Source organism: Manis javanica, chromosome X (genome assembly GCF_040802235.1).
Source record: "Manis javanica isolate MJ-LG chromosome X, MJ_LKY, whole genome shotgun sequence".
Taxonomy (NCBI): Eukaryota; Metazoa; Chordata; class Mammalia; order Pholidota; family Manidae; genus Manis; species Manis javanica.
The window spans coordinates 46361013-46611731 of NC_133174.1; the positions used below are offsets into that span (position 1 = coordinate 46361013).

Consider the following 250719-nt stretch of genomic DNA (forward strand, 5'->3'; position numbering starts at 1 on the left):
TATTTCACCTAGCTTAATGTCCTCAAAGTTCATTCACTTTATAGCATAGATCAGAGTTTCTTTCCATTTTAAGGTTGAATAATATTCCACTGTGTGACTATACCACCTTCTGTTTATCCATTCATCCATTTATGGACACTTGGGTTCCTTCCACATTTTGGTTATTGTGGGAAATACTGCAGTAAAGATGGGTACAAATATCTCCTTGAGACCGTGATTTCAATTGTTTTGAATATATACTAGAAATGGAATTGTTGAATCATATGGTATCTCTATTTTTCAGTTTTGGAGGATCCACAACACCATATTGTTTCCATAGAGGCTGCACTATTTTACATTCCCACCACAGTGTACAGGATTCCAAATCCTTCAAATCCTTACAAAACTTGTTATTTTCTGGGTTTTTTTCCCTTCAAAATAGCAATTGTTCTAGTGGCTATGAAGTGGTAGCTCATTGTGGTTTTGAAGTGCATTTCTCTAGTTACTAGAGATGTGCATCTTTTCATGTGATTGTTGGGCATTTGTATTTCTTCTTTGGAGAAATGTTTATTCTAGTCCATCTAAAATCAGGTTGTTTTTGTTGTTGAGTTGTAGGAGTTCTTTTTATATTCTGAATATAATGTGTCATGGGAATGGGTCCCCCAGAATTCATGTTGAAGTTCTATCTCTCATGTCTTAGAATATGACTGTTTTCAGAGATACGGTCTTTAAAGAGGTAATTAATTTAAGTGAGGCCATTAGGGTTGTTCCTAATCCAATCTGACTGGTGTCCTTATAAGACAAGTTAATTTGAACATGCAAAGACACAGTGGTGCATGGGCACAGAACAACCACGTGAAGAGACCCGAAGAGGGTGACCATCTGCAATACAATTAGAGAGACTTTAGAATACCACAATCCTGTTGGCACCCCGATCTTGGACTTAGATCCTCCAGAACTGTGAGAAAATAAGTTAGTGTTATTTAAGCCACCCAGCTATGGGATGAACTGTATTCCCCTCAAAGTTAATATGTTTAGGTCCTAACCCCCAGTGTGACTGCATTTGGAGATAGGACTCAGAGATAAATAAGTTTAAATGAGGTCATAAGATTGGGTCTTAATCTGATAGGATTGGTGGCCTTTAAAGAAAAGGAATAGAGAGAGATCTCCCTTTCTTCATGTGCAAACACTGAGGAAAGGCCATGTGAAAACACAGTGAAAAGTCTGCAAGCCAGGAGGAGAGTTCTCACTAGAATCCAACCATGCTGGCACCGTGATCTCAGTTTTCCAGCCTCCAGAATTTTAGCCTCTAAAATCAATTTCTGATGTTAAAACCATGCAATCAATACAATTTTGTTATGCAGTCTGCGAAAACCAAGACATAACCAGTCTCCAGTGTTTTGGTATGGTAGTCTTGGCAAAATAATATGTAACCCTTTACAAGATACAGCATTTGAAAATATATTATCCCATCCTGTTGGTTGTCTTTTAACTCCATTAATTGTGTCCTTTGATATATAGAAGGTTTTAATTTTGATGTAATTCAATGTCAGACAGTTTTTCCCCATGTTTTCTTCAAAGAGTTAAGTCTTTGATATGTTTATGTTTCTGTCTTTTGTCCCTTTTGAGTTAATTTTTGTGTAGTGGTGTAAGATAAGGGTTCAACATCATTCATTTGTGTATGACTATCTCGTTTTCCTATCACCAATTCTTAAAAAACTATCCTTTCTTCATTATGTAGTGTTGGTACCCTTGTCAAAAATTATTTGACCATATATGCAAGTGTTTATTTCTGGTCTATTCCATGCATTGGTCTATATTTCTGTCTTTATGCACTACCACACTATTTTGATTAGTGTAGCTTTGTAATACATTTGGAAGTCAGGAAATGTGAGACCTCCAACTCTGTTCTTTTTACTATATTTTTAATAGCTACGGGATGTGTTATCATATCCATTTCATTCCTGATATTTGTGACATAGCTATTTCCTTTGTGTCTATATCAATCTTGCTAGAGTTCTTTGAATTTTATGGATTTAAAAAACCAGATTTTTAAAATTGAAATATTATTGATGTACAATCTTCAATATTGGTTTCATGTATACAACACAGTGGTTCAGCAGTTACCCATATTATTAAATCCTCACCCCCACTGTGTAGTTACTACCAGATTTTTGTTACACTAGTTTCTCTATTGTTTTTATTGTTGCAATTATATTGATTTCCTGTCTTCTGTTTATTATTTCCTTCCTTCTACTTGCTTTCAGTTTATTCTGTTTTCTGTTTTCTTGAAGTAGGAACTTGGATTTTTGATTTGGTATCTTTTTCTCTTTTCTGATATAGGCAACACAAAGCTATAACTCTCATTCTCAGCATTGTTTCAGTTGGGTCCAGAAATTTTGATAAGTTATGCTTTTAATTAAGTTCTATGTTTTTAACAATTTTTTCTTTGATACTTCCTCTTCGAACCACAAGTTATTTGGAACTGTGCTGTTGATTTCCAAATATTTGGAGACTTTCCTGTTTATCTGCTATTAATTTATAGTTTGGTTCTACTATACTCAGAACACATATTTTCTGTGATTTTTTAAACACAATCTTAACAATTTTAAGTCATATATTTACTTTGTGAAAGGAATCTCCTGAAATTTTTCACCTTGCAAAATCGAAAATCCATACCCATTAAACAACTCCCCATTACCTCTTCCCACCAGGCCCTGGTAACCTCCATTCTACTTTCTCTTTATATAGATTTTACTACTTTAGATACCTCATGTAAGTGGAATCATATAGTATTTGTCTTTTTGTGTCTGGATTATTTCACTTAGCATAATGTCCTCAAGATTCATCTATGCTGTAACATGTGACAAGATTTCTGTACTTTTTAAGGCTTTCATGTGATTTGGATTCTTTATATTTGTTAATATTTGTTTTATGAGTCAAGATAGGATCTATATTGGTGAATTTTCCATTCACACCTGAAACAAGAGTGTATTTTGCTATTGTTGAGTATTCCTTTTAATGCTGATTAGATCCTGTTGGTTGATGGTGGTGTTGAGATTTTCTATATCTTTACTAATTTTCTGCCTAGTGGTTCTATCAATTGTTGAGAGGGGAATGTTGAAGTCACCAACTGAAACTGCAGATTTATCTACTTCCATTTTTAGCTTTATGTGTTTTTACCTCATGTATTTTGAAGCTCTGTTGTTTGGTGCACCCCCATTTAAGATTGCTACATCTTGGCAGATTAACTCTTTAACAGTATGTAACCTCTATTTTTTTATCCTCAATAACTTTCTTTGCTCAGAAGACTATCTGATGTTAATATAGCCACTCCTGCTTTCTTTTAATTATTTTTTCAGATTATATCATTTTCCAATATTTTGCACCCTACATATCACATTATGTTTGAAGTGAAATTCATATATATATGGACAGCATACAGTTGGGCTGTGTTATTTATCATGTCTTTGAATCTGTCTTTTAATTGGTGCATTTAGACCATTTCCATTTAAATGACTTTTAGTGCAGGAATGTACAATAAAATGCACAAATCTTGGTGTACAGCTTGATGAATTTTGACATGTGTATACCTTCATGTAACCATCACCCAGATGAAGATATTTTGCATTCTTACTAAATTTTCCTCCTTCACCTGTTTCATGCATCCTTCCCCTATCCCTCCTGGCAACAGTCTGTTCTCTATGTCTATGAGTCTATTTCTGTTTTCTTTGTTCATTTGTTTTGTTTTGTTAGATTCCACATGTAAGTGAAATCATATGGTATTTGTCTTTTTATGACTTATTTCATTTAGCATAATACCCTCTAGGTCCACACATGTCACAAAAGGCAATATTTCATTCTCATTATGGCTGAGGAATATTCCATTGTATATATGTACCATATGTCTAAAAATCTTATCTATATTTTTGATGAGGTACATAAAAAACACACAAATCTTAGCATACAGCTCAATGAATTTTGACACATGTGTAACCATCATCCAGATCCAGATATCAAACATTATCACTAATTTTTTCTCCCTTCACCTATTTTACTTATGCCCCTTCTCTCCACTATAACAACCACCAGTCTGTTCTGCGTCTGAGACATTTATTTGTTCATTTCTTTTGTTTTTTAGAGTACACATATAAGTCAAATTATATGGTATTTGTCTTTGACTGACATATTTCACTTAGCATGATACCCTCTAGGTCCATTCATGTTTTTGCAAATGGCAAGAGTTCATTCTCTATAGTGACAGAGTAATATTACCTTTTATATATATTACAAGGTTATATATATAACCCTTTATATTTTTAATCCATTCATCTCTTCATGGACACTTAGGTTGCTTCCATAGCCTGGCTCTTATAAATAATGCTGCAATAAATATATGCATAGCATATATATTTTTTGTATTGGTGATTTTGTTTTTTCAGGTAAATTCCCAGAAGTGGAGATTTGAGGTTGCATGGTATGTCTATTTTTAGTTTTATAAGAACCCTCTATACTGGTTTCCACAATGGCTTCACCAACTTATATTCCCACCAAAAGCATATTAGGGTTGCCTTTTCTTCACATCCTTAACACTTATTTCTTATCTCATTAACATTAACCATTCTGACTGAACTGAAGTGATATCTTATTTTGGTTTTGATTTGCATTTCCCTGATGATTCATGATGTTGAACATCTTTCCATGTGTGTATTGCCCATCTGTGTGTCTTCACTGGAAAAATCTTTATTGAGGTCCTCTGTCCATTTTTTAATCCAATTCTTTTTTTTGTTTTGAGTTGTATGAGTTCTTTGTGTATTTTATACACTAGCCCCTTATTAGATATATAATTTGCAAATATAATCACCTATATGCTAGTTTACCTTTTTGTTTATTTGAAGTACTGTTGATATACAATCTTACATTGGTTTCAAATATACAACACAGTGATTCAACAGTTACCCATATTATTAAATCATCACACCTTCTAGTGCAGTTACTATCTTTCAATGTAGGAAGATGTTACAGAATCATTGACCATATTCTCCATGCTGTACTACTGCCCCTTTATCCCAGTCACCTACTCCGACGACCCACCCCTTGGTAACCATTAGTCACTTGTCAGTGTCTATGAGTCTACTGTTGTTTTATTCCTTCTGTTTTGCTTTGGTTTTATATTCCACAAATAAGTGAAATCATTTGGTACTTGTCTTTCTCTACCTGGCTTATCTGACTGAACATAACACCTCTAGATCCATCCATATAGTTGCAAATGGCAGGATTTCATTTTTCTGGATGAATAATATTCCATTGTGTATATGTATCACTTCTTTATCAATATATCTATTGATGGACACTTGGGTTGCTTCCATATCTTGGCTATTGCAAATAGTGTGGCGATAAACATAGGAGTACATATATCTTTTCGAATCAGGGATCTTGTTTTCTTCAGGTAAATTCCTAAGAGTGGGATTACTGGATCAAACAGTATTTCTACTTTTAGTTTTTGAGTAATCTCCATATTGCTTTCCACATGGTTATACTAATTTAAGTTCCCACCAGCAGTATAGTCCCCTTTCTCCACATCTTCACCAGCACTTGTTGTTCCTAGTCTTTTCGATATTGACCATCCTCACTGCTGTGAGGTGATATCTCATTGTGGTTTTAATTTGCATTTCCCTGATTATTAGCATTGTGGAGCATCTTTTCATGCGTCTGTTGGCCATCTTAATTTCTTCTTTGGAGAAGTGTCTGTTCATATCCTCCGCCCATTTTTTAATTGGCTTATTTGCTTTTTGGGTGTTGAGGCATGTGAGTTCTTTATATATTTTGGATGTTAACCCCTATATGTTGTTTACAAATATATTCTCCCATACTGTAGGGTGCCTTTTGGTTCTGCTGATGGTATCCTTTGCTGTATGGAAGCTTTTTAGTTTCATGTAGTCCCATGTATTCATATTTGCTTTTGTTTCCCTTGCCAAAGGAGATGTGTTCAGGAAAAAGATGCTTATGTTTATATTCAGGAGGTTTTTGCCTATGTTATCTTCTAAGAGTTTTATGGTTTCATGACTTACATTTAGGTCTTTGATCCATTTCGAGTTTACTTTTGTGTATGAGGTTAGACAATAATCCAGTTTCATTCACTTGCATGTGTCTGTTCAGTTTTGCAATACCAGTTTCTGAAGAAGCTGTCATTTCCCCCATTGTATGTCCATGGCTCCTTTATTGTATATTAATTGACAACATATGCTAGGGTTAATATGTGGAATCTCTATTCTGTTCCACTGGCCTGTGGGTCTGCTCTTGTGCCAGTACCAAATTGTCTTGATTACTGTGGCTGTGTAGTAGAGTTTGAAGTTGGGAAGCAAGATACCCTCTGCTTTATTCTTCCTTCTCAGGATTGCTTTGGCTATTCGGGGTCTTTTGTGGTTCCATATGAATTTTCAAACTATTTACTCTAGTTCATTGAAGAATGCTGTTGGTATTTTGATAGCAATTGCATTGAATCTGTATATTGCTTTAAGTAAGATGGCCATTTTGACTATAATAATTCTTTCAATCCATGAGCACGGGTTGTATTTCCATTTATTGGTATTTTCTTTAATTTCTCTCATGTAGTCTTGTAGTTTTCAGGGTATAGGTCTTTCACCTCCTTGGTTAAGTTTATTCCTAGGTATTTTATTCTTTTTGATGCAATTGTGAATGGAATTGTTTTCCTGATTTCTCTTTCTGCTAGTTCATCATTAGTGTATAGGAATGCAACAGATTTCTGTGTATTGATTATGTATTCTGCAACTTTGCTGACTTCAAATATTAGATCTAATAGTTTTAGAGTGGATTCTTTACAGTTTTTAATGTACAATATAATATCATCTGCAAACAGTGACAGTTTAACTTCTTCTTTAGCAATCTGGATGCCTTTTATTTCGTTTTTCTGTCTGATTGCCACGGATAGGACTTCCAGTATTATGTTGAATAAAAGTTGGGAGAGTGGGCATCCCTGTTTTGTTCCTGATCTTAAAGGAAAAAGCATTCAGCTTTTCACTGTTAAGTATGATGTTGGCTGTGGGTTTGTCATATATGGCCTTTATTATGTTGAGGTATTTGCCATTTATACCCATTTTGTTGAGAGTTTTTATCATGAATGGATGTTGAATTTTGTCAAATGCTTTTTCAGCATCTATAGAGATGAACATGTGCTTTTTGTCCTTCCATTTGTTGATGAGGTGGATGATGATGATGGATTTTCTATTATTGTACCATGCTTGCATCCCTGGAATAAATCCTACTGGATCATGATGGATGATGTTTTGGATGTATTTTTGAATTCAGTTTGGTAATATTTTGGTGAGTATTTTTGCATTTATGTTCATGAGGGATATTGGTCTGTAATTTTCTTAAATTTTTTTTTTGTGGTGTCTTTGCCTAGTTTTGGTAGAGTGAGTTTGGAAGTATTCCTTCCTCTCCTACTTTTTGGAAAACTTAAAGGAGGATGGGTATTATGTCTTCACTAAATGTTTGATAAAATTCAGCAGTGAAGCCAACAGGTCCAGTAGCTTTTTACTTAGTAGATTTTTCATTTCCAATTCAATTTTGTTGCCAGTAATTTGTCTGTTCAGATTTTCTGTTTCTTCCTGGGTCAGCCTCGGAAGGTTGTATTTTTATAGAAAGTTGTCCATTTCTTGTAGGTTACCCAGTTTGTTAGCATACAAATTTTCACTAGTATTCTCTAGTAATTCTTTATATTTCTGTGCTGTCCATAGTGATTTTTCCTTTCTCATTTCTGATTTTGCTTATGTGTGTAGACTCTCTGTTTTTCTTGATAAGTCTGGTGAGGGGTTTAACTATTTTGTTTTTTTTCTCAAAGAACCAGTTCCTGCTTTCATAGATTCTTTTTATTGTTAGTCTTCTCTATTTATTTCTGCTCTTTTCCTTATTATGTACCTCCTTCTAATGATTTTGGGTCTCATTTCTTCTTCTTTTTCTAGTGTCATTAATTGTGAGTTTACACTGTTCAGATGGGATTGTTCTTTCCTGTGGTAGGCCTGTATTGCAACATACTTTCCTCTTAGCACGGCTTCACAGTGTCCCACAGATTTTTGCGGTATTGAATTATTGTTCTCATTTGTCTCCATATATTGCTTGATCTGTGTTTGTATTTTGTCATTGATCCATTGGTTATTTAGTAGCATGTTGTTAAGCCTCCATGTGTTCATGGGCTTTGTTGTTTTCTTTGCATAATTTATTTATAGTTTCATACCTTTGTATTCTGAGAAGCTGGTTGGCACAATTTCAGTCTTTTTCAATTTACTAAGACTCTTTTGTGGCTAAGTATATTATCTATTCTTGAAAATATTCCATGTGCACTTGAGAAGAATGTGCATCCTGCTCCTTTTGAGGGGAGTGTTCTGTAGATATCTGTTAGGTCCATCTGTTCTAATGTATTCTTCAGTGCCTCTGTCTCCTTAGTTATTTTCTATCTGGTTGAACTGTCCTTTGGAGTGAGTGGAGTGCTGAAGTCTTCTGAAATGAATGCACTGCATTATATTTCCCCCTTTAATTCTGTTAGTATTTGTTTCACATATCTAGGTGCTACGGTATTGGGTGCATAGATATTTGTAATGGTTAAATCCTCTTGTTGGACTGACCCCGTTATCATTATATAATGTTCTTCTTTGTCTCTTGTGACTTTCTCTGTTTTGAAATATATTTTGTCTGATACAAGTACTGCAACACCTGCTTTTTTCTCCCTATTGTTTGCATGAAATATCTTTTTCCATCCCTTGACTTTTAGTCTGTGCATGTCTTTGGGTTTGAGGTGAGTCTCTTGCAAGCAGCATGTAGATGGGTCTTGTTTTTTTATCCATTCAGTGACTCTGTGTGTTTTGATTGGTGCATTTAGGCCTTTTATATCTAGGGTGACTATCAATAGGTATGTACTTATTGCCATTGCAGTCTTTAGATTCGTGGTTACCAAAGGTTCAAAGGTAACTTGCTTACTATCTAACAGTCTAACTTACCTCACAATCTAAATATTCTTTTATACTTTCCCCTCTTTTTTTTCCTCCTCCACTCTTTATATCTTAGGTATCATATTATGTACTCTTTGTCTATCCCTTTTTATTACCTCTGGTGACAGTTGTTTAACCTTAGGAACACTTCCATCTATAGAAGTCCCTCCAAAATACACTGTAGAGATGGTTTGTGGGAGCTAAATTCTCTCAGCTTTTGCTTATCTGGAAATTGTTTAATCCCTCCTTCAAATTTAAATGATAATCTTGCCAGATAAAATATTCTTGGTTCAAGGCCCTTCTGCTTCATTGCATTAAATATATCATGCCACTCCCTTCTGGCCTGTAAGGTTTCTGCTGAGAAGTGTGATGATAGCCTGATGGGTTTGTGATCTCATTTCTCTGTCTGGCTGCTTTTAATAGTCTGTCTTTATCATTGATCTTTGCCATTTTAAGTATTATATGCCTTGGTGTTGCCTTCCTTGGGTCCCTTGTGTTGGGAGATCTGTGCACCTCCATGGCATGAGAGACTGTCTCCTTCCCCAGATTGGGGACGTTTTCAGCAATTACTTCCTCAAAGACACTTTCTATCCTTCTCTCTCTTCTTCTGGTACCTCTATAATGGGAATATTGTTCCGTTTGGATTGGTCACATAGTTCTCTGAATATTCTTTCATTCCTAGAGATCCTTTTCTCTCTCTGTACCTCAGCTTCTTTATATTTCTCTTCTCTAATTTGTATTCCATTTACCATCTCCTCCAGTATATCTAATCTTCTTTTAAATCCCTCCAATGTAAGTTTCATTTCTGATACTGTATTCCATGACTGAATCTCCATTCAGAATTCTTCACCAAGTTTTTTTATATTTTTATGTACTTCCATGAGTATGCTTATGATTTTTATTTTGAAATCTCTTTCAGGAAGACTGATGAGTTGTTTCACTTGAACCTTTTTCTGGTGTTTGTGGGATTTTGTTTTGAACCAGGTTCATTTGACATTTTATATTTGTATGTGGCACCCTCTAGTGTCCAGAAGCTCTACTCTCTGGAGCTGCTCTGCCCCAGAGCGATGTCAGGGGTCATGGGGGAGTGGCGCTGGTGCCTGGGGGGAGGAAAGACCTGTTTACTGCTTTGCGGCTGCTATGCCTACCTCCACTGCCAGAACCACCGCACATGGGTGTAAGGCTCTTTGTTTTGTGTTTGTAGCTGTCATAGGCAGGGCTTCCCTCTGGCTGGCCTGATGCCAGTTTGTGAGTTGGTGCAGGGTGGTTGGGAGGAAGGCACATCAGGCTGTGTGTCATGATGGGGGCCTCAGAGCTGCATAGCCAGCCATGGTGATGGAGTGCTGAAGCTCCTGAAAGTTTCCAACCTGCTGGGCAGAGTGCACCCAGATAATGTGTCTGCCTGTCCTTTCTCCTGAGCAGTAAGCTCTGTGCAATCCTTGCCCATTAGCAGCCGTCTCGCTGTTAGGAAGTCTCCCAGACTGCCCACCTTTCTTTTGTCCCAGAGCAGCCTGATGTGGATCCCTGTTTTCCACAAGCGGCTGGAATCTTAGTCTCTCCAGGCATTCTGCCTGTCAGCTTTCCAACCCCACTAATCTCCAGAGCACCATGCAACATAGGTTCGTGCTCCCAGAGCAGATCTCCAGGGCCGGGTGTTCAGCAGTCCTAGGCCTACACTCCCTCCCCACACCATTTCTCTTCCTTCCGCCAGTGAGCTGGTATGGGGGAAGGGCTTGGGTTCCACTGGATCTTGGCTTTGGTATGTTACCCTGTTCTGTGACATCTGTTCTCCTCTCCAGGCATATTCATTCTGGTGCAGCCTTCTTTCCTGTTGCTCTTTCAGGATTAGTTGCATTAATTATATTTTCATATTATATGTGGTTTGGGGAGAAGGTCTCCGTCTTACCCCCCACGCCATTTTTTTGGTATCATTAATCTACAGTTACATGAGCAACATTATGGTTACTAGACTCCACCCATCATCAAGTCCCCACCACATACCTCATTACAGTCACTGTCCATCAGTGTAGTAAGATGCTGTAGAATCATTACTTGTCTTCTCTGTGTTGCATAGCCCTCCCTGTGCACCCCTCTACATTATGTCTGCTAATTATAATGCCCATTTTCCAACCTTGTCCCTCCCTTCACACCCATCCTCCCCTGTCCCTTTCCCTTTGGTAACTGTTAAGTCCATTCTTGGGTTCTGTGAGTCTGCTGCTGTTTTGTTCCTTAAGTTTTTTTCTTTGTTCTTATACTCCACATATGAGTGAAATCATTTGACACTTGTCTTTTACAGCCTGGCTTATTTCACTGAGCATAATACCCTCTAGGTCCATCCATGTTGTTGCAAATGGTACAATTTGTTTTCTTCTTATGGCTGAATAATATTCCATTGTGTATATGTACCACATTTTCTTTATCCATTCATCTACTGATGGACACTTAGGTTGTCCGTTTCTTGGCTATTGTAAATAGTGCTGTGATAAACATAGGGGTGCATATGTCTTTTTCAAACTGGGCTGCTGTATTCTTAGAGTAAATTCCTAGGAGTAGAATTCCTGGGTCAAATGGTATTTCTTTTTTGAGCTTTTTGAGGAACCTCCATACTGCTTTCCACAATGGTTGAACTAATTTACATTCCCACCAGACGTGTAGGAAGGTCCCCCTTTCTCCACATCCACACCAACATTTGTTGTTTTTCTTTTGGATGGTGGCCATCCTTACTGGTGTTGGGTGCTATCTCATTGTGGTTTTAATTTGCATTACTCTGATGACTAGCGATGTGGAGCATCTTTTCATGTGCCTGTTGCCCATGTGAATTTCTTCTTTGGAGAAGTGTCTGCTCAGATCCTCTGCCCATTTTTTAATTGGATTATTTGATTTTTGCTTGTTGAGGTACGTGAGCTCTTTATGTATTTTGGATGTCAAACCTAAATCGGATGTCATTTATGAATATATTCTCCCATACTGTAGGATGCCTTTTTGTTCTATTGATGATGTCCTTTGCTGTACAGAAGCTTTCAGCTTGATATAGTCCCACTTGTTCATCTTTGCTTTTTTTCCCCTTGTCTAGGGAGATATATTCATGAAGAAGTTGCTCATGTTTATGTCCAAGAGATTTTTGCCTATGTTCTTTTCTAAGAGTTTTATGGTTTCATGACTTACATTCAGGTCTTTGATCCATTTAGAATTTACTTTTGTGTATGGGGTTAGACAGTGATCGAGTTTCATTCTCTTACATGTAGGTGTCCAGTTTTGCCAACACCAGGTGTTGAAGAGGCTGTCATTTCCCCATTGTATGTCCATGGCTCCTTTATCATATAGTAGTTGACCGTATATGTTTGGGTTAATATCTGGACTCTCTATTCTGTTCCACTGGCCTGTGGGTCTGTTCTTGCACCAGTACCAAATTGTCTCGATTACTGTGGCTTTGTAGAACTTGAAGTTGGGAAGCGAGATCCCTCCCTGCTTTAGTCTTCCTTCTCAGGATTGCTTTGGCTCTTCGGGGTCTTTTGCAGTTCCATATGAATTTTACAACTATTTGTTCCAGTTCATTGAAGAATGCCGTTGGTATTTTGAGAGGGATTACATTGAATCTGTAGATTGCTTTAGGTGGGATGGCCATTTTGACAATATTAATTCTTCCTAGCCAAGAGCATGGGATGAGTTTCCATTGTTAGTGTCCTCTATAATTTCTCTTAAGAGTGTCTTGTAGTTTTCAGGGTATAGGTCTTTCACCTCCTTGGTTAGGTTTATTCCCAGGTATTTTATTCTTTTTGATGCAATTGTGAATGGAATTGTTTTCCTGATTTCTCTTTCTGCTACTTCATCGTTGGTGTATAGGAAAGCAACAGATTCCTGTGTATTTATTTTGTATCCTGCGACTTTGCTGAATTCAGATATCAGTTCTCATAATTATAGAGTGGAATCTTTAAGGTTTTTTATGTACAATATCATGTCATCTGCAAATAGAGACAGTTTGACTTCTTCTTTACCAATCTGGATGCCTTGTATTTCTTTGTTTTGTCTGATTTCCATGACTAGGACCTCACACCACCATTTTTAATCCAACAGTTTGTAATTTATTGTTGAAACATTTTTATGATGGCTCCTTTACAATACATGTCAAATGATTCTATAATTGTGTCATCTTTGTGTTAACATCTGTTGTTTTTACTCATTCAATTTGAGGTTTTCCTAGTTCTTAGTACAATGAGTGATATTTTAATTAATACCTGGACATTTTGGGTATGTCATGAGACTCTGGATCTTAGTTAAATCTTCTGTTTGAGCTATCCTCTTCTGAGAAGGCTCTGGCAGGGGAAGGTATGGTGCTATCTCATTACTGCCAGTTGGGGGTGGAAATCCAGGTTCTCCATTTGGCTTTCTCTGTCAGGACCTTGGTGGTGGGTGAAAGGAGGCTGGAGCCTCTGATCACAGGCTGGAATGAGTCTAGGCTTTTCATTCAGTCTTTGTTGGTGAGGATGGGGGTGGAACCATAGTTTTTCTGTGGTTGGCTGGAATAAAACAGTCACTGTCTAGAAGTTTTCTGTGTTGGTAGGTTATTCCTTTATTGGTCCTTTAACTAGAGAAATCAGACTTTTCTTAGGGCTTTTTTTTTCTGCATCTGTTAGTATTTGTTCCTGCAGTATCCAGTCTAGAATGTATGAGGCAAAAAGAAAACTAAGGAACTTACCACTGTGTTGTTTGTCAGTTCCCAGTGCCATTAGCTGATCTGTCTTCTCTCTACCCTTTAAAGTCTTGTGGTTCTTTTATATATAATATCCAGGTGTTTTAGTTGTACTTAGTGGACAAAACAGGGAAAAAGTATGTCTTATCTATCTTTTCTGAAGTGGAAGTCGCTGACTTATATTTTTAAAAAGATCGCTCTTGATGCTGTGTTAAGATTAAACTGTAGGGAAGCCTTGAAAGAAACAGTGAGATGGGTTAGGAGGCTTAGTTTTCCAGGTTAGAAATTATGTTTCTAGCCAAGAGGGTAGCAGTGGAGATGATGAATAGTAGTCAGAATCTGGAAATATTTTTATGGAAAGCCAACAGTATTTGCCTACAGCTTGTATACAGGATGTGAGAGAAAGAGATGAATGATTACCCAGGGTTTTTGGCCTGAGCAATTGGAAGGATGAAGTTACCATCTACTGATATGAAGGAGGCCAAGGGGAGAGACAAGTTTGGGGAGGGAAGATCAGGAGTTACATTTTGGATATATTTCCAAGTGAAAATGTTGAGTAGACAGTTGTATACTACTTTCCCCCCATCTATTCCTTCTGCAACTCTTGATTACCCATTTGTCAGACTTTATCCTGTCATCCACATATCCCGGCCTCTTATCTTTTTCCTCTCTAACTTTATATGCTATTTGCCAAGTAATCTCCTAAGATTTCCATTCTTACAGTTAAGTTAGCTCTGAAACAGTGTCTAATCTCTGTTTAACTCATTCATTGAATTAATTTCAATTACTGCATTTTCATTCTAGAATTCTGCTTTGGTACTTTTCACAAATCTGCCTGTTCTTTTTTTCAATAGTGTTTTGTTGTTTTTATTTCTTCTTTAATGTCTTTATTAAGGACATGCCTTTAAGATACTTATTTTACTAACTCTACTAGATTCTGAAATTAATAGAGGTTTAATTCTGTTGTGTTTGCTGACTCTTGCTTACTGTGGATTATCTTGTTCATGTCCAACTGGGTTATATCTATGAAAATCCTATTCAGCCTGACTTGCAGTCATGTTTACACTGAGATGATTGGTGTTCGCTTTTGCCAGATGCCCAGAGAGACAAATTTTCCTGTTCATTTAACAAATTCTAGGTTCTGGGAGCATATAGTTGTATAGGCTTCAACTACAAACCCTATGTGAAGCAGTTACATGGTTAAGAATTTATAAAGAAGAAAAAATTTGTCCCACATTCAAAGCCCAGGCCAAAATAGACAAGCTGTCTCATTGTGTTCCTATGTGAGTAGGAAAGCCATATTCTGTCCCTTTCCCTGAGGGTATAGCTAGCTAGCTGTTTAAGGGCCTCCTCATCTCAAGTGGGCCCATGAGTTCATTCATCTCTTCTGTATTAAAACTTAATTTCCTAGGTGCTACACGTTATAGTTCATGAACTGGGTAATGATTACACTGATGTGTTCATTTTGTGACAATTCTGCAATCTATACATTTAGAGTTTGTGCCCTCTGTATATTTTACTTCAACTAAAATTACATAAAAATCTATAATATTTTTAAATCCTCAACAATATATCAATTCTCTCCAGACTGATCTATAGATTTAATGCAATTCCTTTCAAAGTATCAGCAAGGTATGCATAGGCACAGAAAAGTCAATTCTAAAATTTGTATGAAAAGACATGCCCTAGAATAGCTAGACAATCTTCAAAAGAATAGAATGGGAGGAATCACTCCATTTGATATTAAGGATTATTATATAGCTATAGTAATCAAAACAGTGTGGTATTGGTGGAAGGATAGAAACATAAGATCAATGGAACAGAATAGAGATTCTAGAAACAGACCCTTACAAGTACAGCTACCTAATTTTTGACAAAGGGGCAAAGGTAATTCAATAAAGGACAGTTTTTCTTTTCTTTTTTTTACTGAAGTACATACAATAAAATGCACAAATCTTAGTGTAGAGCTTGATGAATTTTGACATGTGTATACACTCAGGTAACTATCACCCTGATCAAGATATCAAATATTATCACTAATTTTTGTTCCCTTCATCACTTTCACCCATCCCTCCACCCCCTCCCCTAAGGCAACCACCAGTCTGTTCCCTGTGTCTAATGAATCTACTTTTTTTTTTTTTAGATTTCACATATAAGTGAAATCATATGGTATTTGTCTTTCTCTGCCTGGCTTAGTTCACTTAGCATGATACCCTTAAGTTCATCCATGTTGTCACAAATGGCAATATTTCATTCTTTCCTATAGCTGAGTAATATTCAATTGCCTCTGTGTACCACATCTTTATCCATTTATCTATCAGTAGACACTTAGGTTACTTCCGTATTTTTATTGTAAATAATGCTGCAATAAATATAGGAGTGCATTTATCTTTTCAAATTAGTGATTTTGTTTTCTTTGGGTAAATTTCCAGAAGTGGAATTACTGGGTCTAGTGGAATTATGGTATTTCTAATTTAAGTTTTTTGAGAAACCTCCATATTGCTTCCCATAGTGGCTCCACCAATTTACATTACCACCAACAGTGTAGGGGGATTCCCTTTTTTATACATCCTTGTCAACTCTTGCAAATATATTCTCCCATTCAGTAGGTAGTCTTTTTGTTTTGCTTGTAATTTCCTTTGCTGTGCTGAAGCTTTTTGGTTTGATGTAGTCCTACTTGTTTATTTTTGCTTTTCTCTGGCCTGGGTAGACATCCAGAAAAAAATGACTCATGCTGATGTTCAAGAGTTTGCAGCCTATGTCTTTTTTCTAGGAGCCTTGTGGTTTCAGTTCTTATATTTAGGTGTTTAACCCACTTCAGGTTTGTGTATGGGTAAGATAGTGATTCAGTTTCATTCTTTTGTATGAAGCTGTCCAGTTTTCTTAACACCAACTATTGAAGAGACTGTCATTTCCCCATTGTACATTCTTGCCTTTTATGTCATATATTAATGGACCATAAAAGAATGGGTTTATTTCTGGGCTGAAAGGACAGTTTTCTCAACAGGTGATGTTGGTACAATTGGACATTTCATATGCAAAAAACCCCTCAGCCTAAGCCTTTATAGTATACAAAAAGGGACCACAGATCTAAATATAAGATATAAAACTACAAAACTTCTTGAAAATAAGGAGAAAAATGTCATGACCTAGGGTTGTCAAAGAATTCTTAAACATGATAATCCATAAAAAAATAAATTGATAAATTGGAATTTATCAAAATTAAAAACTTGCTCTGTGAAAAATACTGATAAGAATAAAAAGACAAGCTGCAGAATGGGAGGAAATATTTGCAAATTACATATCCAACAATTAATTTGTACCCTAAATATGTAAAAAGCTTTCAAAAGCTCAATTGTAAGAAAATAAACAATCCAATTAAAAACATCAAAAGACTTGAACAGGCACTTCACCAAAGAGCATGTATAGATGGCAAATAAGCACAAGTAGAAGCATTGTGCTGTGTGCAGCCACCTTATAAAAATGAACAAGTATCCTGAAGACAAAGCTAACACATGCAAAAGAGGGCAGAACTGAGATAATCAGAAGCAAAAATCTGATTAAACTGTGCCTAAAATCCACATCCTTCTGGGTTTTTCAATTACATGAGTCAATGTCCCATACTTGACTTGCATTTTCTGTTATTTGTAACTTAAAACATCTTAAGGTCTACCATACTTATTATCAAAGAGCCTTCTTTAAGACTTAACTTCTCTCATCTCCAGGAAATTTTTCATGGCTGCTAAATGTTCTCCCTTTTTCCTTTGAGCTTCTCCAGTCCCAGGAGTCTGAGTTACTTACCTTTTCTCTCCCTTATCCCTTTTTGCTCTCTCTCTCCCTTCCTACCTTCACCCCTGCGTGTGTGTACACATTCCCCCCAAACTCTTGTGGCACTTTTGTGTTGTTTGACCTCATTTTTAATTCTTTCCTGTTATAGCACTGACCCTTGGTGCAATGTAACATTCGTTACACTGAATCGTAAGTGTTTCTGCCTTCTTGCAAGGTTTCTATCTTACTGAGGGCCCAGCAGTCCCTTGACTCCTCTACTTTAGTTTCATAAAGATAAGGCTCAGTAGGGGAGAGGAGGGAGGCTGAAAGGCATTCATCCAAGCTCTTTTACAATGCTTGTGTATCCCCCATGGTTACCTGCCTTTATGACTTTGCTGGAGAGGGAGCCATCCAGGCTCTCTCCACTTGGACTATTTTCACATTCTAAACCCTACCCTTTCAAACTCAAGGTCCACTCAAGGGGGAAAAGGTGTGATCTAGGAGGGGGCCCATGGAAACTTTCTGGGTTGATTGTGATGTTTTGTATATTAATAGGGGGTGGATTACATATGTATATATGCATTCATCAAAAGATGAAGTTATACTCAAGATATGTGCATTTCACTGTATGGATATTTTAGCTAAAAAAAGAATTACATATTGAACTCCAGTTAATTGCATGCATGCATAAGTGTTAATGGAGATGTGCATAGATGTCTAATTTTGAAATCCATAAAAAATAAGATGGTTGGTGTACAGAGGGAGGAACAGATATGTGTAACAAAGCAAGTGTAGTAAAATGCTAATTGTAGACTCTGGATGGTGGATATGTGGGTGTTTACAGTACAATTACTTTGACTTTCTGAATGTTTGAAAATGTTCATAGTAAAATGTCAGGGTGTGGGTTAACATTACTGATACAACCACTGCCTTGGTTTAGACCTCATTGCATCTTAACTGGGATACTGCAACCACCTTTACACTGGCCTCCACACTAATCTGCTTCTGTTTTTCCCCACCCCAAGGATCGCCAGAGAAAACATTCTGAAATATAAATCGGACATCTATGATCGGGTCCCTGCCAACCTTTTCAGCTTCATCTGTCAACACTTGCTATCTTAATCCAGCCTGTTCACCAGCACAACTCAAGGGCTTGTTGTTCCAACCACACACCAGGTTGCTTTGACTTTCTTTTGCTCATACTGTTCCTTTTGCTTGGAAACTCTATTGTAACTCATCATTCTGCCTTCCCTTTCCTAGTTAATGGCCTTCAATATTCAACTCAGGTGTTGCTTCTTCCTAGAGGTCTTTCCTGTTCTGCTGACTGGGTTGTTTCCCTTTCCTTGTGCTCCCATAACATCCCATACTCATTTGAAATATAGTGTTTATCCCAGTATGCTGTACTTCGGATACTGAATCACATGCTCCTTGAGAATCAAACCCTCCAATGGCATGCACAAGGCCTGACACAAAAGATGCTTTGATAATCCACTGTAGAACTGAACCAGTGATACTGAACTAGCATGGATGATATTTTGGCACCTTCCAGCAATTTTGTGTCAGATTCAGTTTTCTCTCTTCTATAGGAGTGTAATGCTCACCACACCTATTGACTCAGCCATCTCTCTATGCCCTTCAAACATTTTCCTCATGAGGTCAACTTGATTATCCTGCCCCAGGTTGAAATACTCTTTCCAATTCCTTTAAAAGCTTACTTTATCTGTAGTGATTGTAAGATTATAAGCCTTGGTGGGCAAATTTTAACTGGGAAAAATTAAACTGGATTCACTGATCACCTGAGTGCCAGAAATTAAGTTCTTTAAAGACAGTAGCTACTATAATTCCTCCCCAAAACCCTGTGAGTTAGGGATTATACCTCCATTTTATAATGATAAAATTAAGGAAATACAAAGTAGCCAGCTCAAGATCACACAGGTGACAGAGGTAGAATGGAATCATTGGTGTTCTCAATTCCCAGACATCCTCTTTGCAACACAGTCCATTGTCTCCATGATGGGCCATGTTCTGGAAAAAGCCTTAAAGCCCAGAAGGCATAACAAGCAGTGGGAAGCCACAGAAATTCTCAGGCAGGAGGGGATGTTGGGGATAATAGGATTTTTGGAAGATACCCTTGAGACATTGTGTATTTTAGAATGGAACATGGGGGAGGCTTGTTGGGCTCCTGACAAGGAAAATATAAAATGGTATTTAATCTCTCTTAGCATATTCATTGGCGAGTCCTGGCATTAGGTTGTGGCTCTATGGGGAAAGAGAGAGCCTGGAAAGGTGAGCTATTTTGAGAGTTAAGAAACTAAAAAGGTGATAGAGTTCAATTTCTGTTTGTTGGGTTGAATGAGTGGCTGACTCCAGGTTTCTGCTGTTTCTGCCTCCTGGAAATGGCCTGGGATTTCTACCCTTCATGAGATGTCTAAGTCCAGAAAAAGGTCAGAATTGACTAGGAAGTTGAAGATTTTCTTGGGGAAGTGGCATTCAATGGGGCATTAGAAGATGAGATAGTGCCTTTCCCACCCCTCCTTCAGTAACTCCCTCACTGGTCTCCTTGGCTTTATCTTTCTCCCTCCTAATCCATTCCTATGACTGACAATAGGATCTTTTTTAAAAGCAAGTTGGCTCACACCATTTTCTGCTTAAAACCCTTTAATGGTTTTCTGTCATTCATGGAATAATTGTGTCTTTCAATAAATATAAAAATTTCATATACTCCATTATTTGAGGTTTTACAATAAATATTAAGCCTAAAGACTATCAATTTTGATCATATGCCTTCTCAAACTACACATTCCCTTCTGACAATTCTGCCTATGTTCCCCCAGGTGAAATTCACAGCTATATTATACTAAATTGATAGTTCTCTGTATGCACAGGGTTCCCCTGCCAGCCCCCAGCTTGTTTTTATTCATGCTATTGCCTTGGCTTGGAATACTCTTTACCACTGTTCTCTGCCTGACTGGCTGATTACTTTTCATCCTTCAGCTCAGGCATCACCTCTGACAGGAAGCCTTACCTGAACTCCCTGCTTTCCTGGGACAGACTCCCTGAGCAGCATCTCATGCTCATCTCTATCACCACACTGTACCATATAGTGTTTTTCTCTTCCACTCAGCTTACTGGAAGCAGAGTGCCATTTCAGTCAAATTAGGGTGAACAGGGTCCTGATGGAAAGGGAGGGTCCTGTATATTCAAGGTAGGGAAAACAACATGAACAAGCAGAATTGGGGATCTGTACTCAGAACAGTTTAGGACTAGAGGGTTTGGTCTGGGAGTCAACAGCATCTAGAAAGTTTGGGGTTGACCATGCTTCATAGTTGCCAAAATTCCATCTGGCAAATGTAGAAACTGAAACCCAGATGAGCAACCTCCCCCAAATTACTCAGTTATGGAGAGGGCAGGCTCTTAGTGAGAAGTCCTATGCCTTCTTCCACCCTATATTAGAAAGAGGGAAGACTGAAGTTGGGTGACCTTGTTCTTCCAATTTTGACACATAATCCTCTGCTGCTGCTGCTACTTCCTGCCTGGATGAGAAGTAAGGTGACCAAGACTCTAGCTTATCCTCTAACTTGAGGCTGGCAACAGTGCTTTGGCCCCTCACTGTGGAGGGTGGCCGTTGGTGACAAAGAGAACCCAGCACACCATTCCTGCAAGGTCTCTGAAATCCCTCCTCTTTCCTGTTGCCTTTCTACCAGGCGACACAGTTCCCCATGCCCCAGACAAGAATCTTCTCTATCCAAATCCTGCCTAACACCAAGATTAAGATTTGCAGGGCTGGATGAGGTCATTTCACCAGGTAGGCGCCAAATCCAGACAGCCTCACCCCAGACCCACAGAAACTGAATCTCCAGTATGAAGATTTCTTGATTGGGTTCAAACTCCTTTCACAGTGACCCAATAGTAAGCAGCCTGCCCTGAGTCACACAGGGTGGTGGTGAATTTGGAATTGAGGATCCTGAAATCCCTGCATAGGCTCTTCTCAGGACACAATTCTCAATGCCACATTTTACACAAGTGCTCAATAAACATGTCGGGTCATTTTCTAACACTGTGAGGGAAAAAAACATGAGTTTTGGAGTCAGACATCCTGCTGTGGAAGACCATTAGTAAGCTTCAGTCACCTTCACTGCAAAATAGGACTAATAACTATATCCCAAGGTTGCCAGTGAGGATTAAATGAGATATCCTAAGTGAAACCCCTAGCCCAAGGCCTGCTGCAGAAAAGGCACTTAATAAATGGCAGCAGTTATCAGTGAGAAGTGGTAGAACCGAGTGATAAGAACAGAGAGTCTGGAAACAGATGGGCCCACCACTTCTGATGTGTGATGCTGGAAGGTTCCTTTGCCTATTTCCTCATCAGTAGGATGAGGATGTTGCTGAGGATGAAATGAATCAATATACATAGAACACTAAACAGTTTCTGGCACAAGGAAATGAGCATGATGTAGCTCTAATAATTTATTCTATCCCTTGCCCTGGCCCTAAGTACAGTAATCAAGTTCAGTCTGAAAAAGCATGTCAGAGAGAGAGAGAGAAGAAACCCCCCCAAAAAACTTCACATTAATTCATTAAGAGGATATAGGTGTAGCCACTAAAAACAGCCTATAGAAACTATGGAAAAGCCATCCTAACAAATTTATCAGGCCCCTTTGAATTGTTGTTTCCTTTCTTTTCTGGTTACTGTATTTCTGATAATCTGTTTCTGGTGTATGAACTGTGTCTCTTTTGAGGGCAAGGATCCTGTCCCCTTCCCAACTCAGGCACAAAGTTGGGTACCAGGGAAGTGCTGAGTTAATGGGAGGGAGAGACAGAGAATATGAAGGGAAGGCGGCACTCCTAGACCCCACCACCCCACCACAACCACCACCACCACCAAAAAAAAAGAATGCCAAGCAAAGCAATTGCCAAGATAAATCACTTTTATCTCTATAGGAAACGGGGGATCTAAAAAAAATATAAATTACATTAGTAACACAACATAAGAAAAAAACAGGAAAAAAAAACAGAGAAGTCTGTATGATGCTATTCTAACCTGTTTATAAAAAGGTCCTGCATCAGAAATTCACAATACTACCCACTTCTAAAAATATATTTAGACATGTACAGAAGAGGTGGGCTTGTTTTTAAATTGTTCGCCTTTTTTTGTAAAAATATATTAAAGGTGAATAGAAATCCTCTCTCCCTGCCCCCTATCCAACCCCCAGCTCCGTGCTGGGGGATTGGAGACCAAAGGAAACTCTTTCACCATGTTCCAAACCGTGGTTGGTTACTACCACTCCCAACCCCTCCCTAACTCACTTCACTTAGAACCTGAAACATTAAAAAACACACACACACACACACACAAAAAAAAACACACTAGCCTCTTTGGAAAAGCATAACTCTGAGGGTAAACCTGCTTTTCATTCAAAACACAAAACAACAAACAGGAGGCTCTGAGAGCCCAATTAAACTAAATGGAAACCCAGTCAACTGGAGGTTGGGCTTCAGCTCCACAGAAACTCCTAACAAAGCAAGAGAGGGGAAAGAGGCCTGGAACCAGGGGGATTTGCTAGCAATTAGCTGCCTTTGAAAGATCAAGGGGTGGGGGTGTGTTAAAGGGACGAAGGGCTAGAATCCTGGTCTTGGTTACAGCAGTCAGGGCCTAGTCAGGCAGTTGTCTATACAGGGACACAGGCTGCCCCCTTCCCCTCCCCTCACTACCCTCTGCTGCCTTGAAATCCCCAAGAAAATCAAAAACTGGGCAGTAACAGAGGGGAGGAGAGTAGGGACCTCATGTGCTAGGGGGGAGGTAGCCAGGCTTTTTGCCTTTGGTGTGACTAGATGAAGGACTGCATGGCCCCTAGGGTCCCCAAGATAGAAAAAGCAAATAGGGCCAAGGGACCCCCTGATTCCAAGGAAGAAGAGATGTGGGGCTGCAAGGAAAGACATACTGGAGATAAAGACAACAAGGGAAGCCTCACATACTCCCTGTGGCCTGCATGGTAGCTGTTAAGTTCCCAGAAGCACTGGGCAAACTGGGGTGAGGTTGGAGTCAGGGGTAAAAGGCAAGGATACACTCCACTTGGGCAGTCCAAAATGAAGAGAGGCAGGCATTTGCCATCCAGTCCATGTTGCCAGGGTGGTAAGAGAGGCCAAGGAGGAGGGAGCTGGGGGTGGGAGATTGGGTGAAAGGTGGGCACTGTCTGGACAACAGACATGTCCACAAAGGGAAGAGGGGAAGGGGAGAATCAGATAATCTGCACCTTTACAGATGGGTGGGGTATCTCCTCTCCTAGGCTTGGGCTCCCAGTGGCCCATGTGTACTCTGAGCATTGACATGACGTCTGGGAGCACAAAGGCCCAGGAGTAAAGATGTGAGTTCTGAGTTCTTCTCCATACCAAAATCTCACATGGAAAAAGAAGCATGGAGGCTCCTGATAGAGAACCCAGGGATGAGCTGTCCAGTCACATCCCCTCCAGACTGTGTTCTATAGTACAGATGAAGGGAATAGGATGTAGGGCCAGGGTTATCTGCTTCAGTGGCAGGTGCCTTCAGACCTTTAAGGAGATGGTTTTTCAGCTGCTGGGTCCCAGCCATAGCCATGTGGATAATGTTTTGCAGGTCCTCAAAAGTTCAGGCAAATCCCTGGAGCTCACCCTGGGACAGGGGCCCTTCATCTGTAGTCTCCCAAAAGTAGTTACTTCCAATGGACTACAAAGTCATGGTCAGAGACTTGGGCATTGGTCCTCTGCCCACCTTGAGAAGTGACAGGAATCTCTCTTCTTCCCAAAGATGAGTGAAGTTAGCCCATGGACTTCCTAGGACGCCTCTGGAAATGGCCCATAGTGGGGCAGTAAGACTCTGGGCTCTCATTCTTATTTCTGTGAAGCATTTGGCAAGAAGAGATGGAGGCCAGATCCTTTTCTCAGGAACAAGTCTGGAGTGGGGCATGTCCACTGGGCAGGGGGGAGGAAGGGGAAGGAAGAATGGGCAGAGGTGGGCAGGCTTCTGGACTCAGGGCTGGAGTTGCAGAAGGTTCAGTACTGGGCCTCCTGCTTCATGATCAGGGAAATACTAAGGGGCTCAGGCTTTCCTTATCCTGCCTTCCAGCTCTAGATGGGGATGAGAATATAGGGCAAACAAGGCCAGGGAAAGGGAAATGGGTTGGAAAAGCAGAAAAGAGGGTTCCAGTCAGCTGGAAACCTCTCCCATTCACCTCTCACTCAGAGGTATGGAGAAGGAAGGCAGGATGCTCTAGTGGAAGTAGGGGAGGAAGTTGGAGGAGTCAGTGAAGGGACTGTGGGGGAGTCCATGCTTTGGTCAGTTCCAAGAAAGCAGGACAATGCGCCTCAGCACCTTGTCTGGGGCAGATAGGATCCAGGAGTGCCCCAAGAGTTGACAATGGAGAAGGCAATGGGGGTGAAGGGGTGAGAGGCAGGTTACAGGGGTCTCACAGAAGTAATTTGCCATTTCTGTGGATTTTCAGGATACGGCCGAGTCTCTGCTTGGCTGTGGCCAGGCCCTTCTTCGGGCGCTTTCCTGTGAGGGAAGGGAGAGGTAAGCAAAGGCTATGGCAAAGGCTCCAGCAGCAACTCTAGCACTGTATGTCTGTCCTTGGGCCATGACCCCCTGCCTGTTCATGTTCCTTCCCACAGCCTCCCTGTCATTATGCCTGGCTCCAGACCCATCATGGGCAAGAAGCCCTCCTTAACTACTTCCATCCAGCACCACATACCTCGGCTCTTCGTCATATGAACCTCCTGCAGCAGCTAGACTCCCTGGCTAGTCTGTCCTGTTCCTTTTCCCCACTGATTTCTTTGGTCCCAATGATTTTTATTCCTAAATTCTGCAGAGAGGTGATTATGCCTCTCCATCCTCTTATCCAGCCCACCAGGACTGGATAAGGGCCTAGTTAATAATTATAGCTCAGCAACCCTGAAGTTGTAAGCCCTAGGGCTAGTTTCATTAGAAACCCCCATTCTCATCACCCAATGCCATACTAAATTTACTATCCATGCGTACTCTATGGACTGGGCTTTGAGGGCCAAAGTGAGGAAAGGGAGGATGAGTCTTCCTCATATCTCTTCCTCTTCCTCCACTGAATCACTTCCCATGTCTCATGTGACCTCCTCCATATTCATCAACTTACCCCTTCCTTTCCATTCCCTCTGCCAGAACCTCAGCCTCAACCTTTGTATGCACCTCCTCCCTAGACTTCCTTACCTTTAGCCTACCCTCCATTCTGGCCACCAGAAGGGTCTTTTTAAACCCACATCTGAGCTTATCTCTGCTTAACACCAGTCAGTGTCTCTTCATAGCCTATGAGATCAAGTCCAAGCATCTTTGGTTGGCTCTCAGGATCCCTCCAAGGTGTTCTCACCTACCAGAGTGCTTAGGCTTTGAAGTCAGTGGCCTTAAAACCCTTCTTAGTTCTACAGCCACGTGGCAGTCATACCTTGTCCTGCTTGGTTGCTCTGGGAGCCAACTGAAGGGCGCCGCTGGGTCAAGAAGACACCAGGGGCCATAGGTGTGGTGCTGCGGTTTGCCTGGGCCATGCCAAAGGCATTGGGACGAGCAGTATACTCGTGGTCAGCAAGACTTCCTGAGAGAGCCTCTTGTTTAGTCTCAGGAGGAGGCAGGAGTGAGGAGGAGGTGAGAAGCTGGGGTGTAGTGGCCAGAGTTGGGGCTGGTGCTGCCATGTTGAGGTTGGACTCCTGAGGGCGAGGCTGTTCTACCTCCTTTGACAAAGGCTTCTTCTTGATATATTTCTTCTTTTGGGCTTTCTGTAGCTCCTGAAACAAACCAAGTGGGAAGGAAGACTTTAAGAGTGGAGAAAAGAGAAGAGAATTTCCCAGAAAGGGAACTAGACACTGGTCAGTGTGGTTCTGCAACCTGCCCCCACCCATCTAGTCTGGATTATGTATACACAACACACAGGCCTGCCAATATCTGAGGTCATCTCTTTGGTACTATCCATCCTTAAGTCATTATTGCCACTACTCAGTGCAGTGGAAACAGAAGGGTAAATGAGTTCAGAGACTTGGGTTTTGGTCTCAGAGACCCGGGCCACTTATGAAGTTGCCATGGACATTTCTAATAATAGCTAAATTTATGCCAGCAACTGAGGTACTTTATATACTTTATCTCATTTAATCCTCAGAGCAGCCCACAGAAGGAAAACCTCTCAGTTCACAGATGAGCTGAGGAGCAGGAATATTAAATAACTTGAGCCCAAAGCCTCAAGCTGAGAGCTGTTGGATCCAGGATTCAGCCAGGTCTATCTGAACACCCATCCTGCACACTTCTCAAAATGGGACATATGAGAGTGAAAAAGTAGTAGCTTTAGAATGAAATAAACTTGGGTTCAAGTCTAGGCCTGTGTTTCCTAAGCTGGAAGACCTTGTTCAAGTTACTAACCTTTATGAATCTCAATTCCTTCATATGTAAAATGGACAATATATCTGTTCTTCAGGGTTCTAAGAGTAAATAAAATTCTGACATAACATGTAGCACATAGTAGGACTCAATAAGTGGTAAACTATTGTTCTATCTTCATCACTTATGATGGTTTCTTTTCCTCTTGCTGGTCTTTTTCTTTTAACAGAGGACCTGACAATCCTCTGTGTCACTGGGTCTTAAAAACCTCAATTTTGGAAGGGAGGGATAAATAAGGAATTGTAGCACTTCTCCCAGTATCTTGGTTTCAGCCATCCATTGCTCTGTAGATCTAATACCCACTGTGTAGTGGATACCTGTGTAGTGGGCATCTGGTGCCCTGAGAACTTGGAAAAGTGCTGCTGAGAGCATGTGAATGACTTCGGAAATGCTATATGGCCACACAGATCAACTCAGTGATTATATTTGTTTGCTTTCTCTTGGCCTACTCCTGCCTTCAGAAGATGTGACAGGCCTATGGCTACTATAGAAATTTCTGAAGGACAATAATAATAATATTAGTAATACATGCCAAGCACTGTTCTATAATTTAATTCATTTAATGCTCATAAGAAGTATGAGAGGAAAGAATTATAATCCCATTTTTAGGAGAAGGCACTGTGGCTGAGAGGTTAAGTCATTTTCCTTTTTCCCAAGGTTACAGGACCAGTAAGTGGTCAAGCTGGGATTCAGACCCAAGCCATCTGGCTTCACAATCTCTCTTCTCAACCACACTGCTATTCCACCCATACCAGGAACTGCACTTGGGCCCCCATTGCTCTCATCCAAATCCAGAAAGTATCTCTTCACACCTAGATTACATAGTCTAAATTTCTCTACCTTTTCTGCCAATCTTCTTCTCATACAATTAATTCATCCAGATTTCCCCATGGAAGATAAGACTGTCTTATGATGGGGCCACTTTCACTTTGCCAATTCCCTTGCTCAAAAAGCCATTAACAGGTCCCTACCCAAGTTCAAACTTCCTGCTGATATTCATAATCTTCCATGGTCTGGCCACTTTATACCTAGCCAACCCATAATGATAATGATGAAAGGCTAACATGCCTATAGTACTTACTCTGGTGGCAAGTGCCATTCTCAAAGAGCTTCTACATATATTTACCTCATGTGATCCTCAAAAATGATGAGGAAACTAAGGCACGGAGAAATTAAGTAACTTGTTCAAGTGGTAGAGTGAGGCTTCTAAACTCAAGCAGGATTCTAAACTCCAGAATCCATTTTGTAGCTTCTCTTTATCTTAACCCATTCTTCGACATGAAGCCTTCAATCCAGAAAGATCTGCTCATCCATTTATCCATTCACTCATTCTTTCACTCACCCAATACTGACTAAACACATACTTAGCATAGTGGAGATACCAAGTTCAACTAGATACAGCTCCACCCTTGAGGCATTTAGCATTTAATAAGTACCATGAGAGAATGCTATGGAAGCACAGAAAGCCACTGAAATAAATTAGTGGTAGGTGGTATGAAGGGGTGTTAGGTAAGGTATCTGAGAAGGCATGATTCCCAATGGGTACAGGGAACAGCTTGTGCAAAGGCACAGAGACATGAGACAATCTCATATACTGAGTGAACTCTGAGTACCATGGTACAATAGTATGGCTGCCGTGCAATACACAATAAAGGGCATGTGCATGAGAGGCTGGCAGAAGGTAAGGAAGGAAAGGTGGCCAAATCAAGAGGGCCTTGTGTGTTGTACCAAGGAGTTCCTTTTTCCTGGAATGCCTCTCTGTCTCCTTTAAAAGCTTAGCCTGCAAAACCCCTCCCCAATTTCAAAACCTCTCTGTTGAAATTATCCCCGATCAGCTCAAACAGAAGTGAGATACTTAGGAGGCATTAAAAGTAGTTTTCACAACTTTGACGTATCTGTTTATTTAGAGCAGTAGAACCCCTTTTTTTCCAAATTACATCTTATATGACTCCAAGATATACATATCAGAGAGAAGTTCTCGTCAAAGAAAGGTCGGCCTGTGTGGTATCTGCTGGCTCTCAATAATAGCCTCCAAGACATCTCTAAGCAACTCTAGAGCTCCACAGAACATATTAAAAATAGCATTCTATGCAATTTTGTTTAAATAGGATATGATTACTAAATTACATGAACACTTAACAAGTTCATTTTATTTAAACTGTAAGTAACATGAAATTGGAAGTAAGAGAATATGAGTTTGAATCTTGTCTCCTCCATTTACTGGCTGTATTATCCTGGACTAGTCATTTAAAGAGCCTCATTTTCTTCACCTGTAAAATGATGAAAATATCACCTATTCAATAGGGCTATTCAGCAGACTACATGAGACATTATACACAGAGGCACCTAACATAAAGCAGATGCTTAATAAAATGCTCTAAGCCATAGGATGTGGCAGGAGGAGCTAAGGGATGTTGATAAGGAGAGAACCAGAAGATTCACCTCCAGTTGCTCCCAGGGTTGCTGAGCATGTTATACACACTAAAGAACTTTGCAAACTATAACATGCTAAGAGGTCAACTTTATTTTAGTGAAGTGACTCTTTAGGACAAAAATTAGTGGGTGAAGTTTCCTTGGGAAGCAGTAAGTAGTAATCAAGACAATAGTACTTGGTAGAGAGGACAAGAAAAGCCTCTCCCCAGAAATCAAATTCCAATACTGGAGGGTGGTTGAGAACTGGAGGTACTCAACTGAGTCACTTCCTTGGGGCTAAATCTGAAGGAAGACAAATGCTTTCACAAATGCTCTCAGTCCTGGTCCTTCCCATCTGAGAGGATTTTATATAACCAGAAGACAAGTGGTATCAGCAAGGGCTTTTCTCTGGTCCTTATTTTCCTTTCATCCTAAATCATGTCAACTATGGGAGACTTGTGGAAGTAGCTTGACATTGAGCTGGATGTGAAGGACACAGGAGGGGGCTAGAATACTACCATGGATAAAGACCAAAGGTTACCCACTCCTCAGTGAGACAACAAGGGGATCCTATTAGTCTGAAGGTCTGAGGTTTGAGGCTCAAAGTCAAACTGGGATCAGTAGCAGGGTCACTGCCTGGATATCAGCACCGACCTGCTGGGCCAGCTTTGCAGCTGCTGCAGCCAATCCTGTCTCAATGGAAGCTACCCGGGTCCCCTCACGCACAGGACGGTCCTGCTTTGGTAGAGTTGGGGTCACACGGGCTGCAGAGGAAACAGGATAAGGACATTTATCTGTATGTCAACCATATACCTTACCTCTGAGCTCTCCAAAGGTGGTCTCACGGTCTTCATGCTTCTAGCTTTTTACAAAGCCAGATTTTGCTTCCTGTCAGGTGTGAAGCTAGTTCATATATGCCCAAAGTATGCAAAGCACACACTAATTAAAGAATAAACATTTACCTCCCTGAGCTGGCATTTAAGGTTGTCCATGTTCTGCTCCTGGCCTACCTCCCTCCCTGACCTTATTTCTGCACCCATATTTTCACTTCTCCAGACAGAATGGTTTCCTTATTATACCTCCAGAATATGCACAGCTCATCCTCTCTCCCTGTGCCTTCATTCTCACCATCCACACTGCCTTAAAGGACCTTCTTTCCTTTTGTCTGCCTTTCCAAAACATGCCCATGCTCCAAAGATAAGTTGAAATCAACCTTCTACACAAAACCTCTAGGACCTCTCTAGCTTACATTAGCCTCTCCTCTCCCTGAACTTTTCATATGTACAAGTCACTTAAAACATAGCAAATACCAATTGTCTCATTCCCTAATGTTACAGTGTTATTTTGTCTACTAACACAAAGCTATGAGCTCCTGAAGAAGATCACCATCTTTTCTGACTCTTTCAATAATGCAGTAACAATCTTGAATCAAAGAATAGTTACCCATCCTATACTTTACATAGGAAGTGTATTTCAGGATAACCAGACAGCCCCTGATGATAAGGGAAAAGCTCAATTTTACAGAAGAATGCCATCTAGTATCTGTAAAAGGAATGACAGAATTAGAAAATCAAAGGTTTGTAGGCCCTAATGAAACAACTGATTCTAGGGAATTGGATAATCACACAGTACCCAAGTATCGCCTTACAGATTACTTGCTAATCTCAAGAAGAAAAAATTAACTTTACAATGGTGAGATGAGGAATTCACCCCCTTAACTAATTATTAACCTTATTTTCACTAATCGTGAGACAGCCAACTTCATGCACCTCCTGATGCAATGCAATGGGAAATTCACAGCATCACCTGGGAAATAATTTTGCCAAAGATATAAAATCAAGTAAGCAGTTCATATTACTTCTGGTTTCCAGGAAACACAGAGATAAAAGAACAAGTTAAATGATACCATGAGAAAACAATCAGACACTCAGCAAAATAATTGGTCTGGTTTCATTAAAAAGACAATGTTACAAGGAAGCAAACAAATAAATCTAGAAGGTAGGATATGCTACAGGACAATTATACTGGCTTTTACAACAAATCAGTAGCATAAAACAAAAAGAGGGGACTATTCTAGATTAAGAGAGACTCAAAAGGCATGGCCGCTAACTGCAATATGGATCCTGTTTAGAACCTGACTTAAAACAAATCCACTGTAAAAATACTTTTGCTTATACAATTGGGGAAATTTGATCATATACTTACTATTAGGTAACATCAAGGAATTATCAAATTACTGATTTTGTTATGTGGTAACAGAATTGTGATTGCATGAGAAAATGTCCATTTTTTTTAGAGATCATAGTGAAGTAGGTGGGGTGGGGAGAATAACACAATAACTGGGATTTGCTTTAAACCATTGATAATTTTGAAAAAAAGAAGAAAGTGATAGATGAATCAAATAACTGTTGATTTTCAGTGGTGGTCATATGGGAATTCATTGTACTATTGATTCTAAGTAAAGAAAAAAGTCAATGTCACAGAAAAAAAGGAGATAGTAGAGGGACTGACCTAGATTTAAAGATTCCTTGGCTGTCTGCTATTGTTACTATCATAAAGGAGACTCTGTATAAACAGTAAGCAGATTCTAGAATAAGCAGTTCAGGAGGCTTAAGTCCTTTCTTTAAACATTAGACGTTTTATTTGTTTAAAAAAAGATCTGAAGCAAATCCAGCAAAAATGTTAAAGCACAATTTCTGGTCATGGATTCTTGGGTTTATTTTATATATTGTTCTCTATAGTTTTGTACATGTAGTGGTTTTAAAACCAGACCCCTAATTCTTTGATACTTTCCTATTGATAAGTAGGGTCTATGTTCCCTCCAGGTGAATCTGAGCAGGCTTACTTGTAGAACACAGAATGTGGTGAAAATGACACTGCATGAATTCTGAGGCTAGATCAGAAAAGACAATTTCAGTTTCTGCATTGTTTGCTGGAATACTCACTTAAGAGCCCTGAGCAGCCACTTAAGAAGTCTGATCACCCTGCGACAACCAGGCAGTGATGAAGTTTGCTCGATGGAAGAGGCCAATGTCAGCACTCTGTTTGATACTTCATGAGTCCCTCCAGCCCAGGCACCAGAAATGTGAGCTAATGAGACTTCACATGATTCAAATTCTTGGTCATCAAGTGACCCACCCCCATCCCAAGTCTTCAAATTTCCCAGCTGAGGCCCCAGACATGGAATGGAGAGAAGCTGTCCCCACAGTGACTTTTCCAAATTTCCTAACCTGTATTAATACATGAATGTGCTGTGGTTTTAAGCTGGAAAAAAACCTCTAAAGACATTTTGGGGGAACAGTTGAGAAAATTTTAATATGGTCTGGGTATTAGATCTTAGGGAATTATTAACTGTTAATACAACAAAGGAAGTGTGGTTACAGAGGAGGGTGTCCTGACTTCTAAGAGATACTGACATATTACGGGGTAAAACACCATGTTACAATGCCTGCACACTGTAGCAAAAACTTTAGATATAGATAAATGGATATAGCAAATCTAGCAAAATATTACAACTGCAGGACCTCAGTATGGAGAATATGGGTGTTTATGTACTATCCTTCTGTATTTATGTATGTTTGAAAATAATCAAAATAGAAAATGTTAAATAATGAATGAGACTAAGAGACTATAATAACCAAATGAAACGTGCAGTCCTTGAATAGGTCCTGGTTTGAATAAACAAATTATAAAAGATGTATCTGGTATAATTGGGAGAAATTTGAATAAGGATTGGTATTAAATGATATTAGAAAGTAAATGTTACTTTAGTTAGGTGTCATATAATGGTACTATTGAGACAGGGACCATGGATATAGTCAGAGTAGGGTGAGGGCCTCTGGAGGGGGCAGGGTGGGATATTTGCAGTCAGAGCAATGTAACTACATGCAAGGAAACCCCCCTGCTAAAACTCTGTGTTAAACATTGAGCTCTAGAATCATTCTTCAGTGAAATCAGTTAATGTTCCCCAGATAAAGAATAGCACATGTTTTATTATGCTAACCATTTATAATCACGTGTAAGGTTCACTTTAGCATACTAAAAGGCCCAGGCCTATGTGCTGTCTTTCCTCCTTCAGATTTGATGAAGTAATTTTGCAAACTGGACAACTAATTTAGCAAGTAAGCCCAGGCATAAACAACACAGTAAAAGGCAAGAAAGATTCCACCTTAAAGATAAGATTGCATTTTAATACCCAAGAAGTTAAGACGTTAGAAATTCTTAACTTACTCTTTAGCAATCAATACCTCAGCCCACCTTGGGAGCTGAGCAGGTGGCCGTGTTTCATATGCTCCCAGACCAAGATGCTGGTATCAGAGAAATCATCAGAGGAAGTTGCTTGTGTTAAGTTAATTCTAAATATTCAGGGACCACTTAACAAGTTCACACCCCTAAGTCTTTTCTCATGTTCTCGAAAAATCCTCAACTGCCTATAAAACCCCCTAGACAACGCACCACTACAGGCTCTCTTGTCCCTTCCTGGTGTGAGCCGGGAGCTCTGTCCTTTCACTTTATCTCTAAATAAAAGCCTGTACCTTGCTCTCCTACCTTGACTGTTTGTGAAGCTCATTCTTCGGCTCTGCAAACAAGAACCCCGGCATCACTATGGTTATAGAAGAAAATGTCATTTTCATAGAGATACATACTAAACTATGTAGTATGTCATGATAGATGATATCAGCAAAAATGGCAGAGTTAAGGACCTCTAAAAATTCACTCCTGAATTAAAACAACAAAAACACTGGACAATGGTAACAAAAAATTGTCATAATGAACTTTTTTGGAACTCTGGAAATTAACCAAAGGCTTAAGCAACCTGGTTAACATTTATTAAAGAAAAAGAGCTGAATCTCAGTAAGAACAGTGAGCTTTCTGTAATTTTTACTTGCTGTAGACCCATCCAATTCTCCCTAACTCAGTAGTAGCCTTGAAAAATAAAAGTCCACATCCCCAGTAATGTAGAGAGCAGAAAGGAGCTGGAGCTTCCTTTTAAGGCCTAGTGCTTAAAGCTTTGCCCTGGGGTCATTAAAAATATTTAAAGGCAAGTGGTTAATGTCACAGCTGCTTAAGGTGATGTTAACAGTTGTGGCAAACAATAGACTAACCCCAAAGCTTCAAAGGGAAAACTGAAGAGATATCCATTGGGGATTAGAAAAGCTCCTACATTTCTGGGAATCTAGAAGGCCATATGCATGCAGAGGGGCTGTGTGCATGATCAGGAAAGACTTGAGAAAGCCCTGAACACTCACCTCTGACTGACTGTGAGGTTCTGCAGAAAGTGAAGCCTTAGACAGAGTTGTAAATTACCTGCCTGAATATTGAAGGCATTTCATAATACACATATATAGCGCCCACCAAGCACTGGGAGATTTACTTGTTCCAGGCATTTAAGAAAATCCCTGTCTTATCATTACCTGACCACTAAGCTAACTGAATAGACTCCAGAGACCACAGACAAAAAGAATACATACTTTAGTGATTTTCTGAACTTACTCTGTAAACAAACAAATAACAAGTAGCAATAAAACAAAACCTGTGGAGTGGGGAGTATCTGATTTCCAGAGTTGACACATTATTTTAAATGTTTTCAACAAAAATTCACAAGATATGCAAAGAAACAAGGAAGTGTAGCCATACAGATGAAAAAAGTAAGCAACAAAAACTGTCCCTGACTTCGAAAACAAAGTTGAACCTACTAGACAAGGACTTTATACCAGCTGTTTTAAAAACATGTTCAAAGAGCTAAATGTTTAAAGAACTAAAGCAAAGTATGAGAATGAAGTATCACCAAATAGAGAATGCCAATAGATAGAAATTACTAAAAGGAACCAAACAGATGTTTTACAGTTGAAATGTAAAATAACAGAAATGAAAATTTCACTAGAAGGTTCCAACAGCAGATTTGAGCAGGCAGAAACAAGAATTACTTACATTGAAGATAGATCAATTGAGATTATCTAGTCTGATGAGCAGGAAAAAAAATGAGGGAAATGATCAGAGCCAAAGGAACCTGTAGGATGCCATCAAATTTACCAGCATATGCATATGGGAGTCCCAAAAGAAGAGCATGAGAGGGGGAAAAAGATTATTTGAATAAATAATGGCTATAACGTTTCCAAATTTGGTGAAAAACATTAATCTACATATCCAAGAAATTTAAAAAGCTCCAAGTTGGAGAAACTCAAAGAGACTATACATCATAACCAAAACCAAAGACAAAGGGAGGATCTTGAAATCAGTCTGAGAGAGCAACTGAAAACATAATACATGGGATTCTCAAGATTGACAGCTTATGTATCATCAGAAACCATGGACAATAAAAGACAGTGGGATGACAAATTCAAAGTGTTAGGAAGAAGAATAGGTATGAGCAGGGTGGAAAGAGAGTAAGGCCAGTAAAGCCCACTAAAATAGACTCAAAGAGTTAACCAGATAAAACTAGAGAGCCAGAGTTAATCAATTAATCAGTTGAAGCTCCAAAGGCCAGGAGCAACTTGGCTTGGAATGTCCAGATAAAGAAAAGTATCCCAGCACAGCCCATGTCTTCACTGTGCCAGTTATATCATGCCATTGTTAAGATTTACTTTAGACTGCTAAAAGGCCCAGCTTATTCTTTAACTTAATCTATATGCTGTTTTTCCTCTTCCAGCCCCTAATCAAGTAATTTTTGCAACCTGGGCAGGAGACAAGCATCATGATAAATTTTCCAAACAAGCCCAGATATAAACAGCATAGTAAAAACAGGAAGGATTCCATCTTAAAGCTAAGATTGCATTTTAAAAGACAGAAAGTTAAGAAGTGAGATTCTTAACATACTCTTTAGCAAACAGACAATAACTCAGCCCACCTTGAGGGCAGGGCAGGCGGTCTTGATTGATATGTTCCCAGAGAGAAGCTGCTATCCTGGGGAGGAACCAGATCAGTAAATTTCTTGTGTTAAGTTAATTTTGCAGAATTACCTGAGGGACTGATAATAGAAGAGAAAAGATGTAATGTTGCAAACTGAAGGTAAACATCTTGAGACCACTTAACAAGTCTACAACCCCAAGCCTTTTGTCACATTCCTGAAAAAAATCCTTAAAAGGGAGAACCCCCAATCTTTCAGCGTGCCTCTTCTCTGAGAATGCCCGCACTTTTCTCCAACCATTGAGAGCACCTCCTCTCTGAGGTTTTGCCCACACTTTCTCTTTAAATAAAACCTAAACCTTCACAGCGCCTCTTCTCTGGGGTTGCCCACACTCCCCTTTCTCTGTGTGTGCACCTTTTTGCCTTAAATAAACTTCTCACTGGTCAACTTACAATGTTTTGTCTCTGCACTTTTCTAGTAGTAAGTGTCTTTGCTATTTTGGTATATCATTCTGATCCTCTGCATTTAACCTCAAATCTTCACTCTCTCTGTTCTATTTCAGATAAGTAGGGAGGGACTTCTGAGAGCTCAGGTCTGAGCTTTCAAATTACCATCACCTGGGTGATCTGGACGGACCGTAGCTATACGGTCATGCTCTTTAGTAGCCTGCTTGAAAGTCTCCTCCCTTTGACTCCAGGAAGTTCGCAGAACATAATTTCACTCCATCCAGTGCTCTGCAGCTCCCCCATATCCTGGGGTGGTAGGGACTCAGTTCCCAATCTGTGTAGATCCAAGCAGACACTGGAGACCAGGTGACACTGGTTTAAGGAGTTAGCAGGGGATGTGCCCTATGCTGAGTAGCAGTTCAATGACCTTCCTATATCACACTGTTCTGTCATTCCCTGACACTCTCTCACTTTAATGATTTCCTTCCTCACCTTGTACTCTGACTTCCCTGTGTCTCCAAACTAAATTCCTCCCAACAACTTTAAATAAACTTTTCAATCTTTCAGGGTGCCTCCTCCTCTCTGAGGATGCCCGCACTTTCTCTTTTAAGTGCATTAACTTTAAATAAAACTTTTTACTCTGCTTCAATACTGTGTCTCTGCCCTTTAATTCTTTGTTGCAGTGGGGACAACAACTGAGGAAAATAAACAACTGCCCCCTAACAAAAGTGTTGAAAGAAAAACAATGTCAACCAAGAATTCTAAATCTAGCAAAACTATTTTTCAATAAAAGAGAAATCAAGATACTTCCAGATAAACAAAAACAGAGAATTCAATGCTAACAGACCTGCTCTATAACAAATGCTAAGGGAAACTCTTCAGATTAAAACAGAATGACACTATACAGCACATCAAATTCACATGAATAAAAAGCACTAGTAAAGGTAACCATATATAGATAAATATAAAAGAAATTATAAACATATCTTTTATTTCAGTTTTTCTCCTAATTAAAAAGATAGCTGGAGAAAAGAATAATAATAACTCTGTTCATTGGCAAACAATGTAAAAGATGTATTTGTGATAGCAATAGCACAAAGGAAGAAGGGAATGGGACTATATAGGAGTGAAGTTTTTATATACTACTGAAATTAAGTTGATACTCTAAATTAGAATGGTATAAATTACAGTGCTAATGTTAATCCCCAGATTTATAATCTTAGTGGCAATCACTAAGAAAATAATTCAGATATATGTAGAAAAGAATGGAATTGAAATGGGATACTAGAAAATAGCTATTAAACAGAAAAGGCAGTAATAGAAAAACTGAAGATCAAAAAAGAAAATAGAGAAAACATAAATGGACAATGTAAACTCTACTTTGTCAGTTATTGAATTAAGTATAAATGGATTAAATTCCACAATTAAAAGAGATTGGCAGAATGGATAATAAACCATAATCCTACTATATGCTGTATACAAGACATATACTTTAGATTCAAGAAACAAACAGCCCGAAAATAAAAGGATGGAAAAAGACATACTGTGAAGACAGAACCCAAATGAGAAATGGAATGTCTATACTAGTACCAGACAAAATAGATTTTAAGACAAAAATTAATTAGAGATAAAGAAGGACATTTAATATGATAAAAGGGTGAATCCATCAAAATGATACAATTATAAACATATATGCACCTAACAACAGAGCCCCAAAATACATGAAGGAAAAGCTGAATTGAAAGGAGAAAAAGATAATTCAATAATAATAATTGGAGACTTCAACACCCACTTTCTATAATGGATAGGAAAATTGGAAAATCAGGAAGGAAATACAGATGTCATGAAGTCTGAAATTTCCCTTAAAATGCCTTGGGAAAAAAAAGGATGAAAGCAAATACCAGAAAATGTTCAGTATTAAATCTCGGTGATAAATATATGGGTGTTCATAGTATTAACCTCTCTGATTTTGCATATATTTAACATTTTCTTAACAAGATTTTTAAACATAAAAAGGAGTAATATTTACTGAGATTATTCTTGTGCTTTTAAACACATTAGATTACTATAGCACTAGAGTGTATTTAAATATAAGACTAACTTCTTTTCATTTACTTTTTCTTATTCCCAACTAATTATAACTTTTTATTCTTTTAAATTAATTTTAGAACTAAGTTCTCCATAAAATTCCTTTAGGATTTTGATTTGGGATAGTGTTAAACATAAACATTAATTAAATGACCCTTTACAACACTCAGTTTTTGTAACCAGGCTCATGGCACATCTCTATTTATGCAGGCCTATTTTTATGTTCTTGAGTAAAGTTTTGAAGTTTTCGTCATGTAGGTTCCACACATACCTAATTAAGATTATTCTTGGGTATTTTATATAATTGTTGTCATTGCCAATAGGAGGTTTTTCCCTCAGTATATTATGGTTACAATTGATATATGACCATTCTTGATTTTTGGATATCTGGTTTATATCCAATGATTACTCAATTTATTGAATTTTCTTATTAGTTTTAACAATTTTTCAGTTGATTCTCATGCATTTTCTAATTATACAATCATATTTCTTTCACTAGTCAAATGTTTATTAAACATCTCTATGTGCCAGGCACTATGGAAGATGCTACAGATATAATGATGGACAAAAATGAACAGGATTCCTCATATAAGTTTAATTTGGTCTCTTTATTCCAAATAGTTACAGTTCTTATTACTGCTTCACTCCTAATTATGGTGTCTAGAACTTCTGGAATACTAAATAATAACAGTGATGATGTGCATAATTGTCTTATTCCTGATTTTAATGGGAATATCTTTAGTAGAATGCCTCAATCTTTTTTGGGTTAAGAATCTACTTTGAAAGTGTGATAAAAATTACTAGCATTCTCTCTAGAGAAATATACATGCATACATTTACATAAAAATACAAGGGTGCTAATTATCTGCTAATAGAAAAACAATGAGTAAGATCAACTTTTGATACAGAAATACTCAGATGTTTTGTGTAGAATAAGGAAAAAGTACAATAAACAAATTATACACACACTCACACACACAAATAAAGGATGACTATTACCTTACTATATAAAAAGGGTAATTTGAAAAGCCATGGATAACTACACAAAGGTCAGAAATAAAATTTACAAAAGAAGAAATGCTAATGGCTAATACTAATATACAGGGAATGTTTAATCAAATAAATGCAAATCAAATCAATGAAATACTACTGTTTTCTTGTGTGTGAATCACCAAAGATGAAAAAATATCATGGTGGAGACTGCTTATTTGCAACCCTGTGTCCTTCTACCTTGCTTGCTTACTAAAAAAAACATGACTTTGTGGGACAACAATGTACCTAGCTAAAAACTGTATGTCCTGGCCTCTCTGGAAGGTAATCTTGGCCATGTGACCCAATTTCAACCAAAGAGATATAAAAAAAAGTGAAACCGAAAACTCCTTGGGAAGACGTGTTCAGTAGACCTGTTCATTTTCCCTTTTGCTCTTCTTCTTCCTGATTGCAACTCAGATCCCTCTGCTGGAGGTAAAGCAGCCATATTGTGACCCTGAGAGGAAAAGCACTCACTAATAAGGATACTTGAAAGGTTCCTGTTACTCATGGGCAAAAACTATTCCTAACTGATATGCTCAATGCCTATGAGGATTTATAAACAAGTCCTCGCATGTGGCTCATGGGAGTGTTAACTAGTATAACTCTTCTGGAAAGCCATTTGGCAATATATAGCAAGAGCTTTTAAAATGTTCATATTAATAAATTGTATTAGAAGGGTGTAGGGAAATAGGCATTCTCGTGCATTGCTTGGGGAGTGCAAACAATCTATAAAGATGTAATTGTTAAGTAAGAAAAGTAAAGCACCAAAGAGTCTAAAAAAGTATGCTTCCAATTGAGTCAAAAAACATAGGGAAAGTACATACATGTATTTACTTGTATATGCATAAACAACCTCTGAAAGGATAAACATAAAACTGATAATAGTGGCTAACTCCAAGTGGGGAATTAGAAGACTGTGGAACAGAACGCGAGGGAGATATTTCACTGTATACACTCATGTACTTTGGCTCTTCAGGAGTTTCATGGGGATCCACCCTAAGTAAATAATCAGAGATAGAAACACGTACATATATACACGTTCATTCCAAATGTTATAACTCATTGTGAAAACTTAGCAATACACTAAATGACCCACATTAAAGAAGTTAGATAAATTAGGTATATCCATGAAATAGGATATTTGTAGCCATTAAAATATTATTTATGGGGGATTCTCAAGATGGCAGTGAGTGTGAGTACAGTGGCAGAAATCTCCTCCCAAAACCATACATATTTTGAAAATACAACAAATACAAATATTCCTAAAAGAGTGATCAGAAATACAGTACAACAGCCAGGCTACATCTATATCTGCAAGAACTCAACATCTCATGAAAAGAGTAAGATACAAAGCTGTGAGTCAGTGGGACCTGAGCATTCCCCCAACCGCAGCTCACTGGCAGGAGGAAAAGAATCAGTGTGTGGAGGGAGTGGATGCACAGGAATGCTAAATAACCAGCCCTAGTAATCTGCACCGGGAGCACAGACACACATTGGATGGTGTACGGGATATTAGAGGAATGAAAAAAAAAGTAAAATCTGAGACTAAGACAACGAACACTTTCCCAAAGCCGGATACCCTGGGACAAAAGAAAAGCAGGTGCTTTAAAAGTCTTAAAGGAACAAGAGTTTAAGAAGTGGACAAAATCATCCTGGCATACTCAGCCCAGCAGGCTGGGAACTTTAAGGAACTTCAGGTGCCCTAACCCCCTGGATAGCAATGAAGCTCTGAAGCCCCTCAAGATGCTAAACAGCCTGCTGTTCATGTCCCCCCACCAGCACTGCAAGCAAACCGGACAATCCGCCATTGCTGCAGAACAGCCAGGGAGCAGCCCACAGCAACCACACAGAGGCTTCGCCCTGCATGTGGTTAACTGGCACAGACCCAGAGGCTGCCCCCTATGCACAGGTGACCAGCACAGACAGCAGAGACAGGCACAGAGTCCAGGAAGGACAAATAGGCTCTGCTCTTGTGGTGAACATGCACTATGGGCATGCAACCACTGCAACTTCCCTATGACAACCCGAGGGATGCTCTACTCATGGCAGCTCACGGGATTAACTCAGAGGCTGAAAAGTGTGCGTGGTTGACCAGCACTGACAGCGGAGACCGGTGCAGAGTCCGGGAAGCACGAGGGGTCTCCGTTCTCATGGCAGAACACACGTTACTCACTTGCAAACCCTGCTAGTGCCCTAGGCCATCCAGAGGGCTGCCCCCTCTACAGCACCTCAGGGGATAAACCCAGAGGCTGCTTCCTTTGTGTGATTGACCAGCATAGGCAGTGAAGAAAGGCAAGGTGACCAGCAAGCAGGAAGGGACTTTGTACTGCCAGTTGACACATGCACCACTTGCCAGTGACCACTCCCATCACAATGAAAATTCAGAAGAACCTTGTTCAGTCCAAAATCCCTCAAATACCAGAGAGGGCCTGGTGAGACCAAAATCACCAATCTTCCTGAAAAAGAATTCAAAATAAAAGTCATAAGCATGCTGATGGAGCTACAGAGAAATATGCAAGAGCTAAGAGATGAATTATGGTCAGAGATAACAGAAATGAAACAAGCAATGCAAAGATGTAAAAGCAAACTGGATGAGGTGCAAGAGACTGTTAATGGAATAGAAATCAGACAACAGAAATACAGAGAAGCTGAGGCAGAGAGAGATAAAGGGATCTCTAGGAATGAAAGAATATTAAGAGAACTCTGTGACCAATCCAAACAGAACAATATTCGCACTATAGGGGTACCAGAAGAAGAGACAGAAATAGGGATGGACAGTGTCTTTGAAGAAATAATCATTGAAAACTTCCCCAAGCTGGGGAAAGAAATACTCTCCCAGACCATGAAAGCCCATAGATATCTCAATAAAAGGGAAACAAGAAGGACAACATCAAGACATATAATAATTAAAATGGCAAAGATCAAAGACAAGCACAGACTATTAAAAGCAGCCAGAGACAGAAAAAAGATCATCTACTAAGGAAAACCCATAAGGCTATGATCAGACTTCTCAGCAGAAACCTTAAAGGCCAGAAGGGAAAGGCATGATATATTCGATGCAATAAATCAGAAGGCTCTCGAACCAAGAATACTGTATCCAGGAAGATTTTCATTTAAATTTGAAGGAGGGATAAAACAATTCCCAGATAAGCAAAAGTGGAGGGAAGTTACCTCCTACAAACCAACTCTACAGTGTATCTTAAACGGACTGCTCTAAATGGAAGTGCTCCTAAAGCTAAACAGATGTCACCAGAGAAAATAAAACCACAGCAAAGAAAGTAGACCAACCAAATACTAACTAAATGCAAAATAAAATCAGCTATCCAAAAAAATCAGTCAAGGGAAACTAAAAAGAGTACAGAATAAAACACCTAATGTATAAAGAATGGAGGAGGAAGAAAAATAAGGGAGATAAAGAATCATCAGACTGTGTTTACAACAGTATAAAAAGTGAGTTAAGTTAGATGGTTAGATAATAAAGAAGCTACCCTTGAAACTTTGGTACCCATGAATCTAAAGCTTACAATGGCAATAAGTACACATCTATCGATAATCACATTAAATGTAAATGGATTGAATGTACCAATGAAAAGACACAGATTAACAGAATGGATCAAAAAGCAAGACCCATCTATATGCTGCCTAGAAGAGACTCACTTCAAACCCAAACATATGGACAGACAAAAAGAGAAGGGATGTAAAAAAGACATTTCATGCAAACAATAGGGACAAAAAAGCAGGTGCTGCAGTACTTGTATCAGACAAAATAGACTTCAAAAAAAGAAAGTCACAAGAGACAAAAAAGGACATTACATAATGATAAAGGGTTCACTCTAACAAGAGGATATAACCATTATAAATATCTATGCAACCAACACAGGGGCACCTACATATGTGAAAGAAATACTAACAGAATTAGAGGAGGAAGCAGAATGCAATGTATTCATTTTAGGGGACATTAAAACACTAGTCATATCAATAGATCAATCAGACATAAAATAAGTAAGCACACAGAGGCACTAAACAACACATTAGAACAGATGGACCTAACAGATATCTACAGAACTCTACTCCCAAAAGCATCAGGATGCACATTCTTCAAGTGCACATGGAACATTTTTCATAATAGACCACATACTAGGCCACAAAAAGAGCCTCAGTAAATTAAAAAAGATTGAAATTGTATCATCCAATTTCTAAGATTACAAAGGTATAAAATTAGAAATAAATTATACAAAGAATAAAAAAGGCACACAAAAACATGTAGGCTTAATAACATGCTCCTCAATAATCAATGGATCAATGACTAAAACAGAGATCAAGAAATATATAGAGACAAAGGAAAACAACAGCACAATGCCCCAAGTTATGTGGGACTCAGCTTAGGCAGTTCTAAGAGGGAAGTGTATAGCAATCCAAGCCTATTTAAAGAAGGAAGAACAATCCCAAATGAATAGTCTGAAGTCACAGTTATTGAAATTGGAAAAAGAACAACAGAAGAGGCCCAAAGTCAGCAGAAGAAGGGACATAATAAAGATCATAGAAGAAATAAACAAAATTGTGAAGAATGAAAAAATAGAAAAAAATAAATGAAACCAAGAGATGGTTCTGTGAGAAAATAAACAAGAGATAAACCCCTAGCCAGATTTATTAAGAGAAAAAGAGAATCTAAAGAATCAGAAATGAGAAAGGAAATATCACAACAAACACCACAGAAGTACAAAGAATTATTAGAGAATACAATGAAAAAAGATATGCTAACAATCTAGATAACCTAGAAGAAATGGACATCTTTCTAGCAAAAATACAACCTTCCAAGACTGACTAAGAAAGAGAAAATAAACAGGTAAATTACCAGCAACAAAATTCAATCAGTAAAGAAAACTACCCAAGAACAAAACTCCCGTACCAGATGGATTCACTACTGAATTTCACCAGACATTTAGAGAAGACATAATACCCACTCTCCTTAAAAGTCTTCTAAAAAATAGAAGAGGAGGGAATACTTCCAAACTCATTCTATGAAGCCAGCATCACTCTAATACCAAAACCAGGCAAAGACAACACAAAAATAGAAAACTACAGACCAATATCCCTGATGAACATAGATGCAAAAATGGTCAACAAAATATTAGCAAACCAAACTCAAAAACACAGCAAGAGGATCACACACCATGACCAAGTGGGATTCAACTCAGGGATGCAAGGATGGTACAACATTAAAAAATCCATCAACATCATCCACCACATCAACAAAAAGAGGACAAAAACCACATGATCATCTCCACAGATGCTGAAAAAGCATTCAACAAAATTCAACATCCATTCATGATAAAAACTCTTCAACAAAATGGGGATAGAAGGCAAGTACCTCAACATAATAAAGGCCATATATGATAAACCCACAGCCAACATCATACTTAACAGTGATAAATTGAAAGCTTTTCACCTAAGATTGGGAACAGGACAAGGAAGACCACTCTCCCTGCTTTTATTCAACACAGTACTGGAGGTCCTAGCCACGACAATCAGAAAAGATAAAGAAATAAAAGGCATCCAGATTGGTAGGGAAGAAGTCAAACTGTCACTCTTTGCAGATGACATGATATTGTACATAAAAAACCCTAAAGACTCCACTCAAAAACTACTAGAACTAATGTCAGAATTCAGCAAAGTTACAGGATACAAAATTAACACACAGAAATCTATAGCTTTCCTATACACTAACAATGAACTAATAGAAAGAGAAATCAGGAAAACAATTCCATTCACAATAGCATCAAAAAAAAAAAATACCTAGGAATAAACCTAACCAAGGAAGTGAAAGACCTATACCCTGAAAACTACAAGACACTCTTAAGAGAAATTAAAGAGGTCAATAACAAATGGAAACTCATCCCATGCTCCTGGCTAGGAAGAATTCATATAATCAAAATGGCCATCCTGCCCAAAGCAATATACAGATTCGATGCAATCCCTATCAAATTGCTAACAGCATTCTTCAATGAACTGGAACAAATAGTTCAAAAATTCATATGGAACCGTCAAAGACCCCAAATAGCCAATGCAATCCTGAGAAGAATAAAGCAGGGGGGATTTCGCTTACCAACTTTAAGCTCTACTAAAAAGTCACAGTAATCAAGACACTTTGGTAATGGCACAAGAACAGGCCCACAGATCAATGGAGTAGAATAGAGAGCCCAGATATAAACCCAAGCATATATTGTGAATTAATATACGGCAAAGGAGACATGGCTATACAATGGGGAAATGACAGCCTCTTCAACAGCTGGTGTTGACAAATTGGACAGCTACATGTAAGAGAATGAAACTGGATTACTGCCTAATTCCATACAGAAAAGTAAATTCCTAATGGCTCAAAGACCTGAACGTAAGTCATGGAACCATAAAACTCTTAGAAGAATACATAGGCAAAACTCTCTTGGACATAAATACGAGCAACTTCTTCATGAACATATCTCCCCGGGGAAGGGAAACAAAAGCAGAAATGAACAAGTGGGACAATATCAAACTAACAAGTACAGCAAAGTACACCATCAGTGGAACAAAAAGCATTCTACAGTATGGGAGAATATATTCATAAATGACATATCCGATATGGGGTTGACATCCAAAATATATAAAGACCACACACACCTCAACAAACAGAAAACAAATAATCCAGTAAAAAACGGTTAGAGGATCTGAAGAGAAACTTCCAAAGAAGAAATGCAGACGGCAACAGACACATGAAAAGATGCTCCACATCGCTCATCATCAGAGAAATGCAAATTAAAACCACAATGAGATACCACCTCACACCAGTTAGGATGGCCACCATCCAAAAGACAAACAACAACAAATGTTGGCGAGGATGTGGAGAAAGGGGAACCCTCCTACACTGCTGGTGGGAATGTAAATTAGTTCAACCATTGTGGAAAGCAGTATGGAGGTTCCTCAAAATGCTCAAAATAGATTTACCATTTGACCCAGGAATTCTACTCCTAGGAATTTACCCTAAGAATGCAGGAGCCCAGTTTGAAAAAGACATATGCACCCCTATGTTTATCACAGCACTATTTACAATAGCCAAGAAATGGAAGCAACCTAAGTGTCATCAGTAGATGAATGGATAAGGAAGGTGTGGTACATATACACAATGGAATATTATTCAGCCATAAGAAGAAAACAAATTGTACCATTTGCAACAACATGGATGGAGCTAGAGGGTATTATGCTCAGTGAAATAAGCCAGGTGGAGAAAGACAAGTATCAAATGATTTCACTCATCTGTGGAGTATAAGAACAAAACAAAAACTGAAGGAACAAAACAGCAGCAGACTCACAGAACACAAGAATGGACTAACAGTTACCAAAGGGAAAGGGACTGGGCAGGATGTGTGGGAAGGGAGGGATAAGGGGAAAAAAGGGGCATTATGATTAGCACACATAATGTGGGGGGTGGCACAGGGAATGCAGAATAGCACAGAGAAGACAAATAGTGATTCTATAGCATCTTACTACTCTGATGGGCAGTGATTGTAATGGGGTATGTGGTGGGGACTTGATAATGGCGGCAATCTAGTAACCATAATGTTGCTCATGTAATTGTACATTAATGATACCAAAATAAAACAAAAGTACATATATATATTAGTTATGAACGATGGTACAGGGACATGCTTATAACACTGTTTAATTCAAAAGGTCAGATATACTTATTGGTTTCCAATTTTTATAGTCAAGCTTTAGTCAATGTAGAGTGTAAATCACAAGACGATGTAAATGTTAACAAGCTGGACAATGTAAATGAAAAAGTATGGCTCAGAAAGTTGGAGGAAGGAAGAACAGACAGCAATACTAATGCCCATATCTTACAAAGTGGGTATTCAAGGGAGACTGACAGAAGCTAATGGAAGGATAAACAGAAGTTACTAAATCAGTAAATGGTGGTATAAGCCATATTATCTTGAGTTTTAGAGTTAACTACCAGAGAAATGAAAACTATGAGGTTGCCTCTTAGGCATGGGTTCGGAGGTGGGGAAAGTAGATGCAGTAGACCATTGCATTTCATCCTAAACTCCTTGGTACTATAGGATTTGCTACCAGATATAGACATTATTTAGATTAAAAGGCAAAAAAAAAATTAAAATAGGATCTATCATTGCATACACAGTGTGATTTTGACCATAAAAAGAAAAATGCATAGGAAAAAAAGACTAGATGGAAACATGTCAAAACATTAAGAGTGATTGCTTTTGGGTAGCAGAATCATGGGTGGCTTCTTCTTTATACTTTCCTCTATTTTCTGTATCTTCCAAATTTTCTATTAGGTTATCAGTCAGAAACTACAGGAAAAAGAAAAATTTTTAGATAGGCCTGAAGAATTTAAAAACAATCTTTTCCTGATTGACTCACTAAAAGAACACTTTCAAAGAGAGCCCTGCCACCCTATTCCTCCAATTCCAAGCAAATACCAGAGAGGCCAAATAAGGCAGGCCTTCTATTTCCTGGGGAACCACAGGTACTCAGATCCTAATATCCTCTGTGGCAGACTGCTGCAGTAATGGCGCTCAATTTGCTCACATCTCCTTGTATGAACAGAAGGATTTTGCAGCTCTCCCCTCAAGAAATGGAATCTATTTTTCTACCCCAGCAATCAAGGCTTGGCCACATAACTTGCTGTGGCCAATGGAACAATAAAACATGATACAAGCAAAGGCTTCAAAAGTGCTTGCACACTGCAGCTTGTCCTTTCTATTGGATACCCTTCTGCTACCTTGTGAAAAAGCTTGGGCTGGCATTCTTGTGGTCCAAGAGAGATCACATGTTAAGAGGCCCAGTCCCCCCAGATTAAATCCCAGACACCTGAGGGAGATCCTTTTTGACCACCCAGCCTCAGCCAAGCTAGTCCAGACAAGAACAGCTCAGTCAGCCTCCGGAATCATGAAAAATGATCAAATGTTGTTATAAGCCACTGTTTTTATATAGTCTGGTAAGCAGCAAAAGCTAACTGACACAACCTCCAATGTGAAAACCACCCAGCCAATGAGATAAATAAAATGATTTTATATCCTCTGAATTCCATGTTTAACTCATGATCATTCTTTCTTCCTTAGAGATAGCCTCTCAGCCAGTACAGGTGACAGTCTAAGGAATCTTGAGCCTTGTAGACTTCAACAGTTACGATCATTTTCCTACTCTGATAATAATATTACCAAAGAGCTGAGATGATGGGAGCAGAATGTTCTCAGAAGCCTTTAGGTTACTTGCTGAAATCTGTTCAGTATCTTCCTCTTGTGAACTCAAGCCATAGAACGTTAGAAGCAACGTGCACCATTACCTCTGGCTTTGCTGAACTAAGTGTATGAACTCTGTGTCTTACTGATTATTTTCACTCTAGTACCTAACATGGTGCCTAGAACACAACAGGCACTAAACAAATGTTTGATGAATAAAGAAATAGTGACTAAATCATGTCTTCCTCTATTAAATATCCCAAGCACCCCCAGTCTGTTTTTCCACTTCATCACTTCCACAGAGTTTAGGAAAGAATACTGGACAACCTTTAGGACTCCATGGAGCATCATCTGAATTCTTCTTTTTCTTGGGTCGAGATTTCAAAGCAGGGTCATCATCATCAGATTCCAGGGAAGGGTAAACTGCAGTGGGATGGAAAAGCAGGATAAACTGAGATATCATCCAGAAAGGTAAAGACAGAATTATACCTAACTCCCCTTCTCCTACTCCCCTACAAGCGACCATTTACTCAACTGCCTTCTCAACTGCAGGAGTCCCTGAATGCACCACGTAATTTTCATGTCTTTCTACCTTTCCACCACTGCTGTAAATGTCCTTCTCCCAGTGTCACCTAATTCTTATTCACTCACCCAACACCCTTTTAATAAGTAACTTCATGAGTTACTTTACTGACCCTGCAAAATTCATCTCTAGATTTACTTCCTCAGGAAACCCTCTCTTGTTCTCATCTGATTCAGATGTCTCCTCTACTCTCCATTAAGTATCCTGTAGATACTACTACTAGAGTTGTTATATATCACTTCAGAGCTGATTAACCAATCTTTCAACTCCCAATTTACCATGAGGGTAGGAATATGAATTATTTGACTTCAAACTAGGGAGACTAACACAATGCAGACGAGGTGCTCAGTAAGTATATGCTGAAGTAATGGAAAAAGAAATGGTACACATATGATTCACACAAAGGGAATAAAAAGACCACCTAGGCTGAAATGGGAACGAGATTACTGGAATGAATGATATGAATGACAAAACACAGATATACAAGTATCTCATCCTATACAAATACACACAAACATCCAGTTTTATGCCACTCCTTTCATAATTCACATGCAACACTTATGGGATTTAATGGGAAGATGGTCTGCAAAGGTCCTACTGACAAGGTCAAACTCTCCTGCTGCTGCTAAATTTAAAAGAGAAGCAAAGTGACATTGAGAACTTTTTCCTAATAAGCCAACTCCAATTCCTCCTAATGACCATCTTCAAATTTCTCTAGAATTCTACTTCATCAGAGAAATCCAGTCTCCCACTTCCTTCCAGAAAGGGCTTATTTGTAGGAAAATTAATACATTTTTCAGGTGTTCATCCTTGAATAATGAAGCTAAACCCGTCTCCTTGCTAACTGAAGAACATTTTTTCTAAAAAGGGGTCACTGTCCCAAGGAAGAAATGACTACTGATAACAGTTGTTTCAGAAAGGTCCCATGCCTACTAGCCCTTATGGTTGTCAAAGTGTTATTCTGTGGGCTCTGAAAGGTTTTTCTATTTCAAGGAAAGAAGTGTGGTACAGTAGAAAAGCCCTGAGTCTTGGGAACAGACAATTACTTTTAAAGCCTAGACTCATCCACCTGCTTTGTGGCATAGGAGAATCTCTGTGAAATCTCACTACTTTCACCCATAAAATTGAAATAATAGATACCACGTGCCTTGCAAAAGTTGTGAAGACAGTGAGAAACTATGCATTATGGAATATGCAAAAGGAATTTAAAAGGAATTTCATTCTAAGGTTCATATCTTATTCAAGAGAGTATAAGATGTAGATAATAATAAGCTACAAATTTAAAGAACATACAAGTTAAAATATGCATATTAAAAATATGAGGATAGGATCACGGGAAGATGGCAACATGAGTAGTTCAGTGGAAATCTACTCCTCAAAACATATATATTTATGAAAACACAATAAATACAACTACTCCAAAAAAAGAGAAACCTGTGGATGTAGTACAACAGGCAGGATACACCTACATCTGTGAGAACTCAACATCCATGAAGGGGGTAAGGTACAAACCACAGACAGGCGGGACCCAAATGCTCCTTGACCCCAGAACCCGGTGGGAAGAAAGGAGTCAGAACGGGGAGGGAGTGAAAGCCCAGGACTGCTAAACAAACAGCTCTAGAAATCCGCACCCGGAGCACAGACACAAGGTGCACAGGGTGCTGGATATTAGAGAAATGGAAAAGCAAAACCTGCGGGCAGGTCCCTGCAACCAGCGCCTGAGACAAAAGAAAAGAAAGAAAGGGGCGGAGCCAGGATGTCGGCGTGAGTAGAGCAGTGGAAATCTCCTCCCAAAACCACATATATCTATGAAAATATAACAAACACAACTCTTCCTAAAATAGAGACCAGAGGACACAGTACAACATCCAGACCACATCCACACCTGCGAGAACCCAGTGCCTCGTGAAGGGGGAGAGGAAGGCCACAAACGAGCAAGAAGGAAAGCTCTCCCAGCTGTCACTAGTAACATCTCTGCAAATTATCTCTATCACCATGAAGAGGCAAAAATACACGCAGAAAAAGATTACAGAGACAACACCTGAGAAGGAGACAAACCTAACCAGTCTTCCTGAAAAAGAATTCAAAATAAAAATCATGAACATGCTGACACAGATGCAGAGAAAAATGCGAGAGCAATGGGATGAGATGGAGAGAAAAATGCAAGAGCAGTGGGATGAAGTCCGCAGGGAGATCACAGATGTCAGGAAGGAGATCACAGAAGTGAAACAATCCCTTGAAGGATTTATAAGCAGAATGGATAAGATGCAAGAGGCCATTGAGGGAATAGAAACCAGAGAACATGAAGGTATAGAAGCTGACATAGAGAGAGATAAAAGGATCTCCAGGAACGAAACAAAACTAAGAGAACTATGTGACTGACCCAAAAGAAATAATATTCATATTATAGGGGTACCAGAAGAAGAAGAAAGAGGAAAAGGGATAGAAAGTCTCTTTGAAGAAATAATTGCTGAAAACTTCCCCAAACTGGGGGAGGAAATAAATGAACACACCACGGAATTACACAGAACCCCCAACAGAAAGGATCCAAGAAGAACAACACCAAGACACATAATAATTAAAATGGCAAGGATCAAGGACAAGGAAAGAGCTTTAAAGGCAGCTAGAGAGAAAAAGGTCACCTATAAAGGAAAACCCATCAGGCTAACATCAGACTTCTCGACAGAAACCCTACAGGCCAGAAGAGAATGGCATGATATATTTAATGCAATGAAACAGAAGAGCCTTGAACCAAGGGTACTGTATACAGCACGACTATCATTTAAATATGATGGCGGGATTAAACAATTCCCAGACAAGCAAAAGCTGAGGGAATTTGCTTCCCACAAACCACCTCTACAGGGCATCCTACAGGGACTGCTCTAGATGGGAGCACCCCTAAAAAGAGCACAGAACAAAACACACAACATATGAAGAATGGAGGAGGAGGAATAAGAAGGGAGAGAAGAAAAGACTCTCCAGACAGTGTATATAACAGCTCAATAAGCGAGCTAAGTTAGGAAGTAAGATACTAAAGAAGCAAACCTTGAAACTTTGGTAACCACGAATCTAAAGCCTACAATGGCAATAAGTACATATCTCTCAATAGTCACCCTAAATGTAAATGGACTTAATGCACCAATCAAAAGACACAGAGTAACAGAATGGATAAAAAAAGTAAGACCCATCTATATGCTGCTTACAAGAAACTCACCTTAAACCCAAAGACAAGCACAAATTAAAAGTCAAGGGATGGAAAAACATATTTCAGTCAAACAACAGTGAGAAGAAAGAAGGGGTTGCAGTATTAATATCAGACAAAATAGACTTCAAAACAAAGAAAGTAACAAGAGATAAAGAAGGACACTACATAATGATAAATGGCTCAGTCCAACAAAAGGATATAACCATTCTAAATACATATACACCCAATACAGGAGCACCAGCATATGTGAAACAAATACTAACAGAAATAAAGAGGGAAATAGACTGCAATGTATTCATTCTAGGAGACTTCAACACACCACTCACCCCAAAGGATAGATCCACCGGGCAGAAAATAAGTAAGGACACAGACGCACTGAACAACACACTAGAACACATGGACCTAATAGACATCTATAGAACTCTACATCCAAAAGCAACAGGATATACATTCTTCTCAAGTGCACATGGAACATTCTCCAGAATAGACCACATACTAGCTCACAAAAAGTGCCGCAGTAAATTCCAAAATATTGAAATTCTACCAACCAATTTTTCAGACCACAAAGGTATAAAAGTAGAAATAAATTCTACAAAGAAAACAAAAAGGCTCACAAACATGTGGAGGCATAACAACATGCTACTAAATAATCAATGGATCAATGAACAAATCAAAATAGAGATCAAGGAATATATAGAAACAAATGACAACAACAACATAAAGCCCCAACTTCTGTGGGACGCAGCGAAAGCAGTCTTCAGAGGAAAGTATATATCAATTCAGGCACACTTGAAGAAGGAAGAACAATCCCAAATAAATAGTCTAACATCACAGTTATTGAAACTGGAAAAAGAACAACAAATGAGGCCTAAAGTCAGCAGAAGGAGGGAAATAATAAAGATCAGAGAAGAAATAAACAAAATTGAGAAGAATAAAACAATAGCAAAAATCAACGAAACCAAGAGCTGGTTCTTTGAGAAAATAAACAAAATAGATAAGCCTCTAGCCCAACTTATTAAGAGAAAAAGAGAGTCAACACAAATCAACATAATCAGAAATGAGAATGGAAAAATCACGACAGACTCCACAGAAATACAAAGAATTATTAAAGACTACTATGAAAACCTATATGCCAACAAGCTGGAAAACCTAGAAGAAATGGACAACTTCCTAGAAAAATACAACCTCCCAAGATTGACCAAGGAAGAAACACAAAAGTTAAACAAACCAATTACGAGCAAAGAAATTGAAACAGTAATCAAAAAACTACCCAAGAACAAAACCCCGGGGCTGGACGGATTTACCTCAGAATTTTATCAGACACAATACCCATTCTCCTTAAAGTGTTCCAAAAAATAAAAAAAGGAGGGAATACTCCCAAACTCATTCTATGAAGCCAACATCACCCTAAAACCAAAACCAGACAAAGACCCCACCAAAAAAGAAAATTACAGACCAGTATCCCTGATGAATATAGATGCAAAAATACTCAACAAAATATTAGCAAACAGAAATCAACACTATATCAAAAGGATCATACACCATGACCAAGTGGGATTCATCCCAGGGATGCAAGGATGGTACTACATTCGAAAATCCATCAACATCATCTACAACCTCAACAAAAAGAAAGACAAAAACCACATGATCATCTCCATAGATGCTGAAAAAGCATTTGACAAAATTCAACATCCATTCATGATAAAAACTCTCAGCAAAATGGGAATAGAGGGCAAGTACCTCAACATAATAAAGGCCATATATGATAAACCCACAGCCAGCATTATACTGAACAGCGAGAAGCTGAAAGCATTTCCTCTAAGATCGGGAACAAGACAGGGATGCCCACTCTCAACACTGTTATTTAACATAGTACTGGAGGCCCTAGCCATGGCAATCAGACAAAACAAAGAAATACAAGGAATCCAGATTGGTAAAGAAGAAGTCAAACTGTCACTATTTGCAGACTATATGATAATGTACATAAAAAACCCTAAAGACTCCACTCCAAAACTACTAGAACTGATATCAGAATACAGCAAAGTCACAGGATACAAAATGAACACACAGAAATAGGTAGCTTTCCTATACACTAACAATGAACCAATAGAAAGAGAAATCAGGAAAACAATTCCATTCACAATTGCATCAAAAAGAATAAAATACCTAGGAATAAACATAACCAAAGAAGTGAAAGACCTATACCCTGAAAACTACAAGTCACTCTTAAGAGAAAGTAAAGGGGACACTAACAAATGGAAACTCATCCCATGCTCATGGCTAGGAAGAATTAATATCGTCAAAATGGCCATCCTGCCCAAAGCAATATACAGATTTGATGCAATCCCTCTCAAATTACCAGCAACATTCTTCAATGAATTGGAACAAATAATTCAAAAATTCATATGGAAACACCAAAGACCCCGAATAGCCAAAGCAATCCTGACAAAAAAGAAAAAAGTAGGGGAGATCTCACTCCCCAACTTCAAGCTCTACTACAAAGCCATAGTAATCAAAACAATTTGGTACTGGCACAAGAACAGAGCCACAGACCAGTGGAACAGATTAGAGACTCCAGACATTAACCCAAACATATATGGTCAATTAATATTTGATAAAGGAGCCATGGACATACAATGGCAAAATGACAGTCTCTTCAACAGATGGTGCTGGCAAAACTGGACAGCTACATGTAGGAGAATGAAACTGGACCATTGTCTAACCCCATATACAAAGGTAAACTCAAAATGGATCAAAGACCTGAATGTAAGTCATGAAACCATTAAACTCTTGAAAAAAAAAATAGGCAAAAACCTTTTAAACATAAACATGAGTGACCTCTTCTTGAACATATATCCCCGGGCAAGGAAAACAACAGCAAAAATGAGCAACTGGGACTACATTAAGCTGAAAAGCTTCTGTACAGCAAAAGACACCATCAATAGAACAAAAAGTAATCCTACAGTATGGGAGAATATATTTGAAAATGACAAATCCGATAAAGGCTTGACGTCCAGAATATATAAAGAGCTCACATGCCTCAACAAACAAAAAACAAATAACCCAATTAAAAAATGGGCAGAGGAACTGAACAGACAGTTCTCTAAAAAAGAAATACAGATGGCCAACAGACACATGAAAAGATGCTCCACATTGCTAATTATCAGAGAAATGCATATTAAAACTACAATGAGGTATCACCTCACACCAGTAAGGATGGCTGCCATCCAAAAGACAAACAACAACAAATGTTGGCAAGGCTGTGGAGAAAGGGGAACCCTCCTATACTGCTGGTGGGAATATAAATTAGTTCAACCATTGTGGAAGGCAGTATGGAGGATCATCAAAATGCTCAAAACAGACCTACCATTTGACCCAGGAATTCCACTCCTAGGAATTTACCCTAAGAACACTGCAATCAAGTTTGAGAAAGACAGATGCACCCCTATATATAGCGCAGCACTATTTACAATAGCCAAAAATTGGAAGCAACGTAAATGTCCATCGGTAGATGAATGGATAAAGAAGATGTGGTACATATACACAATGGAATACTACTCAGTCATAAGAAGAGGGCAAATCCTACCATTTGCAGCAACATGGATGGAGCTGGAGAGTATTATGCTCAGTGAAATAAGCCAAATGGAGAAAGAGAAATACCAAATGATTTTACTCATCTGAGGAGTATAACAACAAAGGAAAAACTGAAGGAACAAAAGAGCAGTGGAATTACAGAATCCAAAGATAGACTATCAGGTACCAAAGGGAAAGGAACTGGGGAGGATAGGTGGGCAGGGAGGGATAAGGAGGTGGAAGAAGAAAGGGGGTATTAAGATTAGCATCCATAGGGTGTGAGGGAGAAAGGGGAGGGAGGGCTGTAAAACACAGAGAGGACAAGTAGTGATTCTACAACATTTTGCTATGCTGATGGACAGTGACTGTAATGTGGTTTTTAGGGGGGACTTGCTGTAGGGGAGAGCATAGTAAACATAGTATTCTTCATGTAAGTGTAGATTAAAGATTAAAAAAAAGGAAAACAAAGAAATAAAGGAAAGGAGTATTACTCCTTGATAGGATAAAACTATTGGTAAATCAAAGATCAATGCATACTTTAAATATCCTTAATTTTGATCACTTAAAGGGTGTCAGATGATCAGCTATGGAGGTACTCTTTTCTAATATTCCTTTCCTTAATAAAAATTGCAAAAAAAAAAAAAAGGAGTTCCTGTGTGCTGACCTCCAATGAGTTCTACACAGTGGTATAGAGGGCATGTCAAAGTGTGGGCAAAGGGTTTGTTTCTATGCAGAAGATCAAGGACTAGCTTGGCTACCCAGAAAATGAACTAAGATACGATATGAGGAGGAGCTTCCAGCATCAGCAATCTCTAGAGGACTCGCACCGGGGGATGATCATCAAAAAGCCTCCACAGGGATCCGGATGATGCTGCGGTTGTGGCTGCGTCCATCCCACCGTTTCCTGAACTTGCCACTGGAATGAGGAGAGAGACGTCTGGGCTGGCATGTGGATACAGTGAGACAACGAATTTGAGTGGATCTGTACTGTTGGAACTCAACCAGGAGTTGGGAGGGGTGCAAGTTGTAGTGCTCCAAAATCTTACGACTACAGACTATCTACAGTTAAAAGAACATATGAGGGCGGAGCCAGGATGGCAGCGTGAGTAGAGTAGTGGAAATCTCCCCCCAAAAACACATAGATCTGTGAAAATATCACAACGAAAACTCTTCCTAAAAGCGAGACCAGAGGACATAGGACAACATCCAGACCACATCCACACCTGCAAGAACCCAGCGCCTTGCAAAGGGGGTAAGATACAAGCCCCGTCCCGGCAGGACCTGAGCGCCCCTCCCCCTGGCTCCCGGCGGGTGAAAAGACACCGGAGTTTTTTTTTTTGGCGAGTGCTTTTCAGAAGTCTTAAAGGGACAGGGACCCTGGTGCTAGGGAGGCAGGGCAGCAGGACCGGTGGGCGGGTGCCTGGGACTGGCGCCTGAGGACAAAGAATATCGCGCGTTTTTCTCTGCGGGACCGGTGGGCGGGTGCCTGAGACCGGCGACTGAGGACGGAGGAAATCGCGTGTTTTTCCCCCTTTTTTTTTTCTCTTTTTGGCGAGTGCTTTTTGGAAGCCTCAAAGGGACAGGGACCCCAATACCAGCGAAACAGGGCAGCAAGACTGGTGAGCAGGTGCCTGAGACCTGCGCCTGGGAACAAAGAAAATCGTGCGTTTTTCCCAATACAAGCGAGGAACGGCAGCGGACCAGTGGGCGGGGGACTGAGGCCGGCGCCTGAGGACAAGGAAAATGGTGCGTTTTTCCATTTCTTTGCTTTTTTTTTATTGGCGACTGCTTTTTGGAAGCCTTGGAGGGACGGGGACCCCAATACCAGGGAGGCAGCGTAGCAAGAATGGTGGGCGGGTGCCTGGGACCTGTGCTGAGGACAAAGAAAATCGCGCGTTTCTCCCGTTCTTTTCTATTTGGCAAGTGCTTCTTGGAGGCCTTAGGGAGACAGGGACCCCAGTGCTAGGGAGGCAGGGGGGCAGGGCCGGTGAGCAGGTGACTCGGACCCGCGCCTGGGGATGGAGAGGGTCATGCGTTTTACCCTTTTTTTTTGGCGAGTGTTTTTTGGAGGCCTTGGAGGGACGGAGACCCCACTGCTAGGGAGGCAGGGCGGCAGGACCAGTGGGCGGGTGTACGGGACTGGCGCCTGAGGACAAACAATATTGCGCGCGAGTTTTTCCCTTTTTTTTTTTTTTTTTGGCGGGTGCTTTCTGGAAGCCTTGAAGGGACAGGGACCCCGGTGCTAGGGAGGCAGGGCAGCAGGACCAGTGAGCGGGTGCCTGGGACTGGCGCCTGAGGACAAAAAAAATCGCGTGTTTTTTCCCTTTTTTTTTTTTCTCTTTCCTCTTTCATTGTTGCTCTTGATGTTTTGGTTTGGAGAGTGCTTTTTGGAAGTCTTAAAGGGGCAGGACAGAACACTTCGACCAGAGGCAGGGAATCTGGGGATCTCTGGGCAGTCTAACCCACTGGGAAACAGGGAGTACAAAGGCCCCTTACGGATATAAATAGCCTCCCGGACGCTCCCCTTCCAACGGGGCTCCACCATTTTGAAGGAGCAGCCCCAGCCAGGCAACGCCAACAGCAACAGCAGAGATAAACTCCATAGCAAACGGGCAGGTAGCAGAAGCCCTGTCTGCGCCCAGCATAAGCAAGTAGAGGTCGCTATACTCCCAGGAGAGGAAGACCACAAACCAACAAGAAGGGAAGCTCTTCTGGAAGCCACTTGTACCAGCTCTGCAAACTATCTCTATCACCATGAAGAGGCAAAACTACACGCAGAAAAAGATTACAGAGTCAACACCTGAGAAGGAGACAGACCTAACCAGTCTTCCTGAAAAAGAATTCAAAATAAAAATCATGAACATGCTGACACAGATGCAGAGAAAAATGCGAGAGCAATGGGATGAGATGGAGAGAAAAATGCAAGAGCAATGGGATGAAGTCCGGAGGGAGATCACAGATATCAGGAAGGAGATCACAGAAGTGAAACAATCCCTGGAAGGATTTATAAGCAGAATGGATAAGATGCAAGAGGCCATTGAAAGAATAGAAACCAGAGAACAGGAAGGTATAGAAGCTGACATAGAGAGAGATAAAAGGATCTCCAGGAACGAAACAAAACTAAGAGAACTATGCGACTGATCCAAAAGAAATAATATTCGTATTATAGGGGTACCAGAAGAAGAAGAAAGAGGAAAAGGGATAGAAAGTCTCTTTGAAGAAATAATTGCTGAAAACTTCCCCAAACTGGGGGAGGAAATAAATGAACACACCACGGAATTACACAGAACCCCCAACAGAAAGGATCCAAGAAGAACAACACCAAGACACATAATAATTAAAATGGCAAGGATCAAGGACAAGGAAAGAGCTTTAAAGGCAGCTAGAGAGAAAAAGGTCACCTATAAAGGAAAACCCATCAGGCTAACATCAGACTTCTCGACAGAAACCCTACAGGCCAGAAGAGAATGGCATGATATATTTAATGCAATGAAACAGAAGAGCCTTGAACGAAGGATACTGTATCCAGCATGACTATCATTTAAATATGAAGGCGGGATTAAATAATTCCCAGACAAGCAAAAGCTGAGGGAATTTGCTTCCCACAAACCACCTCTACAGGGCATCCTACAGGGACTGCTCTAGATGGGACCACTCCTAAAAAGAGCACAGAACAAAACACCCAACATATGAAGAATGGAGGAGGAGGAATAAGAAGGGAGACAAGAAAAGAATCTACAGACAGTGTATATAACAGCTCAATAAGCGAGCTAAGTTAGGCAGTAAGATACTAAAGAAGCAAACCTTGAACCTTTGGTAACCACGAATCTAAAGCCTGCAATGGCAGTAAGTACATATCTCTCAATAGTCACCCTAAATGTAAATGGACTTAATGCATCAATCAAAAGACACAGAGTAACAGAATGGATAAAAAAGCAAGACCCATCTATATGCTGCTTACAAGAAACTCACCTTAAACCCAAAGACAAGCACAGACTAAAAGTCAAGGGATGGAAAAACATATTTCAGGCAAACAACAGTAAGAAGAAAGCAGGGGTTGCAGTACAAATATCAGACAAAATAGACTTCGAAACAAAGAAAGTAACAAGAGATAAAGAAGGACACTACATAATGATGAAGGGCTCAGTCCAACAAGAGGATATAACCATTATAAATATATATGCACCCAATACAGGAGCACCAGCATATGTGAAACAAATACTAACAGAACTAAAGAGGGAAATAGATTGCAATGCATTCATTATAGGAGACTTCAACACACCACTCACCCCAAAGGATAGATCCACCGGGCAGAAAATAAGAAAGGACACAGAGGCACTGAACAACACACTAGAACAGATGGACCTAACAGACATCTATAGAAGTCTACATCCAAAAGCAACAGGATATACATTCTTCTCAAGTGCACATGGAACATTCTCCAGAATAGACCACATACTAGCTCACAAAAAGTGCCGCAGTAAATTCCAAAACATTGAAATTCTACCAACCAATTTTTCAGACCACAAAGGTATAAAAGTAGAAATAAATTCTACAATGAAAACAAAAAGGATCACAAACACGTGCAGGCTTAACAACATACTACTAAATACTCAATGGATCAATGAACAAATCAAAATAGAGATCAAGGAAACTATAGAAACAAATGACAACAACAACACAAAGCCCCAACTTCTGTGGGACACAGCGAAAGCAGTCTTCAGAGGAAAGTATATAGCGATTCAGGCACACTTGAAGAAGAAAGAACAATCCCAAATAAATAGTCTAATATCACAGTTATTGAAACTGGAAAAAAAACAACAAATGAGGCGTTAAGTCAGTAGAAGGAGGGACATAATAAAGATCAGAGAAAAAATAAACAAAATTGTGAAGAATAAAACAAGAACAAAAAACAATGCAAATTAAAACTACAATGAGGTATCACCTCACACCAGTAAGGATGGCTGCCATCCAAAAGACAAACAACAACAAATGTTGGCGAGGCTGTGGAGAAAGGGGAACCCTCCTATACTGCTGGTGGGAATGTAAATTAGTTCAACCATTGTGGAAAGCAGTATGGAGGATCATCAAAATGCTCAAAACAGACCTACCATTTGACCCAGGAATTCCACTCCTAGGAATTTACCCTAAGAACGCAGCAATCAAGTTTGAGAAAGACAGATGCACCCCTATGTTTATCGCAGCACTATTTACAATAGCCAAGAATTGGAAGCAACCTAAATTTCCATCAGTAGATGAATAGATAAAGAAGATGTGGTACATATGCACAATGGAATACTACTCAGCCATAGGAAGTGGAAAAATCCAACCATTTGCAGCAACATGGATGGAGTTAGAGAGTATTATGCTCAGGGAAATAAGCCAAGTGGAGAAAGAGAAATACCAAATGATTTCACTCATCTGAGGAGTATAGGAACAAAGGAAAAACTGAAAGAACAAAACAGCAGCGGAATTACAGAACCCAAAAATGGACTAACAAGTACCAAAGGGAAAGGGACTAGGGAGGATGGGTGGGTAGGGAGGGATAAGGGGGGGAAGAAGGGGGGTCTTAAGATTAGCATGCATGGGGGGGAGGGAGAAAGGGTAGGGTGGGCTGCACAACACAGAGAGGACAAGTAGTGACTCTACAACATTTTGCTAAGCTGATGGACAGTAACCGTAATGTGGTTTTTAGGGGGGACCTGATATAGGGGAGAGCATAGTAAACATAGTATTCTTCATGTAAGTGTAGATTAAAAACTAAAAAAAAAGAAAGAAAGAAAGAATGAAAGAAAAGGTGGAGTACTCCTTGATAGGATAAAACTATTGTAAATCAAAGATCAACGTATGCTTTAAATATCCTTAATGTTGATCACTTAAAGGGTGTCAGATGATCAGCTATGGAGGTACTCTTTTCTGATAATATTCCTTTCTCTTAAAAAAAAAAAAAAGCAGTTACTGTGTGCTGTCCTCCAATGAGTTCTGCACAGTGGTATAGAGGGCATGTCAAAGTGTGGGCAAAGGGTCTGTTTGTTTCTATGCAGAAGATCAAGGCCTAGCTTGGATACCCAGAAAATGAACTAAGATACGATATGAGGAGGAGCTTCCAGCTTCAGCACTCTGGAGGACTTGTTCCGGGGGATGATCATCAAAAAGCCTCCATAGGGATCAGGACGATTCTGCGGTTGTGGCTGCATCCAGCCTACCGTCTCCTGGACTTGCCATAGGAATGAGGAGGGAGATGTCTAGGCTGGCATGTGCATACAGTGAGACAACGAATTTGACCGGATCTGTACTGTTGGAACTCAACCAGGACTTGGGAGGGGTGCAAGTTGTAGCACTCCAAAATCTCATGACTATAGACTATCTACGGTTAAAAGAACATATGGGATGTGAACAGATCCCAGAAATGGGCTGCTTTTAATTTATCTGATTGTTCATGTATAGTTGGACAATATCCATCATATCATAGATAAATTTTCACAAATGCCTAGGGTGCCTAAATGGTTTTCTTGGCTTCACTGGAGATGGATGGTAATTATAGATTTGCTTTGTTTATGTCACCGTATTCCTAGTATGTTAATACGTGTGTGCAAATTAGTTAGTAGTTTAAAACCTATACATACTTAAGGTACTCTACAAGAAGATATGTCAAAGAAATAATCAATCCTCCCATGTTTCCTTCCATATGCTACATCTATCGCTTTTCTTCTTCCTTCCTAGTTACAACCCTTAAATAGAATTAGTGCCTCATATCTAATTTACCGAGTATCATAATTCCTCCAGGTGGTAAAGATACCTTGAGACAAGTGCTGGGCATAGAAGCCACAGGGCATAAATCTGCAAAGAAGTAAAAAGCTAAACTTTTCAAACAATATGGCTTCTCTCTCACTTACCAACTTTACACTTCCCTGTATGGCCCCGGAAGATGACTGGTTAGCCAGAGACGGGTAAGATTCCTCATGGTAGGAACAACCTAAGACAGGCACAGTCGCAGGGGGGCCATCAGGTGAGAATTTGGGGATCAATAGAGGTGAGGCTCAGAACCTCACCCCCCCTACTTTGAGAGAAATCTTCTGCATCCATGGATGTCTTGCTGCCCTTGTCTAGCCTGGATTAATACTTAGTCCATAGGCACACACCTGATCATCTTATCATCTACATTTGCCCTCTTACAGCACTAAACTATGTTTTCTACCTTTATCTTGCATTTACCTACCACTTCAGCATTTTCTTAAAAATAAAAATAATAACCATAGTAGAGGGAGAAATGTGGGATCAACATATAAATCAAGTACAAAAATCAAACAAATATTCATATTTGACCTGATTGTTTATAGGTCATAATGCGTGATCAAAACCGAAAGTTTCTGTGATGAATGCCCTTGTACTGTTCACCATGTAAGAATTTATTCACTATGTAAGAATTCGTTCACCATGTAAGAACTTGTTTGTTATGCTTCAGAAGATTGGAGACTGACGAGAATTAGGCTTGAGATGGATTAATGATTGTACATTGAGCATTGACCCCCCTATACTGAATTTTATTGTTGTTAACAACCATTTGATCAATAAATATGAGAGATGCCCTCTCAAAAAAAAAAAAAACTGCCCAAGAAAAAAACCCCTGGGCCAGATAAATTTACCTCTGAGTTTTTTCAGACAAACAGAGAAGACATAATACCCATACTCCTTAAAGTTTTCCAAAAAATAGAAGAAGAGGGAATACTCCCAAACTCCTTCCATAAAGCCAACATCACCCTAATACCAAAACCAGGCAAAGACCCCACCGAAAATGAAAACTACAGACCAATATCCCTGATGAACGTAGATGCAAAAATACTCAACAAAACATTAGCAAACTGAATTCAAAAATACATCAAGAGGATCACACACCATGACCAAGTGGGATTCATACCAGGGATGCAAGGATGGTACAACATCCGAAACTCCATCAACATCATCCACCACATCAACAAAAAGAAGGACAAAAACCACATGATCATCTCCACAGATGCTGAAAAAGCATTCGACAAAATTCAGCATCCATTCATGATAAAAACTCTCAGCAACATGGGTATGGAAGGCAAGTACCTCAAAAGAATAAAAGCCATATATGATAAGCCCACAGTTAACATCATACTGAACAGCAAGACGCTGAAAGCTATTCCTCTGAGATCGGGAAGAAGATAGGGATGCCCACTCTCTCCACTGTTATATAACATAGTACTGGAGGTCCTAGCCACGGCAATTACACAAAACAAAGAAATACAAGAACCCATATTGGTAAAGAACAAGTCACACTGTCACTATTTGCAGATGACATGATATTGTACATAAAGAAACCCTAAAGACTCCACTGCAAAACTACTAGAACTAATATTGGCATTCAGCAAAGTTGCACGATACAAAATTAACACACAGAAATCTGTGGCTTTCTTATACACTAACAATAAACTAATAGAGAAATCAGGAAAACAATTCCATTCAAAATAGCATGAAAAAAATAAAATACCTAGGAATAAACCTAACCAAGGAAGTGAAATACCTATACCCTGAAAAATACAAGACACCCTTAAGAGAAATTAAAGAGGATGCTAACAAATGGAAACTCATCCCATGCTCCTGGCTAGGAAGAATTAATATCATTAAAATGGTCATCCAGCCCAAAGCAATATACAGATTCGATGCAATCCCTATCAAATTACCAACAGCATTCTTCAATGAACTGTAACAAATAGTTCAAAAATTCATATGGAACCATCAAAGACCCCGAATAGCCAAAGCAATCCTGAGAAAGAAGAATAAAGTGGGGGGATCTTGCTCCCCAACTTCAAGCTCTACTACAAAGCCACAGTAATCAAGTTAATTTGGTACTGGCACAAGTACAGAGCCACAGACAAGTGGAACAGAATAGAGACTCCAGACATTTACCCAAACATATATGGCCAATTAATATACGATAAAGGAGCCATGGACATACAATCGGGAAATGAGAGTCTCTTCAACAGATGGTGCTGGCAAAACTGGTCAGCTACATGGAAGAGAATGAAACTGGATCACTGTCTAACCCCACAGAGAAAAGGAAACTCTAAATGCATCAAAGACCTGAATGTAAGTCATGAAACCATAAAACTCTTAGATAAAAACATAGGCAAAAATCTCATGGACATAAACATGACTGACTTCTTCATGAATATATCTCCCCAGGCAAGGGAAACAAAAGCAAAAATGAACAAGTGGGACTATATCAAGCTCAAAAGCTTCTGTACAGCAAAGGACACCATCAATAGAACAAAAAGATATCCTACAGTATGGGAGAATATATTCATAAATGACAGATCCGATATGGGGTTGACATCCAAAATACATAAAGAGCTCACACACCTCAACAATCAAAAAGCAAATAATCCAATTAACAGATGGGCAGAAGAGATGAATAGACAGTTGTCTAAACAAGAAATTCCGATGGCCCACAGACACATGAAAAGATGCTCCACATCGCTTCTCATCAGAGAAATGCAAATCAAAACCACAATGAGATATCACATCACACCAGTAAGGATCGCTATCATTGAAAAGACCAACAACAACAAATGTTGGCGAGGCTGTGGAGAAAGGGGAACCCTCCTACACTGCTGGTGGGAACGTAAACTACTTCAACCATTGTGGAAAGCAGTATGGAGGATCCTCAGAATGCTCAAAATAGAAATACCATTTGACCCAGGAATTCCACTTCTAGGAATTTACCCTATGAATTTAGCACTCCAGTTTGAAAAAGACAGATGCACCCCTATGTTTATCGCTGCACTGTTTACAATAGCCAAGATATGGAAGCAACCTAAATGTCCATCAGTAGATGAATGGATAAAGAAGATGTGGTACATATACACAATGGAACATTATGCAGCCATAAGAAAAAAAGATCGTACCATTCGCAACAACATGGATAGAGGTAGAGGGTATTATGCTCACTGAAATAAGCCAGGCAGAGAAAGCCAAGTACCAAATGATTTCACTCATATGTGGAGTATAAGACCAAAGGAAAACTGAAGGAACAAAACAGCATCAGAATCACAGAACCCAAGAATGGACTAATAGTTACCAAAGGGAAAGGGACTGAGTACGATGGGTGGGAAGGGAGGGATAAGGGCAGGGAAAAAGTAAGAGGGCATTACGATTAGCATGTATAGTGCGTGGGGGTCACGGGGAGTGGTGTGCAACACAGAGAAGACAAGTAGTGATTTTACAGCATCTTACTACGCAGATGGACAGTGACTGTAAAGCGATGTGGGGGGGGGGACTTGGTAAAGGTGGTAAAGGGGGAAACCTAGTAAACATAATGTTCTCTCTGTAATTGTAGATTAATGATAGTAAAATAAAAAAATTAAAAAATGTAAATTCGAAATGGATCAAAGTCCTGAATGTTAGTCATGAAATCATAAAACTCTTAGAAAAAAACATAGGCAAAAATCTCATGGACATAAACATGAGTGACTTCTTCATGAACATATCTCCCCTGGCAAGGGAAACAAAAGCAAAAATGAACAAGTGGGACTGTATCAATCTCAAAAGCTTCCGTACAGCAAAGGACTCCATCAATAGAACAAAAAAATATCCTACATGGGAGAATATATTCATAAATGACAGATCCGATATGGGGTTGACATTCAAAATATATAAAGAGCTCACACACCTCAACAATCAAAAAGCAAATAATCCAATTAACAGATGGGCAGAAGAGATGAATAGACAGTTGTCTAAACAAGAAATTCCGATGGCCCACAGACACATGAAAAGATGCTCCACATCGCTTGTCATCAGAGAAATGCAAATCAAAACCACAATGAGATATCACCTCACACCAGTAAGGATCGCTATCATCAAAAAGACCAACAACAACAAATGTTGGCAAGGCTGTGGAGAAAGGGGAACCCTCCTACACTGCTGGTGGGAATGTAAATTAGTTCGGCCATTGTGGAAAGCAGTATGGAGGTTCCTCAGAATGCTCAAAATAGAAATCCCATTTGACCCTGGAATTCCACTTCTAGGAATTTACCCTAAGAATGCAGCACTCCAGTTTGAGAAAGACAGATGCACCCCTATGTTTATCGCTGCACTATTTACAACAGCCAAGATATGGAAGCAACCTAAATGTCCATCAGTAGGTGAATGGGTAAAGAAGATGTAGTACATGTACACAATGGAATATTACTCAGCCATGAGAAAAAAACAGATTGTACCATTCACAACAACATGGATGGAGCTAGAGGGTATTATGCCCAGTGAAATAAGACAGGCGGAGAAAGACAAGTACCAAATGATTTCACTCATATGTGGAGTTTAAGAACAAAGGAAAACTGAAGGAACAAAACAGCAGCAGAATCACAGAACCCAAGAATGGACTAACACTTTCCAAAGGAAAAGGGACTGGGGAGGATAGGTGGGAAGGGAGGGATAAGGATGGGGAAAAAGAAAGAGGGCATTACGATTAGCATGTATAGTGTTGGGGGAGGGCACGGGGAGAGCTGTGTAACACAGAGAAGACAAGTAGTGATTTTACAGCATCTTACTACGCTGATGGACAGTGACTGTGAAGGGGTATGTGGGGAGGACTTGATGAACAGGGGAGTCTAGTAAACATAATGTTCTTTATGTAACTGTAGATTAATGATACCAATATATATATGTATCTGTAAAAGTACAGAAAGAGTGCTGCTCCCAGAAATGGTTGTGTTGGGATCTACAATGATCTGTCCCTACACTGAAGTAACCATTAAGCTAGCAAAAGTAAGAGTCAACTTTTATGAGATCCGGGAATTAAATAATAAATTCATAACTAGGGGAATGCTTCACAAAGAAATGGATTGCTTAATTTTGGCATTTCAGGAAATCTGTGTCAGGAAATCTAAGCTGACTGGTGAGGTAATGGAATGGATACTTCAGTAACCACACACAACAAGGAATATAAAGCCTTTGCAAAAAGTGCTTTTGAAAATCACTAAATAAATAGATTATTATAGCTCACAACAAACTCTGGGAAATAAAGTAGGACTTCCAGAGTTACCACATTATAATATTAAGAATGTCCAGATTTCATTATGAGGCATAATGAGGCATACAAAGAAACAGGAAAGAATGTCTCATTTACAGGAATAAAACAGAAACTGATAAAAACTGTCTGAGGACGCCTAGAACTTGGACTTACTTTACAAAGACTTTAAATCAACTGCCTTAAATATGACCAAAGAGAACCGTGTCTCAACTAAAAAAAGAATATTAATAAGGAGATAGAAAATAAAAAGGGAACCAACAAGAACTCTAAAGCTGAAAAATACAATGGCCTTTGGTTTTGAGCAGGTAGAAGAAAAGATCAGCAAATCTGAAGAAAGCTTAATTGAAATTACCCAGTCTGATGAGCCTGAAGAAAGAAAAATGGACAGAGGCAAAGGGACTTATGGGACACTATCAGGCTTACCAACATATTCATATTGGAGTCTCAGAAGAAGAAGAGAGAGATTAAGATATATATATATATACACACACAAAAAAAATCACTATGGCTAAAAACTTTTCAAATGTTATGAAATACTTCAAGATGTGTATCTAAGAAGCTCAAAGAATTTCAAGTAGGATAAACTCAGAGATTCACTAAGACTTATTATACTCAAATTGTCAACAAAGATGAGAGAATCTTGAAAGCAGCAAGACTGGAGCAACTTGTCATTACAAAGGATCCACAATAAGATTAACAATCAATTTCTCATCAGAAGCAATGGAAGCCAGAAAGCAATGAGATTGTATATTGAAGTGCTGAAAGGAAAAACTGTGAATGAAGAAGAAGATTTTTGGCAAAACTACCCTTCAAAACTGACGGTACATTAAGACATTCTCAAATAAACAAAAGCTAGGAGAATTGATCATTAGAAAACCTGCCCTTTAAGAAATGCTAAATAGAGTTTTTCAGACTGAAATGAAAGGACATCAGAAAGTAACTCAAAGCTATATGAAGAAACAAACACCAGTAAAAGTAACTATAGAGGTAAATATGAAAACAAATATTGTTGTATTTGTTTTCCGACTCCTCTTCTTGTGTCCTATATGATTTAAAATTCCAATGCATAAAACAATAGCTATAAATCTATGAAAATAACACAATGTATGAAGATGTAGTTTGTAACACAAATAATACACACAGGGTGGAGAGCTGTATAGGAGTAGAGTCATTGTATGCTATGGAAGCTAAATGGTATTGATTCAAACTAGATTGTTACAAAGTTAGGATGTTAGTTGTAATCCCCATGGTAAACACTCTGGAAATAAATAAGAAACATAAAAAAGGAAATAAGGAATGAATAAAACTGGTACACTACAAAAAAAAATCAAACACAAAAGAAAGCAGCAACAGAGGAATCGTGGAACAAAAAGGACAGAAAACAGAAAACAAACAGCAAAACAGAAGAAACAAGTCCTTCCTTGTTCGTAATCACTTTTAAAAGGAAATGAATTAAATTCACCACTTAAAAGGCAAAGACTGGTAGAATGGATTAAGAACATGAATGAACTGTAGAAAAGAAACTTACTTCAGATCCAAAGAAACAACTATGTTGACAGTGACAGCATGAAAAATGATATTCCATGCAAACAGGAACCAAAAACAGAGCAGGAATAGCTATACTAATATGTGACAAAACAGATTTCAAGTAAACAAATGTTGCAGGAGGCAAACAAGGCACTATATATTAGTAAAAGCCTCAATCAAGAACATATAATATTTAGAAATATATACAAACCCAACAACTCATGAACAGCTCCTGAATGGGGAATGGTGACCAGAAATCCCAAGACATGACTAGAAGCTTAGAATTTTCAACCCCAGCCCCTACATCTGCCACAGGGAGGAGAGGAGCTGGAAATAGACTTTATAATTGATCATGTCTACAATGAGGAAGCTGCAAAAAAAATAGAAAAGTTACAGGGTTAAGGGAGCTTCTGGATTTGTGAACACATTGAGGTGCTAAGACTGTGGTGTACTCAGAGAGAGCATGGAAGCTCCATATACCCTTCCACACACCCTATACTATACATCTCTTCCATTTAGATATTCATTGGTATCCTTTTATAATAAACTGGTAAAAGGATTAAAGATGGCAGCATGAGAGGTGAGACAGAAACCTCCTCCCAAAACCACATACAATATGAAAATACAGCATATACATCAAATCCTGAATGAAAAACAGGTAGAAAGGCTGCGGCAAACTGCCTACAGCAGTGGAAACAAGCAGATCTCAAGAACAAAGGTAAAGTACCAAAGCCGAGATCGGGAGGGACCCAAGGCCTTCCCCCACTCCAGCTCACCAGAGGGAGGAAGAGAAACAGAGCAGGGAGGAGGTGGAGGCCTAGGACTGCTGAATATCCCGTCCCTAGAGATCTGCTCTTGGAGCATGTACCTACATTACATGGAGATTTGGAGATTAGTGTGGTTGGAAAGCTAAGAAAGAGTACATACACGGAAAGACTGAGATTCCAGACTAAGTTTGAAGGAGGAATTAAACAAATTCCAGTAAAAAGGAATCCACATCCAGTAGCTCTGGCACAAAAGAGAGGCGGGGAGTCTGAGAGAATTCCTACTAGTGAGAGGGCAGCTAAAGGGGCAAGGATTGCACAGAGATGGCTGCTCAGGACAAACGACAGGTAGACAAAACTGTCTGGGTGCATTCTGCCCAGCAGGTTGGGAAATTTCAGGAGCTTCAGGCGCTTGATCCCACTAACTGGCTATGCAGCTCCAAGGTTCCAAAGCTGAGAGAATTTACCTCCCTCAAACCATCTCTACAGTGTATTTTAGAGGGACTACTATAGATGGAAGTTCTCCTAAGTCTAAATAGCTGTCACCAGAGGAAATAAAACCAGAATAAAGAAAGTAGACCAATTAATTACTGAGCAGATGAAAATTCAAATCAATTACCCCCAATGCCAGTCAAGGGATACATAGTCTGCTGTGCCTTCCTTCCGGCTGGCACCAGCTTGCAAACTGGCTACCCCAGCCATTGCACCAGGCCAGCAAGAGTGCCGCCCCACCTGCAGCAGCTACAAGTGCAAAGCACTTCTCTGAGTGCTCAGCCCACTGGCACTGGCAGTGGAGACAGGTACGGCAACCGGGAAGCAGGAAAGACCTCTTTCCTCCAGACAGGCACCAGCGCCACACACCTGTGAAACACTCCATCGCTCCATAGGCTGAGAACCTCCAGAGAGTAGACCTTATGGGCAATAGAAAGCACCACTTACAAATATGAAACCTCAAAGGAACATGGTTCAAAACAAAATCCCACAAACACCAGAAACAGGCCCAAGTAAAAATGAACTCATTAATCTTCCTGAAAGACATTTCAAAATAAAAATCATAAATATGCTCGCGGAGATACAGAAAAACATTCAAGAACGCAGGGAGTAATTCAACAATGAGATACAATGTTGAAGAATGCAGTATCTGTAATAAAGCACACAATGGAGTGATTTAAAAGCAGATTAAATGAAGTAGAGGAGACAGTAAATGAAATAGAAATTAGAGGACAGGAATACAAAGAAGAAGAGGCACAGAGAGAAAAAAGGATCTCAAGGAATGAAATAATATTAAGAGAACTGTGTGACCAATCCAAATGGAACAATATTTGCATGATAGGGGAACCAGAAGAATAAGAGAGAGAAAAGGGGATAGAAAGTGTCTTTGAAGAAATAATTGATTAAAACTTCCCCAATATCAGGAAGAAAAAGTTTCTCATACCATGGAAGCCCACAGATCTCGCAACACAAGGGACCTAAGGAGGACAACACCAAGACATATAATAATTAAAATGACAAAGATCAAGGATAAGGACAGATGATTAAAAGTAGCCAGAGACAGAAAAAAGATCACATACAAAGGAAAACCCACAAGACTATCATCAGACTTCTCAACAGAAACATTACGGCAAGAAGGGAGTGACATGATATATTTAATGCAATGAAGCAGAAGGGCCTTGAACCAAGATTACTCTATCCAGAAAGATTATGATTTAAGTTTGAAGGAGGAATTAAACAATTTCCAGAGAAGCAAAAGCTGAGAGAATTTACCTCCCTCAAACCATCTCTACAGTGTATTTTAGAGGGACTACTATAAATGGAAGTTCTCCTAAGTCTAAAGAGCTGTCACCAGAGGAAATAAAACCAGAATAAAGAAAACAGACCAATTAATTACTGAGCAGATGAAAATTCAAATCAACTACCCCCAATGTCAGTCAAGGGACATTGTCAAGGGACAGTCAAGGGACAATGTCAGTCAAGAGTACAGAATGTGATACCTAATATATAAGGAAGGGAAGAGGAAGAAAAAAGAGGGAAAAAAAGAATCTTTAGATTGTGTTTGTAATAGCATACTAAGTGAGATAATTAGACAGTGAGATAGTAAAGAAGTTACCCTTGAACCTTTGGTAACCATGAATCTAAAGTGTGTGATGGCAATAAATACATACCTATTGATAATCAACCTAAATGTAAATGGCCTAATGAACCAATCAAAAGACACAGAGTCACTGAATGGATGAAAAAACAAGACCTGTCCATATGCTACCAGACTCACTTCAAACCAAAAGACAAACACAGACTAAAAATGAAGAGATGGAAAAAGGTATTTCATGCAACTAATAGGGAGCAAAAAGCAGCTGTTGCAGAATTTGTATCAGACAAAATAGGCTTCAAAACAAAGAAAGTAACAAGAGACAAAGAAGGACATTACATAATGGTAAAGGGTTCACTCCAACAAGAGGATATAACCATTATAAATATCTATGCACCCAACACAGGAGCACCTATAGATGTGAAACAAACACTAGCAGAATTAAAGGGGGAAACAGAATGCAATACATTCATTTAAGGAGACTTCAACACACCACTCACTCCAAAGGACAGATCCACCAGACAGAAAATAAGTAAGGGGACAGACACACTGAACAACACATTAAAACAGATGGACCTAACAGACATCTACAGGACACTCCACCAAAAAGCAGCATGATACACATTCTTCTCAAAGTACAAATGGAACACTTTAAAGAATAAATCATATAGTAGGCCACAAAAAGAGCCTCAGTAAATTCAAAAACATTGAAATTGTACCAAGCAGCTTCTCAGACCACAAAGGCATGAAACTAGGAATAAATTACACAAAGAAAACAAAGAAGCACACAAACACATGGAGGCTTAACAACATACTCCTAAATAATCAGTGGATCAATGACCAAATAAAAAGAGAGATCAAGCAATACATGGAGACAAATTACAATAACTCAACACCACAAAATCTGTGGGATGCAGTGAAAGCCGTGCTGAGAGGGATGTATATTGCAATACAGGCCTACCTCAGGAAAGAACAATCCCATATGAACAGTCCTAACTCACAATTAATGAAACAAGAAAAAGAAGAACAAATTATGCCCAAAGTCAGTAGAAGGAGGGACATAATAAAGATTAGAGCAGAAATAAATAAAACTGAAAAGAATAAAACAACAGAAAGAATCAGTGAAAGCAGGAGCTGGTTCTTCAAGAAAATAAATAAAATAGATAAACCCCTAGAAAGATTTATAAAGAAAAAAATAGAATAAAAAATAAACAAAATCAGAAATGAGAAAGGAAAAATCACTACAGACACCATAGGAATACAAAGAATTATTAGAGAGTACTATGAAAAATTATATGCTAACAAACTGGATAACCTACAAGAAATGGACAACTTTCTAGAAAAATACAACCTTCCAAGGGTGAACCAGGATGAAACAGAAAATCTGAACAGACCAATTACCAGCAATGAAATTAAATTGGTAATGAAAAAACGCCTAAGAACAAAACTCCTGGACCAGATGGCTTCACCACTGAATTTTATCAAACATTTTGTGAAGACCTAATACCCATCCACCTTAAGTTTTCCAAAATGTAGAAGAGGAGGGAATACTTCCAAAATCATTCTATGAGGCCAGCATCACTGTAATACTAAACCAGACTAAGAAACCACAAAAAAAATTACAGACCAATATCCCTGATGAACATAGATGCAAAAATACTCAACAAAATATTAGCAAATCAAATTCAAATATACATCCAAAAGATCATCTATCATTATCAAATGGGATTTATTCCAGGGATGGAAGGATGGTACACTATTGGAAAATCCATCCACCATACACTGTATTGACAAAAGAAGGAAAGAACCACATGATAATCTCCATAGATGCTGAAAAATCATTCAACAAAACTCAACATCCATTCATGATAAAAAGTCTCAACAAGATGGGTATAAAGGGCAAGTACCTCAACATACTAAAGGCCATACATGACAAACGCACAGTCAACATCCTATTTAACAGCAAGAAGCTAAAAGCTTTTACGTTAAGACTGGGAACAAGACAAGGATGTCCAGTCCCCACACTTTTATTCAACATAGTACTGGAGGTCCTAGCCATGGCAAACAGACAACACAATGAAATAAAAGGCATTCAAATTGGTAAGGAAGATATTAAACTGTCACTGTTTACAGATGACCTGATATTGTATGTAAAACACCCTAAAGAATCCAACCCCAAACTACTAGAACTAATAACTGAATTCGGCAAATTTTCAGAATGCAAATTTAATACACAGAAATCTGCTACATTCATATACACTAATGATGAACAAGCAGAAAGAGAAATCAAGAAAACGATTCCATTCATAATTTTGCATAAAAAAGAATAAAATACCTAGGAATAAACCTAACCAAGGAAGTGAAAGACTTATACTCTGAAAACTACAAGACAGTCAGGAGAGAAATTAAAGAAGATACCAATAAATGGAAATACATTCATGCTCATGGAGAGGAACAATTAATATTGCCAAAACGGTCAATCTGCCTAAAGCAATTTATAGATTCAATGCAACCAATATCAAAATACCAACAGCATTCTTCAACGAACTAGAGCCAATCATTCTAAAATTCATATGGAACCACAGAAGACCCCAAATAGCCAAAGCAATCCTGAGAAGGAAGAATAAAGGGAAGGATTATGCTCCCTGACTTCAAGCTCTACTAGAAAGCCACAGTAATCAAGACAATTTGGTACTGGCACAAGAACAGACCCATAGATCAATGGAACAGAATAGAGAGCCAGATATAAACCAAAGCATATATTGTCAATTAATATACGACAAAGGAGCCATGGATATACAATGGGGAAATGTCAGCCTCTTCAACTAGTGCTGGCAAAACTGGACAGCTACATGTAAGAAAATGAATCTGGATTATTATCTAACTCCATACACAAAAGTAAACTCAAAATGGATGAAACACCTGAATGTAAGTCATGAAACCATAAAACTCTTAGAAAAAAACATGGGCAAAAATCTCTTCAATATTAACATGAGCAACTTTTTCCTGAGCACATCTCCTTGGGCAAGGGAAACAAAAGCAAAAATGCACAAATGGGACTACATCAAGCTAAAAAGCTTCTGTACAACAAAGGACATCACCAGCAGAATAAAAAAGCATCCTACAGTATGGGAGAATATATTTGTAAACGACATATCTGATGAGGGATTAAGATCCAAAATATATAAAGAACTCACACGCCTCAACACCCAAAAAACAAATAACTCAATTAAAAAATGGACAGAGTATTTGAACAGACAATTCCAAAGAAGAAATTCAGATGGTCAACAGGCACATGAAAAGATGCTCCTCATCACTAATTATCAGAGAAATGCAAATTAAAACCACAATGAGATATCACCTCACACCAGTAAGGATGGCCAGCATTGAAAACACTAAGATCAACAAATGCTGGCAGGGATGCAGAGAAAGGGGAACCCTCCGACACTGCTGGTGGGAATGTAAATTAGTTGAACCATTGTGGAAAGTAGTATGGAGGTACATCAAAATGCTCAAAACAGACTTACCATTTGACCCAGGAATTCCACTCCTAGGAATTTACCCTAAGAATGCAGCAATCAAGTTTGAGAAAGACAGATGCACCCCTATGTTTATCGCAGCACTATTTACAATAGCCAAAAATTGGAAGCAACCTAAATGTCCATCAATAGATGAATGGATAAAGAAGATGTGGTACATATACACAATGGAATACTACTCAGACATAAGAAAAGGGCAAATCCTACCATTAGCAGCAACATGGATGGAGCTGGAGGGTATTATGCTCAGCGAAATAAGCCAAGGGGAGAAAGAGAAATACCAAATGATTTCACTCATCTGTGGAGTATAAGAACAAAGGAAAAACTGAAGGAACAAAACAGCAGCAGAATCACAGAACTCAAGAATGGACTAACAGGTACCAAAGGGAAAGGGACTGGGGAGGATGGGTGGGTAGGGAGGGATAAGGTGGGGGGAGAAGAAGGGGGGTATTTAGATTAGCATGCATGGGGGGGTGGGAAAAAGGGGAGGGCTGTACAACACAGAGAAGACAAGTAGTGACTCTACAACATTTTGCTATGCTGGTGGACAGTGACTGTAAAGGGGTTTATAGGGGGGATCTAGTATAGGGGAGAGCCTAGTAAACATAATATTCATCATGTAAGTGTAGATTAATGATAACAAAAAAAAAAGCAGTTCCTGTATGATGACCTCCAATGAGTTCTACACAATGGTATAAAGAGCATATAAAAGTGTAGGCAAAGGGTTTGTTTGTGCTTATACAGAGGATCAAAGCCTAATTTGGCTACCCTGAAAATGAACTAAGATATGATATGAAAAAGAACTTCCAACATCAACACTCTCTGGAAGACTCATGCCAGAAGATGATCATCAAGAAACCCCAACAAAGATCCACGAGCTGCTACAGGTGTAGATGCACTCATCCCACCAGTTCCTGGACTTGCCATGGAAATGAAGAAGGAGATATCTAAGCTGGCCTGTGCATACAGTAAAACAACAAATTTGACTGGATCTACACTGTTGGAACTCAACCAAGAATTAGGAGAAGTGCAAATTGTAGCGCTCCAAAATCTTACAACTACAGACTATTTACTGTTAAAAGAACATATGGGATGTGAACAGTCCCCAGGAATGGGTTGTTTTAATTTGTCTGATTTCTCTCAGACTGTTCAAGTTCAGTTGGACAATATTCACCATATCATAGATAAGTTTTCACAAGTGCCTAAGGTGCCTAACTGGTTTTCTTGGTTTCACTGGAGATGGCTGGTAATTATAGGTATGCTTTGGTTATGTAACTGTATTCCTATTATGTTAATGTGTGTGCGTAATTTAATTAGTAGTTTAAAACCTATACATGCTGAAGTTACTCTACAAGAAGATATGTCAAAGAAATAATCAATCTTCCCATGTTTTCTTCCGCCTGCTACTTCTATAGCTTTTCTTCTTCCTTCCTAATTACAACCCATAAATAGAATTCATGCCTCATATCGAATTTACCGTGTATCACAATTCTTCCAAGTGGTAAAGATACCTCAAGACAAATGCTGGGCATAGAAGACACAGGGCACAAATATACAAAGAAGTAAAAAACTAACGTTTCAAACAATAAGGCTACTCTCTCACTTACCAACTTTACATTTCCCTGTATGGCCCCGGAAGATGACTGGTTAGCCAGAGACGGGTAAGATTCCTCAAGGGAGGAACAACCTAAGACAGGCACAGTCGCAGGGGGGCCATCAGGTGAGAAATTGGGGATCAACAGAGGTGAGGCTTAGAACCTCACCCCCCCCCCCACTGTTCTGAGAGAAATCTGCTGCATCCGTGGTTCTTTTATTGCCCTTGTCTAGCTTGGATTAACACATAGTCTACAAGCACACACCTGATCATCTACATTTGCTCTCTTACAACACTAAACTTTGTTTTCTACCTTTATCTTGCATCTACCTACCTCTTCAGCATTTTATTAAAAATAATAATAATAAAGAGAGAAATGTGGTATCCACATATAAATCAAGTATAAAAATCAAACGAATATTCATATTTGAACTGACTGTTTATAGTTCATAATGCATGATCAAAACTGAAAGTTTCTGTGATGACTGCCCTTGTACAAAACCCCGGGGCCAGACGGATTTACCTCGGAATTTTATCAGACACACAGAGAAGACATAATACCCATTCTCCTTAAAGTGTTCCAAAAAATAGAAGAAGAGGGAATACTCCCAAACTCATTCTATGAAGCCAACATCACCCTAATACCAAAACCAGGCAAAGACCCCACCAAAAAAGAAAATTACAGACCAATATCCCTGATGAATGTAGATGCAAAATACTCAATAAAATATTAGCAAACAGAATTCAACAGTATATCAAAAGACTATGGAGGGACATAACGTACACAGCTTAAGATTCAATGTATCTAAGACACTTATTCTTTTGCAGTCATTGTGGAAAACAGTCTGGTGGCTCCTCAAAGACTTAAACACAGAATTACCACATGACCCAGCAATTCTACTTTTAGGTACATGCCCAGGAGAAATGAAACAAATGTCCACACAGAAACAAGCACCCAAATGTCTGTAGCATCATTATTGATGACAGCCAAAAGGTGGAATTCATTCAAATTCCCAAGCACATGAATGGAGAAACAAATTGTGGTATATCCATACAATGGAATACTATTCTGTCATAAAAAGGATCAAAACACTAACATGCTACAACTTGGGTGAACCTTGAAAACATTATGTTAAAAGAAAGAAGCGAGACATTAAAGGTCACGAATTATATGACTACTTTTATATGAAATATCCATAATAGGCAAATGCATACAGACAGAAAGCAGGTTAGTGGTTACCAGTGGATGAAGGGAAGGCAGTATGGGAACAATTAATGGATATGGGGTATTTTTCTGGGGTGATGAAAATGTCTTGGAAACGACAGGTGGTGTTTGCACAACACTGTGAACACAATAAAAGTCACTGAATTGTACAGTTTAAAATGGTTAATTATGTTATGTGAATTTCAGCTCAACAAAATATAAAGATATCATTTCTCCCCAGACTGATCTATAGATTTAACACAACTCCAATCAAAATCCCAGCAGAAATTTTTGTGGATTCAGACAAACTGTTTCAAAAATTACATGGAAAGGCAAAATTGAAGAAATCATAGTACTTGTTTTTAAGACTTACTATAAAGCTACAATAATCAAGACAGGGAGGTACTGGTAAAGGGAGAGATATATAAATCAATGGAAAAGAATAAACAATTCAGAAACTGACTCACACAAATATAGCCATTTGATTTTTGACTAAGATGCAAAAGCAAATCAATGGAAAGATAGTCTTTTCAAGAAATGATGTTAGAACAATCAGACATCAATATGGGGAAAAAAAGGGGGGTGATCTCAACCTGAACATCACAGCTTACACAAAAATTTCATCAAAATGGATTATGTACAAAAATGTAAAACCTAAAACCATAAAATTTTGGATGAAAAAAGAGGAGAAAATCATTGTGTCCTGAGTTTACACGGAGAGCTGTTAAATGAGACACCAAGGATGGATGAGAGAGCAGATGAAGAAGTTTTTGAAGACACTTCTCTCTGTGTTTCCAAAGAAAAAAGATGGAAGACTAGGCTGTGGATCTGATTTAATTTGCTGAATCTGGTATCCATCTTAAGAAAATGCCCTACATTTGGAAAGAAGAAGCCTGAGACCAGGGATTAAGGCTACAAAGGATCCTATGATGCTGGGTGCAAATGCAGTGGGTTCTTACTGGGCAAGGACTATTAGGACTGTCATTATCTGGGTCAGTGTCTTGGCGTCAGAGCTATAAAGATTTTGAGGGAAGTGCCCCTAATTCTCTTTTTCTCCTAAGTCCTATTATTTTTGTGTACAAATTTTCAGGACATGAAGTTTTTCAGGAATGCGTACATCCCATTATAGCAGAAAGGCATCTTATGAAAGATGTCAGTCTCTATAAATTAATCTACAAATGTAATAAGATCCTAATAAGATTTTTTCATGAAATTTGTCAAGCTGATTCTAAAATCCACCTAGAATAGAAAAATCTCAGCAATGGCCCAGAAATTCTGGAAAAATAAGAACAAGTAGGTTGGTAGCTTGTTGTTTAATTACTTTCCTAATGTTGCTAGGCAAAGCAAGGAGGGGGAAGCAGAGGCTGAGTGAGCTGTTTATTCTGAGGGGACTAGTTCAACTAGGTCTGGATGTCTTGGCTGTAGATTGATGTGACTGCTGAAGGTAGGGTGGGAGACCAGTGGAACCTGGCATGCCCCTAAAACTAGTCACACAGCTCAGCCCAGAAATGAGGCTTGTTGAGCATCTGTGCTCTCCTCAGGTCCAAAGCCAAGTTCTGCAGAGAGGATTTGCCTTACTAGACACAAGCCTTACAGAACTAACCTATTATAGAATAAAACTTGTGCTACTGCCCCAGGAATGGGCAAAATTGATTTCATGGAACAGAATAATATTAATAATATCTAACACACAGTACCTACCATGTGCTGGGCAATGTTTTAAGTACTTTATGCATGCATATTAATTAATTTCATCCTCACAACAATCTATGAGGTAGGTACTATTATCACAAAGAGGCACAGAGAGATTCACTAGCTTCCCAAGGTCACATAACTATTAAGGGACAGAACTGGGAATAGAGTAGAAAAACCAATCCGCATATATATGGGAATTTAGTTTATAACAAAAGTAGAACATCAAATCAGGAGGATGATGAACTACTCAATAAATGGTGTTAGGGCAAGTGACTATCCATATGGAAAAAAATAAAGTTAGATTCTTACCTCCCCTAATCCACAAAACTCAATTCCAGAAAAAGAGCTAAAGTTTTTACTTGTATACATGCTTTAAGTAAAAATATAAGAAAGTTTTCTTATAATAGACAAAAAATACAAAAACACTGACAAAGATGACTATGGAAAAATTGACATCTTCTATATGCCAAAAGACACCATAAATAAAATTAAAATACAAGCACCAGACTAAAAGAAAATATTTTTCAACATCTCCAGAATATACAAAAACACTCCAACCAATCTAGAATATATAATGAACTCCTATAAAACATTAAGAAAAACAAGCATCCTAATAGAAAAATGGGTTAAAGACTAAATAATTCCCAGAAAACCAATAAAAAAGAGCAAACAAACAAAGAAAGACACCATTTTCTGCCATAGGATTGGAAAAAATTGAAAAGGCTCATAACATCCACTACTGGCAAGGCTATGGGGAAACAGGCATTTCTCATACACTACTCATAACACCGGCCCTTTTGGAGAGGAATTTGGCACTGTTAACATTGATTTTGTACATACACTGCAACCCAGCAGGGCTAGCTACCCTAGAGAAATGTTAATTGGTACATGGGCACAAAGGGTTATTTATAAGAGTTTTCATTGCAGCATTTTTAGTAACACTAAAACATCAGAAACAACCTAAATGTTAATCAGTAGGGAATGGCCAAACATATGATCTATGTGAGAGACTACTCTGCAGCAGGTAGATCTTAGTATATTGAGGAAGTAGACCTCTACATAGTGATGTTCAAAGATATCCAAGTAAGTGGTAGAACCACACACACTATAAACAAAACTGTACCTGTATTTATGTCTGCATATAGGTGTAAACACAAGAAAATGAAAGGTATACATCAAACTGATAACAAAGTCTACCTTTGGGTAACCTTCCGCAGAGGAGAAATGTCAAAGGGAATTTTTGCTTCTTCTATCTTGGTCTAATTTTGGTCTATTAGCATTATTTTTTTTAAAATAATATTAAAAACCCATATTAAAGTCAGATACACTATACAAAAAAGTGCTCTACATATTGTAGTACTCAATAAACCTTAAGTTAAAAAAAGGTGTCATCTCTTAAATGTAGAAAGCCCACTGAAACATCATCATATACCTTTGTAAGGGATAAACTGAACAACACAGAACACAAATGACACAGGTAATGAAAGTAAAAGAGGCAAGAGGGAAAAAAAGAGTTAACCAGCACTAAAGGTTGGACCATGCTAAAAATGGATGATAGGTAATTATAATGGCTACCATTTTTGAGGGCCTTCCATGAGCAAGACACAGTGCCAGATGCTCAACACAAGCACCATCTCTAATTCTTTCATCAAACTGTGAGATATCCCCATTTTACAGATTAAGAAAATATGGCTCAGAGAAACCAAGCATCAGGTGTAAGGACTGGCCTTTGCTCATTACCGGCTGTCCAGGATAGGGACCGGGATTGAGACTGGAGCTGGGTAGAGCCCTGCTGGCCTGGACCCAATTACTCAGCTGCACTTACTATACTCTGCATCCTTGAAGCACGCTCCCAAGCTGTCCTGTTCATCCAGACTGGCGTTCTCTTCCTCCTCTTCACTCTCTGTTCTCCAGTATGCTGGCCGCTTGATGGGCCGCTTCCCTGGGGTGCGCTGGGAAGAAGCAGGACTGCTAGACACTGTGCCCAGCCCACTGCTGGAGCTCCCACTGCTTCGGTCCTGTGCTCCGGTCCACCAGGCCTGCAGGCTAGAGGTAGCCGGTGAGGACAATGAGGACTGCAGGTTGGCCATGCACAGCATGCCCTGGATGGCCTCCTGAGTGCTGGGAGAGGCAGGGGCCTCGCTGCAAGGAACAGATGAGAAATGTAGGGGAATTTCTCAAGTTGTCAGTGGAAATCAGTCATCAGAGGAGTCAGGGAGGAGGGACAAGAGTTGCAGAGGTCAGGGAGGGAGGAAGGAAGAGAGAACCATCCCAGGTGAAAAATTGGAAATCAAACTAAAGGATTATGATAGTATTATCTTTCCATGAAAGGCCAATCCTTCTTGCTTCAAGTCTCTCCACAGACAGCAGGAAAGATGGCAACAAGAGGGAAGCACCTACCTCCCTGTTCATCCATGCTGCATTCTTTCCTTTTTTTTTTTAACAAGGCCCGGCAAAGGCCCAGTTCTTCCATGCCTCTTCCAACTCCCAAAGAACCCAAAACTGATTCCCCTTGAAGGCTATACATCTTCTTTCTGTCAGATCTTAAGTTCCTCAGGAAAGATTTCATGTCTACTTTATTCTTGTAGCCCAAATGGCCTGGCTAATTCTTTGCCCCCTGACAAATGGCTTTATAAATATCTGCTGACATTTGGGTGGGGGTGGGGGTGGGGGTACTGTCTGATTATCTTGGAAAGGGGAGATGAAAGCTAGTACTTACGTGAGAGCTGCATAGTCAGGTCCCCCCACCTGCCTGCTGGCCTTGAGCAGATCAAGAATTCCACCAGCTCCACTCCCATTCCCAAGCTTGCCTTCAACCTCTTCTATCATGTCCTCATCTGTTGTATAGTCCTCCTGTTAGGAAAGAGGATATCACCTCAACTGCCCAGGGTTGGTATGGTAAGGCCCCAGTACAGGGTTGACAGGCTCACTCCTGATACTAATATCTTCTGACCACCAAGTACAGACCACGTTCTAAACAGAATATTCATTCTTTCATCTTAATCTCTACAGCATGTTTGTGAGGTATTAAAACTCCCATTTTACAGATAAGGAAACCAAGGCTCAATGAAGTTAAATAATTTCTGCAATGTCACAGTCACATTCCAAATCAGATACCCTTTCTGCTATATCACACTGCCTTTTATTCTACTCTATATTAAAGGACTTTTTAAATATTTCAACTAAATTATAATCTTCAATTTACATGCTCAGCAGCATTTAGCACACAATTTTTCCCTTAATATATATTTTAGTAACTGAATGCACAGGGTATTTTTTTTCCCCCAACTGGAATGACAATCCCTCTTCTTTCTCTGTAACCTGAATGTGCAGAAGACTGGATACAGGACAGGCTCCTACCTCAATGTCAAACTCAACTTCTCCTGGTTCACGAACTCGGTTGGGGTCAGAGCAAGGCTTCGCACGGGGCAACTTTCGAGGAAATTCTAGAAAACAACGGAATGCACTTATCATGGAGCTAAGATTAGCATGTGAGCCAAACACCCAAGGGAAAGAAAATAAAACTACTATTTTCCTGAAAGTAATGACCACAGACGACTCATTTAGGGAGATTAGGAATTAGCTTATAAACGAATCTCTGGAGCAAAGGATACATAGAGGCCTAAAGAGCTGGTGAATCAATGTCAACAAGCTTAAGCCTAAGGTCTTGAGTCTACCAAGAGAACCAAAACAAATGCAAAATGGGAAGGGTAGGAAAGGGAAAGAAAACAGATACACACTTGGTCTTATCATCAGGGTTGCCTTCTCCTTCCCCAATCTCTCATCAATCTGCAGCTCATCATCTGAATCCAAGTCAAATCTATCCTCCAGCACCTGGTCTGCCACCTGCCTAGCTTTGTCTGCCTTTTTTGCAATCTTGGCTCGCCGAGACTTGGGTAAGTTTTTTACCCTCTTGGTACTGGAGAGAAAGAGAATGAGAACATAAAAACAGTCACACTCAATATTGATAAGATGGCACTTTTCCCAAAACTGATCTAAAGTTTCAATGCAAGGCTTATCAAAATCCAGCTAGCTTTTTTGTAGAACTTAATATGCTGATAATAAAATATATTTGGGCATACATAGGACTTCGGCATGCATGGCCAAAATGATTCTGAAAAAGATGAAGTTGGAGGACTTACACTATGCTGTTTCAAATTTTACTGCTATAAAGCTACAGTAACCAAGATAGTGTGATATTAGCATGAGGGACGATATATACATCAATGGAAGAGAGCTGTGCTTCTAGAACTAAATCCTTAAATTTCTGGCCGATTGATATCCGACAAAGCTACAGAGGCAATTCAGTGTGGATTGGATGGTCTTTTCAACAAATGGTGCTGAAATAACTTGGTAGCACATGCAAAGAAATAAATGTGGACTCTTATCTCATATTATACAAAAAATTAACCCAAAATGCATCACATCATAGATCTAAATGTAAAAGCTATAAAACATCTAGAGGAAAATATCTTCTTTATCTGGGATTAGATAAAATTCAAAATGTTTGTGCTTCGAAAGACACCATTAAGAAAATAAAAAGACAAGCCATAGACTGGGAGGAAATATCTTAAAAATCATTTATCTGGGAAAGGATCTGTATCCAAGATATTTAAATAACTCTTAGAACTCAATAAGAAGACAAGACAATTAAAAAATGAGCAAAAGTTTTGAATAAACATTTCTCTAAAGATAATATACAAATGGACAATAATCTGAGAAGATGCTCAACATCATTAGTCATTAGGGAAATGCAAACCAAACAACAACAAGATACCACTTTACATCCATCAGAATGGATGTAATAAAAAAGACACAATAACAAGTATTAGCCAGTATATGGAGACTCGTAATTGCTGGTGGGAATGTAATATGGCACAGACACTTTGGAATAAACTTTGGCCATTTCTTAAAAAGTTAAACATGACCTACAATTTTACTAAGTGAGAAATGAAAACACGTCCACACAAAAACTTGTACTCAAATGCTCACAGCACCACTATTCATAATAGCCAAAGTGGAATCAATCTAAACGACCATCAACTAGTGAATCAATAAACAAAATGTGGTATATCTGCATAATGGGATACTACTCAGCAATAAAAAGGAAGCAATTAATGATATATACTGCATCATGGATGAATCTCAAAAATATTATGCTAAGTGAAAGAAGTGAGACACAAAAGACTACATACTGTGTGCCATATATGTGAATCTATATAGAAAGTAGGTTAGTAGTTTGCTTGGGCCTGGGGAAGAGAGCGAGGACTGACTCTAAGTGGGCATGAGGGATCTTTCTGGGGTGACAGAAATGAGATAAAAGTGGATTGTGGCAATGGTTGCACATCCTTTTTTATTGAGTCATTTAATTGTGCATGTAAAACAGATAAATTGTATGATATATAAATTATACCTCAAAAGAGCTGTTAAAAATACAGAATGGAAGTGGAAAGAATTTAAAAAATGGCTTAAATAATCCTGTTATAGATGGTAAACAACATTAAGCAGTCTAAACTGCTGAAATGACCTTATAGTTAAAAAAGAAACAAGTTTTTGGTAAATCAGTATACTTGATACATTCAGCAGAGTCATTTGGTGAACTGGTTTACACTGAACTGGCTGTCACTAAACTGACCTGTTTTCTTCTTCATAGGGTTGGGGGGGAATAAATGAACTAATGCAGCGACTGACACGTGGCAAGTGCCCAATGGTAGCTAATCATATAATTAAGTTCTACAGGCCTCAGTTTCCACATTAGTAAAATAGGGATAACAACACCTCCAGGGTTGTTGTGAGGACTAAATAAAACAATATACATCAACAGTTATGATAGTCTGACATAGAGCAGGAACTCAATGAATGGTAGCTATATATCCTGATCTTTTTATTAACATCTAATTATGAAAAATGCCAAACATATACAAATACATAAAAGTGTAACAAACTCCCATGTACTTTTCATCCAGCTAAGTTTCAGCAATTATCAAAACATAGCCAATCTTGTTTCATCTACACCTCAGTCCCCACAAAACACTGGATTATTTTGAAAGCTCAGACACAGTATCATATTGTCTGTAAATATTTCTATAACTTGATTCTCTAGGTTCACTTAACAGCAGCTTCTGGAAGCTGCAGGAGGTAATAGACACAGCACAAGAAAGACTGGTGGAGAAGGAGAAAATAGCCCCATTGTGTCTTCAATAGCCACTTCAGACTGCACACTTAGAACTCTCAATTTGCTCTTCCCTAGGAGTCTGATCATGGGTTCTGGACAAAGGCAATGCTCAACAGTCTCTTTAATCTTACTCTTTAGTAACTAGGTTCTCAAGTCCGAAGGATAGCTCTGCTACTTTCAGAATCTGCCCTACTCCTTTTCCTGAATCACACTACTTTTTCCCTTCCCAGCCAGGTGCTCACTCACCTTTGGGATCTGAATACCACCTTTTTCTAGAAAAAGGCTGTTAGAGCAACTTTGTCGCTTCTGTTCTTATACTGTTCATATTCTGTACTTGGCTCTTAACTGCTGCTGTCTGTTGTTCTGAGTATCTTCCTGTCTTCCTCTGCCTCCCGAGGTGCTTCAGGGTTCCTTATAACCTACTTAGCTTCTGAACATAACCACACCATCATTACTACCACCATCACCATCTTTCATCTTCAACTTGATCATTTTATTTTTAAGAGCCACCAATTTTTAAGCACTTACTATGTATCAGGCCTCCGATAAGCACTTTACATACATGATCTCATTTAGTCCTTCAAAGACCCTAATGTAAGTTTCATCTATAGAACACATATAATGAGGACACTGAGATACAGATAGGTTAATTAACCTGTCAAGGTCACACAACAAATACATGTCAGAGGTGGATTCAAACCCAGGATTGTCTGATTCTCAAGCCCATGCTTTTTTGTTGCAAACAGCTTTTCATTCTTTTAGAAAATGTTCTGTTAAAAATTATTTTAAGAAAAGCAATACAAGCCCCTTTTACAATTCAAATGCTAATGAAGTGAAAACTTCCTCCCCTGCCTTCCTTATCCTACTTTCCAGAGATAAATAATGTTATAAGTTTGGTGTGACAAGTATAAAATACAATACAAATATGTTTATCTGTGTGAACATGCATGAGTATCTCTGGAAGGAAATTGTTGACACTGGTTGTTCATGGACAGGAGAACTGGAGAGCAGGGAGGAATGAGAGCAAAACTTTTTTACTGTGTATTCTTTCACACTTTTTGAATTTTAAATTGTATAAATTAAAATTTGAACCTTTGGAAAATAGCTATATTAAAAATAAAGGAAGAGAGGATTAAAGATGGCGGCATGAGAGGTGAGACAGAGGCTTCCTCCTAAAATCGCATATACTACGAAAATATAATACAACTAATCCTGGAAGAGCAACAGGAAAGAGGACTGCGCTAGGCAGCATACACTTGGAGAAAAGAGCAGACCTCACGGAACAGGGGAACGTACCAAGGAAGGTATGGGAGGAAGAGAAATGGAGCAGGAGGAAGAGAAACGGAGCAGGGAGGAAGTGGAGGCCTTGGACTGCTGAATACCTAACTCCGGAGATCTGCTCTGGGAGCACAAACCTACATTTCATGGTGCTTTCATGATACTCTCGTGATTAGGGGTTTGGAAAGCTAAGACAGGCAGAAGTCCTGGAGAGACTGAGATTCCAGCCACTTGTAGAAAGCACGGATCCATATCTGACTGCTCTGGGACAAAAGAAAGGCAGGCAGTTGAGAGACTTACTAACAAGGAAGCCCTTAGGAAGAAGGCTGCTAAAGGGGGAAGGATTGCACAGAGCTAACTGCTCAGGAGAAAGGACAGGTAGACAAAATTGTCCGGGTGCACTCTGCCCAGCAGGTTGGGAGCTTTCACAATTTCCAGGTGCTCAAGCTCCCTGGCTGGCTACACAGCTCCAAGGACCCCCTCCATGATAGGCAGCCTACTGCACCTTTCTCCATGTCAGCCCCACCTGGCTCACAAACCAGCAAACCCTACCCTGGTGTTAGGCCAGCCAGAGGGAAGATCTGTCTACAGCAACTACAAATGCAAAGCATAGAGGCTTATACCTGTGTGCTTGGCACACTAGTTCAGGCAGTGGAGACAGGCATAGCAGCCAGGAAGTAGGAAACAGCTCTTTCCTCCCCCCAGGCACCAATACCACTCCCCTGCAACCCCTGACATTGCTTCAGGGGCTGAGCAGTTCGAGAGAGTAGAGTTTCTGGACACTAGAGGGCATCATATATAAATATGAAACACCAAAGGAACCTGGTTCAGAGTGAAATTAATATAACTCTGGAGAGACCTGACATGGACCTCATGACTCTTCCTGAAAGGGAGTTGAAAATAAAAATTACTAACATGCTCATGGAAGTACGGAAACATATTCAACAACTCCAGAATGAGTTCCGGTTGAAGATCCAATGATTGAAGAGCACAATGGAGGATACAAAAGAGGAATACAAAGAAGCTGAGGCACAGAGAGAAAAAAGGATCTCTAACAAAGAATATTGAGAGAACTGTGTGACCAGTCCAAACACAAAAATATTTGCATTATAGGGGAACCAGAAGAAGAAGAGAGAGAAAAGGGGATAGAAAGTGACTTTGAGGAAGTAATTGCTGAAAATGTCCCCAATCTGGGGAAGGAGATAGTCTCTCAGGCCATGGAGATCCACAGATCTCCCAACACAAGGGAACCAAGGAAGACAACACCAAGACACATAGTTATTAAAATGGAAGAGATCAAGGATAAGGACAGACTGTTAAAAGCAGCCAGAGACAGAAATAAGATCACATACAAAGGAAAACCCATCAGGTTGATATCAGACTTCTCAGCAGAAACCTTACAGGCCAGAAGGGAGTGACATGATGAACTTAATGCAATGAAGCAGAAGGGCCTAGAACCAATATTACATTATCTGCCAAGATTATCATTTAAATTTGAAGGAGGGATTAAACAATTTCCAGAGAAGCAAAAGCTAAGAGAATTTAGCTCCAACGAACCATCTCTATATTTTATTTTAGAGGAACTGCTATAGATGGAAGTGTTCCTAAGGATTAATAGCTGTCACCAGATGGAATAAAACCACAGCAAAGAAAGTAGAGCAGCTAATTACTAAGCAAATGTAAAATTAAATAAACTATCCCCAAAGGCAATCAAGGGATAGACAAAGAGCACAGAATATGATACCTAATAAATAAAGAATGGAGGAGGAAGAAAAAGGAGAATAAAAAGAAAAGAACCTACAGACTGTGTTTGTAATAACATATTAAGTGAGTTAAGTTAGACTCTTACATAGTAAGGAAGTTAACCTAGAACCTTTGGTAACCATGAATCTAAAGTCTGCAATAGCAGTAAGTACATACCAATCCATAAACACCCTAAACGTAAATGGACAGAATATAACAATCAAAAGACATAGAGTCACTGAATTGATAAAAAAACAAGACCCAACTATATGCTGCCTACAAGAGACTCACTTTAAACACAAAGACATACACAGACTAAAAGGGAAGGGATGGAAAAACATATTTCATGCAACTAACAGAGAGAAAAAAGCAAGACTTGCAGTACTTGTATCAGACAAACCAGACATCAAAACAAATAAAGTCACACGAGACAAAGAAGGACATCACATAATGATAAAGGGGTGAATCCAACAAGAAAATAAAACCATTATAAATATCTGTGCTCACAACACAGGAGCACCTACATATGTGAAACAAATACTAACGAAATTAAAAGGCAACATAGAATGCAATGCATTCATTCTAGGAGACTTCAACACTCCACTCACTCCAAAGGACAGATCAACCAGACAGAAAATAAGTAAGGACACAGAGGCACTAAACAACACAGTAGAACAGATGGACCTAACAGATATGTACAGAACTCTACCCCATAAAGCAGCAGAATACACATTCTACACAAGTGCACATGAAACATTTTCAAGAATAGATCACATACAAAGCCAGAAAAAGAGCCTCGGTAATTTAAAAAAGATGGAAATTCTACCAACCAGTTTCTCAGACCACAAGGTATGAAACAAGAAATAAACTACGCAAAGAAAATGAAAATTCCCACAAACACATGGAGGCTTAACAACATGCTCCTAAATGACCAATGGATCAATGACCAAATAAAAACAGACATAAAGCAATATATGGAGACAAATGACAACAATAACGCAACACCACAAAATCTGTGGGATGCAGTCATGGACATGCTAAGAGGAAACTATATTGCAATAGAGGCCTACCTCAAGAAAGAAGAACAATCACATATAAGCAGTACTCACAATTAATGAAATGAGAAAAAGAACAAATGAGGCAGAAAGTCAGCAGAAGGAGGAACATAATAAAGATTAGAGAAGAAATGAATAAAATTGAGAAGACTAAAACAACAGAAAGAATCAATGAAAGCAAGAGCAGGTTCTTCAAGAAAATAAACAAAACAGATAAACCCCTAGCCAGACATATCAAGAAAAAAAGAGACTCTACACACATAAACAGAATTAGAAATAAGAAAGGAAAAATCACTACGGACACTACAGAAATACAAAGAATTATTAGAGGATACTATGAAAAATTATATGCTAACAAACTGCATAAACCAGAAGAAATGGACAACTTTCTAGAAAAATACAACCTTCCAAGGCTGACCCAGAAAGAAACAGAAAATCTAAGCAGACCAATTACCAGTGACAAAATCGAACTGGAAGTCAAAAAACTACCTAAAAAAAAAATTCCTGGACCAGATGTCTTCACCACTGAATTTTATCAAATATTTAGTGAATACCAAATACCCATAGTCCTTAAAGTTTTCCAAAGAGTAGAAGAAGACGGAACACTTACAAACTCATTCTATAAGGCAAGCATCACTCTAATACCAAAACCAGACAAAGACATAACAAAAAAAGAAAATTACAGACCAATATCCCTGATGAACAAAGATGCAAAAATATTCAACAAATCATTACCAAATTGAATGCAAAAATACATCAAAAAGATCATCCATCATGATAAAGTAGGATTTATTCCAGGGATGCAAGGATGGTACAACATTCGAAAACCCATCAACATCATCCACTGCATCAACAAAAAGGACAGAAACCACATGATCATCTCCATAGGCGCTGAAAAGCCATTCAACAAAAATTCAACATCCATTCATGATAAAAACTCTCAACAAAATGGGTATACAGGGCAAGTACCTCAGCATAATAAAGGCCATTTATGAAAAACCCACACCCAAGATCAGACATAACAGCAAGAAGCTGAAAACTTTTCCTTTAAGATCGGGAATAAGGCAAGGACGCCTATTTTCCTAACTTGTATTCAACATAGTACTGGAGGTCCTAGCCATGGGAATCAGACAACACAAAGAAGTAAAAGGCATCCAGATTGGCAAGGAAGAAGCTGAACAGTCCCAGTTTGAGGATGACATGTTATTATACATAAAAACCATAAAGAATCCAATCCAAAACTACTAAATCTAATATTGGAATTCAGCAAAGTTGCAGGATACAAAATTAACACACAGAAATTTGTGGCTTTCCTATACACTAACAATTAACTAACAGAAAGAGAAATCAGGAAAATAATTCCATTCACAATTGCATCAAAAAGAATGAAATACTTAGGAATAAACCTAACCAAGGAAGTGAAACTCCTATACCCTGAAAACTACAAGGTACTCATGAGAGAAATTAAAGAGGACACTAACAAACGGAAACTCATCCCATGCTCTTGGCTAGGAAGAATTAATATTGTCAAAATAGCCATCCCAACTAAAGTATTTACAGATTCAATGCTACACCTATCAAAATACCAACAGCATTCATCACTGAACTGGAACAAATGGTTTCAAAATTCTTATGGAACCATAAAAGACCCCGAATAGCCAAAGCAATACTGAGAAGGAAGAATAAAGCAGGGGGGATGTCGCATCCCAACTTCAAGCTCTACTACAAAGCCACAGTAAGTAGAAAATTTGGTACTAACACAAGAACAGACCCACAGACCAGTGGAACAGAACAGAGAGTCCAGATATTAACCCAAACATGTACAGTCCATTAATATATGATAAAGGAGCCATGGACAGACAACAGGGAAATGACAGCATCTTCACCAGCTGGTGTTGGCAAAACTGGACAGCTACATGTAAGAGAATAAAACTGGATCACTGTCTAACCCTATACACAAAAGTAAATTCAAAATGGATCGAAGACCTGAATGTAAGTCATGAAACCATAAAACTCTTAGAAAAAAACATGGGTAAATATCTCTTGGACATAAAAATGAGAAACTTCTTCATGAACATATCTCCCCGCAGAAGGGAAACTGAAGCAAAAATCAACAAGTGGAAGAGGGGAGCCAAGATAGCAGCATGAGTAGAGCAGCAGAGATCTCCTCCCAAAATCACATGTATTTTTGAAAATACATCAAATACAACTCCTCCTATAAGAGAGACCAGAAGACACAGGACAACAACCAGACTACATCCACACCAGCGAGAACCCAGCACCTCGCAAAGGGGGTAAGACACAAGCTGTGGCCTGGTGGGACCAAGGGCCCCTCATCCCAGCTCCCGGGGGGAGGAGAGGAGTCAGAGTGGGGAGAGAGAGGGAGCCCAGTACTGCTAAACACCCAGCCCTAGTCATCTGCCCCAGAGCGCAGACACAGTGCGTGCGTGGGATGCTGGAAACTAGGGAAACAGGACAGTAAGACCTGTGAGCAGGTCCCTGCAGCCAGTGCCCCAGGGAAAAATAAAAGCGAGTGCTTTCTGAAAGTCTTAAAGGGACAGGGATCCCACAGCCGGATGGAAGCATCCTGGGACACTTAGCCCAGCTGCTGGGAATCCCTGGGAACTACGGGCGCTCTAACCCCCTGGGCAGCAGCACACCTCGGAGGACCCTCACAGAGATAAACAGCCTTCCCGGCCGTTTCCCCTCTGATGTGACTCCGTCATATCAGAGCAGCAGACCGAGGCAGGCCATGCCCACAGCAACTGCAGAGCTAAATTCCATAGCGGCCGGGCAAGAATCAGAAGCCCCGTCAGCACGCAGCTGCCCAGCACAAGATGCTAGAAGTCACTGTTCTCCCAGGAGAGGAAGGGCACAAACCAACAAGAAGGGACGTTCTCCCAGCCATCACTTGCGCCAGCTCCGCAAACTATCTCTATTGCCATGAAAAGGCAGAAGAATTTGATACAGACCAAAATCACAAACCTTGAGAAGGTGATAGACCTAACCAGTCTTCCTGAAAACGAATTCAAAATAAAAATCATAAACATGCTGACGGAGCTGCAGAGAAATATACAAGAGCTAAGGGATGACGTCCGGGGGAGAGATTACAGAAATGAAACAATCTCTGTAAGGATATATAAGCAGAATGGATAAGATGCAAGAAGCCATTGATGGAATAGAAACCAGAGAACAAGAATGCATAAAAGCTGATGCAGAGAGAGGTAAAAGGATCTCCAGGAATGAAACAATATTAAGAGAACTGTGTGACCAATCCAAAAGGAACAATATCCGCATTGTAGGGGTACCAGAAAAAAAAGAGAGAGAAAAAGGGATAGAAAGTGTGTTTGAAGAAATAATTGCTGAGAACTTCCCCAAACTGGGGGAGGAAATAGTTGCTCAGACTACAGAGGCACACAGAACTCCGAAGAGACGGGATCCAAAGAGTTCAACACAAAGACACATAATAATTAAAATGGCAAAGATCAAGGACAGGGACAGAGTATTAAAGGCGGCCAGAGAGAGTGTAAAGGTTACCTACAAAGGTAAACCCATCAGGCTATCATCAGACTTCTCAACAAAAACCTTACAGGCCAGAAGAGAATGGCATGATATATTTAATGCAATGAAACAGAGGGCCTTGAACCAAGGATACTGAATCCATCACGATTATCATTTAAATATGAAGGAGGGATTAAACAATTCCCAGACAAGCAAAAGTTGAGGGAATTTGCCTCCCACAAACCACCTCTACAGGGTATGTTAGAAGGACTGCTCTAGATGGGAGAACTCCTAAGGCTAAACAGATGTCACCAGAGAAAATAAAATCACAGCAAAGAAAGCAGACCAACCAAATATTAACTAAAGGCAAAAAATAAAATCAACTACCCACAAAAGCAGCCAAGGAAAACACAAAAGAGCACAAAATAAAACAACCAACACACAAAGAAAGGAAGAAGAGGAATAAGAAGGGAGAGAAATGAAGAATCATCAGACTGTGTTTATAATAGCTCAATAAGTGAGGTAAGTTAGAAAGGAAGATATTAAAGAAACTAACCTTGAACCTTTAGTAAACACGAATCTAAAGCCTGCAATGGCAATAAGTACAGATCTTTCAATAATCACCCTAAATATAAATGGACTAACTGCACCAATCAAAAGACACAAAGAAATAGAATGGATGAAAAAGCAAAACCCATCCATATTTTGCCTCCAAGAGACTTACCTCAAACCCAAAGACATGCACAGATTAAAAGTCAAGGGATGGAGAAACATATTTCATGCAAACAACAGAGAGAGAAAAGCAGGTGTTGTAATACTAGCCTGAGACAAAATAGACTTGAAAACAAAGAAAGTAACAAGAGATAAAGAAGGACATTACATAATGATTAAGGGGGTCAGTCTAACAACAGGATATAACCATTATAAATGTATATGCCCCGAACACAGGAGCACCGGCACATGTGAAACAAATACTAAGAGAACTAAAGGAGGAAATAGAATGCAATGCATTAATTTTATGACACTTCAACACACCACTCACTCCAAAAGACAGATCCATGAGACAGAAAATAAGTAAGGACACAGAGGCACTGAACAACACACTAGAACAGATGGACCTAATAGACATCTATAGAACTCTACATCCGAAGGCAACATGATACACATTCCTCTCAAGTGCACAAGGAACATTCTGAAGAATACACCACATACTCGGTGACAAAAAGAGCCTCAGTAAATTCAAAAAGACTGAAATTCTACCAACCAACTTTTCTGACCAGAAAGGTATAAAACTAGAAATGAATTACACAAAGAAAGCAAAAAGGCTCACAAACACATGGGAGCTTAACAACATGCTCCTAAATAATCAATAGGTCAATGACCAAATTAAAATAGAGATCAAGCAACATATGGAAACAAATGACAACAACAACACAAAGCTCCACTTCTGTGGGATGCAGTGAAAGCAGTCTTAAGAGGAAAGTATACAGCAATCCAGGCATACTGAAACAAGAAAGAACAATCCAAAATGAATAGCCTAACATCACAATTATAGAAATTGGAAAAAGAAGAACAAATGAAGCCTAAAGTCAGCAGAAGGAGGGACATAATAAAGATCAGAGAAGAAGTAAACAAAACTGAGAAGAATAAAACAACAGAAAAAAATCAATGAAACCAAGAGCTGGTTCTTTGAGAAAATAAACAAAATAGATGAGCCTCTAGTCAGACTTATTAATAGAAAAAGAGAATGAACAGACATCAACAGAATCAGAAACAAGAAAGGAAAAATCACAAAAGACCCAACAGAAATACAAAGAATTATTAGACAATACCATGAAAACCTATATGCTAACAAGATAGAATACCTAGGAGAAATGGACAACTTCCTAGAAAAATACAACCTTCCAAGACTGACCAAGGAAGAAACACAAAAGTTAAACCAATTATGAGCAAAGAAATTGAAATGGTAATAAAAAACTACCCGAGAACAAAACCCCCGGGCCAGATGGATTTACCTCAGAATTTTATCAGACATACAGAGAAGACATAATACCTATTCTCCTTAAAATTTTCCAAAAAATAGAAGAGTAGGGAATATTCTCAAACTCATTCTATGAACCCAACATCACCCTAATACCAAAACCAGGCAAAGACCCCACCAAAAAGGAAAATTACAGACCAATAGCACTGATGAACGTAGATGCAAAAATATTCAACAAAATATTAGCACACAGAACTCAAAAATACATCAAGAGGATCATACACCATGACCAAGTGGGATTCATCCCAGGGATGCAAGGATGGTACAACATTCGAAAATCCATCAACATCATCCACCGCATCAACAAAAAGGACAAAAATAACATGACCATATCCACAGATGCTGAAAAAACAGTCAACAAAATTCAACATCCATTCATGATAAAAACTCTCAACAAAATGGGCATAGAGGGCAAGTATCTCAACATAATAAAGGCCATATATGATAAACCCACAGTTAACATTATACTGAACAGTGAGAGGCTGAAAGCCTTTCCTCTGAGATCGGGAACAAGACAGGGATGCCACTCTCCACTGTTATTCAACATAGTACTGGAGGTCCTAGCCACGGCAATTAGACAAAACAAAGAAATACAAGGATTCCAGACTGGTAAAGAAGAAGTTAAACTGCCACTATTTGAAGATGACATGATATTGTACATTAAAAATCCTAAAGATTCCCCTCCAAAACTACTAGAACTAATATGGGAATTCAGCAAAGTTGTAGGGTACAAAATTAACACACAGAAATATGTGGCTTTCCTGTACACTAGCAATGAACTAATAGAAAGAGAAATCAGGAAAACAATTCCATTCACAATTGCATGGAAAAGAATAAAATACCTAGGAAGAAACCTAACTAAGGAAGTGAAAGACCTATACCCTGAAAACTATAAGACACTCTGAAGAGAAATTAAAGAGGACACTAACAAATGGAAACTCATCCCATGCTCTTGGCTAGGAAGAATTAATATTGTCAAAATGGTCATCCTGCCCAAAGCAATCTATAGATTTAATGCAATCCCTATCAAATTACCAACAGCATTCTTCAATGAACTGGAAAAAATAGTTCAAATATTCATATGGAACCACCAAAGACCCCAAATAGCTAAAGCGTTCCTGAGAAGGAAGAATAAAGTGGGGAGGATCTCACTCCCCAACTTCAAGCTCTACTACAAAGCCACAGTAATCAAGACAATTTGGTACTGGCACAAGAACAGACCCACAGACCAGTGGAACAGAATAGAGACTCCAAACATTAACCCAAACATATACAGTCAATTAATATTTGATAAAGGAGCCATGGACATACAATGGGGAAATGACAGTCTCTTCAATAGATGGTGATGGCAAAACTGGACATCTACATGTAAGAGAATGAAGCTGGATCACTGTGCAACCCCATATAAAAAAGTATATTCGAAATGGATCAAAGACCTGAATGTAAGTCATGAAACCATAAAACTCTTAGAAAAAAACATAGGCAATAATCTCTTAGACATAAATATGAGCGACTTCTTCATGAACATATCTCCCCAGGGAAGGGAAACAAAAGCAAAAATAAATAAGTGGGACTATATCAAGCTGAAAAGCTTCTGTACAGCAAAGGACACCATCAACAGAACAAAAAGGCATCCTACAGTATGGGAAAATATATTCATAAATGACAGATCCGACAATGGGTTGACATCCAAAATATATAAAGAGCTCACATACCTTAACAAACAAAAAGCAAATAATCCAATTAAAAAATGGGCAGAGGAATGGGTATGTGGGGGGGACTTGTTGAAGGGGATAGCCTAGTAAACATAATGTCCTTCATGTAATTGTAGATTAATGATACCAAAATAAAACTAATAAAAAAAATGGGCAGAGGAGCTGAATAGACAGTTCTCCAAAGAAGAAATTCAGATGGCCAACAGACACATGAAAAGATGCTCCACATCTCTAGTTATCAGAAAAATGCAATTTAAAACCACAATGAGGTATTACCTCACACCAGTAAGGATTGCCACCATCCAAAAGACAAACAACAACGTTGGCGAGGTTGTGGAGAAAGGGGAACCCTCCTACACTGCTGGTGGGAATGTAAATTAGTTCAACCTTTGTGGAAAGCATTATGGAGGTTTCTCAAAATGCTCAAAATAGAAATACCATTTGACCCAGGAATTCCAGTCCCAAGAATTTACCCTATTAATGCAGCAGCCCAGTTTGAAAAAGATAGATGCACCCCTATGTTTATCGCAGCACTATTTACAATAGCCAAGAAATGGAAGCAACCAAGTGTCCATCAGTAGATGAATGGATAAAGAAGATGTGGTATATATACACAATGGAATATTATTCAGCCATAAGAAGAAAACAAATCCTTCCATTTGCAACAACATGGATGGTGCTAGAGGGTATTATGCTCAGTGAAATAAGCCAGGTGGAGAAAGATAAGTATCAAATGATTATACTCATCTGTGGGGTATAAGAACAAAGCTAAACTGAAGGAGCAAAACAGCAGCAGACTCACAGAACCTAAGAATGGACTAACAGTTACAGAAGGGAAAGGGACTGGGGAGGATGGGTGGGAAGGGAGGGTTAAGGGGGCATGAAAAGAAAGGGGGCATTATGATTAGCATGTATAATGTGGGGGTGGTGCACGGGGAAGGCAGTACAACACAGAAGACAAGTAGTGATTCTACAACATCTTCCTACGCTGATGGACAGTGACTTTAATGGGTTATGTTGGGGCCTCTTGGTGATTGGGGGGGTCTAGTAAACATAATGCTCCTCATGTAATTGTAGATTAATGATACCAAAAAAGAAGCATGCATACACATACATTTGCACACCTGTTTTTAAAATATTAAAATATCACCACCCACTCAAAATCACGTTTTAAATGGGAAGTGATAAAAGTGGTTTTAATATTTATCTGAAAGAGAAAATGTACAAAAATAACATAGAAATTTTTTAAAATTAAGAACAAAGAGTGGGGACTTGTCCCACTTGATACTAGAATAAACTATACAGGTCTTATTATTTAAAAAATTAAAATAGGACTATTCCTATGTATAACATTGTAACCTGATTTTTTTCATTTGGGATTGTATGTTGGACATCTTTCCATGAAACAGATAGTAAACTCATTCTTTTTAACAGCTACATGGTATTCTACAGGTGTACCACACTTTATTTATTCAACCCTTAAAGAAGAACATTTCCAATTACTATTACAATGGTGCAGTGAGCACTGGCCATATCTCTTTACACACCTGTGCAAATATTTCTGCATATTTATACACTTGGTGTATACATTCCTATATACCAAGTAACAAAAGGTTTATAAATCTAAAGCTTTAACCAGCATGATATACTATTTATCCCTGCCAGCAGTTCTGACCCACTGACTTGCTGAAATTTCTAGAACTTACACAAGATTTTTCTCAGAATTGCCAATTAGATTCCAAACCTCTCCCTCCATACCACCCCCACAACACTACCAGGATTCTCTGATACCTGATAATATCTGGTTATTTCCCCCAAGTACAGTCCCTCCCCAAACCATGTCCCAGCCCCAGGTCCCAAATCAGTACAATTTTGGTGGCACGATGCCACAGATAGTCCCAGTATCACTGTGCTTCTTCTCCTGACCTTACCTGCCATTAGACATCAACAGTGCCAGCGGGCCCTCATTCCCATCAAGATCCACGTCTGGCGACTCATCATCAGTGTCATTCAAGCAGGTACCAGTGACATTGAACTGCAGGAAGGAGGAGGCTCAGTTGTCACCTGTCTGGGACTCCCATGTAAATCAGGATAGCCAGTTCCCTCTGGTTTCACTGGTTGAGTTCACTGTCAAAACCACCGGAACCAAGGCCTTCTACTATACTGTCCCCCACCCCCATCCCAAATATTCACAGAACAGAAGGTTGAGAGTGTATGGCTGGCTCAGGGGAAACGTAGCAATCTTGTAGACCATGTTCCAAAAAAGGAGGGAGCATTTTCACATGCCCATGGAAGGCACCACATCTTGAAGCAAGGTGGAGCTCTGGAGAGGAACTTTTCTCAAGGACTGTTCAAGATTCCAACCTGAGATTCATATACCATGTCATTCCCATCCCAGCATTTCAAGATTCAGTTCAAGTGTCATGTTTTCTGAAAATAGCTCCTGACCATCACCCCTACCCAGACAGAATAATCTCCCCTCTGTGTCTCAAGGTCCCACACACACCCTTGATTGTGGCACCCACAACACTTCACTGCACTTATTTGTTTTTATGCCTATTTTTCTCACTAGCCTGTCAGCCTCTTGAGGGTTATATCAACAGCACCTATCACAGTGCCCAGCACAGACAAGGCCTCAATAAATGTCTGTTAAATGAGTGGGACTGGTAGCCAAACACCAGGGGCCCTAAGGGAGGTGGGAGGACAGACTATCCTTCTGATATCCTGCTCCTCCAAGGGACCCAAAAGTGTTGGGCTGAACCCATGGCCCAGCACCCACCTTTGCTTTCTGGGAAGAGCCTGTCTTCAGTGCCTGATGATTATACGTGTCCATGAGATTATAGCTCAACTGGCAAGCAGGCCCCAAGGCTGAACTCTCCTTGCCCTTTCGCTCTGCCTTCTTGAAGAGATCCTTGGGCTTCATGCCTTTCTTCTTTGAACCATTTTTGGAAGGCAGTGACAGCCTGGACATGGACACTGAAGTGGAATGGGCTGGCCTGGTTAAGGGAATGGAGCCGGCTGGGAAGATCCTCTGCAGCCCAAAGATACTGCTCGTCTTCCCAACGTTCTGTTGGAAGATATCCTACAAGAGTGTTAGTACATGAGGGGATTAGAGCTTACTCAAGGGTTTTCTCTGTGCTAAGAGGTCTGTTCACGGCATGGGCAGACTGCCAGGGAAGTTGCTTACAGATGCTCCACATATGCACACCCTAGTTTTTTGTACAATGAGTTATCAAGAATTTACTAGGTGGCATTTCTTTACCTAGCCATTGATGAGTACAGAGAAGACGAGCAGAGAAAAAGCCCGGCACTACTGTCAAAACCGGAGAGAAAAGACTCCAAGAGCAGATGATATGAGATAGAAGAACTGAGCTAAACTGTGTGGTTCCAACTCTAAGGACTGTAGGATCTGAGAGAAGATAGGATATGGTCCTAATTCTGCTACCTACTCTGTGACCTCAAATAAGTAATCTAACCACTCTGGGGCTGTTTGCTCTGCTGTAAAATTAAAGAATGAGATTAGAAAGATAATTTTCCAAGATCATCTGTGGCTCCTTTGAGTTTCCTGAGAGGATCCCAGGGGACAGGAGGGAGGTGGAGGGCAAACAAGAGGAACAAGCAGAGCTCTAAGCCTCCCACCTTCATTTTAGTCACAGCAACTATGCTTTGATTGGTTATATATATTGGCTTCCATGTAAGATCTCATTTGAAAAAAAGAATTCCACTGCTTTAAGACATTTGAAAGCCAATGGGGCCAGATATGATCCGTCTCTAAGTACTCTTTCAACCATTCCAAAGTTCTGGTTTAGGTGGGAAGAGCTGGAAAGTAAGCCTTTTAACTAAACCCTGAAGGATTCTGACAGATAGGAGCAGAGGAAAATAGGGTAGGAGGTAGACAGACAATGTAAGCTACCATGTAGGCAGGGAAACATACTGCCAACAGTGAGGCTAGAAGCCCAACTTCCCCATAGCTCACTCTTTGACCACCCTTCAGCATGAATTTAGTGCCTATACCCTGGGCACTAAAATTAACTTTATAGCTTCTGAGCCTAAGCAAAATCTAAACATCCTCAAGTCCAATTCTTCTCTGGTGTCTCTGCTACTTCACCAGCCCACACTGAATTCTCTCTTTGCTGCAAAGTCTGTTAATAACAATGGCTCACATTTATTGAGTACTTACTCTGCCAGGCACTGTGCGAGGGGCTCTACATACATTAGCTCTTAATCCCCACAAAACTCTGAGATGGTGGTGTGTCCCCACTTTATGGATAAGGATACTGAGGCTCTGAAGGCTTGTAAGTGACAGAGCAAGAACCAGAATCCAAGTTTCTCTGAGTCTCTTACCACTACACCTTACTGCCTCGTGGTATATGCCACCTGTTGAAACATGGCTTTGTAATCATCTTCAACACGGAAGAACTGTCATTTTGTAGAATGTAGAGACTGAGTCAAAATATTACTAACAACAAAAAACAACTACTACTATGACCTCCACCACCCACCACCACCATGACCCACCATCAGAATTTATTGAGCACCTATTGTGTGCCAAACACTGTAATTGCTCAACCTGAATTAACTTAATCTTTTAACAACCCCTGAGTAGGTATGATTATCCCCACCTTAGAGAAGAAAACTGAGGCTCAGAACAAGTAGACTATGTCTAAAGTCCTCTACTAGACTGTGAGTTCTTTGTGGGCAGGCATTGTATCATTTATGCATTCTAAGCACCTAGCCCAATGCACACTTGAGGTACATAATAATTATCTGAATGAGTGAATAAATGAATGAATGAATGAATAAGGTCTTTGGTGGAGTCTTCCCAACCCTTCCCCTGAGCTCTCATGACAACTGCAGAAGCCTGACCTTCCACTTGAGTCCTTCCCAAATGCCTCCCCTGCTCCCTTGCTTCTTACTTCCACCAGGCGGATCTCCCTAGCCAGATCTTTAATGAGCTGTACAGTCTGCACTGTCTCTGGGATCTCATCCTCATGGTCTGGCAGAGCCTGTTAAAAAAAAGGCATGAGAAATAGGCCCATGTATAAACAGACAACTGATTTTCAACAAAGGTACCAAGGCAATTCAATGGAAAAAGGTCGACTCTAGCAAATAGTACTGGACTAACTGGATATCCACATGCAAAAAAAAAAAAAAAAAAAAAAAAGAACTTCAATCAATACTTGTACTATATACATAGACACACACAAGCTCAAAATAGATCTAAATGTAAAATCTAAAACTATAAACCCTTTAGAAGAAAACAGAGGAGAAAATCTTTGTGACCCTGGGTTAGGCAAAGATTTCTCAGGACACAAAAAGTATGAACCATAAGAGAAAAAACTGATATATTGGACTTTATTCAAAACAAAAACTTCTCTTGGAAAAAGTTAAGACAAACCACAGACTGTGAGAAAATATTTGCAAAACATATATCTGATAAAGGACAGTGTAGAGAGGAGTGAAGAACTGTTACGGGCTTGGGCCACACCCCTCAAAAAGTCAGGGACTTTAGGGAGATCCCTGGGGACAACCTGGCCTCTCCACGTGTAAGGACAGAACGCAGTGCAGAGCACGTACGGGCTCACAGCTAGCTTACAACAGTAACCTAGGAAGAGACCTGTTGGCTGTCTCTGTCTTAATTTTGTGTAATCCTTCTGAGTCCTCAAGATATACATCTTTGAGCAGACAGATCTCTGAAGCTTTTCCTTTGCGATTTCTTCCACCAGTTTTCACTTTACTTCTGCATCCAGAGGACTGATAATAAAAATTGCTCATCATTTCCTTCTTGTTTCCCATGGTTTGGTTCTTTTTTTTCCTTTAATTCTTTTCAGTCCACTTGAAATTTATTTTGGTGGCTGGGCAGGGATGGGGCCAAGAACTCATGTGAATCAGCTGGATAACCTTAATATTAATAGTACCCTTCTCTCAGCCCAGGGGCTCTGGAAAGGTGAGGGAACAAGTGCCTCCCACAGAAGTCATCTGCATTTCACAAAAGACTTTTTCCATGAGCATGGACTACTCAGATCTATATCCTACTCTTCTACAGCTCCCCCTTGGTCATCCTGTTTGTAGATATCCCTTGGTCCCTGGGGCCCTAATGGGCCAGTGCATGAGTGCTTAGGGCCCACTCACTTCCCTTGCTCTTGGTGTTCCTGAAACAGAATCACTTTGAAGTTTACTTCATGAATGGGGGTGGGGTGGGGGTGGGATCAGAGGTAAAACCTGAGGTAGCCACACCTGAGGTGTGGAGAAAGAAAAGCAGGCAAGGCCCAGGTGGCGGTGAGTCCAGGGAGCAAAAGAAGGCCCAATACATGAAGTCCAAGGATATCTGAGGGGAAGGCTGGCAACAGAAAATGGGGAGATTGTGCCAGTTGAGTCTGCAGGAGCTGAAAGGTCTCCTTAGGCCACTGTATGCAGGGGAAGGAGTCTACAGCATATCAAAAGTATAAGAGAGAATGAAGCCGGGCCTACCGGCTCGCCCGACGGCCATGGCACCACTGCTGGAGTATGAGTGGTAGCTAGTGCTGGAGCTGCTCGGCACAGACCCTCTGGCCGTGTGCGCCCATGGGCTCGGCGCGGACCACTTCCTCCGGCAGCACTGCCACCCGGCATGCCTGGTGCTGGTGCTCAACACGCAGCCGGCTGAGGAGGAATATTTTATCAATCAGCTGAAGATAGAAGGAACACCTCCCACGCCGTGTAACAAATAAAATCCCAAGTAACAGTCGCTATGAGGGTTACACACAAGGCGGTGTGATATTTGCAACCAGTTGAATACTTGTGGTTGATTTCTTGACTGATAGAATTCCTTCAGATTTAATTACTGGCATCTTGGTGTACAGAGCTCACAATCATCAAGTCCTGTCAGGAAGCATTCATCTTGCGCCTGTTCTGCCAGAAAAACAAACGTGCCTTCATTAAAGCTTTCACAGACAATGCTGTCGCCTTTGACACTGGTTTTTGTCACGTGGAAAGAATGATGAGAAATCTCTTCATAAGGAAGTTGTATCTGTGGCCAAGCTAAACAGCATTACGTGACAGACATCTGTGAGCGCATCTGCTGTTCCATGTAGCAGTAAACTCATTTTTAGAACAGCACAAACCTAAAGTCCTAGAAATTCATGTCTGGACATCTTAAATGCATGTTTGAAGGAACTGAAGTGCTATAACTCGTCACTTGAAGTTGAATATTTATCTTTAGAAAACACTATTGGAAAATCCTTTGACAAGACAATCCGCCATTATCTGGATCCTTTGTGGCACCAGCTTGGAGCCAAGACTAAATCCTTGGTTCAGGATTTGAAGATACTACGACCTTTGCTGTAGTATCTTTCTCAGTATGATTGTATCTCATTTCTTAAACTTCTGGAATCTCTGAGAGCAGCAGAAAAGAATTCAGGTTGGTCAGAATTCAGGTTGACTGTTTCTGGACTCTTGCACCTCGATGTTTCTAAATGATAGAGCAAGGGTTTATCATGTCCCAGATGCCAAAATGAGCAGGAAAGGAAAAATGTCTGAAAAAAATGGAATTTAAAGAAGGGCAGGGTATGTCGTAGGCTTAAGTCTTTAAATGTGTCTTTTATTTCAGTGATTGGTTGGAAGTACTTAACAAGTTAATGTGTGATTTTAAGTCTCCTTCAGCCATCAGAAAATGTATGCCTGTATGATAAATGTATGTTGTATGTAATTCTGTTAAAAGTATTAACATGACAAGTCTTAGAATCTGTTGCTGGGGATTCTGGATAACAAAGGCCAAGTATCAATCAAGAACATTCTTACTTCTACTTAAGAACTAGACTGATTTTTTTTTAACTTTAGAGTAATAATTGCCACTTCTGTCACTTAAAGTCTTAATGGAATATTTTAACATCCCTCTGGGCTTTTAAAAGATATAAATATACTAGAATGAGACAAATATGGATTTTATTCCAACACTCATCTAGTAGATATAATGAATATTTTAAAGTATGGGAGAGGGCAAATGCTTATTTTCTGCTTAGTTCAAAGGTCTAGTTCAAAAGTTAAGTATTTTAGGGATGTGTTTGAGTACTTTACTAACAGAAATAAAAGTTTGTTGTCTACTTCTATTGCATGTTCAGGGTTGTGAAAATCATGATGATTATAGAAATAATCAATGCTATTATTCTGTTCTGGTTCCTTTATCTGTATAGCAGCTTATACATAGTGTCACAGTTGACAGTTAACACAAAATAATCGAGTATTAGTAACCATGCATATAACTTTCTATTGAGACATTATAAAGCTTATATTAATGTTTGTTTGAAGCATCTTTCCTTTAGACCATAACTAGACAATTTTCAGGAAAATAGACTGTCTAGCATTATGAAGGCCCCACAAAGGAAAGGGATAAGAGAATGATGCTTGAGTCATCTCTTGGATAGAGGAAACTTGACCCTGCCCTCCCAACTCCCTGCCTGCCTGTGCCTCGCCTGAAAGTTGCCTGTGTCCTTGGATCCCCACCCTCTGGATATAAAATAGTTTGCCTCTAAACTTTTATAGTTAATTCTTGTATTAAATTCCTTTGATCATCCAAAAAAAGTATAAGAGAATATGTTATTTCTTCTTCTAATTTTTGCATTTCTTAAAATTGGTTTTGGAAAAAAAATACATTTTAAGTGAGCAATCCATTCACACAGATCAAAAATCAAACACTACAAAAAGATATATACTGGAAAATTCCATTATCTGTATATCCCTGTCATCTGCCCCATTAGCCCACCCCTGCAGGTAACCACTTTAATTGGTGTCTTCTGCATCCCTCCAGATTGTGTCTTCAAGCAAATACAAGTACATACAAATATAATTCTTATTTTCCCCCTTTTTACACCTAAGGTAGCACATTATACACATGGTTCTACACTTTTACTTGAAAAATTCTGGATATCTTTCGAAACCAGTACAACAAAGAGCTTTCTTAATCTCTTTTATAACTGTTTAGCATTCAATTGGATAGATGAATATTGGTATATTTCTAAAAGGCCATTTTGGCAGTATACATCAAGAGCCTTATGTTTTTTCAATTCACTAATTGCTTTTCTAGGAATCTATCCTGAGGAAACAATCAGATGAGGGACAAAGACTCATGCAAACAGAGAGTCACTGCATGATTCTCCAGAACTACCCATCAAATAAATAGAAAGGAAGCAACAATAAACAAGTGGTTATGTAAAGATGGCACATCTCTGAAAAAAAATATCATGTAACTAGTAAATGTTTATGGAGAACTACGGTGATGCAGGAAAACTGTATGTACATGGTGATAGCAATTATATTTTTAAAATGCATATAAAAAAGACAAGAAGAAAAGTTAATGTTAATTCTCAAATGTTAATGCTAATTTCCTCTGAATGTTAAAATTCTAGGGGATGTTTTTCTTTCTTTATACTCCTCTGTACTTTTCTAATGCTCTAGAGTAAGCATGTATTACTTTTTATGATCAGAAAGAAAGACTTAAAAGTATAATCCAAGGAGTCCCAGCCCAAGTCCTCTACTCTAACCTCATGAGCCCACAAGCCTCCCTGGTCTCCTCCATGTCCCCAAAGTATCTCCCTAAAGCCAGTCCCTATGGAGGGCAGAATTCTAGAGGAGGTCAAGAAGTAAGTTTTTTATTTACTTCTTTCCTTGTCCAGGCTCTAAACGCCAAGTTCAGGGCTTTGCCACCATGGACCAGGTAGGAGGCAGGGTGTCTCCTGTTCTCTCGCAAACCTAAAAGGGGAAAGAGGAAGACAGAGTGTCAACAAAGCCATGCAGAGAAATGAAGGACTTGTTAATTTTTCAGGAAATCAGAGAAAATCCTCAAGGTTCTTAACATAACTCCAGATCTGAGTTTTTGTAGCAGTGGTCATTTAACAAGTACCTACTATATGCCAGGCATTTGACCTCATTCTTACACCCACCCTGTAAGCCAGGTATCATCATCTCCATTTTTGTTCAGGAAAACTGAGGCTCAGAGAGGAAAAGAGACTTAACCAAAGGCACACACCTACTAAGTGCCAAAGCCAAGGCTGAAACCACGTCCATATAAATCTGAGGGCTGTGCTGCTTTCCACCACACTACTTTGCCTCTTGAATTTCAAAGTGTGAACACTCAGGAGGACCATGACTGCCACCTACATAGATCAGAAGGACCATTAATACCCTTGTTCTGAATTACTCCAGGAAGTTATGACCAAAAAAACAGATTTAGGCCCAATAAATAATTTTCTACTGAACTGAGCTGTTCAGACAGGTAATAAGTGTCAAAAAGAGTCTGGATGACTAAACACTTAAGTGACAGCCTGCCTAGGTGGTAGAATAAAGGCTTGAGGTATTGGGTAGAAGACTGTACTCAATGGCCTCTGGAGTTCCTTGTAACTCTGAAATACTTATTTCACCTGGCCAACTCACCTTGCAAAATCTCAGGTCTGAGCAAGGGAGCTGTTCTACTTCAGAGTTGACTGGAAAGAGGACACTCAGCAAGTTAGCTTCCACCTGGGCTGATACCCAGGAACCAGCACAATGATGTGAGGATGGTCAGGACTGGGCCTTGTCCCTATGGGAGGCACTTCCTGGTAACTCTGGGACTATCCAGATTGAGTTTCTAACTTTAATTGGCAGGAAATACAGATAATTTCACTATGATCCAATTTTCACAGCCATCTTTGCTAAATAAAAAAGTTAAAATCCATGCTCTAACCTATATTATGCTTAGTAAAAAAGTCAATCTTAAAAGATCATATACTGTATGATTGCATTTTATAGCACTCTTGAAATGACAAAATTATGGAGATGGAAAACAAATCAGTAGTTTCCAGATGTTATGGATAGTGCAGGAGTAAACAGTAGATGAACCTATAAAGGGGTAGCACTACAGAGATCTTTGTGGTGATGGAGTAGTACTAGATCTTGATTGAGGTGATGGTTACATGCATGCAGGCACACACACTCAGGGGAGCAGGGCAAAAGAAACAGTTGGCTCCATACCTCGAAAGATATCCAGGATGTGCTTTCCCACATACCAACAGATGGTCTCAAAGTTGGGGAACTTGAAGAGGTCTGCTGTGCTCAGCCGCTTCTCAATCTCATAGGCTCTAGAGGAAGTAGGCACAACAACAATGACTACAAGGATCCTATTTACTGAGCGCCTACTATGTATCAGGTATTGTTCTGGATGTTTTGTATCTAGTATCTCCAGTTCCCACAACTACCCAGTAGGACTCTACTTTATGGGTTAGGACTTGGACTCAAAGGTTATGTGACCTTCCCAAACTCCCGTAACTACTAAGTGAGGAAGAGGTATTCATCCTCACACTGAAAATCATGAGGAACCAGTATCCATTCCTTTATGATCATCTCTCCTCCTTCTATGGCACACACCTCACTACAGGGGAGAACCCAAGGACTCCAGCAGATGGAAATGGCCTATGCAGGATCACCTAAACTTCAGGACTCACTTGAGCTGCATTTCGATGTTAAGGCTGTGTAAAAAGTTCCCTCCAAAGGCAAGGCAGTCCACGGGGGTGAGCACAGCATGGATCCATCCTGCAGTGTAACAATGCAAAATCATGGCTGGAAGAGGGCCTTTCTTCCTCTGGACATCTCCCCTGCCCACTCAGCTAAAATGCAACTTCTTAGGGCAGCCTGCCTGGCAATGACTCAGAACATTCTAGGTTCCTCCATTCTCCCAATACCCAGCCTGGCCAAGTCTGCCATCATTATAACCCTGAAATGGACCAACCTATGGGGTTAATGAACTCCTTCTACTTCCCTGCTCTTCACTTCAGGATCTCCCTGTTGCATCACCCCTTCTCTCTCCTATCTCCAAGAAGCACCTCCTTAGCATGATTACCCTTTTAAACTCTGCCCTAGGTAAAACAAAGAGCTTTGTGTTGGACAGACCTGAGTTCAAATTCTAGCTAAATATTCACATCACAGGTTGGTTGCGAAGCAAGTACCTAGTTGGAATGCAATTATTCTCCTTGCATTCAAAGCTACACCACCTTCTGGGACCTCCAGATTTTTCTTCTGAAATCTCTCTCATATGCATATATACTCCATGCATCCTAGCAATGCCTTGTCTCAGACCCCTCATTAATTCTCACCTAGGCTATGCAAACTGACACCTCTACCACAGTGGTTCTAAAGTTATGGTCCAGGGAAGCCTGAGACTCCCTGAGACTCACTCAGAGCATATGCAAGGTCAAAACAATGCTCATGACAACACTAAGATATTACTTGCTTTTTTCACTCTCACTTTCTCACACATGCAGAGTGTACTTTTCCAGAGAGTACAGGACATATCACAATATGCAAAAGCAGAATTGTGGATCCAGTTTTTTCTATTAACTCAGACATTAAAAAGATTTGCAAAATGTAAATATCACTCTTCTCACTAAGATTTCTTGGCTTGAAACGTTATTTCTCATGAAAATTGTTACTTATACTAATATGTAATGGGTTTATTATTGTTATTTCTCAATAAATTAATCATAAATATTTTTAAATTTTTCCAGTTTTTATTTATAACATGGTAAAAACTGATAAATGTAAGCCACATAAACAAAAGCTCTTTTGGGTCCTCAATAATATTTAAGAGTATAAAGAGGTCCTGAGTCCAAAGTGTTTGCAAATCACTGCTCTGTACCAATCTCAACCTCTAAAGTCTATCCTCCACGTTCCAACCCAAAGTGATATATCTAAAATAGAAATCTGCCTATGTAATCCACTGCTGGAAACTCTTCAATGAAATGTACATCCATGCAAGAATGGATAAACTGCCATATACTCACATACAACACTGGAAAATAAGTAAAATGAACAACAGCTACATGTATCAATAGAGATCTCACAATGCAAATATTCAGAGAAAAACGTAAGTTGAGAATACATGTAATATGATTCCATTTATATAACATTCAAGAACATGTAAAACAGTACTATATATTGCTTAGTAAGTCATTATCTATATAATAAAGGGATAAAAATGCATGAGGATGATAATCACCAGTTCAGCACAAGAGGTAGCTCTGAGAGGGAAGAATGGGAATGTAATTTAGAACTATACAGAAGGTTTCAAATACATCTGTAATGTTTTCTATTTTTAGTTGACTTATGAACACATTACTATTATATACTAATTTCATTATTTTTGTATCTTTTGCTACATCTGGAATAGTTCATTAGAAATTAAACAAATAAACAAAAAAAAACCTTTAATGGTCTCCAGTCCTCCAGTCACCTCTGGTTTAAGTTCAGCCTGTCTACATTTTCAGCTTCATCTGCTCCCTGCCCTTGATCTTTAGGCTCCAGTATCCATAAACTGCTTCACATGGCCTTGCTATACTTCCTGCCTTTTCCTGTATCTGAGAGGTCTTTCTTGCCTTTCTTTCCTTGGTCAGTCACTGCTCACATACCCTCAGGTGTTGCTCTTCTAAGAAGACTTTTCACAAACCTCTGGCCAGACTAAATGCACTTCTATGTACTCCCAAAACTTCTAGTGAATACCTCTATTGTGACTTTTAGAACATTACATTGAAATAGCCAAATGCTGAAGCAGATGGTACACATGCAATGGTTGTGGAACTAAGTAGATGGCACCCAGTTTGGGAGAAATTCTGCCAAGATGCAAATTAACCCAACACAAATTTCTGATAGGCAAATCCAATTCCCCAAACAGTTACTAAATACCCAGTGTAGAAAAGGCATTATGGAACACCATCAACTGAACAAAAAGGCATCCTACAGTATGGGAGAATATATTCGTAAATGACTCATCTGATAAGGGGCAAACATCTAAAATATATAAAGAATGTCTATGCCTTAACACCCAAGAAACAAATAACCTGATTAAAAAATGGGTAGAAGACGGAGCAGACATTTCTACAAAGAAGAAATACAGATGGCCAGCAGGCACAAGAAGCAGTGTTCCACACTGCTAAGCATCAGGGAAATGCAAATTAAAACCACAGTGACATATCACTACACATGTTAGAATGGCCACGATCCAAAAGAAAAGAAATAAAAAATTCTAGAGAGGTTGTACAAAAAGAGGAACCCTCCTACACTGCTGGTGGGAATGTAAATTGGTACAAATGCTGTGGAAAGCAGTATGGAGTTTCCTCAAAAAACTAAAAATAGAAATATCATTTGACCCACTAATTCCACTCCTAGGAACTTATCTGAAGAAAACAAAATCCCTGTTTCAAAAAGATATATGCACCCTTATGTTTATTGCCGCACTATTTGTAATAGCCAAGATATATAAGCAACCCTAAGTGTCCATCAATAGATGAATGTACAAAGAGCTGGTACATACACACAATGGAATAGTATTCTGCCATAAAAAGAAAAGAAATCCTGCCATTTGCAAAGACATGGATGAATCTTTATGCTCAGTGAAATAAGCCAGGTGGAGACAAAGTATGATTTCACTTATTTGTGGAATATAAAAACAAAGCAAAACAGAAGGAACAAAAGAGCAGTAGACTCGTAGACACTGAGAAACTAGTGGTTACGAAGGGAGAGGGGACGGGATGGGCTGGGAAGATAGGGAGGGAGATAAAGGGACACAATAACTCACAATCACAATCACAACATAAGTTGGTAACAGGGTTGGTAGTATAGCATGGAGTATGTAGTCAATGATTTGGTAACACCTTGCTATATTGATAGATAGTAACTGCATTAGAGGGGGTGAGGATTTAATAATATAGGTAACTGTTGAACCACTGTGTTGTATATATCAACAATACTTCAAAAAGAAGACATTATCCAAAACCTGGCCAAGAATTCAAAGATGGGTGAATAAATGCTTGGGAATATAATACAATAAACAAGAAAAGCATATAGGCATGGGACGGGGGGAAAGTGGTGGTCACTTGCCTAATGTATTAAACATTCTATAAAACTAATATAATCTAATGAATATGACAGTGATATAAGAACAGACAAATACATCTGGGTAACAAAAGAGAAAATCCAGAATTACACAATATAATGTTAGATAAAGAAGTTAGAATTACATAAATTTAAAGGAGTCATCATAAACACACTTTAACGGTGGCAAATGGATTAAAAAAACACCCATCTATATGCTGCCTACAAGAGACTCATCTCAAACCCAAGGACATACACACACTAAAAGTAAAGGGATGGAAAAAGATAGTTCACACAAATATTTGGGAGAAAGCAGGAGGAGGAGTACTTATATCAGACAAAACAGATTTCAAAACAAAGAAAGTAACAAGAGACAAAGAAGGACAGCATCCAAGCTGTCCCCTCTCCAGCTCACCACAGGAAGGAAGAAAAATGGAGTGGGGACAGGGTGGAGGCCTAGGACTACTGAAAACACAGCCCTGGAGATATGCTCTGGGAGCATGAACCTACATTACATTGTGCTCTGCAGATTAGTGGGGTTGGAAAATTAAGAAAGGCGGAACACTTGGAGAGGCTGAGATTCCAGAAACTTGTGGAAAACAGGTGTACACAACTGGCTGCTCTGGGACAAAAGAAAGGCAGGCAGTATGAGAGAGTTCCTAACAGGCTGCTAAAGGGGAAAGGATTGCACAGAGCTTGCTGCTCAGGAGAAAGAGGACAGGTGGACTAAATGGTCCAGGCACACTCTACCCAGCAGGATGGGAACTTTCAGGAGCTTCAGGTGTTCCATCTGCCTGGCTGGCTAGGCAGCTGAGAGGCCTGCCCCCCAGCAATATACAGCCTGGTGTGCCTTCCTCCCGGGCAGCACCAGCTCCCAAAATGGCCTGCCCCTGCCACTGCACCAGGCCAGTCAGAGGGCGGCCCCGCATATGGCCCCGCATAAGTGTGTGCTCAGCCCACTGGCCCTGGCAGTGGAGACCGGCACTGCAGCCGAGAATCAGAAAAGACCTCATTCCTCCCAAGAGACACTGGTACTGCTTGCCTGCGACCCCTGCCATTGATCCAGGGACTGAGCAGCTCCAGAGAGTACACCTTCTTGGCAATAAAAGGCGCCATCTACAAATATGAAATGTCAAAGGCAACTGGTTAAAACCAAAATCACACAAACACCAGAAAGAAGAACAAGTGAAAACGAACTCATCAATCTTCCCGAAACAGATTTAAAAATAAAAATCATAAATATACTCACAGAGATACAAAGAAATATTCAAGAACTCATGGAGGAATTCAACGAGATACAAACATTGAAAAATCCAGTATCTGAAAAGAAACAATATGGAGGGGTTGAAAAGCAGATTAGCTACAGTACAGGAGATGGTAAATGAAATAGAAAATACAAAAGAGAAATACAAACAAGCTGAGGCACAGAGATAAAAAAGGATCTGTAGTAATGAAAGAACACTGAGAGAACTGTGTGACCCATCAAAAAAGAACAATATTCGCATTATAGGGGCACCAGAAGAAGAAGAGAGAGAAAAAGGGATAGAAAGTGTTTTTGAGGAGGTAATTGCTGAAAACCTTCCCAATATGGGGAAGGAGATAGTCTCTCAGGCCATGGAGGTGCACAGATCTCCCAACACAAGGGACCAAAGGAAAACAACACCAAGACATATAATAATTAAAATGGCAAAGACCAAGAATAATGAAAGAGTATTAAAAGCAGCCAGAGAGATAAAAAAGATCACATACAAAGGAAAACCCATCAGGCTATAATCAGACTTCTCAATAGAAACCTTATAGACCAAAAGGGATTGGCATGCATAAGAAACAAATCCTACAATTTGCAACAACATGGATGGAGCTGGCGGACATATGCTCAGTGAAATAAGCCAGGCGGAGAAAGGCAAGTGCCAAAGGATTTCCCTCATTTGTGGAGTATATAAATGAAGCAAAACTGAAGGAACAAAATAAGAGCAGACTCAGAGACTCCAAGAGGTAACTAGTGGATACAAAAGGGTAGGGATATGGGAGGGTGGGTGGGGAGGCAGGGAGGAGGGGATTGAGGGGTATTATGTTTAGTACAGATGGTGTGGAGGATCACGGGGTAAACAGTGTAGCACAGAGAAGACAAATAGTGAATCTGTGGCATCTTACTACACTGATGGACAGTGACTGCATTGAGGTATGGGTGGGGACTTGATAATATGGAAAAATGTAGTAACCACATTGTTTTTTCATGTGAAACTTTCATAAGAGTGTATATCAATAATACATTAATAAAAAAATAAAAAGGAGTGGCATGATATATTTAATGCAATGATGCAGAAGGGCCTTGAAGCAAGAATACCATACCCAGCAAGATGAATATTTAAATTTGAAGGAGGGACTAAACAATGTCCAGATAATCAAAAGCTGAGAGAGTTTACTTCCCACAACCATCTGTACACTGTATTCTGGAGGGACTGCCTTAGAAGGAAGTATTTCTAAGGTTAAATAGCTGTCACCAGAGGAAGTAAAACCACAGTAAAGAAAGCAGACAAATTAATTACTAAGCAGATGCAAAATCAAATAAACTATCCCCAAAGTCAGTCAAGAGATAGATAGAGTACTGAATATGATACCTAAAAAATAAAGTATGAAAGAGGAAGAAAAATGCAAAAAAAAACAACTGTAGCTTGTGTCTGTAATAGCATACTAACCAAGTTATGTTAAATAATGGCACACTAAGTGAGTTATGTTAGATAATCTATACATTGTGTTTATAATAGCACACTAAGACTGTTAGATAGTAAAGAAATTTCTCTTGAAACTTTACTATGACATATATAAAGCCTGCAATGGTAATAAGTACATACCTATCAATAATCACCCTAAATGGAAATGGTCTGAATGCACCAATCAAAAGACATAGAGTCACGGAATGGATAAAAAAACAAGACCCAGGATCACGGGAAGATGGTGGCATGACTAGTTCAGAGGAAATACCCTCCCCAAAACATATATATTTATGAAAATACAATAAATACAACTATTCCTAAAAGAGACACCAGTGGATGCAGTACAACAGCCAGGATACATCTACATCTGCGAGAACTCAGCATCACACAAAGGGGGTAAGACACAAGCCGTGGACAGGTGGGACCCAAACGCTCCCCCACCCCAAAACCGAGCGGGAAGAAAGGAATCAGAACGGGGATGAAGGGAAAGCCCAGGACTGCTAAACAACTAGCTCTAGAAATCCGCACCCGGAACGCAGACACAAGGTGCATGGGGTGCTGGGTATTAGAGAAACGGAAAAGCAAACCTGTGGGCAAGTCCCTGCAACTGACAACCCTGAGACAAAAGAAAAGCGAGTGCTTTCTGCAAGTCTAAAAGACAGAGGGACCCCATAGATGGACAAAGTTGTCCTGGCAGCTGGAAATACCGGGGAAACTTAGGTGCCCTAAACAGAGGCAGTGCAGCTCTGAAGCCCCTCACAGGACTAGGCAGCCTGCCAGTCGTTCCTCCAACTGGCACGGACCCCAACACATGGGCCCAGTAGCAGGAGAGTGGGAGCAGGCGCTGGGGGGCGGAAGAGCTAGAAGGAACCGAGAGAAGATCTGTGCGCCACAGGGCTAGCCCGCAGCTGCATGATCGAACATCCCGGGCACGGCTCGCGCACAACGGCAGAAGAAAAGCCAGAGCCCTGTAGAAGCCTGCAAAGAAAAGCTCCGTGCGCACCAGCAGCGAAGCCAGGAGAGCAGGCGCGCTCCCAGGAGCCAACCAGAACCCCAGTACAATGCACAGCCACCCGGGCCAGACCCAAAGGCTGCTGCTGCCACACAGCTGCCTGGCAGGGTCACCGCTAGCATGGAGGAGAGCACCTAGCATGACTGCCACTCACCGCAGGGCTCCGCGCTGCTCCAATGGACACCCTGTCCAGAGCAGCTTAGGAGATTAACCCACTGGCTGCTCCAGGTGTGCAGTTAGCCGTCACAGGCAGCAGAGAAGGGCAAGGCATCCAGCAAGCAGGAAAAGACTTTCTTCTCCAGCTGACACACCCACAACCTGCCTACAGCCACTGCAATCACCATGAAAAGGCAAAAAAATATGGTCCAGAACAAGACAGCTACACCTGAGAAAGGATATGCAGAGGCAGACATAACCAGACTCAATGAAAAAGAACTCAAAATAAAAATAAACATGCTGACAGAGCTGCAGAGAAATATGCAAGAGCTAAGGGGAGAAGCCTGGAGTGAGATTACAGATGTCTGGAGTGAGATCACAGATGTCCGGAGGGAGATTACAGAAGTGAAACAAACTCTGGAAGGATTTATAAGCAGAATGGATAAGATGCAAGAGGTCATTGATGGAATAGAAACAAAAGAACTGTAACGCATAGAAGCTGATGCAGAGAGAGATAAAAGGATCTCCAGGAATGAAACAATATTAAGAGAACTGTGTGACCGATCCAAAAGAAACAATATCTGCATTATAGGGGAACCAGAGGAAGAAGAGAGAAAAAAAGGGATAGAAAGTGTCTTTGAAGAAATAATTGCTGAGAACTTCCCCAAACTGGGGGCGGGAAATAGTTGCTCAGACTACGGAGGCACACAGAACTCCGAAGAGACGGGATCCAAAGAGTTCAACACAAAGACACATAATAATTAAAATGGGAAAGATCAAGGAGAGGGACAGAGTATTAAAGGCAGCCAGAGAGAGTGTAAAGGTCACCTACAAAGGAAAACACATCAGGCTATCATCAGACTTCTCAACAGAAACCTTACAGGCCAGAAGAGAATGGCATGATATATTTAATGCAATGAAACAGGAGGGCCTTGAACCAAGGATACTGCATCCAGCGTGATTGTCATTTAAATATGAAGGAGGGAGGGATTAAACAATTCCCACACAAGCAAAAGTTAAGGGAATTTGCCTCCCATAAACCACCTCTACAGGGTATCTTAGAGGGACTTCTCTAGATGTGAGCACTCCTAAAAAGAGCACAGAACAAAACACCCAACATATGAAGAATGGAGGAGGAGGAAAAAGAAGGGAAAGAAATAATCATCACACTGTGTTTGTAACAGCTCAATAAGTGAGTGAGGTCAGACAGTAAGGTAGCAAACAAGATCACCTTGAACCTTTGGTAACCACAAACCACAAACGCAATGGAAATAAGTACATATCTTTCAATAATCACCCTAAATGTAAATGGACTGAATGCACCAATCAAAGACACAGAGTAATAGAATAGATAAAAAAGCAAGACCCTTCTATATGCTGCTTACAAGAGACTCACCTCAAACCCAAAGACATGCACAGATTAAAAGTCAAGGGTTGGAGAAAGATATTTCATGCAAACAAAACAGAAAAAAGCAGGTGTTGCAATACTAGTATCACAAAAAGTAGAGCTCAAAAGAAAGAAAGTAACAACAGGTAAAGAAGGACATTAAATAATGATAAAGGGCTCAGTCCAGCAAGAGGATATAACCATTATAAACATATATGTACCCAATACAGGAGCACCAATATATGTGAAACAAATACTAACAGAATGAGAGGAGGAAATAGAATGCAATGCATTCATTTTGGGAGACTTTAACACACCACTCACCCCAAAGGTCATATCCACCAGACAGAAAATAAGGACACAGAGACACTGAACAACACGCTAGAACAGACGGACCTAATAGACATCTATAGAACTCTACATCCAAAAGCAACAGGATACACATTCTTCTCAAGTGCACATGGAACATTCTCCAGAATAGACCACATACTAGGCCACAAAAAGAACCTCACTGAATTCCAAAAGACTGAAATCCTACCAACCAACTTTTCAGACAACAAAGGTATAAAACTACAAATAAATTGTACAAAGAAAGCAAAAAGGCTCACAAACACATGGAGGATTAACAACACGCTCCTAAATAATCAATGGATCAATGACAAAATTAAAATGGAGATCCAGCAATATATGGAAACAAATCACAAGAATAACACAAAGCCCCAACTTCTGTGGGATGCAGCAAAAGCAGTCTTAAAACAGGAAATTACATAGCAATCCAGGCATATTTAAAGAAGGAAGAACAATCCCAAATAAACAGTCAAATGTCACAATTATCGAAATTGGAAAAAGAAGAACAAATGAGGTCAGCAGATGGAGGGACATAATAAAGATCAGAGAAGAAACAAACAAAATTGAGATGAATAAAACAGTAGAAAAAATCAATGAAATCAAGATACGGTTCTTCAAGAAAATAAACAAAATAGATAAGCCTCTACCCATACTTATTAACAGTAAAAGAGAGTCAACACACATCAACAGAATTACAAATGAGAAAGGAAAAATCACGATGGACCCCACAGAAATACAAAGAATTATTAGAGAATACTATGAAAACCTATATGCTAACAAGCTGGAAAACCTAGGAGAAATGGACAACTTCCTAGAAAAATACAACCTTCCAAGACTGACCCAGAAAGAAACAGGAAATCTAAACAGACGAATTACCAGCAACGAAATTGAATCGGTAATCAAAAACTAGAAAAGAACAAAACCCCCGGACCAGACGGATTTATCTCGGAATTTTATCAAACATACAGAGAAGACATAACACCCATTCTCCTTAAAGTTTTCCAAAAAATAGAACAGGAGGGAACACTCCCAAACTCATTCTATGAAGCCAACATCACCTTAATACCAAAACCAGGCAAAGACACCACCAAAAAAGAACACTACAGACCAATATCCCTAATGAATGTAGATACAAAAATACTCAACAAAATATTAGCAAACTGAATTCAAAAATACATCAAGAGGATCATACACCATGACCAAGTGGGATTCATCCCAGGGATGCAAGGGTGGTACAACATTCGAAAAAACATCAACATCATCCATCACATCAACAAAAAGGACAAAACCCACATAATCATCTCCACAGAAGCTGAAAAAGAATTCGACGAAACTCAACATCCATTCATGATAAAAAGTCTCAACAAAATGGGCATAGAGGGCAAGTACCTCAACATAATGAAGGACATATATGATAAACCCACAGTTAACATCATACTGAACAGCAAGAGGCTGAAATATTTTCCTCTGAGATCGGGAACAATACAGGGATGCCCACTCTCCCCACTGCTTTTCAACGTGATACTGGAGGTCCTGGCCACAGAAATTAGACAAAACAAAGAAATACAAGGAATCCAGATTGGTAAAATAGAAGTCAAAGAGTCACTATTTGCAGATGACATGATATTGTAAATAAAAATCCCTAAAGACTCCACTGCAAAACTACTAGAATATCGGAATTCAGCAAAGTTGCAGGATACAAAATTAATACACAGAAATCTGTACCTTTACTATACACTAAGAATGAACTAATAGAAAGGGAAATCAGGAAAACAATTCCATTCACAATAGCATGAAAAGAATAAATTACCTAGGAATAAACCTAACCAAGGAAGTGAAAGACCTATACCCTGAAAACTATAAGACAATCTTAAGAGAAATTAAAGAGGTCACTAACAAATGGGAACTCATCCCATGCTCCTGGCTAGGAAGAATTAATATCATCAAAATGGCCATCCTGCCCAAAGCAAAATACAGATTCGATGCAATCCCTATCAAATTACCAACAGCATTCTTCAATGAACTGGAACAAATAGTTCAAAAATTCATATGGAACCGTCAAAGACCCCGAATAGCCAACACAATCCTGAGAAGGAAGAATAAAGTGAAGGGATCTCGCTCCCCAACTTCAAGCTCTACTACAAAGCCACAGTAATCAAGTCATTTTGGTACTGGCACAAGAACAGAGCCACAGACAAGTGGAACAGAATAGAGACTCCAGACATTAAGCCAAACATATATGGTCAATTAATATTTGATAAAGGAGCTATGGACATACAATGGGGAAATGACAGTCTCTTCAACAGATGGTGCTGACAAAACTGGACAGCCACATGTAAGCGAATGAAACTGGATCACTGTCTAACCCCATACACAAAAGTAAACTCCAAATGTATCAAAGACCTGAATGTAAGTCATGAAACCATAAAAGTCTTAGAAAAAAATGTAGGCAAAAATCTCATGGACATAAACATGAGTGACTTCTTCATGAACATATCTCCCCGGGCAAGGAAAACAAAGGCAAAAATGAACAAGTGGGACTATATCAAGCTACAAAGCTTCTGTACAGCAAAGGACACCATCAACAGAACAAAAAGGCATCCTACAGTATGGGAAAATATATTCATAAATGACAGATCCGACAATGGGTTGACATCCAAAATATATAAAGAGATAACACGCCTCAACAAACAAAAAGCAAATAATCCAATTAAAAAATGGGCAGAGGAGCTGAATAGACAGTTCTCTAAAGAAGAAATCCAGATGGCAAACAGGCACATGAAAAGATGCTCCACATCGCTAATCATCAGAGAAATGCAAATTAAAACCACAATGAGATATCACATCACACCAGTAAGGATCGCCATCATCGAAAAGACAAATAAAAAATGTTGGCGAGGTTGTGTAGAAAGGGGAACCTTCCTACACTGCTGCTGGGAATGTAAACTAGTTCAACCATTGTGGAAAGCGGTATGGAGGTTCCTTAGAATGCTCAAAATAGAAATACCATTTGACCCAGGAATTCCACTTCTAGGAATTTACCTTAAGAATGCAGCACTCCAGTTTTAGAAAGACAGATGCACCCCTGTTTATCGCTGCACTGTTTAAAATAGCCAAGATATGGAAGCAACCTAAATGTCCATCAGTAGATGAATGGATAAAGATGTGGTACATATACACAATGGAATATTACGCAGCCATAAGAAAAAAACGGATCCTACCATTCGTAACAACACGCATGGAGGTAGAGGGTATTATGCTCAGTGAAATAAGCCATGTGGGGAAGGACAAGTACATGATTTCACTCATATGTGGAGTATAAGAACAAAGGAAAACTGAAGGAACAAAATAGCATCAGAATCACAGAACCCAAGAATGGACTAATAGTTACCAAAAGGAAAGGGACTGGGGACGTTGGGTGGGAAGGGAAGGATAAGGGCAGGGAAAAGGAAAGAGGGCATTACAATTAGCATGTATAGTGCGTAGGGGACACGGGAGGGCTGTGCAACACAGAGAAGACAAGTAGCGATTTTACAGCATCTTTCTACGCAGATGGACAGTGACTGTGAAAGGGTATGTGGGGGGGACTTCATGAAGGGGGGAACCTAGTAAACATAATGTTCTTCATGTAATTGTAGATTAATGATACCAAAATAAAAAATAAGTAAACAAACAAATAAATAAATAAATAAAAACAAGACCCATTTGTACGCTGACTAGAAGAGACTCACGACAAACCAAAAGACATGGGTAAAGATATTTTATACAACTGATAGAGAAAAAGGAAGATGTTACAGAACTTCTATCAGACAAAGTAGACTTGAAAAAAAAGAAAGTCACAAGAGACAAGGACATTACATAACGATTAAGGAGTCGTTCCAACAAGAGGACATAACGTTTATAAATATCTGTGCACCCAACATAGGAGCACCTACATATGTGAAACAAATACTAACAAAATTAAAGGAGGAAATAGAATGCAATGCATTCATTTTAGGAGACTTCAGCATTCTACTTACTCCAAAGGACAGATCAACCAGATAGAAAATAAGTAAGGAGACACAGGCATTCAAAAACACATTAGAACAGATGGTCCTAAGAGAGATCTACAGAGCACTCCACCCAAAAGTGGCAGGTTACACATTCTTCTCAGGTGCACACGGAACATTATCAAGAAAAGATCACATATTAGGCCACAAAAACAGCCTCAGCAAATTCAAAAAGCATGAAATTGTAACAACCAACTTCTCAGAACACAAACATATGAAACTAGAAATAAATTGTACAAAGAACACAAAAAGGCTCACAAAAACATGGAGGCTTAACATGCTTCTAAATAATCGATGGATCAATGACAAAATTAAAACATAGATCAAGCTATGTACGGAGACAAATGGAAACAAAAGCATAATGCCCCAACTTCGGTGGGATGCAGTGAAGGCAGTTCTAAAAGGAAACCACAGCACTCCAGGCCTTTTTAAAGAGGGAAGAACAATCCCAAATAAATAGTCTAAATTCACAATTACTGAAACTGGAAAAAGAAAAGCAAATGATGACCAATGTCAGTAGCAGGAGGGACATAATAAAGATCACATAAGAAATAAATAAAATTGAGAAGAATAAAACAATAGAAAAAAATTAATGAAACCAAGTGCTGTTTATTTGAGAAAATAACCAAAATAGATAAACACCTAGCGAGACTTAAAAGGAAAAAAAACAACATCAACAACAAAAAGGGCGAAAAACACATGATTGTCTCCATAGATGCTAAAAAAGCATTCGACAAAATTCAACATCCATTCATAATAAAAACTTTCAACAAATGGGTATAGAGGGCAAGTACCTCAACATAATAATGGCCATATATGAAAAACCCACAGCCAACATCATACTGAACACTGAGAAGCTGAGAGCTTTTCCTCTAAGACCAGGAACAAGACAGGGATGCCCACTCTCCACATTGTTATTCAACATAGTACTGGAGTTCCTACACACGACAACTAGGCAAAACAATGAAATACAAGGAATCCAGAGCAGTAGAGAAGTTAAACTGTCACTAGTTACAGAAGACATGATATTGTACATAAAAATCCCTAAAGATTCCACTCCAAAACTACTAGAACTAATATCTGAATTCAGCAAAGTTGCAGAATACAAAATTGATACACAGAAATCTGTTGCTTTACTATACACCAACAATGAACTAGCAGAAAGAGAAATTGGGAAAACAATGCCATTCACAATTGTATCAAAAAGAATAAAATACCTAGGAATAAACCTAACCAAGGAAGTGAAAGTCCTATACCCTGAAAACTACAAGGCACTCATGAGAGAAATTAAAGAGGACACTAACAAATGGAAACTCATTCCATGCTCTTGGCTAGGAAGAATGAATATTGTCAAAATGACCTTCCTGCCTAAAGCAATCTACAGATTCAATGCAATCCCTATCAAAATACCAACAGGATTCGTCAACGAACTGGAAAAATTGTTCTAAAATTCATATGGTACCACCAAAGACCCCGAACTGCCAAAGCAATCCTGAGAAGGAAGAATAAAGCAGGGGGATCTCGCTTTCCAACTTCAAGCTCTACTACGAAGCCACAGTAGTCAAGAAAATTTGGTACTGGCACAAGAACAGAGCCACAGACCAGTGGAACAGGATAGACAGTCCAGATATTAAACCAAACATATATGGTCAATTAATATATGATAAAGGAGCCATGGTCATACAATAGAGAAATGACAGCATCTTCAACAGCTGGTGTTGGCAAAACTGGGCAGCTACATGTAAGAGAATGAAACTGGATCACTGTCTAACCCCATACACAAAAGTAAATTCGAAATGGATCAAAGACCTGAATGTAAGACATGAAAGCATAAAACTCTTAGAAGAAAACATAGGCAAAAATCTCTTGGACATAAACTTGAGTGACCTCTTCATGAACTTATCACCCCGGGCAAGGAAAACAAAAGCCAAAATGAATGAGTGGGACTATATCAAGCTGAAAAGCTTCTGTACAGCAAAGGACACCATCAATAGAACAAAAAAGCATCTTACAGTATGGGAGAATATATTCAGAAATTGCAGATCCGATAAAGGGTTCACATCCAAAATATATAAAGAGCTCACACACCTCAACAAACAAAAAGCAAATGATCCAATTAAAAACTGGGCAGAGGAGCTGAACAGACAGTTCTCCAAAGAAGAAATTCAGATGGCCAACAGACACATTGAAAGATGCTCCACATCGCTAATCATCAGAGAAATGCAACTTAAAACCACAATGAGATATCACCTCACACCAGTAAGGACTGCTACCATCCAAAAGACAAATAACAACAAATGTTGGTGAGATTGTGGAGAAAGGGGAACCCTCCTACACTGTTGGTGGGAATGTAAACTAGTTCAACCATTGTGGAAAGCAGTATGGAGATTCCTGAAAAAGCTCAAAATGGAAATGCCATTTCACCCAGGAATTCTACTTCTAGGAATTTACCCTAAGAATGCAGCACTCCAGTTTGAGAAAGACAGATGCACCCCTATGTTTATCGCAGCACTATTTACAATAGCCAAGAAGTGGAAGCAACCTAAGTGTCCATCAGTAGATCAATGGATAACTAAGATGTGGTACAAAGACACAATGGAATATTATTCAGCCATAAGTAGAAAATAAATCCAACATGGATGGAGCAAGAGGGTATTATACTGAGTGCCATAAGCCAGGCCGAGAAAGACAAGTACCAAATGATTTCACTCATAAGGGGAGTATATGAACAAAGAAAAACTGAAGGAACAAAACAGCAGCAGAATCACAGAACCCAAGTATGGACTAACAGTAACCAAAGGGAAAGGGACTGGGGAGGATGGGTGGGAAGGGAGGGAATGTGGGGGGGAAGGGGTCATCATGATTAGCATGTAGAATGTGGGGGGGCACAAACAGGGCTGTGCAACACAGAGAAGACATGTAGTGATTCTACAGCATCTTCCTACGCTGATGGACAGTGACTGTAATGCGGTTTGTGGGGGGCCTTAGTGATAGGAGGAGGCTAGTAAACATAATGTTCCTCATGTAATTGTAGATTAATGATACCAAAGTAAAAAATAAAATAAAATAAAATAAAAAAGACATATGCACCACTCTGTTTATCATAACACTGTTTATAATAGTCAAGATATGGAAGCAACCTAAGTGTCCATCAATGGATGAATGGATAAAGAAGAATTGGCACATATACACAATGGAATAGTATTCAGCCATAAACAGAAAAGAAATCCTGCCATTTGCAACAACATGGATGGATCTAGAGGGTATTATGCTCAGTGAAATAAGCCATGTGCAGAAAGACAAAAGCAAATGATTTCTCCCATTTGTGCAGTATAAAAACAAAGTAAAACAGAAGAACAAAAAGCAGTAGTCTCATTGAAACCAAGAAGAGACTATTGGTTACCAAAGGGGAGGAGATGTGGACAGAGGGTTTGAGGAGGTTGGGGCAGGGAAGCAGAATGGGATTAATGGGCATAGTAGTTTGCAATCACAAAACAGGTAGGTCATGGGGATGGTAGTACAGCACAGAGGGTACAATTAATGACTTGGTAACATCTTGGTATATTGATAGACAGTGACTGCAATGGATGGGCTGAGGACTTGATAATACAGGTGAATGTTGATTCACTATAGTGTGTATTTGAAACCAGCATAAGAGTGTATATCAATGATATTTTAATTAAAAAAGGAGGGAAAACAAAAATTACCCAAAGCAAGGACAGAAGAAAAGACATCTCTACATATTCTAAAGTTATTAACAAGTTACAATGGGATATTATATACAATTTTAAGTCAATAAATTATACAATTTAAAGAGAAAAAGTTCATTTAAAGATACAAATATTAAAACAAACAAGAGGAAGAAATGCTTTAATGAACAATTACAAACATGCTTGAAACGAAAAAAGAAATAGAGAAGATATAAATAAGAAAATAGAAATTTTATTACTGAAAAATACTGTACCAAAAATAATGAAACAGATGGACTCAATAGAAGAATGGAGACAATGGAGAAAAGAATCAGATAACTTGAAGACAGAACAATAGAAAGTATCTAATATGAACGAGAAGAAACAGACTAAGAGAAAAACTCACAGGGAGGGACCAGTGGAAGTACAGAAAATTGTGTAACATTCGTATAATCAGAGACCCAAAAGAAGACAAGTTAAAGTGTGGGACTGAAAAAGTTTTCAAAGAAATAATAGTTAATATTTACACTAATATGACAGAAGACATAAACTTACACAATCAAGAAACTCAGCGAAAAGATACAGTATAAACCCAAAATACCCATGCCTAGACATATTACAGACAAATAACTGAAAACTAAAGAAAAAAGAAAACACTGAAAAGACATATAGGGGAAAAACAATTTGAATGGAAGCCAAAATATCATCAGAAACCATGGAGGCCAAAAGGAAGCAGTACAACATCCTTCAAGTGCTGAAAGGAAATAACTATCAACTCAGAATTCTATACCCAGCAAAAAAATATTCTTCAGGGGAAAAAAGGGAAATCACTACAGTATCAGATGGAGGAAAATAAAGAGAATCTGTTGTCAGCAGTCCTGCTGTGAAATGTTAAACAGAGAGGAAATGATTTTAAAAAGGAATCTTCAAACACTAGGAAGGAAGACAGAACAACAAAAGAATAAAAATATGGGTAAATACAACAGACTTTCTTTCTGTTAGGTATTATAAATTATGTTTGACAGTTGAAACAAAACTTAAAAGACTATGTGATGTGGCTTTCAATGAATGCAGAGGGAATATTTAAGACAAATATATTATAAATGGGAAGAGTAAAGGGATATGAAAAGGTAAGGTTTCAACCCTTCCCTCAAACTGGTAAAATGTCAATTAAAATGCCAATACCAGTAGGCAGTGATAAGATATATATAGCTTATCTAGTTTACATATATAAAACTAGCGCATCTACTAAAACACCTACACAGAACCTGGAGCTAAAAATTCACATATAAATTCAAAGGACCAGGATAGGCATAATAATTTTAAAAAAGAAAAACAGGGGGCGGAGCCAAGATGGCGGCGTGGATAGAGCAGTGGAAATCTCCTCCCAAAAACACATACAGCTATGAAAATATAACAAAGAAAAATCTTCCTAAAATAGAGACCACAGGACACAGGACAACATCCAGACCACATCCACACCTGCAAGAACCCAGCACCTTGCGAAGGGGGTAAGATACAAGCCCCGGCCCGACGGGACCCGAGCGCCCCTCCCCCCGGCTCCAGGCGGGTGGAAAGAAAACGGAGCGGTTTTTTTTTTTTTTGGCGAGTGCTTTCTGGAAGCCTTAAAGGGACAGGGACCCCGTTGCTAGGGAGGCAGGGTGGCGGGACCGGTGACCGGGTGCTTGGGACCGGCACTTGAGAACGGAGGAAATCACGCGTTTTTCCCCTTTTTTTTCTCTTTTTTGCGAGTGCTTTTTGGAAGCCTTAAAGGGACAGGGACCCCGGTGGTAGGGAGGCAGGGCGGCGGGACTGGTGAGTGGGTGCCTGGGACTGGCACCTGAGGACAAAGAATATCCTGCATTTTTCCCTGCGGGACCGGTGGGCGGGTGCCTGAGATTGGCACTTAAGGACAGAGGAAATCGTGCGTTTTTCCCCTTTTTTTTTCTCTTTTTGGCGAGTGCTTTTTGTAAGCCTTAAAAGGACAGGGACCCTGGTGCTAGGGAGGAAGGGCGGTGGGACTGGTGAGTGGGTGCCTAGGACCGGTGCCTGAGGACAAAGAATATCGCGTGTTTTTCCCTGCGGGACAAGTGGGCGGGTGCTTTTTGGAAGCCTTGAAGGGACAGGGACCCTGGTGCTAGGGAGGCAGGGCAGCAGGAACAGTGAGCAGCTGCCTGGGACTGGCGCCTGAGGGCAAAAAAAAAAATCACGTGTTTTTTCCTTTTTTTTTTTTTTTTTTTCTGTTCCCTCTCTCATTGTTGCTGTTGTTGTTTTGGATTGGAGTGTGCTTTTTGGAAGTCTTAAAGAGGGAGGACAGGTCACTTAGACCAGAGGCAGGGAATCTGGGGATCTCTGGGCACTCTAACCCCCTGGGCAGCAGGGAGCACAGAGGCCCCTTACGGAGATAAATAGCCTCTGAGCCGCTCCCCCTCCAACAGGGCTTCACCATTTTGGAGGAGCAGCCCCAGCCAGGCCACACCCACAGCGACAGCGGAGATAAACCCCATAGCAACCGGGCAGGAAGCAGAAGCCCTGTCTGCACACAGCTTCCCAGCACAAGCCACTCTAGAGGTCGCTATTCTCCCACGTGAGGAAGGCCATAAACCAACAAGAAGGGAAGCTCTTCCAGCGGTCACTTGTACCAGCTCTGCACACTATCTCTATCACCATGAAAAGACAAAACTACAGGCAGACAAAGATCACAGAGACAACACCTGAGAAGGAGACAGACCTAACCAGTCCTCCTGAAAAAGAATTCAAAATAAAAATCATGAACATGCTGACAGAGATGCAGAGAAAAATGCAAGAGCAATGGGATGAGATGCAGAGAAAAATGCAAGAGCAGTGGGATGAAGTCCGGAGGGAGATCACAGATGTCAGGAAGGAGATCACAGAAGTGAAACAATCCCTGGAAGGATTTATAAGCAGAATGGATAAGATGCAAGAGACCATTGAAGGAATAGAAGCCAGAGAACAGAAACGTATAGAAGCTGACATAGAGAGAGATAAAAGGATCTCCAGGAATGAAACAACACTAAGAGAACTATGTGACCAAGCCAAAAGGAATAATATTCGTATTATAGGGATACCAGAAGAAGAAGAAAGAGGAAAAGGGATAGAAAGTCTCTTTGAAGAAATAATTGCTGAAAACTTCCCCAAACTGGGGGAGGAAATAATTGAACAGACCATGGAATTACACAGAACCCCCAACAGAAAGGATCCAAGGAGAACAACACCAAGACACATAGTAATTAAAATGGCAAGGATCAAGGACAAGGAAAGAGTTTTAAAGGCAGCTAGAGAGAAAAAGGTCACCTATAAAGGAAAACCAATCAGGCTACATCAGACTTCTCGACAGAAACCCTACAGGCCAGAAGAGAATGGCATGATATACTTAATGCAATGAAACAGAAGGGCCTTGAACCAAGGATACTGTATCCAGCACGACTATCATTTAAATATGATGGCAGGATTAAACAATTCCCAGACAAGCAAAAGCTGAGGGAATTTGCTTCCCACAAACCACCTCTACAGGGCATCCTACAGGGACTGCTCTAAATGGGAGCACCCCTAAAAAGAGCACAGAACAAAACACACAACATATGAAGAATGGAGGAGGAGAAATAAGAAGGGAGAGAAGAAAAGAATCTACAGACAGTGTATATAACAGCTCAATAAGAGAGCTAAGTTAGGCAGTAAGATACTAAAGAAGCTAACCAAGTACATATCTCTCAATAGTCACCCTAAATGTAAATGGACTTAATGCACCAACCAAAAGACACAGAGTAATAGAATGGATAAAAAAGCAAGACCCATCTATATGCTGCTTACAAGAAACTCACCTTAAACCCAAAGACAAGCATAGACTAAAAGTTAAGGGATGGAAAAACATATTTCAGGCAAACAACAGTGAGAAGAAAGCAGGGGTTGCAGTACTAATATCAGACAAAATAGACTTCAAAACAAAGAAAGTAACAAGAGATAAAGAAGGACACTACATAATGATAAAGGGCTCAGTCCAACAAGAGGATATAACTATTCTAAATATATATCCACCCAATACAGGAGCACCAGCATATGTGAAGCAAATACTAACAGAACTAAAGAGGGAAATAGACTGCAATGTATTCATTTTAGGAGACTTCAACACACCACTCACCCCAAAGGATAGATCCACCGGGCAGAAAATAAGTAAGGACACAGACGCACTGAACAACACACTAGAACACATGGACCTAATAGACATCTATAGAACTCTACATCCAAAAGCAACAGGATATACATTCTTCTCAAGTGCACATGGAACATTCTCCAGAATAGACCACATACTAGCTCACAAAAAGAGCCTCAGTAAATTCCAAAATATTGAAATTCTACCAACCAATTTTTAAGACCACAAAGGTATGAAAGTAGAAATAAATTCTACAAAGAAAACAAAAAGGATCACAAACACATGGAGGCTTAACAACATGCTACTAAATAATCAATGGATCAATGAACAAATCAAAATAGAGATCAAGGAATATATAGAAACAAATGACAACAACAACACTAAGCCCCAACTTCTGTGGGACGCAGCGAAAGCAGACTTAAGAGGAAAGTATATAGCAATCCAGGCACACTTGAAGAAGGAAGAACAATCCCAAATGAATAGTCTAACATCACAATTATCAAAACTGGAAAAAGAAGAACAAATGAGGCCTAAAGTCAGCAGAAGGAGGGACATAATAAAGATCAGAGAAGAAATAAACAAAATTGAGAAGAATAAAACAATAGCAAAAATCAACGAAACCAAGAGCTGGTTCTTTGAGAAAATTAACAAAATAGATAAGCCTATAGCCCAACTTATTAAGAGAAAAAGAGAATCAACACAAATCAACATAATCAGAAATGAGAATGGAAAAATCACGACAGACTCCACAGAAATACAAAGAATTATTAAAGACTACTATGAAAACCTATATGCCAACAAGCTGGAAAACCTAGAAGAAATGGACAACTTCCTAGAAAAATACAACCTCCCAAGACTGACCAAGGAAGAAACACAAAAGTTAAACAAACCAATTACGAGCAAAGAAATTGAAACAGTAATCAAAAAACTACCCAAGAACAAAACCCCGGGGCCGGACGGATTTACCACGGAATTTTATTAGACACACAGAGAAGACATAATACCCATTCTCCTTAAAGTGTTCCAAAAAATAGAAGAAGAGGGAATACTCCCGAACTCATTCTATGAAGCCAACATCACCCTAATACCAAAACCAGGCAAAGACCCCATCAAAAAAGAAAATTACAGACCAATATCCCTGATGAATGTAGATGCAAAAATACTTAATACAATATTAGCAAACAGAAATCAACACTATATCAAAAGGATCATACACCATAACCAAGTGGGATTCATCCCACGGATGCAAGGATGGTACAACATTCGAAAATCCATCAACATCATCCACCACATCAACAAAAAGAAAGACAAAAACCACATGATCATTTCCATAGATGCTGAAAAAGCATTTGACAAAATTCAACATCCATTCATGATAAAAACTCTCAGCAAAATGGGAATAGAGGGCAAGTACCTCAACATAATAAAGGCCATATATGATAAACCCACAGCCAGCATTATACTGAACAGCGAGAAGCTGAAAGCATTTCCTCTGAGATCGGGAATCAGACAGGGATGCCCACTCTCCCCACTGTTATTTAACATAGTACTGGAGGTCCTAGCCACGGCAATCAGACAAAACAAAGAAATACAAAGAATTCAGATTGGTAAAGAAGAAGTTAAACTGTCACTATTTGCAGATGATATGATACTGTACATAAAAAACCCTAAAGACTCCACTCTAAAACTACTAGAACTGATATCGGAATACAGCAAAGTTGCAGGATACAAAATTAACACACAGAAATCTGTAGCTTTCCTATATACTAACAATGAATCAATAGAAAGAGAAATCAGGAAAACAATTCCATTCACCATTGCATCAAAAAGAATAAAATACCTAGGAATAAACCTAACCAAAGAAGTGAAAGACTTATACTCTGAAAACTACAAGTCACTCTTAAGAGAAATGAAAGGGGACACTAATAAATGGAAACTCATCCCGTGCTCATGGCTAGGAAGAATTAATATCGTCAAAATGGCCATCCTGCCCAAAGCAATATACAGATTTGATGCAATCCCTCTCAAATTACCAGCAACATTCTTCAATGAATTGGAACAAATAATTCAAAAATTCATATGGAAACACCAAAGACCCCGAATAGCCAAAGCAATCCTGACAAAAAAGAAAAAAGTAGGGGGGATCTCACTCCCCAACTTCAAGCTCTACTACAAAGCCATAGTAATCAAGACAATTTGGTACTGGCACAAGAACAGAGCCACAGACCAATGGAACAGATTAGAGACTCCAGACATTAACCCAAACATATATGGTCAATTAATATTTGATAAAGGAGCCATGGACATACAATGGCAAAATGACAGTCTCTTCAACAGATGGTGCTGGCAAAACTGGACAGCTACATGTAGGAGAATGAAACTGGACCATTGTCTAACCCCATATACAAAGGTAAACTCAAAATGGATCAAAGACCTGAATGTAAGTCATGAAACCATTAAACTCTTGAGAAAAAACATAGGCAAAAACCTCTTAGACATAAACATTAGTGACCTCTTCTTGAACATATCTCCCCGAGCAAGGAAAACAACAGGAAAAATGAGCAAGTGGGACTACATTAAGCTGAAAAGCTTCTGTAGAGATAAAGACACCATCAATAGAACAAAAAGGAACCCTACAGTATGGGAGAATATATTTGAAAATGACAGATCCGATAAAGGCTTGACGTCCAGAATATATAAAGAGCTCACACGCCTCAACAAACAAAAAACAAATAACCGAATTAAAAAATGGGCAGAGGAACTGAACAGGCAGTTCTCTAAAAAAGAAATACAGATGGCCAAGAGACACATGAAAAGATTCTCCACATTGCTAATTATCAGAGAAATGCAAATTAAAACTACAATGAGGTATCACCTCACACCAGTAAGGATAGCTGCCATCCAAAAGACAAACAACAACAAATGTTAGCGAGCCTGTGGAGAAAGGGGAACCCTCCTACACTGCTGGTGGGTATGTAAATTAGTTCAACCATTGTGGAAAGCAGTATGGAGGTTCATCAAAATGCTCAAAACAGACCTACCATTTGACCCAGGAACTCCACTCCTAGGAATTTACCCTAAGAACGCAGCAATCAAGTTTGAGAAAGACAGATGCACCCCTATGTTTATCGCAGCACTATTTACAATAGCCAAGAATTGGAAGCAACCTAAATGTCCATCGGTAGATGAATGGATAAAGAAAATGTGGTACATATACACAATGGAATACTACTCAGCCATAAGCAGTGGAAAAATCCAACCATTTGCAGCAACATGGATGGAGCTGGAGAGTATTATGCTCAGTGAAATAAGCCAAGCGGAGAAAGAGAAATACCAAATGATTTCACTCATCTGAGGAGTATAGGAACAAAGGAAAAACTGAAGGAACAAAAGAGTAGCGGAATTACAGAACCCAAAAATGGACTAACAGGTACCAAAGGGAAAGGAACTGGGGAGGATGGGTGGTCAGGGAGGGATAGGGGGTGGGGGAGAAGAAGGGGGTATTAAGATTAGGATGCATGGGGTGGAGGGAGAAAGGGGAGGGTGGGCTGCACAACACAGAGAGGACAAGTAGTGACTCTACAACATTTTGCTAAGCTGATGGACAGTAACCGTAATGTGGTTGTTAGGGGGGACCTGATATAGGGGAGAGCATAGTAAACATAGTATTCTTCATGTAAGTATAGATTAAAAACTAAAAAAAAAAAGAAAAGAAAGAAAGAAAGAAAGAAAAGGGGGATTGGGATTACTCCTTGATAGGATAAAACTATTGGTAAATCAAAGATCAACGCATGCTTTAAATATCCTTAATGTTGATCACTTAAAGGGTGTCAGATGATCAGCTATGGAGGTACTCTTTTCTGATAATATTCCTTTCTCTTAATAAAAAAAAAAAAAAAAAAAAAGCAGTTACTGTGTGCTGACCTCCAATGAGTTCTGCACAGTGGTATAGAGGGCATGTCAAAGTGTGGGCAAAGGGTCTGTTTGTTTCTATGCAGAAGATTAAGGCCTAGCTTGGATACCCAGAAAATGAACTAAGATACAATATGAGGAGGAGCTTCTGGCATCAGCACTCTGGAGGACTTGTGTCGGGGGATGATCATCAAAAAGCCTCCACAGAGATCCGGACGATGCTGCGGTTGTGGCTGCATCCACCCCACCATCTCCTGGACTTGCCATAGGAATGAGGAGGGAGATGTCTAGGCTGGCATGTGCATACAGTGAGACAACGAATTTGACCGGATCTGTACTGTTGGAACTCAACCAGGAGTTGGGAGGGGTGCAAGGTGTAGCACTCCAAAATCTTATGACTATAGACTATCTACGGTTAAAAGAACATATGGGATGTGAACAGATCCCAGAAATGGGCTGCTTTAATTTGTCTGATTTCTCTCAGACTGTTCAAGTACAGTTGGACAATATCCATCATATCATAGACAAATTTTCACAAATGCCTAGGGTGCCTAAATGGTTTTCTTGGCTTCACTGGAGATGGATGGTAATTATAGATTTGCTTTGTTTATGTCACCGTATTCCTAGTATGTTAATATGTGTGTGCAAATTAGTTAGTAGTTTAAAACCTATACATACTTTAGGTACTCTACAAGAAGATATGTCAAAGAAATAATCAATCCTCCCATGTTTCCTTCCATATGCTACATCTGTAGCTTTTCTTCTTCCTTCCTAATTACAACCCTTAAATAGAATTCGTGCCTCATATCGAATTTACTGAGTATTATAATTCCTCCAGGTGGTAAAGATACCTCGAGACAAGTGCTGGGCATAGAAACCACAGGGCATAAATCTACAAAGTAGTAAAAAGCTAACCTTTTCAAACAATATGGCTTCTCTCTCACTTACCAACTTTACATTTCCCTGTATGGCCCCGGAAGATGACTGGTTAGCCAGAGACGGGTAAGATTCCTCAAGGGAGGAACAACCTAAGACAGGCACAGTCGCAGGGGGGCCATCAGGTGAGAATTTGGGGATCAACAGAGGTGAGGCTTAGTACCTCACCCCCACTGTTTTGAGAGAAATCTTCTGCATCCGTGGATGTTTTGCTGCCCTTGTCTATCCTGGATTAATACTTAGTCCATAGGCACACACCTGATCACCTGATCATCTACATTTGCCCTCTTACAGCACTAAACTATGTTTTCTACCTTTATCTTGCATCTACCTACCACTTCAGCATTTTATTAAAAATAAAAAAAATAATAATAATAAAGGGAGAAATGTGGGATCAACATATAAATCAAGTACAAAAATCAAACGAATATTCATATTTGACCTGATTGTTTATAGGTCATAATGCGTGATCAAAACCGAAAGTTTCGGTGATGAATACCCTTGTACTGTTCACCATGTAAGAATTTATTCACTATGTAAGAATTCGTTCACCATGTAAGAACTTGTTCGTTATGCTTCAGAAGATTGGAGACTGACGAGAATTAGACTTGAGATGGATTAGTGATTGTACATTGAGCATTGACCCCCCTATACTGAATTTTATTGTTGTTAACAACCATTTGATCTATAAATATGAGAGATGCCCTCTCAAAAAAAAAAATGTAGGAATATATATTATAGAGCTCTATCAGCAATTAATCAATAAAAAGACTATGTTGTTATGGAAAAAAAAAAAGAAAAACAGAATTGGAGGTCCGACATACCCCAGTTTTAAGACTTACTACAAATATACAGTAATTGAGACAGTGTAGTACTGTCATAAGGATAGAGATACAGAGCAACCGAAAAGATCTCAAAGTGCAGAAATAAACCGATACATCTATGGCCAATTGATTTTTGACAAAGGTGTCAAGACAATTCAATGGGGAATGACTAGTCCTTTCAAATGTTTCTGGAAAAACTAGACATCTACATACAAAAGAATGAAATTGTACCCTCAACTCACCATATACAAAAATTAACTTGAAATAGATGAAAGACCTAAGTGTAAGAGCTAAAACTATAAAATGCTTAGAAGAAAACATAGGTGCAAATCTTCATAACCTTTAATTAGGCAATGACCTCTTAGATATGACAATGAAAACACAAGTAAACAAACAAATAAAACTGGACTTTTGCACTTTACAGTATACGATAAAGAAAGTGAAAAGACAACCCCCAGAATTTGTCAAATCATATATCTGATAAAGATCTAATATCCAAAATACATAAAGAATTCTTACAACTCAATAATAAAGAGACAAATTATCTAACAAAAAATGGGCAAATGTTTTGGATAGACATTTCTCCAAAAGAGATAAACAACTATCCAGCAAGCACATGGAAAAGATGCTCAACATCAACAGTCATTAGGGAAACACAAATTAAAATCTCAATGAGATACCACTTCATACGCACAGGATGGCTATAATCATAAAGACAGACAAGAACCAGTGTTGGGGAGGATGTAGAAAAATTGAGACCCTAATGAATTGCTAGTGATACAGTAAAATGTTGCTTTATAAGAGTTTGGCAATTACTCAAAAAGTTAAACACAGAATATAACTCAGCAATTCTTCTCCTAGGTGTATGTGCAAGAGAACTGAAATATATGTTAACATAGTAACTTGTGCAGTATTGTTCATAATAGCCAAAAAGTAAAAAGAACCTACATGTCTATAAAATAATGAATGGATAAACAAAATGTGGTATATTCACACAATGGAATATTATTCAGCCATGAACTATTGATAAATGCTGTAACATGGATAAACCTTGAAAATATGCTGAATGAAAGAAGTCAGACACAAAAGACCACATATTGAATGATTCCATTTATATGAAAGATTCAGAATAGGCAAATCCATATACAATAAAAAGTACAAAAGTGACACGTTGGGGGAGGGAAGGATGGAGAGTGACTACTAATGGGTATAGGGTTTCTATTTGAAGTGACAAAAATTTTCTGGTATTAGAAGGTCCTTCAAAAGGTCCTTCTGCTCTGTGCACAACCGTGTGAATATTTTTTTTAACTGAGCTCCTTTTAACATGGTAAGTTTCTTGGTATATGAATCATACCTCAATTTTTTTAAATTTAACTAAATGAAAATGAAAATACAACATATCAAAATATGAGACACGGCTAAGTCAGTGCTGAGAAGGAAATTTACAACACTAAACACTTATATTATAAAAGAGAGAAAGTCTGAAATCAGTAACCCAAGCTCCTTTCCTGAGACTGGAAAAAAAGAGAGCAAAATAAACCCAAATCAAGCAGAAGGAAGGAAAAACAAAGGTAAAAGCAGAAATCAATGAAACTCAAAACAAAGACAGCAGAGAAAAATGATGGAACAAAAAGTGGTTCTTTCAAAAGTTCAATAATGTTAACAAAACTCCATCAAGACTAACACAGAATAAAAAGGAAGACACAACTAAAATCAGAAACGAAACAGATATCACTAGAGATATGGAAGACATCAAAAGGAGAATAAGAAAGAACTATGAACAACTATACACACATAAATTTAACAAATAAAATGAACCAATTCCTTAAAAAGCACAAACTATCACAATTCACCCACTATGAAATAATTTGAATAGCCTAATTGAGTTTAAGGAAATGGAATGTTAATTAAAAACTTCACAAAAAAGAAATCTCCAGGTCCATATGACTGCACTAGAGAATTCCACTTAAAAACTAATTATGAAGTCAAAGAATTAAGAAATCAAAGAAAATCTAAATAAATGGAGAGACATACTGTGTTTATGGAAGACTAAACATAGTAAAGATGTCAACTTTCCCCAAATTGAGATGACTGGAAGGACTTTTTCAAAGTATATCTTCTCAGATCCCACCCAGACCTATGAATACATAATTCTAGGAGTGAAGCCTGGGCATGAATTGCTTAGGGAAAAAAGCCCAACCCCCATCCCAGGTCATTCTGATTTACAGCCTTCAAAGCTAGTCTCCCAGTCACTATTCCTAGAATCATGGCACTCAGAGAACTGTACTCTGTATTACAGAGTTAACATCAGCTCAGTGCAAAGGAGTCCTTCAACCTCCTCCTGAATCTTCCCACCTGTAGCCTCCCCCACTCCCAAAGATGACCACGCTGCCTGCCAACTGACCACCATGAAAATTTCTTTGAGAACCAGTTCTGAGCCTTCATGTGATATTAGAGTGACATCTCACATAATCAGATCGACACATTAAGGGAAGGGGTTGATTCTGGTGCCACACACCCTCTTCTTCTGCCCACCCTCCTTAAACCCTCCCAGAGGGGCCCAGGGAAGACCTGTAGGAATGAAAAGTGTCTGTCCTTGCTTCACAGAACACTTGTAGCACTTGTCCACCTGGTCCCCAAAGAACATTTCATTCTGGTTAGAGGAGCTGCTCCAGCACTCAAAGAGAGTCAGGTTGGCATTTGTTGGGCGAATCAAGTAGAAGATCTTCTCACCCTGAAACAGAGGTTTAAATACCAAAAATAACAAGCATTTCCAGAAAAGACCTCCAGGGGGTCTCCAAAAGGATATTCTCTTTCCCATGCTCCAAGACCACATAATATGCCAGAATTCTTTCCCAAATCCACCCTACAATTTTTTTTTACGTGGATCTGGAAAACTTCAAAAGGTTCTTCTGCACTGTGCACTTTTCAGCTTTAAAAAGATTGACAAAAACAATTTGGAAAGGGCATTTCAAACAAAACTGTTCAAGTTAGAACAAATGTACACCAAAGTCTCCTATTTTAGATGTAATACCAAATGAAAAATGGCCTCCATAGACTCATAGATCAATACAACCAGCCATAGGAGAACGTAAGTCCACATTACTGATGAAAAGAAAATTGAATTTGTCTTTAAGTGCCATTTACAGAGAATATTCCTTCTCACACCTGCAATCAAAGCTAATAAAAGTTTAAAAGTTAATCAATTGTCCAAGGACTTCCAGAAGATTATATTTTAGGTGATTATCTGTTGGAAGAAAATTTTATTTCCTGATTATATTTACCTGGATAATCACCATATAGATAATCTGGCAGAAAAGAAGCAAAAACCCACCAGCACAAAAATATCTCCAACCCACAGTTTTATTAGTTTAACCAAACTTCATGATAATAAATTTCAAAGCAACACTACCAGAAATTCTATTGTATAACTGAAGAAATTTGAACCAGATCTATAGACTAGATATAATATTGTATCAATATCAATTTCCTGATTTTGATAACCATACTGGTGTTATATAAGGGAACACCCTTGCTTTTAAGAAATACACACTGAATTATTACAAGAAAAAGGGACAACATGTCTCCAATTACTCTTAAATGTTACAGAAAAAAAATATATAAACCATTTTATTGTGTTTGCATCACAGAGAGAATATAATAAAATGGTAACATTTGGAGAACATGAATGAAGGATACACAGGAATTTTTCCTATTATTTTTGCAATTTTTCTAGAAAAATTATTTAAAAGTAAAATTAAATTTAACATTTGCATGATAACACTTTCATTTACACACTCTAATTTATTCCTGATAAACCAATGAAAACAACTAGATTAAGGTTTTGTGGTCATCTGGACAAAAGCCATATCCAATTTTTTAGCTCTTCCCTTGGCGATTCTGTTAAGAACACTAAATAGTATGAAAAGTGGTAGAAAACAATCAAAATTACTTAAGAAATTTGTTTTCCAGGCCTCAAAAACCTTTTATAATCACTGATGATCAATATGTTAATTCTAAAATTGTAACAACTAACAAAAGGAAAACTACTGGAAGGCTGACACTAAAAAACTCACATGGATTTGAACCACTGTGTTGTACATTTGAAACCAACATAAGATTGTATATCAACAATACTTTAATTAAAAAAAACTCACATATCTTCTACCTTTCTGGTGGTGACAGTTATGTGACTATATACAAGTGTCAAAACTCATCAAGCTATACACCTAAAATAGATTAATTTTATTTTATATAAATTATACCTCAACTAGTGGTTACCAAAGGGGAGGGGTGTGGGAGGGTAGGTGGGGAGGGAGGGATAAGGGGATTGAGGGGTATTATGTTTAGTACACATGGTGTGGGGAATCACGGGGAAGACAGTGTAGCGCAGAGAAGGCACATAGTGGATCTGTGGCATCTTACTACACTGATGGACAATGACTGCATTGGGGTATGGGTGGGGACTTGATAATATGGGTAAATGTAGTAACCACATTGTTTTTTCATGTGAAACCTTCATCAGAGTGTATATCAATCATACCTTAATAAAAAATTAAATAATAATAATAATAAATTTGTGTTGTTTTAAGGTAAAAAAATTATACCCCAATAAGGTTGGAGAGAAGGGGAAATTTATCCTGTTATCAGGAATTTCTGTAGTAAATATGGGCATTTCCATATTTATGGTAGGTGTATAGACTGGCTCAATTAAGAAGGTAAGAGTAAAAAAAAAAAAAGGTAGGCATCTGCGGTTATTTAAAAAAAAAAGTTGAGCATCAAAACTGTAGAGACAGTTTATGTGGCATATCTAGTAAGTGCCTAACCCTGACAGAACAGTTACATGGAAATCTCACCCAAATAGAATCTGGAAGGCAGGTAGGCCTCAGCAGTCTGTTTTGTGCTGCCAACCTAAAACAAACAGGGAGGCTCAAGGCTGGGCTGCCTCCAGAAGCCATATCCATTCCTACCTTGAGCACATGGTACCAGACTGAGGTGCCGCCAAAGTCAATGTGAAAGTCAGTATAGCTATCCCGCACACTCATAAGGCAGTACTTCTGCACATTGGGCCTCTCAAAAATACACTCCTCCGGCCACAAGTTCTCCACCCATGAAAGCTTCCGAACAATCTTGGGTGTCTCCACAAGGTTAGAAAGCCTAGCAGGGAAGGGGTGGAGAGCAGATGTCAGCTGATTGGGAATTGAAGGTTGAAGCCTAAATAAAATGCCCCCATCCCCATGAGAGTCAGATAAGACAAACAAATTCTCTCCACAAAATCCCCAAGGGAACCCTGGATACATTTCCGTAAGTCTGGTCAGCATCCTCACTCCCCTCAGCACTAGAAGTCTCAAGTCCCAGCCCCACAGCCTTCCCCAGTCAAGGGTGATCATTTCCTCCACTAAGTGCTTATACTCCTCTGACCCAGGCCCACTTACTTAGTACTTGGTTTATTAGTTATTGTACTATCCCTACCTCATAGTGTCTTCTTTATGAGGAACCATTAGAAAAACCTCTCAAAGCTCAGTTCCAGGTAAAGAAGTGTTTCTCCTAAACATATGGCTGTTTTTAGCCTATGTAAAACCACAAGTCTTATAATATTACACTCACTTCTTTGTTCTGACCTTCAGGAAATTCAGTGAAAACTCTATAGTTCTCCTCCAGCAACTATCCAGACATTCATATATGTGTTTTGTGTGCAGATTACCCACAAGATGCATCCTATTTCACCACCTTAATTTTCCCTTTGTTCAAATTTTTTTTTACTCTCTGCATCTCTATGGGCTACTTCAGTCTTTCGAAATAAAGTGAGGTATGTATAAACAAACATAGTTTTCTTAAACACCCTTGGGTTGTTTGACTTTGCATGTTAAAACCAAAAGTAAGAGTTTTAAGATTATACTATAGTTACGTAAGATGTTGCCTTTCAAGAAAACTGGCTGAAAGATACACAAGACCTCCCTGTACATACTTTTTTTGCGACTTCCTGTGAATCTATAATTACGTCAAAACTAAAAGTTAAAAAAGTAAATAATCAGACAGTAAGCCTAAGTGCAAAGAGATATGTTATGATTTTTTGGGATCTCCCACAGTTCTGAGTACAGTGAAGATTATATGTTATCTATTGAGTGAGTGAGGCCAGACAGAATCATTTAAAAAGTTCTAAGCATTTTTTCTTTTTTTTTTTTAACTCTAAGAAACCTTATCATTAGAGAAACTACTTGGGGGTAATGTTAGTAAATCTGTTTCCAGGGACAGAGGACCTATCCTGTGAGTTAAACAGGGACCATGTCACAATCTAAATATCAGAAAAAGGTCTAAGAAAGCTGTCCTAGGTCTTGAAAGAGACAAAAATTAACTAGATTAGATACTGTATAAGCTATCCAATGACAGAAACTGTAGAGGAGAAATATGATTCAGTTGTTATAATGTGAGTAGTTACCCTAAAAATTGTAAACCAAAACCAACTCCCCATCCCAAAGGAAGAAACTACCAGGAGGAAGGGAAAGGAACACCAAGACATACTCAGCATATCACAAGTGCCAGGCACTTTTTGTCAGGCTTCTTACTCCTCCTACCTGGTATCGGAGAATTCCAAACTAATGACATTGAGGACTTTCTCCCTCTTCCCACTGTAATAATATTTCACAAAATCACCGAGCTTCATCTTGCAGTCAGCCTGACGAGTCACATCAATCACATCAATCTCTTTGTCAGAACCTGGAGTAAAGAAATGGGCTCTGCAACAAGTGGTCTCAGAGACCAGAGAAAATTCTCTCTTCTCTCCTCACCAGTCCCTAGAATGGCCTTACACTCAACACTTCTTTCCTCAACACTGTATGTGCATGTTTGGGAAATGGGGTAGGAATCCCTCAGACTGTCCTTAGATTTACATGCAGGGTCCAGGCCTGCTAGGGAGACAGAACTGCCTGACCCACAACCTCACTCACAGTACAATCCACCCTGTTTCTTTTCTTCATCTCTTCCTATCCTCTAAAACTCATGCCCAGAAGACAACAGACCTGAGTGAGGGCAAAAGACAAAGGCTTTTTCTTCTCAACAGAGGACAGAGAGACCACTACTATCCCCGGAATCCTCCAGGTAAAAAATGAAGTTCAGCCTGGGGTTTTTTAGTCTATTAGTAGGAAAAGGAAGAGAACAGCAGAAGTTGGGTTCTAACTTTGCCAAAGATCAACTCTGGGCAAGGAACTTCACCTCAGACTCTCAAAATGCCTAGAAAGGAAATGCAAAAGGTAGATTGGAGGGGAAGGGTGACGGGTCTTGATGGGAGTGAACAATGTCACAGTTAAGAGGGTCTGTGGTACTTACCAACATAGTGTTCCACATCCCTCACAGTGAATGATGCTGAGGGCAGAGTCATCCCCAAGCCATCCTTCTTCAAGACGAGGATGGGCACACTGAAGCTATTCTCTTCCAAGAATTCCACGGTCAACTGACTTCCAGTGGGCTTCAGAATCACTTCATCTGAGCTGTGCGCACATGAGAGAAAGCATGAGCTCCAAAGGTCCTGCCACTGAAGACTTCACTGGATGTTGCCACTCACCCAAGGGATGGAGCCTTCCTGAGGGGACCTAAAGTGGACTAGAAACCAGTGGCATAAACCTCATGTGCCTAGGAAGAAATGATCTCTCCAGAAGCCAGTTCACTGGCAGAGGTGGGGAGCTGAACCCAGGATATCCTATCAATAGGCTCCTCTTCTCTGGATGAGAGAGAAAGAAATTAGTCAATACCCTACCCAGGAAGAAAAGTTTAGCTGATTTACTCTAACCCAGAGCAGCATCACCCTATCTAAAACATTGAAAAATAAAGAGAAAAGACTGATTAAAAACACAATTTTTACAATCATTTTCTTGACACAGTTAGTTAACTTGAAAACAGGAGTTTTTTCTAAAAGAAAATCATGCTGGAGAAAAGATGGACTATTTGACAAGGTGTGTTAGGACAAAGCACTTGGAAAAATATTAAACAATGTACATTTCATTGTCTACAATGGAAAAAATAAAGCCATATAGTAGTAGGAAAAAAATGGGAGAAACAAGGCCCAGTAGTCATTAAAAATAGTAATAAGTAAGTTTAACTACATAAAATGTAAAATTTTATGCAAGGAAAACAATTATAAATCAGTAAGAAACAGGCAGTAACCCAATACAACATTAAGCACTTGGTTAAGAAAGATATAAAGATGACTTATAAACACATAAACATATACATACGTGCTTCATAATTAAAGAAATTCAAGTGTAAGTAACATTTCATTTCTTTATCTTATCAGAAAGGCAGTAAGTACGATAATAAACAGTGTTAGCCAGGATATAGTGAAAAAGGCACCCTCATACATTGCCTACTGGGAGCGTGAAATGGTATAGCCACTGTGGAAATAATTTAGCAATATTTATAAATATTTTTAAAGTACATACTCTTTAACCTAGCAATTTCACTTTTATGTAGTAAATTTACACATATTCTCCCCCCACATATCCAGAAACTTAAGTACAAAGACACTCACTACAGCACCTTTTTCTAATAGAAAAATACTTGGATCTATTTATCGAAGAATGTCAAGGTATTTAATTTATTGAGTGTACAGATGTACTTATCTCTTTGCTAAGTTCCCTTCAAGTTGTTTTCTTATCCATTCATTTTTACTGATATAGTCTTTTATTAGTTTCAAGTATACAACACAGTGGTTCAACAATTACCCATATTATTAAATCCTCACCCCCACTAATACAGCAACTGTCAGTCACATAGGAAGACGTTACACAATCATTGGTTATATTCTCCATGCAGTACTACCATCGTCGTGACTAACCTACAATATGATTGAGAATTTTTGTGCCCCTTTTTCCTCCTCACCATCCCCCCAAACCCAATACCCACTCCACATGGTAACCATGAGCCCCTTCTCAGTGTCTATGAGTCTACTGACATTTTGTTCATTCTATTTAGCTTTGTACTTATATTTCACAAATAAGTGAAATCCTATAGTATTCGTATTTCTCCACCTAGCTTATTTCACTGAGGATACTACCCTCTAGATCCATCAATGTTGTTGCAAATGGCAGGATTTCTTTTTGTTTTATGGCTGAATACTATTCCATTGTATATACGTACATCTTCATTATCCCTTCATCTATTGACGGGACACTTAGGTTGGTTCCATAAATTGACTATTGTAAATAATGCAGCAATAAACATAGGGGTGCATACAACTTTTCAGATCAGGGATTTTGTTTTCTTCAGGTAAATTCCTAGAAATGGAATTACTGGGTCAAATAGTGTATTTTTAGTTTTTTGGGAAACCTCCATACTGCATTCCACAGTGGCTGCACCAATTTACATTTCCACCAACAGTGTACGAGGGTTCCCATTTCCCCACATCCTCACCAAAACTTGTTTTTTCTTGTCTTCTGGATAGGGGCAGTTCTAATTTGTGTGCGGTGATATCTCTTTGTGATATCCCTGATGATTAGGGACGTGGAGCATCTTTTCATGTGCCTGTTGGCCAACTATATCTCTTCTTTGGAGAAATGTCTATTCAGGTCCTCCACCCATTTCTTAATGGGGTTATTTTTTTTAGGGTATTGAGGCATATGAGCTCTTTATATACCTGGGATGTTAACCCCTTTATAAATGAGTCATTTATGAATATGTTCTCCCATATTGTAGGGTGCCTTTTGGTTCTGCAGATGGTGTTCTTTTGTTCTACAGAAGGTTTTAGTTTGATGTACTCCGACTTTTTCATTTTTTATTTTGTTTCCCTTGCCCAAGGAAATGTGTCCAGGAAAAAGTTGCTCATACTTACACGTTTAAAAAAAGAGATTTTTGCCTGTGTTTTCTTCTAAGAGTTTTATGGTTTCATGACTTACATTCAGCTCTTTGATCCATTTCAAGTTTATGTATGTGTATGAAGATAGGCAGTAACGCAGTTTCATTCTCTGGCATATAGCCGTCCCGTTTTTCCAACACCAGTTGTTAATTAAAGAAGCTGTCTTTTCCCCAGGATATATTCATGGCTCCTTTATCGTATATTAGTTAACCATATATGTGTGGATTTATATCTGGGCTCTCTATTCTATTCCACTGATCCATGGGTCTGTTCTTGTGTCAGTACCAAATTGTTTTGATTACTGTGGCTTTGTAGTAGACCTTCAAGCCAAGGAATATAATCCCCCCAGCTTTGTTCTTCTTTCTTAGGATTGCTTTGGCTATTTGGGGTACTTTGTGGTTCCATGTGAATTTTAGAACTATTTCTTCTAGTTCAGTGAAAAATGCTGTTGAAACTTTGATAACGATTGCATTAACTGTAAATTGCTTTGGGCAGGATGGCCATTTTGACAATATTAATTCTTCCTATACAAGAGCATGGGATAGATTTCCACTTATTTGTGTTTTCTTTAATTTCTTATGAGTGTCTTGTAGTTTTCACAGTATAGTTCTTTCACTTCCTTGGTTAGGTTTATTCCTTGGTATTTTATTATTTTTGAGGCAATTGTAAATGGAATTGTTTTCCTGATTTTTCTTTCTGCTATATATAAGACACAACCGATTTCTGTGTATTAATTTCGTATCCTGCAACTTTGCTGAATCCATTTATTAGTTCTAATAGTGTTTTGGTGGGGTCTTTGGAGTTTTCTATGTATAATATCAAGTCATCTACAAACAGTGACAGTTTAACTTCTTCCTTACCAATGTGGATGTCTTTTATCTTTTTGTTTTGTCTGATTGCTGTGGCTAGGACCTCCCATACTATGTTGAATAAATGTGGTTAAAGTGGGCATCCTTGCCTTGTTTTGGATCTTAGAGAAAGAGTTTTCAGCTTTTCACCATTAAGTATGTTACTTGTGGGCCTGTCATATATGGCCTTTATTACATTGAGGTATGTGCCCTCTATGCCCATTTAGTTGAGTGTTTTTATCATGAATGGACATTGAATACTGTCAAATGCTTTCCCAGCATCAAGATGATCTTGTGGTTTTCATTATTCTTTTTGTTAATGTGGTATATTTTGATTGATTTACAAATATTATATCATCCTTGCATCCCATTTGGTCATGATGGATGATAAATCCCACTTGGTCATGATGGATGATCCTTCTGAGATATTTCTGAATTCTGTTTGGTAATACTCTGCTGAGTATTTTTACATCTATGTTCATCAGGAATATTGGTCTGTAATTTTCTTTCTCTGTAGAGTCTTTCCCTGGTTTTGGTGTTAGAGTGATGCTGGCATCATAGAATCAGTTTGGAAGCATTCCCTCTTCTACTTTTTGGAATACTTTAAGGATGGTATTAGCTATTCTTTAAATGTTGGATAGAATTCAGCTATGAAGCCATCTAGTCCTGTACTTCTGTTTACTGGTATTTTTGATTATCAATTCAATTTGAATATGGTTGATTGGTCTGTTCAGAATTTCTGTTTTTTCCTGAGTCAGTCTTGGAAGGTTTTATTTTTCTTGGAATTTGTCCATTTCTTTTAGGTTGTCCAATTAATTGGCATATAATTTTTCATAGTATCCTCAAATAATTATTTGTATTGCTGTGGTATCTGTTGTGAGTATTCCTTCATTTTTATTTTGTTTATATGTGTACACTTTTCTTGGTAAGTCTGGATAGGGGGTTATCTATTTTGCTTATTTTCTCAAAGAACCAGCTCTTAGATTCATTAACTTTCCCCACTGTTTCATTCTTCTCTATATTACTTATTTATGCTCTGATCTTTATTATGTCCCTCCTTCCACTACCTTTGAGTTTCTTTAGTTCTTTTAACTATGAGTTTACACTGTTTATTTGGAATTGTTCTTGTTTCCTGAGGTACAGCTATGTACCTCCCTCTTAAAACAGCCTTTGCAGCATCCCACAGATACTGGACTATTGCATTTTTTATTTTCATTTCTCTCCATGTTATTGCTTGATTTGTTTTAACTTGTTCATTGATCAACTGATTATTTAGAAGCATGTTGTTTAGCTTCCACATGTTTGTAGGCTTTTTTGTTTTCTTTGTGTAATTTATTACTAGTTTCATACCATTGTGATCTGAGAAGTTGCTTGGTACAATTTCAATATTTTTTAATTTGTTGAGGCTTTTTTGTGGCCTAGTATGTGACGTATACTGGAGAACATTCCATGTATACTTGAGTAAAATGTGTATCCTGCTACTTTTGGGTGCACTGTTCTGTAGATGTCGTCTGTTAAGTTAATCTGATCGAATGTATGGTTCAGTGTCTCTGTTTCCTTATTTGTTTTCTGTCTGGTTGATCTGTCTTCTCATGTGAGTGGTGTGTTAACATCTACTACAATGAATGTGTTGTAATCTATTTCCCCCTTTAGTTAGCATTTGTATTACACATTTAGGGGCACCTATGTTGGGTGCATAGATACTTGATAATGGTTATAGTCTCTTATTGGACTGACACCTTTATCATTATGTATTGTCCTTCTTTGTCTCTTGTTACTTTCTTTGTTCCGAAATCTATTTTGTCTGATATAAGCACTGCTACTCCGGCTTTGTTCTACCTGTTGTTTGCATGAAATATCTTCTTCCATCCCTTCACTTTTACTTGTGTATGTCTTTAGATTGGAAATGAGTCTACAATAGGAAGTATATACATAGGACTTCTTTCTTTAAGATCAATTTAAATGTTCATCAATAGAGGATTGATTAAAAAGTATGTATCTATACAATGGAACACTAAACATCCATGAGAAAAGTAAAGAACATATATATGTGCTGTTATGGTCTGATTTCCAAGATAAATAATTTAGACTTTAAAAAAAAAGCAAGATGCATAAAATTATAGAGTGTATCTATTTGGTTTTTTTTTTTAAGGAAGGGAAGACACACATATATGTCTATATAAGCAAAAACTATTCCTTAAAAAATGCAAAAGAAGTTGTTTGGCTTTGAGGAAGGGACCTGAAGGATCGGGGATAGAAAGGAGACTTAAAGCCTTTAAATTAACAAATAAAACAAAAATATTACGTTGAAGAAACACAATTCTAAAGAAAACTTTAATTCCATGATAGCTGAGCATGGTCAAATGAATTAAAAACTAAGCAAAAGACTGCTTTATTCATTAATTTTTCTATATTTTCTCATTATTTTTGCCCAACTCAAGCAATTTATTTACTTTTATTTACATTAAAAATTTTTATTTTTATTTTGATATCATTAATGTACAATTACTTGAACAAAATTATGGTTACTAGACTTCCCCTATTATCAAGTCCCCCCCCACATACCCCCTTACAGTCACTGTCCATCAGTGTAGTAAGATGCTATAGAATCATTACTTATCTTCTCTGTATATACTGCCTTCCCTGTGTTCCCCTTCTAGATTATGCCTACTAATCGTAATGCCCCATTTTCCCCCTTATCCCTCCCTTCCCACCGACCCTCCTCAGTCTCTTTTCCCTTGGTAACTGTTAGTCCATTCTTGGGTTCTGTAAGTCTGCTGCTGTTTTGTTCTTTCAGTTTTTGCTTTGTTCTTATACTCCACAGATAAGTGAAATCATTTGATACTTGTCTTTCTCCGCCTGGCTTATTTCACTGAGCATAATACCCTCTAGCTCCATCCATGTTGTTGCAAATGGTAGGATTTGTTTTATTCTTATGGCTGAAAAATATTCCATTGTGTATAGATACCACACCTTCTTTATCCATTCATCTACTGATGGACACTTAGGTTGCTTCCATTTCTTGGCTATTGTAAATAGTGCTGCAATAAACATAACGGTGAATAGGTCTTTTTCAAAATGGGCTACTGCATTCTTAGGGTAAATTCCTAGAAGTGGAATTTCTGGGTCAAATGATATTTCCAAGCAATTTATTTTTAATAAGCCCACTTTAATTTTTTAAAAATGAAACCTATCTTTTTCTTATTTGTAAAAGAACTACATGACCATTCAAAAATTTTAATTTTAAAGACAGTTCCATAAACAGAATCAGAAATGAGAAAGGGAAATTCACTACGGACACCACAGGAATACAAAGAAATATTAGAGAATACTATGAAAAATTATATGCTAACAAACTGGATAACGTAGAAGAAATGGACAACTTTCCAGAAAATACAACCTTCCAAGAATGACCCAGGAAGAAACAGAAAATCTGAACAGACAAACTACCAGAAATGAAATTAAACTGTTAATCAAAAAAGCACCAAAGAACAATATCCCTGGACGAGATGGCCTCACCACTGAATTTTATCAAAAATTTATATAAGACCTAATACACATCCTCCTTAAGTTTTCCAAAAAGTAGACAAGGAGGGAATACTCCCAAACTCATTGTATGAAGCCAGCATCACTCTAATACCAAAAATAGGCAAAGACACCCCAAAAAAGAAATTTACAGACCAATATCCCGGAAGAACATAGATGCAAAAATACTCAATGAAATATTAGCAAACCGAATTCAAAAATACATCAAAAAGATCATCCATCATGATCAAGTAGGATTTATTTCAGGGATGCAAGGATGGTACAATATTCAAAAATCCATCAACATCATCCACCACATCAACAAAAAGGACAAAAACCACATGATCATCTCCATACATGCTGAAAAGGCATTCGACAAAATTCAACATCCATTTACAATAAAAACTCTCAACAAAATGGGTAGAGAGGGTAACAACCTCAACATAATAAACACCATATATGACAAACTCAGAGCCAACATCATACTTCAAAGCAAAAAGCTGAAAGCTTTTCCTCTAAGATTAGGAAGAAGACAACGATGCCCACGCTCCCCACTTTTATTAAACATAGCTCTGGAGGTCCTAGCCATGGGAATCACACAACACAAAGAATAAAAGGCACCCAGATTAATAAGGAAGAAGTTAAACTATCACTGTTTGCAGATGACGTGATATTGTACCCTAAGGAATCAACCAAAAAAACTACAAGTACTAAAAATTCAGCAAAGTTGCAGGATACAAAATTAATACACAGAAATCTGTTGCAGTCCTATATATTAATGATGCACTAGCAGAAAGAGAAATCAGGAAAACAACTCCATTCAAAATTGCATTAATACCTAGGAATAAATCTAACCAAGGAGGTGAAAGACCTATACCCTGAAAACTACATGACACTCACGAGAAAAACTGAAGATACCAATAAATGGAAGTACATCCCATGCTCATGGACAGGAAAAATTAATATTGTCAAAATGGCCATCCTGCCTAAAGTAATCTACAGATTCAGTGCAATTCCTATCAAAACACCAACAGCATTCTTCCACGAACTAGAGAAAATCATTCTAAAACTCATATGGAAGCACAAAAGACCCCGAATTACCTAAGCAATCCTGAGAAGGAAGAATAAAGCAGGGGTAATTTCGCTTCCCAACTTCAAGCTCTACTACAAAGCCACAGTAATCAAAAGAATTTGGTACTGGCATAAGAACAGATGCATAGACCAATGGAACAGACTAGAGAGCCCTGATATAAACCCAACCATATATGGTCAAGTAATATATGATAAAGAAGACATGGATATACAATGGAGAAATGACAGCCTCTTCAACAACTGGTGTTGGCAAAAACTGGACAGCTACATGTAAGAGAATGAAACTGGATTACTGTCTTACTCCATTCACAAATGTAAACTTGAAATGGATCAAAAAGCTGAATGTAAGTCATGAAACCACAAAACTCTTAGAAGACAACACAGGCAAAAATCTCCTTTTTTACAGTATAAGTATGAGCAATTTTTTCCTCAACACATATCTTTGGGCAAGGGAAACAAAAGCAAAAATGAACAAACAAGACCATATCAAACTAAATAGCTTCTGTACAGCAAAGGACACCATCAGTAGAACAAAAAGGCATCCTATAATATGGGAGAATAGATTCATAAACAACTTATCCCAAAAGGGTTTAACATCCAAAATATATAAAGAACTTACACGCCTCAATACCCAAAAAGCAAACAACCATATTAAAAGATGGGGAGGACCTAAACAGACACTTCTCCAAAGAAGAAATTCAGATGGCCAACAGCATGAAAAGATACTCCACATCGGTAATTATCAGAGAAATGCAAATTAAAACCACAAGGAGTTATCACTTCACACGAGTTAGGATGGCTAACATCCAAAAGACCAGGAATAACAAATGCTGGCTAGGATGCGGAGAAAGGGCAACCCTCCTACACTATTGATGGGAATATAAATGAATTCAACCTTTGTGGAAAGCAGTATGGATGGTCTTCAAAATGCTAAAAAGAGAAATACCATTTTACCCAGGAATTCCACTCCTAGGAATTTACCCAAAGAAAACCCAATCTCATATTCAAAAATATATATGTAGCAGAGGGTACAGTTAATGACTTGGTAACATCTTGGTATGTTGATAGACAGTGACTGCAAACCCCTATGCTTACTGCAGTGTTATTTACAATAGCGAAGATATGGAAGCAACCTAAGTGTCCATCAGTACATGAATGGATAAAGAAGATGCAGTACATATACACAATGGAATACTACTCAGTCATAAGAAAGTAACAAATCCTACCATTTGCAACAACATGGATGGAGCTGGAGGGTATTATGCTCAGTAAAATAAGCCAGGCCGAGAAAGACAAGTACCAAATGATATCACTCATTTGTGGAGTATAATGAAGTAAAACTGAGGGAGCAAAACTGCAGCAGACTCACAGACTCCAGGAAGGGAGTAACGGTTACCAATGGGAAGTGGGTAGAGGGGAAGGTAGGGAGGGAGAGAGAAGGGAATTAAGGGGCATTGTGATTAGCACACATAATGTAGGGCGGTCATGGGACAGACAGTATAGAGCAGAGAAAACAAGTAGTGACTCTATAGCATCTTACTACGCTGACGTACAGTGACTGCAATGGGATGGGTGAGGGTGACATGGTAATATGGGTGAATGTAATAACCACATGTTGCTCATGTGAAATCTTCTTAAGATTATATATCAATGATACCTTAACAAACAAAATTTAAAAACTGTTTCCTCTTCTCTACAATGAGAGAATTAATCTTTTTTATCTTTAAGACTCCTTCTAGTTGTAGCATTACTTAGATACATAACATCCTCCCCTGACAGGAGAAAACTGCCTACCTATCTACCAAAAGTTTCTACAAATGGATCTAAACATACTATGCACATCAAATGAAATTCTAGCAATGTTTCCCACAAACTGTCTACACCAGAAGATCCCTCATCAGAGGGGACTCACAGAGCCCTGAAGACAGCCCCAAATGGGGTAGGCACCTAATGGGATAGCCAGTGGGAAAGGTGGAAAGACATGGGTCCCACCTCCCAGAATCCTGGTGATCACCTGATCTCAGGGTAAGGGTCCTCACCTGTCAAAGGTCCTGCTCCGAAGCTCTCGAATGAATGTTGGGCTTCCAGTCTTCACTGGTTTCCCTTTGTGTGTATCATGCCCTTTTGAAGATACACGGCGTTTTTTCACTAAGCCAGAAAAAGATGAGAGCATCAGTCAGATGGACATGAGCTATAGTTCCAAGAGCAAAGACCTTGGCATATCCTGCTTCTCTTCCAATCTAACAACCCCATGGAGCATTTGGAGTCAGTGAGGTCTTCAAAGACTCAGGAGAGTCCCTGGTGAGGACAGGTGCTTTCTCTGGGGAATCCCTAGGAAGAGAGAGGGATGAAACGCTACACTTTTGCCCTCTCACTGGGGCAGCTTCTGGCCTGCAAGCCTACACAGGCTTCTGCTATTTCCCAAGGGAGATGAATCTGAAGCAGGTAAAGGCAATCTCCCTTCCACCCTTCTTTTGCTTTCTCTCTCCTCTGGACTACATTATCTTGGAAACTGCAAGGTCTACTTACTAATGGAGGGCCCATGTAACACCTCACAGTTGGGACAGTGGTACAGGTCAATGTCAGCAGCTTTCTCCTCTTCAACACCAACACAACTAAAAAAGAGAAAACCAGCCAAAGTTTATTGAAATTTAATTTTTCATGAGATCCAGAACTGTGCTGTCCAGGTCACATACTTAACATTTAAATTTACATTTAAATAAATTCAAATTAAGTACAATTTTAAATGTAGTTCTTTCATCACACTAGCTACATTTCAAGTGCTCAGTAGCCACACGTGGCTAGAGGAGACTATATTGGGGAGATTACCAAACATTTTCATTAATGCAAAAAGTTCTATTGGAGCACACTGCTCTAAAACAATCATGAAACAGCTAAAAATGTATAGACAGTAAAGCTTCATTAAGACTCAGAATGGTCAATGCTATAAGAGATTCCAAAGCAATACTGCCAAACAGAAATGTAACGTGAGCGCAAAATTTAATTTAAGATGTTCAAACAACCACATTAAAAATGTAAAAAGAGAGAGAGGTGCTCAAGATGGCAGCATGAGTAAGGCGGCAGAAATCTGCTCCCAAAACCATATATATTTTTGAAAATACAGCAAATACAACTATTCCGAAAAGAGAGACCTGAAGATACACTACAACAGCCAGGCTACATCTACATCTGCGAGAACTCAGCATCTCATGAAAGGGTAAGATACAAGTCGCAGCCCAGCGGGACCCGAGCACTCCCCCCACCCAAACTCACTGGTGGAAGGAAAATAATCAGACTGGGGATGGAGTGGAAGCACAAGACTGCTAAATAACCAGCCCTAGTAATCTGCACCAGGAGCACAGACACAAATGTCATGGTGTACTGAATATTAGAGAAATGGAAAAGTAAAATCCAAGACAGAGACTGTGAGTGGGTCCTCAAAGCTGGATCCCCTGGGACAATAGAAAAGCAGGCACTTTAAAGTCTTAAAGGGAGGAGCCAAGATGGCAGCATGAGAAGAGCAGAGGAAATCTCCTCCCAAAACCATATATATTTTTTAAAATATAACAAATACAACTACTCCTAAAAGAGAGACCAAAAGATACAGTACAAGAGCTAGACAACATCTATACCTGTGAGAACCCAGTGCCTCACAAAGGGGGTAAGATACAAGCTGCAGCCCAGTGGGACCCACAGGTGCCCCTCACCCCAGCACCCAGGCAGAAAGAGAGGAGTGGGAGCAGGGAGGGAGAGGGAGCCCAGGAATGCTAAGTACCCAGCCCTAGCCATCCTCACAGGGAGCGTACACACACAGTGCATGGTGTGCTGGATACTAGGGAAACGGGAAAGGAAAACCTGCGAGCGGGTCCCCACAGCCAGTGCCCCTGGGACAAAGAAAAGCGAGTTCTTTTTGAAATAATTAAAGGGACAGGGGCCTCACAACTGGACGGAAGAATCCCAGCACACTCAGCCCAGGAGCTGGGAATCCCAGAAACTCCGGGATCCCTAACCCCCTGAGTGACAGGGCAGCTCGGAGGACCCTCACAGAGATAAACAGCCTCCTGCCCATTCCCCCTCTGTCACAGCCCCGCCATAGCTGATCAGCAACATGAAAGCAGCCACGCCCACAGCAACAAGGCAGAGCTTCCTCCACAGTGGACGGGCAAGAATCAGAGGAACGGTCTGCATGCAGCTGCCCAGAAAAAGCCGCTAGGGGTAGCCATTCGTCCAGGAAAGGAAAGCCACAAACTAGAAAGAAGGGACATTCTCCCAGCAGACACACATGCCAACACTCTACAACTACCTCTATCATCATGAAAAGGCAGAAGAATTTGATCCAGATCAGAATCACACAGATATCTTCCCCTGAGAGGGAACCTGGGAATGTAGACCTAACCAATCTTCCTGAAAAAGAATTCAAAATAAAGGTCATAACCAAGCTGATGGAGCTGCAGAGAAAAATGCAAGAGCTAACCGACAAAGTAGGGATGGAGACTACAGACATAAAAGAATCCCTGGAAGGACTTAAAAGCAGAATGAATGAGACACAAGAGGCCATTAATGGAATAGAAACCAGAGAAAAGGAACATATAGAAGCTGATGCAGAGAGAGATAAAAGGATCTCCAGAAATGAAACAATATTAAGAGAACTGTGTGACCAATCCAAAAGGAACAATACCTGCATTACAGGGGTACCAGAAGAAGAAGAGATAGAAAAAGGGACAGAGAGTATATTTGAAGAAATAACTGCTGAAAACTTCCCAAAACTGGGGGAGCAAATAGTTGCTCAGACCACAAAAGCACACAGAACTCCCATAAAATGGGACCAAAGGAGGACAACATCAAGACACGTAATTAAAATGGCAAAGATCAAGGACAAGTACAGAATTTTAAAGGCAGCTAGACAGAGAAAAAAGGTCACCTACAAAGGAAAACCCATCAAGCTATCATCAGACTTTTCAACAGAAACCTTACAGGTCAGAAGAGAATGGCACGATATATTCAATACAATGAAACACAAGGGCCTTGAACCAAGAATACTGTATCCAGCACAATTATCATTTAAATATGAAGGAGGGATTAAACAATACCCAGACAAGTAAAAGTTGAGGGAATTTGCCTCCCACAAACCACCTCTACAGGGTGTTTTAGAGGGTCTGCTCTAAAGCAGAGACCTCCTAAGGCTGAATAGATATCACCAGAGAAAATAAAATCACAGGATAGAAAGCAGACCAACTAAATACTAACAAGAGGCAAAAAATAAAATCAACTATGCACAAAAGGAATCAAAGGAAACACAAAAGAGCACAGCATAAAACACACAACATATAAACAATGGAGGAGGAGGAATAAAAAGGGAGAGAAATAAAGAAACATCAGACAGTGTTTATAAGAGCTCAATAAGCGAGTTAAGTTAGACAGTAAGATAGTAAAGAAGCTAACCTTGAACCTTTGGTAACCACGAATCTAAAGCATGCAATGGCAATAAATACATATCTTTAAATAATCACCCTAAATGTAAATGGACTGAATGCACCAATGAAAAGACACAGAATAAAAGACTGTATAAAAAAGCAAGACCCAACTATATGCTGCTTACAAGAGACTCACCTCAAACCCAAAGACAAGCACAGACTAAAAGTCAAGGGATGGAAAAACATATTTCAAGCAAACAACAGGGAGAAAAAAAGCAGGTGTTGCAGTACTACTATCAGACAAAATACACTTCAAAACAAAGAAAGTAACAAGACATAAAGAAGGACATTACATAATGATAAAGGGGTCAGTCCAACAAGAGGATATAACCATTATAAACATATATGCACCCAATACAGGAGCACCAGCATATGTGAAACAAATACTAACAGAATTAAAGGAGAAAATAGAATGCAATGCATTCATTTTAGGAGACATCAACACACCACTCACTCCAAAGGATAGATCCAGCAGACAGAAAATAAGTAAGGACACAGAGGCACTGAACAACACACTAGAACAGGTGGACCTAATAGACATCTACAGAACTCTACATCCAAAGCAGCAGGATACACATTCTTCTCAAGTGCACATGGAACATTCTGCAGAAAAGACCACAAACTGGGCCACAAAAACAGCCTCAGTAAATTCAAAAAGATTAAAATTCAACCAAGCAACTTTTCAGACCACAAACGTATAAAACTAGAAATAAATTGTCGAAAGAAAACAAAAAGGCTCATATAATGATAAAGGGATCCATCCAACAAAAGGATATAACCATTATAAATATAAATGCACCCAGTATAGGAGCACCACCATATGTGAAACAAATACTAACAGAATTAAAGGAGGAAATAGAATGCAATGCATTCATTTCAGGAGACGTCAACACACTACTTAACACAAGCTCCTAAATGGAGGCTTAATATGGAGGCTTAACAACATACTCCTAAATAATCAATGGATCAAAGACCAAATTAAAATAGAGATCAAGCACTAAAAGGAAAAAAATGACAACAACAACACAAAGCCCCAACTTCAGCGGGACACAGCGAAAACAGTCCTAACAGGGAAGTATATAGCAATCCAGGCATATATAAAGAAGGAAGAACAATCCCAAATGAATAGTCTAAAGTCAAAATTATCGAAATTGGAAAAAGAAGAACAAAGGAGGCCTAAACTCTGCAGAAGGAGGGACATAATAAAGATTAGAGAAGAAATAAATAAAATTGAGAATAAAACAACAGAAAAAAATCAATGAAACCAAAATGGTTCTTTGAGAAAATGAAAAAAAAATAGATAATCCTCTAGCCAGATGTATTAAAAGAGAAAGAGAATCAACACACATCAACAGAATCAGAAACAAGAAAGGAAAAATCATGACAGACACCACAGAAATACAAACAATTATTAGAGAATACTATGAAAACCTATATACTAACAAGCAGGAAAAACTAGAAGAAAAGGACAATTTCCTAGAAAAATACAACCTTCCAAGACTGACTCAGAAAGAAACAGAAAGTCTAAACAGACCAATTACCAGCAACGAAATTGAATCAGTAATCAAAAAACTACCCAAGAACAAAACCCCGGGACCAGATGGATTTACCTCGGAATTTTATCAGACATAAAGAGAAGACATAATACCCATTCTCCTTAAAGTTTTCCAAAAAACAGAAGAGGAGGGAATACTTCCAAACTCATTCTATGAAGCCAGCATCACCCTAATACCAAAATCAGACAAAGACCCCACCAAAAAAGAAAATTACAGACCAATATTCCTGATGAACATAGATGCAAAAATACTCAACAAAATATTAGCAAACCGAATTCAAAAATACATCTAAAGGATCATACACCATGATCAAGTGGGATTCATCTCAGGGATGCAAGGATGGTACAACATTCAAAAATCCATCCACATCATCCATCACATAAACAAAAAGGAGAAAAACCACATGATCATGTCCACAGATGCTGAAAAAGCATTCGACAAAATTCAACATCCATTCATGATAAAAACTCTAAAAAAATGGGTATACACAGCAAGTACCTCAACGCAATAAAGGCCATATATGAAAAACCCACAGCCAACATCATACTGAACACCGAGAAGCTGACAGCTTTTCCTCTGACATCACGAACAAGACAGGGATGCCCACTCTCCCCACTGTTATTCAACATAGTACTGGAGGTCCTAGCCACAGAAATAAGACAAAACAAAGAAATACAAGGAATCCAGATGGGTGAAGGAGAAGTTAAACTGTCACTATTTGAAGATGACATGATATTATATATAACTGACACTAAAGATTCCACTCCAAAACTACTAGAACTAATATCAGAACTCGGCAAAGATGCAGGATACAAAATTAATACACAGAAATCTGTTGCTTTCCTTTACATTAACAATGAACTAATGGAAAGAGAAATCAGGAAAACAATTCCATTCACAATGGCATCAAAAAGAATAAAATACCAAGGAATAAACCTAACCAAGGAAGTGAAAGACTTAAACCCTGAAAACTACAGGACACTCTTAAGAGAAATTAAAGAAGATACAAAAAATGGAAACTCATCCCATGCTCTTGGCTAGGATGAATTAATATAGTCAAAATGGCCATCCTCGCCAAAGCAATCTACAGATTAAATGTAATCCCTATCAAAATACCAACAGCATTCTTCAAAGAACTGGAACAAATAGTTCAAAAATTCATATGGAACCACAAAAGACGCTGAATAGCCAAAGCAATTCTGAGAAGAATAAAACAGGGGGTATCTCGCTTCCCAACTTCAAGCTGTAATACAAAGACACAGAAATCAAGATAATTTGGGACTGGCACAAGAACAGACCCACAGACCAGTGGAACAGAATAGAGAGTCCAGATATTAAGCCAAACATATATGGTCAAGTAATATACGATACAGGAGCCATGGACATACAATGGGGAAATGACAGCCTCTTCAACAGCTGGTGTTGGCAAAACTGGACAGCTACATGCAAGAGAATTAAACTGGATCATTGTCTAACCTCAGACACAAAAGTAAACTCCAAATGGATCAAAGACCTGAATGTAAGACATGAAACCATAAAACACTTAGAAAAAACCATAGGCAAAAATCTCCTGGACATAAACATGAGTGACTTCTTCATGAACATATCTCCCCGGGCAAGGGAAACAAAAGCAAAAATGAACAAGTGGGACAACATCAAACTGAAAAGCTTCTGTACAGCAAAGGACACAACCACTAGAACAAAATGGCATCCTACAGTATGGGAGAATATATTCATAAATGACAGGTCCAATAAAGGGTTGACATCCAAAATATATAAAGAGCTCGCTCACACACCTCAACAAACAAAAAGCAAATAATCCGGTTAGAAAATGGGCAGAGGAACTGAACAGACAGTTCTTCAAAGAAGAAATTCAGATGGCCAACAGACACATGAAAAGATGCTCCACATCGCTAGTCTTCAGAGAAATGCAAATTAAAACCACAATGAGATATCACCTCACACCAGTAAGGATCGCCACCATCCAAAAGACAAACAACAACAAATATTGGCGAGGATGTGGAGAAAGGGGAACCCTCCTACCCTGCTGGTGGGAATGTAAATTAGTTCAACCATTGTAGAAATCAGTACGGAGATTCCTCAAAAAACTCAAAATAGAAATACCATTTCACCCAGGAATTCCACTTCTAGGAATTTACCCTAAGAATGCAGGAGCCCAGTTTCAAAAAGACAGATGCACCCCTGTGTTTATTGCAGCACTATTTACAAAAGCCAAGAAATGGAAGCAACCTAAGTGTCCATCAGTAGATTAATGGATAAAGAAGATGTGGTATATATATACAATGGAATATTATTCAGCCATAAGAGGAAAATAAATCCTGCCATTTGCAACAACATGGATGGAGCTAGAGGGTACTATGCTCAGTGAAATAAGCCAGGCAGAAAAAGACAAGTACCAAATGATTTCACTCATATGTGGAGTATAAGAACAAAGGAAAAACTGAAGGAACAAAACAGCAGCAGAATCACAGAACCCAAGAATGGACTAACAGTTACCAAAGGGAAAGAAGGGACTGGGGAGGATGGGTGGGAAGGGAGGGAGGTGGGGAGAAGAAATGAGGCCTCACGATTAGCATGTATAAGGTGGGCAGTGACACAGGGAGGGCTGTACAACACAGAGAATACAAGTAGTGATTCTACAGCATCTTACTATGCTGATGGACAGTGACTATAATGGGTTACGTTGGGGGGACTTGGTGATGGGGAGAGTCTAGTAAACATAATGTTCCTCATGTAACTGTAGATTAATGATACCAAAATAAACAAAAACAGTGCTTACAGTTTGTATAACTTTTCTGTTTGTAACATTTTTCTGGTAATTTATTTTCTATTTTGCAAAAGGACTGGTCCATTATTGATCAGAAATTTAAACAAAGAAACTCCCTGGTCTTTTGCTACAGAAAGTCTAAGAAGCACTGTGCTAGAGCCCTGTCTGGTAGAAGCTGTACATTTTCCCAGATCCTTATCACTGAAGGATAGGCTGGGGTAGATGTCCCCCTCACTCTTCAGTAAGACTTTGAGATCATCTCTACAACTGTGTAAGATTTCCTCCTTCTCTGAGTTTCATATCATCCAGTCATTCCACTTTCCTCTCCTCTTCATCTACCCATCTCCCCAAAGCACCCCTTCATTCACTGCAATTCTGCTCACAGATTCCTCTCTACCCAAAGTCGTGCCAGCATTCCATTCCACATGACATCAGGATCAATGTGGATGACCAACATCTTGGCCTCTTAGCTCTTTGACCTTGCCAACTTAAGAGACTGCTACCTCCTCTCCACATCAGCTACCAACTCTCATGGCCATCACTCAGACCTTGTCAACCCTTGCCATTGATCCACTTTTGGAATATGAAATTCATACATCACATTCTCTGAACACACATACATACATCCAGCTCTCATTTATTATATCTATTCTTTGCCCTCAAAATTCCTTGATTCTACTTTTCACCTATTCTTGATTTCACCCTTCTCCCATATCTAGCTTAGATTCCAGCATTCCTCGCTTCAACCATTCTCTTAAAGATATTCTCAACTCGCTTGCCCATTGCCTTTCCATCACCTCCGCATGCAAATCCAAACCATAATTTAATCCAACTACATCACACTGGACTATTGAACATGGCTGGAGAAAATTACCCACTGGATTGATGCCACAATAAATTCACACTGTCCAAAATATATGAGTCACAGAATAGCCAACACAATACTGAATAAAAACAAAGTTGGAGGACAAAGTTGCCACCCAACTTCAAGACTTACTATAAAGTAATCAAGAGTGTGATATCATACATATCAGTGACACAGAACAGAGAGCCCAAAAACAGATCCACATAAATACAGTCCACTGATCTTTGACAAAGGAATAAAAATAATACAATGGAGCAGAGACAGCCTTTTCAACGAGTGGTACTGGGGTAACTGGACACACAGATACAAACAAATTAATCTAGACACAAATATTATACCCTTCACAAAAATGAGCTCAAAATGGATTACAGACCTAAGTGTAAAATGCAAGGCTATAACACTCTTAATCTTGGGTTTGGCAATGACTTTTTAAATGCAACACCAAAAGCACAATCCATGGAAGAAAGAATTGATAAACTGGACTTCATTGAAATTAAAAATCTGTTCTGTGAAAGACACTGCCAAGAGAAGGAAAAGACAAGCTGAAGACTGGGAGTAAATATTTGCAAAAGACATATCTGATAAAGGACTATTATCCAAAATGTACGAAGAGCTCTTTAAAACTCAACAGTAAAAAAACAGACAATGCAACTGAAAAACAGGCAAAAGATCGGACACCTCATGAAAGAAGATACACAGATGGCAAATAAGCACATGAAAAGGTGCACCACATCATATCTCTTTAGGAAATACAAATTAAAACGAGGTATCACTATATACCTACCAGAAAATCCAGAACACTGACAATATCAAATGCTGGTAAGGAAGTGGAGCCACAGGAGCTCCCATTCTTTGCAGGTGGAAATGCAAAAAAGGTACAGCCACTTTGAAGACAGTTTGACGGTCTCTTATAAAACTAAACTTTTACCATACGATCCAGCAATCAAGCTTCCTGGCATTTACTTAAAAGAAATGAAAACTAGGTCCACACAAAAACCTACACACGGATGTTTATGGCAGCTTTATTTGTAACTGCCAAAATTTGGAAGCAATTAAGGTGTCCTTCAGTAGGACATAATAACAATGGACAAATAAACTGTAGTACATATAGACAATGGAATATTATTCAGTGCTAAAAAGAAATGGGGTATCAAGCCATGAAAAGACACAGAGGAAACTTAAATGCATATTACTAAGTGAAAGAAGCCAATTTGAAAAGGCTGTATGTGATTCCAACTATATGAAATTCTAGAAAAGGCAGAATTATGGGGACAGCAAAAAGATCAGTGGTTGCCAGGGGTTAGGGGAGAAGAGAGAGATGAACAGGCAGAGCACAGAGGATTTTTAGGGCAGTGATACTATTCTGTCTGATACTAAAATGCTATAATGGTGGCTACATGTCATCATACATTTGTCCAGACCCACAGAGTACAACACCAAGAGTAAATCTTGATGTAAACTATGGACTTTGGGTGATGATGTATCAATGTAGGTTTGTCAATGGTAACAAATGCACCACTCTGGTGGGGGTTGATAATAGAGGAGGCTATACATGTGGGAGAAAGAGGCATATGGGAAATTTCTGTACCTTCCATTCAATCTGTGAACCTAAAATTGCTCTAAAAATAAAGTCTATTAAAAATATATCAGATAACACTGCCTGATAATCCTCCTATATTTTCCTACTTAGTTCTCTCTTCCATTACCCAGTGGCTATTCAAATCTCTAACCCACTACCTCCCTCTTCACTCTTCGTAAATGAGCATACCCCTTAGACAAAATGATGCAATCAGATGGGAACTACCTCAACTTGTGACATCAAATGAATGGCCTTCTGCACACCCATCCTTCCCTCCTGTTACAATAAAAGAACTATCATTCCTTCTTTCTAAAATCACATCATTGTTTTTAACCGTCTTAATCAATTATCCCTTCTTTTTGCAATATCTTCAACCTCTCCCTTTGCCTTTTCCTTTACAATAGCATTTAAACAAGCTTACCAATCTTTACAAATAAAAAAAGGTAAGACCTACCCTCCTTCCTGTTTGCCCGTCTGCCACTTTAAAGACAAATATCTTCTGTTTAAACCTATACAGCTTCATAATGACTTTTATTTGAATAAGTATCTGTTATACATGGTAGAAAACTTAAAAGGTACAGAAGTATAAACAGTGAAAAGTCTCCCTATTTTACCTACCTGGTAGTATTCAGAGAAGTTCTATCAGAACCAAACCTATAAATTTTCTTTAGGTTTTCTATGTACACTTTCTCATGTATTGCTGTGGTCTGATTTTAGTCCCCACCTTCTTTAAAACAGATCTCATCAATGTCCTGACCTTATTGATACATGCAGTAAGTACTTCTCTCCTTTATCTCACTTGACCTCTTTGCAGCATTACCACAGTGCTGACCCTATGCTCTCTCTGCTTGACAAGCTCTCTACTGTTGCTTTCCATAACACTCCATTTGCCTGGTGTCCATTCCTTTAGCTAACATTTAGTGAGCATCTGCCAGGCCTGACTGGGTGCTAGGGAGACAAAGACACAGAATGAAACATACAAAAATCCTTCCCTTGTGAAGCTGACATTCTAGTGGGGGAAAGAGACAAGAAACAATATACATCAGTGTAATCAGTGAAATACATTTTATGTTAGTGAGAAGAGCTAAGTAGAAAAAATAAAGCAGGTAGGGGAATACAAAGGTATATGTGTATGTAACTACACACACACACACACACACACACACACATGTTAGGGGGTTAGGGGAATAGCAATAATATTGAAACTTTAGTTAGGGAAGCCAGGGAAGAACTCACTGACAAAATGACTTGAATAAAGCCCTGATGGGAGTAAGGGAGCAAGCCATATGGATATGGGGGAAAAGCACCCCAATTATAGAGAATAGCAAGTACAAAAGCCCTGTGGCAGGAGTATGCCTAGATTATTAAAGTAACAGAGAGGAGAACAGTATTCTAGAATAGAGAGAGCAACGGGGATGATAATAGGTCAGAAAGGTAATTGGCTCATGTAGTAGGGTCTTATAGGCCATCATAAAGGACGCTAGCCTTTCCTGAATGAAGAGCTGAGTGAAATCCACAGGAGGACTACAAGTAGGGATGTGATGTGATCTTATGTCTCAAAGGCAGCTTATTCTGTTTCCCAGTGCACTCTTTTTCTCTTGCCCATTCCTTTAATGTTTATGTTTCTCAGGTCCTCTTGTCTGGGCACTCTTCTCTCCTCACTTTCCCTTGGTGATCTCCTTCACTCCCAGGGCTCCATGTGCCCTCTATGCACTCATAACTGCAAGCCAAATCTCTCTGCTGAGTTTCCGCCCCTCCCTTGAGATGCCTCCTGGGTATTTCCACTGGATAGACCATTACATACTTCAAATTTAACATGTCCACATTCAATTGCTCCCCCTGCCGGCTCCCTAAACCTGCTTCCCCTCATAGCAATTGGCACCATAACCTCACCAGGGGTTTATGCCAGAAACCTGGCAGACACTGATGACTTGCCTCTCACCTTCTCCCTCCACTACACCTTGAGTAGGCATTCAAATGTCAAGAACTTAGACTTTAGGGCCATCTTGGCTATGCCTGCCACTTACTAGCTATGGGTTCTTGGGCAAGTTATTAATCCATTTGTCTCTCAGTTTCCTTATCCCTAAGGTAGGAATAAAAACTGTACATCCATCACAAAGTTATCAAAATTAAATTAATTAATTTATATAAAGTGTTTTAGAATAGTGACTGGCATATTTGAAGTCCTTTGTATGGTGTTATTACCATGCAAGTCATCACCATGTCCTATCAGTCCTATCTCCTGATTAGCTATCAAATATGCCCTTCTGTCATCCTCAGTGCCCTAATCTAGGCCACCTTGCTTTCCTAACTAGGCTCTGGTCTCTACCGTGTCCTGAGCCAACTGGCCCTCCACAGTACAGCCAAAGTGATTGTTTTAAAAACACAAATTTGATCCTATCAGCCCTTGCTCAAAACCTCTCAAAGACTTCCTATTTTTCTTAAGGTAAAGTACAAATTTACCAAGGCCTGAAAGGCCTTGCCTCTCTGGTCTCACTTCTTGCCCCTCACACACAGGGTTGGCAATATACTTTGTGAGGCCTGGTGCAAATGTCAACCAGAGGCCCCTTGTTCACATAACAGGAGGGAAAAGAAGTTTTTTCCTTTCTTCCATGGTCTCTCTCTTAACGTGTCTTGGGGCTTATAGCTATTTACTCTAATACTCACTTGGGCCTCACAGGCACCCAGGGGCCACACCCTGTAACTCAGGACACAGGGTGCATACACCTGATCCTGACTGTCCTGCACCCACACACAATGCCTCAGGCAGCCAGCCGAGAACCTGTGTGGGGAGGTAGTGAGTCAGTGGGAGGTAGGACCACTAAAGCCTCAGGACACTCTCCATTGCCCCACTGACTTGGCATACAAAACAGAAATTCAAAGATAAAATTAAGAATGTCAAAACCACCACAGGGCATTAAATCTCAAGCATGGGGCCTCCTTCCAGATATGAGGTTGTGTGACTATAGTGGTCACGTGCCCATGAAGCTAGCCCTGCTATAAAGAGCCAGCTGGACTGTGAGTGCAATGTTCTTTCCAGTCTCGTGGTCTCATCACACATGGCTCCCTGGGCCTACTACATTCTTGGTTCTTCCTCTTCCCTGCTGCTTAGGCACCCCCCACCCATGACACACCATCCCTATTTCAGCACTCACAACACAGACTTGCAACTGCCCATTTACTTGCTATCTGCCCCCACTACATTCAGCATATCTGCCTCTACTACATTTAGTAGACAGCATCTATCTTGTTCACCATTATGTCTCACCTAATCCATCTCCCAGTCTTACTTTATTATTCGACCCAATTCAACAAACATTCATTTAGCTAGGTGACTCCTCACATCAGGAAGGCAGAAAGATGAAAATCAGGCTTCTGGCTGCCATCTCAGTAACTATCACCTGTGACCATGGGTCCTAAATGCTACTTTGCTGATTTAGTGAAAAGGACACTTGCATTAGGTCTCAAGATTAAGATGAATTATACAGAGCCTGGCACATGGTAGGCCCTCAATATTTGCTAAGTAAGTCCATCAATTCAATAAATATTGATTGAGAACAGTCACTGCCCTCATGGAGCAGACAGTCTCAAGAGGGAGACAGGTGGTGCCCAAAGTTTCGTAAGTGCCATCAAGTAAATAAAGCAGGGTAAGTGGATAGTGAGTGAATGGGTGAATGTGAAGCCAACAGAAAAGGAACTGAGAAAACTGAGCTATGAATTATACATATATTATCACATGTAACCTCCGCAACAAATCAGGGCATTCTGTACAGTATTCAGAGACACCATAACACAGAAATTCAAAGTACAAACTTGGGAGCCAAACTGCCTGGATTTGACTCTCTCCCTTCTGCCACTTACTAGCTATGTGAACTTAGGCAAGTTACTTAACCTTGCGGTGCCTCAGTTTCTGCATCTATAAAATGAGAGTATTAATAGTCCCCCCACCTCATAGAGTTGTTATGAGGATTAGATGAGCTCAAATAGGTAAAGAACTCCGAGTACCTGGCATATGATAAGTATTAGCTATCATAATCATTAATATTATTCTAATTTAAAAGTAAGAAATCTGAGTGGTTAAGTAAATTGCTGGCCACTACAAAACTACTACTACTAAGTGGCAGAGCAGGATAAAAATCCAGACCTGGGTGATACCACTACAATATGTAACTAGAATATCATGTGGGGTTGTTAGTAGAGTCAGGTACTAAGAGAACACAAAAGTGAACACTCAGTTCTTCCAGGGATATGGGACTAAATGGAGGCCTGAGAGAGAGAGAAACTTGAGAGGTGACAAGGTAGCTCAGGATCCTGTCTGGCTTTTTATCTGCTCAACCTCTGCTCTCTGAGGGTGTGCAAAGAGCAGATCCTGTCACTACCTGTGTCCTTGGAAGACAATATCTTCATTCATAAATAAACAGGAAAGAGAGTATATTTTACCTTTCTTCATTATTCAAAAAATATCAGAAAAAAAAACAAGTCAATTTTTGGTCTTCCGCAGCAACCTTGACCAGGCTGAGCACACTCTATAAAAAATAGGAATGGACCATCCTTAGAAGCCGAAGCACCCACCATTCCCATCAGTGGCCCCCCTACCTCTAGGCACACAGGACTTAGAGAAATACAAAGGACACTGAGCAAGTTTCAGTGCACTAGGGAAGTTTCATTTTGATCTACCCAGTCCCTGGCAAATAAAGTTGCCAAATAACAAGCATCTAAATTCTACCTGCACTAACAGAATCACTGCATATACACTGACATGCACACAATCAAAGTGTAATCTCTATCTCCAAAAAAACCAACAAAACAGCAAATCCTCTTGGACCCCTTCAGCCACTGCGCCATTACTGTTCCCCTGCATACCAAAAGCCCTCAAAATGGAGTCATCCTTGAGTCCTTTCTTTCACAACCCCAATCCAATCTGTCAGCAAATGCTAAATCAGTATATATTCAAAATCAACCACATGTCATCACCACTGACTCTGGTCCAAGCCACCACTGCCTAATTAGACCAGTGTTTCTCAAATTCAGGGAACATAAAAAACACCTCGTGGACTTGTTAAGACACAGATTTCTGGGCCTCATTCCCAGAGATCCTGATCCAGTAGGTCTGGGGTGGGGCCCATAAATGTGCATTTCTAACAAGCTCCTAGGTAATACTAATGCTTTTTGGTCCAGGGTCACACTTTGAGGAATAATGATTCACAGCAACCCCCCAAAACTCTCCTCACTTCCACCCTTGCTCCTCACAACAGCCAAGGCCTAAACTGGATCACCACTCTCCTTTGCTCAAAACCCTCTGGTGGTTCCCATCCCACGTAGAGTGAAAACCAAGTTCTTACAATGGCCCACAGGGCTCTATACCTGTTGTTCTCAAACTTTAGCATGCATCAGAATCACCTGGAAGGCTTGCTAAGCCATAGATTTTGGGGCACCACCTCAAGAGTTTCTGATTTGGTAGGTTTGGAGTGGGAGACAAGATCTTGCCTAGCCAGTTCCCAGGTAATGCTGATACTGCTAGTCCAGAGACTACACTTGGAGAATCACTGCCCTACATGATCTGCATCCCCAGTTCCTATCATCAGCTTCTACTACTCTCCCCTCACTCATTTGTCCAATAATATTGCCTCTCTCCTGTGAATGGAATGGTAACATGCCAGGTGTGCTCCCGACTCAGGTCCTTCATTTCCTCTACCTGGAACACTCTACCCCTACTTACCAGCATGGTTCCCTCCCTCACTCTCCTTCAGGCCTCTGCTCATGTGTTACCCATTTCTAAGTACTGTATATAAAATAACCATGACTCAAGCCCTGGAAGTGGCACTCCCTCTCCTGTTCACCCTTCTTTATCTCTATACCACTTATTACCACTTGACACACTATATATTTACCTGTTTACTGTCTCATGTTCACTGCTGTATCCCATCTTTCCAGTGTCTACAGCAACGCTTGCCACACAGCACACAAGTACTGAATAAGTGAGTGCATAAATGAGTAAATAAACGAATGAATCCTATTTCCTCATCTGAGATAATCTAGAAGTCACAGCCTATGTCTTCTTCATCTCCATTTCCCACAGTTCTTAGCTCACTCTTTGGTTAACAGTAAATATTAATATTTATTGCATGAATGTTCTAGGTGATAGCCAGAATTGAGTATCTACTATGTGCAAGACAGACTGTGCTAAATGCTTTATAGACATTCTCTCATTATTCCTCACAACCATATGAAATATGGATTCCCTCTCTTAAAGCTAAGACAGCAAAGGCTTACAGAGGTGAAATGACCTGCCCAAAGCAACAGAGCTGGTAAATGGAAGAGCTAGGATTCCAAGCCAGGTTCCCCTGACTCCCAAGCCATGCTTTTACTGCTTTATCCCCATTTCCAAAGGAAATTTTCACTTAGCTCCCATAACTCAGTCCTGGACATCATGCCTATCAGACCTTCCATTGTATCCTGAATTTTCATGACACTCCTCTTGGAAACACTAACCTTCTACCCTTTAGTACATGTTTGCTATCCCAAACTCCTTCCAGTGGTGGTTACCGCAGTGGTGAAGGAATAGTTCTGCATTTTGATTGTGGTGGTTATACAAATCTACAAATGTGAAAAATTATATAGAACTAAATAGATAGACACACTTAGAAATGAGTGCATGCAAAACTGGTGAAATTGGAATAAGACTGGTGGATTATACTAATGCCAGTTTCCCGTTTTGATATTGTACTATAGTAGTTACTTAAGATGTCACCATGGGGGAAACTGGATAAGGGTACACAGGCCCTCCTCATACATTTTTTTGCAACAGTTTGTGAAACTGTAATTATTTAGAAATAAGAATTTACTAAAAAATTATGCCACTTCAAGAGACATCCTATGAGCTCTGACAAGCAGGTCCTCCTTTTGCTCCTTCTAACTCCACATCCTGTAAGACCTTCTCCAGGGCAGGGATTCTGGAGCTCATACATTATATCTAGTAAATCCTGAATATGAATGTTGGGGCTTCTCTTCTCTTTGTCACACACTACTAAAACTGTGGATTACCCTTGTCCTGCTTCAAAAAAAGTGGTATTCACTTTAACCTGACTTCACTTCAAACAGAAAGGGGTATGTGTGAGTTTATAAGCCTAATTTTCTCTGTTTCCCACGTCTGGAAAATAGCTTGACCTGAACAGGGCTTTATACTATCTATAGCATCATATCTTATAGCAAGGGCCCAAGAGACCTAGCTATGACTCATGGTCGAGCAACTAACTGGTTGTGTAGTTTTGGTTAAGTTATTTAACCTCATGGGAGAAAATAATAGCTCCAATAAGCTATTATAGAGATTAATTGGTTACTCCTGGTTCTGGAGCAACATGGAGGAGACATACTTTTCCCTATTCCTCCTACTAAGTACAGCTAAAAATCTGGGCTATCACAAGCCAAAAAAAATGTGAAATAACTCTGGAAGATGGAGAACAGACAGCCTGACTGGGGAATAGTAGAACCTGAGATAGTGGGTTTCTACAGAGACCAAGTGGGGATCCCAGACTTCCACTCCCTCCTGGCAGTAATTAAGTGGTACATCCTTTCCCCCACCACTGAAGTGCAGTGCCTGAAGAGGCATGCCAAAAGAGAAAATAAAATAATATCCAGAATCTCATAACATATTACCTGAAATATCTAGGATATAATGAAAATAACCACTCATTATATCAAGAACAAGGAAATCAGAGCTTGAATGAGCAAAGAAAATCAATTATCTCAACACTGAGATGACACAAATGTTGAAATTATCTGACAAGGACTTTAAAGGATAATAAAATGCTTCAATGAACAATTATAAACATGTCTAAAATGAATAAATAGAAAGTGTCAGCAAAAAAAGAGTCTCCACAAAGAAAAAAAGATATAAAAGAACAAATATGGCACGTCTAGAATTGAACACTATAATAACTTAAATGAAAACTCATTAGATGGGCTGAAAAGCAGAATGGAGACAAGAGGAAAAAATACAGTGAACTTGAAGGCAGAACAGTACAAATGACCCAGTCTGAACAACAGAAAGAAAACAGGGTTAAACTATGAACAACTATATGCCAATGAACTGGACAACCTAGAAAAAAATGGATAAATTCTTAAAAACATACAACCTACCAAAATTGAGTCAGGAAGAAATAGAAAATCTGAACAGACCAATTATGAGCAAAGAGATTGAATCAGTAATTTAAAACCTCCCAATGCAGAAAATTCCAGGCTTCTCTAGTAAATTTTACCAAATATTTAATGAAGAATTAACACCCACTCTTCCCAAACTCTTCAAAAAAAATCAGAGTAGGGAACACTCCCAAACTCTTTTTATGAGGCCACCCTGATACCAAAGTCAGATAAGGACACAACAAAATACTACAAGAAAAGAAAACTAGAGGCCAATAACCCTGATAAATATAGATGAAAAAATTCTCAATAAAATACTAGCAAACCAAATTCAGCAGCACATTAAAAGGAAGATTTACCACAGTCAAGTGGGATTTATCCATGGAATGTAAGGATAGTCCAACACAAGCAAATCAATAACGGTGATAACTCACATTAATAGAATGAAAGAAAATAATCATATGATCATTTCAAAAGATGCAGAAAGAAAATAATCATATGATCATTTCAAAAGATGCAGAAAAACATCTAGCAAAATGCAAAACCCATTCATGATAAAAACTCAAAACCTGGGGTACAGAAGAAATGTACCTCAACATAATCATGGCCACATATGGTAAGCCCACATCTAACATCATACTCAATGGTAAAAGGTTGAAAGCTTTTCCTCTAAGATCAGGAACAAGATAAGGACTTCCACTCTCACCACTCCTATTCAACATAGTACTGGAAGTCCTAGGCAGAGCAATCAGGCAAGAAAGAGAAACAAAAGGCATCAGAGTTGGAAAGGAAGAAGTAAAACCCTTTTTGCAGAGGACATAATTTTATATAAAGAAAGTCCTAAAGACACTACCAAAACCTTTTAAATCTAATCAATGAATACAGTAAAGTTGCAAGATACAAAATTAACATATAAAAATCAAAAGCATTTCCAAACATATATGCTCAATCAATATACAATAAAGAAGCCATGGACATACAATGAGGAAACGACAGCCTCTTCAACAGCTGGTGTTGGCAAAACTCGACAGCTACATGTAAGAGAATGAAACTGGATCATTGTCTAACCCATACACAAAAGTAAATTCAAAATGGATCAAAGAACTGAATGTAAATCATGAAACCATAAAACTCTTAGAAAAAAACATAGGCAAAAATCTCCTGGACATAAACATGAGTGACTTCTTCATGAACATATCACCCCGGGAAAGGAAAACAAAAGCAAAACTGAACTAGTGGGACTATATCAAGCTGAAAAGCTTTTGTACAGCAAAGGACACCATCAACAGAACAAAAAGGCATCCTACAGTATGGGAGAATATATTCATAAATGACAGATCCAATAAAGGGTTGACATCCAAAATATATAAAGAGCTCACATACCCCAACAAACAAAAAGCAAATAATACAATTAAAAAATGGGCAGAAGAGCTGAACAGACAGTTCTCCAAAGAAGAAATTCAGATGGCTAACAGACACATGAAAAGATGCTTCACATCACTAGTCATCAGAGAAATGCAAATTAAAACCACAATGAGATATCACCTCACACCAGTAAGGATAGCCACCATCCAAAAGGCAAACAACAACAAATGTTGGTGAGTTTGTGGAGAAAGGAGAACCCTCCTACACTGCTGGTGGGAATGTAAATTAGTTCAACCATTATGGAAAGCAGTATGGAGATTCCTCAAAAAGCTCAAAATAGAAATACCATTTGACCCAGGAATTCCACTCCTAAGAATTTACCCTAAGAATGCAACAGCCCAGTTTGAAAAAGACAGATGCACCCCTATGTTTATCACAGCACTATTTACAATAGCCAAGAAATGGAAGCAACCTAAGTGTCCAACAGTAGATGAATGGATAAAGATGTGGCACATATACACAATGGAATATTATTCAGCCATAAGAAGAAAATAAATCCTGCCATTTGCAACAACATGGATGGAGCTAGAGGGTACTATGCTCAGTGAAATAAGCCAGGCAGAAAAAGACAAGTACCAAATGATTTCACTCATATGTGGAGTATAAGAACAAAGAAAAAACTGAAGGAACAAAACAGCAGCAGAATCACAGAACCCAAGAATGGACTAACAGTTACCAAAGGGAAAAGGACTAGGGAGGATCAGTGGGAAGGGAGGGATAAGGGTGGGGAAGAAGAAAGGGGGCATTACGATTAGCATGTATCATCTGGGGGGGGGAGGCACGAGGAGGGCTGTGCAACACAGAGAAGACAAGTAGTGATTCTACAGCATCTTACTATGCTGATGGACAGTGACTGCAGTGGGGTTTGTGGGGGGGACTTGGTGAAGGGGGGAGTCTAGTAAACATAATGTTCCCCATGTAATTGTAGATTAAGGATACCAAAAAAAAATCAATAGCATTTCGATAACACTAACAAAAAATCACCTGAAAAAGAAATAAAACAATTCCAAATACAATAGCATCAAAAACTTAACATACTTAGAAATAAAAATAACCAAGAAGGTGAAAGATTTCTACACTGACTACAAGGTATCTGTGAAAGAAACTGAAGAAGCCACAAATAAATGGAAGGATATCTAGTGTTCATGAATTGAAAGAATTAATATTATTAAAATGTCCATGCAAGGGACCCTTGTACACTCTTGATGGGATTGTAAATTAGTACAGCCACTATGGAAAAAAGTATGGAGGCTCCTCAAAAAATTAAAAATAAAACTGCCATATGATCCAGCAATTCCACTTCTGGGTATATATCCAAAGGAAACAAAATCACTATGTTGAAGATTTATCTGCCATGACATTATTGCAGCATTAATTACAATAACCAGTGGAAATGGAAACAACCTAAATATCCATCAAAAGATGAATGGATGAGGAAATATATATACAGAGAAAGATAGAAAGATATATGAATATATTATATATAATACGGAAAGAGAGGAAGGGAGGGGAGGGAGAGAAAACGAGAAAAGGGGGGAGAGGGAGAGAGGGACACACACACACACACACACACAACGGAATACTATTCATGGCCATAAAAAAGGAAATCCTGCTGTTTGTGCCAACATGGATGGACCTGGTGGGCGTTATGCTAAGTGATGTCAGAGAGAAAGACAAATACTGTATGATCTCACTTACATATATTAAAAAAAAATCAAAATCATACAGGAAGTGATTTGTGGTTACCAGAGGTAGGAGGGGTTGGGTGAAGATGGTCAAAAGGTACAAACTTCCAGTTACAAGTACTAGGGATGTACTGTACAACATGATGTCTATAGGTAACCATGCTGAATGGTATATTTGAATGTTTCTAAGAGAGTGAATCCTAAAAGTTTTCATCACAGGCGAAAAAAAACTTTTTTTTCCTTTTTCTTTTCTTTTTTTTTCTGTATCTATATGAGGTGATGGATATTAACTAAATTTACCGTGGTAATCATTTTTGCAATATATGTCATTATACTGTATACCTTAAACTTATATGGTGCTGTACATCAATTACAGCTCAAGAAAACTGAAAAGAAAAAAAACAGATTGAAAAAGAAAAAGAAAACAGAAATGAACAGAACTTCAGTGACCCATAAGACTAAAACAAAAGACAAACCCAAAGAAATCCACACTGAGAAATAGTATAATCAAACTCCTGAACACAAAAGACATAGGAAAAATCTTGAAAGCAGTGAGAAAAATGATACATTACCTAAAGGAAAACAATTCAAATGACAGAAGATCTCTCATTAGAAACCATGGAGGCCAAAAAGAAACAGCACAATAGTTTTCAAGTGCTGAAGTAAAAGAAATGAAAACCCAGAATCTGATAATCAAATGAAAAGACCCTTCAGGAATTCAAGGGAAATCAAGATATTATAATATAAAGTAAAACTAAGAGTATTTGCTGCCAGCAGACTTATCTAAAAGAATTGCTAAATGAAACTCTCTAGACAGAAAGGAAATGATAAAAGAAGGAATCTTTGAGAAGGTCAGGAAGTAAGAGAGAATAAGGGAAGAGTAAAAATATGGGTAAATATAATATACTTTCCTTCTCTTCTTGAGTTTTCTTAATCATGTTTGGCAGTTGAAGCAAAAATTATAACACTGTTTGATGTTCTCAATGTACATAGAGGAAATATATAAGATAAATTATATTATAAATGTAGAAGGTAAAGGAATTTGAAGAGAAGTAAGTTTGTACTCTTCACTCAAACTGGCAAAATTTCAATACCAGTTGATTGCTGTAAGTTATGTATATATACTATGTGACTACCTAGAGCAAGCACTGAAAAAATTAAATAAAGAGATGCACTCAAAAACACTAAGATAAATCAAAATGGAATTCTAGAAAAGGTATAAGTAACCATAGTAAGGGAGGAGAAAGAAAACAAAACAACAGAGGGAGAAAACAGAAAACAAAAATGACAGGCTCAAGCCTTAACATGTCAATAATTACCTTTAGTATAACAGGTCTAAGTAAAAGTGATTGGCATAGAGAATAAAAATAATACCAAACTATAGGTAGTCCACAAGAAACTTGCTTCATATATAATGACAAAAGTTAAAAGTAAAAGGATAGAAAAAGATATACCATGCATCCTTTAATTTAGTCAAAAGAAAGGAGTGACTATATTAATATCATATAAAATAGACTTCCATGCAAAGAAAATTACTAGAAACAGAGAAGGACATTACATAATAGTAAAAGGGTCAATCCACCAACACATAGCAATCCTAAATGAATATGCATCAAACAGAAAAGCTGCAAAATGTGACACAACAAATAATAGAACTGAAAAGAGAAATAGACAAATCGACAGTTATAGCTGAATACTTCAACACCTCCTTCTCAACAGCAGACTGAACTAGATAGAAAATCAGCAAGGAAAGAGAAGAATTCAGCAACACCATCAGGATACACATTCTTTTCAAGTGACCACAGAACATTTTTATCCGGGGCCGTAAAACAAACCTCAATACATTTAAAGGAATTAAATTCAGACAGAGCATATTCTCTGGCCACTATGGAACCAAACCAGAAATGAGTAACAGAATTGTAACAGGAAATTCTACAAACAGTTGAAAACTAAATAACACACTTCTATATAATTTACAGGTCAAACAGGGAGTCTCTAAGGAAACTAAAAATTACACTTAAGTTTATGAAAAGGAAAACATCAAAACCTGTGCAAAACAGCTAAATCAGTACTAAGAGGGAAACTGATAGCACTAAATGCTTACATTAGAAGACAGGAAAAATTTCAAATCAATAACCTAAGCTCCCACCTCAAGAAATTAGGTAAGGAGGAGCAAAATAAACCCAAAGCAAGTGGAAGGAAGGAAATAATAAACTGCAGAAATAAATGAAATTTAAAACAGAAAGACAATAAAGCCAATGAAACAAAAAGCTTGTTCTTCCAAAAGATCAATAAAACTGACATACCACTAGCAGGTCTGATAAAGAAAAACAAAACTGCAGTGAGAAAAAAAAGTAAAAAAAAAAAAATGAGATATCACCACAGAGCTAATCTCCACAAATCAAAAGGTTAATAAGGAAATGCTATGAACAACTCTATACACACTTAAAATTGACAACTTAGATGAAATGGATCAATTCATTGGAAAGCACAAACTACCACAACATACCCAATATAAAACAATTTCAAAGCCTATAGCTACTAAATAAATTGAATTTATAATTTAACTCCAAACAAAGACTAATTGGTGATAGAGAAGATGTGGAGAAAAGGGAACCCTCCTACACTGTTGGTGGGAATGTAAATTGGTACAGCCACTATGGAAAGCAGTATAGAGAGTCCTCAAAAAGCTAAAATAGAAATGCCATTCCATGTCTAGTCATTTACCTGAAGAAAACAAAATCCCTGACTTGAAAAGATATATATACTCCTCTGTTTACTACTACATTATGTACAATAGCCAAGATATGTAAGTAACTGAAGCATCCATCAATAGACAAATGGATAAAGAAGATGTGATACGTATATGCAATTGGATATTATTCAGCCATAAAAAGAAGTAAATCTTGCCATTTGCAACAACACAGGTGGACAGCCAGGCAGATAAAGACAAATACCATACAATTCACTTATACGTGGAATCTAAAAAACAAAATGAACAAAATAGCCAAGACTCATAGACACTGAGAAGTGACTGGTGGTTACCATAGGGAGGGGATCCGGTAGGTGGCTGAAATAGATGAAGGGCATAAAGAGGCAAAAAAAGAGGCATAATATAAATTAGTCACGGGGTGTAAGTAGAGCATAGAGTTAACAAATCTGTAACATATTTTTATGTTAACAGTAACTACACTAGCTGGGGTGAGCATCTAATAATGTACGTAACTTGTTGAATCATGATGCTGTATTTAAAAACCAATATAACACTGTCTTTCAATCTCAATTAAAAAAAAGATAATTAGGGAAAGGGCTTAGGATAATATCTGGCTCAATAAACAAAGTCCATTACAATTTTATTTCAATCATCATCATAACTACTCTTGGGTAAATTGAAACTGCACAGAAGAAATCCTTCGCTAAAAAGTAACAGAGGCATGGCTAGGAAGAATTAATGTAGTAAAAATGGCCATCCTGCCCAAAACAATACACAGATTTGATGCTATCCCTATCAAATTACCAACAACATTCTTTAACGAACTGGAACAAATAGTTCAAAAATTCATATGGAAACACCAAAGACCCCGAATAGCCAAAGCAATCCGGAGAAAGAAAAATAAAGTGGGGGGGGATCTCACTCCCCAACTTCAAGCTGTACTACAAAGCCATAGTAATCAAGACAATTTGGTACTGGCACAAGAACAGAACCACAGACCAGTGGAACAGATTAGAGACTCCAGACATTAACCCAAACATATATGGTTAATTAATATTTGATAAAGGAGCCATGGACATACAATGGGGAAATGACAGCCTCTTCAGCAGATGGTGCTGGCAAAACTGGACAGCTACATGTAAGAGAATGAAACTGGATCACTGTCTAACCCCATACACAAAAGTAAATTCAAAATGGATCAAAGACCTGAATGTAAGTCATGAAACCATAAAACTCTTAGAAAAAAACATAGAAAAAAATCTCTTGGACATAAACATTAGTGACTTCTTCATGAACATATCTCCCCGGGCAAGGAAAACAAAAGCAAAAATGAACAAGTGGGACTATATCAAGCTGAAAATCTTCTGTACAGCAAAGGAGACCATCAATAGAACAAAAAGGTACCCTACAGTATGGGAAAATATATTCGTAAATGACAGATCCGATAAAGGGTTGACATCCAAAATATATAAAGAACTCACACACCTCAACAAACAAAAAGCAAATAATCCAATTAAAAAAATGGGCAGAGGAGCTGAACAGACAGTTCTCTGAAGAAGAAATTCAGATGGCCAACAGACACATGAAAAGATGCTCCACATTGCTAGTTATCAGAGAAATGCAAATTAAAACCACAATGAGATATCACCTCACACCAGTAAGGATCACCATCATTGAAAAGACAAACAACAACAAATGTTGGCGAGGTTGTGGAGAAAGGGGTACCCTCCTACACTGCTGTTGGGAATGTAAATTAGTTCAACCATTGTGGAAAGCAATATGGAGGTTTCTCAGAATGCTCAAAATAGAAATACCATTTGACCCAGGAATTCCACTTCTAGGAATTTACCCTAAGAATGCAGCACTCCAGTTTGAAAAAGACAGACACACCCCTATATTTATCGCAGCACTATTTACAATAGCCAAGAAATGGAAGCAACCTAAGTGTCCATGAGTAGATGAATGGATAAAGAAGGTGTGGTACATATACACAATGGAATATTATTCAGCCATAAGAAGAAAACAAATCCTACAATTTGCAACAACATGGATGGAGATAGAGGGTATTTTGCTCAGTGAAATAAGCCAAGCGGAGAAAGACAAATACCAAATGATTTCACTCATCTGTGGACTATAATAACAAAGGAAAAACTGAAGGAACAAAACAGCAGCAGGATCACAGAACCCAAGAATGGACTAACAGTTACCAAAGGGAAAGAGACTGGGGAGAATGGGAGGGTAGGGAGGGATAAGGGCAGGGAAGAAGAAAGGGGGTATTATGATTAGCATGTATAATGTGGGGGGTGGGGAAATGTGGGGGGCTATGCAACACAGAGAAGACAAGTAGTGATTCTACAACATCTTACTATGCTGATGGACAGTGACTGTAATGGGGGTTGTGGGGGAGACTTGGGGTAGGGGAGAGCCTAGTAAACATAATGTTCTTCATGTAATTGTAGATTAATGATAAAAAAAAAGTAACAGAGCCAGAATTTGAACCCAGATTTGAAAGTAGTGCCACTTTCTCTAGAGTTTAGAGTAACTTGGCATTAGTAATCCCTAACTGGATTTTAAGAAGTCTAGACTAAGGAAGTCATCAAATATTTGTATCACCTATAGGCATTTGTGGGCTTAACTATTGTGAGCAATCATGAAAAGTCTACATATTTAGTAATTTTCAATTGTGCTGAAGTACAAATTTAAATGGAGCACTCTGTGAACGTGGTTTGTGTGAGTGTTAGAGGAAGAGAGACAGAGTGCCCTGAGTAAGCAAGAGCAGCCACCCACCAAGGACCTGATCCTCAGCTGGCTTCATTATGCTCTGGCAGGTCATAGAGAGAAGCATGAGAAGAAATAAAAACTTGGTCTCTTCCATAGAAAAAAAAATTAAGGCAGTTAACTTATGTCAGGGGATGCACAAGACTCATCACAGAAATGTCATTAAGGAGGGGCCTGGCCCATAAATCCATTTCCATATTTGGAAATTTAGAATTCTTAAAGGCCTCAGTGGTATTCCTTATAAATGTCAAGTCTCTACTGTGCAAAGATGTTCACCACAATGTTTCTGTTTTAGCCAACAACCATATCAAAATGCAAAACATTTCCAAAACCCCCAAAGTTTCCCTCATATCACAATATTATTTATAATATAAAAAATAGAAATAACGTAAGTATCTTATCACACAGGAAATGGCCAAGTAACTGATGATACATACATGGTGGGATACTATAAATGAGGCTTATATGGGTATATAACAACCTGGCAAAATACATTATAATGACAAGTAGGAATACAAGTCAGTACACGAAATGGTATTTATTTTCCGATGTTGTAAAAATACATGTTTATATTCTAAGTCATATTCTAAGATGGGAGATAGTGCAACAAAAAATTTAACAGTGGATTGTGCTCGACAGTACACTCATTGGTGACTTTTATTTTCTTTATTTTTCTGTATTTTCTAAAATTAGCATATCCTACCTATATAATCAGGAAAAAATTATTTAAAAAAGAAATATCTAACTTTCAAGGTTGGTTGCAGATTGAGATAATTTATACAAAGTCCCATAATGGGGCCTAGCATGTAGTATGCACTCAGTAAGCATTTGTTTCTATTTCCTGTTTCTACATTGTGGAGTTAGGGTCACTGTACAATGACAGGAGTTCACTATCCAAGTCTGAACCTACACACTTCCCAAACACTCCAAAGAAAGTTACACAAGCAAGAGCTTTTTTCAAGACCCATTCATCTGCTCATTCAAAAACATGCTCAGGGGATCATAGGAAGATGGCGGCGTGAGTGGTTCAGAGGAAATCTCTTTCCCAAAACATATATATTTATGAAAATACAATAAATACAACTTTTCCTAAAAGAGACACCAGTGGATGCAGTACAACAGCCAGGATACATCTACATCTGTAAGAACTCAACATCACACGAAGGGGGTAAGATACAAGCCACGGCCAGGCGGGACCCAAACGCTCCCCCACCCCAGAACCCGGTGGGAAGAAAGGAGTAGGAATGGGGAGGGATTGAAAGCCCAGGACTGCTAAACAACCAGCTCTAGAAATCCGTACCCGGAACGCAGACACAAGGTGCACAGGGTACTGGATGTTAAAGACACGGAAAAGCAAAACCTGTGGGCAGATCCCCGCAACGAGCACCTCTGAGAAAAAAGAAAAGCGAGTGCTTCCTGCAAGTCTTAAAGAGACAGGGACCCCATAGCTGGACGAAGTTCTCCCGGCACACTTAGCCAGGAGCTGGGAATTCCGGGGAAACTTAGGCATCCTAAACCCCGGGGAGGCGGTGCAGCACTGAAGCCCCTCACGGCACTAAGAAGCCTGCCAGTCGTTCATCTAACAGGCTCGGACCCAGGCACACCAGCCCAGTAGCGGGAGAGTGGCAGCGCGTGCTGGGGACGGTGGCACCAGAAGGGACCAGGAGCAGATTGCGTGCACCAATGGTGCAGGAGGGGACCAGGAGAGACTTGTGCAAGCCTGCAGCAGCGTGACTGAACAGCCCAGGCACGGCTCACATGCAGGGGCGGCAGTGGAGCCAGAGGAGCCCAGTAGAGGCCCATGCATGAGAGACCTGCACACGCCCGCAGTGGAGCCAGAGGGAGCATGTGAACCCCCAGCAGCCGACTGGAATCCCAGCCCAATGCACTGCTGCCCGGACCAGACCCAAAGGCCACTGCTGGCAAAAAGCTGCCCGGACGGGATGCCACTAACACGGAGGAGCGCACCTGGCATGCCTGCAACTCCCCAGAGGGCTCTGTGCTGCTCTGACGGAGACCCCGCCCACAGCAGCTTAGGGGAATAAACCAGTGGCTGCTCCAGGAGTGCGGGTAACTGGCACAGGCAGCAGAGAACGGCAAGGCATCCAGCAAGCAGGAAAGAAATTCCTTGTCCCAGCTGACACACCCACAACATGCCTAGAGCCACCGCTATCACCATGAAAAGGCAAAAAAATTTAGTCCAGTCCAAGATAGTTAAGACAACACCTGAGAGAGGATCTGCAGAGGCAGACCAAACCAGTCTCCCTGAAAAAGAATTCACAATAAAAATCATAAAATTGCTGGCAGAGCTGCAGAGAAATATGCAAGAGCTTTGCGATGAAGTCCAGAGGGAGATTACAGACATCCGGAGGGAGATTACAGAAGTGAAACAATCTTTGGAAGGATTTATAAGCAGAATAGACGCAAGAGGCCATTGATGGAATAGAAACCAGAGAACAGGAACGCATAGAAGCTGACAAAGAGAGAGATAAAAGGATCTCCAGGAAGGAAACAATATTAAGAGAACTCTGTGACCAATCCAAAAGGAACAATATATGCATTATAGGGGTACCAGAGGAAGAAGAGAGAGAAAAAGGGATAGAAAGTGTCTTTGAAGAAATAATTGCTGAGAACTTCCCCAAACTGGGGGAGGAAATAGTTGCTCAGACTACGGAGGCACACAGAAATCCTGAGAGACGGGATCCAAAGAGGACAACACCAGGATACATAACAATTGAAATGGCAAAGATCAAGGAAAAGGACAGAGTACTAAAGGCAGCCAGAGAGAGAAAAAAGGTCACCTACAAAGGAAAACCCATTAGGCTATCATCAGACTTCACAACAGAAACCTTACAGGCCAGAAGAGAATGGCATGATATATTTAATGCAATGAAACAGAAGGGCCTTGAACCAAGGATACTGTATCCATCACGATTATCATTTAAATATGAAGGAGTGATTAAAAAATTCCCAGACAAGCAAAAGTTGAGGGAATTTGCCTCCCACCAACCACCACTACAGGGTATCTTAGAGGGCCTGCTCTAGATGGGAGCACTCCTAAAAAGAGCACAGAACAAAACACACAACATATTAAGAATGGAGGAGGAGGAATAAGAAGGGAAAGAAATAATCATCAGAGTCTGTTTATAACAGCTCAATAAGTGAGTTAAGTCAGACAGTAAGTTAGTAAATAAGGTAACCTTGAACCTTTGGTAATCACGACTCTAAAGCCTACAATGGCAATAAGTACATACCTTTCAATAATCAACTTAAATGTAAATGGACTGAATGCACCAATCAAAAAACGCAGAGTAATAGAATGGATAAAAAAGCAAGACCCATCCATATTCTGCTTACAAGAGACTCACCTCAAACCCAAAGACATGCACAGACTTAAAGTCAAGGGATGGAAAAAGATATTTCATGCAAACAACAGAGGGAAAAAAGCAGGTGTTGCAATACTAGTATCAGACAAAAGCCCGTGTTGCAATACTAGTATCAGACAAAATAGACTTCAAAATAAAGAAAGTAACAAAAGATAAAGAAGGACATTACATAATGATAAAGGGCTCAGTCCAACAAGAGGATATAACCATTATAAATATATATGCACCCAATACAGGAGCACCAACATATGTGAAACAAATACTAAAAGAATTTAAGGAGTAAGTAGAATGCAATGCATCCTTTTTGGGAGATTTCAACACACCACTCACTCCAAAGGACAGATCCACCAGACAGAAAACAAGTAAGGACACAGAGGCACTGAACAACACACTAGAACACATGGACCTAATAGACATCTATAGGACTCTACATCCAAAAGCAACAGGATACACATTCTTCTCAAGTGCACATGGAACATTCTCCAGAATAGACCACATACTAGGCCACAAAAAGAGCCTCAGTAAATTCCAAAAGATTGAAATCCTACCAACCAACTTTTCAGACCACAAAGGTATAAAACTAGAAATAAATTGTACAAAGAAAGCAAAAAGGCTCACAAACACATAGGCTTAACAAAATGCTCCTAAATAATCAATGGTTCACCAACCAAATTAAAATGGAGATCCAGCAATATATGGAAACAAATGACAACAACAACACAAAGCCCCAACTTCTGTGGGATGCAGCAAAAGCCGTCTTAAGAGGAAAGTACATAGCAATCCAGGCATATTAAAAGAAGGAAGAACAATCCCAAATGAATACTCTAATGTCACAATTATCGAAATTGGAAAAAGAAGAACAAATTAAGGCCTAAAGTAAGCAGATGGAGGGACATAATAAAGATCAGAGAAGAAATAAATCAAATTGAGAAGAATAAAACAATAGAAAAAATCAATAAAACCAAGAACTGGTTCTTCGAGAAAATAAACAAAACAGGTAAGCCTCTAACCAGACTTATTAAGAGAAAAAGAGAGTCAACACACATCAACAGAATCAGAAATGAGAAAGGAAAAATCACGACGGACCACACAGAAATACAAAGAATTATTAGAGACTACTATGAAAACCTATATACTAACAAGCTGGAAAACCTAGGAGAAATGGACAACTTCTTACAAAAATACAACCTTCCAAGACTGACCCAGAAAGAAACAGAATATCTAAACAGACCAATTACCAGCAACAAAATTGAGTCGGTAATCAAAAAAGCACTGAAGAACAAAACCCCGGGCCAGATGGATTTTCCTTGGAATTGTATCAGACAGACAGAGAAGACATAATACCCATTCTCCTTAAAGTTTTCCAAAAAATAGAAGAGGAGGGATTACTCCCAAACTCATTCTATGAAGCCAACATCACCCTAATACCAAAACCAGGCAAAGACCCCACCAAGAAAGAAAACTACAGACCAATATCCCTGATGAATGTAGATACAAAAATACTCAACAAAACATTAGCAAACCGAATGCAAAAGTACATCAAGAGGATCACACACCATGACCAAGTGGGATTCATCCCAGGGATGCAAGGATGGTACAACATTCGAAAATCCATCAACATCATCCACATCAACAAAAAGAAGGACAAAAACCACATGATCATCTCCATAGATGATGAAAAAGCATTTGACAAAATTCAACATCCATTCATGATAAAAACTCTCAACAGAATGGGCATAGAGGGCAACTACCTCAACATAATAAAGGCCATATATGATAAACCCACAGCTAACATCATACTGAACAGCAAGAGGCTGTAGGTTTTTCCTCTGAGATCGGGAACAAGACAGGGATGCCCACTCTCTCCACTGTTATTCAACATAGTACTGGAGGTCCTAGCCATGGCAATGAGGCAAAACAAAGAAATACAAGAAATCCAGATTGGTATAGAAGAAGTCAAACTGTCACTCTCTGCAGATGACATGATATTGTACATAAAGAACCCTAAAGACTCCACTGCAAAACTGCTAGAATTAATATCGGAATTCAGCAAAATGGCAGGATACAAAATTAACACACAGAGATCCGTAGGTTTCCTATACACTAACAATGAACTAATAAAAAGAGAAATCAGGAAAACAATTCCATTCACAATAGCATCAAAAAGAATAAAATATCTAGGAATAAACCTAAACAAGGAAGTGAAAGACCTATACCCTGAAAACTACAAGACACTCTTAAGAGAAATTAAAGAGGTCACTAACAAATGGAAACTCATTCCATGCTCCTGGCTAGGAAGAATTAATATCGTCAAAATGGCCATCCCGCCCAAAGCAATATACAGATTCAATGCAATCCCTATCAATTATCAACAGCATTCTTCAATGAACTGGAACAAATAGTTCAAAAATTCATATGGATCCGCCAAAGACCCCAAATAGCCAAAGCAATCCTGAGAAGGAAGAATAAAGTGGGGTGGATCTCGCTCCCCAACTTCAAGCTCTATTACAAAGCCACAATAATCAACACAGTTTGGTACTGGCACAAGAACAAAGCCACAGACCAGTGGAACAATAGAAACTCCAGACATTAACCCAAACATATATGGCCAATTAATATACGATAAAGTGGCCATGGACATACAATGGGGAAATTACAGTCTCTTCAATAATTGGTGCTAGCAAACTCGACAGCTACATGTAAGAGAATGAAACTGGATCACTGTGTAACCCCATACACAGAAGTAAATTTGAAATGGATCAAAGACCTGAATGTAAGTCATGAAACCATAAAACTCTTAGTAAAAAACATAGGCAAAAATCTCATGGACATAAACATGAGTGACTTCTTCATGAACATATCTCCCCGTGCAAGGGAAACAAAGGCAAAAATGAACAAGTGGGACTGTATCAAGCTAAAAAGCTTCTGTACAGCAAAGGACACCATTAATAGAACAAAAAGGCATCCTACAGTATGGGAGAACATATTCATAAATGACAGATCCGATAAAGGACTGACATCCAAAATATATAAAGAGTTCGCATGCCTCAACAAACAAAAATCAAATAATCCAATTAAAAAATGGGCAGAGGAGCTGAATAGACAGTTCTCTAAAGAAGAAATCCAGATGGCCAACAGGCACATGAAAAGATGCTCCACATCACTATTCATCAGAGAAATGCAAATTAATACCTCAATGACGTATCACCTCACACCAGTAAGGATCGCCATCATCGAAAAGACAAACAACAACAAATGTTGGTGAGGTTGTGGAGAAAGTGGAACCCCCTACACTGCTGGTGGGAATTAGTTCAATTAGTTCAACCATTGTGGAAAGCAGTATGGACGTTCCTCAGAATGCTCAAAATAGAAAAAGCATTTGACTCAGGAATTCCACTTCTAGGAATTTACCCTAAGAATTCAGCACTCGAGTTTGAGAAAGACAGATGCACCCCTATGTTTATCATTGCACTATTTACAATAGCCAAGGTATGGAAGCAACCTAAATGTCCATCAGCAGATGAATGGATAAAGAAGATGTGGTACATATACACAATGGAATATTACTCAGTCATAAGAAAAATCAGATCCTACCATTTGCAACAACATGGATGGAGCTAGAGGGTATTATGCTCAGTGAAATAATCCAGGCAGAGAAAGACAAGTACCAAATGATTTCACTCATATGTGCAGTATAAGAACAAAGGAAAACTGAAGGAACAAAACAGCAGCAGAATCACAGAACCCAAGAATGGACTAATAGTTACCAAAGGGAAAGGGACTGGGGAGGATGGGTGGGAAGGGAGGGATAAGGGCAGGGAAAAATAAAGAAGGCATTACAATTAACATGTATAGTGCGTGGGGGGCACCGGGAGGGCTGTGCAACACAGAGAAGACAAATAGTGATTTTACAGCATCTGACTACGCATATGGACAGTGACTGTGAAGGGGTACGTTGGGGGGACTTTATGAAGGGAGAAGCCTAGTAAACATAATGTTCTTCATGTAATTGTAGATTAATGATACCAAAATTAAAAATAAAACATACTCAGCATCTATTACATATTTAGCAATGAACTAGGCTCTAGGGATACCAAAAATGAAAAGATGACACCTCTGCCCTCTGTAGCTCTGGCTAATGAGTGACACAGATGTATTTCTAACTATGATATAATGAAATATTTACTTTCAATAAGGATGTACATAAAGTGCAATGGGAACCCAGAGGAAGGAAGCCTTTTACAGAGGAGGTACGCTGTGAATTGTAAAAAGGGGACATTTGTGGGACTAGCATGCACAAAGACAAAGAGGCATAAAAGAGTATAAAATTCTCCCAGAACTTAAAGTAGTTCAGTCTTGCTGGGACATAAAGAACAAGGCAGGAGGAGTGGCGGGAAACGAGACTGAACAAGTAGATCACAAAAGGTCTTGTCTGTCACACAAAGGAGACCGAATTTTATTCTGTAGGGGAACTACTGAAAGAATTTTAAGCAGAGGAGTGACTTGATCAGCACTAGAAAATATACCAGAAATCCTGAAAGACATCTTAATCCTCATTTATTTCCAGGGAAAAGGTAAAGGCCCGATCCTCTAGGTCCCCTCTTAAATAAAATAACATGAAGCTGTAAGCAGAACTATGTACCTGGCACACAATAAATACTCAATAAAGATCTGCTGAATATGAATTTGGATATCCTGCATGGGGCAGTCCCTGCTAAGAGCAGAATTTTAGCAGCACCAGCACCTTCAGTTTGGTCTTAGGTGTGATAATAGGAACTGCTCCTTTGGAAGGGACTAGTGGCAACTGAAAATTCTAAAATCTAACACGCAACAGGAAGAGGGTGCCATATACCGTTTTGTTGTACTCCAGAGTACAAACCTCTCTTAGTTTTATTTCCATAGTGGGATTTATGTCCCAATAATGGGATAATATTACTGTTTTACTTCATCCACTAAACTCTGGAATCCTGGGTGACAGGTGCTTCTGTGCACACATGCAAACTGGAGAGAACTCATTACTGGTTTCACTCCTGCAGTTGTACCCAATATCTCTTCTGCTTAATTGAATTTAGTTGAATGGTTCTTCAGATAAATACGGTAGAAATGAAATAATTGCATTTCTGCCTTCATTTACTGAGTGCATGCAAAATGCTTTAAGTAATCAGGAAGGATGTATTAGATACAATTTATAAGTGAAGAAAATGAGGCTCAGAGAGGCAAAGCAACTTGCCCAACGACACTGATAGTAAGTTGCAAAGCCACAACTCAAACCCATGTTTGGTAAACTCAAGTATCGCAAAAAAAAAAAAAAATGCAGTACTGTCTCCTTCAAAGCCATCGTGAGGCAAAACAAAGTTACTGGAATATAAAAATGATACTTTCTTTGTGTCTAGGGAATACTTTCTTAAAAAAAAATTCAAACGGGGTGAAAAGAAGAAATACATATGGGACATGAAAAAAAGAGAAATGAGAGGCCAGTATAAGCTAGGCCCTAGTGCAGCAAGAAGAGATGGAAGAACCTGGGTCTGGGAGTTAAGTTGGAGCTAATTCTTGGGGAGATGAGGGGAAAGTTTCTGAGCAGGAACCTAAGACAGAGCTGAGAAAGTAGGTAGGCAGCAAGCACATGGCCACTGCACGCTGTCCAGCCTGGCCTGCCCTCCTTACCTGCCATGAAACCAGTCCTGGCACAAGTCACACTCAATCATGAAGCGGGTCACATCGTAAGGAAGCCGGCAGAGGCAATACACGGGCACCGAGGCCATCTTCGCCTGGCCTTGGAGCACTCTGGCAGGCCAGGCTCGTAAGCGTCTCAGGGGAGGGGAGCTGGAGGCGGCAGCAGGCGCGTCCTCTCTGGACGATGGCTGGGTACAAACAACACTTTTTACAGAGTGAATCAGTTCCCCCATAATACCAACCCTTAGTTCACAAATGGCAATTAGGGCTGCAGGGATGCAACACAGCTGGTATGGCTGTAGGGGGCAATCGGAAAAAGCCCACAGGCCTCCAGAATTCCTTGAACAAATAAATAAAGGCGCTCTGCCGTCGGAAGGCTTTTTTTTTCTCCCTACCTCCTTCGGCCCCCCGAGTCACTGATAACTTCTTTCCGGGTTGCAAGGAAGTATCTGACGCCTTTTCAGGAAGCTTCCTTCATTCCTCATTGCACTCTCTCCTGGCTTGTAACCTTGCTTCCCTGAGCTGTCTTTATTATGACGCAAACCACAGCCTAAAGGAGGAGGCTGGGGGTACCTCGGGAAAAGTCCCTCCTCCCTCCCAAAATAGGGACAACAAGGGAGAGATGAGGGAGCCCTTGGAAGTAGGCACAGATTACTCGAAAATACGATGCCTCAGGAACAAGGCGGTCAAGAACTAGGCGCCCAACTCAAATCACAGTTCTGGCGTCGTGTTCTGAGAGTTTAAATGATCCACAGGCTCAAAATCATTCCAATCCCGACCAGTCAGGAGTCTCACTGATCACCCCAACAACTGAAATCAATCTCAATTTCAAACTTGATCATATCGTCCTCTACTTCAAAGACAACAGGGTTCTGTTGCACCCCTGAAACTAAAAAGGATCTCCCTGAACCCCCTGAAGCTGACCAGAACGCCCTCACGCTCGTGCAACTAAAGGAGGATTCTTTTCCCCCACCGCTCAGAAACTGGCAGGCATTTCCTCACAGCGTCCTAATTGTGACTAGGACTCTCCTGTCCCCCAAAACTGACAGGGGTCTCCTTGCAGCCCCCGAAACTTACGAGAATCTCTTCACGCCTCCCAAACTGACAGGAACCTCCTCAGACCCCAAACGTGACAAGAACGTCTTCGGTCCCGAACCCTACAAGGACCTCCTCATCCGCAAAGCTGCAGGGATTCCTCACGCCCGCGGAGTTCAGTGCCACTGAAGCGACGGCGGCCGGACTTGCTCCGGGGAGGCTCGGCGCCTCGCGCACCGGAGGCTCAGCCAGCAGTTCCGGCCCCACCGGCGTCGCGCACCGAATTCTGGGATCGACTGGGCGACGCTGCGAACTTTGCTCGCCTTACCCTGGAACCACCAGCTGGGTCAAACAGCCCTGGACTCCCTGCTTTCCTTCAAGGCAGTTTTCTCTACAGCTCTGCCCTGCGTCTGGCCCTTCGGGTCTCCAGGAGCCCACGGCTCGGGCCTAGTCTGGCGGCCGGCAAGCGGCGGCGTCCCTGGGCCGGGAGGAGATAGCCACAAGCAAACCAACGAGGAAGGAGATGAACCGGCGGCCGGGTCGGAGAGAAATGACCCGCAAAGTCGCCGGGGAAAGCCCGGTGGCGGTGTTATGCAATTAGTAGTAGTCAATAAAGTTTATTCAAAACAACGAGGAAGTTGAGGAGACGGGAAGAGAGATACGGCGTAAACAGCTCCCATGTTGAGAGTGGCGGCTCCGCCGCGGGGAGGCGACCCGACCGCCATCTTATGAGGGCCAGAAGCGGGAAGTAACCGCGGCAGAGGCGGGGGACGGAGGCCGCTGGCTCCCGCGTGACGCCAGCAGAGGCGGAGCACCACCTTGAGAAAAGCGGGCCGAGACTCGGCTACTCTTTGGACCCGCTCGTGTTCTCTAGCAACCCAATTGAAGCCGAGGACTATAAGCCGCCATCTTAGGCGAGGCAGTCTCTTGGTTCCATTTTGACTAGGGCGAGACCCTTCCCAGACTTTTCCCTCCCCCGGGCGAGCTGGGTAATCATCCCCAACCACGCACAGACACACACACACACACACACACACACTCCTCCTCCCCAGCCTACTCCTCCTATGAGAAGAAGTGAACTCTGCAAACTGCCAAATAAATAGGTGGCGGTGGGGACGGGCTTCGGTCAGGGTGGAGGCGGAGTACTCACAGCGGCTCCTGTTCTTTGAGCACCACCAGCGGACTACAGTCTCACAGTGTCGCCAAGTCTTCACCCTGTAAGGGAAGCTGTTATTATCCCCAAGTGACACACTGGCTTAGGGAGTTGAACCCTGGTCCCTCCACTGTCCCCTTCCTCCCTCCCTTGGTCGGTCTCTCTGTCGTCCTTCCTCCGTAAAGCTTCTGTCAATTTCCCAGCTCCCAGTGAACTCCTTTTTGACCCAACTGTTTCAATTGAGTGCAGTTCAGACATAGTTCAATGATTTCCATGCACACGTTACAGGAGTTTCCTGAGGGTGGTGTGGGAAAAAAGGATGAATGAATAGAACGCCCCACACATGCTTCAAGATGGCGCTGGTTTTCTCAGACATTCTAGAATATTCCCTAGGAATCCTCTTACCATTTCATTTTCTTAAAGGGTCCCACTGTTCTAAAAAGAAAATGTATGTGTGCACACCAGTTTCCTAAGTGATTGGTGGCTTAGGCCCTCAGGATATAATGATGGAAAACGGGTCTCTGCTGTGGGAAATTGCCAGCCACTGCGGGAGACAAGCTTGCAGGTCAACAGGTGGAATACAAGCTCCAGTAAACACACCGATACCTGTTGGTAAGTGAAAAAGTAAAGCTAAGACAGTGCCTCAGAAACGGCTTCCTACTGTCCAAGAAGATTTCAGGGACACTTAGCAGGTATATAAAAGTTAACTAAATTAACAAGAACACTGTAGATAAAAGGATCAACATATAAAAATGCACATTGGAAAATATTTCCAAAAAGAAGTTGGATACAACACTGTTAATTAAGGTATCGTTGATAAACACTCTTATGAAGGTTTCACATGAAAAAGATTGTGGTTACTACATTCACCCATATTATCGAGCCCTCCCAATACCCTATGGAAGTCACTGTCCACCAGTTTAGTAAGATGCCACAGAGTCACTACTTGTTTTCTCTGTGCTACCCTGTTTTCACCATGATTCCTCTATACCATGTGTGCCAATCATAACACCCCTCAATCTCCTTCTCCCTCCCTCCCTGACCCCTCCACTTTGTTAAAAGCTACACCTTTCTTGGAGTCTGTGAGTCTGCTGCTGTTTGTTCCTTCAGTTTTGCTTCGTTGTTACACTCCACAAATGACTAAAATAATGCGGTAGTTGTCTTTCTCCACCTCACTTATTTCACTGAGCATAATACCCTCTAGCTCCATCCATGTTGTTGCAAATGGTACGATTTGTTTTTTTTATGGCTGAATACTATCCCATTGTGTATATGTACCACACCTTCTTTATTCACTCATCTACTAATGGACACGTACGTTGCTTCCATTTCTTGGCTATTGTAAAGAGTGCTGTGATAAACATACGGGGGCATGTGTCTCTTTGAATCTGGGATCCTGCATTCTTTTTTTTTAATTAATTAATTTATTTATTTATTTTGGTATCATTAATCTACAGTTACATGAAGAACATTATGTTTACTAGGCTCCCCCCTTCACCAAGTCCCCCCCCACATACCCCTTCACAGTCACTGTCCATCTGCATAGTAAGATGCTATAAAATCACTTCTCTTCTCTGTGTTGCACAGCCCTCCCTGTGCCCCCCACGCACTACACATGCTAATTGTAATGTCCTCTTTCTTTCTCGCTGCCCTTATCCCTCCCTTCCTACCCATCCTCCCCAGTCCCTTTCCCTTTGGTAACTATTAGTCCATTCTTGGGTTCTGTGATTCTGCTGCTGTTTTGTTCCTTCAGTTTTCCTTTGTTCTTATACTCCACATATGAGTGAAATCATTTGGTACTTGTCTTTCTCCACCTGGATTATTTCACTGAGCATAATACCCTCTAGCTCCATCCATGTTGTTGCAAATGGTAGGATCTGATTTTTCTTATGGCTGAGTAATATTCCATTGTGTATATGTACCACATCTTCTTTATCCGTTCATCTACTGATGGACAATTAAGATGTTTCCATGTGTTGGCTATTGTAAATAGTACTGTGATAAACATAGGGGAGCATATGTCTTTTTGAATCTTGGATCCTGCATTCTTCGGGTAAATTCCTAGGAGTTGAATTCCTGGGTCAAATGGTATTTCTATTTTGAGCTTTTTGAGGAACCTCCATACTGCTTTCCACAATGGTTGAAGTAATTTACATTCCCACCAACAGTGAGCAGTGTAGGAGGGTTCCACTTTCTCCACATACTCGCCAGCGTTTGTTGTTGTTTGTCTTTTGGATGTTGGCCATCCTAACTGGTGTGAGGAGATATGTTATTGTGATTTTAATTTGCATTTCCCTGATGATTAGCGATTTGGAGCATCCTGTCATATACCTGTCGGCCATCCAAATTTCTTTTTTGGAGAAGTGTCTGTTCAGATCCTGAATTCTAATGGGATTATTTGCTTTTTGTTTGTTGAGGTACATGAGCTCTTTATATATTTTGGATGTCAACTCCTTACTGGATATGTCATTTATGATTATATTCTCCACACTGTAGGATGCTGCTTTACTCTATTGATGGTGTCCCTTGCTGTACAGAAGCTTTTTACTTTGATATAGTCCCACTTTTTCATTTTTGCTTTTGTTTCCCTTGCCTGTGGAGATACGTTCATGAAAAAGTTCCTCATGGAAATGCAAATTAAAACCACAATGAGATATCACCTCACACCAGTAAGGATCACTATCATGGAAAAGACAAACAACCACAAATGTTGGCAGGGTTGTGGAGAAAGGAGAACCCTCCTACACTGCTGGTGGGAATGTAAATTAATTCAACCATTGTGGAAAGCAGTATGGAGGTTCCTCAGAATGCTCAAAATAGAAATACCATTTGACCCAGGAATTCCACTTCTAGGAATTTACCCTAAGAATGCAGCACTCCAGTTTGAAAAAGACAGATGCACCCCTATGTTTATTGCTGCACTATTTATAATAGCCAAGATATGGAAGCAACCTAAGTGTCCATCAGTAGATGAATGGATAAAGAAGATGTGGTACATACACACAATGGAATATTACTCAGCTGTAAGAAAAAAACAGATCCTACCATTTGCAACAACATGGATGGAGCTAGAGGTTATTATGCTCAATGAAATAAGCCAGGTGGAGAAAGACAAGTACCAAATGATTTCACTCATATGTGGAGTATAAGAAAAAAAGGAAAACTGAAGGAACAAAACAACAGCAGAATCACAGAACCCAAGAATGGACTAATAGTTACCAAAGGGAAAGGGACTGGGGAGGATGGGAGGGAAGAGAGGAATAAGGGTGGGGAAAAAGAAAGAGGGCATTACGATTAGCATGTACAGTGCGTGGGGGACACGGGAGGGCTGCACAACACAAAGAAGACAAGTAGTGATTTTATAGCATCTTACTACGCAGATGGACAGTGACTGTGAAAGGGTATGTGTGGGGGGGGACTTGGTGAAGGGGAGAGCCTAGTAAACATAATGTTCTTCATGTAATTGTAGATTAATGATACCAAAATAAAAAAAAAGAAAAAAGAAAAAGTTCCTCATGTTTATATTTAAGAGAGTTTTGCCTATGTTATCTTATAAGAGTTTTATGGTTTCATGACTTCCATTCAGGTCTTTGATCCATTTCTAGTTTACTTTTGTGTATAGAATTAGACAGTAATCCAGTTTCATTCTCTTACATGTAGCTGTCCTGTTTTTCCAAACCATTTGTTGAAGAGGCTGTCATTTACACATTGTATATCCATGGCTTCTTTACTGTATATTAATTGACCATATATGCTTGGGTTTATATCTGGACTCTCTAGTCTGTTGCATTGATCTATGGGTCTCTTCTTGTGCCAGTACAAAATTGTCTTGATTACTATAGCTTTGTAGTAGAGCTTGAAGTCAGGAAGCATAGTTCCCCTGCTTTATTCTTCCTTCTCAGGATAGCCTTGGTGATTCGGGGTCTTTTGTGGTTCCATATAAATTTTAGAACTATTTGTTCCAGTTTGTTTAAAAATGCAGTCGATATTTTGATAGGGACTGCATTGAATCTGTACATTACTTTAGGCAGAATGGCCATTTTGACAATATTAATTCTTCTTACCCAAAAGCATGGGATGGATTTCCATTTATTAGTGTCCTCTTTAATTTCTCTCAAGAGTGTCTTGTAGTTTTCAGGGTATAGGTCTTTCACTTCCTTGGTTAGGTTTATTCCTAGGTATTTTATTCTTTTTGATGCAATTGTGAATGGAATTGTTTTCCTGATTTCTTGTTCTCCTAGTTCATCATTAGTGTATAGGAATGCAACAGATTCCTGTGTATTAATTTTGTATCCTGCAACTTTGCTGAATTGAGATATTAGTTCTAGTAGCTTTGGGGTGTATTCCTTAGGAATTTTTTAATGTACAATATCATATCATCTGCAAACAGGGACAGTTTGGCTTCTCCCTTACCAATATGGATGTCTTTTATTTCTTTGTGTTGTCTGATTGCTATGGCTGGGACCTCCAGTACTATGTTGAATAAAAGCGGGGAGAGTAGGCATTCTTGACTTCCTCCTGATCTTAAAGGAAAACCTTTCAGCTTCTTACTGTGAAGTATGACTTTGGCTGTGGGGTTGCCTTTATTATGTTGAGATACTTGCCCTCTATAGCCATTTTGTTGAGAGATTTTATCATGAATGGTTGTTGAATTTTTTGTCAAATGCTTTTTCAGCATCTATGGAGTTGATCATTTGCTTTTTGTCCTTCTTTTTGTTGATGTGGTGGATGATGTTGATGGATTTTCGAACGTTATACCATCCTTGCATCTCTGGGATGAATCCCACTTGGTCATGGTGTATGATCCTCTTGATGTATGTTTGAATTCGGTTTGCTAATATTTTGTTGAGTATTTTTACATCTATGTTCATCAGGGATATTGGTGTGTAGTTTTTTTTTTTGGTGGGGTCTTTGCCTGGTTTTTGGTATTAGAGTGATGCTGGCTTCATAGAATGAGTTTGGAAGTATTCCCTCCTCTTCTACTTTTTGGAAAACTTCAAGGAGGATGGGTACGAGGTCTTCCATCAATGTTAGATAAAATTGAGCAGTAAAGCCATCTGGTCCAGGAGTTTTATTCTTAGGTAGATTTTTGATTTCTAATTCAATTTCATTGCTGGTAATTGGTCTGCTCAGATTTTCTGTTTCTTCCTGGGTCAGTCTTGGAAGGTTGTATTTTTCTAGAAATTTGACCATTTTTCCTAGGTTATACAGTTTGTTAACTATAGATTTTCATAGTATTCTCTAATAATTCTTTGTATTTCTGTGGGGTCCGTCGTGATGTTTCCTTTCTCGTTTCTAATTCCGTTGATGTGTATAGATTCTCTTTTTTTCTTAATATGTCTGACTACGGGTTTATCTATTTTCTTTATTTTCTCAAAGAACCAGATCTTGGTTTCATTAATTTTTTCCATTGTTTTATTCTTCTCAATTTTATTTATTTCTTCTCTGATCCTTATTATGTCCCTCCTTGTGCTGACTTTGGGCCTCATTTGTTCTTCTTTTTCCAGTTTCAATAATTGTGAATTTTGACTGTTCTTTTGGGATTGTTCTTCCTTTTTGAAATTGGCCTGGATTGCTATATACTTTCCTCTTAGAACTGCCTTCACTGCATTCCACAGATGTTGGGGCATTGAGCTGTTGTTTTCATTCATCTCCATATATTGCTTGATCTGTGTTTTTATTTGGTCACTGATCCATGGATTATTTAGGAGCATGTTCTCAAGCCTCCATGTATTTGTGGGCTTTTTTGTTTACTTTGTACAATTTATTTCTAGTTCATACCTTTGTGATCTGAGAAGTTGGTTGGTACAATTTCAATTTTTTTAATTTGCTGAGACTCTTTTTGTGGCCTAGTATGTGGTCTATTCTGGAAAATGTTCCATGTGTACTTGAGAAGTATGCGTATTCTGCTGTTTTTGGGTGTAGAGTTCTGTAGATGTCTGTTAGGTCTATATGTTCTAATGTGTTGTTCAGTGCCTCTGTCTCCTTACTTATTTTCTGTCTCGTTGATCTGTCCTTCAGAGTGAATGGAGTGTTGAAATGTCCTAAAATGAATACATTGCATTCTATTTCCTCCTTAATTCTGTTAGTATTTGTTTCACATATGCGGGTGCTCCTGTGTTGGGTACATAGATATTTATAATGGTTATATTCTCTTGATGGACTGACCCCTTTATCATTATGTAATGTCCTTCTTTGTCTCTTGTTACTTCCTTTGTTTTGAAGTCTGCTTTGTCTGATACAAGTACTGCAACACCTGCTTTTTTCTCCCCCATGGTTTGCATGAAATATCTTTTTCCATCCCTTCAGTTCTAGTCTGTGTATGTCTTTGGGTTTGAAGTGAGTCTCTTGTAGGCAACATATATATGGGTCTTACTTTTTTATCCATTCTATTACTCTGTGTCTTTTGATTGGTGCATTCAATCCATTTACATTTAGGGTGGTTATCAATAGATATACACTTATTGCCATTGCAGGCTTTGGATTTGTGGTTACCAAAAGTTCAAAAGCAGCTTCTTTACTATCTAGCAGTCTACCTTAACTCACTTATTATGCTATTATAAACACAGTCTGATGATTCTTTTTTATCTCCCTTCTTTTTCTTCCTCCTCCACTCTTTATATGTTAGGTGTCATGTTCTGTATTGTTTGTGTATCCATTGACTGATGTTGTGGGTAGCTGACTTAGTTTTTGCATTTGGTTAGTCTTTAGTTGGTCTACTTCCTTTGCTGTGGTTTTATTTTCTCTAGTGACAGCCATTACTCTTAGCCACACTTCCATCCAGAACAGTTCCTTTAAAATACACTGTAGACATGGTTTGTGGGAGGTAAATTCCCTCAACTTTTGCTTATCTGGGAATTGTTTAATTCCTCCTTCAAATTTAAATGATACTCTTGCTGAGTATTCTTGGTTCTAGACCCTTCTGTTTCATTGTATTGACTATATGGCCTATAATATTTCTGCTGAGAAGCCTGATGATAGCCTGATGGGTTTTCCTTTGTAGGTCATCTTTTTTCTCTCTGTGGCTGCTTTTAATACTCTGTCCTTGTCTTTGATCTTTGCCATTTTAATTATTATATGTCTTGGTGTTGTCCTCCTTGGGTGCCTTGTGTTGGGAGATATGTGGGCTTCCATGGTCTCAGAGAATATTTCTTTCCCCAGCTTGGGGAAGTTTTCAGCAATTATTTCTTCAAAGACACTTTCTATCCCTTTTTTTATCTTCTTCTTCTTCTGGTACCCGTATAATGCAAACATTCTTCTGTTTGGATTGGTCACACAGTTCTCTTAATATTTTTTCATTCCTAGAGATCCTTTTTTTCTCTCTGCCTCAGCTTCTCTGTATTACTTTCCTCTGATTTCTATTCCATTCACTGCCTACTCTACCTCACTTAATCTACTTTTAAATCCCTACAATGTTTGCTTAATTTCAATTATCTCCCTCTGGAATTCATCCCTTAGCTCTTGTATATTTTTCTGTAGCTCTATTAGCATGCTTATGACTTTTATTTTGAATTCTTTTTCAGGAAGATTGATGATTTCAGTCTCACTGAGCCCTCTTTCTGGTGTTTGAGGATTTGGGGATTGAACTAGTTTCTTCTGCCTTTTCATAGTCCTGGAGCTATGGGAGTGGTTGCTGGCAAGTGGCATGGGTGTCAGCTGGGAGGACAAAGTCCCTTCATGCTTGCGATCACCATATCTGTCTCTGCTGTCTGTGCTGGTTAACAGTGCACAGGGAGCAGCCTCTGGGTTAATCCACTAAACTGTCATGGGTGGGGTGACCCTCAGGATGACCTAGGGTGATAGCAGGGGTCGCAGGTGGGTGGCATGGGTTCCTCCCCTATAACAGATGCCCTTCGTGGCTCCTGGTCTCAGCACCCATCTCCACTGTCTGTGCCAGTCAACCTCATGCAGGAAGCAGCCTCTGCATTAAGCTGTGTAGTTGCTGTAGGCCGGGGTGCCCTCCAGCTGGTCTGCAGCAATGACGGGGACAGCCAGTTTGCACATAGGTGCTGGTGGGGAGGAAAGAGTGGCAGGCTGTTTATCACAGTGAGGGGCCTTCGGGCTGCATTGCCAACCAGACAGATAGGGCACCTGAAGCCCCTGAAAGTTCCCAGCCTGTAGGGCTGAATGTGCCAGGACGGTTTTGTCCACCTGTTCCTTCTCTCAAACCCTTGCCCCCCTAGGAGCCCTCTGATCATTGTGAGGTCCCTTAAAGTGCCTGCTTTTCTTTTGTCCCAGGGCAGCTGATTGTGGGAATCTCTTCGCAGTCTTAGTCTCAGACCTTGCCTTTCAGCTCCTCCAATCTCCAGAGCACCAATGCAGAGTGGGTCCATGCTTCCAGGGTAGATTTCTAGGGCTGAGTATCTAGCTGTCTTGCACTTCCACTCCTTCCCTGCTCTGATTCTTTTCCTCCCTCCAGTGAGCTGGGATGGGGGGAATGCTCAGGTCCTGCCGGGTTGCAGCTTTTTACCCTACCCTTTTTCATGAGATGTTGACTTCTCCCAGATTAGACTGGCTGGTGTAACGTTACTTCTGGCCACTCTTTTAGGAATAGTTGTATTTGATGTATTTTCAAAATATATGTGGCTTTGGGAGGAGATTTCCTTCACACTACTCATGCCACCATCTTTTTCTCTCTCCAGATGATATGACCTTATATGTAGAAAACCCTTAAGACTCCACCAAAAGACTGAAAATAAATGAATTCATTGAAGTTGCAGGATACAATATCAACATATAATAATCAGTTGCATTTCTATACAGCAACAGCAAACTGTCTGAAAAAGGAATAAAACATTGGCATTTGCAATAGCATCAGGAATAATAAAATACCTAGGATTAAATTTAACTAAGGAGATAAAAGATTTGCACACTAAAAATTACAAGATGTTAATGAAAGAAACTGAAAAAGACACAAATAAATGGAAAGATACTGTATCCTTATGGAGTGATAGAATTAATATCATTAAAATGTCCACACTACCCTAAGTAGTCTACAGATTCAATGCAATCTCTATAAAATTCCAGTGCCATTTTCTCAGGAATAGGATAAATAATCCTAAAATTTGTATGGAACCACAAAAGAAAAGGAAAGGAAAGCACTTAAAAACAACAAAGCTGGAGGCATCACATTTCCTGATTTCAAACTATATTACAAAAATATAGTAATGAAAATAGTATGGTACTGCTCTAAGGACAGACACATAGACAAATGGAACAAAGTAAAGCACCAAGAAATAAACCACAGATACAGTTAATACATTTTTGACAAGAGTGCCAAGAATACACAATACATAAAAGATAGTGTCTTTAATAAATGTTGCTGGGAAAACTGGATATCCACAAACAGAAGAATGAAACTGGACGCCTATCTTACACCACTCACAAAAATTAATTATAAATGAATTAAAAACTTAAAATGTAAGACCTGAAACCTTAAAACTCCAAAAAGAAATCATAGAGGCAAATCTCCTTGTCATTGGTCTTGGCAGTGATTTCTAGAATATGACACAAAAAGCACAGTAAATAAAAGTAAAAATAAACAAGGAGCTCTACATCAAACTAAACGTCTTATGCACACAAAAGAAATAATCAACAAAATAAAAAGACAGCCTACACAATTGAAGAAAATGTTTGGAAATCATCTATTGAATTAGAAGTTAATATTCAAAGTATATAAAGAGCCATACAACTTAATAGCAAATAATAATAACCCAATTTTAAAAATAGGCAAAGGTCCTTAATAAACATTTTTGCTAGGAAGACATATAAATAGCCAACAGATATATGAAATTGTGCTCAACATCATTAATCATCATGAAAATGCAAATGAAAACCGAAATGAAATGTCACCTCACATCTGTTTGAAAGGTTATCAAAAAGACAAGAGAAAACAAATGTTGGTGAAGATGTAGAGGAAAAGAAATCCTCATATACTGTTGGTGGGAATGTAAATCGATACACTCATTGTGGAAAACAGTATGGTGTTTCCTCAACAAATTAAAAATTGAACTACCATGTGATCCAGTGATCTCACTCTAGATATATATTTCTGAAGGAAATGAGTCAGTACCTTGAAGAGATATCTGGACCCACATGTTCATTGCAGCATTATTCACAATAGTTAAGACACTGGAAACAACCCGTGTCTGTTGACAGATAAATAAATAAACAAAATGTGATATATATATATATATATATATATATATATATATATATATATATATATATATATATATATATATATATAATGTTAGTTACTCAGCCTTAAAAGATAAGGAAATCCTGCCATTTGTGACAACATGGAAACTGGAGGACATTATGCTAATTGAAGTAAGCCAAGAACAGAAAGACAAATACTGTATGATCTCACTTGAATGTGGAATCTGAAAAGATCAAACTCAGAACCAGAGAGTAGAACAGTGGCTGCTAGGGGCTGAGGTGGGAGAAATGTGGAGATGTTTGTCAAAGAGGAGAAACTTTCAGTTATAAAATGAATAAATTCTGGAGATCTAATGTACAGCATGGTGACTATGACTATAGTTAGTAAAACCATAATGCATACTTGAAATTTTCTAAGATGGTAGATCTTAAGTGTTCTCATCAAAGAAAGATGGTAACTAAAAAAACAAAGTTAAAGATGTTGAGATAAGGAAATTATCCCCAGTTGTCTGTGTGGGCTCAGTGTAATCACAAGAGTCCTTATGAGAGGTAATTACAGGAGAGGGTCAGAGAAGACAGAGAAGGCAATGTGATGAAAGAACCAGGGTCTAAGAAGTAAATGATGGAAGCAGATGTCAGACGTAGGAGAGAAATTTGAAGATGATGTACAGGTGGCCCTTGAACAACACAGGTTTGAACTGTGTGTGGGTCCACTTACACGTGGATTTTTTCCAATAAATATATTGAAAAACCTTTTAGAGATTTTTGATAATTTGAAAAAAGTTTTCTTTACTCTACCTTACTTTATTGTAAGAATACAGTATATAATGCACATAACATATAAAATATGTGTTAAATTACTGTGTATGTTATCAGTAAGGTCAACAGTAGGCTATTAGTAAAGTTTGGGGGAGTCAAAATTAAAACATAGATTTTCAACTGCACAGTTGATCAGTGCCCCTAATTCCTGTGTTGTTCAAAGGTCAACAGCACCGATGGATTTGAAGAGGAAGGAAGGGGCCACAGGCCAAAGAGTACAGGTAGCCTCTAGAAGCTGTAAAAGCAAGGAATGAATTCACCTCTAGAGACTCCAGAGGGACCACAGCCTTTGATTTTAGCCCCTTAAGATCCATTTTACACTTCTGATTTCCAGAATTGTAAGATAATAAATTTGTGTTGTACCCAAGTCTCTGATTATTTTTTACAGCAGCAATAGGAAACTAACACACTATAGTTCAATAAGAATATATAAATACTTATATAAAGTAAGTACACTAAGCAGTATCACTCACCCTGTCACCATCCACTTGTTCCACCTTGGGCCCTATACTTAACCATCTTTATTAATTTCTTGTTCATTCACCCAGTGCTCATGTGAATGCAAACAAATATGAATATTTATTCCTATTCTCTCCTTTATTACAGTAATGGCAACATGCTATGCATATTGTACTGGACCTCACTTTTTTCAATTAATAGTGTAGAGACAGATAAATAAATGAACTATACTTAATAATACTGTATTGTATATTTGAAAGTTGTTAAGAGAGATCTTAAAAGTAAATGTCACAAAAATAAAATTGCAACTATGTGTGGTAATGGATGTTAACTAGATTTGATGATCATTTTGCAATATATACATACATCAAATCACGTTGTATAGCTGAAACTAATATAATGTCATATATGTCAATCATATCTCAATAAAAAAATTGAAATAAGATAAAAGATAGATAAATTTAACTGTAGAAAATTTAAACACCTGTTTAGAGAATGCCATCATTAGCAAAGTCAAAGGATGAACTTGGAAAAAAATTTGCATGCAACCCATAATAAAAATGAAAAATTGATTTTCCATCAATAGGGAATTGTTCAAGTAAATTAGGTTGTATCCATATAATGAAATATTATGCAGTCATTCAAATGCATGTAAAAGACAGAGAGGAAATTAGAATGGGGTGATGGTCAAAAGAACTTAAGCCTCATCTTAAAATTTGAAAAAATTTTATGGAGTACCTATTTCTGTATTGCTTATGTAATTTAAAAATGGGGAAGAGAAAAAGAAGAATATAGATCTATATACCTTTGAAATATGTCAAATATATAGTATTGGGTGAAAAAGACATTTGCAAAACAGTACATATAGTGTGATCCTATTTTTGATAAAAATGTACTGCTGTTAGCATAGAAAATATATAGAAGAATTATATATACCAAACTATTGATGATAGTTATTTGGGGATTTGATATTGTCCATAACTTTTCTCACTTTCTACATTAAATTTTGTTATATTAAATTTTTTTTTGAGAGGGCATCTCTCATATTTATTGATCAAATGGTTGTTAACAACAATAAAATTCACTATAGGGGGGTCAACGCTCAATGTACAATCATTAATCCATCTCAAGCCTAATTCTCATCAGTCTCCAATCTTCTGAAGCGTAATGAACAAGTTCTTACATGGTGAACGAATTCTTGCACAGTGAATAAATTCTTACATGGTGAACAGTACAAGGGCATTCATCACAGAAACTTTCGGTTTTGATCATGATTTATGACCTATAAACAATCAGGTCAAATATGAATATTCGTTTGATTTTTGTACTTGATTTATATGTTGATCCCACATTTCTCCTGTTATTATTATTATTTTTATTTTTAATAAAACGCTGAAGTGGTAGGTAGATGCAAGATAAAGGTAGAAAACATAGTTTAGTGCTGTAAGAAGGCAAATGTAGATGATCAGATGATCAGGTGTGTGCCTATGGACCAAGTATTAATCCAGGCTAGACAAGGGCAGCAAGACATCCACGGATGCAGAAGATTTCTCTCAAAGCAGGGGGGGTGAGGTTCTGAGCCTCACCTCTGTTGATCCCCAAATTCTCACCTGATGACCCCCCTGCGACTGTGCCTGTCTTAGGTTGTTCCTCCCTTGAGGAATCTTACCCGTCTCTGGCTAACCAGTCATCTTCCGGGGCCATACAGGGAAATGTAAAGTTGGTAAGTGAGAGAGAAGCCATATTGTTTGCAAAGGTTAGCTTTTTACTTCTTTGCAGATTTATGCCCTGTGGCTTCTATGCCCAGCACTTGTCTCGAGGTATCTTTACCACCTGGAGGAATTATGATACTCGGTAAATTCGATATGAGGCACGAATTCTATTTAAGGGTTGTAATTAGGAAGGAAGAAGAAAAGCTATAGATGTAGCATATGAAGGAAACATGGGAGGATTGATTATTTCTTTGACATATCTTCTTGTATAGTACCTTAAGTATGTATAGGTTTTAAACTACTAACTAATTTGCACACACATATTAATATAATAGGAATACAGTGACATAAACAAAGCAAATCTATAATTACCATCCATCTCCAGTGAAGCCAAGAAAACCATTTAGGCACCCTAGGCATTTGTGAAAATTTATCTATGATATGATGGATATTGTCCAACTGTACTTGAACCATCAGACAAATTAAAGCAGCCCATTTCTGGGATCTGTTCACATCCCATATGTTCTTTTAACCATAGATAGTCTATAGTCATGAGATTTTGGAGTGCTACAACTTGCACCCCTCCCAACTCCTGGTTGAGTTCCAACAGTACAGATCCGGTCAAATTCGTTGTCTCGCTGTATGCACATGCCAGCCTAGACATCTCCCTCCTCATTCCTATGGCAAGTCCAGGAGACGGTGGGCTGGATGCAGCCACAACTGCAGCATCGTCCGGATCCCTGTGGAAGCTTTTTGATGATCATCCCCCGGCACAAGTCCTCCAGAGAGTGCTGATGCCGGAAGCTCCTCCTCATATCGTATCTTAGTTCATTTTCTGGGTATCCAAGCTAGGCCTTGATCTTCTGCATAGAAACAAACAGACCCTTTGTCCACACTTTGACATGCCCTCTATACCACTGTGCAGAACTCATTGGAGGTCAGCACACAGTAACTGCTTTTTTTTTTTTTTTTAATTAAGAGAAAGGAATATTATCAGAAAAGAGTACCTCCATAGCTGATCATCTGACACCCTTTAAGTGATCAACATTAAGGATATTTAAAGCATGCGTTGATCTTTGATTTACCAATAGTTTTATCCTGTTAAGGAGTAATCCCCCTTTTCTTTCTTTCTTTCTTTCTTTCTTTCTTTCTTTCTTTCTTTCTTTCTTTCTTTCTTTCTTTCTTTCTTTCTTTCTTTCTTTCTTTCTTTCTTTGTTTCTTTCTTTCTTTCTTTCTTTTTTTCTTTCTTTCTTTCTTTCTTTCTTTCTTTCTTTCTTTCTTTTTTTTTTTTTTAATTTTTAATCTACACTTACATGGAGAATACTATGTTTACTATGCTCTCCCCTATATCAGGTCCACTCTAACAACCACATTACGGTTACTGTCCATCAGCTTAGCAAAATGTTGTAGAGTCACTACTTGTCCTCTCTGTGTTGTGCAACCCACCGTCCGCTTTCTCCCTCCACCCCATGCATGCTATTCTTAACACCACCCATCTTCTTCCCCCCCTTATCCCTCCCTGCCTACCCATCCTCCCCAGTTCCTTTCCCTTTGGTACCTGTTAGTCCATTTTTGGGTTCTGTAATTCCACTGCTGTTTTGTTCCTTCAGTTTTTCCTTTGTTCCTATACTCCTCAGATGAGTGAAATCATTTGGTATTTCTCTTTCTCCACTTGGCTTATTTCACTGAGCATAATACTCTCCAGCTCCATCCATGTTGCTGCAAATGGTTGGATTTTTCCACTTCTTATGGCTGAGTAGTATTCCATTGTGTATATGTACCACATCTTCTTATCCATTCATCTACCGATGGACATTTAGGTTGCTTCCATACCTTGGCTATTGTAAATAGTGCAGCGATAAACATACGGGTGCATCTGTCTTTTCCAAACTGGAGTGCTGCATTGTTAGGGTAAATTCCTAGAAGTGGAATTCCTAGGTCAAATGGTATTTCTATTTTGAGCATTCTGAGAAACCTCCATATTGCTTTCCACAATGGTTGAACTAATTTACATTCCCAACAGCAGTGTAGGAGGGTACCCCTTTCTCCACAACCTCGCCAACATTTGTTGTTGTTTGTCTTTTCAATGATGGTGATCCTTACTGGTGTGAGGTGATATCTCATTGTGGTTTTAATTTGCATTTCTCTGATGATTAGTGATGTGGAGCATCTTTTCATGTGCCTATTGGCCATCTGGATTTCTTCTTTAGAGAACGGGCTATTCAGCTCCTCTGCCCATTTTTAATTGGATTATTTGCTTTTTGTTTGTTGAGGCGTGTGAGCTCTTTATATATTTTGGATGTCAATCCTTTATCAGATCTGTCATTTGTGAATATGTTCTCCCATACTGTAGGATAACTTTTTGTTCTATTGATGGTGTCCTTTGCTGTACAGAAGCTTTTTAGCTTGATATAGTCCCTCTTGTTCATTTTGGCCTTTGTTTCCCATGCCGGGGGAGATATGTTCATGAAGAAGTCACTCGTGTTTATGTCCATGAGATTTTTGCCTATGTTTTCTCTAAGAGTTTTATGGTTTCATGACTTACATTCAGGTATTTGATCCATTTGGAGTTTACTTTTCTGTATGGGGTTAGACAGTGATCCAGTTTCATTCTCTTAGAGTGATCCAGTTTCATTCTCTTACATGTAGCTGTCGCATTTGGCCAGCACCATCTGTTGAAGAGACTATCATTTTCCCATTGTATGTCCATGGCTCCTTTATTGTATATAAATTGGCCATATATGTTTGGGTTAATGTCTGGAGTCTCTATTCTGTTGCACTGGTCTGTAGCTCTGTTCTTGTGCCAGTACCAAATTCTCTTGATTACTGAGGCTTTGTAGTAGAGCTTGAAGTTGGGGAGCGAGATACCCCCACTTTATTCTTCCTTCTTTGGATTGCTTTGGCTATTCAGGGTCTTTGATGGTTCCATATGAATTTTTTTAAATTTTATTTTGGTATCATTATTTTACAATTACATCAAGGACATTATGTTCAGTAGGCTCCCCCCTCAGCATGTCCCCCACCACATACCCGTTCACAGTCACTGTTAAACAACATAGTAAGATGCTACAAACTCACTACTTGTCTTCTCAGTGTTGCACAGCCCTCACCGTGCCCCCCCCACACTATACATGTTAATCATAATGCCCCCTTTCCTTTTTCCGACCCTTATCCCTCCCTTCTCACCTGTCCTCCCCAGTCCCTCTCCCTTTGGTAACTGTTAGTCCATTCTTGGGTTCTGTGATTCTGCTGCTGTTTTGTTCCTTCAGATTTCTTTTGTTCTTATACTACACATATGAGTGAAATCATTTAGTACTTGTCTTTCTCCACCTGGATTATATCACTCAGCATAATACCATAATACCCTGTAGCTCCATCCATGTTGTTGCAAATGGTGGTTGCAAATAGCTGAGTAATATTCCATTGTGTATATATATCACATCTTCTTTATCCATTCATCTACTGATGGACAGTTAGGTTGCTTCCATATCTTGGCTATTGTAAATAGTGCAGCGATAAACATAGAGGTGCATCTGTCTTTTTCAAACTGGAGTGCTGCATTCTTAGGGTTGTTTGTCATTTGTATGGTAGCCATCCTTACTTGTGTGAGATGATATCTCATTGTGGTTTTAATTTGCATTTCTCTGATGACAAGCGATCTGGAGCATCTTTTCATGTGTCTGTTGGCCATCTGAATTTCTTCTTCAGAGAACTCTCTATTCAGCTCCTCTGCCCATTTGTTAATTGGATTATTTGCTTTTTGTTTGTTGAGCTGTGTGAGCTCTTTATACATATTGGATGTCATCCCTTTGTCGGATATGTCATTTATGAATATATTCTCGCATACTGTGGGATACCCTTTTGTTCTATTGATGGTCTCCTTTGCTGTACAGAAGCTTTTCAGCTTGATATAGTCCCACTTGTTCATTTTTGCTTTTGTTTCCCTTGCCTGGGGAGATAATGTTCAAGAAGAGGTGACTCATGTTTATGTCTAAGAGATTTTTGCCTGTGTTTTTTTCTAAGAGTTTTATGGTTTCATGACTTACATTCAGGTCTTTGATCCATTTGGAGTTTACTTTTGTGTATGGGGTTAGACAGTGATCCAGTTTCATTCACTTACATGTAGCTGTCCAGTTTTGCCAGCACCATCTGTTGAAGAGACTGTCATTTCCCCATTGTATGTCCATGGCCCCTTTATCGAATATAAGTTGACCATATGTTTGGGTTAATGTTTGGAGTCTCTATTCTGTTCCACTGGTCTGCGGCTCTGTTCTTGTGCCAGTACCAAATTGTCTTGATTACTGTGGCTTTGTAGTAGAGCTTGAAGTTGGGGAGTGAGATCCCCCCACTTTATTCATCCTTCTCAGGATTGCTTTAGCTATTTGGGATCTTTGGTGTTTCCATGTGAATTTTTGAACTGTTTGATCCAGTTCATTGAAGAATGCTGTTGGTAATTTGATAGGGATTGCATCGAATCTGTATATTGCTTTGGGCTGGATGACCATTTTAACGATATTAATTCTTCCTAGCCAGGAGCATTGGATGAGTTTCCATTTGTTAATGACCTCTTTAATTTCTCTTAAGAGTGTCTTATAGTTTTCAGGGTATAGGTCTTTCACTTCCTGGTTAGGTTTATTCGTAGGTATTTCATTCTTTTTGATGCTATTGTGAATGGAATTGTTTTCCTGATTTCTCTTTCTATTAGTTCATTGTTAGTGTATAGGAAACCTACGGATCTCTGTGTGTTAATTTTGTATCCTGCAACTTTGCTGAATTCCGATATTAATTCTAGCAGTTTTGCAGTGGAGTCTTTAGGGTTCTTTATGTACAATATCATGTCATCTGCAGAGAGTGACAGTTTGACTTCTTCTATACCAATCTGGATTTCTTGTATTTCTTTGTTTTGCCTCATTGCCATGGCTAGGACCTCCAGTACTATGTTGAATAACAGTGGAGAGAGTGGGCATCCCTGTCTTGTTCCCGATCTCAGAGAAAAAACCTACAGCCTCTTGGTGTTCAGTATGATGTTAGCTGTGGGTTTATCATATATGGCCTTTATTATGTTGAGGTAGTTGCCCTCTATGCCCGTTTTGTTGAGAGTTTTTATCATGAATGGATGTTGAATTTTGTCAAATGCTTTTTCATCATCTATGGAGATGATCATGTGGTTTTTCTCCTTCTTTTTATTCATGTGGTGGATGATGTTCATGGATTTTCAAATGTTGTACCATCCTTGCATCCCTGGGATGAATCCCACTTGCTCATGGTGTATGATCCTTTGGATGTATTTTTGCATTCGGTTTGCTAATATTTTGTTGAGAATTTTTGCATCTATGTTCCTCAGGGATATTGGTATGTAGTGTTCTTTTTTGGTGGGGTCTTTGCCTGGTTTTGGTATTACGGTGATCTTGGCCTCATAGAATGAGTTTGGGAGTAATCCCTCCTCTTCTATTTTTTGGAAAACTTTATTTAGAATGGATATCATATCTTCTCTGTCTGTCTGATACAATTCCAAGGTAAATCCATCTGGCCAGGGGGTTTTGTTTTTGGGTAGTTTTTTGATTACCAATTCAATTTTGTTGCTGGTAATTGGTCTGTTTAGATTTTCTATTTCTTTCTGGGTATCTATTTTGTTTATTTTCTCGAAGAACCAGGTCTTGGTTTCATTGATTTTTGCTATTGTTTTATTCTTCTCAATTTGATTTATTTCTTCTCTCATCTTTATTATGTCCCTCCTTCTGCTGACCTTAGGCCTCATTTGTTCTTCTTTTTCCAATTTCGGTAATTGTGACATTAGACCATTCATTTGGGATTGTTCTTCCTTCTTTAAATATGCATGGATTGCTATAAACTTTCCTCTTAAGACTGCTTTTGCTGTATCTCGCAGTAGTTGGGGCTTTGTGTTGTTGTTGTCATTTGTTTCCATATATTGCTGGATCTCCATTTTAATTTGGTCATTGATTCATTGATTATTTAGGAGCATGGTGTTAAGCCTCCATGTGTTTGTGAGCCTTTTTGCTTTCTTTGTACAATTTATTTCTAGCTTTATGCCTTTGCAGTCTGAAAAGTTGGTTGGTAGGATTTCAATCTTTTTTAATTTATTGAGGTTCTCTTTGTGGCCTAGTATGTGGTCTATTCTGGAGAATGTTCTATGTGCACTTGAGAAGAATGTGTATCCTGTTGCTTTTGGATGTAGAGTTCTATAGATGTCTATTAGGTCCATGTGTTCTAGTGTGTTGTTCAGTGCCTCTATGTCCTTACTTATTTTCTGTCTGGTGGATCTGTCCTTTGGAGTGAGTGGTGTGTTGAAATCTCCCAAAATTAATGCATTGCATTCTACTTCCTCTTTTAGTTTTGTTAGTATTTGCTTCACATATGTTGGTGCTCCTCTATTGTGTGCATATATATTTATAATGGTTATATCCTCTTGTTGGACTGAGCCCTTTATCATTATGTAATGTCCTTCTTTATCTTTTGTTACTTTATTTTGAAGTCTATTTTGTCTGATACTAGTATTGCAGCACCTGATTTTTCTCTCTGTTGTTTGCATGAAGTATCTTTTTCCATCCCTTGACTTTAAGTCTGTGCATGTCTTTGGGTTTGAGGTGAGTCTCTTGTAAGCAGCATATGGATGTGTCTTGCTTTTTTATCCATTCTACTACTCTGTGTCTTTTGATTGGTGCATTCAGTCCATTTACATTTAAGTTGATTATTGAAAGGTATGTACTTATTGCCATTGCAGGCTTTAAGTTTGTGGTTACCAAAGGTTCAAGGTTATCTTCTTTACTATCTTACTGTCTATCTTAACTCGCATATTGAGCTATTATAATCACGGTCTGATTATTCTTTATTTCTCTCCCTTCTTATTCCTCCTCCTCCATTCGTCATATTTTGGGTGTTTTATTCTGTCCTCTTTTTAGGAGTGCTCCCATCTAGAGCAGTCCCTTTAAGATGCCCTGTAGAGGTAGTTTGTGGGAGGCAAATTCCCTTAACTTTTGCTTGTCTGGGAATTGTTTAATCCCTCCTTCATATTTAAATTATAATCGTGCTGGATACATTATTCTTGGTTCGAGGCCCTTCTGGTTCATTGCATTAAGTATAACATGCCATTCTCTTCTGGCCTGTAAGGTTTCTGTTGAGAAGTCTGATGATAGCCTGATGTGTTTTCCTTTGTAGGTGACCTTTTTTTTCTCTCTGGCTGCTTTAATACTGTGTCCTTGTCTTTGATCTTTGCCATTTTAATTATTATGTATCTTGGTGTTGCCCTCCTTGGATCCCTTGTCATGGGAGTTCTGTGTACCTCTGTGGTCTTAGAGGCCATTTCCTCCCCTAGTTGGGAAAGATTTCAGCAATTATTTCTTCAAAGACACTTTCTATCCCTTTTTCTCTCTTCTTCTTCTTCTCATACCCCTATAATGCGGATATTGTTCCGCTTTGATTGGTCCCTCAGTTCTCTTAATATTCTTTCATTCTTGGAGATCTTTTTATCTCTCTCTGCATCAGCTTCTCTGCATTGCTGTTCTCTGTTTTCTAGTCCATTAATGGTCTCTTGCATCTCGTCTATTCTGCTTTGAAATCCTTCCAGAAATTGTTTTATTTCTGTATCCTCCCTCCTTAGTTCTTGCATATTTCTCTGCAAGTCCATCAGCATGGTTATGACTTTTGTTTTGAATTCCTTTTCAGGAAGACTGGTTAAATCTATCTCCCCAGGTTACTTCTCAGGGGAAGATGTAGAAGATGTTGAAGCTCTCTGGGTTAGTTTTGTCTGGATCAAATTTTTTTCCTTTCTATGTTGATAGGTGCAGTGGTATGCTATTGACATATCTGTCAGCTGGGAGAGCCTAGACTTTTTCCACTTGCTCCTGACCTTTCTTTACTGGGACAACTGTGACCCCTAGTGGCTTGTGTTGTTTAATTGCATCTAGACTGGGTCTCTGTATCTTGCCCGTCTGGTATGGAGGAAGCTCCCTTTGCTGTGGGAGTGGCCAACCTCAGGCAGCTGCTCTTCTATGGCAGGCCCCAGAGGGGTAATGGACAGTGGGCTGTTTGGCTGGTTACCTCTGTCCGGGGTCTCAGAGATGTTGCCCAGTGGGTTAGTGCACCCGGAGTACCCTGGAATTTCAGGCTGCTGTACTGTGACCCGGGATGCTTCCATTTGGTTGTGAGGTCCTTGTTCCTTTAAGACTTTCAAAAAGCACTCGCTTTTCTTTGTCCCAGAGGCGCCGGCTGCAGAACCTGCTCACAGGTCTTACTGTCCTGCTTCCCTAGTTTCCAGCACCCCACACATGCACTGTGTGTCTGTGCTCTGGTGCGGATGGCTAGGGCTGGGTGTTTAGCAGTCCTGGGCTCCCTCTCCCTCCCTGCTCCGACTCCTCTTCTCCCACCAGGAGCTGCAGTGAGGGGCCTCAGGTCCCACCGAGCTGCAGCTTGTATCTTACTCCTTTCACCAGTTGCTGGGTTCTCACAGGTGTGGATGTAGTCTCGCTGTTGTCCTGTGTCTTCTGGTCTCTCTTTTAGGGGATAGTTGTATTTCTTGGATTTTCAAAAATACATTTGATTCTGGGAGGAGATTCCCACTGTCCTACTCATGCCGCCATTTTGGCTGTGCTCCCTCCATATGAATTTCTATACTATTTGTCCCAGTTCATTGAAGAATGTTGTTGGTAATTTGATAGGGATTGCATCGAATCTGTATGTTGCTTTGGGCGGGATGGCCATTTTGACGATATTAATTCTTTCTAGCCAGGAGCATGGAATGAGTTCCCATTTGTTAGTGACCTCTTTAATTTCTCTTAATAGTGTCTTATAGTTTTCAGGGTATAGATCTTTCACTTCCTTGTTTAGGTTTATTCCTAGATATTTTATTCTTTTTGATGCTATTGTGAATGGAATTGTTTTCCTGATTTCTCTTTCTATTAGTTCATTGTTAGTGTATAGGAAAGCTACAGATTTCTGTGTGTTAATTTTGCATCCTGCAACTGTGCTGAATTCCAATATTAGTTCTAGTAGTTTTGCAGTGGAGTCTTTAGGGATTTTTATGTACAATATCATGTCATCTGCAGAGAGTGACAGTTTGACTTCTTCTTTACCAATCTGGATTCCTTGTATTTCTTTGATTTGTCTGATTGCCATGGCTAGGAACTCCAGTATCACATTGAATAACAGTGGTGGAGGGAGAATCCCTGTCTTGTTCCCGAACTCAGAGGAAAAGCTTCCAGTCTCTCGCTGTTCAGTTGATGTTAGCTGTGGGTTTATCATATATGGCCTTTATTATGTTGAGGTACTTGCCCTCTATGCCCATTTTGTTGATAGTTTTTATCATGAATGGATGTTGAATTTTGTCAAATGCTTTTTCATCATCTATGGAGATGATCATATGATTTTTGTGTTTCTTTTTGTTGATGTAGTGGATGATGTTAATGGATTTTCGAATGTTGTACCTCCCTGGGATGAATCCCACTTGATCGTGGTGTATGATCCTTTTGATATATTTTTGAACTCAGTTTGCTAATACTTTGCTGAATATTTTTGCATCTACATTCGTCAGGGATATTGATGTGTAATTTTCTTTTTGGGTGGGATCTTTGCCTGGTTTTGGTATTAGGGTGATGTTGGCTTCATAGAATGTGTTTGGGAGTATTCCCTCCTCTTCTACTTTTTGGAAAACGTTAAGGAGAATGGGTGTTATGCCTTCTCTGTATGTCCGATAAAATTCTGAGTTAAATCCATCTGGCCCGGGGGTTTTGTTCTTGGGTAGTTTTTGGATTAATGATTCAATTTCGTTGCTGGTAATTGGTCTGTTAAGATTTTCTGTTTCTTTCTGGGTCAGTCTTGGAAGGTTGTATTTTTCTAGGAAATCTTCCATTTCTCCTAGGTTTCCCAGCTTGTTAGCATATAGGTTTTCATAGTAGTCTCTAATAATTCTTTGTATTTCTGTGGGATCCATCGTGATTTTTCCTTTCTCATTTCTGATTCTCTTGATGTGTGTTGGCTCTCTTTTTCTCTTCATAAGTCTGGCTAGAGGATTATCTATTTCGTTTATTTTCTCAAAGAACCAGCACTTGGTTCCTTGATTTTTTCTATTGTTTTATTCTTCTCAATTTTGTTTATTTCTTCTCTAATCGTTATTATGTCCCTCCATCTGCTGACCTTAGGCCTCATTTGTTCTTCTTTTTCCAATATCAATAATTGTCATATTAGACTATTCATTTGGGATTGTTCTTCCTTCTTTAAATATGCCTGGATTGCTATATACTTTCCTCTTAAGATGGCTTTGCTGCATCCCACAGATGTTGGGGCTTTGTGTTGTTGTTGTCATTTGTTTCCATATATTGCTGGATCTCCATTTTAATTTGGTTGTTGATCCATTGATTATTTAGGAGGATTTTGTTAAGCCTCCATGTGTTTGTGAGCCTTTGTGCCTTCTTTGTACAATTTATTTCTAGTTTTATGCCTTTGCAGTCTGAAAAGTTGGTTGGTAGTATTTCAATCTTTTGTAAGTTACTGAGGCTCTTTTTGTGGCCTAGTATGTGGTCTATTCTGGAGAATGTTCCATGTGAACTTGAGAAGAACGTGTATCCTGTTTCTTTTGGATGTAGAGTTCTATAGATGTCTATTAGGTCCATGTGTTCTAGTGTGTTGTTTAGTGCCTCTGTGTCCTTACTTATTTTCTGCCTGGTGGATCAGTCCTTTGGAGTGAGTGGTGTGTTAAAGTCTCCAAAAATGAATGCTTTGCATTCTATTTCCTCCTTTAATTCTGTTAGTATTTGTTTCACACATGTTTGTGCTCCTGTATTGGGTGCATATATGTTTGTAATGCTTATATCCTCTTGTTGGACTGAGCCCTTTATCATTACATAATGTCCCCCTTTTCTCTTGTTACTTTCATTGTTTAGAAGTCTACTTTGTCTGATACTAGTATTGCAACACCTGCTTTTTTCTCTCTGTTGTTTGCATGAAATATCTTTCTCCAACCCTTGACTTTTAATCTGTGCATGTCTTTTGCTTTGAGGTGAGTCTCTTGTAAACAGCACAGAGATGCGTCTTGCTTTTTTATCCATTCTATTACTCTGCGTTTTTTGATTGGTGCATTCAGCCCATTTACATTTAGGGTGATTATTGAAAGATATGTACTTATTGTCATTGCAGGCTTTAGATTCATGGTTACCAAAGGTTCAAGGTTAGCTTGATTACTACCTTACTGTCTGACTTAACTCACTTACTGAGCTGTTATAAATACAGTCTGATGTTTATTTCTTTCCCTTTTTTTCCCTCCTCCTCCATTCTTCATATGTTGTGTGTTTTGTTCTGTGCTCTTTTTAGGAGTGCTCCCATCTAGAGCAGTCCCTCTAAGATACCCTGTAGAGGTGGTTGGTGGGAGGCAAATTCCCTCAACTTTTGCTTGTCTGTGAATTGTTTAATCCCTCCTTCATATTTAAATGGTAATCATGCTGGATATAGTATCCTTGGTTCAAGGCCCTTCTGTTTCATTGCATTAAATATATCATGCCATTCTCTTCTGGCCTGTAAGGTTTCTGTTGAGAAGTCTGATGATAGCCTCATGGGTTTTCCTTTGAGGGTTATGTTTTTTCTCTCTCTGGCTGCCTTTAATACTCTGTCATTGTCTTTGATCTTTGCCATTTTAATTATTGTGCTTCTTGGTGTAGTCCTCTTTGAGTCCCGTCTCTTGGGAGTTCTGTGTGCCTCTGTATATTCAGCAACTATTTCCATCCCCGATGGGGAAGTTCTCAGCAATTATTTCTTCAAAGACACTTTCTATCCCTTTTTCTCTCTCTTCTTTCTCTGGTACCCCTATAATGAGGATATTGTTCCTTTTGGATTGGTTACACAGTTTTCTTTATATTGTTTCATTCCTGGAGATCCTTTTACCTCTCTCTGCATCCGCTTCTATGCGTTCCTCTTCTCTGGTTTCTATTCCGTCAATGGCCTCTTGCATCTTATCCATTCTGCTTATAAATCCTTCGAGAGTTTGTTTCACTTCAGTAATCTCCCTCCAGACGTCTGTAATATCCCTCTGGACTTCATCCCTTATCTCTTTTATATTTCTCTATACCTCTGTCAGCATGTTTATGATTTTATTTTGAATTATTTTTCATTGAGACTGGTTAGGTCTGCCTCTGCAGATCCTTTCTCAGGTGTTGTTTGTACTATCTTGGAGTGGACTAAATTTTTTTGCCTTTTCATGGTGATAGTGGTGGCTGTAGGTAGGTTGCAGATGTGTCAGCTGGGAGAAGGAAGTCCTTTACTGCTTGCTGGATGCCTTGCCCTTCTCTGCTGCCTGTGACGGTTACCCGCACTCCTGGAGCAGCCACCAGGTTAGTCTCCTAAGATTCTGTTGGTGGGGTCTCTGTCATAGGAGCACAGAACCCTGCGGGGAGTGGCAGGCACAGCAGGTGCACTCCTCCATGTTAGCAGCACCCATGCCAGGCAGCTGTGTGCCAGCAGATCCATTTGGGTCTGGCCTGGGCGGCTGTGCCTTGGGCTGAGATTCCAGTCGGCTGCTGGGAGTGCACCTGTTCCCTCTGGCTCCGCTGCAGGTGCGCACGGGCCTCTACTGGGCTCTTATGGCTCCTCTGCCACCTGTGTGGATGAGCCGTGCCTGGTCTGTTTGGTCGCCCCGCTGCAGGCTTGCACAAGCCTCTCCTGGTCTCCTCTGGTGCCCTTGGCACACGGTTCTGCTCCTTGTCCCTCCCAGTGCCGCCATTCCTGGCATGCGCTGCTACTCTCCTGCTACTGCGCCAGTGTGTCGGGGTCCTTCCCAGTTGGAGGAACGACTGGCAGGCTGCTTAGTGCCGTGAGGGGCTTCAGAGCTGTACTGCCTCCCTGGGGTTTAGGGCACCTAAGTTTCCCCGGGATTCCCAGCTGCTGGCTAATTTTTCCGGGACAATTTTGTCCAGCTATGGGGTCCCTGTCTCTTTAAGACTTGCAGAAAGCACTCATTTTTCTTTTGTCTCAGGGGCGCCGGTTGCGGGGAACTGCCCCCAGGTTTTGCTTTTCCGTTTCTTTAACATCCAGCACCCCATGCACCTTGTGTCTGCATTCCAGGTGTGGATTTCTAGAGCTGGTTGTTTAGCAGTCCTGGGATTTTACTCCCTCCCCGTTCTGACTCCTTTCTTTCCACCGGGTTTTGGGGTTGGGGATCGTTTGGGTCCCACCTGTCTGCGGCTTGTATCTTAGCCCCTTCATGTGATATTGAATTCTCACAGATGTAGATGTATCCTGGCTGTTGTACTGCATCCACTGGTGTCTCTTTTAGAAATAGTTGTATTTATTGTATTTTCATAAATATATATGTTTTGGGGAGGAGATTTCCTCTGAACTACTCATGCCGCCATCTTCCCGTGATCCCCCCAGATCCTGCATTCTTAGGGTGATTTCCTAGGAATGGAATTCCTGGGCCAAATGGTATTTCTATTTTTAGTTTTTTGAGGAACCTCCATACTGCTTTCCACAATGTTTCAACTAATTTACATTCCCACCAGTTGTGTAGGAGGGTTCCCCTTTCTCCACATCCTCGCCAGCAATTATTGTTCCTCGTCTTTTTGATGTTGGCCATCCTCACTGCTGTGAGGTGATATGTCATTGTGGTTTTAATTTGTAGTTCCTTGATGAGTAGCCATGTGGAGCATCTTTTCATGTACCTGTTGGCCATCTGAATTTCTTCTTTGGAGAATTGTCTGTTCATATCCTCCGCCCCCTTTTTAACAAGGTTCTTTGCTTTTAGAGTGTTGAGATGTGTTAGTTCTTTACATATTTTGGATGTTATCCCCTTGTCAGATATATTGTTTACACATATATTTTCCCATACTGTAAGATGCCTTTCTGTTCTGCTGATGGTGTCCTTGGCTGTACAGAAGCTTTTTAGTTTGATGTAGTCCCACTTGTTTGTTTTTGCTTTTGTTTTCCTTGCCCAAGGAGATGCATTCAGGAAAAAGTTGGTCATGTTTATATTCAAGACATTTTTGCCTATGTTTTCTCTAAGAGTTTTATGGTTTCATGACCTAAATTCAGGTCCGTGATCCATTTTGAGTTTACTTTTGTGTATGGAGTTAGATAGAAATCCAGATTCATTCCCTTGCATGTATCTGTCCAGTTTTGCCAACACCAGTTGTTGAAGAGGCTGTCATTTCTCCATTGTATATATCCATGGCTCCTTTATTGTATATTAATTGACCATATATGCTTGAGTTTGTATCTGGGCTCTCTAGTCTGTTCCATTGGCCTATGGGTCTGTTCTTGTGCTAATACCAAATTGTCTCGATTACTGTGTCTTTGTAGTAGAGCTTGAAGTTGGGGAGCATAAACCCCCCAGCTTTATTCTTCTTTCTCAGAATTGCTTTGGCTATTCGGGGTCTTTGGTGGATCCATATGAATTTTAGAACTATTTGCTCTAGTTCATTGAAGAATGGTTTTGGTATTTTGATAGGGATTGCATTGAATCTGTAGATTGCTTTAGGCAGAATGGTCATTTTGACAATATAAACTCTTCCTATCCATGAGCATGGCATGTATTTCCATTTATTGGTATCTTCTTTAATTTCTTTCATGACTGTCTTGTAGTTTACAGGGTATAGGTCTTTCACTTCCTTGGTTAGGTTTATTCCTAGGTATTTTATTCTTTTTGAGGCAATTGTGAATGGAATTGTTTTCTTGATTTCTCTTCCTGCTAGTTCATCGTTAGTGTCTAGGAATGCAACAGACTTCTATGTATTAATGTTGTATCCCACAACTTTGCTGAATTCAGTTATTAGTTCTAGTAGTATTGGAGTGGATTCTGTAGGGTTTTTTTATGTACAATATCATGTCATCTGCAAACAGGGACAGTTTAACTTCTTCCTTACCAGTCTGTATGCCTTTGCTTTTTGTTTCCTGATTGCCATGGCTAGCATGTCCAGAACTATGTTGAATAATAGTGGCGAGTGTGGGCATCCTTTCTTGTTCCCAATCTTAAAGGAAAAGCTTTCAGCTTCTTGCTGTTAAGTATGATGTTGTCTGTGGGTTTGTCATATACAGCGTTTATTATGTTGAGGTACTTGTTCTCTATACCCATTTTGTTGAGAGTTTTTATCATGAATGGATGTTGAATTTTGTTGAATGCTCTTTCAGCATCTATGGAGATGATTATGTGGCTTTTTTCCTTCTTTTTGTTGATGTGGTGTATGATGTTGATGAATTTTTGAATAATGTACCATGCCTGCATCCCTGGAATAAATCCTACTTGATCATGGTGGGTGATCTTTTGGATGTATTTTTGAATTTGATTTGCTAATATTTTGTTGACTATTTTTGCAAGTATGTTCATCAGGGATATTAGTCTGTAATGTTCTTTTTTGGGGGTGTCTTTATCTGGTTTCAGGATTAGGGTAATCCTGGCCTCATAGAATGATTTTGGAAGTAATCCCTCCTCTTCTACGTTTTGGAAAACTTTAAGGAGGATGGGAATTATGTCTTCACTAAATGTTTTTAAAAATTCAGAGGTGATGCCCTTACTATCTAAAAATCTAATTTAACTCTCTTAGTGTGCTATTATAAACACAATCTAAAGGTCCTTTTTTCCCCTCCTTTTCCTTCTTCCTCCATTCTTTATATATTAGGTATCACATCCTGTACCCTTTGTCTATCCCTTGATTGACTTTGGGGGTGGTTGATTTGATTTGCATCTGCTTAGTAATTAAGTTGTCTACTTTCTTTCCTGTGGTTTTATTTCCTCTGGTGACAGCTATTTAGCCTTCACAATCTCTCTGAAATACCCTGTGGAGACAGTTTGTGGGAGGTAAATTCTCTCAGCTTTTTCTTATCTGGAAATTGCTTTATCCCGCCTTCAAATTTAAATGATAGTCTTTCTGGGTAGCGTATTCTTGGTTCGAGGCCCTTTTGCTTCATTGCTTTAAATATATCATGCCACTCCCTTCTGGCCTGTAAAGTTTCTGCTGAGAAGTCTGATGATAGCCTGATGTGTTTTCCTTTTTATGTAATCTTTTTTCTCTCTCTGGCTGCTTTTATTAGTCTGTCCTTATCCTTAATCTTTGCCATTTTAATTATTATATGTCTTGGTGTTCTCTTCCTTGCGTCTCTTGTGTTGGGAGATCTGTGTACCTCCATGGCCTGAAAGACTATCTCCTTCTCAAGATTGGGAAGGTTTTCAGCAGTTATCTCCTCAAAAACACTTTCTATTCCTTTTTCTCCCTCTTCTTGTTCTCATACCCCTACAGTGCAAATATTATCCCGTTTAGATTAGTCATGCAGTTCTCCCAATAATCTTTCATTCCCAGAGTTCCCTTTTTCTCTCTGTGCCTCAGCTTCTTTGTATTCCTGTTCTCTAATTTATATTTCATTTACTGTCTCCTCTATGTAATCCAATCTGCTTTTAAATCCATTCATTGTATGTTTCATTTCAGATACTGTATTCTTCAACATTAATATCTCATTCCTGCATCCCTCCCTGAGTTCTTGAATATTTTTCTGTAGCTTTGTGACCATGTTTATTATTTTTTTTGAAGTCTTTTTCAGCAAGGTCGATGAGTTCATTTTCACTTGGCCCTCTTTCTGGTGTTTGTGGGATTTTGGTTTGAACCAGGTTCCTTTGACATTTCATACTTGTATGCGGCGATGTGGCACCCTGTAGTGCCAAAAGCTCTACTCTCTGGAGGTGCTCAGCCCATGGAACGATGGCAGTAATCGCAGGTGAGCAGCACTGTTGCCTGTCTGGAGAAAAGAGGTCTTATCCTGCTTCCCGGCTGCAGTGCCTGTCTCCACTACCACAGCCAGTGGGCCACATGTGCAGGGAGAAGCCTCTATGCTTTGCACTTGTAGCTGCTATATGTGGGGCTGCCCTCTGGCTGGCCTGGCTCAATGGTGGGGGCAGCTGATTTGTGAGCCAGTGCTGGCTGGGAGGGAGGCACAGCAGCCTGTGTATTGTGGTGGCAGGTTTTGGAGATATATAGCCAGCCAGGAGGATGGAGCACCTGAAGCTTCTGATAGTTCCCAACCTGATGGTCAGAATGCACCCAGACAGTTTTGTCCACCTGTCCTTCCTCCTGAGCAGCAAGCTCTGTGTGACCCTTACCCTTTAGTAGCACTCTCACTGTGAGGAATTCTCTCAGACTGCCCACCTTTCTTTCATCCCAGAGCACCAAATGTGGATCCCAGTGTTCCACAAGTGGCTGGAATCTCAGTCTCTTAAAGTATTCCACCTGTCTTAGCTTTCCTACCCCACTAATCTCCAGAGCACCATGTAGGTTCATGCTCCCAGAGCAGATCTCCAGGACAGGGTGTTCAGCAGTCCTGAGCCTCCACCCCCTCCCTGCTCTGTTTCTCTTCCTCTCTCCAGTGAGCTGGGGTGTGGGAACAGCTTGGGTCCCTCTGGATCATGACTTTGGTACTTCACCCTTTACTTTGAGGTCTGCTGGTTTTCCCATGTGTAGACAGTCTGCTGCAGCCATTTTTCCTGTCACTCTTTCAGGATTTGATGTATTTGTTATATTTTTATACTATATGTGGTTTTGGGAGGAGGTTTCTCTCTCACCTCTCATGCCACCATCTTTAATCTGAATACTAGGTTTTATCCTGTAAACAGTAACAAACCACTGAAGGTTTGTAATCAAGAGCAACTGAAGGACGTTTGTCTTAGCCAAATGAAAAACCAGTTTGTGAGATGGGCCCTCTTTAAGTAAAGAATATAGACTTGTGAATACAAAATTAGGTTTAAAAGTAGACAGTGTATTTCTAGAAGCCCATCCTATAACTATAGGAATGGGCAATAACTATAAATAGGAGTGATAAAAAACACATAGAAATGTCCCATAAACCCAAACTAAATGTATCCCACAAATCAATTTCCACTTAGTTGGATCTCAAAAATGTCTGGGGCAGCTCCAACACCACCTTAATGTAAGGGAGAATGTGACCAGGAAAAGTCTCAGTGGAAAGGGACAGCAGTTTTAACCAATTGTGGTTTATGTATATTTGACAAATTTTACAAAACATATAGACCATCTGACCATATGGCAAGTGATAGGCACTGCAGTTTAAGCTTTCTTAGCTTTGTGAGGGGGTAGGAGATGCTTGCTTTGGCTGCACATATATTAAAATTGGAAAGACACAGAGAAGATTAGCATGGCCCCTCCACAAGGATAACATGCAAACCTATGTAGTATTCCATAACAAAAAGGGACAAAACGGTGGGGGGAGGCAGAAGGAAGGAGGCTTTTGAATTAGTCATGGAAAAAAAAATGAGGCCTGAATCAGGATAGTTGCAGCAGGGGCATAAAAGGATCAGATAAGCTGGATATTTTGGAGTTTGAATAGTCAGGGCTTGGGGACTAATCAAAAATAGTGGGTGAATGAGTGAAAGGAGTGTGGTTCATTTCTCGGTTGGGTGTCAGAGTGCACGGAAGGAAATGCAGGTTTGGTGGAGAAGAGAGTTTGGGATATGCTTAGTCAAAGTGTGTGGAACATTAGTTCACTCACCCAACAATTCATTGCTGAGCATCCACTGTATACTAGGCTAGGTGCTTAGGATTTAGTGGTAACTCAGATAGGTCCCAGGCTTCATGAAGCTGACATTCTATTAAGGGATCAGTCAATAATCAAACAAATACAGTTTTATTTGTATACTTATTAAGCACCTACCACATACCAGGCACTATTCTAGGCACTAGGAATTTGGGGGCAAACAAAACAGACAAGATCCCTGCCCTCATGTGATTCATATTCCAGCAAGGGAGACAGACAAATAAAGTGAGTCAAATAGAATTTCAAATTGCATTGAGTGTTATGAGGAAAATAAAACAAGTTAAGAAAGAAAGATTTGGATAGAAGGTAGTCTATTTTAGTTAGGGTAGTCAAGGAGGTAGTCAAGGAGAAGGTGACATGTGAGCTGAAGCTTGAATAACAAGGAGAGCTGGCCAGAGATAGGGCAAAAGGAATAAAAAGTGCAAACACCATAAAGTGGAGGTGGGGGCAGTTCAGGGCAGCCTCTCAGTAATACCTCCTAAGCATTTATGATGGACTGGGTGGGGCACAGGTGGAGGTTGGGGTAGGGTCTCCAGACAATAACTAAGAGTCTCTGTGTTTGCCCTTAAGGTACAGTCTAAGGAGGGAGGCAAATTTCAATGAACAATAACAAGGTTGAAAAAGGCCAACTCCTAAGTGCTACCTAGAAGTATAAAACGTGTGAGAATAAAGAGGGAGTCACAGTGAACTGAAACATGTTTAGTGGGTATGTCAAGAAAGACTTCATAGGAGGAGACATTTGACCTAGGTACAGTGGTATCCACCCATAAAAGTTCCTCCCTGGTGTTGTTGGGAGGTTAGGTGAGAGTGCTAAAGGATAACGGGAAAGGCAAAGTTGTCAGGGAGCTGAATCCAATGCACTTAGATTTGCTGACCAAGATACTCTTGGCACTGCCATGTAAGTGCATGATCTGAATTGGTGCCATAGAAACTAACCTGTAAACTTTCCTCCCCTAACTCACCTCCATTTAACACTTCTAAACATTTACTTTCAATTACACAGGCAATAGTAAATGTAGACATTCTCATTGTAAACATTCAAACAGGCTGAAGATCCCCCCTGACTACCACTCAGTCCTTGCTTACCTCCCTAGAGATCCTGCTTAGGATCTTTTCCAGTTCATCTCTCTGCATAGTACGTTTAACTGTTGAAATAAAAATGATGAGAGCTAAAGTGGACTATAAAATACATGAGGAAAAAGAGGGCAAAATGGAGGAAGAAGGAATAGGCTTGCTCCAAAACAGACTTGAAAATACAAGGACTGTGAAAGCAGAAGACAAAATAATTATATTATCTGAGAATTTACTGTGTGCTAAGCACTGTTCTAAGCTCTTTACATGCGTTAACTCAATCTTTACAGCAACCCTATGAGGTAGGTACTAGTACTATTTATGGATGAGGAAAGTGAGTATAGAGATTTTGAATCACTTGCTCAAGGTCACATAGTACAAATGTTAACTCTGCCTGGGCAATGGGACAGGAACTACTGGGGCTCAGGCAGTAAATTACTACAAAATGAAAGTGTACCCATGGACACCACAGTAAAGTACATCAGGGAGTTATTAGAATTCTCTGAAGAGTTTGGAATCTCTGATTTTGAAAACTCATGCAACACTGCAAAGCAAATATCCACAGGCTTAGAATGGAAATTAAATTTAAAGATTCTCATACTAGATGAGAGCTTCAGATAAACCAATTATTAACGAGGAAGACAATTTGAATGTGCTTTCCTTTTAAATGAAGATACTGTGATAGACTGCATAAACAGGAATTTTGAATTACAGATAAATCATGAAGCCATTTCCATTTCTTGTATGACTTTGTCTTAGTTTGTTCAGGCTGCTGTAACAAAAATGCCATAGACTGGGTGGCTAATAAATAAAAAATTTATTTCTCCCATTTCTGGAACCTGGGAAGTCCAAGCTCAAGGCACTAGTAGATTCAGTGTCTGGTAAGAGCCCACTTTCTGGTCCACAGATGGCCCTCTTCTTGCTGTGTGGTGGAAGAATGGGTGAGGGAGTTCTTCAAGGTTTCTTTTATAAGGGCACTAATTTATTTCATGAAGGCTCGGCCCTCAAGAACTAATCACTTACCAAATGCCCCATGTTCTAATACCATCACACTGGGGCTTAGGATTTCAACATATAAACTTGGGAATACAAGCATCAAGTCTATAACAGACCTCCACAAGTTAAGGAATGTCAGAGGAAAAATTAAATGCCATTGTATAAATTCATGTTTAAAATTAGTTTCAGACATACACAAAACCAATTTGCGTGAAAAGTTAAATCTTTTTAGAAAAATTGTTGCATGTGGGAGGTATTGGGATGGGTGGGTAAAATAGATAAAGGGGATAAAGTGGCACAAAATCTCAGTCATAATATAAATTAGTCATGGGAATGAAAGTACAGCCTAGAGAATATAGTCAATAGTTCTGCAACATCTTTTTGTGTTGACAGATGGTAACTACACTAGTTGGGGTGAAGATTTAATAATGTATATAAACTGTTGCATCACTATGTTGTATACTTGAAACCAATAAAATATTGTATATCAACTATACATCAGTAAATAAATAAATAAATAAATTAATTAATTAATAAAAGAAAAAAATGTTCCATTAAGAATCATCAGCTGTAGATGAATTAAAATTTATATTTTGAAATGATCTATCAGAAAAATACTCCAGTGCTGTCACAGCCTACAAAAAATAGGGCCAATAACAGCTGCATCAGCAGAAAGCTCCTTCTCAAAATGAAAACTTGTCAAATAGTATTTGCCATCATGTGACTAAGGGTGCTTTCAGTTATATTGGTTGAAAATAAAGTTGCTAAAAATATAAATTTTAATGACTAAATAATTGAATTTGCAGAAAAGTGAGCCAGAAAAGTGATCAACTAAGATATCACACTAGGAACATTATTTTATTATAAATTATAACAAAAAATTGTTCAGCAATTTTATGTTATTCTTGTATCACTATTATCCCTATTATGTTTTATAAGTAATAAAATATTTTTAAAGGAAAAAATATATTCATATGCACTTTCCTCTGCTTCTCTGGCTTTTGAACAAGGAGCCCTCCGTTTTCATTTTGCATTAGGCCCCATAGTTTATGTAACAGGCTCCCATTTCTACTGGATGGTAATTCCAAGGGGACTTGAGGGGATTGTAGCCACTCAAACAGCATCATTGCTCTAACCAAACTCTTTTCCACTGGGAGTGGGGTGGGGTGGGGTGGGGTGGGGTTGTGGTGGAGGTGAGTAGAGATGATAACAACACAGAAATATGGAGGTGAATATTTATCGTTTGCGTTTGAACAGGATCATACTGTCCATATTATTTGACCAAATGCTTACTTCACTTGGTAATATGGTACTTGGTAAAAAAACCATCCTTGACCTTTTTGAATTATTGCTCAGGGAATTGTGTAGTTTGGGTGGGGCTTGATTTATTTTTTCATTCCACTGATGGATATTTAAAGTGGCTTTATTTTTCACAAAACACAGCTGCTGGGAACATACTGGTAGGTGTGCCCAGTTGTGTTTCTCTAGGTGGACACTTAGAAGTGGGTTGCTGGGCCATGGGGTATTTTCTATTTTAATACATACTGCCAAATTGCCTTTCAGAAGTACTATACTAATTTTTGCTCTCATCAGCAGTGTATCTTCACGTTTCCTAAGACCTCAAGCTTTATATTGTTTGCCAATCTGATGGATGAAAAAAATGGGAACTCAGATTTGTTCATTTTTAATTTTCATTCTCCAAACACTAGTGAAGTTGAATGTTTTTTCATATGTTTCTCAGCCCATCCTCTGTGAACTGTTTGTAAGCTTTTCCTTATTTTTCTCATAAGGTGGTTTGTCTTTTCCATATTGAGTTGTAGGAGTCATTTATATTTTTGGATATTAACTCTGTTATGTATGTTTGCTAATATTCTCCCATAGTATGTAACATGTTTACGGTTTGTGTTATATGGAAGTTTTAAATATTTGTATCATCACTTGGTATATTTATATCAATCTTTTATTCTATGGATTTTCTGTTTTGATTGTTTTAGAAGATCTTCTTTAGCCAAGGCAACAACCATATTACCTTATCCTTTTTCTCTTTCTGTTATAGTGCTTCCATTTAAGGTCTTTAATCTACCTGAAACTCATTTCTTTCTCAAAACCTTTGCAGTTCTTCTATCTGGAACTCTCTTCCCCAAGATTTTTATATGGCTGACACCTTCAGGGCTCAGCACAAATATTGCTTCTACCAAAAGGCCTTCACCGAGCACCCTATAAATTAACCATCCACTCTCCTTTAAGATATGCTTTAGTTCATTTACTTTATTTATTTTCTTCAGAGATCACATCTCTCTGAGATTACCCAGCTTCTTTATTTGCTCATGATCTGTCTCTCCTTAGGTCGGAAATTCCATGCGAGTAAGGATTTTGTCTTTTTTCCAGCTTCTAGAATACTTTTAGGGTTTATTCTAGTGAATTTGATATGATGTAGGGATAACTGTATGTTTTTCCAAAAGAATAGCTGACTGTCTGAACACCAGGACTCCCTTTTCTAAATGAGAATTATTTCAGTTGTCCTGTTTTTCTACTCCTACTAAATACTGAGTCAAGAATGGTTATGATTATAATTCAATTCAGTCATTCTCAATGCTGGTGGTGTATCAGAATCACACTTGGAGATTTTTTGCTTAATTTAGATATAGACTGTGTATTTTCCTACGATGGCTATAACAAAATACCACAAATTGGGTGGCTTAAAACTACAGAAATTTATTGTCTCACAGTTTTGAAGGCTACAAGTCCAGAATCAAGATATTAGCAGACCATACTCCCTCTGAAAGCCCTCGTGGACCACACTTTCTTTCCTCTTTCTAGCTGATGGTTGCAATCCTTGACATTCCTTGGCTTTATAGATGCATCACTCTGCCTCCATTGTCATGTGGTGTTCTCCCTGTCTGTTTCCCTCTTCTTATAAGGACCCCAATCATTAGATTAAGGTCCATCCTAATGTAGTATGACCTAATTTTAACATGATTACATCTACAAAGGCCATATTTCCAAATAAAGTCACAATCACAGGTGCTGGGTAGACATGAATTTGGGGTGGGGGGCACTACTCAATTTAGTACAGTGTCATATTTAAAAAATATGCTTCATTGGGTCTGTAGTGGAGGCCTGGTATCCTTAATTTTTAAAAGTTTCACAGACTTGACAAAGATATCAGTGTTAACATTTCTGAAAAAAAGAAAGTGATATAAAACTAGTTTCATCACATATTAAAAATACAACAAAAGTAAAATGATTAAAGAGTTTAGTACAATAAAATAATTAGATTAATGGAATAGATTCTAACTGTAGACCCAAATACATAAAGGAATTTAGTTCATGAACAAAGTGGCAATTGAAATCAATGGAAAATAGGGGGGAAAGAGGACTTGTTCCATAAATGTGCTTAAATAACTGGCTATTTTTGTGGTGAGTGTGTGTGTGTGTTGGGGGTGTGTGGAATATCCTTACATCACTCTTGTACCAAAATATAATTCTAAATAGATCAGAAGTGGAAATACAAAAAAATGAAAACAATTCTAGAAGAAAATCTGAATGTACATTAGAACTGGGGAAGGCACTTTTAAAGCAAAATCCCAAACCCAGATACCAATAAGGGAAAATATTGATGAATTTGAAAGCATAAAAGTTAAATGCTTTCTGAGACAAAAAATACCATATACAAATTCAAAAGATCAACAAACCTGGGAAAACATATTTACAACACATATGACAAAGGTCTAGTTTTCTAAAGAATTTTATAATGAGTTCAGAAGAATCAATATGAAAAACCCAATAAGGAAAAAAACAATAGTAAAATAAGCTAAGGAATAAGCAAACAATTTACATGGAAAGACATACACACATCAATAGAGATTTGAAAAGATGTTCAATCTCATCCATGAGGAAAGAAATATAAATCAAAACAATAAAACACCATCTCTACCTATCAGATTGGGAAATGTTTAAAGTTTGATTATATGCACAGCAAGTGGAGGAATGCGGAAATGATACTTTCATACACTGCTGATGGGAATGTAAGTCGTTGCAAATTTTTGCAGGTACAATTTGGCTATGTTTCAAAGTAGAACATGAACATGTTCTTTGACTGAATGTTGTGGGCTTCGCTCGTGCCTTCTCAGCAATCATTCCCGACTTTTTCTCCCTAACAAGTTTTAGATTTTTATTTGTATATGTGTTCTTCCCACTTATAGCCCATGTATTTCGGGGTGAAGTGATCCTATTCCCAGTTCTTCTTTCCACAGGCATTATTAGTCCAAGGGAGGACTTGTGACCTAAGGAAGCCAATAAGTGTGTATGTTGGGAGTCCTGTTTACTTGGAAACCCAGGTTTGAAGGAGACTCAGAGCCTCCATTGCCACTGGCAGCCACCTCAAGGCCACATTGTAAAACAATGGTTCTCAGCCTTTAGCATGCATCAAAATCATCTAGTTTGTTAAAACACAGATTGTTGCTTTCCACCTCCAGAGTTTCAGAGAACTCCTTTCTCTAATAAGGCCCAATGTGCTGCTGCTGCTGATCTAGGGGCCATACTTAGAAAACCACTTGGATAAAGTAGGGACTGCAGAGCAGAGAGACTGAAAGGGACTGGGTACCTCTAGCTCACCCTGCCATGGAGTTGTATTTTGTTACTTGCAACCAAAAGCATCTTAACCATACTCAGCAATATTGCTACTAGAAGTTAATCCTTTAGTAAGTTCACCAAAATATAAGTTCATGGATGATAGTTGCAGCATTGTTTGTAATAGCTAAAAGTGGAAGCAATCAAGACATTTATCAGTAGCGAATTGATCCATCTGATGGAATCATCCATCTAGTGGAACATAATGTACTGCTAAAAATTATGAAATAATCATGGAGAAATATTTCTAAGATATTAGGTATAAAAAATCATGATAGCTATATAGGTTGGTCACAGGGACAGTAATACAGCATGGAGTATATAGTCAGTGATTCTGTAACATCATTCTATGTTGATACATAGTAACCGCACTAGAGGTAAGGCTTTAATAATAAGGCTAACTGTTGAACCACTGTGTTGTATATTTGAAACCAACATAAGATTGTATAGCATAGGGGTGAATGTAGTAACCACAATGTTGCTCATGTGAAACCTTCATAAGATTGTATATCAAAGATATCTTAATTTAAAAAATGAATAAATAAAAGATTTCCCCTCTGAAAGAAAAAAATAGATGGTACAGCAAAGATACTTTAATAAAATAAATCATGATAACTAAAAGGTGGCAAGTCATACTTTTTAAACAAAAGAATAAACAGATAAATATATGCAGGTATAGGCTTAATTATTTCCTGGAAGGTTAATTCTGATTAACAGTGGTGATATTTGAGGAGAGGGGCTGGAATTGAGGAGGTGCTAGAGGTTTTTTATTCTTCATTTTGTATATTTTTATTCTGTTTAAATTGTCTTAGGAAAATTTTCCTTGTTTAAAAAAACTATTGTTTGCAGTTACCTGGGCAGGGCATAGGCCAATTTTAGTTTCCATCTGTGTATATTTCTGTATTGAAAAAACAACTGTTAAATGTTACATTATTTTTTAGCGATTAAATCATAAAAAGATGAATGGACAATTAAAAACCTCTCAGATATTCCGATGTGTGGCCAGGCTTGAGTGCCATTGATATGGTTATAAACTGGTAAGGACTTGTAACTATCCACATCGACTCAACTAGGGAGCTGCTTATTATACCCTAATGGGCATATGTTGAAATGCAGGTTCTGACTGAGTAGCTACTAGGTGTAGCCTAATATTCTGTATTTCTAATAGGCTTGTAGGTGATGCTAATGTTGCTGGACTACTGATCACACTTTGATAGCAAAAAAAAAGAAGCAGGCAAAAAGGAAGAAGAAGGAAGAGGAAGAGGGGGCCATGAAGCTGTAAATGAAGGGAGAGATATGAGTACTGCAGAAGTAGAATGACTGGGCATGTGGGATGAAGAACGAGTCTGAGGTTTCTGACCTGGGTGATGTGAGGATGGTGGTGACATTAGCCAGAGATAGAGCAATCAAGATGGAGGAAGACAAGGTAAAGGAAACAATGGAGGTGTGGGAACAAGGCTTGCTTAAACATAAAGAGTTGTGATTTTTCTGGGAGAGTATTATGTGTGGACTTGTCTAGTAGATTATTTGAACTCTGCATCTAATCAGTAGAGTTCAGTTAGAGGTAGATTTGGGAGCTATCTGTATAAAGGTAAGAGTTGAGGCTAAAGGATAGGATGAGATTAGCCAGGGAGAAAGAATAGTGAGAAGATGGTTGAGAACAGAAACTCTGAGAAAAACTAATCTTGGGACATACTAAATAAGAAAATGATGTAGTCTAAGAGGTGGTATAGAAGACTAGATATTCTGAAGGGCCATTCTACTACTAGAACAATGAGATCTTGCATAAAACACAATTTTAATTAGCAGGAGACTCAGAGACTCCAAGAATGAACTAGTGGCTACCAAAGGGGAGGGGTGTGGGAGGGTGGGTGAAGAGGGAAGGAGAAGGGGATTGAGGGGTATTATGTTTAGTACACATGGTGTGGGGGATCACGGGGAGAACAGTGTAGCACAGAGAAGGCACATAGTGGATCTGTTGCATCTTACTACACTGATGGACAATGACTGCATTGGGGTATGGGTGGGGACTTGATAATATGGTAAATGTAGTAACCACATTGTTTGTTCATGTGAAACATTCATAAGAGTGTATATCAATAATACCTTAATAAAAAATTTAGAAATAAAACAAAAAAAACCCCACAATTTCATTGTGATGCTGGATATGTGAGTTAGCAACTGCTGCCTAATAAACCATCCCAAAACTCAGTGGCTTGAATCAAACCATTTATTATTGCTCATGAGTCTATGGGTTGGCTACATTACCCTACTGATTTGGACTAGGCTTGGCTGATCTTGGCTGGGCTTCATATATCTGTGGTCTGCTGGTGGGTTGGCTGGGGTCTGACAGATCTAGGGTGGTCTTCCTGAGATAGCTGGACTACTGGTATCACATCCTCCAGAAGGTTAGCCCAGGCTCATTCACAAGGTGGTTCCAACATCTCAAGAGAGTGAACAGAAGTACGCAAGGCTTCTTGAGGCCTATGCTTTGAACTGACATGATATCATTTCTGCAACAGTTTATTGGCAAAAGGAAAACACAAGACTAATCCAGTTTTGAAGAGTGTAGAAATAGATGCCACCTTCTAATAGAAGGAGCTGCAAAAGGTGTAGATACAGGAAGAGGTAAACAGCAGCATTTTTGTAATCAATTTACCATGCTGGATTCACCAGCAGAAAACAGTCTTTAAAGAGCAAACAAGCAAACAAAAGCCATGATAACATTAGCAAACCTCAGTGGTACAGGGAAAAAGATGGTGGAACAGGAAGGCAAGGCAGAAACCTCGTCCCAAAAACACATAAAAGAAAATATAGCGAATACAAATAAACCTGATAATGACCTCAAGACTGCAGAACAGACCACCTATACCTGAGGAAGAGAAGACCACACAGGAAAAGGTAAGTGGCAGAGCCATGATCAACTGGGACCCAAGCCCTCTGCCCACCTCAGCCTCCAGGTAAGAGAAAGAGGAACAGAACAGGGAGGGGGTAGGAGCCCACTAGCACTGCAAACCTGAACCTGGAGATCTGCTCCAAGAGCATGAGCTGACATTACATAAGTTTCTGGTAATCAGTGGAGCTGGACACCAGGGGCAGGTCAAACACTCTGGGAGGCTGAGACCCTAGCCAGTCTGGAGGACAGGCACGCTCCACCAGTCCTGAGACCCAAAGCAGAGGTGGCAGTTCGAAAGACTTGACAGCTGTAGGAGGGGTACCAGAGGGGTGAGTGTTGGACAGAACTTTCTCCTCAGAAGAAAGGACAGGTGGAGAATACCTCCAGAGCCCTTCCTCCCTCAGCCCAGGAGATTGGGAAATCTTGGGAGCCCCAGATGCTCCGTTCCCTTGCTGGTAATACAGCCCTGAGGCTCCTCTCTGAGTGTGCTGTCAGGAGCCAACCCATCTCACCCATAAGCAGCATCAGACTTTGCTGCCTGGCAGGCAGAGGGATACTCTCCCAGCATCCTTGGCTCTGTTTCAGCCCAACTGGAGAGGTACCTGCAGGAGCCATTCCCAAGAGCTCCCTCCTCCCTGTGGTTCTCCAAATCTAGTGCTATGGTCTCGCCTGGGTAGAGGTGAACAACAGCCTGCCCACTGCATTTTCCCTGCAGCCCCACCATTGCTGCAAGCCAGGCAGGGGGCGGCCCTGCCCAAAACAAGCTCAACAGAGATTCCTGAGCTGATCACAAAGACAGTGGCTGAAGCAAACTTTGCACCCAGACACAGACTATTACAGAAGCCAGAGAGCAAGGTGACCCACCCACTGCACAACAATAGCCGTGGCACCTGAAAAAGAGAACCAGACACTAGAGAGTAAAAAATCTTGAGCTTCTGGGCACCAAAGGATGCCTTCTGCATAAAGCTATTACACTATAGGCCAGAAAGCATAGCAGAGCCATCTAATACAAAGGAAGAAACACAGAAACCCTGACAAAATGGGTAGGCAGAGGAATATGATCCAAACAAAACGACAGGACAGAACCCCAGAAAGAGAGCTAAATGAAATGCCAATCATCAACCTTGATAAAGATTTTGAAGTAAAAGTCATAAACATGCTCATAGTTTTACAGAAAAGTGTTCAAGATTTCAGGGAGGACTTCAACAAAGGGAAGACCTGAAAAAGAGCCACTCAGAGGTGAAGAATACACTATCTGAAATGAAACAGAGAATGGAGGGATTTAAGAGTAGATTGGTGCAGGTAGAGGAGACAGTGAAAGAGATAGAAATTAGAGAACAGGAAAACCAAGCAGCTGAGGAACAGAGAGAAAAAAAGATCTCTGTGTGAAAGAATGATGAGAGCTATGTGACCAATCTAAATGAAAACATATTTGCAAAATAGGGGTATCAGAAGAAGAGAAAGACAAAGGAATAGAAAGTCTTTAAGGAAATAATTATTGAAAACTTCCCCAACTGGGGGAAGTAAACAGACACTCAGGTCATGGAAGCACAGAGATCCCCTAATGAAAGGAACCCAAGGGAGAAAAGACCAAGTGTGGGATTGATGGGGTTAATACATAATTCAAGTAAGGTAGAAATCAAATGTATAAGCACACATGACTTGATTGTTTTTCCCACACACTCTTTTGATGTGTGACCAAGGATGGAGTGATGAGAACCAAAGCAGTTCTCATGGCTCGGAGCCACCTTCACAGTTTGGTATCCTTGAGAAGTGTCACGTCCTTGGGCTAGACTCAAGGCTAGAGAATGATGTTTGAGTTCATTGTAAGTTCACTTACTCAATAAATATGAGGAGTGCCTTTTCGGCATTGCTCTTGAGCTGTTACGCCTTGAGACCCCTGGCTGGTCCTTTCAGGTCTTTGACAACTCATCGCATCTCCTCCCTTATCTGTGGCTCCAAAGCAGGGAGGGGACCAACAAGTGGCACCTGCACAGGGGCAGTTGAAACTCAGAGTAGGGACCATTGAAACTCAGAACTAAGACCATTGAAGCTCCGAACAATGACATTTGAAACCCAGAGTGGGGAAGCTCTGCTTGGGTGACCCTTAAAGGAGCAGAGCGGGCAGCTCCAAAGATCGTTGACCTGGTAAGACTCCCAAAAAATCACATGAAGGGATAGGATCGAGACATCAGAGACACTATAATGGGCTAAACTGAAACCAAAGCAGATAACAGGAGGATTATTTAAAATTGCTTCATGCCCTCCTAAAAACATCAGGAGTGAAAACTTGTAAAAGAGATTTTGCTCAGCTTTATAAATATATTAAGAAACATTGTCATTAATTGCTACCACAGGGACCCTTAAACAGACTGATTGGAATAATGTATTAAGTGACTTTAAAAAGGCTCACAGACAGGGAAACATTATCCCTGTGCCTGTTTGGGTAGATCAATAGCCCTTTAATAAAGAAAAACTGTCATCCTTACACTCATTAGTTTAAGAACAGCTTCAGCTAGATAGATTAGAATTTTCCACAAGCCCCTGGAATTCCCCTGTATTTTTTATAAAAAAGAAGTCAGGAAATTAGAGACTCTTAAATGACATAAGGCAAATTAATGCAGTTCTTAAACCTATGGGATCTTTACAACAAGGCCTCCCTTTTCTGGCTATGATTCCAAAAGACTGGAACATGGCTATTATTGACCTTAAAGATTGCTTTTTTACAATTCCTTTGGCCATAACAGATAGGGGAAAATTTGTTTTTACTGTCCCTTCTTTAAATGTACAGGCACCTTCAGAAAGATTTCAATGGAAAGTGCTTCCTTAAGGAATGCTAAAGAACCCCACAATTTGCCAAAATTATGTGCATACGACTCTTTAGCCTATACATGGGAAATGGTCCTTAGCTTATATCATTCATAATATGGATGATATTCTCATAGCTGTACATAAACATGTATCTCTTACTACAATTCTCAAAGAGACCAAAGCTGAATAAAAACAATGGGGCTTATAAATAGCTCCTGATAAAATACAAATACAATACCCAATGAATTATTTGGAAAATAAAATTCAAGAAAATTCAATAATCCCTCAGAAAATTCAGATAAGGAGAGATCATCTTAAAACTTTAAATGATTTTCAAAAATTATCAGGAGATATCAGTTGGATTTGACCATTACTAAATATTAATACTTATAAACTGCAACATCTCTTCAATACTTTGAGAAGACCCTCAGATCTTAGTAGTCCTAGAGACTTAACCTTAAAAGCTGAAGAACTCACGGAGGTAAAACAACACATTCAAAAAACTGAATTATCAAAAATTGACTTGCACAAACCTTTACAAACTCTCCCTTTTTAGGGGCTTGCCCGGGATAACCTCAGAGGTGAGTATCAGTACCTAAGTCTGCCTTTTCTTTCACTGTCCTTATAGAAGGAAGCTGTCTATGGCACGCAACATCGGGCGCTCATCAGCCACTTAAATGGACAAGCCTGGCTGATGACCTCAAAGTCTCGAGCAACTGGCTCCTCTGTGTCACCCTCAGTGGATCCCCCATCTCCCATGGGAGCCGGGAAAGTCAGCTGAGTGGAGGCCAGGATTCCCTTTCAAAGGCCTCTCCTTGGCTGCGAGGGACTGAGGAAAGCTGTGGGCAACTGTGAGTCTAGGCTGAGGCTACACTTCAGTGGCTTCTCAAAGGCCCGCATGTCTGGAATCAGACCCTGACAGCCCGAATGGGTATCCTTGAGGAATGCCTGTCTCTTTTTCTGATTTCCAGTCTGCTTCTTCAGACGGCCCTGGCCTCTCAGTGAGGCAGTTGGCATTTTTAACTCTCTTCTAACTTCATCAATTTCATGGAACCTGATGCTCACCCCTGCAAGGTAGGAGGTCTATGCTTCACTCTTATTCCTGACTTAATGCTGCACTCTTTATCTCATAAAAAGTGAATGGGGGCAGAGCCAAGATGACGGCATGAGTAGAGCAGTGGAAATCTCCTCCCAAAACCACATTTATTTTTGAAAATACAACAAAGACAACTCTTCCTAAAAGAGAGACCAGAAGACACAGGACAACAGCCAGACTACATCCACACTTGCAAGAACCCAGTGCCTTGCAAAGGGGTAAGACACAAGCCACGGCCCAGCGGGACCCAAGCACCCCTCACTCCAGCTCCTGGTGGGAGGAGAGGAGTTGGAGCAGGGATGGAGAGGGAGCATAGGACTGCTAAATAGCCAGCCCCAGCCATCAGCACCGGAGTGCAGACACAGGGCATGCGTGGCGTGCTGAAAACTAGGGAAACAGGACAGTAAGACCTGTGAGTGGGTCCCCACAGCAAGCGCCCCAGGGACAAAGAAAAGCGAGTGCTTTTTGGAAGTCTTAAAGGGACAGGGAACCCACGGCTGGAGGGAAGCATTCCAGGACACTTAGCCCAGCAGCAGGGAATCCCAGGGAACTCTGGGCACCCTAAACCCCTGGAAAGCAGGGCAGCTCAGAGGCCCCTTACAGAGATAAACAGCCTCCTGGTGTTTCCCCTCCAACGTGGCTCTCCCATATCAGAGCAGCAGCCCGAGGCAGGCCACGCCCACATCAACAGTGGAGATAAACTCCATAGCGGCTGGGCAAGAATCAGAAGTGCTGTTTGCGCGCAGCTGCCCAGCACAAGCCACTTGAGGTCGCTGTTCTCCCAGAAGAGGAAGGCCACAAAACAACAAGAAGGGACGTTCTCCCAGCTGTCACTCATGCCAGCTACGCAAACTATCTCTATCCCCATGAAAAGGCAGAATTTGAGGCAGACAAAGATCACAGAGACAACACCTGAGAAGGAGACAGACCTAACCAGTCTTCCTGAAAAAGAATTCAAAATAAAAATCATAAACATGCTGATGGAGATGCAGAGAAAAATACAAGAGCTAAGGGATGATGTCCGGAGGGAGATTACAGAAGTGAAACAATCTTTGGAAGCATTTATAAGCAGATGGATAAGATGCAAGAGGCCATTGATGGAATAGAAACCAGAGAACAGGAATGCATAGAAGCTGACACAGAGAAAGATAAAAGGATCACCAGGAACAAAACAATATTAAGAGAACTGTGTGACCTATCCAAAAGGAACAGTATCTGCATTATAGGGGTACCAGAAGAAGAAGAGAGAGAAAAAGGGATAGAAAGTGCCTTTGAAGAAATAATTGCTGAAATCTTCCCCAAACTGGGGGAGGAAATAATCGATCAGACCACAGAAGTACACAGAACTCCCAACCAAAAGGACCCAAGGAGGACAACACCAAGACACATAATAATTAAAATGGCAAAGATCAAGGACAAGGACGGGGTTTTAAAGGCAGCTAGAGAGAAGAAAAAGGTCACCTACAAATGAAAACCCATCAGGCTATCATCAGACTTCTCAACAGAAACCTTACAGGCCAGAAGAGAATGGCATGATACATTTAATGCAATGAAACAGAAGGGCTTTGAACCAAGAATACTGTATCCAGCATGATTATCATTTAAATATGAAGGAGGAATTAAACAATTAACAGACAAGCAAAAGTTGAGGGAATTTGCCTCCCACAAACAACTTCTACAAGGTATTTTAGAGGGACTATTCTAGACGGGAGCACTCCTAAGACTAAACAGATGTCACCAGAGGAAATAAAATCACAGCAAAGAAAGCAGACCAACCAAATACAAACTAAAGGAAGAAATAAAAATCAACTACCCAACAAAAAGCAGTTAAAGGAAACATGAAAGAGCACAGAATGAAACAACTAACATATAAAGAACAGAAGAGGAGGAATAAGAGGGAGAGAAGAAAAGAATCTACAGACAGTGTATATAACAGCTCAGTAAGCGAGCTAAGTTAGGCAGTAAGATACTAAAGAAGCTAACATTGAACCTTTGGTAATCACGAATCTAAAGCCTGCAATGGCAATAACTACATATCTTTCAATAGTCACCCTAAATGTAAATGGACTGAATGCAACAATCAAAAGACACAGAGTAACAGAATGGATAAAAAAGCAAGACTCATCTATACGCTGCTTACAAGAAACCTGAAACGCAAAGACATGCACAGACTAAAAGTCAAGGCATGGAAAAACACATTTCAGGCAAACAACACAGATAAGAAAGCAGGGGTTGCAGTACTTGTATCAGACAAAACAGACTTCAAAACAAACAAAGTAACAAGAGATAAAGAAGGACATTACATAATGATAAAGGGCTCAGTCCAACAAGAGGACATAACCATTCTAAATATATATGCACCGAACACAGGAACAACAGCATATGTGAAACAAATACTAACAGAAGTAAAAGAGGAAACAGAATGCAATGCATTCACTTTAGGAGAGTTCAACACACCACTCACACCAAAGGATAGATCCACTGGGCAGAAAATAAGTAAGGACAGGGAGGCACTGAACAACACATAAGAACAGATGGACCTAATAGACATCTATAGAACTCTACATTCAAAAGCAACAGGATACACATTCTTCTCAAGTGCACATGGAACATTCTCCAGAATAGACCACATACTAGCTCACAAAAACAGCCTCAGTAAATTCCAAAAGATTGAAATTCTACCAACCAAATTATCATACCACAAAGGTATAAAACTAGAAATAAATTGTACAAAGAAAACAAAAAGACTCACAAACACATGGAAGCTTAAAAACATGCTCCTAAATAATCAATGGATCAATGAACAAATTAAAATAGAGATCAAGGAATATATGGAAACAAATGACAACAAAAACACAAAGCCCCAACTTCTGTGCGAAGCAGTGAAAGCAGTCTTAAAAGGAAAGTATATAGCGATCCAGGCACACTTAAAGAAGGAAGAAAAATCCCAAATGAATAGTCTAACATCAGAATTATTGAAACTGGAAAAAGAAGAACAAATGAGGCCTAAAGTCAGCAGACGGCGGGACATAATAAAGATCAGAGAAGAAATAAACAAAATTGAGAAGAATAAAACAATAGAAAAAATCAATGAAACCAAGAGCTGATTCTTTAAGAACATAAACAAAATAGATAAGCCTCTAGCCCAACTTATTAAGAGAAAAAGAGAATCAACACACGTCAACAGAATCAGAAAAGAGAATGAAAAAATCACGACAAACACAACAGAAATACAAAGAATTATTAAAGACTACTATGAAAACCTATATGCTAACAAGCTGGAAAACCTAGAAGAAATAGACAACTTCCTAGAAAAATACAACCTTCCAAGACTGACCAAGGAAGAAACACAAAAGTTAAACCAATTACAAGCAAAGAAATTGAACTGGTAATCAAAAAACTACCCAAGAACAAAACCCCCAGGCCAGATGGATTTACCTCAGAATTTTATCAGACATACAGAGAAGACATAATACCCATTCTCCTTAAAGTTTTCCAAAAAATAGAAGAGGAGGGAATACTCCCAAACTCATTCTATGAAGCCAACATCACCATAATACCAAAATCAGGCAAAGACCCCACCAAAAAAGAAAATTACAGACCAATATCCCTGATGAATGTAGATGCAAAAATACTCAATAAAATATTAGCAAACCAAATTCAAAAATCCATCAAAAGGATCATAAAACACGACCAAGTGGGATTCATCCCAGGGATGCAAGGATGGTACAACATTCGAAAATCCATCAACATCATCCACCACATCAACAAAAAGGACAAAATCCACATGATCGTCTCCATAGATGATGAAAAAGCATTTGACAAAATTCAACATCCATTCATGATAAAAACTCTCAGCAAAAAGGGTATAGAGGGCAAGTACCTCAACATAATAAAGGCCATATATGATAAACCCACAGCCAACATCATACTGAACAGCAAGAAGCTGAAAGCTTTTCCTCTGAGATCGGGGACAAGACAGCGATGCCCACTCTCCCCACTGTTATTTAACATAGTACCAGAGGTCCTAGCCATGGCAATTATACAAAACAAAGAAATACAAGGAATCCAGGTTGGTAAAGAAGAAGTTAAACTGTCACTATTTGCAGATGACATGATATTGTACATAAAAAACCCTAAAGACTCCACTCCAAAACTACTAGAACTGATATCGGAATACAGCAAAGTTGCAGGATCCAAATTAACACACAGAAATCTGTGGCTTTCCTATACACTAACAATGAACCAATAGAAAGAGAAATAAGGAAAACAACTCCATTCACAATTGCATTAAAAATAATAAAATACCTGGGAATAAACCTAACCAAAGAAGTGAAAGACCTATACCATGAAAACTAAAGACACTCTTAAGAGAAATTAAAGGGGACACTAACAAATGGAAACTCATCCCATGCTCTTGGCTAGGAAGAATTAATGTCGTCAAAATGGCCATTGTGCCCAAAGCAATATACAGATTTGATGCAATCGCTATCAAATTACCAGCAACATTCTTCAATGACCTGGAACAAATAGTTCAAAAATTCATACAGAAACACCAAAGGCCCCGAATAGCCAAAGCAATCCTGAGGAGGAAGTATAAAGTGGGGGGGGATATCACTCCCCAACTTCAAGCTCTACTACAAAGCCATAGTAATCAAGACAATTTGGTACTGGCACAAGAACAGAGCCACAGACCAGTGGAACAGATTAAAGACTCCAGACATTAACCCAAACATATATGGTCAATTAATATTTGATAAAGGAGCCATGGACATACAATGGGGAAATGATGGTGCTGGAAAACTGGACAGCTACATGTAAGAGAATGAAACTGGACCACTGTCTAACCCCATACACAAAAGTAAATTCAAAATGGATCAAAGACCTGAATGTAAGTCATGAAACCATAAAACTCTTAGAAAAAAATAGGCAAAAATCTCTTAGACATAAACATGAGAGACCTCTTCTTGAACATATCTCCCCGGGCAAGAATAACAAAAGCAAAAATGAACAAGTGGGACTATACTAAGCTGAAAAGCTTCTGTACAGCAAAGGACACCATCAATAGAACAAAAAGGTACCCTACAGTATGGGAGAATATATTTGTAAATGACAGATCCGATAAAGGCTTGACATCCAAAATATATAAAGAGATCACCAACCTCAACAAAAAAAAAAGAAATAATGCAATTAAAAAATGGGCAGAGGAACTGAACAGTTTTCCAAAAAAGAAATTCAGATGGCCAACAGACACATGAAAAGATGCTCCACATCGCTAGTTATCAGAGAAATGCAAATTAAAAGCACAATGAGATATCACCTCACACCAGTAAAGATGGCTACCATCCAAAAGATAAACAACAACAAATGTTGGTGAGATTGTGGAGAAAGGGGAACCCTCCTACACTGCTCGTGGGAATGTAAATTAGTTCAACCATTGTGGTAAGCAGAATGGAGGTTCCTCAAAGTGCTCAAAATAGACTTATCATTTGACCCAGGAATTCCACTCCTAGGAATTTACCCTGAGAATGCAACACTCCAGTTTGAAAAAGACAGATGCAGCCCAATGTTTATCACAGCACTATTTACAATAGCCAAGAATTGGAACCAACCTAAGCATCCATCAGTAGATGAATGGATAAAGAAGAAGTGGTCCATATACACAATGGAACATTATTCAGCCATAAGAAGAAGACAAAGCCTACCATTTGCAACAACATGGATGGAACTAGAGGGTATTATGCTCAGTGAAATAAGCCAAGTGGAGAAAGAGAAATACCAAATGATTTCACTCATCTGTGGAGTATAAGAACAAAGGAAAAACTGAAGGAACAAAACAGCAGCAGAATCACAGAACTCAAGAATGGACTAACAGGTACCAAAGGGAAAGGGACTGGGGAGGATGGGTGGGTAGGGAGGGATTAGGTGGGTGAAGAAGATAGGGGGTATTATGATTAGCATATATAATGTGGGGGGTGGGAGAAAGGGGAGGGCTCTGCAACACAGAGAAGACAAGTAGTGATTCTACAACATTTTGCTATGCTGATGGACAGTGACTGTAATGGGTTTGTGGGGGGGGGGACTTGGTATAGGGGAGAGCCTAGTAAACATAATATTCTTCATGTAATTGTAGATTAATGATAACAAAAAAGAGAAATAAAATGGGGATTACTCCCTGATAGGATAAAACTAACTGCAAATCAACGATTAATGCATGCTTTACATATCCTTAATTTTGATCTTTCAAAGGGTGTCAGATGATGAGCTATGGAAGTACATTTTTCTGATAATATTCCTTTCTCTTAAAAAAAAAAAAGCAGTTCCTGTGTGGTGATCTCCAATAGGTTCTTCACAATGGTATAAAGGTCATATCAAAGTGTGGGTAAAGGGTTTGTTTGTGTTTATATAGAGGATCAAAGCCTAATTTGGCTACACAGAAAACGAATTAAGATACGATATGAAGAACTTCCAAAATCAACATCCTCTGGAAGAGTCATTCCAGAAGATGAACATCAAAAAACTTTAACAAAGATCCTGGCGCTGCTGCAGTTGTAGCTGCAGTCATCACACCGGTTCCTGGACTTGCCATTGGAATGAGGAAGGATATATCTAAGCTGACCTGTGCGCACAGTAAAACAACAAATTTGACTGGATCTATACTGTCAGAACTCAACCAAGAATTAGAAGTGCAAGTTGCAGTGCTCCAAAATCGTGTGACTATAGACTATCTACTGTTAAAAGAACACATGGGATGTGAACAGTTCCCAGGAATGTGTTGTTTTAATTTGTCTGATTTTTCTGAAACTATTCAAATTCAGTTAGACAATATCTATCATATTGTCGGGAGCCATAGGCCATAGAAACAATGGTCTCTCCCTTTTCGCCTAGGTCTCTAGTTTCTAAAGCCTGCCCCGTTTACTAAAGATCAATTGACCCAGCTTGCCATTAGACCGCTGGGATAGAGATTAAGCAGCTGCCGTGATAACATCTCCTCCTTAGTAAAACATTCTGTCTGTTCTCAGCAATCCCCCACCCATGATCTTTTCCAGATAACATTCTTCAGTTAGGTATCCTAGCAACCTAGATAACCCTTGCCACCTCAGCTGGGGCTGTTTCCCCCTCCTAGCTCCTATATAATCTACCTTGTAAGAATAAACCTTGAGACCTTGATCAGACTTTCGACTTGGTCTCCTTCTTTGTTTCTGGTTTGTCTCTCATCCAGGTTAACTTCCCCTCAAGCCCTTGTTGAACTCCCCACCGGCCGGGGCATCATATCATTGATAAGTTTTCACAAATGCCTTGGGTACCTAACTGGTTTTCTTGGTTTCACCGGATATGGCTGGTAATTGTAGGTCTGCTTTGGTTATGTAGCAGTATTCCTATTATGTTAATGTGTGTAAGCAATTTAATTAGTTTAAAACCTATAAATGCTTATGTTACTCTACAAGACGATATGTCAAAGAAATAATTAATCTTCCCATGTTTACTTCCGTCTGCTACTTCTATAGCTTTTCTTCTTCCTTCCTAATTACAGCCCTTTAGTAGAATTCGTGCCTCATATTGAAAATTACCGAGTATCATAATTCCCCAAGAGGTAAAGATACCTCAAGACAAATGCTGGGCATAGAAGCCACAGGGCATAAATCTGCAAAGAAGTAAAAAGCTAACCCTTTCAAAGAATATGGCTTCTCTCTCAGTTACCAATTTTACATTTCCCTGTATGGCCCCGGAAGATGACTGGTTAGCCAGAGACGGGTAAGATTCCTCAAGGGAGGAACAACCTAAGACAGGCACAGTCGCAGGGGGGCCATCAGGAGAGAAATTGGGGCCAACAGAGGGGAGGCTTAGAACCTCACCACCCTGTTTTGAGAGAAATCTTCTGCATCCGTGGATGTCTTGTTGCCCTTGTCTAGCTTGGATTAATACTTAGTCTATAGGCACAGACCTGATCATCTACATTTGCCCTCTTACAGCACTAAATTATGTTTTCTACCTTTATCTTGCATCTACCTACCACTTCAGCATTTTATTTAAAATAATAATAATAATAATAGTAAGGTAGAAATGTGGGATTCACATATAAATCATGTATAAAAATCAAACGAATAATCATATCTGACTTGATTGTTTATAGTTCATGATGCGTGATCAAAACCGAAGTTTCTGTGATATGACTGCCCTTGCACTGTTCACCATGTAAGAACTTATTCACTATGTAAGACCTTGTTCACCATGTAAGAACTTGTTTGTTATGCTTCAGAAGATTGGAGACTGTTGAGATATAGGCTTGGGGTTGATTAATGACTGTCCATTGAGTCCCCTATACAGAATTTTATTGTTGTTAACAACCATTTAATCAATAAATATGAGAGATGCCCTAAAAAAAATATTTAATTAAACAGTTTTCTAATTTCAAAAAAAAGACACAGTAATAGAATGGATAGAAAAGCAAGAGCCATCTAGATGCTGCTTACAAGAAACTCACTTCAAACCCAAAGACATGCACAAACTAAAACTCAAGGCATGGAAAAACATATTTCATGCAAACAACAGAGAGAAGAAAGTAGGGGTTGCAGTACTAGTACAAGACAAAATAGACTTCAAAATAAAGAAAGTAATAAGAGATAAAGAAGGACATTACATAATGATAAAAGGCTCAGTCCACAAGAGGATATGACCATTATAAACATATGCACCCAATACAGGAGCACCAGCGTATGTGAAACAAATACTAACAGAACTAAAGGAGGAAATAGAATGCAATGCATTCATTTTGCGAGACTTCAACATGCCACTCAACCCAAAGGATAGATGCACCAGACAGAAAATAAGTAAGGACAGGGAGGCACAGAACAACACACTAGAACAGATGGACCTAATAGACATCTATAGAACTCTACATTCAAAAGCAACAGGATACACATTCTTCTCAAGTGCACATGGAACATTCTCCCGAATAGACCACATACTAGCTCACAAAAACAGCCTCAGTAAATTCCAAAAGATTGAAATTCTACCAACCAAATTATCATACCACAAAGGTATAAAACTAGAAATAAATTGTACAAAGAAAACAAAAAGGCTCAAAGACACATGGAGGCTTAACAACATGCTCCTAAATAATCAGTGAATCAATGACCAAATTAAAATGGAGATCAAGGAAGATATGGAAACAAACGAAAACAACAATACAAAGCCCCAACTTCTGTGGGATGCAGCGAAAGCAGTCTTCAGAGGAAAGTATATAGCGATCCAGGCACACTTAAAGAAGGAAGAACAATCCCAAATGAATAGTCAAACGTCAGAATTATTGAAACTGGAAAAAGAAGAACAAATGAGGCCTAAAGTCAGCAGATGGTGGGACATAATAAAGTTCAGAGAAGAAATAAACAAAATTGAGAAGAATAAAACAATAGAAAAGATCAATGAAACCAAGAGCTAGTTCTTTGAGAAAATAAACAAAATAGATAAGCCTCTAGCTAAACTTATTAAGAGAAAAAGAGAATCAACACACATCAACAGAATCAGAAAAGAGAATGAAAAAATCACGACAGGCACAACAGAAATACAAAGAATTATTAAAGACTACTATGAAAACCTATATGCTAACAAGCTGGAAAACCTAGAAGAAATAGACAACTTCCTAGAAAAATACAACCTTCGAAGACTGACCAAGGAAGAAACACAAAAGTTAAACAAACCAATTACGAGCAAAGAAATTGAAATGGTAATCAAAAAACTACCCAATAACAAAACCCCCAGGCCAGATGGATTTACCTCAGAATTTTATCAGACATACAGAGAAGACATAATACCCATTCTCCTTAAAGTTTTCCAAAAAATAGAAGAGGAGGGAATACTCCCAAACTCATTCTATGAAGCCAACATCACCCTAATACCAAAATCAGGCAAAGATCCCACCAAAAAAGAAAATTACAGACCAATATCCCTGATGAATGTAGATGCAAAAATACTCAATAAAATATTAGCAAACCAAATTCAAAAATCCATTAAAAGGATCATAAAACATGACCAAGCGGGATATATCCCAGGGATGCAAGGATGGTACAACATTCGAAAATCCATCATCATCCACCACATCAACAAAAAGAAGGACAAAAACCACACGATCTTCTCCATAGATGCTGAAAAAGCATTCGACAAAATTCAACATCCATTCACGATAAAAACTCTCAGCAAAATGGGTATAGAGGGCAAGTACCTCAACATAATAAAGGCCATATATGATAAACCCACAGCCAACATCATACTGAACAGCAAGAAGCTGAAAGCTTTTCCTCTGAGATCGGGGACAAGACAGCGATGCCCACTCTCCCCACGGTTATTTAACATAGTACCAGAGGTCCTAGCCATGGCAATTATACAAAACAAAGAAATACAAGGAATCCAGGTTGGTAAAGAAGAAGTTAAACTGTCACTATTTGCAGATGACATGATATTGTACATAAAAAACCCTAAAGACTCCACTCCAAAACTACTAGAACTGATATCGGAATACACAAAGTTGCAGGATCCAAATTAACACACAGAAATCTGTGGCTTTCCTATACACTAACAATGAACCAATAGAAAGAGAAATAAGGAAAACAACTCCATTCACAATTGCATTGAAAATAATAAAATACCTGGGAATAAATCTAACCAAAGAAGTGAAAGACCATCACCCTGAAAACTATAAGACACTCTTAAGAGAAATTAAAGAGGACACTAACAAATGGAAACTCATCCCATGCTCTTGGCTAGGAAGAATTAATATAGTCAGAATGGGCATCCTGCCCAAAGTAATATACAGATTTGATGCAATCCCTATTAAATTACCAACAACATTCTTCAATGAACTGGAACAAATAGTTCAAAAATTCATACAGAAACACCAAAGGCCCCGAATAGCCAAAGCAATCCTGAGGAGGAAGTAAAAAGTGGGGGGTATGTCACTCCCCAACTTCAAGCTCTACTACAAAGCCATAGTAATCAAGACAATTTGGTAATGGCACAAGAACAGAGCCACAGACTAGTGGAACAGATTAGAGACTCCAGACACTAACCCAAACATATATGGTCAATTAATATTTGATAAAGGAGCCATGGACATACAATGGTGAAATGACAGTCTCTTCAATAGATGGTGCTGGCAAAACTGGACAGCTACATGTAAGAGAATGAAACTGGACCACTGTCTAACCCCATACACAAAAGTAAATTCAAAATGGATCAAAGACCTGAATGTAAGTCATGAAAGTATAAAACTCTTAGAAAAAAACAGAGGCAAAAATCTCTTGGACATTGGACAGAAACATGAGCGACTTCTTCATGATCATTTCTCCCCGGGCAAGGAAAAGAAAAGCTAAAATGAACGAGTGGGACTATATCAAGCTGAAAAACTTCTGTACAGCAAAGGACACCATCAATAGAACAGAAATGTACCCTACAGTATGGGAGAATATATTCGTAAATGACAGATCCGATAAAGGGCTGACATCCATAATATATAAAGAGCTCATGCACCTCAACAAACAAAAAGCAAATAATCCAAATAAAATATGGGCAGAGGAGCTGGACAGACAGTTCTCTGTAGAAGAAAGTCAGATGGCGAACAGACACATGAAAAGATGCTCCACATCGCTAGTTATCAGAGAAATGCAAATTAAAACCACAATGAGATATCACCTCACACTAGTAAGGATGGCTACCATCCAAAAGACAAACAACAATAAATGTTGGCGAGGGTGTGGAGAAAGGGGTACCCTCCTACACTGCTGGTGGGAATGTGAATTAGTTCAACCATTGTGGATAGCAGTATGGAGGTTCCTCAAAATGCTCAAAATAGAAATACCATTTCACACAGGAATTTCACTTCTAGGAATTTACCCTAAGAATGCAGCACTCCAGTTTGATAAAGACAGATGAACCCTCATGTTTATTGCAGCACTTTTTAAAAATAGCCAAGAAATGGAAGCAACCTAATTGTCCATCAGTAGATGAATGGATAAAGAAGAAGGGGAACATATACACCATGGAATATTATTCAGCCATAAGAAGAAAACAAATCCTACCATTTGCAACAACATGGATGGAGCTAGAGGGTATTATGCTCAGTGAAATAAGCCAAGCGGAGAAAGAGAAATACCAAATGATTTCACTCATAAGTGGAGTATAAGAACAACGAAAAACTGAAGGAACAAACCAGCAGCAGAAGCACAGAACCCAAGAATGGACTAACAGTTACCAAAGGGAAAGAGACTGGGGAGAATGGGAGGGTAGGGTGGGATGAGGGTGGGGTAGAAGAAAGGCTATTGTGATTAGCATGTATAATGTGGGGGGTGGGGGAAAGGGGAGGGCTGTGCAACACAGAGAAGACAAGTAGTGATTCTACAACATTTTGCTATGCTGATGGACAGTGAGTGTAACGGGGTTTGTGGGGGGGACTTGGTGTAGGGGGAGCCTAGTAAACATAATATTCTTCATGTAATTGTAGATTAATGATAACAAAAAAGGTGGGTTTACTCCCTGATGTGATAAAATTAAGTGTAAATCAATGAATAATGCATGCTTTACATATCCTTAATTTTGATCTTTTAAAGGGTGTCGGATGATCAGGTATGGAAGTACATTTTTCTGATAATATTTCTTTCTCTTACATAAAGCAGTTCCTGTGTGGTGGTCTCCAATAGGTTCTTCAAAATGGTATAAAGGTCATATCCAAGTGTGGGCCAAGGGTTTGTTTTTGTTTATACAGAGGATCAAAGCCTAATTTGGCTACCCAGAAAATGAATTAAGATACGATATGAAGAACTTCCAACATCAACATCCTCTGGAAGAGTCATCCCAGAAGATGATCATCAAAAAACTTCAACAAAGATCCTGGTGCTGTTACAGTTGTAGCTGTATTCATCCCGCTGATTACTGGACTTGCTGTTGGAATGCAGGAGATATCTAAGCTGGCCTGTGCATACAGTAAAACAACAAATTTGACTGGTTCTATATTGTTGGAACTCAACCAAGAATTACGAAAAGTGTGAGTTGCATTGCTTCAGAATCATGCTTCTATAGACTATCTATTTTTAAAAGAACATATGGGATGTGAACAGTTTCCAGGAATGTGTTGTGTTAATTTGTCTGATTTTTCTCAAACTATTCAAATTCAATTATACAATATCCATCATATTATTGATGTTTTCACAAATGCCTAGGGTACCTAACTGGTTTTCTTGGTTTCACTGGATATGGCTGGTAATTGCAGGTCTGCTTTTGTTATTTATCTGTGTTCCTATTCTGTTAATGTGTGTACACAATTTAATTAGTAGTTTGTTAAAACCTATACATGCTTATGTTAGTCTACAAGAAGTTATGTCAAAGAAATAATCAATATTTCCATGTTTTCTTCCATCTGCTACTTCTATAGCTTTTCTTCATCCTTCCTAATTACAGCCCTTTAGTAGAATTCGTGCCTCATATTGAAAATTACCGAGTATCATAATTCTTCCAAGCGGTAAAGATACCTCAAGACAAATGCTGGGCATAGAAGCCACAGGGCATAAATTTGCAAGGAAGTAAAAAGCTAACCCTTTCAAAGAATATTGCTTCTCTCTCAGTTACCAACTTTACA

At 39.2% G+C, this 250719-nt stretch overlaps 1 protein-coding gene, 1 long non-coding RNA gene, 1 other non-coding gene and 1 pseudogene across 6 annotated transcripts; 2 read left to right on the plus strand and 2 right to left on the minus strand.

The window, feature by feature from the left end:
• Positions 1-22355: 22355 nt before the first annotated feature.
• Positions 22356-192044, minus strand: PHF8 (PHD finger protein 8). Of its 4 annotated transcripts, none has more exons than XM_037010389.2 (22): positions 191903-192044; positions 189709-189905; positions 154186-154271; positions 153696-153804; positions 143671-143831; positions 142920-143061; positions 141315-141501; positions 138916-139078; positions 109723-109810; positions 109253-109359; positions 107904-107995; positions 103186-103275; positions 101049-101351; positions 100201-100304; positions 84502-84680; positions 84122-84207; positions 83481-83614; positions 82587-82903; positions 49264-49359; positions 29939-30048; positions 25893-26229; positions 22356-24976 (listed from the first exon to the last, which is right to left on the minus strand). In XM_037010389.2, exons 2-22 carry the CDS (start codon positions 189804-189806, stop codon positions 24888-24890), a joined length of 3078 nt encoding a protein of 1025 aa, XP_036866284.1. In that variant the 5' UTR covers positions 189807-189905; positions 191903-192044; the 3' UTR covers positions 22356-24887. The 4 variants fall into 4 exon arrangements, with proteins under 4 accessions (XP_036866284.1, XP_036866283.1, XP_073084136.1 ...); XM_037010388.2 differs by lacking the exon at positions 191903-192044 and adding an exon at positions 190795-191701; XM_073228035.1 differs by lacking the exon at positions 191903-192044 and adding an exon at positions 190113-190634.
• On the plus strand, positions 103285-107897 carry LOC118970933 (DNA repair endonuclease XPF pseudogene; annotated as a pseudogene).
• Positions 111523-126640, minus strand: LOC140847513 (uncharacterized). The gene is made up of 2 exons (XR_012127567.1): positions 114393-126640; positions 111523-114259 (listed from the first exon to the last, which is right to left on the minus strand). It is a non-coding gene; the product is annotated as an uncharacterized lncRNA (long non-coding RNA).
• Positions 192045-223140: 31096 nt separating the features above from the next.
• Positions 223141-223243, plus strand: LOC118970979 (U6 spliceosomal RNA). The gene has a single exon (XR_005059206.1). It is a non-coding gene; the product is annotated as a U6 spliceosomal RNA (small nuclear RNA).
• Positions 223244-250719: the final 27476 nt, after the last annotated feature.

Bases quoted from the DNA above. Each gene is read 5' to 3' on its own strand.
- PHF8 (XM_037010389.2), bottom strand. From the start codon at position 189,806: ATGGCCTCGGTGCCCGTGTATTGCCTCTGCCGGCTTCCTTACGATGTG. The intron at 153,805-154,185 runs GTAAGTAGACCT...TTTCTGGCTTAG, and splicing joins GTTACATGGGCCCTCCATTA to TGAAAAAACGCCGTGTATCT. The intron at 107,996-109,252 runs GTATGGAGCCAA...TTCCCCTTTTAG, and splicing joins CATCCTGGATATCTTTCGAG to GTTTGCGAGAGAACAGGAGA.